Source organism: Manacus candei, unplaced genomic scaffold (genome assembly GCF_025592945.1).
Source record: "Manacus candei isolate 608988 ecotype Guabito, Panama unplaced genomic scaffold, ASM2559294v1 h1tg000003l, whole genome shotgun sequence".
NCBI lineage: Eukaryota > Metazoa > Chordata > Aves > Passeriformes > Pipridae > Manacus > Manacus candei.
The window spans coordinates 16,191,520-16,464,517 of NW_026138051.1; the positions used below are offsets into that span (position 1 = coordinate 16,191,520).

General features: G+C 40.9%; 4 protein-coding genes and 1 long non-coding RNA gene across 11 annotated transcripts; 2 read left to right on the forward strand and 3 right to left on the reverse strand.

Annotated features, from left to right (window-relative positions):
* Positions 1 to 720: 720 nt before the first annotated feature.
* Positions 721 to 10,723, reverse strand: LOC127470779 (uncharacterized). Its single transcript, XM_051786641.1, has 9 exons — positions 10,439 to 10,723; positions 9,064 to 9,206; positions 7,882 to 8,031; positions 5,499 to 5,604; positions 4,515 to 4,688; positions 3,707 to 3,806; positions 2,665 to 2,759; positions 2,082 to 2,220; positions 721 to 1,727 (listed from the first exon to the last, which is right to left on the reverse strand). The coding sequence occupies exons 3-9, from the start codon at positions 7,955 to 7,957 to the stop codon at positions 1,719 to 1,721; spliced, it is 699 nt and encodes a 232-aa protein (XP_051642601.1). The 5' UTR covers positions 7,958 to 8,031; positions 9,064 to 9,206; positions 10,439 to 10,723; the 3' UTR covers positions 721 to 1,718.
* A 135-nt stretch (positions 10,724 to 10,858) lies between these two features.
* APOOL (apolipoprotein O like) lies at positions 10,859 to 24,378 on the reverse strand. The gene is made up of 9 exons (XM_051786571.1): positions 24,319 to 24,378; positions 21,381 to 21,485; positions 20,423 to 20,542; positions 19,309 to 19,363; positions 18,865 to 18,963; positions 18,400 to 18,491; positions 17,573 to 17,659; positions 16,257 to 16,410; positions 10,859 to 14,562 (listed from the first exon to the last, which is right to left on the reverse strand). The coding sequence occupies exons 1-9, from the start codon at positions 24,328 to 24,330 to the stop codon at positions 14,465 to 14,467; spliced, it is 822 nt and encodes a 273-aa protein (XP_051642531.1). The 5' UTR covers positions 24,331 to 24,378; the 3' UTR covers positions 10,859 to 14,464.
* A 6,338-nt stretch (positions 24,379 to 30,716) lies between these two features.
* LOC127470455 (connector enhancer of kinase suppressor of ras 2-like) lies at positions 30,717 to 199,738 on the reverse strand. Its single transcript, XM_051785997.1, has 24 exons — positions 199,426 to 199,738; positions 134,666 to 134,829; positions 114,970 to 115,172; positions 113,604 to 113,691; positions 107,065 to 107,106; positions 102,840 to 102,959; positions 93,494 to 93,553; positions 89,792 to 89,860; positions 80,542 to 80,688; positions 76,278 to 76,411; positions 75,487 to 75,692; positions 72,691 to 72,777; positions 71,244 to 71,497; positions 62,148 to 62,182; positions 57,963 to 58,011; positions 55,437 to 55,485; positions 53,935 to 54,110; positions 52,422 to 52,495; positions 46,844 to 46,915; positions 35,943 to 36,013; positions 35,143 to 35,246; positions 33,284 to 33,791; positions 32,759 to 32,958; positions 30,717 to 32,115 (listed from the first exon to the last, which is right to left on the reverse strand). Exons 1-24 carry the CDS (start codon positions 199,490 to 199,492, stop codon positions 31,900 to 31,902), a joined length of 3,195 nt encoding a protein of 1,064 aa, XP_051641957.1. The 5' UTR covers positions 199,493 to 199,738; the 3' UTR covers positions 30,717 to 31,899.
* On the forward strand, positions 174,342 to 177,171 carry LOC127470870 (uncharacterized). Its single transcript, XR_007904435.1, has 3 exons — positions 174,342 to 174,518; positions 176,443 to 176,544; positions 176,827 to 177,171. It is a non-coding gene; the product is annotated as an uncharacterized LOC127470870 (long non-coding RNA).
* Positions 199,739 to 218,727: 18,989 nt separating the features above from the next.
* Positions 218,728 to 264,314, forward strand: HDX (highly divergent homeobox). Of its 7 annotated transcripts, none has more exons than XM_051786134.1 (12): positions 218,728 to 219,550; positions 219,666 to 220,017; positions 224,118 to 224,263; positions 227,804 to 227,950; positions 231,072 to 232,190; positions 236,470 to 236,523; positions 245,771 to 245,917; positions 249,555 to 249,762; positions 252,913 to 252,992; positions 255,708 to 255,791; positions 257,810 to 257,932; positions 258,175 to 264,314. In XM_051786134.1, exons 4-12 carry the CDS (start codon positions 227,804 to 227,806, stop codon positions 258,298 to 258,300), a joined length of 2,088 nt encoding a protein of 695 aa, XP_051642094.1. In that variant the 5' UTR covers positions 218,728 to 219,550; positions 219,666 to 220,017; positions 224,118 to 224,263; the 3' UTR covers positions 258,301 to 264,314. The 7 variants fall into 7 exon arrangements, with proteins under 7 accessions (XP_051642094.1, XP_051642102.1, XP_051642086.1 ...); XM_051786142.1 differs by having other exon boundaries at positions 218,728 to 219,355; positions 219,569 to 220,017; XM_051786126.1 differs by having other exon boundaries at positions 218,728 to 219,348; positions 219,423 to 220,017.
* Positions 264,315 to 272,998: the final 8,684 nt, after the last annotated feature.

Below are 272,998 nucleotides of genomic sequence, written 5' to 3' on the forward strand. Positions count from 1 at the left end.
CCCCATCACGGACCCAGCACGGCAGTGGGAGCTGAGGGGTCCCATACTAGCACCATGGATATGTGACAGCACTGCCTTATCTCTTCCTCCTATTCCTTTTCAAAGCAGTGGTGGAATATCAGACTGAACACTCTTGAATCCTGTGGTCACTCTGAGGTTGGTAAAACAGCTGGATCGAGGTCAACAACAAACACAGTTTGTCAGATTGTGGCACTTCCCGAGGCTGAGAAGGGACAGAGAAAGGCAATTCACTGACACAATTCTCTGACACCCTCAGATCTAAATTTCTGAGGTCAAAAGGGCTTAAACTGATTGCCTGGGATCTAAACAGATGTGCCAACACCATTTCTGAGTGTTTCTGAAGATAACAGAGAGGCAACCATTCTCACTTCTCTTATTTCTGATAGAAATTGAAAACCAGCTGGATGACAGGAGGATGCTGTTACTGAACACGCCTGTTAAAGGACAGTGGGTGAGACAAGGAAAAGCAGGGCCATCCTTCCCTCTTCCTCCTCTAGTGACTCCAGCACAAGATGCTGCTTCAAGCTGGCTCTGCAGGTGTTACCACTATGAACATTCAGCTTCTTTGTGCTTTAACCTGCAGCTAAATTCTCAACACTTATAAGCACAAGCATTACTTTAAGCTGGCTGCACTCTCAGAAGACATTGCAATGCAGGTTGGCAAGCAGTCCATGTCCAGAAAATCTTTGGATTCTTTTTGATGAATTTTTGTGCCTGTGATTTCAACTATCCATGAGAAGTTCCTCTGACAGCATTAGTGATTTAACAGTTGGCAAATCTGCCCTCAATAGTTTCAGACTGTTGTGAAAGCCAGTGAAACTTGCCTACTTTGGGTATTTGTGACTTTGGGGGAAAAACAAAAACCAAACCAAACAAATAAACCCCCAACCTTTCTAAAAACCTTATGATTCTGGTTTTGTCATATACTTTCACATATTACCTAACTAAGGAAAAGTGTTCTAACATAAATCTCAATATAATGCGCTTCAGACTTTTTGGAAAATGGGAAATAAATCCAGGACTTCAGCCTCTTTAATTTGTTAGTGGCAAGGTAGTCAATCTTCCACAGCTTCATTTATTTTCATCATTTACAGAAAAAGTTACAAAGAAAGCCATGGCAGTTTTAAAGGCAAACTATTCTAGCTCAGAATTATATGTAATTTTTTATTTTCTTTCTTTAAATATTGGCCTTTATGGGGAAAAGCAAAGCAATGTCAGCCAGGGTACAGCAGGCTCTACTTGCTACAATGCCCTGAAGAATCTTCAAAATTAGAGCTAAGAGAAATTCATGGCCCTGTAAACAGCATGAGTGTCTTCTGAGGCAGCTTCTTGTGACAGGGACTTCTCATCATTTAGGCACAGGGCACAAGGTTAATCCCAAAGAACTGTGTCCCAACAGATGTGCAACCACCTCAGCAAGACTGAGCAGCAGCTCTGGGAACTGTAATGTCAGGTGTTCACAAAGAGTTGTCACCAATTACAGAGTAAACAATCAGGTGCTAAGATCATGTACTATCATGTTTTGGTTTATAATTATCTTCTGTACCTTTTCTTTGCAATAACTTTTAGTGCTCTCTAATAGCGATGGCCAATTCCTCTGTGTCCCAATCCACAGGGTCTCACTGCTCTCTCAGCATCTGGATTACCCAGTGATCAGCAGCATTCCAAGATATTTCTGATATAGAGAGCACTTGTTCTTAGTATCTCTGTAAAGAGATTAGAATTAAATTAGTAGCATGACACACCCTCCTGCTTGCTATTAAAATAACTGATCTAATTAAACTGCATTTATATGTATTTCTTTTGTTAGTATGTGCTGCTCCTGAGTGTGCACTCACCAGGAGCTTTGGGAGGTGATTTTCATGCAAATAACTGAATGTATTAGGACTGTGTCCACACAAACTGAAACAGGTTTTGAAATATTTAAAAACATTTCAGCAGGGGCAGTTCCTGTGAAATTCCTGAAGAAAACACCCGCATAGGAAAAAGGTGGCTTCGATTTGTATTGAGCACCATATAGATAAATAATCTATATGCATAGGTATGTAATTAATATGTACCTGATATTGTCTGCCCCCTGCATAATCTGCAGGAGGCAAATTCTTGCTGGGATGGTCAAATCCTTCCCACTGGGGCCTGGGCAGAGAGAAGCGGTCTGTGGTTGGATCTGGTCTCCTCGGGGGCTGAGAATACATGGAACTGTGCAAAAGAGAAAAAGGTTATTAAAAACCTGTGTTATAATACCCTGCAAATTGCACAAAGTGTTCCTTTAAACTGAAATGTAAAAATATTAAAGCTCACTACTGCATTAAAGCAACACCTCTGCAAAACTTGCAGGTAGGAGCTGCAACAGCTGGCTGGATAATGGGGAGGGTCAAAGTGAGGAAGCACAACCAAGGAAAGTGTGTTTCTAAAAGTAATGAAAAGGAATATGTTTGGAATTATTAGAGGAAAACCATAGAACCCCCTGGATAAATCAGTACTTTAGGATTTATGTATGTGAATAGTCCAGTCAAAAGCTTTGCCATTTTCTGGACCTTTGTTGGTTGCTGTGCCACTGGCAAAGCTACAAAGTCATTCTGAGTCTCCAAGCCAAAATATAAAGTGAAAATGAGCAAAAAATACAGAAAAAGAGCAGCATACCTGTAATTCCCTCTTTGGCTTGGGATTGAGATTTCATCAAAATCTTGTCTTCTCAGTGAAGTTTTCGGAATTTGTCCACCCCAGCCATCCTGATCCTGATGGAGAGCAAAACAGAGCAAAACGACAACAAATGACAAACCCCAGCTCAGCAGGTACAGTGTGTTGGAAGTTATAAACACAGTGTGTTATATTCACATTTTCAAATATATAAATTCAATTTATCTAAAAGACTCAGTAGAGAAGTCTTTATAGACTATATATTATATAGTCTATATAGATATAACAGAGGAACACCCACCCAGGTAAGTCTTTGCACAATTAAGTAAACCAGTTATTAACCTCGAAAACAGCATTAGCTGAACCAAATTATGAACTAGTTCAAAATTAAACAGCACCATCTCCTGGTGAAGGCAGGATAAGGCTGCTGCATTGCCAAAATAATGATGCTTTACAGATAGATTTAACAGAAAATAATGGATCAGAATAGATTCCTTTCTTTCTTTTCTCAGGCAGCCCACAATGTATTCTTGTCACACCCTGTACACTCCTTAATATGTAAAGTAATCACCTGAACTACTGAATGAGCAAATGAACACACACAAATATACTCCCTTTTGTGTTTCTTTTTATTTCATGTTGGTTTTTAACTGCATTTATCCATCTTTTCCATTAGTTCAAGCAGTGATCTCTACTACATCTTGTCTAATGGAGAAAACTGGCCCAGCAGAGGGTGACCCTGGCCCAAAAGGCAGCAGCTGGTCCTCTGGGGACCAAAACTCAAATCCCAGCTCCATCACAGACTACAAAAAGGTGGTCCTATAAAACACTCTACTCTGTCTCACAGGAATCTTGAAGAGTTTCATCTTCTCACGCGCACTCAGCTGATCTTGGAAATCAAATACTGGGGAGATTTTAAACCTGGAGTACCTTTCATTTTACCAGATGACCTTTTCTTTTTGCTATTCATATACTATTCTGAATCACACTCCCCTGCCTGGCTCCCCCAGCCCCAGGAACACGTGGTGTGCCCCCTCTCTCTTACCCTGGGTGGCTGTGGGTACCTGTGCCCCAGGTGGGTGGGTGTGTCAGCACTGAAGGCAGGGTTGTGCTGGGCCTCAAGGTAGGGAGAGTTTGGCTGCTTCCTGCAGGGGGGAACAGTGGGAATTTAGAGCATGAGCAGTGCTGAGGGTCTTGACAAATCTTTTTGTCCTGCAGATTGGTTCAACAGCTGTGGCACAGCTTCAGATGACCCATGGCAGTGGCTGTACAGGAGCTATGTATTATTACAGCTTTTCTATGACACTGGGGCTCAGTGAAAGAAAAAAACCCATATTGTCTATGTACTTGGGAGAGGTATCAGTGGGGAAAAGTGTTGGAAGGAAAAAGCAGCTCCAATTGCCAAAGTCGGAGACCAAAGAACGGGAGGAATTGAGTTTAATCGCCCAAACTCTTGCCAATGTTTTGGCCTTGTTCCTTTTTTACTAAACTTGTGGAAAGCAAGCCAATCCTTAAGAGCAAATAAATCACAAAGACACATCTGGTAGTCTCGAGTTTAAGTAGCAAATGGACTTATCAATCTTTAAAGCTTGTCTGGTAAGCCCTAAAGAAAAAAGGCAATGACTCAGAGTGAAGTTCTACACGTAGTAGTAAAATGCTGAGTAAGTGTTGAGTGCTCAGGGAAGACGCTTTGATTTAGTTTTAAATTGTACAAACATTTATTTTGGCAGAGGATGCTCCAGGGCAACCTTGTCCATTTAAATATCCAGAGGTTAAAAATTAACCAGAATACCAGACTCCTTTTGCTTTCCTTCCATATAAAACCCCTTCTATCTGCACCCAAAGTCACTTACCCAGGTTTTTCACTTTTACAGCAGTAGAAGCAGGAAAATATTACAGTCACTATGATAACCAGTGTTACTGCAGGAACAGTAGCCACTAAAATGAAATCTAGAGTGTTCCAAAGGTGGTTACATTTGGGGCCCATGTACCAGTAGTCCTTCCAGCCCACTCTGAAGTAATCACATCTGCAAATAAAAATACTCATTTTCAGCAACACCATTTTAATTCAAAAGTAAGTAATACCCCAAAAAGGTAAAATATTTTGCTATATAATTTTTTATTACTGAATAGTGCAGGGGCCAAGAGATTCACTACTTTTCCAGTTTGCCTGAAGGTGTTACTTTTCTTAGTAACACACATCTTTTTCCAGATTTGATGTAAAAGCACTTTGCCAGATTCTGGGGCAACAAGTCCAGGTTGGCATTTCAGGAGGAGATAATAAGCTTTTCTGGGAACAGGGTGCAGCACCCAAGTCATGGCATGACTGAGGGCAAAGATCCCTGTGCCAGCTCTAAGCATGACAAAGGTGCTGAATTTCCAGACTCTGCAGATGTAAGTGAAACGTGACAGTGATATCTGTCATTACGACACTGATTTTTTAAAAGGAAAAAAACAACTGTGTAATGGAGAATAGAACATTTAAGATATCCTATTTAGGGTTTGTTAACTCTAAAGAAAATTTGATCAACCTGGGGAAAAAAATGAACGTGCCATTACACGGATAATGCAGTTCTAAAGTAAAATATCTGAGACAAGAAGGAGCATGTGAAAATTAAGGATTATAGTGATTACCTACATTGGGAATTACTTGTTTTTAAAAAGAAAACTCTGAGCCCAGATGCTTTGTACCAGAGTTATAAACTTATGCAGGTTGTGAATGAAGATCAACATCTACTTTCGTGGATCACATTGCAGGGTCTAAATTTAGTTCATCCTCAAGAATATATTTGACATTTACATGGTGTATATTTAAACAAACCAACCCCACACCCTACCTGCAGAAAGGTTCTCCATTTTTACACAGACAAGGAAAATGACTAGGACAGAATTGAGTTGTGTTACCCAGGCAGGCCTCAAAGTCCTCAACTCCACTGCAGTTGGCTGTGAATTAAAACAAATCAAGTACTTAATGCAATTATCCAGTAACATACTGTCACTGGGCTGGATTGCTAATGGCACCAGAAATTTAAGCTTCATGACATACTCTAGATGATACTAAATCTTCAGTGCCTTGCCCCTGGAAATTTTTGAAATTATTTGAGAAATGAAGATTTACCTGCTTAAATTACTTTACCCTGTATGTGCACCCATCTCCCAGTTGCCCAGTAAATTGTGTGTTATGATGATTTTTATCACATCATTTAAGTGTGGTTGTATCTAAATTCCACTGTGTATTACCTCTGGATTGCTGGCAAAGGCTGAAAGTCATGAAATCCATTTGAGATTCCAACTTTCTAATTATAATCCCAATTAAAACCTTTGTGTGTGTTTTGCATTGGGATTATTCCTTATTTTGGCCTACAAAAGGATCTGGTTTGTGTTAATTCAATTCTCATCTGTCTCCTTTGCTGTGTAAACATTGTGGGCTGTAAATCATGATCCAGAAGCTGAGTGTTTACATATCCACAGGTGTGTGACTGGCTAAAACACCTTCCTCAGCAGCCTTAGGCAGACATCAAACATCCCCAGGTTTGTCCCTCACACCCTGCACTCTTTGCTACCTGTTTCTCTCCCACGTAGGACTTGGACTCAACACCAAACAACAACCTGAATACTCAAAAAAAGCCCCAAAGAGCCAACACAGCTGAGTATAATTTGTCATAACTGTTCCCAGTGAGAGGATACACAGTTAGAATGAAGCCAGAGAGTCAGAACTGAAAGATTTCTGGGCAGATCCTTCCGAGCCCCCCAGAGAACTGACTGGAAGGAAGGAGTATCAGAGCATCCCTAATGTTGCTGCTTTTGTGAGAGGGATTTCACACCATGAACAGGGGCACTACAAACTCCTGACTAAAGCATTATTAGCTAGAGAAACTCTGCTCTGAGCAGTCTTGATTTCAAAAAGAGGTGGGAGCCTCCTTCCTCCCCAGTCTCCAAGGCAATCTAATCCAACATTTCCTGCTAACCAGAGATAAATCTAAATGATTACACAGTGAATCAAGGCTTGCATTTGCACAAATCTATTTTCAGGTACTGCAGGCCTTTCTCTCAAAAGGGCATCAAGCACTGAAGCATTTTCCAAGACAACCTCAATACAGATCCCATGTTCCGCCTATAAAGCACAGAACAATGAAGTCTCAAGTAGCATTTGGCATGGCTTAGGAGATAAGCAACAGTAACATAATCACAATTCTTTTAGCAATGTTTCAAAAAAATACTAAGGGAGCAGAAAATAACCAGCTGTGACTGTGCTGGGGAGAGAAGGAGTGTGTGCCCTTGGACACTAATGCTCTAATATTCCATGTCATTGAGGAACTCACTGCTGAGCCCTTCACAGGACTCGAGTCTATATAAATGCAAAGTTAGCCTTCAAGTGGGAACTTTTTTTGGTGATTGAAAGGCTAAAGCAGCAGAAAAAAATTCCCCAGATCGCAAACCAAAACTAGTAACTAGACAATAGTACCTGCAGCTGGTTTCCATCACTGTCAGGTTAGTGATACCTGGTTACTAGTAACTGGTAGCTACCAGGTAAAGAACAGTGATGACAAAATAAATAAATGTATAAAATCAATCAGTAGAAAATCCTCCTATTAAAAAAAAAACCTGACCAATACTTTATACTATAAGAGAATCAGAGACAACTCCATATTAATTAGCTTCTTATTTAAAACTACTTTGCTTTCAATGCATTCTTGTTGTCATGCTCTTAATTACTGATGATTTTCTCTGTTAGTATCAAAAAATCTAAGAATACTTGTTCTCAAAAGAATGTGTAATTCTTTAACCTCTATACAAAGTACTCCTACTGAAAAAGAACCAAGGCATTCAACTCATTTAAAAACATCCTTTTGACATGGAGAGACTGACTCAAAATTATTCAAAGCCACCAGGACCCTGAGTATTTCAGTTCTAACTCTCATGGTTGGGACCTTTTTGATGTGCAGAAGGACAGAGTAACAAGTGAAAGGCAGAGCACATCTAGGTCTCTATAGAATATGCCCTTGGCAGCACAGAACTCAAGAATTATGACACCACACAGGAAGGTAGCTGTCAAAGGTCTCCCCATTTACATTGTTTTCCTGTTATTTAAAATAAACTCCACTTAAGGCACAAGGAGAATTCCCACTGGGACTGCAGTGCCACAGCAGCATTCCCACAGTGGATGGACATGGACACACCCCTGTCCTGACAATCAAATCAAATCCCACCATGTCTTACGTTTCAGAGCTCCTTTTTCACCCAGGGATCCGCTGGCCAGGAACAGGACACAGAGCAAGACTTCCAGAAAGGACATCCTGGAGCCAACTGGGATAAAACACTGATTCTTCCAGACTCTGCCAGCAGCAGAATGAGCTCTCCTTTCTGCTCCTGTAGCAGAGTCAAGGATCATGGATTTTGAGCTTGTTTTACAGCATCCTTCTCTATGAAGAATTACTAATTAACTTAAAGCTGATAGAAACTTCCTGATAACTTATCCAGCATATTTTCTTTTACGAAAACTGGGTAGTTCCATAAAAATGTCTCATTAATCTTGCTACCTCTGAATTTTTGAATACATAATGCAAAGTATTCATTTAAGGACATAAGTTTCAACAGACAGAGGTATCTGTCAGGAGCATTTATCTACTCTCCTTTTAGGGTTATGTTACCTTTTACAGATAACACACTTGGAATGTAATTGAAGACAAAGTTCCTGGAACAGATATTGTTTTTAAAGACATGCCAAAGCCATGATCCTGAAGCCAACTAACAGGGATGAGACAGGAGCCAGGAAGGAATCCTGTCATTGTATGCATCTACCATTAAGTTTTATTGGTTAATTTTTCACTTTTATGAGAAAAGAATGGAAAATCCCCCTCTGGCAAGGACGAATGACAACAGAAACTGAAACCTTAGCACACCCTCAGACTGTCATCTGGCCTTTTTATTATTTAAAGATTGTCTCTCTAATATTCTCAGCATTCACTGCATGAGGTCTTCAATATGTGGTCACTTCTATGTGAATGATTTGTCCTCCTGAACGCTCTACAGGACAGCCCATTGTTTGTGGGAGGGGAACTGTGTTGCAGTTTCAGTTGGCACAAGTGTTTTAAGGATGGTGCCCTCCAAGTTTTTCCACCACTGATAAAATCCCGATGTGGATTTCCTAATTTGACAGGAGCTGGCTGCTTATGCAAACATGCCAACCACAGTTACATTAACAGCAAAAGGTAAACTTTAACCTTTACCTTTCAGGGGATAAATAATGATCTCTGAAAATCAATGCCTAGAAAACTCTTTAAAGAATAATGCTCTGGCTGAAAGCCCAACAGCACTTAATTTTACAGCAGGGGATAAGAGATTCTCAGCTCTGCCAGAAGATTGCTGTCCAACACCCAGGAACAGAGAAATTACACAGACCTCAGTAAAAGAAATTGCATGATCCTTCTTCAGATGAAGGCAGGAGTGTGAAGAACCAGTTCATACAGATGCTTTGTTCTTGTGGCTCACAGGGAATTCTGCTCTGGCTCCAGCTCACAGCTGCTGAGTGCCGGTGCTTCAGGCTGGGTGAGGAACAAACACCTTGACCTGGGGCTTTGAGATTTCATTCAAAGATGCAGAAATGCAATTTGCAGTTTTTACTTGGGTGAGATGTTTTAATGGAGCAGATCACAAACCCCAAACTCGTGACTTTGTTACACCTTTGGCATTTATGAACACAGCGGGTTTGGAGATGGTCCCACAGAAGGGCTGCAGAGCCCATCAGGTTTCTCTTTTTAGTGCTCACTTGGGTAACAACAAATAAACCCAGTGCCAACAGACCTACACAGCTGTGAGCTTTTTATTTCACAGCACACCCACTTCCTCCTCTTGTCTGAGTTTCTGGAACACAGCAGAACCTAGTGCCAAGTTATGCATTCTCTGACTAGACTAGGTACAGTAATCAAGACTGATCTCACTTCCTCAAATACAGAGCTATAACTAAAGCAAAATTACTGTCCAAAATTAATGGTGAAAGAGGGTCAACTGCTCATTAGCTTTACTCTTAATTAATTTTAGATGTGGTTCAAGATGGCTTTGGAGAACACCCTCCACTCCTGCAGGGGTTCTGAGGGTGGTGCAAACAGAACACAAGCTACAGAGTCCTCAAATATTGGTATTGGGAGTGCTACAGATACAGCACAGGAAGGATTCCCAACACTTAGAACCAGCACAGGCTCAGTTCAGACCTACTCCCTGCTCACAGCAAGGGAAACACAAGCAATTCCTTTCAGTTGTTGCAGCAAAAATCCATCTCTCAAAGCCGTTCACAAAAGGGCAAAGAACTGCACCCTGGACAAGGGTGGTGGGACTCTGCCCCACAGGGGCCTCAGGACCCCACTCTGGTTTGGACTCTGGCTCTGGGCTACAGGAAGAGCACAGCAGTGCTGTGGTAGGGTAAATAAAAGGCTGATTTCTGCAATGTGTTCAATCACAACCCTTCTTGACTGCAGTTTACCATCAGCACAGGGCTGAGCTTTGCTTTGTGGAATCCCTGCAATTTAAAATAAAAACTACACACAGTCTAGTGCATACTGATACTCCTTTATAAAAAGTAAAGGCTTTGTAGGACCCCAATTTCTTTTTGGATTTAAAATACATTTTCAGTATTTCAGTGTGATTCAAAAACACTCCAAACTTTCACTACAATGTAACTACACTGATGCATTAAAATACCTTCACAGGAATTCTTTCCTAAGTTATTGAAGAATCACAATGACAATGTGCCATTAAAACAGCCACGTTTCTTACTCACACAGTTTGTCTTCTTTTGAGTAGTTCACACTGGTTACACCATTGGCCTGGCAAATGACTTTACCTGGAAGATTAGCACAGAGCCACACTGAGATAAATACATTTATCTGCCTCAGTCTTTAACAGTAAGAGCCATTCCTCCAGCATGGATAAAAGCCTTCGTTTTTCCAAGTCCTGGGCTACAGAATTCTTTATAAGAAATCACCAAGAAAGGAAAATGGAAGCACTTCTCAAAATTTAAGACATTCAGCATTAATATGTCCTGTCTGTTATTTCAGTGGTTTCTTCCAGGAATGTTTCAGTACTTCGGGGTGAAGTTGTGTCCCCAGGTGTGACTTAGTTACATTTATCAAATTAATTCTTAAAGAGGAAAAGAACTGACAATTTGTCCTACAGATGAGACAACAGACAGAAGTTCAACTTAACTTTTAAAAAGTGTCTTATCACCCTTTATTTCCAGGTGCTTCACAGCGATATGACAAAATAAAGTATCACAATCAGTTTTATGTAAATAAAAAATTAATATCAACAAGTTCCAAATCTCCCTATATCGAATACAATCAGTCATAAATAAAAAAACATGCATTAAAGCTGTTTCTGTATTATAAAATACACGTGACCCAGTTCTTTAAGACAATGAATTTTTCACAAATATATAACATATAAAAATTACTCTATATGTTCTTACTTTTATGTTACTGTATTATTGCATTTTTGAAATAGACTTTAAGTGATACATTTGAGAGACATTTCAAAGTGTTTCACTATAAATTAATAAAACCATGTCTCGCAATGCAACTTTTTCCCCTGTCTTATGCTAATTTTTCATTGTAACAGATTTGCCTATTGGGTCTGAAGTCTTAAGGAGATCAAGTCAGGCACATATTTACACTGAAGACTCACAAGCCATGGCATCATGGAGATCTGAATTTGCTTTTTTAAAGCCATTGCATAGCACCTTTACTAGAAATTACTAATACAGACATGTGGCTACAGTTGCTTGCAGTTACCTGGAACAAGTCACCTGTAGAGTATTATATAAACCCTGGAGGCTCAGATGCCTGACCTGAAAGCACAGAACACACCACACAGAATACAAAACCTTCCACACTTTTGTCCCTCTTTCTCTGGCTGCACAGAGGGAACAGTTTTCTTCAGCTGGATGTGTTTCAGTCCTAAAACCCAAGCCTCTAATCTTAGCCCAGCTTTTCAACTGTGGAGGGATATTAAACAAAAACTGTTGATACAAATGAAACAAACAGAAAATTACCCTGCCTTGTAGAGAAGGATGAGAAGGAGAAATCTCAGCTGATGAAAAAACTAAGAAGTGACACTAACATCATCTTTATCATGATGATAATGATGGTTTGGGTTGGAAGGGACCTTAGAGACCATCTTGTTCCATCCCTTGCCAGGGGCAGGGACACCTTCCACTAGACCAGGTTGTTGAGGGCCCCAAAGAATCTGGCCTTGGACACCTCCAGGGATGGGGCAGCCACCTGGGAAACCCCAGGCTGGAATAACCCCTGCTGGCTCAGGGCTCTCACCCACCAAGAAATGGCTCAGCACAGGCACACCATTCTGTGGGCTCTAGGACTGCATCCCTCATCCTGCTCATTCATCACAGGGGGCAGGAACTACAATTTCAGGTTATGTCCCAGAAGATGTCTGTAAAACTTCGGAATGCTGATTTAACTCTGAGGTGTAGGTCTATTACAGTTTTGTCCTGAGCAGTAATTTGAAATACAGCTTTGTGTACCGTGGCCATGCACAGCATGAACAACCTGCAGAATCAGTGGGTGTAACACAAGCTGTTTGCATAGAACACTTGAGTCTTCCTGCCCAACCACCCAGGAGCCAAAGGACCTCGTGCAGACCAGACACTGCACTGGTGTCACAAGGCTGGAATGGAAATGCCCTCAAAGTCTGGGAAGGCCCAAAGCAGCTTTTGGCACTTCTCTTTGCCTGGAAAGGGCAGACATGCTGGTTCCCTAACAGCTATCCAAGGTGGCTTCTCTCCCTGCTCCCAGGAGTCCTAGTTATATTATTACTATTACCCTTAGTCATAGTTTTTCACTATATCCTGAAAAATCTCACCACAGTAAACTCCTACAAAATCCAACCAAATCTGCATCCCCTTACCTTTCCAGCTGACTTGTGGTAGCACATCATCAAAGGGCAGTTAGAATTTAACAGAATTGAGGAGTAGAGGAGATGGGTTTTTCTTCATGTTTTTTAACCAGAACCTGATCACAGGGAGACATAATACAATCTCTGCCATCTAGTCTTGCACTTGAAAATGATAATTTCTCCACCATTTCCACTTCCTGCCTTATGTCTTCACCTGTTTCCCTGGAAATGGTATATGAAGCCCAGCCATCTAATTTTTCTACTCCTTTCTCTGTGATGAAACACTAAATGTGTCTTGTCCAGGAGCTCTCTGAAGACTGATTTAATATCCTCTGATTGCTGCGTGAATTCCTGGGCCTTAAGAGATGATTAAAGAAACAAAACACATCAAATCCTAAGTCAGCTGTTCCAAGCAAGTTGAACTAATAGAATTCCTCTTCTTTAAACTTCACATTTACTGACTTCACCTTCCAGTGGACCCTGTGTAACAAAGTCTGACACTCTGCCTGAAATTTGGATTTTAAAATACCAATACTTATCTGTTTCTGAGCCATCACAAAAGCTTTAGTACTTCTTTTCCTCATTCACCACTTGTGCCTTGTGCACATTCCATCCTTGCAGCATCTCCTCACAACTCCTGCTGGTTCCACAGGGACACTGGGAATTCTGTTTCCCTGTATGTCACCAGTCATTTGCCTTGGCATCAGCAGCCTTGGAAGAAGGAATCTCTTCTCATGGAGAACAGGAACAAACATCCCTTCACATCCCAGTGCTGAGAACACATCCATATGAAGCAGCATTTCAGGTTTTAGCCTATCTGCTTGTATAGTTTGTTCTTGCTTCCACCTCTATAGCAAAGCCCATAATTTCATGAATTGGCAGAAAAAAGAATGAAGAGAAATGGAGGATGAACAGAACTAGAGCAATAAACACAATGATAAATGTAATGTTTGATAGTTTCATCATTAAGGAAACTTAATGAATTTCTAATCTCATTCTTATGGAAAAAGAACATCACAGAAATCCTCCCAAGGTCAATGCGTATTGCATACAAAGTTCTGGGGAGAAAAAGTTGGCTGTCTCTTACTTCTGCATTTTTAATATCTGTCAGCACTTAACACCTTGAAATTACAGGTTTCCAACATCCTAAAAGTTGCTAATGGATTTTATATAATCTCAGTATCACTTTCATGGATTGAGCAATTTACACACAGTTCTTCAAAGTATTAGAAGCAGGTGAAAAGTGATTCACGGTCTATAAAGGATGTTCAGAGATCAGTTGTGTGTTTTTCCCACCTTCAGTGACACTTAAAAACATCAGAAGCAGGACAAGGAGCTGTTTCCATTCACCTTTGTGAAAGAGGCAAACAACATCAAATTATTTTGCAATGAAAAAAAAGTTTACAGAAGCATTAAAAACAATGCTGTTCATACAACATAACCACAAGCTTTCAGGGGTGCTCAGACCAGTAAGAAGTTGCACTTCATTCCAGAGCTGAAAGAAAAAAGGCAAAGAAGCCTTTGTGCAAACCCCATCCCTCACATTCCTCTTTCAGATCAATGAACATCTGAGCCGAAGCAGAGATATGTTTACATTTCCAAATATCCTTTGTGAAGTGACATTTATTAACAAGTTTGGCACAGAGAAACCTCACTGGGAGAAGACACTGACAAACCTCATTTTCTCGGTGTCTCCCTAATGGCACTGACACTGAGTGAATTCTCAGTCAGAAATAAAATATGCACTAAACAGAATCATGGAAGTCAATAATGCAAACTGAGATAGGAAAATGTCTGATTAAATTATACCTCACAGAGTATGTATTGTAAGGATTATTCCTTCCCTTCTTCCCTCCCCCTTATCTGTGCCATTTTGCAGTTTGTAAGCAGGCTTGGCTTAGCTTCTAGTACTGTACATATCCACATCTTCTGGGCTGGCCTGTCCGTGGTCCATAAGTTTGGGATCAGGCTTAAATTTTGGTGTCTTCACTGTTCCTGTTAGAGATGTTAAAAAAAAAATAATTAAATATAGACATGTATTTGAGCTGTAGGGGAAAAAAGCTTAATGACACGTTTTGAGAATTTCTGTATTATCAAACACTTGCAAAAGATCAAAATCTGTCTGTTCTAGTTCAAACTCTGGACAAGGCCAAGGGGTTGGAATTATGAGCATACAGCAGTGGATGGAGAGCAGGACTTCCACTCTCTCCAACACCACTTCCTGAATACAGCAGAGTGAGAGAAGAAATAGTGATGCTTTGCCCTACACATGGAAAGGAAGGGAAGTTTGAGGCATGGAAAATATCTCCAGTCTTTCTTGCCCCACTGCTCCCAGGAGCAGAGCTGTCTCCCAAAACCAGCCCAATCAGGATCTTCCCTGGAGCTGCTGCCAGATGGTAAGAATTCCAGATGAAGACAAACACTCTTACCTACTTTCACTTCATCACTTCCAAAAGCCTTGAACTAAGTTTTTGAAAACACTGAGCCCTCACACTCACCCTGAATGATAAGGCACAGACTGACAGGTTTAATGACACTGCAATTCCAGCACTGAAGGGAATATAAAGGCAGGTTTTCAAGGGTTGTGCCTCCTGCTCCTGGGCTGCTTCTTTTCCAGCTACATCCCCTGGCTTAACAAAGGGTGCTGTGTTCTCCTGAAAGCTTTGCCCCATTTGGGCTAGAGAAAATAACCCTAACCCTAAACATCTCTGACAACACAGATTAATTTAGGGCATGGATATTTCTGGCTATATCAGGGACATGAACTAATTCCACCTGTGAAAGCAGAGACAGAAGAGATCTACATACACAAAACCATTAAAGACAGTCTGGCCTGAAGCAAATGTAAAAATGCATCAAAGCATTCCACAAACTAAATCAGAAAAAATACAGGTGCAAAGGAAAGATGTGAATGTAACTAAGTGGAAAAAAAAATATTAAAACCCCCATTCAAATACATTCTGCTTCTTTTCCAGGAAAAAAAAAAGCTCTGGTAAAGAACACAATAAAGAGAAGTAACAGGTTTCAGTAACAAAATTCAGACACTGCCCTTACAAAGGTAACAGTATTTTAAAACAAATTTAGTTCTCCTTTAATAGGCAATTCCACTATTTTCTGTAACCAATTGGACTATCAAATATTTGTATGTAAATAGGTTGTCACATGATCTAGCTGATTATCTCAACCACTTGAGATGCACAAAGAACCCCTGCAGAAAACCTGCAAAATAAAATCCAGTGCTTCATTTCTCAATTACACATTCCTCTTTTTCATTCCACTATGTGTCATCTCTGGACTGCTGGCAAAGGCTATAAGTCAAGAACCCCATTTGAGACTTCAACCTTCTAATTATGATCCAAATTAAAACCTTTCTGTGTGTTTTGCATTGGAATTATTCCTTATTTTGGCCTACAAAAGAAGCTGGTTTTCATTAATGTCAGTTCTCAGACATTATTGAGTGAACAGCAAATATATAAAAATTCTGGTACTGTGACAGGGTCCACAGTGAGAAAATCATCTCCTCCCTGAGGCTCTGAAATATGTATTAAATGAGAGGGTGTAGAATATACTCTCAAGAATAATATGCAGTGACAGTCTGCTCCATTTTAGAGCAAGAGTAACTACAAAATTAAGTCAACTAATTGGATTTGCAAGTTGCCCTGAGATTACAGTTGAAACATTTAATTCACCTGATGAAGGCACTGGATCTTTATTGCTCCAAGACTCTACTGGAGAAGATTCTGTTCTGTTCAATGATCTTGACTCAACAGCAGACCCAGGTTTGTTACTAGAAATTCCTTTCTTCTTATCTTCTTGTGTAATTGGTTTTGGCTCTGGCTGCAGCTGTGAACCAAACATTAATAACAGAAAGCATATGGGGATATGCTTAATGCATTATTATCAAATCAAACTTTCAACCTGGAAGCTTCTCTTTTATGAAATTATTTTCAGATATGACATCATCCAGTGATATTCAGCTAGTCAGCTGCACACAAGGAACCCAGCTGGAAAAAATGAAATGCATGGAAGAACCCCACAGATCAGACAGAATAACTTTATTATCACGTGAAAAGGATTTTGTCATGAGTATATATTTAAGTCTGATACTGTGTTTTCACCTGAGGCTCTCAAAGTACTTCACAAGTTCATTTACAGCCCAGGAACCTCAAGTCTTACACAGGGTTGAAACAGCATTGAGTTTTTACAGAACACTTACTACCCCTAGTTAGCAGAAGAAATAAAAATAAATCATAATAACACCCTAGTAATGAAAAATAATATGTTTTGGGAACAGGGTTCACTCAGGGAAAAAAGATGAAGTTAACAGAAACTGTCTGTACCACATCAATTCTTGTTTCACTCTCAGTTTAATGCCAGTTATCTGAATGTCATTTTCAAAACTCAGGATTCCATTTGGGCTCCTCAGAGGAAATAAAAGGTGAGGGCTACATAACAATAAGCACTGTAAATTTAAAGGAAAATTCTTCTAAATGCTAATATAACTGAGAAACTTTCATTTTCTTTGAAAAGAGCAAAAAGAATTATGCACAAAGCTGAAATTTTACTCAGGGAAGTGCTACTTTTGTCAAGGGTTTTTAAGTTTCCACTTGAGAAAAAACTCTTTCAGGTTGCAAAAAGAAACACATTTAATTGTGGGATCACTAACCCAAGTTCCAGATGTGATTTACAGGGGGTTAATATTCCCCTCTACTCACTGTTGGCAAGGCCTCAGCTGGTTTACTATGACCTATTTTGACCACTTCACTTAAAAATCACAAACACCATACAAAATCCCCTAAAGGCAGAGAAGAAGCAGAGAAACTAGAGAAAATTCAGAGGAGAACAAGAGTTATGTCATGGTTAGAAAGTGTCCTCTGTAAGGAAAGGTTATCCTGGAGAAGAGAATGTCAAAACCCAGGATAAATTTTCCATATGCAATAGGTCAATATAAAGAGGTTTTTTCTCCCTCTGAATGTAGGAGTTGCCAGCACTTCACAAGTCCTACCTTGGTGACAGGTTCCTTTTCTGCCCACAGTGATCTCACAGCCTCATAGGTCTGACGACTCCAACAAAGTAACTTCTTCCCTGTTACCTATTTTTTTAGAAAAACAATTTTACAACAGCTCTGAAAATACAAAGATACACAGGTCATTCCAATGCAATTCATCACATTTGCATGAGAACACGTTTGGCCCCACACCAAGACATTTGAATCATCTACTTTTCAAGATCTACTGCCTGTTTCTCTTATATCAAGCAAATCCCAAATAATGCTTAAATTGGTTTTAGAAATCCACAGGTAACATTCCCATGCTAAATTCACCTTCAAATTCAACTCCAAATGAAATCAACATTGTTTTGTTGCCAACAGTGTGCAGTGTTGGCACAATAGGCTGAATGCCAGTTTGAAAGGATCCAGACTTGTCTCACTAAGTTGGAAATGATCAAACACAGAAACAGAAAAGGAAAAAGTCCCAGGAGATGCCCTGGCCCAGTTTTTTCCCCAATCAGATTTCAGGATAATGTTTCACAAATCTTTCTGTCAAAACTTAAGCCTCACCATTTAACTAAAAGATTGGTAAGTCCTAGAATCAAACACAACCAACTAAATTTTCCTGTCTCATCAGTTAAAAATCAAGAGACTGTACTTTTAAATTCAGTTCTTTTATTGATTTTTATAGCCATGCAATCAACACCTGTGATGCACTATATGTTTTAATGAAGATGCATGTGGATTCTGACTCCCAATCCCAGAATGCTAAATTCAAATGAAATGGGAATGCTATGACCAAATTCACAGTTAATTCAATATTCAAATGCAAGTAAACTTACCTTAGCAATGACCACTGACTGAGCTGGGTAACACACAGAAAACCCTACACTGGTAAGTCCCAATGGATAAGCAATTTTCTTAAATCTAGAACCTGTATAAAGCCAAATATTTTGAATAATTAGACAATAATAATGAAATGTAAAGCTAAGTAATTGTAGCAGTTAAACACAACTATTACTACAGACACATGTGCAAGGAGATACTGATATTCTGAACTAGGCTTTCCAATATTGTGAAAAATGAGAAGAACAACTGTGTCATTAATCTGGCTAATCCTGCTCTGTGAGCTCTTAGCCAGCTTCTAAAAGTTGTACTGAATAATGTCCCTTCAATTTACCAGGAAGGAGGGTTTTAATACAAGTTACACAGGCTTTTGGCAATGCTTCAGAAAAGTCTTCTAACCACTGAAACTCTTACATGCTACACATTTGTCACACCAATAATGAAAATAAGCAAACTCCTACCTTGTCTTGCCAGGGCCACTCCAGCCAAGCCTGAGACCGTAATGACACTGACCTTGGGAAGAAATTCGGGTGGGGGGTTCTTCAGGTAAATGTAAGCATCTTAGAATTAAAAAAAAAATAAAGAAATACAGCAATTAAATTTAAATCCTCTCCTTTCCTACTTAAGGAATAAAGATGGAAGTAAAATTATGAATATCCAGAACTGCAAACAGTCCACGACTGGATATTTTTAATGAATGGGAATGTGCATTTTCCAGATGTGTTATCAGAACCAGAAGCACAGCCCTCAAAACACAGCAAAGTTCACAATTTTTCTCCATAAGTACTTTTTTTTGTGGTTTGCAAAATGTTAGTTTCTAATAAAGAAAAAGGAAAGCTTAGTTCTAAGTTTTGATTGTACTGTGAGTTAATATAGATGAAAGGAGAGATATGTGACTTGCTTACCTTTTCCAAATTGAATTGAACCCGTTATTCCATTTTTAACAAAGACATAAGCAGTCTAAAAAAAACAACCAAACAAAGATTAAAATCTCTGCAAAAGTAGATGTTTATATATGGCTTAGCACAATGAGACAAAGAAATCTTGTGTAACTTCAAAAAAACCAAACAGATCAGTGAACTTCTACAGAGGTTGTGCAGAGATCTACCCCCTTTGTGACAAACATATTTATACTTATAAAACTTCCAGTGACAATTAAGTAAAAAAAAAAAAGCTCTTTAATGCAAGCTCACTTTCAAAATTGACATCTCAGGAACAAAACTGTAGAGTAGGAAAACACCTGGACACTGACTGCATAAGCTAAGAAAACTCAGTTATAAAATACAATCTTCTCTTCCCTAGAGAGACTTTCCCAGGAGAACTGACTTTGCCTTTTAGTTTGTAAAAGCAACAGGGAATTTGTACCACCAGAGGTCACTGCTACTCAATGTCAGGAACTCTCAATGATTAAGGGCATGTAGAAGGCTGATACAGATTTATAACCAGATCATTTCAGCCATGCAGTCACTGACAAGATTTTCACAGACCAATGGAATCACGATTTCAAGAAAATACAGGAAGACTTTTTTTTTGCCTTTTTCAAATATTAGGGTCTGATTTGGAAGAGCAAAATATAAGCAGAAAATCTATTCACAAAAGCCAGGGTAAAGGTGTTGTTTACCAGCAGGTAAGAGAAGAGTGACAGGTATCCCAGTTCTACACCTAGAACATGCAGTAACAGTGGGGAGGTATTTTGGAATGACTAGTTAGTGACAGCTTATTTTAACAGGTACATGGGATGCAGTTTGTCCTCCCTAAGTACCTAAACCAGGTCATTTAACCTGCCCTTTGGAAGCAGCTCACTCCACAGACTGGAATTCCAGACTCCCAAATGCTACCAAGTTCTGCCAAGAATTGACCTACTCCAGCCGTAGAAAAATGGTTCGCTTTCCCATCCTAAATCATCAGTGTATGCTAAGACAAGGCACTGCAGAGAACCCTGCAGGGTGAAGGGAGCTGTTTTTCAGTGGTGTGGGCAGTGCTGTCAGCAGTGCAGGGAGCTGTGTGGGTGTTCCTGACCTGGCACCAGCCCAGGTAGCGGCCGGTTGTCTGTCGCACTGTCGAGAGGTGTCTCTGCAGCTGCCCCGGCTGCTCCTCGACGTACCTCGATGTCACAGGGGGGGCACTGTAAATTGGGAGCTGCAAAAGAAGGAGATGGTTCTGTATTCTCACACTGGGGACACTGAAGAGGGGTTTTCAAGCCTGCAAACCCTCAGTGTTCCCATTACAGCAAAGAAAGCCCCCGCCCGGGAGTACGAACTGACTCCGCACAAGGGTGACCTCACGTCATTCTTCAGAAACTAAAACTGAAACTGTTGTACAGGATCTAAGAAACACAAGTACTGAGCATGACAAAAGATCTTTTGTTCAGCAAAGGCATGAGCAAGAACAGTTGGAAGATGGATGTGTGTATTACTAGAAACTGCACAATAGAAAAAGACTTTTCTGGCGTCAGCCTGGATATATTGTAACAAAGAAAATGAGATAAAACTTCACTAATTTAGTATTGCAACACTTCACGTTTTATTGTTGTTGTTGTTGCTGTCTAACCCAGTGAATTCTTGGTCTAAACAGTTTCTCATTTGTTTGCACTGTCAAATTAAATATATAATGTGGTGGTTTGGTTCCCATCTCCCCTGAAAATAATAATGCACACCTAGATATGGTTTAAAAAAGTGGCTTTAACGATCCCTGATATTTAATGTATTAGTATATTTTTAAACTGCGTACCAAAATAAACATACTTGAGGGTTTTTTTTTAACAAACAAACACTTGATGATCTCAGAGGTCTTTTCCAACCTGGTTGATTCTATGATATGATTCTGTGATTTGAGCTATAGTGGACAGTTACTTTATTATCACGTGTTTCTTTGCTGTGTGTTTGATTTACTGGGTAACAGAATCCAATGGAAAGAGCTGGAATTCTGCAGGTTTTTCTAGCATTGTTTAAAGATGAACAAACAGTAAGATCTGTACCTGATCTGGCTTCACCAGCTGACTTTTTGATCCCTTTTCTGTTGCTGCATAGACAGTAATACATATAAAAGGCAGCCCAGAAGAAACAGCTGCCAGCTTTGCCACCTGGGACAGACAGAGGAAAAAAGGAAGTCTTAATGCAGAGATAAACATTCCCCTTGGGCTTGATCAAATATTGGATTAAACAAGTCACTTTTAAAACCTTTTATAAACCTTATGCCTTTTAGGAACCTCTTCTGACTTATACAATGATTTTCTCAAATTACAGTGGTAAAGAAAAAGTTGGAGACCACTGACAACAGTTCTGTCTAAAATACCAGGAAGAATTCTGTGTTCAAAGCCAAGCTGATGCTTCCATCACCCCTTAAGGAAAATTAAGTTCTAATCCATTCAGCACAGAGGTACCTCAAGGCAACTCTCCCAGCACCCAACAGAGAGCAGGTGAGAGAGGAGGGGGATAATCAAAATAAGTCCCAATTAACACAAAAACTGTCTTTCTGACAGTGTTCCTTGGAGCAAAATGCCACAGTCTGAGCTACAGAAGAGTCTCTGTAAAGAATCTAGGAAGGGATGTCCATCATAATAAGTCTGTATTTTTGAAGATTTATTGAAAAAAACTGTCTAAAACCTATCATAATTCAGATTGCTTATTTCAGTACAAAATGCCACCAGGACAAAATCAATTTTCTGGAGCTACAAGAAGAAAAACTAAATTTGAAAGTGAGAAAGTATGAAGAAATTGTATTTGTTTATCCTGTTCCTTACCTAATGATGGGATGCATTAAAAAAACCTCGATTATTTAAGTTGTTTGTAGTATCCATTTATTAAAATTATTTTATTAAAAACTACTTAAAAGGCCCTATGAATGAAACAAGAAAATTCATATACTGTTTAGCTAAAGAAATCAAAAATCTTCCTTTTCATGAATTCAGGAAACAGCTGCAGCTACAACAGCCATGAGCCCAGCTGATGTCTCTGGATTCTGTCTGGGCACAGACCCAAACACCACCAGAATTACAGGTACTAAGAATTACCAGCCTGAATGTTCTGGAGGGAGGGAAGGTCAATGACAAGAGTTCAAATATTCTCTGTATCACCATTGCCATGCTCCTGCCACTGCAACACTTAGAACCAGCAGGTTTATTTTCCCCAGGCATGAAAAGCACACCAAAGAAAAACAGACATGGTGTTATTTTTGATGAGAAGGCTGAACTGCAATTATTTGCTGAAGAAATGTATTACAGGCTCTCCCAGCAGGAAATTGTTACAGCTACGCCTCTTAACGGTAGAACCAGAGTAAAACTAATCAAAATAGAATAATAAAACTGTCAAATGTACCTGGATAACTTTGGCTTTAAGTCTTTGCATTTCAAACAATCTGCTTCAAAGTGCTGGAATCTTATCAAGTATCAAAAACACAGATTCTATTAAAAAAGAAGTTTAAAAGCTGCATCACTACAAAGAATTCACTATCTTCCACTCAAAAGATGCAGACTACAAACTAAACCATAAGAAATCCATATATTTAATTTATGCTAATTTTCAAGACATTGTTTCTCACTGAAACTGTAAATTCTGTGTGCTTGCTTCAAGAACTGGAGCAGGAGGCAGGAAACTTGTCCTGAAGGCAGGAACTGCCTCAAAACAATCAAGGTAATCAAAGAGTGGGGTATATGCAAAAATCTGATGCATTTATATCCAAAAAGACACAAGTTCTCTATCACAAATTGGAACCTACTAGCCAGATTAAAGAAAGATTAACACTTAACAGGTACCTCATATTTTCCATGGAAATATTAATTAAAGAATAATATCATGGGTTTATGGCTTTCTCCTACCACTCAGATGTCTTGAGGTAGATCACAGAAAGGTCTCACATGTTTTTGCTTTATTTTTCCCAGCAGTTACAGGAGACATGAGGATTGCCAGAAGCTTCTATGCCAAGTCCAGTATCCTCATTTGGGTTTGTACTTATAAATCTCTAATGACAACTACGAGAAAACCACACACAAGGGCAGCAGAGCATCCTCCTTCAACTCAACTCACTGACACCCCAGGGATTTGGTTTTAATTTTTGTGTGCCACATGGGGACCCATAGAATGAAGTGCTATTAATTTTTTATAGTAAATAATAAAAAACATGCATAAAGTTAGGTCACCTCACTAAAGGTACCGAAACATTCAGATTTATGTACTGATCTACAACAGTACAAGATCACCCAGCCAAACAGCAAAGCCAAAACAGGTCCTTTTCCCATAATACACTAAAGTAAAGTGCTTCATTTTCATTTCTCTGGCTGTCCTCACTTGTGATATAAACACATTTTAAATACTCTTGAAAAGTAAATATGAAGATTCATGTGAGAACAACCTATTCATCAATTTAACTGCAAAACCTGTCTAAACACTCGAGTAAAAGCCTAGGTCCTTACATGCACGTTCTTCTCTGTTTAAAGACACTGCATTATCTTTACAACTAAAGGTATTTAGAAACTCGCGCCCCTGTTAGTCTGTAACAGCGAGATTTCGTAGCCTTGTTTCAGTGATGCACAGCACCACCAACACTTCATAACGTTACTACCGAACTACCGCCCCGATATTCATCTCTCCGGCAAGGAGCTGCAAGTGTTTCAGGAGCTGCAAGTAGACGGAGAGCAACCAGGAGAGAAATACTTATTTTATTCCCTGCTGTACAATTTAACCACCCTCTTGAACCAGCTCCTTCCACCTACAGAGCCCTGTCACTGCCCAACTCCTTCACCTGACCCCTCGTTCCGAGGCACCCGGGGCTCCTTCCCGGCCGCACCGGCGGGGCCGGGCGGTTCTGAGCGGCCCCGCGGAGCGTTCCCGGCTGCCCCGAGCCCGGGAGCCCGTGAGGGGAGCGGGGCCGGCGGGGCCGCGGGAGCAGAGCCGGGCTGAGGGCGGCGGGACACTCACCTTGGCCGCCATGTTGGGCAGCGCCGCGTACGGCGGGCGGGAAGGGCCGCGCCGGGCGGGGCTCGGCGAGCGGGGCGGGAGCGCGGGCAGGCGGGGCAGGAGCGCCCTCAGGGGGACGGGGATCGCCCTCGGCCGGGGTCGCCCTCAGGGGGACGGGGATCGCCCTCGGCCGGGGTCGCCCTCAGGGGGACGGGGATCGCCCTCGGCCGGGGTCGCCCTCAGGGGGACGGGGATCGCCCTCGGCCGGGGTCGCCCTCAGGGGGACGGGGATCGCCCTCGGCCGGGGTCGCCCTCAGGCGGGGCTGGGGTCGCTGGCAGAGAATCGCCTTCGGGGCGACAGGGATCGCCCTCAGCCGGGGTCGCCCTCAGGCAGACAGGGATCGCCTTCAGCCAGGGTCACCCTCAGGGGAACAGGGATCGCCCTCAGCCATGATCGCCCTGAGGGGAACAGGGATCGCCCTCAGCCATGATCGCCCTCAGGCGGGATCAGGGAACAGGGATCGCCCTCAGTCGGGATCGCCCCCAGGAGGACAGGGATCGCCCTCAGGGAAACAAGGATCGCCCTGAGGGGAACAGGGATCGCCCTCAGCCGGGATGGCCCTCAGGAGGACAGGGGTCGACCTTAGAGCGGGCAGGGATCGCTCTCAGCCGGGGCGGGATCTCCGTCAGCCGGGATCACATATAACCCCCCACAAACATCCTTAAACACGCAATCTAAGTGCAGATAATTCGTTTATTGAAGTCCAAATTTACAACTGAAGTTTACAACTTTTTTTTTTTTTTTTTAACCCTCCCAAAACAAAAGCTTTGTTTGAATTTAGGAAGAATAAATGTTTTTTTTTTTTCCTTTTCTTTTTTAATAATGTACAGACTATATCTCTTAAATAAGTTAATATCTTTGAAAAAAGAGCAATATGTTCCTTTTTTTTTTAATGTTGCAGTGCAACTTACAACTTACACGTCTGTGCAATGTACCATGAGGTATATGCCCAGTGAGCAACACACAGTGAAGTTTTCCATTCATAAATTTTCATTGTAGACACACAAAAAGTTAACAAGTTAATAATCTGTGATAGAAAAAACGCAGCCGGTTACAGTAATTCACACAGAACCCATCTGGAAAGAGGGAAGAAAAGAAACCTAATTTTCGTTGCCTATAGAAACTATTGGGTCATCTCTCAACATAGACAAGTATAAAATTAAAAATACTGTTGGGAAACTGAAGAAATACTGTATTATCCAGGGGTTGAAACCTTGTTTGACCTGTATTAGTCTAAGCAGTTAATTTTGTCTCTGTAGCATCTGTGAGCTGAGGATTTACTGTGGAGTATCTGCTCAGAAAAGCGCTTAAGCAAGATGGGCATTATAGAAAAGTTGCAGAATGCTCAAAAACTTACAACTCCGACGTTTTCCCTGGCATGGACAGGGGGTTTGCCATTACCTCTCAGTTCTGATTAGAAAAACAAGGCTGAAACATGGAAGATTGCTCGTATTTGAAGCTTGACACTTCAAACGTCTCGAGATGGCTCTAAAATACTTAATTTTTCTTAATGACAGAGAACATATTTTTATTTAAGAAAGAGTCATCCACAACATAACTTTGTGATAAATAACAGTTCTGCCTCTAATACATATATACATACTGCTTGTAAACAAAAATGCCCACAGGTCATGGAGTCTCCATGATTTTTATACAAGGCGCTATAGATTTATTCTTTTTATTTATTTTATTTTTTTTTTTATTTTTTGTTATTGAAAACAGTCCTAGTGAAAGTTTGGTTTATAACCTCCTATTGCTACAGAAACAGTAAGAATGTTTCTATTTACAAAGAAACAAAGACCATGGAGACCCCAGAGCGTTATTTGCTAAAGGTTTGAGTTGGTGGGGTTTGCAGAACACACGTGGGACAGGTTGAACACCAGCAGTACGATACTCCAGTGCTTTGGCATTTCAACCCCTGAATATACAAAGACATTACTACAGCCTACTTCACAGTTTAATGCAAGTAAAGTGCAAGCCATAGTACAAGGGTGTCCTATATTTTCATACATGGAAGCGTTATCTAAAAAAGGCTCTATACAAGGTTTATTAGCTAGTTAGTAACCTAGACAGAAGTCACCTATGGCCCAGCAATTAATGGTCTTACAAGGATATTGTCTTTGTAATACAGTATGTGTCAAATGTAAAAAGTTTATTAGTACTAGTGCATTTCTCTTATATCCTAACCTGTTTTCTCATCGGATTTTTAAGCTGAAGTCCTTGTTTCTCAGTAAAACAGAAGTCTTAACTGGTAACAGGGTCTTACTGGTGTTTTGGCCAGTGAACACGGTTTGTTAAGACGTATTTTCTTCGTGGTTGCTAGTGAAAAAATGCAGTAGTTAATATGTTTAATGGGACATCCTTAGTTAATCTGCAGCATTCAGACAGATGCACTTACTGTCAGTAAAAAGGTCTGTATTGATACCCTCACCAACGCCTGAGGATGAACAATATTCTAGAAATGTGAGGACAGAAGCTAGAGGGCTTAGCTGCTCAAACAGCAGGTTGTCGACGTATTTTGTCATTTATACAGCATTGCTTCCTTTCAAATACTGCTCATACAGTGGCATTAATGCACAAAGTCACTTCTAACACACATGTGTGCTCAATGAAAATAGACAGACCTGCCTGGCCTGCATTAAAAGTGAATATGGTTCTTTTCCTGAAGGCAGTATCTGTCTGAATTATATAAATTATATAAATTAAGAGGAGCTCCCAGCAGTGTATCACCTATCTCAAAACCTGATAAAAGCTTAAACAATATTATCTCTAATCCTCCTCCCGAATGTGCAAGTGTGGTATAACCCGTAAAATGCAGAAACTAAGCTTTAAAAACCTGTTTCTTTGTCAATTAGTTATATCAAGAGTAGAGTCCCCTGCCTACATATTAGTGAGTGGACCTGATGAGAAACACATTATCATGCTTGTATGTAATGGGAGTAAAGAAAATAATTATAAACATCAACTAAGAGAATACAACTTACTAGTTTTGGTTTAAATAGCCATGTGTTTTCCATACATCAGCTGATAGAGCTAAGGGGTGATTTTCAGATGTGATTTTCAGATCTGTGCCCACTTAACCCACTGAGAGCCTCAGCCACGCAATGTGAATTCCTCTGGGATGGGACATGGGGGACCTTTCCTCACAGCATTTTGCCTGGAAAACCTACCCTGAGCCTTAGTTTTAATGAGGGAAACATTCCAGAAGAAAAAGAGCTTTTTATTACTGAATATAAATTAATGGGCTAATATTGCTTCTTCAGTATTTTCTGCTATTACCCATTTTGTCCTAGTGGTAAATAAACATCATTTGGCAGCAGGGAAGACGCTGTGTTGTCTCTAATGAGATTTTAGCTCAGTGGCCTAAGGCATGTGGTACGTGGGAAATCTACCATGGAAAACCCGTGCCCTTCTGTCTTCCCTGGAAATGCATCATTTCCCTTCTGTGAAAACTAAGGAGAAATTAAAATCCTTTATGAGATCAAGTCACCATTTATTTCTCTAAAATTTCCCTACAGGACCCTGGGTGTCCCATAAATGGGGTGTTCAGGCTGAAGCCCAGTAAATCAGACAGGCCTGTGCTCTCTTCCTTAGGGAATCTCCCCAGGACTGGATCCAGATTCAGAGTCAGGATCTCTCTGTGTTCTGGTTTGGGGGCAGCTGCCAGCTGTGGCAGATGGGGCTGGTTTTGTTGAGACAAATATAAGAATTTTCTTCATTCTCCTCAGATTTGTGCTAAGTTAAACAATTCCTACCAGATTCTTCATTTTTCTCCCAGAAGTCCCATTAATATTTAAAGCGAAGCCTTTTAAAGGTCAGCAGTGGAATTCCACAATTTTTGAGGAGGCTGAGCCCTTCCCAGTAAAGTAACTCCCTCCAAGGTCCCTGCCCTGTCCTTCACAAGACCTTGGACCAGAGGGAGTGTTCTGGCCCGAAGGGCTGTGACTGCTGAAGAGTAAGAACAGAGTTAAGGGCCATGTACAGAGAGCAATGCTCTGCAACACTCCTTTCATTTTCCTTGGAAAAAGCCAGTGGAGCACCACAATTTCCAGCTCAAAAGGCAGCAGCCTGGAGCTGAAAATACAGACTGGTGAGAAACTGCTGCTCCTCCATTGGTTCTTGTTCATATCAATTAGAGCAAGCTCAGGGAAATTTTCACTTAAATTATTGAAACCAAGAAAAATGTCTCAGTTTTCTCAGGAAGTGATGCTGAGAAAGAGCTACCAAGATACTTTCAGAGATCTGAGATATCACTTGAATATAGAACAGTATTAAAACAAGAGAGGAATCAGTAGCTCCGGGGGAACATTAAATCAGTTGTAATGAAAAATAGCCAGTTACAAAAAGACTCAGCTTATGGAGTCTCAGGAGAGTCTGTGGGCTGAGACATTTTACCTGCAAGAATTCTCAATGAAGACACTAACTTTAATAAGATCCAGATCAATAAAACACATCCAAACAGTCTCTTTGTGTAGCTGTGCATGTTAAGAACCAAGTTTTACCTGAGCATTCAGGCAGGAAATCTTGTAAATTAATAAATGTATTGTACTGGGACTGTTTATTTCCCTTGATGAGCTCGACAGCCAAGACTTGTTTTTTTCTTATTGAAAAACATGGGATCCAAACTACCACAACAATTCCAGCTGCTTTGTACAGTGTGTTTAAATACCTGTTGGTCTAGGAAAATTTAACATATTTTAATACAGAAGCAGGATTTGGTGCATGGGTTTTTAAGTACAGTGTCTGTATTGCACTTTGCTTTCCAGTGATTTCAAAGGTGGTGAGATTCTGGATAACTGTGCTACCCTGACTTTGGACATTACTTTCTGTACCAAATTGGTACCTACAGCCAGGAGGAAGAAACTCGTGGTGGGGAGGGCAGGGCTGCAGGTCGGAGCTGAGTTCATATGCAAGAAGTATGACAAGTTCTTCTGAAATGACTCCCAAAAGCCAGCTGAGATTTGGGAAAGAATAAAGTCTTTGTATTGCTTAATTTAGCAATTAGATTTTGCTTGCTCTAAGGCACAAGCAACGTCAGATAAATCTTTCAGACTTTTCTCCCAATTAATCTTAAGCCCGTTACAGGAAATTTCTCCAATGTATCTCATTTCACCTTATGAATGTCCTGGATAATTCATCTGGCCTGTTCAGTGCAAATCACGTTTGCTGAGAGCTGCTCTCCAGGAGCAAAAGGCAGACTCAGATTCTGAGAATTTCAGAACAATCATCTCATGACACTGCAAGATTTGAAAGATAAGCTGAGCAAAAGTATGAATTCACAACTATTTATATCTTCTACTCGTACTTCAGAAATCTATTTTAACTTAAAATTGAGATCATCTACTTTCCTTCCTATTTGTGTTAGTTCTGAGAAATATATCTTCCAAATTATGTATATCATTTTCAGCTGCATCTATAAGTAGCATTTTAGAAGAGAAATACCTTATTTCCCTGTTTACTCAGACTTCACTGAATAGGCTCAGTGGACAATTGTAATTTCTCTCTTGAGTGACTATACAGTGGAAAGCTATTTTAAAATAATATAGATCTTTTTATTATGAAAGCACAAACCATCTTTTGGGTTTGAAACAAAAGGCAAATTTAAATTTCTTTAGGAATATTGAAAGTTCCATCTATTTAACTAATTCTGTGAGCATCCATCAGTGCTTGCATGTAAGTATGAGTTGCTTTCTAAATAGATTCTATAATTTATACTGTTGCTTGCTGGGAATAAAGGGATGAAATTGAACCTGGAAAGAAGGGAGGAGGCAAGGGAAAGGTGTTTTTAATTTGTCTTTTTTTTTTTTCTCACTATGCGACTCTATTTTAAATTGCCAGTAAATGAATTTTTTCCCAAGTCAGGGTTGTTTTGCCCATGATAACCATTAGTAGGTGATCTCCTTGTCTTTATCTCAACCCAGGAGCTTTTCCACGACATTTTCTCCCCCTGCCCTGTTGAGGAGGGGGAGTGAGGGCAGATGGCCAGCCAAGGTCAGGCCCCCCAGCTGCTCTGTGGAGACAGAGCTAAACACACAGGACACCTTCACCTGGTTCTGGATTTGGGAAAAATTAAATCTCTCCCTGGATACTGGGACCTCACTGAGATAACATTTTAAACTAAGTTCAGTATTATATTGAATGGCATGGATTTTATCCACCTTGACGTATGGGAGACAACTATGTTTATCTTGTGAAAAAATTCTCAGTGAATGTCTGTGTTTCAGTGAAATGACATCAGTTTTAGTCACATCCCCTTCCTTCTGCCTTTCAGAAATATTCTGGTAAGCAGAGTCAAAGAAAACTGTGACTGTGTTTGAACTTCATGTTCACTAGCATTCAGAACAATCTTCTCCCCCCCCCCCCCAAGAATACAAGTATTTTCTCCAAAATCTGATTCTTAGAAACCATTCTTCACCCAGGCAAGGAAGTGAAATACCCCGTGTGACTTGTGTGTCTTCCCAAACCAATCCATACAGATTGACTTTCAAATGATGCTTTGAATCACTTCACCCACGTGCTAAAAGTACTGCTACCAGTTAAAAATTATTGCCAGACATTATATAACTTTGAATAATTTACTCAGCTATAGATGTCACAGAATGGAATTGATTAGCTCAGGAGTTTTTTAAACTTCCTTCTCATTCTCCTTTTGAATTTTGTGACTCACAGTCATGTGTCACTTAAATTCACAGTGAAGAAAGGATGAAAACCTGCAGTAGGTACCTTACTCAGCGCAGATGGTTTTTTTTCTTTCACCATGAAATACTTCAAATTCTATTAAAACCAGTTGAAGTTGCAGCATTAGTGAACAACCAACATTGTTCTACCTCTGTGCCTCACCTGCTTGCTCCTGTTCCCTCGTTGGAAAGGCAGGCACAGCATGTTAAAAACACAGTATCTAATGGCATGTACAGAGTGCCCATAGGGCCAGACTGGGGTCTATTTGTTAGATGTACAGTGTACATTTTAAGGCACACTATAGGGATTGAGTTTACATTTTGCTAACTCTGTCCTTTTATTTGCAAAGATGGTCACTACCTGGAAATGTTGCAAAAATAAATGGTCATCTCTGAGAGCGGCCAATGGATTTATGCCTTCATTTTTATATTTTTTTTTTCCTCAAGGAACAGTGTGTGAAAATGTGAACTTTAGGGCATTTTAAAAGGAAATGTCAACTATCATGTTACATTTTATATACATAGATATGTGTTTATATATATCTAAATATATAAAATGATTGTAGGAGCTCATACTATAAGCTTAATTTTAGTACAGTACTTTAAATATACTGGTTTTTATATTCAGTTACACTTCTGCACCACTTCTTCCTAATGCAGAGCTTGATACGGACATTGGTTGATAACAGCAAACAAAAAAAATCCATTTAAAATATTATTGTCTTCTCATGCAATGTAGGAGGCATCCTGTGGCACTATTCTCTTACCCAAGTATTTACAGTACTGCTGAGTGTGTTATCAATAAATATGCCAGTGTTTGACTCGGTTTTCAGGGCACCCAGCAGCTACTCAGGCTGAGTCCTGTCACACATGGGTCTCGATGAAGGAGTGTGTGTGTGTCAGCATTGGGGCTGAGCTTCCCAGTTCAGAGGCTCCATTTTGGGATTTCCCAGCACCACTGTACTCACAAATGTCCAGGAAAAACTCATAGTTCTTTAGTTTCCAATCTTTGAACTTCTTTGATGTTAAGTTGGGATCATCCAGAAGGCTGTTGATTACTGTGAGGTCCCCTTCCTTTGCCTGGCAAATTCCAGAAAGACATGTCAAAATGAAATCTTATATTTCAGCACTTTATTTCTTCTTTTACTTTAATGCAAAGTGCCAGGAACAGTTTAATATTTTACCTAAGTTCAGGAACCATTACAGCTTAAACTATTTGACAACTCAGTCCATGGCACTCGCCACAACATGCCTATACAGAGTGCCAAATAATCATTCTTTTTTTCCCTTAAGTTGGAACATGTTTGCTTTCAAGGAGTTTTAGTTTATTTGCAACTTAATTTTAAAGCTACAAAGAAAGCCTCGTCCATGGAAAACATTAAGAGATTTAGGGCATGGAGTGACATGACAAGGGGGAATGGCTTCCCACTGCCAGAGAGCAGGTTTAGATGGAATATTGGGAAGAAATTCCTGACTGTGAGGGTGGGGAGGCCCTGGCACAGGTTGCCCAGAGGAGCTGTGGCTGCCCCATCCCTGGAGGTGTCCAAGGCCAGGTTGGATGGGGCTTGGAGCAACCTGGGCTGGTGGAAGGTGTCCCTGCCCATGGCAGAGGGTGGGACTGTGTGGGCTTTAATGTCCCTTCAACCCAAACCATTCTGTGACTCTATGATTATACTTTTACAAGGTTATGCTCCTTATCCCAAAGTCAGTGCTAAAGCCTTACTTTTAAAGTGCTCTTGAGAACTCTGATGTGGTGCAGCTTTTCATTGATAACGGGGTCGTTGCATCGTTTCACGAAGGACTTGCGGAACTCCTGCTTGGTGGAAGGACGCTGCTCCCCAAAAGCTGACAGACTGGCTTCTTCCAGGGTTTTGTACAGCTCCTGCAGACCATCTGTGATTTCTTCAATCTCTTTTATGTTTTCTGAAAGAAAATAAAGAAACCTGACAACAAATCCAATTGCTTCGACCAAGTCTCTAAACCCAGCAATACTGCAGCTTCATGAATAAATTAACCCTATTACACAGTTCCCCAGTGTTTGTTTTGATAAAACAAGAACTTTTGGATCATCCCAAAGCTCTATTCTTAGTGTTACCTCCTGGAATTTCAAATATGAATTCCTGTGTAGTGACGGATGAATTTGCCAACATCCAGCGGTTCAACCACAGAAAACTTGCTGGGAATAATGGCAATACTGCCCTGGCTTTTGATGGCAGCCAGGAGGATCAGAACATCTCCCAGAGCTCACCTTCTGCACAGAAACTGTTATGCCTCCTAATGGGAACTTTCTCTTCCAGACTGTCATCCATCCCTTCGATGGACTTTACCCGGCCCTTGCCCCTGACGTCTCTGTTCCGGGGGAGGCTCTGGCTGCGTTGTTTCTGGGGCCTGCCATGGGAGCTGTGTCCCCTGGGACACTCCACCAGAGGGAAAGGCCCGTCCTGCTCAAAATTATGTCTCCTCTGGACTGGCAGCGTGGCTTGTCTTCGTTTGTCCGGGGACATTCCGGGCCGGCCGCTGGAGTACTCGGCTTCGGGAGGAACAGTCTGCAGGAAGTGCAGCCCTGAGCTGGTCAGGGGGGTCTCGATGAGGTCCTGCCACGAGCGCCGCTCTCGGTAGGGGGGTCTGCATCCCGAGGAGTGTGTGCTGCCTGCTGCATCCTGCCGGGAATCCTCGGCAGAGGAATGGGAGTACGTCGATTCGCTCGAAAAGTGTCGGCCTTGTTTGGCTTCGGGGAAGGGGCTGGAGGAATTCACCTGGGAAGACACAGAAACACCTAATCGTGAGACAAGGCTTTGAACAGAGCCAAGAAAGGGACTGTGGTGTAGAAAATGATGAGATATATAGTAATCAATGGATTGATGTGCTTGATATGTCATAACATGAACCTCTGGAAACAGAAGATAATTAGAGGAAACAGAAGATAATTAGCAGTGAGAACTTTTATGCAAGTGCTATATTTTAACCACTCCCTATTCTTGTTTTGCACATTCTCTGCCCACACTCAACTCCTGATGGAAAGAACAGTATAACACTGATGCAGGTTTCCTGAAGACTTGCCCAGCTTACACTCAGTCCAGCAGTATGCCTTGAAGACATGGGAGTCTCCAAAAAGAAACCATAATCGGATTTACTTTCTCTTTATAGGGGATATGTATTCAGCCAAAGGAGAAAAACCAAAAACTAAACCCAAAGAACAAAAATTTCAGCACCCAGGGAGATTTTTGACTGGGGGACTGCTGAACTTCTGGAATTATTTGAATTAATTCTGCTGGGTCTGTGTATAAATTTAATTCAAAAACAAAGAGAAAGGCAAAAATGTGGAAAAACAGAAAGGGAGGGGCTTAACCTGTATCCCAGTTGATAAAACAGCATCACATGGGTGAAAATCAGTCTGAACTTCACCCATGTGATGCTGTTGTCTCAGTCACTCTTTCTTTAGTTCTGGCTGTGTGAGGATCATGTCATTCACGCTGAAGAAAAATCTGAAAGAAAAATAGAGAACAGTCCTATCTGTGTTTAGAAACATAGAATAATTATCACAGCCTGTCTGTGTTTTGTCTAATAGAAATGTTCTATTTGCAATACTATCAATACTATGGTATTGTACACAATATTGTAACAAAAACCCCCTGCCTAGAAAGATTTGTTCTGAGAAGAACAACTAAAACATGATTACTGCGTGAATGTGAGCTGACCTTAATCTCCATCCCCCACTATCCAATACTCATACTTGAAAAACAGTCTCATTTAATCCAAACTATCCCATCCACCACATTCTTTTCATGCTCTGCAGTGAAGTCAACATTTGAATATTTGTTCCTATTATCAGGTGTAGTCTCACCAACCCTAAAAAAAAAAGTCATATTTACAGTGTGGTGACAGATCTGTCAGGAGATATTTACCTCTCCTTCCTTTGTAACTGACTTGCTATGGAAACCTCCAGGTCCTGGCTCATGAGGAACAGCAATAATTTCACTCTTACAGTCAGATCCGGCTTTATTCCACCTTTACAGCAATTAAATGTTCCGAAACGGGGAAAGTGCAACTCAAGGCACACAGAGATTGTTTGGTGACCTACTGTCAAATGCAACATTTGGGACTCACTGAGGGTGTTCGATGGTAGGTGTCACACAGTGTTGAGGAGCCCTCCTGCTTCAGGGTGAGCGAGCCATCGACGTCGTCCTGGTCACTCTCGCTCCAGTAATCTGCTAACAAAGCATTCCCGGTTTCACTCCTGTGCTTTTCCACAACCAAGCAGGTCCCACATTTTAAAAACATCGTTAGCAAGGCCAGGTAAACATTCCCCAGTCACCCACAGGGCTTGGCAGCCAGAAGGAACAGGCTTGTGGGAATGTCTGGCACTGAGATACACAGATCTGCACGTGAATCTCCAAATGCTTTAGGGCAGCGTCACAGAAAGCAGGTTGGGCACCTAAACCCCAACTTCAGGTCACAGACTGTCAAAGAGAAACTTTATTCCAGACGCCTCAACACTTTATTATGTCAGCATTAATTCCACTGTGGGTGATGGGAAAAGGCAAGGCTGGAACCTGAGCTCAGGAAGCACAAAAAGCACATGTTGCCTGGGTTTGTGGTGTCTTCACTTGCTTTAGGGGGCATCCCTTAGGGGTGGGATTTGGGAGATCACACCTCAACCTGAACCCTGAATTCTCTTTATCACTTATTTTAAATATTTCTTAAAATTATTACTCAGGATTTTATTTTCTTTGGTGGTGGCACCAGTAACTGGAGTTCTTCAAGGGTTCTTATAAAAGTTGGTATTTGAAAAGATACAGCCAAATGTTAATAAAGGAGTCAGTTATGACATCTCCAAGTTTGTTGAGACACTGAACAGATCTCTGCTGTCTGCTCTCCTCTCCTAATTATAATCACTGAAGCATTACCTTCGTCTGGATGAATGTCCTTGTCATCAGGTGTGTAACCAATTGCTGCGAGACCCAAACGATTCATCCATCTGATAGAATGACAAAAAAATGAGGAAGAGATACTTAAAAGGCACATCTCATGTAAATCTGAGGTCACACACATTCCTAACGTCTGGAAAAGTCAGAGACAATGGTTACTGCAAAACCTGAGCACTGTTCAGGGTGTTAAAAGCCCAATCCAGGCGTGTTCAGAGGTGAATAACTGGGAGTGAAGGACATCCCACTTCAGGCCACTGCAGAAGTTCTTCTGGACTCGTGGGCACATCTGCTGGAGGTCTTTACCTCATGCAGGATCAGACCTTGGCATTTTATTCTGCTGCCTGGAACCCTGAAGGACCAGGACATTCTGTCATCAGGGAAGTGTGGAGCTCACATACAAACGTGCCAACTTCAGCAAAGAATAAGTGGGATTTTTATGGACTGTGGAGAGCAGAGAATGTCCCCTTAAGCAGAACCAAACCCTCTAAGCAGAACCAAACCCTCTCTGAGCTGCTTCTGCAAATTTGTGAGGAATAGTTTCCAGAGACACGGTGTGCAGGAGCACATTACATTTATTCTGATTGCTATTAATTTCAAGAACTTGCCTGAATTTCCAAAATACTAGAAAATAGAATGATGATGATTATTTTATGAAAATCTGCATTAGGGAATAGCTTGTATTAAATTTGTGTCCTCAGAAAGCTAAAACAGCCTATGGCAGAATCCACTGTCTATTTGCTAGTTTGGATTCACAACACTGGTGATATAAATGTTTAGTCTTGTTGAGCTGTGATATTAATTTAATTTTCCTTTTGTTTTTTTTAATGGAATCTTAGGTTTCTAAACCAAAACTTGGTAAATTGAAAGCAAAATTTACATTTGACATCAGATGTTCTGGTTTCTTTCTTTATCCCAAAATTAATTAGTCTGATCAAAGATAAGATTTTCTGCTTCACTGGGAAAGTATTATAGTTTATTTTAGGTTCAGAGTTTTCTTCATGTAAGATTGCTGGATATTCATACAATATATAATTGAAAAACTAGAAAAAAGGGAAATGAATGCACAGAGGGGAAAGTTACTTCTTAATCTTCAGCAACTGGAAAATCAAGAATTAGCTTATTTTCGTCAAAAAGGAAACATAACCAAAGAAAAAGCCCTTTAATGCCATCTGTAATGGCTGAGATGTTTTCTAAAGCATCCCCTTACTCAGTGACTAAATTATTTACCATGTCATTAATTTCCCAATATATTGAACATGAAGGTTTTCTAGGAGCAGCTCTTTTTTCTTTTTTAACATTGCAACATCAAATTTGTTAATAATTATGTTCTTGGTTAATGAATAATGACAAAAACGTCTTTCAGAGACTTTAAGAAAGACATTAGTGAGCAACCTGTGCAGTATCATGAGGACAAGTTGCTTTGCAGGTTAAAACAAGGAAAATATCCAGCTTAATTCTTTCCCACTGGTAGTAGAAGAGAAAAAAAAAGCTTCTGAGGAGGTGTGTGATTATTATTCTCTATGAGGGGTGTGTGGAAGGTGGTAGGCACAGCAAGGAGGCAGAAAATGAAGGAAGAGTGAACTCTCCACTAAAAATAGCCCCCAGTTCAGCAGTATTGATCTCCTGGTGGAGGCTCTGCAGAGCCCAGAGCCACGATCTTAATCTGTAATATTGGATACAGCACTGACTCACTGCAGCCTTCAGCAAAGCCCTCCACGGATCTCACGGCTTTCCTAAGGAGCCAAAGGGAACAGCAACATTTCCTCCTCACAGGGAATTGTGAGAGGGCTTAATTTACTTGCAGAACTATGAAAATATAAAGGATTGTGCAATCACATTGCTTTGCCTTTCAGGAAAACAGAAGCGAGCAAATTGGAAATGAAACTGGGAATGAAGATTAGTTTTTACAAATACCAACTGCAGGGTTTTAGCACTGCTTACAGACATTGTTTGTATCAGCACATCAATAACTCATCTTTATCACCAAGGAAGTACATTTAAAATGGATTAACAGGTTTGCAGAGCAGCTTTTCCACAGTGCTCACCAGCAGCATTTCACTCTGCAAATGATCATTTGGCATTTGCTGCTCCTGCAAGGCAGATTCTTTATGGCAGGAATGGAATGACATCATTCCCTGGGCATTATTAAGGGTTTGTATTCACTAGTTTTTCAACAGTTCCCGAATTTCTATACTCATTAGTATTGGAGCAAAATAGTTTTAGTCATACTTTGCCATATGCCTCTGGCAATTAAGCAGGATGGCTCAGTGCCTTCAACTGAGGTTCTGCTTAAGCACCAATGATAAATTAGGACTAATTACCATTTTCCAAGTTAAAACAGACTCAGCCATTTGGGTGGGCAGTGGATGGAAATTCAGATTGTCTTAAATGTCTCGCCAAATTTCTCTTGTTACTCATTGTTAATTTGAAAGTTTCAGATCTTGGAAGCACACATAGAAACCAAAGTGTCAATATTGATCTCCCAGAGCACATGGATATCCTTAGGATACACAGAGTATCAGCTTTACACATGGCCAAAGCTGGAATTAGCTGAAGATAATCTTCCTTCTCTAAGGCTGCTCAGACTTTTCTCTTTCAAAGGCCAAGATGATCCCCAGCTCTAGTTACAAGGACTTTCTTACCTCATTTACCCCAGTTCAGAGTCAGCTCTTTGTCAAGCCGACATAATGGGTTATCTGAAGACATTCAGCGGCTTATAATGATAAAATCTCTTCTGAGAAAAGAAGGAGAATCTCCATTTTAGGCTTTGTGTTTTTTAAAAAAAGCATGAGTGAATGTTTTTGAGGTTAATCAGGAGTTATACAAGTGCTGAGATTACAGATCATTTTCTTACGGTTAACATTTTTTTTTCCCCGAGGAAATGCAAACTCAGTTCAAAAGGAACGCTGCATAAACTTGATGAATTTCCTTGATGAGCAAACCACTCTCATTTTTTAGGAAAACTGGCAGCCAAGGTTATCAAAAGTTCTTTATGGGGAGCTTGGAAACTTGGGCATTTGGTTCTGAACTGTGCACTGAAAGCCTTGGGGGAAAAGGGCAGGTCCCAGGAAGGCAATGGGAGCATCCATGAGCTCTGGGCTCCCCAGGGATGGATGGGGTGCCCCTGTGAGCTCTGAGCTCCCCAGGGATGGATGGGGAGAACCTCTGGGAGCTCTGAGCTCCCCAGGGATGGATGGGGTGCCCCTGTGAGCTCTGAGCTCCCCAGGGATGGATGGAGAGAACCTCTGGGAGCTCTGAGCTCCTCAGGGATGGATGGGGAGCCTCCGTGAGCTCTGGGCTCCCCAGGGATGGATGGGGAGCCCCCATGAGCTCTGGGCTCCCCAGGGATGGATAGAGAGCCTCTGTGAGCTCTGGGCTCCCCAGGGATGGATGGGGGGCACCCATGGGAGCTGGGCTCCTCAGGGATGGCTGAGGGCACGTCTGAGTGAAGGTCAGGCAATGCCAGGCTGTGTGTGCCACACCTTACAAGCAGCTACAGCAAAACCCCAGTTTGGGGTTGGTCTAATTTGGTTTCTAAGCTGTACCCCAATAGCTCTTTGACTGCCCCATGGGCACAAGCAGCCACACATGTTCTGGCAGGTGTCATTTGCAATCCCACTGTACCTCAGCTGGACTCCTCTCTCTCCACCACCAAACCACACCCTTTTTCTTTGGTAATTTCAAACCTCTTTTCTTTTGATAAATAAACAACTTAACCAGCATGCTTCACTAAGTTTGACTCTAGGCCACCCAACAGAGCACGGGGTTTGCATTCCAGAGAGAAATTGTGATGACATGGAGAGGCACTAAATAGCCCAGGGATCCTTTGCCTCAACATTTCACCTTCAATATTGTACGACATCCCCATGGATATATAATCTCTGTCTTACCCAGGCACGTTGTAACAACCTACAGGGCACCAAGAAATGGGTTAATTATCTTTTATTGCCCTGGTGAACCAAAGGCAGGGAAAGGTGAGCCTCAAGTAAAGTCATCAAAATGCATAAATAAGTTTTATGCTTTGTCTCAATTAAATTCTACATAAATCAGACTTGGCTTTAATTAATTCTGTTGGTAACAAACAGGCACTGTTGTCATCGCTTTGGGATAAAACAGAGCTGCCTGGTAGGATGTTAAGTTAAATTTACTGAGATAATTCTGGTTAGAATGAGGGGTTACAGCCCAGGGCCTCCAAGAGTCTGAGTGTCCCCCAGGCTGAACAGTGATGAGCACGAAGGCACCCAGGGCAGAGAGGGACTGACGAGCTGCTGCAATAATCAAAGCTTGGGACTGCAGAGTGAATCATGCCTGAACTGCCCCCAGATGTCAGGAGCACATTTGCTTTCTGATCACCCAACAGAAACACTGGAAAACGCTAAAGTGGGCCAAACAACCAGGAAACTATTTCACAATGCCTTGCTCTTCAACACACTGTGTTAAAAACAAGAATATGCCATCTCTCAGTGTACAAATGCAATAATTTCTGGTTCCTGGCTGCTGGAATTTACTCCTGCTGAACGGGGGGCTGAGCCAGCCCAAGGTCAGTGGGAGGTTCTGGCACTAAAGGCAACTATGCTTTTCATAGTGGTGTCACATTCACCCCCTTTTCCACTCTGTTCCTTTCTAACAAAAAAAAGCACAATTAAAAAAATAAAACAACTCGACAATCTCAGTCATCATAAATTAGAGAGAACTAATACCTTTAGTGTAGAAGAATAAAAACCAAAGGCAAGAGGGAAAACTTTTTTTTTTTTAAAAAAAAGAAGTGCAGGGCTGTTATTTTTAGGGTTATAGTTAAAACTGTTTCATAGACTCACAGAGAACAGGTCAGGAAGAAGTGGGTTGCTGAGGCTCAAATAAGTTTTATTTGCTAATATCCTCTGCATACACTTATTGCACATACCAGATGGCTGGTTTAGAGAAGAAACTGTTTAATTCAAGTGAAAAAGTAAATAAAGAACATGTCCTGAGAAGGTGTAAATTCAAGAAAAAGTCCACTCACTTTTACTACTTCTTTCTGTTAAATGTTCCTTTAAAAATTAAATCAATGAGATCCTGAGGTATTAAAGGATAGAATAAATAAATAGTTACATATTTCATATATATACATATAAATAAATAAATATAACTTGAATTCAAGAACTGCTTTCTTGCTTCTTTTCATCAATAATACTTGCACTCCTTTGTCACCTCAGGTTTGAGTTATACATGTTTCAGTGCAGGAATATCTCTTTCTTCACTTTTGAGATTGCCTCTACACTTGAGATTTTTTGGTTAAAATGAAAAACTAGAACTAAAGTGGAAGTTAAATTTCACTTGCATCGAGTTATCTTTAAGTCTATTAAAACAGAGATTCCCTTGAACCATTTATTTGATACACAGAATTTATTCAGTGCAGTTTATATTTAATTTCTAATCAAAAGCTTTGTATTATATTTTTTTTACATCAGTGGGATAACCATATTTCAGAATTCACCGCAAAATTCTCTGCAATACAGAATTAGATTTCAAAATTGATTTTGTACTTGTTATGCTGCTTCTCCCTGACCATTCTTTCCTGCTGGACACCTAAAAAATCAATACATTTCCCATTTGGGTTCCTGAGGTACATTATTTTCACTGTTTCCTAAGGCTGTGCAGGTAACACGTCCATTTAACAGGATAAAGCTTCCTGTGGTAGGGATGGTTGAAACGATGCCTTGATTTTCCTCAGCACAAAAGAAGCCTGAAAATGTCTCCCAGTGAAATATAACCCAGAGCAGAGCGTTCTCAATGAGCTCATCCCTCCCAGTGTATCAACTCTCAGCAGCCCCTGTTTCCACTCTCTTATTTGTCACACTTGCTGGGATTTGTTAAGTAAAATCATTCATGGGATAAACTGTAAGTACTCCCTGATTTGATAATTTGACATGACTGTTGATCTTGTTTCATGCATTGTCTTCTTAGATTTGTCAGCCTGGAAAAACAGGAAAAAAAAGCCCCAGACAGCTCCAGAGCTGACAAGTGAACCGTGGCAATTCGTGCCCTCTTCGCATGTGCATCTACTTCGTGCACTTAATGGGATATTTATTTTTATTTGCAATTTTTTTTGAACTTCACCCTGTCAAACAGAGGCACAATTATGCCTCTCTACTCAGAAGTCTGGTTTGGCGTGGGTTTCTTTGTTTGTTTGGTTTTGGTTTTCCCCAGTGGGTAACAGACAAAGGAAGTTTATTATTTCTGTAGCAAATAAATTACCCTTCTGGTAATAAAATAGCATTGACTGTATAAATATAGTCATGTAGCACTGAGAATATGCACACAGTAACTGAGAGACTATAATTTCACATAAAACCAATAATAATCCCTAAGAAAACCTACCAAAACAGTCACAAAAATTCACTCAGCTGGAACTTCTCTTTAGTAATTTATTCAAGTCTTTGCCCCAGCTTTCACCAAATGATTGAGCCAAAAGAAAGCTCTGGAGAAAGGAAACATTCCTTATAAGCAACAGAACTGAGTTTAGCATGGCCTGAAGTTTGGGTGGGGGTTTTTTGGGATTTAGAGGGGATTTTTTTTTTAAGAAATGGGATGCTTTACTAAAGAAATTATATAATTCTACTTTCACATACATAGTCTTAAAGGAATCAGATCAAACAGGTCAAACAATCCTCTTAAGTGCCCGACTATTTAATTATGATATTACTTATTTCTCTTACTAAATCTTCAGGTTTGGCAGTGTTAGCTCAGTGTCTCACACCCCAGTTTGGACTGAGACACATGCAGAGCTGGAATCACTAAACCTGCAATATTAAATGCAGCTGAACTCTTTGGCTCCCAGAAGAACTGGATCAACTCACAGTGGTATTATTTACAGCAGAATATGATAAAGTTAATTTTGTAATTTAAATTAGTGCAGAAAGCCAATGCAGATCCTGCTCCTGCACCAGGGAGGAATTCACACCTGAATGCTAATTTGAGTGGATAATTGCAATTGTGGATTGCAAACTCCTTTAGTGCAATGCTATAAACCAGAGGGTCTCAAACTGAATTAAGAGGGAAATGGTAATTCATGGCTCTATAGTAAGTCATCCATAAATCCTAGAAATGAGGAGCTGGGTGACAAGCCAAGGAAAGGAGATTTGGAAGACTTACAGCTCACTCTTAGGAATTCCTGGTGTTCTCCTCCACTATTGCCCTGCTCACTCCCATAAATGTTGTGATTTCACCTTGTCCCTGGGCCTGCAGCTCATTCTGATCACAAAATTGTTCTATTTGTGCTGGAAATTCTGAGCTTTTATGTGAGAACAATAAATTAGAGGGCTGACATGGCCTCGGGCACGGGTTTGAAACAAGTTTATGGGAACATAAAGGAGGAAGGGGAAAATCTGCTCCTTATGTCTACTTACAGCACCACTGGGAACTTCCATTTCAGGGATTTCTGTTTGAAAAACACCTTTCCTGTTCTGCAGAATTCTCTCCTTGCTTTTCATGGAGCAAGAGCCCTGCAATAATTTAGCTCTATTGTTAAAGAACTGTTAAATTAGGCCAGGCAGATGTGACACTTCTCCAGGAGCTCTTGTTTTAGGGGGAAAATGTCTAATAGTCTATAATAATGTCTAAAACTTTCATGTATGAAAGTTTTAGTTGCCAAGGCCTTTTCTGAGGTGTTGGTTTCTTTAAAGCAAAGATAAAGTACATTGAAACTGTAAAAGCTGTGTCAATCCTGGCTCACCATCTGATTTGGCCAAGACCTCTCAAGGACACTAAACCACCCCAAATTTAAGGGAGACATTTGAACAAACTTTAGTAACAAACAGGATGATTTAGGGGAAGTCTGGACTAACTCAGTTATGCTCCATACATAAAAGTAGATGGGAGACACCATAACATTTGCTTGTAAACAATAGAGACTTAATTCACAATACTTCAATTTTCAAGCAGTTTCATTTGAAAAGAAATATTGAGCTATAATATTTCAGGTCTTTCCTTGAAAAATATTGGGTAACCCCTATAAAAATCAATCATTATTCTGTTTCAGTAGCAGATATTTGTTATGTGTTTTGAATGAACACAAAAGATTTATGGGAGTTATTAAAATTGCAAAGTTAACCCAGTTATTCAAATCAAATGTGATCAAATTATTCAGCTTAAAATAGAAACTTTTTTAAATTTAATATTTGGAGCCCGTGAGGAGGTTGTAAATGCACTGCACTGCAGACTTCAATGACATGGAACTTTTAAATAAAGTAGATATTGTAAAACAACCGAATATTAAACTCAGTGCTAATTAAAGCCATAAACAGGTTATGTGTGGGGTGGTAATAGATGAAGCACTTCTGGGAAATAAGGCCTTTAACAAGCCTGGAGTAGCAAGCAAAAGATGAGCTCATCAATTCCATTATTAATTCATTTCCAAGAACACGACTGTGCTCGTGTAAGACCTGACAAAACAGCACGAGCACTAATTTTGCAGAGCCAAGTGTGTCTGCACTGGAAAGCACAGCAGGAAAAGCTCAGCCCCAGCTGAGCACCTCGATCTGTACAGACAAATCAATTCCTGCCTGTTGGGTACAACCCCCCCACCAGCAATGCTGGGTCAAAGGCAGATGAAAATATTCTGGAGTGGGAAAAACTATTAAACAGCAAACCTGATGTAAGAAAGTCTAAAAAGAGCTGTTAAAACAAGAGCTGGTGGCAAAGGCAGTTGAAGAAAGAGCAAAGATTCCCCACACAGTGAATAAAGAATGTTCCTCTCCACGTTAGAACTCCTTTCCTTTTCAGCATGAAGGATCTACCCTTCTGTCAGCATGGAAAATCCAGTTAAATTTTGTGGTGACAGCAGGAAAGGGAGATACCATGCAAAGCATTTGCCCTATTTCCTCACATTACATGGTCAGCAGTTTGCTGGGAAGAGAGAGATTTGTGAAATTAGTATTTTAAATGCACTTCTCATCTATGAATCTTCCTTCCTCACTTTGAATTTCACACGGGGCGTGTGGGAGAAGGAGTTCCAGGAAGCATGGAAAAGCTGCAGGGGATGCCCAGGGATTTCACAGAGGTGGCAGAGTCATCCATCATTTGGGGGAGGAGAGAATTACAAGTGTTCCACAGGAACAGCGTTGCTGAACGGAAAATGCTGCACAAAATACTTCAAGCAGAAGTTCACCCTTTGCCTTCTCCCGTGGGAATCAGACCCAAAAAAATCAGGAAAAAGGGTCTTGTAAATTCCAAAGTAAAGGATGTGAAGTGGTGGTATGATATGAAAAGATGTGCTGGCACCTTTCCAGCTGTTCCTCTGCTCAAAGGCTGTACACTGCCATAAAGGCAGCTCCTTTGGTTCCCCATGGAAAAATCAATGGATATTATAAAAGCAGGTTATTGAACTATGTCAAGACTTGCAGGTTTTCCTTGAGTCAGAACCCTTTATGTATAATAGATAAATATGATCGATGGCACTTCAGCGGGTGAGAGCTCCCACAGTAACTAAAGCCAAGGCAGAGACCACGCTGAGTTAAACAACAGAACACCCTGACTTTGGTTTAGTCTGAACAAATCTGAGCCACACAACAGAACTGAACAGTGGAACATTAACAACAGGGAAAAAATACGTTTCAGCAAGTTTATCCCCTGAAAGTATCCTGGTGACTGAACCTCATCATCCTCCTCAGTGGACAATAAACTGGCCTGAGCTGCTTCAACCCAGCCAGTCTTCTACACCAACACAGTGTCCTGAAAACCTTGGAATAGAAATGTTCAATTCAATAGGAATTTTTAGGCATTAGTATTCCAAAGAAAAATCCAGCTGTATCCTGATGTAGCTCTGTCTTTCCAAGTAATAACAAACTAAATCTCAAAGTTTTAGACAACTGTGACAGGAAAGATTTCAGACTTCCCAGTGTGGTGACATTGTCCCACGTGTCCTTGCTTTTCACCTCAGCTGGGAATGCACAAACTCCTGGTGTAACAGGAGGGGGTAGGACATTTGACTGTGCCTTTTGGAATCAAAGGCACCGTCCCACCTTTTCCTGAGCTCTGCTTTCATCACTGAATCACAAGAGAAGCACAGAGTAATTTGGGTTAGAAGAGCTCTCAGGAGGTGTCTGTTCCCACACCTGCCCACATTAAAGCAGGATCAGCTTTAATGTGGGATCAAGTTGTCCAGGGCCTTGTCCAGTCAGAAGTTTGGAATGTCCTCCCAGCTCACCCAAGGACATCTAAAAGCACACTGCAGCCCCCAAAATGGAACTTTGCTGGCCTCTGCTCTGTGCTGGGACAGTGCTGTGGTGAACAAAATTAGTTACTTCTGAGTTTCAATGTTGAGTTTTTTTCTTGGGGGTGGGGAGGAAGTTGATTCTTATTTCTTTTTATACATACATATATATATATTAATTCTGGCACAAAAAATTAATGCATCTCAATTTCAATCCCATTCCTGTCACAAAAATTACTCCAAATTGTTTTTCTCTGTTTTTAGGTCATGTCATGTTACTGTGGATTGTCACCAGAGCTAACTTTAAAATACCTTGTCCCATCACTGGGCATACTCTGCATGAACCTTGGTGTGCTTGCATTGTTTTTATATGACAGAAACATTGATGCCACTGAGACTTCCAACCTTGATTAACAGAAAAAATCACAAGTGTGATAAACCCTTTAACAAACCCAATTTTCTAATTAATGTAGATGAGACCAACACAACTGACTTTCCTTTGCAGAAAATTTCAGCAAAGTGAGCCACAGAATGTGATGTGCTTACTAAAATTAATGGAAGCCTGAGTGGACTAAGTCCTGAGAACACCATCAGCCAGCATGATCTCCAAGAGTATATTCCTGTGGAGATGAAATGCTGAAGCACCAGGATAAAGAACATCCCACGATCCAGAGGAGACACAACTCACCTGTTCATTTCTTCAAGGCAGTCGGTTGCAAAGTAGAAGCTCTTTATTTTGGGGTGACATGCTTTGAAGGCACTATAAAAAGAGCACAAAGAATAAAACCCACCTTTTTTTCAGCTTGTCTACAAATACACAGGACTGCCCTGCTCGGTGATTCCTCATCATGGGACAGGTTTCACAGGCATTTGTGACCTTCAGGCTGAATCTTGCTGCACAGATTTACAGCTGGATTCCTCCTGCTCTGGTTACATCTCCATTTGTGAACCTCATGCTTTGTAAAAATTCCAAAAGCCCTTGAAGGACTTAGAAATATAAATCCTTTCAATAACCACTGATGTTTCACATCTAATAAATTCTTGAAAATCGTATTGAGAATATTGAAGTACATCTTAGTTGTATTCCAAAGATCAGCTAGAGGAATAAGGGTCTGATCCCCCCACCTCTGCTCATATATTTGGATTTTTTTGTGTCCTACAGAAAGAAATATAGAGGGCTGCCAAGTTCTGTTAAATTAGAAATCACTGGAATAATAGATAATAATCAGTCTGACAGCACGGGTGATTATAGTTCACATAAAATGCTTTTTATTAATGCTTTTATGTGATCTAATCCCTGGGCTCTCCCTCAGCTAAGAACAATAGTCATATTTTTACAAATTTTTTTGTATGGGTATAATGAAAATGAGCATTGCTATCAAGGAAACCACAAACTCCCAGCTTTAAAGACTATTAATTTGATTAGGTGGCAAATGTTAAAAAAATGCCACACTATCATTCATAACATTTATGTTAAAATACTGACATTTAGGTAGTAATTGCCAGATGTAAGAACCAGATTAGGAATCATTACACGTGTAATTATGAAGAACCTGTGATGCAATGTTTCCACTATTAATAGCTTAAATGCAAATGAGTGTTTTATTAATTACTACAATTTCTTTCAGTTTTCAGAGACAAAATGAAAGCTGAGGAACCTTCCCTTAGTCACACTGATTTTCCTATATATTGTATTAATTAAAATGCATCCAGTAACAGGCTTTCTTAACAAAAGTCCTACAGCAGAGTTGTATTTGTGTGCAGTTTCCTTTTTCATGAGATCAGAGGTATAAAAGGGTAAGGTTATCTTTGCACAGAAGGTCATCATAAAACATCTAAATTCCATAAAGAAGACTGGAGAGGTATTTCAGTATTGTTTTGGTATCTGGACAGTGATAATTCCAACTGCAAAGCTTCATCCCCCCTGGCTACTTCTATTTTGTGAATAAAAGCAGTGACTAAATGTGAGATCCCACACAGGGTAGAACCTTTCTGCTGCCCACTAGATGGCATAGGCCTGTTAATTATACCTACTTGGGATCATTATATAAATGTAGTTTTAAGGGTGCTCTGATCAAATTGATGATTTCTTTTACCCAATTGGTATAACATGATTTTCATGTCAAAAATCCTCACTATTAGTGTCCTGCTTCTTGTTGCAGAACTTTTTTACTCCCCTGTGCCCACCAAGTACCAGCAACTCCAAGGGATTCTGTGAAAACAGCTGCTGTCTGTCTGTGGATAAGAAAAGTGGAATAGTTTTGTGCAAGCCTTTATGCCCACGTGAATTAGAGCAGGACATTACACATCATTAATTACACAGTAATCAGCAAACACTGCACCTCCTCACAGAAATCCCTCACAGGGCTAAATTTTTAATGCTCAAAATAGAAAATCATGACTGAACAAACACTCCTGAGTGGTTATATTTTTGGTCTGAACTCTGTGCAACATCTACACCTTCTCCTGTTCCATTTGCCCAACATCTCCCAGTGCTGAGGTGTAAGGATTGGCTGGAATTGGGGAGGATTATGTGGTGGATCTAAAGATCCTAATCCTCTTGGCTAATCCGGAGAGAATATCACATGATGGACTGGCTGCTTGTAAATAGGATTATTTTCCTAGACAGGACATTTACATACATAAAGGCATTAAAATGCCAATATTGGGGTTTCAAATGAACCTTTTAAAAGTTAGAAAATGTCAGAGTTAGTGTGATAAACACAATTTAATTTGGCTCCACTGTGCTCTTGTAATGTCATCCAATCTGTGATCAGTGGATCATTTTCTAGTGGAGGAAGTCCCTGACTGTGGGCAGAGGGTTGGAATAAAGTGATTTTTAAATGATCTTTGAGGTCCCTTCCAATCCACACCAGTCTGTGATTCTGTGATTATTTATTTGACTGTTACATTCTCACAGTAACTCCACCTCATTAAGGGACAGGGAGGTGAAATCAGGACTATGCAACAAATAAGGCACCACAGGCTCCTGTCTCAGTTGGTAAAGAATTTGTGAATGTGTCATAAAATGCAGAAACAGCAAGAATTTTGTCAAGGGGAGATCAGTTAAATGCTGCAGGTCTTCCTGCAGAGGAGTTCTCACATGCCAGGTCCCAGCAGACTTAATTGGTTACTATGTGAATGTTCCTTAAGATCTTTTTGCCTGATATTTTGTTGATTTCCTGAGATGGTGACAATTCCAGCTGCAATAATGGATTGCACTGTTACATGTTTACAGACTCAGAAAACAGCCCTTTATTGTTATGACATGGAGATCCTAATTCTGTGCAAACTCTTCATTGAAATGTTTTGCAGTTCTGTGTCAGGGCTGCAAAACATGACAATAAATCCATCTTCATCTCCCAGCAGTGTCACCAGGATTATTATTAGGGAAACATTTAGATACACCAGCATTTGGAACAGAAGAAAATTCTCCAGGGAAACAATTCGAGATGCATAAATATGAATAATGCAAAAGAATGATATCTATATATTTTACATTTTGCTTGTTTTGGAGGGCCCCAAACTGGATGCAATGATGTAGATGTGGTGTAATGAATGCCAAGGATAAGGGAATAATCACTTCTAATATAGCCCAGGAAGCTTCTTCCCTGTGGGGACCCAGTAGTTGCTCAAGTGGGGTTTGCTGTCTGCAAGCCTGTGAAGTTCTTTGCAGAAGTAATAAAAACTACTAAAACTGTAGTAACACTTAAGCTAGAACTTCATCTCTATGTTATTTAAAACTTCATGTCTACTTGCACCACATCAATGACATTTGTGTAGAGCAACTGCACAGGCTCAATACAAAGTGCCAATTTATCCTTGATAAATTCAAGACCTAAATTTGCATTAACCAGGCAATGAAAGTTTTCACTGTGTGGAAATTGTTGAAGGTTCAGGCAAAGCACTAGTTAATAATGATTAATTATATTACTAGTTCAATTAGTCTTTATATCTGGGGATCAGCTTCATCATGGGTCATTATTACCAGTGTCTTTGAAAATAAGATGTTCATGTCATGCCACAGCGTGCAGACTGAAATAACTATGATTCCTCATACAGGATGACCATTTTTAATCAGGAAGATGCAGGTGTTGCCTAAAAGCAGTGGAAAGGTTTTCAGTGTCAATGCAAAAAGCCTCCTTTCACAGGGATGAGGTCATTCTAGGTCCAGATATAGCCTGGAGAGCTGAACCAGTCTGAGATAATAATCAGTGTACCTTCATTAAATGCATTACTGAGGCAAATCATCTAACCATACAGAATAATGCAATTACTGTATATTCTTGTGAAAGCTTTCTTGAGGCTATTCCATTCCCTGTGTGCTGTGGACATCAGGAGCAGTGAAGCTATGAAACAGAACTCTCCATCCAGCAGAAGAATGGGAAAGAGAAATCCATTAATTATCCCAGTAAGACTTCAAATCCTTTTGTTCAAAGGGGTTTGAACATTTCACATCAGTGGCTCTGAAAATGACAGAAGTCTGAGGGGAAATCCAAGCTGAGTCCCAAAATGTTCTTAGCTTTGCTTTGAGAGAGCTGAAGAAGTGACAGTGGGATTTTAGCTTTTCAGTGGAATCAGGCAATGGACTCAGGCTCCTGTCCTTGGTAAGACAGCACAGGACAGGGAATGCTTTCCATGTGTGCTCCCAGGGGCTGTGGGTTGGAGCTGGCTGGATACAAGCAGGACCCTCCACTCCCACATGCTGGATATACCAAATTTAAGTGAGCCTGACACTGTACTTACATCCTCTGCAGTTTCAGAGGAGCACATAAAACAACGGCAAATGTAAAGTGTGGGTTTTATGGTGAGGGAAATATATAAATGATAGTCCATGAAGGAAGAAATCAAAGGGAAATTCAGCTCAGGAATAAAGGGAATATACTATGAACATCTTCATTATACTTTTACCTCTGGACCTGCCTCTTTCTGAAACGATTCAAAGCCTGAAGGTTCTGAGCTTTCAGCCACATGCAAAGTTTCAGTTAATCGGACTTTTTCCTGAGCACACACCCTCCAGAAGTGCTTCTCTGAGCAGAGTTCTGAGGGATTGTGCTCTCATGCTTAGAGGAAAGCTCTGGAAGCTATTTCTAGCTATGCACAACGACCTTCTGTTTGATCTTGCTTAATTCACTGAAATCTGTTAAGTGCTTTATATTCTAACAAAAGGGTATTATTTTTCCTGTATTTTTGTTCAATATCATTATTAATATCTACTCATTGCTCTGAGGTATTTATAGTGCTCAGTTCATGTGTAATTTCTACAGTGATACCCTCAGCTGAAAGGAGGAACAGAAGTATAAATTACACTATCTTGTACTTCTCAGACACAGTAATAACATCTCCCTGAAAGAACAGGCATTGAAGAGGTTTGATTTTCTGATGAGCAGACTCTTGTAATTCATATCTTTAATATTTCCATTGCACATGTGTTCATAGTTGTAGGACTTGTGTTCCTCAGACCAAAACTGCATTCAGTCATTGGAAAAGCACACCAAAAATCCAGGATTCTTAGTGAAATTAGGAAAGCATAAAGAAAACAAATGCAAGTAACTGAGGAGATACCAGCAAAGTGCTTGTCTGAAAGCATTGGAATTATTCTGTTAAACATGTTAATTCCAATCCCAACACTGCTTGGAAGTAATTTCCAGTGAGTGTCTGTTATTAAATATGCCTTAATTATGGAAAAGCTTATAATGTACTTTTTACTGGGAGCAGAATGTAAAAGTAGCAATCTGCACATAAGCAATAATGCAATGCTCATTTTGCATATGGAACCTAAATATTTTAGCAGTTGAGAACAACACAATATTGGGTATGTAAAGCTTTCTCCATAAAGGAGAAAATTAAGATTATATTTACCATCCATTGCTATGACATTTTTAATGCTGTTTCCTACGGGCATTTATTGCACACTCAATTCTTACCAATGTGGTTGTTGTGAACCTGAGAAAGTTTTATCTCTTGAGTAAAGTGTTATCTGTGTTTTACTTTACTTACTTAGGTGAAGTTGTAACTGGGCTATGTGGCAAACTGAGCAAAGAGACTCAATTCACTGTAATCCAGCTATGAAGTTTACATTACATTATATCTTTTATAATAAAGAGAAATACTAAAGCTTAAGGGGATCTGTGCTGCATCATTTACAGATGTCAAAGTTTTCTGAGTAGCTTCCTTTGGTGGACTTTGCAAATGCTTATTACTGTGCACAGTAAACTTTCAAGAGCAATCCTTTGGTTTACAAACAAAACTGACACTTTACTCACTGTTTTCGTCTGCATTCAATTGCTCTGTCTATCCTGAACTCGGGTAAACTAATGAATCCTTCTGCTTTCTCATCCTGCCAAAAGAGGAGGAAAAAGTGTTGGTGAGGAAAAGCGTAAAATTAAAGAAGTGAGAAATGAGCACCAGCCATTTGGGTTTTATACACAGAACAACCACCCAATCAATCAAAGTACTGAACATATTTTCCTCATACTCTTTTTACTCTGAAATGTGTTTAATTCATCACACAATGTCAATAACTTTGTGAAGTAACTCAACCGACAGTTTCTCAAAGGAGGCCCAGCCATTCTAATCCCCCTTTGCTGAAGATCATAGAAAACCTTCCAGCCACAAACACAGCACCTAAAATTGCATTTAAGGCCTCAACAGAGAAGAATTCTCAGTTTCTTCATGATATATTTGCATTTTACAGGTGTTTGGTGGATGTCTCCCATTAAAGGCACAATTATCAGCCCATCTGCCCTGCTGACAGTAACTGAGGAGGCTCCTGCAGGGACCTCGCTGTGATTAAATGGAGAGGTAATAACTGGGAAGTGCATCTTGTCACTTTTTTTGCTTCTTTTGAAGTAATTCAGCAGGAAAAGCAAGGAGATGTATTAACACCTGTCAGATTTTTGAAGAGTATTAACAAGTGCATGATGAAGTCTGGCTTGGATGTACCGACAGCCTGATCCTCAGTGGGACCCCCAGTGCCACCACCCCGAGTGTGGCACTGTCACCAACATGTACAGCACAGAGCCCGAGGGCCTTCATCACCCACACTGCTTGGGCTGACAGAAAACCACGAAAACTAAGGGTAATCGTGCTGCTAAAATTGTTCTCCTGAAGAAAATGGGAGATATGGAGTAGAATATCCAACAATCACTGCACCTGCACACTGGGGCTCCCTGCAAACAAATGGAAAACAGCACTGAACCATTTGGGGCTTCTCCCTCTGTTGTTTTCCCCTACATTTCTGCAGATTGTGCCAGTGGTTTTCAGTAAAATTTCACCAAGAGCAGCATTTTACCCATGTGAAACTGCAAACTCCAGACTAATTCAGCAAAAAGCAAGAGGAGCATCTACACAAAAATAACTTTTAGAGAAAGAGATCTACACATTCAGATTTTCACATCTGCTTCACACAATGCTTGACTAAGACAAATACACTTTATGCATATTACATTTTATACATTCCCTCACACAACTGGAACTGAGGAGAGCTGAGTGTGAACACTGTGTTAGTCCAAATAAACACGAGCTGTGGAAAAGTATTAACCACTGACATATTCATTTCTTTGTGAGCATCAGGAACATCTGCTGTTTTATTAAGCTTGAGCATGGACTTACAGACCTTAAAAAAGAATTTCAGATGAAATATTTCCAGCTAGAGCAACCCAGACCTGGCAATTAAAGTGGCAGTTCAGGAACCTAACCAACCACGCAGTAAAAACAGACTTTAGCCAAAAGAATTGTAAAGCCGAAGGTTTCAGTTTTACTTTCTGCAATACTTACATTCTGGTTTGTGTACCAGTACAAGGAGGAATCCTTGAGAATAAACCAGTATTTTTTCCATTTCTGTGTGAAATAACCTTTGGCATCCTTTTTCTTCCAGAGCCAGCCCTCACAGTCGCCGTGCCCCAGGTCTTTGCAGGAGATGCGTCTCCTGCTCACGCTGGACAGGGAACTCCCTGAGAACACAGCCAGGAAAACCCTGCTCAGTATAAACACACCACTCATTTTTAATGATGGTTCAACTCAAAACCCTCCAAGCCAAACCCTCTCCAAGTTTCTGGGAGAGGAGGTGGAAGGAACAATTTCCAAATTCCTCAATGCTCTGCAATTTTGGTTCCAGAGTGAACACGAAATAAAAAGGGCCTGGTCTGTGCAATGGTTTATTTAATCCCTTGAGGTTCATTCCTCTTAGGGCTGCACTTGTGTCTGATTAAGAGGGGCAGCATCATTCCAAACTAAAAATTTGTATTTATTTATTTATTTGTATTAATTTATGTACTTATTTAGCCTCAGTCAGAAACTCAGAGTATGACACAATCTGTACAAAAATGTAAATATTACTTTTTCCTCTTAGCAGCAGAAGGCCTGTCTAATTCTGGGAATTTTTAAACCAAATTTTTATGGTCAATAAAAAAGAAAGATTGTTCATTTCCATAACAATGCAGTGCTTACCTATCTTTTATGCTGAGTTTAAGTGAACAGCAATATATTAACTTCACAACATTCTGTTAAAGGCAGAACACCAGGAAAAGGTTTTTCCCTTGGTGTTATTTCAGTAAATCCTAATGGAGAGGCTTAGAACTTTAGTTGTGCCTTGTAAATATTATAAACCACGGAGTTTAAATTATAATACCATTTTTTCCTGAAGAAAAACTTTGTAGGAAATTTCCTTAAGATATTAGTCTTTTTTTTTCTGTGAAAAATCAAGTTTATAAAGATACAAGAATTACATTTGACCTGCAGCTGTGAAACAGGGAAGAAATTTAGAGAACACTAAATCATTGTCTCTTTTGTTCTGCAATGTTCCACAACCAAGTTCTCAATGATTTTCTCATTTAGAGTAACTATCTGAGCTGTGTCCTGGGCAGGTTTAGATGTTCCAAAAGCATGTAGTACAATAAAAGGAACATTTTAAGGAGATTAAACCAACAAACTGAATTAGAGCCACGTATTTTCATATGAATTTATTAGGTTATAATTATTTTTCTGTTTATTGTTTGATGTCTCAAATAGGCCATAAATAAAGAAGGAGGAAATAGCAAAACATACAAATACTACCTGTCTTCTTCCTCAGTCAGAGGAAATTGTACCACTCAGCCAAGCAATATTATACCCGATAACACATTTATTTTGGTATTTTAATTCGGTATTTTACTTTGGTGTTTGCCATCACATTTAGAAATACTTGAGTTAAGTTGAACTTTGGCACTTGATCGAGCTCAGTTGTTGTCAGAGAAGGATCCCCAGTTTCTAGTTTCAAAATGTTAACTGGAATCAGTTACCTTTTGACCATTTCCTGCTCTTTACCCTGAGGGAAGCGTAATGGAATGACTGTAAGGAAAAAAAGAAATAATTATGGAACATCAGTGCAAGTAACAGTAAAATTATTTGTTACTATTGCAATCAAATCATTAAGGATTATTTACATGAACAGCTATGAACTAGTTTGAAAACTAAGGATACAAACTCACATGAATGATGCATAAATGACTGATACTTGAAGTTTATTGTAAGTATCAGTGAAATAGTCATACAAATATTTGTTCAAAAAGAAATATCCACCCCAAACATTAGATAGCTAATGTGGAAAGTCACGTGCTCAATGACATGTTGAAGTCAGGTTCTTTAATTGTTTCCAGCCACAGAAACAATGAAGTTTGTTGGGTTGGTAGGTTGACAGAATAACTGAGGAGAAACAAAATAATTCTTTCTTTCTTTTGTGGCTGAATTAGAAAATTGTTACAGATTCTGAAGAATACCCTAAAGGCATCTCACTATTTAGACCTTCTAAAAACAGGGTTAGTACTCAAAACTGGTAAGAATTTACCTCAAAGATGTAAAGGTTTAAGCACTCTAGAAAATAAACAGCTGGAAAGAAGGCTCCAGCTACTGGAGAGACCAAGTTTGATTTTGAATAAGAATAGAGGAAGGAGAAGTAGTTCTGGGCATTTACAGGTCTATTTGTAATTTAGCCCGTTCACAGCTTTGAACATTTTCTAGCAACTTGCAGAAATCAGCAGTTCCTGAGCTCTAGAGGAGACAAAGGTTAATATTGCTCCTGTGCTGGAGGAAATGGGGTAAAATACAGCCACAAAACCAAAAGGCAAAAGTCTGTGAGAAAGCATTAAATGTGCACAACAACACTGGGGGTTTTTCTGATGTACTTCCAATCACAGCAGCAGCATTGGTCAGTCATTTGTGGCAGCTGCAGGTCTGTGGTGGTTGGGACTGAAACAATCTGTTCAACGTTCCTGCCTCCAGAAAAATGCATGAGGGCAAAGCAGATACCTTTCTGAAAAGGACACCACCAAATTTTGCCACAATCTAAATTAAAGAAACATAGTGATGGAATAAAACCCTATAATTAAATGACAGTTTTCATAGGTGATTGAAGTTAAAGAACTGCCAGTCAAATGGCACATCTGGAGGAGATACACACTGGGATACTCACCAGAAACTGGTGTGCCATCATTTAATAAAAAAAATTTGAAAAATAATGAAAATACAAGCACAACAAACCAAGGAGAGCTGAAAATATTAGTTCTTCTAAAGAGCTAAGTTAATTAGTCTTACTCTGTTTTGTTTCTGCTCACACACAGCACATTCAAAGCAAGAAAACCAGAGAAAGTGAAAGGTTTGCAATACCTTGGGAATCTGTAGTTAATTAGCACTGCTAATGTACAAAATTCAAGCTCCATATTGAGAGATAAAGGAACCACTATAATATAATTAACTTGGTGGCAAACACTGTAAAAAACCAGTCAGAACTCACAGCTCTGAGTGACTCAGAGTTGCCATGGGAGACAGGCAGATGAGGGGAGAGCTCACCGGGGCTGACAGCGTTTCAATCCTTATCTCAAAACCACACCACAGAGCAAATGTCACAGAATGCACACCCTGCCACCCCAGCCCAGAGCAGCACGGGGGGGGGAAGGGAAGAAACCAAAGTGGCAGAGCTAAATCTGTGCCCCATGAAGGTGAATTCATGAGATCTCAGTGTAATCAGAGGGAGGAGAAGTGCTGTCACCTAAACACCAAATGAAAAGCAAAGCTGGCTCCTTGTACCTCCACTAGTTTGGACCTTAGGAATTTTTCTTAAAAACTATTGATCAGAGAGTTATCACAACCACAGAATGGTTTGGGTTGGAAGAGACCTGAAAGCACATCCAGTTCCACCTCCTGCCATGGGCAGGGACACCTTCCACTAGACCAGGTTGCTTCAAGCCCTGTCCAACCAAATCACTGTAAAAAGTGCCAAGTCAAAGTGAAGAACTGACATCCTACAAATGAAAGTTCTGGGTTTTGTCCTTTGTATGAAGTATTTGCAAAACACTAAAAAATAAAACAGTGTCTGGCTATTTTCCATCAAACAATGGGGTACCTCAAAATTGGTACAGCGAAAATACTTGAAAAACTTAATCCCATCCCTCCCTATCACTGTATTTATACTGTGTAAATATTTTTTAAAATTATTTTAAAAACTTTCTTTACCTTCAGGGCAACCCTTCCTCCAGAGGCATCTTCTAACCTAGAGATTGTGTGTGATTCTTCACCCCAAACTAGCACATACTTCAGAACTGACACTAAGGTTCCTAAACTTAATTAGTACTGCAGACACACTGACCTGCTGTGGTTGCAGCAGCCAATTTTCTGAACATGGAAATTATGTCTAGATTTTTGTTTTTAGCTGTTTCATAACAGACAAATGTCAAGGTTTGGGATATCTTAAATATCTTCTAAAAATATGGCAACGAATTAAACAGTTGAGGATTTTTTCATTCATTTAAAGTACATTTATAAATCATTACCTTCCTCATGGATGTGTTTCCTGGATGGTCAATGGCAGAACTTGCATATCTAGGACAGAGAGAAGAAAGATGTCAAATAACCATAGGAGAAAATAATAATCTGAATATGTGGTGCATATACACTGTGCGTTCCCAAATCTACCCACGACATCCTGCAGCACAGAGTTTGTAACATTTTGCTACAGGATGCCACAAACACAAAAGATTTTATACTTCAAAATGCAAAAATACTCTCTCTGGTATATCTGAGCTTTCTCCTGGAGTTCTCTGGAGAATGGAGAACAAAGCAGGGCAACATCACCAGAGGCCTTTCCTTGTACGGTGCAAACAGTGTTGGCCATCGATGGAAATAGGACACTGAATCAGGGGCAAATCTCTCTGATCTGGAGCACAAATTCGTAAACACATTTTCCACTCATGCTCTCAAAAGCAAGGAGAAGGAGAAGCCTTAAAATTGTGCCTGTGTTTCCCTTGCAGGGAGCTCTGCACAGCCCAGGGCTCCGGGAGATGGCACGGTTACATTACGCGCTTGTGGAAGATGTCAAGGTTTCCTGTCATCAACTAAAAAAAGTCTCCTAAAGTAAAATAAGGTTGAAAGAACACAGAGAACCCTGCTAAACACAGAGTTTTATAAAAAAAGCTGCAGCAGTGACTCCAGTGTGTGCACCCATTATTCCTTTCTCCCCCTGTGAACACCCAGCAGGGCAAAGGCTCCTGGTAAACAGGAAAACAAAGTGGCTGCTGCTCCAGGAACATCTAGTTCAACTTGCCTTCCTAAACCTCAGAACACTCCCACATGTAGTGATTCCACCTCCAGTTGCAGACTGTCATTTCCTAAATCACAACACCTGCTCAGAAGTGGAGTCACAACTCCCCTGTATCATTTACCAGAAGAGCTTCTTGAGAAATCTTAGCGTGCAGGAAACCACCTGCACATTGTGGTTTGGGTTCTGCAGTGTCTCCTGCAGAAAGCAATAGCATCTCATAGTAAGAGAAGTGTCTGAACATCATAGTTGGAGACCAGGAAGAGGCTTGAGGTAAAGCATGTTATATTTACAGAAAATTACCCGTTAGGTAATTTAAAAATTGGTATTAGTGTAAGAATTAGAAACAGATTTGATGAATGGCTTAAAGCACCACATTGAATACTAAAAGAAGGTTATGCTGAAAGGGGAAACATAATAATGGAGGAGGAATAATAGTGAAGCTGCTCAGCTGAGATAGTAACCAGTTTTATTTTGTATCTTTGCTAAGAACTATGGGCTAAAATGAGGCCCCAAAGATGGGGAAGACTGAATTTCCCAAAGGGACTTGCAAATATATGAGAGGAGCTAAACTACCTCCCTTGTAGAAATGCATTTCAATTCAGTGATAAAAGTTATGTGCCAAGTCCTGATTCAGGTAAGTAAACAGAATGTTTGCTGTCAAACCAGTCAAATTTGGTAGTAGGGAAGACTCAAGTAGGGTTTGAGTGTGACTGGACAGTGTCCTACACCCAGGGGGTGGTGGAGGTCCAGCCCAATGTGATGTGGATGTGCCAGAAGAGTTTGGTGAAAGCAGAGGTGTCAGGCAGAGATATCTCACTTTTATTCTGCTGGAGGCTTGCCCTACATTCCACTCATCCGAGGGGTTTAAGAAGCTCCCTGTTCCCAGTGCCACTCTGCAGTCTCGTGTTCCTCACACAGCTCCTGGGGCTTTCAGCACGTGTTCCCTGCAGCCTGTGGCATGTTCTGCTACGTGCAAGAAATGTCTTCTGTTGTTTGGCTTTTGGTTTTGTTTCTGGCTTTTTTTAAAGCAAAGGATATGATAATATCACAGAAACTCAAATAGGTCCCTGAACAGTTAAAATCCCAGAATCCCAGACTGGTTTGGGTTGGAAGGGACCTTAAAGCCCACCCAGTCCCACCCCTGCCATGGGCAGGGACACCTTCCACTAGCCCAGGTTGCTCCAAGCCCCATCCAATCTGGCCTTGGACACTTCCAGGGATGGGGCAGCCACAGCTCCTCTGGACAACCTGTACCAGGGCCTCACAACCCTCACAGGGAAGAGCTCCCTCCTAATACCCAACCTAGATTTCTCCTCTTTCAGTTATTGGATATAATGTTATTTCATCCAAATATATCAATCTCTCCACACAGTTTGTCTCCCATTCCCCAAAGCCTAATTCTATGGGATAAATATCTGAAAAATTGGGTTTATTTTGGCTTAAGCTGTTCAAATCACTTAAAAGAAGGTTATTAGGGGGAAGAAGATATAATTCTGCCTCTTAAATTATTTTTCAGCATATTGAAATGATATAATATGGTTGTGTTTTGGGCCCGAAATCTGTGTGGGAGAAGGATCAGGAAAGGGAGAGTCATTCTATAAAAGAATATAAAAGAATAGCCTTTTGCTATGAAAGTTTGCCAAAATTTCATCAAGTCATATGTCCCTGGAAACTGTCTGTTGGCAGATGTCCTGTGGAGACGTGTGTCCTGTCCACCAGGGATGTTCCATCTGGATTGTGATGTCCCTGCCAAACTGAGCATGTGCAACCCTCAGAATAATTAGACACCCTTTGCTCTGTGAAGAACAAAATTCCTTTGCATCTCTTCCTTGTGGCTGCACAAAACTGTGGCTTGGAGAAGGAAATAAAAAAGGGATGAGACGTGGGACTGTGGTTTTGTGAAGGGTCTGTGGTTTCTTTCTGGTACCCAAGGAGGGCACAGCCAGAAGAAAGGGGAGAAAAGGGAGTGACTAAACACAAGGAGAAGCAAGAGTGAGGGAAGAACAGGACAACAGCACCCGGGAAGGAGCTGAGAGACTAAGTAAAACCAGTAAATAATTTGGATTTACAGACAGCAGTAGGTTTTGAAAACTCAAGTACAAGAGATAAGAGCAAAAGGTGAAATCCAACTGTTACTTAAAAAGAGACAGAAAGTGACACTTTCCCCCAGGTAACCCTGCCCTGCACAGGATGGGGAATGCTCTGGGTCGGAAATGGAATAAAATACTGAGCAGGCCTACATTTAACTTACTGCAAAAATACCCCTCCGTTTAGCTGAGGTAGTGATGGTGAGATAACAGAATATGCCCTGGTGATAATGGAGACTGGCTTTTATAAGGTCTCCCTCACTTTCCTCTCTGATACCAGTGCTGCTTGATTAATTAAATGCCATTTTAACCATGAACAGCACCTACACCTGAGAAACACCACCGCATTCTTACCAGTAGAACTGCCTGTCAACTGAACTGCTGTGTTTACTACTCATATAAAGAGCCAAAAATGCTGCCAGTCCTGAAAAATCAGGCATGAAGTGGAGTGTGTTTGGTGATCAACAACTGATCCTGTTGTAGCTCAGATTTCAGCAGTAATGCAGAGGTGTTTGTGGCACTGAAGGAAATCAGCAGCAACTGTAAATCCTTTAGACTGGCCAAGCACTCGAAATGTGATTAATTATTTTATATCCAGTGCATGGTTCAGCTTCTTAAATAGGTTTAGTCCATATACAGGGTGAAAAAGTGTAAAAAAGAACCAGTATCTGTGTGAACAGATTCCAATTAAGCTTAATTAGGATGTATGATGATGCCAAAGTATCTTTTATTTCAAACTTATTCTTTTAGTGTGACTTATTGGATGCAACATGAACATGAACAGACATCATCAGACAAACTGTAAAGGAACAAAAGAAAACTGCTATTTTCTTTGTTATAATTAATTGATTCAATTCAGATATAAAGGCCAAACTAAAGACCCCATTCTTAGTATTTATCAAATATGAGTCACAAATGTAACCTGTAGTTTTTTACTGACTGAATTAGCATGTAGAAACATTCTGCCTGTTGGTTTCAAAAATCATGTTAGACACACATTGTGGTTCTCATCCTCAGAGCAAGTCTGAAATAGTGCATTTCAAAAGTAAAAATAAAAGATGGGGCAAAATGTGTACTACTTTGTAGAAGTATAATTTCCGCCTCCTAGTAATATTTTATGAACTTATATTTGCACCTTTGTAATCTATGTTTACATCAGATGTTAGCAAATGAAAGTTCTGACAGTTACTGAATGATATTAATGCTGATATCTCTAGCCCCCGAAAATTTATTGCTCAAATGCTGCAGCAAAGTTTCTAAAAGTAAACCAGCAAGTACAATTCATAAATATATTGTGTATATATCTCAATAGAGAATAAGAGAAGCATTACCTTTCAGTATCTCCAGTGACTGTGTCCCCTGCTCTCTGTAGAAGAAAAATAAATAGTATTAAGCATGACTATAAACCAGACTTCCTTGGTGCTCTGAGCACATCAGTGTCTGCAGGGAAACAAGTCACAGAGGTAAACCACAGTCATTCTGTAACTCTAAGGCAAAGGAAGTGGAACATTTAGTTCAATTTCTAGCTAAATGTTATTTTAAAATGAAGATCATATTTAAACCAACTTGCATGTGCACTTGTAAATTAGTTTAACCACTGTACAAGTGTGAGTAAAGCTCTTCAAAAGAAGAAATTTGTTAGAATGTCAGTGTTTGCAAAAATGTTAACATTTGAAAGGGAGTTGAAGTGTAAAGGGCAAGTGCTACAGTATAGAATACAGAATATCAGAAGGACAAACTGTCATCCAAAGTTTCTTTTATGACATTCTTACACAGCTTTACAGAACTTGATTTTACTACACTGATTACTTCTCTGAGGTTTAGAAGTGAACATGTCTTTTAGTGCTAAGTAGTAACTGATTTAGGATTAGAAATAAAATCTTCAGGCTGTTTATGTTACTTTAAACCAAACTTTACGTGGGAGAAGTTTTCCCACAGCTAAAAGATTAAATTTACAAAACCCGAAATTACAAAAAAAAAGAGCATTTTTTAAAATTAATGTGTATTTTTTTACAAATGTATTTTACTTGCAAAATCTTTGACAATACACTTCTCTGAATAACCAAACAGCAAACAGATAATTTTTGTAGGTACAATGTTCGTGTTTTAATGTCACTACTTAGGCCTACAGGAGGTATTTAATCACTCATGGCTTCAGGGCACAGCTACAAAACCAAAATGTAAGAGGCAGGAAGTTTGCTTGGGCTGTTTGACCACAGGGCCCGCACAGGGATATTTTTTCATATTTTCTAAGAAACCCTTAGAAGTGCAGGGGACAAGGACACTTTTTGCCACCTCCTTCTTCTCAAGCCCCACTGGGGGACCCACCTACAGAACCAGTTCCCAGCTTTTACTGGGCTGTTTCTGCTGCAGGAAGAGCAGAACTGCCTCCTGGAGCAGGCAAAAAACCCTGAGGTGGTCAAGTAATCCCAAAAATAACCAATAAGTTTGGAGGGATTGATGATCCCACAGTGATATTAGAATACCTCAGGAGCTGAGTTCATGCCCTGCTTGTACCCAGTAAGACTAAGGGCAGAAAGACATTTCCATGTAGACCCACATAACTACTTTCCTTCTTTAAGCATTTCTGATATTCAAAGCTTTCCTCAGATCCAAAGGAGAACTGGGAACATGCTTTTACCTTCCACAAAAATCAGGATGCTAAAAATTTTATAACTACCTTCATTTCCTCCTGTTGCCACATTAAATACCAGCCTTTTACTTGTCCTGCTGGTTGCCTCAGCTAAAATATTCCAGCCAGTGTGAGTATCAAAGATGGAACCATGTAAATAAGAGACCTTACCTGATGAAAAATAATGAAATAGTGCCCTTAGAGTTAAAAGCAGGGAGTTCTCTGACACACCTTGTTGAAATCAGGCAGAGTAGAAACTCCCCATTGAGGGAGAGGGTACACAAAACTCTAACAGGCTTTCCCAAGTGCCATAAATACCTCAATTCTCCTTAGAGGACACTGAAACCCAGCTTAGAGAACTTATAAAAATGAAATACCATCTACAAATATTCTCATTTTCTCGAAGCAGACTGGAAGAGGTAACAGCACACACCTAAAGCAAAATACCTGCTTGAAGAGGTGTTATTTTGGTGCTGCCAATGCACTGCTAAATACCAGTGAACCAGTCTGATCATCCCTGGAATTACTGTGGGCAGCCCAGGAAAAGACTGTGTGGCCAACCAAGCAAAAGCACTTTGACAGCAGCACTCCCCATCCTGCTGTTATAAAAATAGAACTTATTCATACCAGAAGGCTCAAAGCTTCTCTTATCCCTCTGACTTCTAGAGTTTCTAATTTTAGCAACTAAAAGTGGGATTACTGATTCAGACAGGGTTGCCCATTCCATTTCTTCATTTTCTTTTTCGAAACTGCTCCCAAAATAAAAAGCAAATGGTTCTGTATCAGGGTTTATTCACCTTCTCTCCCCGATGGGACTCATCCCACACTCCCTTCTCTGATAAAGCTCAAACAAAATGTGTTACACATTTTCACTGCTACTGCAGAACTGGCTTATTTCCTTCCAAATCAATGCACAAAGAACACCCACATCACAGGTGATCACCTTGGATCGTGGTTCCCAGGTTCCTTTTGATCAGAGATATTCCAGCAGCTGTAAACTTTCACGAGGGTGATGTGAACCTGCATATATCAGGCTGAAAAAAAGCCATGCTAGAGTGAAATGTGCTCCTGTTAATAAAGCACATCTTTCTAGAGGTCAGCCTTTCAACACCACTAATTTTCTGCATTACCGAGCACTAATTTTCAAAGATATTGAATAATATAATGTAATCAACTAAAGCAGGGTTTGTAGTAGGGAAGTGTAAAATGGTTCTATAACATGGGAAAAAGAAAAATATGAGTTAAGCATTGAACTATTCATAGATTATGTAAATTTTAACTGTTTATTAGTTCACTGTAATTTAGAAAAGAGGAAAGAAGAGCATGTACATAAACACAGAGAGGGAGAAAATAGTTGATATGAGTACTTGAAAGGTAGAAAACCTATTTATGACCTTTTAAGTTTTTATCAATACTTAATTTATTAAGAGAAAAATCTCTGTTCCTGACCAGTGCATTACTAACATACAGATTATTACCAGTATGGACACTGAGGTTTACTACAGACCTTTATCACATATTTATGACCTTTTATTTGACTGATTTTTTTCCCCCAAAGAGGCTGCCATGGGAGTACAATCTAGTTACTACCAACCTTTAAAAAGGATTTCTGAGGGTATTTATGGAAACACCCCCACACTGACATTTCCATAAATGTCTACATACAGATATAATTAACTTCCTTGTGTAATTGTAATTACATGCAGATACAATACTGACAATGACTTCCACATGGGAGACTCCTACCTGCAATTTCAGCAACCTTATACGTAATTTTTGAGCAGTTTGTGATACTTGAGAACAAATTGTCTTATTCCTGTTCCCAAACTAAAACTTCATCTTTCTAAAAGGCCACTTTCCTGACTTGCAGACATGTGGGAGGCTCAGGAGGCACAAGTCTTGTTGTGCTGTCAGAGACTATAAAGCACAAATTCTGTGAAATTCAGGTCACTGGCACCTCTCAGCCTTCTTTAGTCAGCTCCACATTTAGGGGGCTCTGGGGATTCCCAGGGATCTGCTGCTGCCTTGCACGAGTAGAAATGAAAGGACAAAAAGCCTGTTATGGTCTCACAGACAGATCTGAGGGTCCTCTCCCAGAGGAAATCCTGGAACTTCTATAAATAACTTATAACAAAAAAAAAACGCTTCCCTTGAATCAGAATTTCTTCTTCTTCTAAGAAATAGAGAAATCACACAAACCACAGAAAACAAAGGACCCCCGATTTGCAGAGATAACATGGAAAAAGTCATTGTTTACTAGAGGAAGACATTAGAATAGTTGTTAATGAGATTAGAACTGTTTGATAATGTGTGTCACTAATCTCAATTGTCAAATGCAATCTAATCATTCCATCTGGATATGTCATTTATCCAGATGCATAAAAGATTCTTTATTCTAAACACTGTTCTTCCATTCTTCTGTACTCAGATACTGGATTATTATTAATAAAAGTAAAAAACAGTAAAAAATGTTTCATCTTCTGCTTCCTTAACTCACACATTCAATATCCTAAACATTTCTTTACATGATGTCTGCTCAAAAGTGGCTTTGTTGTCAGGAGCTTTACTTATCTCTCCACCTCAGCGGGCTGATGCTTCAGCCACTGAATATACTTTCAAAGTTATTATGCTCAGCTAAAAATAAAAGTGGCCTTTGAGGGTTTCATTCGCCTCCCTCTTGCTGAGGGGAGAGATAATAGAGACAGGAAATCATCTAATGTAATCTGCATCTGTGTACGGTTCAGAGGGACTCAAATTCGGGCTGAAGAAACAGAAAGGGCAGGTGAGAAAATGAACTGGAGGCAGAGGAAAATGCTCCACTCGGAACCTGTAATTACGTGGTAATTCTGAACGTTGTGGCAGCCCCGTAGGTAAGAGAGGAGGCAGCAAGAGGGGAGGGAAGTGGAAGAGCGGAGTTTGCTGGGGTTGAGAGGATGTAGTGAAGCTCCAGAAGTTACACAGACCAGGGAAAACCAGTCAGTTCCCTCCCCGTCCTTCTCTCACTTTCCTTTTCTGCCGTGCGATGCTTTGGTCCTACAAAACCCCACCTCCCGCTGGGGAAGCCTGAGGGGAAGGGGGAAAGGAAGGGGACCACGGACTGACCAGGGACTGCAGGGAAAACTCAGAGGAGAGTCCCCAGAGAGTTCCAGCTGGCTCCCTGCACACTGATCCTTTCAGCAGCAGCAGCACCAGGAGATATTTGGGTGATAACGGAGATATTTGTATTTGGTGCATCTTCTGGATGACAAATATTGCAATTATCACAGCAGTAATATCACTTGTAGCCAATGTTTATCAACAAATGCAGAATTGTATCAATCTGAGTGGCTGTTAAGTTTAGCTTCAGGCTACATATCCCACAAACCACTTCTTTTTTTTTTTGAATCCTGGTGATATAATAAAAACAAGCCATAAATTCATTTGCTACGATAATACAAGACAGTGAAATTTAGTTCTGTTGTGACTTCTGGAGTCAAGAACTCGAGAATATTTTACAAATGGCAATTTACACATGAAGGTACAGTAGGTTAATAAATGCTTTGTTTGCTGACCTTCATTAGTTGTTTGTAGTAGTTTGTTTGGAGACTGCAGAATATCATAATTTAAGAATGCTCTAATACAGCAAAATTACTTATGAAAACATTGCATATGTTTGGATAAAGACAGCTCATATTTGCTTTGCTGTAAAGTGTCCTAATATAACTAACAATTTAGAGAATTCTAAGCCAGCAAGGGAACTTAAACATTTGGGAAATGTCCCATAAAATACCTTTTTCCTTTTGAACTATTTATAGATTAATGAGGAGTGCAGTTTAGAGAATCATGTCTGAACAGGACTGTGAGGAAATATATTACTGGATGATGCTCCTCGCAGTCTAAGAGAGATACTTGTCAGCTCAGGCTTTCCTGTGACTGTTCTGGTGCAGTACAAATGCAAAATAATAGCATTTCACAATCAATACAGCTGGATAGGATCAGTTTGCAGCTACAGAAGCCAGAAATACTTCCATCAGTTTCTCTGAGCAGCCAGAATCCAGACAATCATCCTCAGAGTGATTCCCCTGTGGAAGTGCGAGGCAGGGAAAGAAGGTTTTCCATGTTACAGGTACTTAAACAGAAAGCCAAGGTAAAATTTATTCAGCAGTTCAGAAAGGAAATAAAACTCTGAAGAAGGTAGTTCTCATCCCTGACAGCACAGTTTTGTTTCCTCCTGGAAAAGCAGGAAGGAATAAATAAAACATGAGCATTTTTCCTGCAAAATTGGCAATAAAAGACTCCTCCTTCAGTCAGAGGAGCTGAATACATGATTCTCCCAGACTATCTGAATTAATATACTTATCACACTAGCACTCAGACTGCCTATCTCCCAAAAAAGCATCTGGAACATCTGGCACATCCCAGCATGCCCACGCTGCAGGAAAACCAGCTCTGCATTGGTTTTGCACACGTTTTAGTTCTCAGCATGTGCCATTAAACTTTATATCATTTGTCAAAGCTGCCTCTGCAGCTCCAGGAGCAGTTAAAGAGCATTTCCATCACCCCGTGCTAAAGGGATGCATTTCCAGCTTCCTGTCAGCAGCAAGAAGGAAATAAAAAGCAAGTTAAGCCAGTGCTGTGTAACAATGACTAACCCTAAACTACTATAATGTTTCAAATTACCTTTACAATAAAAAGTGACTACTGGCACAGCACTACCCTAAAGCAGCCATTATTTCTCTTTTACTATGTAGGGAACATTGGAATGAAAGAACTGATCTTAAAATTCCTTAATAATTAAGTCTTTCTACGCAGTGAGTTCTAACTCACAATAAAATAAAATAAAATAAAATTAGGAGATTCCAATCCATACTCCAGTGTCTTAATATATGATACTACAAAGCAAAATATCCAATTACTTTGTAGATAACAGGCCCAGAACATTTATTGCCAAGTAAAACCAGATGAGAGGTCCTGTTGGAAAATTTAATGTAGGAACCAGCAAATTGAACTTCAGGACTTCAGAAACTCGTGCAAATCTAAGGCAAAACCACAAATTTGAACACCAAGTGGATTTCCAGCCTGGATCTGGAATAAGAAATTGAATAGTTTTTTTAGATGGAAGTTGGTTCCCACAGTGCAAAATGGAACCAAGCAGCAGAAAGTGCACAATTCTTTATATTTTTTTTTAAAACCATAGAGATTTTTTCAAGACTTTCTGTGTTTTGTTTCATGGGGAGCAATGAAAAATGAAAAATTCCTCACGTACATCTGGTCTAATGTGCAGAAGTCGTACGTGGTAAGTTAATTTTCTTCAGAATGAGCTTTGGTAATAAAAAATAAAAAAAAAAAATCAGATTTTAACTCTACTCTTGTAGGCCCAGAGTTTGTTCCAATAGTGCACTTCAACAAAGCTATAGTGGATATACTTTTGTGATCTTCATGGGTACCGCACTATTTAGGCTGAACCTGGTGAGCTCTGTCACCCCAGAAGTGAAGCATTAGTAAACACAGAAAGTCCTGTTCTAAGAAACACTCTATTAATTATTAATTATTTATAACAGCCTTGCTAATTGTAATTGACTCTTGCTCAGGTTCTGGGACATGCATCACAGGGCTGCATATCAATTCAATTAGAGTTAGAAATACATCCTGAAAGGGGGCAGTGTTTCTTGACAGGAATATTTTACTGCAACGTGGCTTCATGCATCAGTTTGTATCCTGGGCATACTGCCAATATTGCATTACCTAAATATCCATTTTATATAGGAACTCTGCATCCTCACAGCAACTTATGAAATCAGGCTAATTGTTTAATTTTAGGTTCCAAATCAACATTCCTTGCAAAGCATTAATCTAGTGGTGAATCTCTGCAATTACCAATTTTGCAAAACTTCTTAAGTCTGGTAATTTAAACTACTGTTAAATAAGTGCCTTTTTTTTGTTTTTGTTACATATTTGTGTAAGTGCTTAGAAAATGAAGCCATGGGTAAGTGATGCTCACTGTCTCCTGCCATCAACCCATCTTTGTTTGCTGATAAGACATGTTGATCTACACCCAGAAGTTGTACTGGGCATCTGTTAAGTGGAGAGGAATTCATGGAAATGTGATTCTAACAGTTTTGCAATTTTGACTTCCATTATAAAACCCAGAACAAATGCAAAAAAACCCCTAAACCAGTTTTGCCAAGTTTTCTAATACAAATGTAGCAAAAGGTGTTTTAAGGTGATTTGGTTGGGTAATGTTTAGAGGTATCTTGTTTTGATTAACCTTAGTCTTGTTGTAAAATGGATTCTTGACAGAATAAAATCTCCTTATCCAAATAAGCAAACATATTAAAGTGCTTATGAAAATCCTAACACCTTTAGATATTAAGGAAGTGAGCTGACCTACTTAAAACCTAAATTGCTACCTAAGGACATAACATCTCTGATACTTTTCCTTTTTGATACCAAGCTGCCATGAAATGTTCTGTGATATCTACCATTTTCACTCTGGGCAGCTCTCTTTCAGGATAGATATGCCAATTTTTTTGCTTTGCTTTTCAGAATTCTTTCAATGTTGCAAGTGGAAAGACGTTAATGTGGATGATTCTGCGCTGGCAAGAATTCAAAAAATCTGTGTCAGCAACTCTGGTGTGTTTGTCGACTCAGTTCCTCTTGAGCATTTAAAAGGCAGTTGACGAAGTGCCTGAGATATTCTGATTCCTGTGATTATCTCCTGAAGGGCTGCAAGGGTCTGTTCTAATGTTGTTGGGAAATTTATGGTGATAAAGGAATTAATCCCACTCTGTCAGTCCATGTATAATCATTTTCCACGTGCCCTCCTCCACAGTTGCTGCCCATTACAGCAGATTTTATGGGACAGGAACTGCACTGACGTGTAGGGTGCACCAACCACCACATGTAAAGTTGTCTCTTCCCATAACAACACCTGTTTTCCAGTTTCCTGCACTTCCTTCACACCTTTTAGAGTTGACATATTATTTCATTGGGGTATTTTTTTAATATTTATTATGCTATCAGACAATATCATACTTCTAATTTATCATGGCTATTTCAACTAGTTGCATGATGGTGTGGAAATCATGCAAGAAAATACAACTTCAATTCTGAAATCCAGGGTGTAATTAGCATTTTACCCCACAAGACCCATTTCCCTTTCTTCAGAAGCTAGGGGAATCAACAGATAATCCAGAGTCTTCCAAAAATTGACTAAAGCCAGCTGATACATCTGCCAAGTTATGAAATATTGTTGGGTTTTGTTGCAGACTTGTCTAATAATTTTCTCATTTATCCTAGTAAATAAGCTACTGCTTTTCTCTCTGGGTTTGAAATCCTTTGCTTTGACTTTGTGGTACTGATAATCTCTGCAAGAGATTTAAATCTCCACGATTTATATAAATAAATTTAAATAAACAGTAACTCCATTAAGCTCATCTGTTTTTATAAGACATAGTAATCGAAGTGGAAATATAAAGCTTCTAAACTAATCTATAATAAATTATTATCAGAGGCTCAGTACAGGATCGTTATGAACCTTCAGAGATAATAGAGTCAAATTAAACTAAATCAGCGGGACTGAGTAATTAAGAGCACTATTTTATTAAAGCATCTGATAACAAATGATCCTTGCCTTGTATTTTTCTGTTTTGTCTTGACTCTTCTTAAGAGAAAGTCACGACACCGGCACTGAGCAACTTCCTTGGACTATAAAATACAGCATTGAAAGACAAAGGAGAATGCACAGCTGTATCAATCCTAAAAATGGAGTGTTTTCCACGAACTTTATGGAACAGAGGTCTGCTGAGGCACTCACATGATAAAGTGGAACCGTGTTGTTCTCTGCCAGGGAGAAGTTGAGGACGTCCTGCTGGGCAGGCTCCAGCCTCACGTTCATGGTGGAGGTGAGCAGGGAGGGACTGAGGGGGTAGCTGGGGTTGCCTGGGGGTTTGCCCTTTTTCCTTGACCTGCGCCCCGTGTCCCTTTTGTTGTCCTTCTGTGTCAAAGGCTCCTCTTGGATCACCAGGATCTTGTCGTCGCTCAGGTACCGCAGCAGGGAATTCTCAGAGTCAGTTGTTGGAGGGGAGAAAACCAGAGAAAAGGAAGATTAGGAAGAGGAAACAAACAGTGAAGCCTTTTGGTTGGCCAAGCACCATCACTTGGTGCTTTTAAACATGGAAAGAACCAAGGGAATTTTGAGGGGACTGCCCTGGACTGGGTCCCACATGTGCTGACACCATCCCCTGCCATCTGAGGGGACAGGCAGTGCACACAGACAGGATTCCTGAACTGTGGCGTGCTGGGAGCATCTCTGGCACCATTCCAGAGACCAGGATTGTCATGTCAGGGAACTTGACAAACTGGAATAATGGTCTTAGGGAGATGTGCAGTGTACTTGGGCACAGTTTCAAAATGGGACCCGGCCAGGCAGGAAGCCTGAGGAAAGGAATCTGTAACAGTGAAATAGAAACTAAATGTAAATCAACGGATTTGGAATAAATCAGAAAAGGCTTGTGCCTTAAATGAAACTTATTTCCTCTTGGAATGGAAGATTACTGAAAAAGTAGTTTAAAATTCTGTCTCGATTTTCAAGAATATCATTGTTTTTATCACATTTAAAGGAGTCAAGTTGAACTCTCAGCTACCAGACTGGGCCTTAAAGATTCCAAAAAAATAGTATTTAAGAATCTTTAGCACTTGGCATCACAATAAATGTTTGTATACTTGATGAATATTCTTTTGATTTACCTAATTGTTTTCTATCAGAGGAAATAAAGGGAAAAAGGCACTTTGCTATCACCATGGTTCTTGCAAAGTTGATAATTCCCACTGGAATCAGTAGAGATTTATGTGACTAGAACTGCTGGTCTGAACACTGACAGTACAATTGCTGATTCTTGTTCCAGATTTTCATTCACACTAATCAAAATGTGTCTTCAAAGGATGCTATATCTGTAACATCACTTGTTGTTTTCTAGAACTGTGAAGACTTAAAACTGATTACAATCAACATATCTTCTTCCTTAGAGTCTTCTAAGTCTTTTTTTCCTTGATGTTTGTCATTCTTTATATTAGAATTAAATTCCTCTTACTAATATAAACTTTTTAATTTTCAGAAATGGAAACACAAAGGCACAAATACTAAACAGGCTCTTTCATATTCTCGGGGGCACTCAGAAAAACAGATTTGGTTCCTGTGATGCTCTTTATGTTAAAAAAGGAAAAAAATGTCAGAGAACAGCAGAGAAAATAAAAATACTCACCTCTGCTCCCCCTCTTGTACATGTTCTGTTCTTTGGACTCCCCTATCCAGCTGTACTCAGTGGGCATTGAAACAGGCCTTAAATCTCCTGGAAACAAGTCAAGAAAAACAATATAATTTTTAAAGACTAGAAAGAGAAGGCTGTGGAGCCAGTAATGCCAGTAAATTCCAAGCATGGCATGACCCTCCAGAGCAATCCATTCTTGGAGCTGCAGCATCCAGGGTCAGTTAAACCTCACGTGTGCTGGGTTCTCCTCTTCATCACACCAACCTGAGGGGAAGGACTTTGGTGAAATTAGTTGTGAATATAAACAGATTGCAAATTTATTTTTAATAATTTAATAATGTCTTTTATTGCTCGCTCATTAAAAGGGAGTTTTTTTGGAATAAAGAGAGAAGCAGTTTTTAAGTGGATTAATATCCTTTAGGAAAACTAGAAAGGCTGTTAATGTAGATAAAACATCACAGATCTATCAGTGAAACAGAAAAACGTGACCCGGAAAATCACATGGTGAGTAATGAGGGGATCTCATTTCGAGGAACATTAATTTCAACTGGCTTGAAAAGAAAACATGGAGCATAGTTTGGTAACAACAACCACAACAAAGAAGATTCAGCCATTAGGGTTTTAATTAATAGGATTTTAGGGCACTACAGCTGTAAGATCCTAATGGGACTTTGTCATTCCCTAGTGGAGTATGAGGAGAGCACTGATGGCAGCAAATCAGGAGCACCCCAAAACTGCCCAGAAAGCATCAGCATCACAGAGAAACACCCTCCAGACCGTGGGTTAAATTCCTTCTGACTTGTGAAGCCAGGGAAATTTAGTCTGTCATTTTAACACTCAGGCAAATTTTTTTAAATGAGTTTTTAACCGTTTTGTTTCTTGGATAATTATAGAATTTAAATGTGAACAACGTTTTCATTCTCATTATCAGTTTCACCAGGTTTATTACAGTGTCAGGGTATTTCTTGTGGATTATTTGCATGCCGATATAGTTTTTGAGTCACCATTCTTCCAAAATACAGCTTTTTAGTTACTCAAATATTAGGGGGATTTAAGAACAGGTATATATGACAATTATTCCTCTGGATAAACATGATTTTCTGAAAATTGAAGGGGTAACATGTAGACTACTGAGACTTTCCCATATTATACTTTGGTTCATATTTTAAAATCAAATTCCTTCTGGATTTTCAAAGTTCCAGAAAATCAGAGCTGTCCATCACAAACAAAAGCAAACTCTTGTGTATTCCTGGGATCAGGCAGAGCGCCCAACATTTGAAGTCATCATGCAGCAAGAATTCATGAAAGCAAGCCAAATACCTCCATCTGGCTCCAATTTTAATCACAGTTAAGGTTTATCTTTATCTTTCATTCTAATTTTATTATAAATTAATGCCACTTAACAGGGAGATAAAGTCTGAATAGTACTAGCCTTAAGATGGAATCCTACTCTCCAGTGCCATAGCATCAAGTAAATGCCTGAAGAAGTCACTAAAATATCCTGTATATAACAAAGAGTTATTACAATTTCCCAATTCTGAAAAGGTTCTGTGTATATACACATTACCAAGCCCAATTTACAATTGATATTCTGCCATTTTTTACCATAAATCCAGCAAAACACAAAACCAGGAACTGCCTTTGGGATTTGCTTCATTGGACTGCAGCACCAGTTTATTACCTGTGTTCTTCACAGGCACATCTCCCTTTACTACTCTGAGCCTGTGAGAGGTTTTCCCTTTCCTAGATTTCAAAGACAAAAATTTAGGAACTTTTTTTTTTTTAAGAAAATGAGAGAAAGGAAAAAAACCCTTTGTCTCAGAGTAGGTTTCCTATATATATGTAAAAAAAGATAACAGCTGCCTATAGGGAATTCTATGATGATTGCTTTCTCCGAGGTTCAGAAATAATGACATTTTCAAAATCAGATATAATTACAGTTTTTAAAAGACATCTCTTATCTGAACCCTTCAAGCTTTATGAAAATATCTTGCTGCCTTGAAAATGAAGCCACTGAAAATACATGGAGAATAAATACACTGCTGTATTCCAGTAGTATTTTTCTCAAACTCACCAAACACTAAATCAGTTTAAACAGATAAGCAAAACCAAAACTTGTCAATTCACTTTTAAGAGTAGCTTTTATATAGATCCATATACTCATACACAAACATATTGATGGAATTGATATACCTCTATACCTTCCATATTTATATACCTGTACACTGGATATGGATTTACACATACTTGACATTTCAATATAAACCAGAGTTAATGATTGTTTTAATAGTTTTTTATATATATTCAAGCAGTCCCCATTCTAAGATATTGGAAGATGGTTCTAGTACTAATAAATGCACTGCAGGAAACTCCTCCTGCATTTAATGCAGCACTGAATTTTGGAGGGCCTGACAACTTAGAGACACTTTCATACCACGAGTCTTTGCAGGCCCTTCATTGAAGTTTAACAGCCCAGAACATTGCAATGAGAAACATCTCCAAGAGCTGGGGAGGGACAATGAGTAAATCAAGATACTGGCTATCCAAATGATAGGAACTTAATTATCAGTCAACACTGAAGTATGTACTGCAGAATAAATGCATAAAAAACTTACTCCTGATCTTGAGTGTTAGAGTGTAATTATACTGATTATTCCTTCACATGAGCTTTTGTCTGGTATTCAGAGCCAACAGGCCTGACAAAGAAGGACAAATTTGGGGGTGTTGCAGCGCTAACAGCACAGTTTGTGAATTCAGCCAGTCAAAGAGGGGTCAGGAAATGCAGCTCACCATGGGTGGGGGTTTTCTCCCTTCTCCTCACTCCTGCAGCTCTGCTTCTCTCATACTCAGAGCCCCCGGGGTGGCCTTCCCCTTCCAGCAAGGTGTAGTATTTCCCACTGTCGTGCTCCAGAAAATAGTTTGGAGACTCAGAGCCTTTCATCCCAGACTTTCCAAATTTGCTGATGTCATCACAAGACATTATTCCAACTTCATCCCTAAAGAGAGCAAACCAGAAGATGATGGAGGAATTAACCATTTTAGGATAAAGTGCACACATACAACTGTTTCTCCCAAACACTGCAAATAAAACATCCCATAACTGAAATGCTCTATGTGAGAACTTTCATAGAAGTGACATAATTCAAAAAATGTGTATGAATTAAATAATCATTAAGCTCCATTTTAACTGTAAGATAAACATAGGTCTTCAGGAATTTTCTAGTATCTGAAAGGGAACATAAGGAATTGTTATAAATTGAGCAGACAAGAGTTTCTTTTGCAGAAATGCTCGAGAATGAAATACAAGTGGACACAAGAAAGTAAATAAAACTGATTAAAGACTTCTATAAATATTTTGTTTAGGACTAAAACCAGGTTCTACTTGGTTTGTATCTAACTAAGTGAAAATTAAGTCACTCAAAACAATGATATGATGCTTAATGTATTTACAGTCCTTTAATTTTACTAAATATTTAGTTTGATTGTGGGGCTGTTTGGTTTGTTTTGCTTTTATTAGTTGAATAAAGCAAAAATGTAACATTTTATTTTTCAAAACCCAAAATGAATCAGGCCATAAATACCTGGGGCCATAAAGTCCTGACATAGGAGAGAGGATGAAAACATCCTGGAGCGCCGAGTTATCCATCTTTGAGGACATGCCCATCGTGCTCGTGGGTGTTGTAGAGCTGCTTGTTGGGCTGGTTGGAATCACAGGCTGGAAAAAAAACAAGGATAAATTAATGTTTTCTGTGCTACAAGTAACAACAGAGTCAATCTGTAGAGTTTTAGGAATCTCAACCTCTTTTTTTTCAATTAGACATTTCTTGAATTTCCAAAGTTTCCTCTAAAAAGATGTTCGTTGAAACGCTGTTGTACCAGAGACCTCAAGACTAGTTATGAAAGAAACTGATAAAAGACCATTAAATCAATTTAAAAGCCATCTCATGGGAAAATCTGAGACTCAATCAAAATACGATTTTTAACCAAAGCAGAAAATCAATTATATAGGGAGGAAGAACATACTCTGTTAGATGCCATTAATACAAAAATTAATTAAAGAACTCTGGAAAACTTGTACTGAATGAAATTATAATGTTGGTTTCAGTGGGAGACTTATTGTTAACAAGGAAGAACACCTTGATTTTTTAAAGGAAACAGAATTCCTCTTAATTTGGTTTCCACAGCTGTGATCATTGTACCACAGGGATACAAATACAGGTTCTATGGAAACTAGGAAAGAAATATAAATTAACCTAAGCAACAAATGTGAGAATCATAAATACTGAAAGTAATAATAAAGTGTGAGGGTCCTTTCAGATTTTTATTTTTTAAACTTTTACATGACATTAAACATCATTTTTTCATTCAAATGTCCTAGGGAAGCTCAAGGCCATGGTTGACAAGGACTAGAAGGACTATAACCAAATATTCTGTGCAGGATACAAAGGTGGAAAAAATAATATTTTTCAACCAAGGTGCAGCCTGTGTTGATATTCAAGAAACAGAAAATATTTTTATTTACAAAATTGTGCTTTAATAGATACAACCACTTTTCTACGGGTGGAAGGAAAACACAGTGACCTAAAATTTGGGTGAAAGCTGCAAAGACCATTTACAATATTTTTAACTACAAGGCTTTCAATCTTCTACAAATAAATACTGAAATTAGTTTTGTGTAATACTACAACTGTCTAATCTCACCATCAACGGTGAGATAACCAGTAGATTTTTAAAAATCAAACTTTATCACATAATTTACAAAATCTGAAATGAGCTACTTAAACAAAACTTATTCTGAAGCTACTTAGGAAGTTGCAGAGCATGACATGTATTTTCTAACATGTCAGAAGAATTATAGAACTGTCCCCATTGACATAAGCTTTTATACTCATATCTGCCAGATGCTGTGTCTCAAACTGAATCATAAACAGTGTAACGTTCTGGGTCAAGTAGTTGTGACAGGAAGGATTATTCCAATTGGAAACTTTCTGCAAATGAAAAGAAAAAAATCCAAGAAATGTTGTATTTTATTGGAATGCAGTTGCTGGCGTGCTCACTCAAAAACACAGAGAACAATTTGTTGTTGCAGATGAAAGAACCATTTTTTCTTAAGTGGGAAGATAATCACAGAGGTTAAAAATTCAAATAGTCTTCTAACATCACATAATGACAACTAGAGACAAAAGGAGAAAGTGGTGTCACTGATGTGTGTCACTGAAAGATAATGCAGCACAAAACTTTGGCAATTGTTACTGCCCTGCTGTTGGTAATTAAGCATCAAGGGAAACTACACAGCAAAGGAATACTACAACAAGATCAAGAAATACATTTTATAAGGATTCACAGATTCTGTGTCATCAATAATTCATAAATTAACTACGTGGTGTAATTTTAAACATAATTATTGTGGAGGAAATATTAATAACATCTCCAAGTGCCTTAAGCAACAATAGAAAACATGATATCTTTAATTTAAAAATTCCTGCTGTGCATCAACCTAAGGTAGCAAACATTATTCCTGGCCTCTGAATTTCAAGTTCCTAAATCCTGTTTCCTTTCTGCCTTCCCTAGTTATGTATTGCTTTTGGTTTGTTTTGTGCCAGCACTACACCAGAATGGAAACATTTCTCTGCATGTGGATACACAGATAAATGGAGTGCACCACGAAATAACTGCAGAGGAATATCTGTGGATCCATACATGTGACACACCATGAAATATAACATTATCCTTTTATGGGAGAGTCTGACATTCACTGAATTGTTTGCAGTTTTGATCTACTTTCACTGAGATATTTTTCTACAGATTTGCTTCACTGGTGATTGCACATGCTACTTTTGTGTTGGGACAAACCTCCTGTCTGTGCTGAGGGAATTCTGCTTATTCCCCAAAGTCTGTCAACAACCTCCGACAGTGCCTGTTCCCTGAGAGCCAATTTAATCCATCAGTGGTAGAAAACTCCAGAAAAAAAGCAAAAAACAAAAAACCACAAACCTTCCTACCAATTGAACAAATTAAGCTGATCTAGGGGGTCTAAAAAAATGCCAAAGTCGAGCAAAGGCAAGGGCACTCTGAGCCAACAGGAGAGGGAAGTGAGATCACTGCTTCCAGCAGCAACAAGCTGTTGTGTCAGCTGTCCAGGAAGCACAGGCTTTTGAACCATCTTGAAATTTAATCCTGCTAGTTCCAAGTCATTACTGACAATAATAACCAACACCAGATCCAGGTGAGAGCTGTAGGAAACAGGCAAACCCAAAACCTGCGTCCTGAAACGGATCCAGGTCTGAGCACTCCAGCTTGTCTCCATGGCAGGAGGAATAAAAGACCTGAAGATGCTAAAAAAGACCTAAAGTTGGCTTACAGCATCTAATTACAAAATCTACTGTTAAGAAGTAACACTAACAATGCTCTTTTTATTTTCCAAAGTGATTTATATTTTTATTTAAATCCCTCCCCACACTACTGTCTGGTATAGAAGAAATAAATCCCAGTAGGGAGGACACCGAAAACACTCTTTGATCCTCAGGGGTTTTTGCAATCTGGGTGATCAGGAGAGGACACATCACAAAACCAGAACTGTTGGTAATTCCACACGAACAGCTTGGTGCACTTCCACTTTTCTGGCTACCACGCCAAAGGCTGGCATGCTTTGTGAACAATGCTGTGCCATCTTTACAGTACAGACTGTTCTCACAGTGACAAAGCTTCCAGAACTAGTTCTGCTTGGGAATTATGGTTCTTTAATATATGAATATAAAGGGAGGATCTCCATGGAAGCCCTGTGCAAATGCAATTACCACTTTGCTGCCCCTCGAGGCACCATACGAGGTTCCCAAGTAGATACATCCTGATCTTGGCAGAGCAAAGGATGTCACTGCTGCAGTGTTGTGACAGACAAACCCCCCTGGGTGTCACAGGGCCCCATTCCTCTCCCCCAGAGGCAGGCACAGAGAGAGGAGAGGTGGCCCTAAATCCCAGTGTCAGCATTCCTGAGAATTCCTGCAAGGATTACACAAAACTCCTTAAGTGAAGCCACTGTGTAGGATTTAGGCACTTTGAGGAATGAAAGATTTAGGAAGTGCCAGGCAGGGAGGAAATCTGCCTGGATAGGCTTGAGGGGTTTGGTTTTTTCATTAATTGAGAAATCATTTAGAAGCACGTTCATGTATTGTTTATTCCAAACAAAACAGCTCCGAGAAACTTCCACAATATGTAATTGTTACATGGTATTAATGACAACCACAAAGAGTTACTGACTTACTGAAAAACCTTTCCTTTAACACTGACATTTTTAGTTCGGGGTTTCACCCAGTTTCTCCTACATATCGTTGATGCTGCAGGAAAAACCAGCTATGAAGTTCACAATTATCTTTTTTTTTTGGTACCTACAGGTTTTCAAGGAGCACACAGGAAATACCAGAGGTTCTATTAGCACTGCTACCAAAATCTCAGCTTGTTGATGGGTGTGGAACAGAAGCAGAATTCTCCTGAAATTTAATAGATCTGACACACTTGATTATAAAACAAGTAGTTTTGACAGATTAAAATAATGCAAACAGGGAGGCACTGCTGCCTCTGCCAAAGCAGCTGCTGAACCTTGTTCCTCAGAACACCAGCTGTAAATATTCTTTCCTTCTATGAATTCCTGTGGCTCCCAATGCCACCAAAACATGGAGAAAACAACCTTAATGACACACAGGGGGTTGTCACACACACTTATCTCAGCACCCTGTTTCAAAGGAATCTGAGACAGGCTCTTGTTCCTTTCGCTGGAAGGAAAAATTCCAGTGTTTTCTCAGGAATAAAGGATTTACCACGACACCAGAGTTCCAACAGCTGCCTTACCTGCAGTGCGAGAGGCTTCCACCTGACATTCTTCAGAAGGGCAGGAGCAGAGACCAGGGTGTTCTGAGGACGTTTTTTCAAGGTTAAAATCACTCCATTTGGGTCTTCCCACAGTGCATTTACCAGGTTCTTTAACTGCCAGCCAACCTAAGGAAAAATTCCATAACTGAATTTTGAAAACTTTCTGTTTAATCTGAAATGTGAAGAAAGTATGTTAACCAAAAAGGCCTGTTAGAGCCTGTCTTTGCAAACATTAGCAGTTTTTATAAATTCTGTCTGATTCCTCCTGTTGGACTGAAATGATGCTGCTGAAGCTGGGTTTTTATAATTTTTTTAGTTCTGTTTCTCAGCAAAATAAGGCAGAAGTGAACACTGTTTCCCTTTTGATGATCTGTGAGATCACTGAGCATTTTAAATCATAAGATGAGGATTAGAAGTCATGTTACAACAACATATGTAACATGTATGTAACAGCTGTAAGACCCTAAATGGAGATAAATAGTCATTTATAGATTTATCTATACAGCCCCTGGACACAGCTGAGTCACCAACTTACTGTTAAATGCAAACAGAACCATAAAAAAGGACATCACTGGTACTGAAAGGGAAAAAAAAATACTTAGAGACATTTCTTAATCTTCTTGATTACTCAAATATTAATTTACCATGAATTATTTACACATGAAAACAGAAAAAAATATTTTTAGGGTTTTCCTTTTTTTCCCCCCTCCCTTTTCTGTCCCAGACATGGCAGATTTTTACAGTGGTAATAAATGGCCACAGTAAAGAACCTGCCATAAATGTTATGGCCATCACAAGTCCTGGTGTTGAGCAGGAATGGGAATGCAGCATCCACACAGCAGTTTTCCAGACACAACTTTCCTGAGGCCAATTACAGCTGCCTTAAAGTGAAGATTCCAGAACAAAAATCTTTGGAAATCCAAGAGCAGGAACTATACAAATTCATGCCAGTCAGTGCTGTTGTATCTGCTGTGCTTTTTGGCTGTGTTTGACCTCTCAGAGTTCACTGGAACCTCTTTTTTCTTTTTTTTTTGCTAAAATTAACGAGTCAGTCATAAATTTATTCTCCTGACTAAAATATGTATTCCCACTGCTATTAAAAACCAAGAAAATAAAATATTTAGGTGCTCAGAAACAAGTAGTCTACATATATCTCCATGTTATATATATATAGATATAGCTATATATAGGTATAGTTCATAATTAGATAGGTATAGTTTATAATTACTTCCTCTTAATGGAAGATAATATCTGATTACACATAAAGGTGGAGGGAAAATAATACAGACAACCCCGAAGGGATTTTAATTAAAATCCTCTTGTAAGGGCTGAAGAGCAGTTGGGACACAGACTGCAGGGTTCTGACCTGGCCAGAGCCAGGATCCCAACTGGGAACATCCACCCTGGGCAGAACTGCAAGATCTGTCACCATTCTAAGAAGGATTTTAACAGCTTTTTAAAGTTCTATTCTATTTTTGATGCTGCTGTTCTATTGAGAACTTTCTAAAAATGCTCTGGCCACAGGAAACCAGAAAGCAAGCAGTAATTATAGACAGGTAAGAGCCAAACAAATCAAGGCTGTCAGTTTGGATCCCAAACACTCCTCCAGTCTGTGCTGTGTTTTAACAGGACAGAGGCTCTCTATATTTTTTTTCCTTTTACTCAATTCTAGAAATGAAAAGGAACTCCTTTTGATTTTTATAGATTGCTGTAATTTTCAGATTGCTGAAATCTTTACAGTTCCATGAGCTCCTTTTAGAAAAGAGTGATAAATAATTAAGTTAACGATAAATTATTCCAATGAGAACCTTAATGACAAAACCATTAAATCCCAAGATCTATTAGAGAAGAGTCTGCAGTCATTACTACTGGGTGATGATAAAATGCTCTTAGGAATTTGGACATGTTATTATAAATTGTATTACTAAAAATACCTTTGGAAAAAAAGAAGCCATTACAGTGGATTAAAAATCTCAGTTGAAAACCAGTCCTTGAGACAGATTTTGACATTTGCTCTTGAAGAATCAGTCTTTAAAGCAATTACCAACTTCCAGCTATGGTGAGATGGATTCACTAAAAGGGTATTTTGCTCCTTTGAGATTTTTGGCACAAACATTCAGTCAATCAGATGCTACAACATGAGTTAAAATATTTCAGCAATGAAAGTTAAATTAAAATTTGACTAATGAAAAAAAAGCTAATATGATACTTTCTTTTTTATTTTCCTGCCTAAATGAAATCGGATGCTAATTTAGATGCTAAATATGGAATAAACCCAGAAGAATGTCAAAGAACTCACTGAAAATCATCAGACAGGCAGAAGTTTAAAATTTTGCTGGTTTACTCTTAGGATTGCTCTAATCATTCATTTTAATTTGTTTGTACATCCTCAATGTGGAAAGAAGGGTTCTAGGAAAAAAAAAAAACCCTGTGTACTTTTATCTATATTAAAGAATTTGTTAGTTTTCTCATAGAAATAAAGTGGAACTTCAAAAATTATAGTTTCAAAAATATTAATCCCTCCAACAGTAAATTTCTTTACCAGAAAAGTCCAAAATGCTGTGGTAATTTTGTAGAACTAAACCTGATAATTTTCTATACCTACACCTGATAATTTTGTGTTCCTAAACCCGATAATTTTGTAGCTGGGACTGCATAACTATTATGTTCAGAAAAACATAACTCACTTTCATTAACCAACAGTAAAAGAATGTTTCCTAGTTCTCCAGTATCTTCTTTAGATTCTCTCTATAATGACTTTGTTCCTTCTCATTCAGAAGATCTGGATTTGCATGGATGGGATTTGGGATGCATCTTAGCAGCAATAGGGATTTCAGCATTTTCATAAATCCAAACTCTGTTCATGCTGGGCAAGCACCTTTTTTCCTTTTTAGAAATGAAGTCTACCTGGCCAGTGATGACTCACTAAGGATTTGTATGAAAAACAAACTAATGCCAAAAATTCCTGATGTTACAGACACACAAAAAAAAAGCCTGAAGAAAACACAGGCTGGTGCATTTGGGGGTGACTGCAGAGGCATGAAGTGCATGATACACTTATCTACTAAAAGGAACTGAAAAAGCAGCTGAACTGGTGAATGTGGTGATGTTTATCACAGGATTCCAGGGCTCTAAACCGCCCCAGCAGTTCCTCACCTCCACACCAATTCCAAAATACCTTGTGCATATTTGCTAGGGCACAAATTTAGAAGGGAAATTTAGCTCAGGTAGTGGAACCAGGGGTGCAGAGTGGATAGAGGACATCTGTTCCTGCCTCTGCTTGCCCTCAGAATCCCGGGGACAAGGCAGGGATGTGGTTCCTCAGTTCCTTCAGTGCCTTCTCAAACCCTGTGAGGACTCTGAAGAATGCAAAGGTTCACTCAGAGCACTCCCAGGGGGAAGGCAGGTTACACCTTCATTTGTTTGGGAGACTTGTGCCTGTTCTGTTCACTGTATTACCTGCCAGCTTTAATCTTACCTGGGGTGAAGAGAGGCAGAGGGATTTAAACTAACAGGAATTTAAAAGCTCCCTCGTTAGGCATTTGGTCTGGAAATCAATTGTGCAGAATATTTCCTAAATATTTATCTCATATGGTATTGCACAGCACCTGAAAACAAGGAATTCTGCTCTGACTGCAGTAACCCCTTCCATGAACCAGGACAGATGTTTCCCCTCAAGACTCTTCAAACACATAAGCAAAGCCATCTGGATGTTTACTCAAACCTCCAAAATTTGACCTCTTTTCTTGTTTGCATTAAAAAAACCTCAAAACAGCAACTTGCGTACACTCAACTTTTTTGTTAAGGAAGCAGACTTATCATCCTTTCTTATTTTAAGTCTGTAATTCACTTTGTATCTTTAGGGAATTAATCAAGGGAACTGGTTTGATTAACATGGAAATCAGAAATTATTATTAGCCAAAAATGTGCTGGAAGATCATAAGACTTTTCTGTCACTGAAGGGGAAGCTCGTCATTAACACCTGTAGCTGATTCACCCTTATTAATATTCTGTCTGTTCCCAACAATAATTGATGGTGGAAAACCAAATGTTCTCCCATTATCTTACATAGTTATTTTCATTAACTAATGGAGCAACACGGCGAGAATCCAAGCAGCAGCAAGATGTACCAGTGGAAGACTTGCTTTACTAAGCCTTTTTGAAAGGCAGAATCTGGAGAATAAGTAACATGCGGCACTTTGTTTGGAAACAGAAGGACATCTTTTGGGGAAAGAAGCTGTAATTCTCATGACATCTTTTGTCCTTTTTTTTTTTTTCTGTTTGTATTTCACAACACCCAGTGTGCTGAAACACAGATGGTGTGACCTGGCACCGCATTTACAGATTTACCTCCACCTAAAATGAGCTCTCATTAGGACTCAAATTTACAATTCAACCATACACTGAGGGTATTGATTCAACAACTATCTTAACTCCAATAAATTAGTGCTGAAATTATTTCATTGTGATCAGCTCTCGACACACTTAATTTCAAGGATGTAATTTGACAATGAATGGTATAAAAGGGCTGCTGGGTCATGTGTTTAGAATCACAGAATATTCTAGGTTGGGACATGTAAAGGTCATCCAGTCCCATCCCCTCCATGGGCAGGGACACCTTCCACTAGCCCAGGTTGCTCCAAGTCCCATCCAGCCTGGTCTTGGACACTTCCAGGGATGGGGCAGCCACAGCTTCTCTGGGCAACCTGTGCCAGGGCCTCCCCACCCTCACAGCCAAGAATTCCTTCCTTATATATGGTCTGAATCTCCCCCTTTTCAGCATAAAGCCTTTGCATCTTGTCCCACTACAACAGCCCCTTCTAAAAAACCTGTCCCCATCTTTCTTCAAGCACTGAAAGCACAACATCCATCAGTTCAGGGAACAACCTCGTCCAGTGAGAAAATGCAACTGTTTTACTTAAACTGTTCTCTTTAGCTGTTTAAAGAAAACATAAGAAACATGTAACACAACACATTTATTAGAGATATTTCTATGGCTGTTTGCTCTTGCACAGTGTTTTATACCATAGTTATTTCTCTTTCTGGTCTTTATAGTCTCTGTCTGTTAAGAGCAAGTAATTCTGTCTCAGACCTCACTGGTTGGGTTATTCAAACTGAAATCCTTAAATAATTTCTCTTCCTATGAGACAGATGACACATTTGCTCTTTTACCCATTACATTTTTGTAGTGCTCATATCTAACTTAACACCTTTGAGGGCTGTAAATGACCTGCAGATCACACAGTATTTCAGACCAGATATTACTAATGTCAAGACAATGGTATCAAAACTCAGTTTCTCCTGGAAACCTGTTCCTGATTAATTCCAAGTTCATCTTTGCCATTTTCAGTCCCATCAGCTCTCTGGTGCTCAGCTGGTTTGGGATTAATTAATACATTCTGGCTCCTGGACTATTGCCAGTTGCTCCTAAGTAACATCTACCTTTCAACAGGAATTACTAAAAGCATTATTATTGCTCTCTGTTCTATGAAATAACCTTCAAATCCCAACCCCCAGAAAAAAAAAAAAAAGAAAAAAGAAGAAAAAAAGATAGAGAAAAGTCAGTTTTCCCTACTTTACCAAGCACTTTTCTATACAGAAGTATAGAAGATCTTTCTAAAGAAGAAACCATTCTACAGATGGTCAGGTGGCTAAATCAACACTTGTTTGGATCTCCAATGTTTCTGTTGTCTGACAAATTACCAAAAGTGGAACATCAACACAACTAAATTTTCATAAATTTATGCTGAAAAATAATCAAATTTACTATTTCAACCCAGCAGTAGAAAATATCCCATCCAAGGAACCTGAGTTGTAATTGTGAACTTTGCAAACAAAGAAATGCCACAGTGGCATCTTCAGCACTTCTGTATCATTTTTATGAGAGAGGAAATAAAAATCCACAATGCACAGGCAGAAATAGTGCTTGTTGTTATTGCAGGGAAAAATAAAGAGTCAGGGTGGCAGCAATTTAGAATGTATAACTTATTTTTAAAGTTTCTTATGCTTTTTTCATTAAAATCTTAGAAGCAAGAAGAACAAGCAGAAAAGCAAATAAGGAAATTGGATAATGATTAAATGATCTTAACAACCAGTGGTGAATCGCTTGATTTAATTAATTTCTTGCTTTAAGTACTATTATTTTTTCTTTGATCTTTATAATTATATTACAGAGTGTTCCTTGGTTAGACCAGATTCCACGTAGTAAGTCTTTTATTTCTAACTCTTTCAATTGTTGCATTATATAATTTGGAAGCAGCTTCCCTTTGATACTTTCTGAACTCTTTTTAACTCTCAACTCCATTGAAAAGCTACTTGAAAAGTAAAATAAAACTTACAAAAGTCTTGTTTTTGTTAATATTTTGTTAATATAACAGAAAAAAAAGAGTATAAATATAGCTACCTCCTAACTATCTGATCTTTCTTAATAAAGAGAATGCTTTATATAAAAGGAACATATTTCAGGAGCTATTTCAGCACCAAGTTCTGCTCTACCTGGGAATGAGCCCTTCCACTGGGCAGCTCCATAACTCTGTGTTAAAAATGCAGGGTTTTAGAGTTGGTAATTTAAAGAGGTTGCTGAGGAGGGTCATGCATTAGGATGACAAACTGGAAGTGCTCAAATTATCCAGCCTACTAAAAAAAGTGATGAGCTAATTTGATTGCATCCTGAAAATACCTAAAAGAGAAACCTGCTCTCCTGCAATTTAATAGATAAAAATATATCAAGATCAAAGGACTGGAAGCTTGTGCCAGACAAATATAGACTACAAATAAAATGACTTTTTTTCCCCCCAGCAATGAGAATAATTAACTACCGGAACAATTTATCACAGGTTGTGGGAACATCAATGAAAGTTTTAAAACTCGAATGATCATATTAAATGAGTGAATATGAATTTATCTAGAAAATACGTTGGCCTGGTTCAGTCAAAATCAGATTAAATGATGCCAATAATCAGCTATAAGATTGGAACCTATTAAAAGGGGTTCCAAACTTTCTCTACTCGGGGAAGTGTTTTCACTAGTGGCAATAGAAAAATTATTCTATGTAATCATCTTCAGAACAGGTTCTTTCAATACATGCTGTGTTGAATGAGATTTATATCTGATAGACTACCAAGATGCCAAAGAAACACCAGTATTATAAAAAGGTCTTTGTTAGGATAACGAAGATAAAATCTTCTCTGGAATTTCTGTAAGAACTCCAGAGATATGCAAGCTCTCTTACTCAGCTGAGCCCCCAGTCATTAATTACAATTGGCTTTCACCTCTTTTTATAAGCTGGTCTTGCTAATATTAAAATATTGATTATGTGGGAATTTAATGAGCTGCTGCCTTTGAATTATCCCAGTCCACTAATGGAAATAATGCTAATTATAAGCATAATATTGATCATCACAAGGGGATAACTTGGGTGAAGGAGGAATGCAGCTAAGTGGAGTTTGCAGCAAGGTGTCCCAGAAGTGACTTAAAGGACACACATGAAGATCTAAGGGGTATTTAAAATATTAACAATTCTAATCCATGAGGGAAAGAGGATTGGACAGACACCTCTGAAACATGCAAACACTCAGTATTAGTCTGTCTTTCCAAAGTCCCAGGGCAGACAGAATGAGGCTTTTCCAGCCATGTCAAAGGAAGAATAAATTTCCAAAAGAAACAGGGTGCCATTTATCTCTTCCTTAGCCTGTTATAAACTTCAGAATGAATAATTAATATATTATAGGGTTTTTAGAAAAAAGAGTATTTTATGCCACTTGACTCAGCTGTTGCTCCTGTGTCCTTATCTGGAAAGGGATTACAAGTATCCACCACTTTGAACCTGTTGTAATAACAGCCATGGAAAGAGTCACTGTCCAAAAAGTCAATTCCTGAGTAGCTGAATGTGGGGATTTCACCTATGGGAGTAAAGATTAAATCAGATCTGTCTCTTGAAGAGTGTGTTTAATGGAGAAAGTCAGTCTAATACATATTTCAACTTGTAACTATGACAACTCCTAGAACCTCTTTCATACAGATAAGAGCTGTGTGTTGCATTAACATTTAAAGTATAAATGAATAAGTTATACTTCTTTTCAAGGGAAAATATTTGCTCTCTAATCATAAGATTTTAATAGTCAGCCTTTCATATTCCCACTTCACACAAGTGACAGACAGAAAGAGATTTCTTAATTTTGCAGCAGCTCTGTCTGGAGATGGGGTTCAGCAGGACAAAGCTAAATGGCTCAATTAGAAGTTTATTAGGAAGTTATCGTGGTCATTGTCACAATGCTGCTCGTGCCTAAGAAGTCATAAATGCCAGTGTTCCTTTCACCTGTAGCTCCAGCAGCACTGCTCCCATTCTTCTGCCACACAGAGTTATTTGTTTTAAAAGGCACAGTCTCTATGACTTCAGACAGCACAGGACAAAATTTGATTGCATTTTTTTCCAGTAATCATCAACTTTGGAACCAACATCAGTTATAAGGAGCAGCTTGTGTCACCACAAAACAGGAAAAAAAATACAATCATTCAGCCTTGGGTGAGACTCTTAGAGAGGCACTCTGAGAAGCCTTTAGAGCTCAATTAAAAATAATTCAATCTATACAAATAATAAATTATTATTAAATTAATAAATATATTTTTCCTTACCTGCTGTACACAATACAGTTCACGGTTGTGGAAGGAATGCAACAGTGGACATGTTTAAACGTATTGAAATATTATATTGCAATACCTGAGGTTCAGCATACACTTCTGTATACATGTGCTTATGTGCATCTTAAAAATAAATCCTCTGGCAAGAATTCACAGACCTAAAACTGACAGATTTCTATCAACACTTTAATAATTTTTACATTTTCCCCCCAACAGATTCAAATACACGGCGGTTACAGCACTTCTGCATTATTTATCTGACTCCTGCATTAAACAGAATGCAAAATTCTGATTAAGAGAAAAAGTTAAACCAGCTGGCATATGCATAATGAGAAGCCTAAGAAATTCAAGGAAATATTCTGGGATCTCCTTATATAAAGAGAAAGATGTTGAACAGCAGCTGTGCAAAATGGAAATTTGACTTAATCCTTCCAGGCTGGTAACAGACTCAACTCATGCCTTTAAGCACAGGTTTTAAAAGACATAAATAATAATATAGTTGGGCAAAGTTACCTTCCAAGAAGAATTATTACCTTTTCAGCAGTGGGAATAGGCAAAGCCTGCAGGACAGAATTTCCAAAATACTTACCACAGTCTGATGGTTGACCTGGATCACCTCATCACCAGCATGGATTTTTTTACACTGGTCAGCAGGAGACTAAGGATGAGAGAGAATAATTAACTTTACATGGAGAGCGTGGAGGGGGAAGTAAAAAAGTAAGAATTAAAACAATGAATGCTGAAGGCAAGAAAGCTGTGCTGAAAGCCTTATTGCTATGAAATAATTGATCATATTTATGAAAACTGTATTTCTAAGGAACAATGTTTTTCCTGGTCACATTCAAGGAAGTAATCTAGAATTCCACTGCCATTTTTGACTGGTGGAACTATTCCATCTTGTTTACCTCAGCAGTCCCAATCTTGCTGGGGATACACTGGGTGAATTTACATTCCAGAGAAGGAAATCTTTAAAGTCAACAATCACAGGGCTGGACCAGCCGTGGTGGAACAGAAAAGCAGGTCTGTCCTTTATAGAGCAGTTTTACTGCTGGGGTGCACTGAGGGTACTCAGCAAGTGCAGAGTATTTGTACCTTCAAACACAGCTCCAGCACTACCAGGACAGCAGATTCACCATTTGGACACAGATGGATAATGTCAGCAATAGACTTGCTCTTCAAAAGATTTGATGTACACACACACACTATGCCATATACACAATTCACATAATTTTGGGATCACTGAGCTGACAAAACACTCCCTTATTCTAAATATAGCTTCTTCTGATCACATTAAAGCGGATTAAAAGCCATCAAAGAGCACTCAAACATGGCCAACTGCTATTTAACAACTAATTTTTAGATGCTTTAATGAAACTAGCTCTTAAATGTGTAGGACAAATCTGTAGGGCATTCAGGAGAGGAGCAGCCAGGGCGTGCAGGGGATCAGCAGGGACACTTGGGAGCAGAGAGCTGAGAATTTAAGGTAATTTGCTGGCACTGTGATGAGCTCACAAGAGTGTTCTACTGACACAGAGTACACAACTTGGCAGTCAAGAGAAAACAACCAGGAAAGAATTAAAGAGCTGAGACATCACCTTGAGAGATAAATCCCACTGGAAATTAGCTCCTAATGAAGTAGACCAGTAGAAAGGTTGAATGTTTACTTGCTAGATATGGGGTCAGAGAGAGGAGAGGACACACTGTCCCTTCTCAAACAGTGCAGAAACATTTAAAGCAAAATGCTCTTTGAATAACAGTTCAAATGCTCTGTCCAGGTAAAGAAGAAAAGCAGAAAAAGAACCACTTGTGGTTACAGAGAATGGCTTGGCTCTAATGCTGTTGAAGTTGTCACTCAAAGAAAGGAGTTATGCTACTAAAATTTAGTTGAGTGCCTGGCTGTCTTTTGGAGCCAGCATATAACATAAATTGTTAAACACAATAAGCACAAGAGCCAGGTGTCAATGCCAAGGAAGGAAAGATTTATCTGAAGTAAATGTGATGTGTCGATGCTCGGTGTGTACCAACCCTGACTTCCAGGAAACAGGCAAGAGCTCTTCAGCTGCACTGCCTTCCATCCAAAATCCCACCCCTCCCTTTTGTGGATGCAGATTAAAAACATAAGATAAACAAATAAAAGGAACAAAGACAAGAGGAGACAATACAACAAAACCCCCAAATTACCACCGGGAAGAAAATGACTGCAGTGATTTCTGAATTAAACACAAAGAGACTCCTCTCTGAGGGGGTCAGAGAGCTCAGGGACAGTGGCACCTGCTGCCTGGTGAACAGGCAGTGCAGAGAGCACAGCTGTGGAGAGCAGGAAACCTCAGGCATTGTTCACCCAGGAAAACCCCAGCCAACAGGGCAAAGAGCCAGTGGCTGACACAGCGATTCCAAGGGTGTCCCAGGTGCTGTTCCCAGCACAGCTTTTTCCTTTGCCCTGCTGCTCATTTGCCATTCCTAACCTCCCTGTGCCCAACACCAGCTGCATTCCAACTCCTCACCAGCTTGGCTTTCAGAAGGGCTTTGGTCATTCCAGCCTGGAGCTAAGCCCTGGTCACTGGAGTCACCTCCTGCCACCTGAGTCCTTCTGCACTAAAGGAAACAGGATTTCACCTGCACATTTTACAGGATGATGTGAAGAACCACCCGGTTCACAGTCCCCTTCTCCTTTCAGTGGCAGAATTTTGGCTGACTGCTCTTTTACACGGGACTAAACATGTAACAGAAATATTTCTAGAATTCAACATCAATACCAACTGCAGTGAACACCACCATTCCTGCTGTTTAACTTCAGCTGACGTGAGGTAGAAAAGCAAAGGCCTGGCTCTTTCTCTTTTTAGTTCCTTTCCTGACTTGGATGAGGCTGAGCTAATTAAACACTGGCTCTGAGGTCAATTATCCCTTCAAAAGGAATGAAAAATCAATTTGCTGAAACACCAGAAATTAAAGGTCTTTGAAGCTGGTTTATCTGCATATGTGATTTCACTTCCAGCAAAAACAAAAAAGCAACTTCTGCTGGTGGTGTCCTGTCAAAAAGTAGTCAAAATAAAAATAAAAATTTTAGTGGCTGCCAATTTAGTAACTCTTTCTGTGAATTTCAATTATAAATATATAAATATTTTCCCTACCAACTGCATTATATTTCTGAAATTAATTAGAATTACAGTAAAAAACTGGATTAATTACAGCATGAGTAATTCACTCTATGAAAATAATCTGTCCAACATAATCAAGATAGATCATTCATAATTTCCAGGACTCATGGTACACATGCAGTTATTTAAAGACTTCTAAATGTTGCCAGTGGTGACAATATAAACAAGCAAACAAATTTTAAGTTTGATTTGCATTAGAATGGTCTTTCCAAATTGTGACATACAAATCATGAGGCTTCCCATGGGTTTGCACTGCCAAAGCCCACATGATGCAATATTGTTCAATATACAGAAGTCAAAGAGGACAAAATATGACACATGAAGCTCACCCACATGGGTCAGCCAGGATTTCCATCAGTGCCCACCTGCCCAGTGCCCATTTCACATTCCCTGAGCGTCAGCAGTTCAAAATTTCAATATTAGCTTTCTAAAACCTAAACTTGTCGTTTCCCCGGCTCTCCCCTGTTAAACAGCCCCGAGCCTGAACGAGAACAGTGTGACTAAAAGCTTAGATGAAAACCAGAAGGGCCTTGTTATGAAGCCTGTCACAGTAATTAGATTGCAGCAGTTGAAGTCAATTTATTTTTTTCACATTTCTAATTATGAATTGCACGTTAAGTAACGGGGAGGATGTTTAGAAGCTCCGTCGCTCCTCTTGTCACACTGTTCAGTTTTGCTGTGATCACTCACACTGATCTATGGCTGCTTTTGGTTCAGAGTTGTCTCACAATAAAAATGATCATTAATACATTTTTCTGGATCGTGCCCGCATTTTTACTACAAATGATGGCAAATATAAAATACAATTTATTTCATATAACAGAAACCATTTGTGCCAGGGAGAACGTGGGCATGAATACGGATGGAGAGGTGGATTTGAAGAACCCTTGAGGAGAGAAGTTCAAGAATTTAATATTATTATATTGTTGTTTATAGGTAATTTCAACGTAGACACTTTTCTATATCTGTTTTCAAGGGTTACAGTTTTTACAAAAGTAATATATATACATTAAAAAAATTATTAATAAAAACTGGTTTGATTAAAAGCAAGTCTTCATGTTACAAAATGCACTGCATATACCCAGAAAATAATTGTATGCATGATGAAAGTATTTTACAATAAAGACTCTTACATTTTCAGTTGTTCCTGTGATTACATGGAGTCCATCATATGTTGATTTGATATACATTCCCTGGAAAAAAGAGCAGAAAGGGTAATTAATGTCTGTGGGAAACAAATACATGACATTTGCATGATAATTCAAATAGGTTTACTCCAGTCTGAGGCCCATAACATTTGAACAGACTGGAAGGAGCAGTGGTCAATTAACATTTGCAAATCTAAGTTGAACAAATATATATATGAAAGCCATTATACACAGCATTGTTTTCTCCCTTAATGCTTTTATTTTGTTCCAGAGTTTGTGGACAGAATTGAACACTGAGCATCAGCATAAAGGGTGCCTATTCAGTACCTGAAATATTTAACAGCACCTCTTTTTAGTCCCAGTGACATGAAAGAAAAGTTGAAACAGAGAGCATGAACGGGAGGAGCTTTTAGACTTAAATGCCCCATTTTCAGCCAGCTCCTGACCCAATAAAAACCAAGCCAGAGCCTAACTCAGAAAAGACACAAGCCAGGGCTCATATTGCCAATTTAGGGAGAAAAACGAGCTTGGTGAACTAACAGGAACTTTGTAATTAGTCCAGCAAGAATTCTGCTTCGAGGAGGTGACTGACAAGATAAAGAGAGGCAGGCAGGGTGGGGATCTGGGGAGCTGTGCACACACACAGAGCCTTCAGTGTCAGGAGCCTCAATTGCTGCTGTGCCTGTGTCTCAGGAGGGAGGTCAGAGCTTCACAGCTCCGTGTACCGTGGTTACTCCATCACATCTTGCAGTCTAATTAATCTAATTGGTACATTGTACTGCTGATTTATTGCCCTTCCAGTAATTCTGCCTCACCTTGCGCTGTCAAAACCCAAGCTTAGAGCCCCCAGCAACAAGGCAGAACGTTTTGTCCAGAGAAATCAGCTCCAAGATTCCTGAATGCTAATGAAGAACTTGGGGTGAGGTGTTCACACAAACACCACCCCCAGTCCTCCCCCCAAAACCCCAAAGTTAAAAAACTATGAAGTTCAGATTATATTGCTCTCTACATCTACCTGAACTGGAGGACTAAAGAGGAGATGGAGCCAAACTCTTCCTAAAAGTGGGAGGATGAGAAGCAAGGGACACAAGTTGGAACTGAGTTAAAGAATTTTTACTTTTCAGTTTCACCATGAGGATGATAAAACACTGGAACAGGCTGGCAAGGCTGTGGAATCACTGACTTGGAGAAGGTCAGGTCTTGACTGGACAAGGTTTGAGAAACCTGCTCTCATTGCATCTGTTTGGATTTTTCATCATCAGTAAAAGTGACTTCTGCCTTAACGTAAACTAATTCCACTTCAGCAAGTTTTAAATTTATTTAAATCTTTAAAATAAAGACTGACTAAACCTGATAAGGCTGCTTAACTCTGCTGCATAAGAAACTCCATTTTAGATTTTACTCCTCATGACAAGATATTTTCTTTAATGAGACTGCTTTATAAACTACTTCATTTGTAAAAACCAGAGACGTCCAAATTAAATCTAGCAAGTCTTTAAATCACTTTCATAAAATATGATTATTTGGAAGAAACAATTTGTGGTGAGTCTTCCAGGATATTCTGCTCCAGAGATGGTTTAATTTTATCATTGTTTGCTGTTCCAGTGTCTCTGTGGTACCTTCAGCAGTCACTGACAAACACCTGGTTCTTTCTCTTTGCCATCTCGAAGACAGAAACAAGAGCACCAGATCCTGAAAAACTGGGAAGGTTCTCATGGAGAATGGGATGTGGAGTCTCCATACAAGCCATAAATAGATATTTAATCCCTCCAGTTTGTGTTATGCTGGATTTCCAGAGTGAACTTTTAGCTGGACTGTTACACAACACTGCTGCCCACACCAAGGGAGGCTGTTCTTTTAGCACATGGGAGACCTCAATAGCACATTTCCAGCCACACTTTTAATAGCAAATTTGATATCACAGCTCTGACATCCTACTTGCTTTGACAAGATTCATTTCCCACTCAACAAACCAACACAGTAAGATTTTTGAGGCCAAAAGAGGACACAGTGCTAAACTTTTCACTAAATTTGACCCCCTATTTCTTCCTGAAGTTCTTAGCCTCTTGTTAATCTCTGTATATTTTTGGAAAAAATCAAATTACAATTTTATCTCTTAACATATGCCATCTGAGAGGCATAAAACCTGACTAATGACTAAGAATTACCCTACATTTTTACTATCTGCTCTTTCATCTCAGCTATTAAAATTTAAGAATATATAAAGAAATAAACAATTTTAGTGAATGACTCATAGCCTGCAAATTATCTTAGACAGAGCTTTCATCCTTATTTTCCCAAAAGAAAGATAATGAGCTTGTTTCTTTTTGACCATTATAGGAACAGAGTATCCCCTTGACATCTCTGTTACCTGAAAACCTGGAAAGATTATTCTGTGTAAAAAAATAAAAAATTGCTGTATTATTTTTTTTTACTTCATGTAGTTGAGAATGCAAGATACTTTATATAAAATAGATATATATTACACCCACATATTTTACACTTCAAAAATTTAATTTGCTCATATATATATATACACAAAGTAGTTTGTGGATATAAACAAAAGGCTTTAAGTGGATTGCTTTCATCAAATTTTCTGTGAAAAATCAAAATTATCTGTTCTGGCTTATAAGGAACAGCCAAAACTGCAAAAATTAGTCATTTAACGAGCTGTTAATTCTGTGACCCCTGAAAAAGCAGGCAAGTATTCGTGGGCTACATTAGGCAAAAGAGCTGGACCTTTCTTTCCATTTAATGGGCTATTGGCTGTCTTTATGTTCATCATGGTTTCATTCTGTTTCCACTTATGTAAGCATTTTTTAAGGTTAATAAACCTAAAAAAAAAAAAAGGTTTGAAAAATTTTGTCAGCTAATATAAGTTCTGGGCAAATCCTGATGTAATGCTGCAGCTGAGGAATTGAACCATAACCCTCTTTTTCCCAAGCCCAGATCCTGTTGTGACAACTGCTGACACAGCTGGGACTGTTGGGGGGCATTTCTTTGGTTTAAGATGATTTTCTCTTTTACCTGTGGCTCAAAGCACTCACACTGATGCAGCAAATTCAAGAGAGTCACATTCTGTAATTTGGAGGTGTTTGAGGTCAGGCTGAGTACCCTGGGCTAGTGGGAGGTGTCCCTGCCCATGGCAGGGGGCTGGAATGAGATGAGCTTTAAGGTCCCTTCCAACCCAAACCTGTCTGTGATTCCACTATTTTTACATAAGCAGAACCTTTAATTAACTGGTACGGTAATTAATTAAAAGAGCATCCCCATATCTGCTATTTTGATCCTAATCATTTCTGTTATAAAGTCTGATGGGAATTGAGATATTCTCTTGTAAACTAATTATTCTCATATAACTTTTTACCCAAACTGCTTGCAAACTATTTCATAGGTTTCAGTCATAAGATAGCAAAAACACCGGGTTAAGACTAAACAAGAAGAACCTTTTGTCAGTGGTTTTCACAGACAACACATAAACAGAGGAACTTCTGGAATCTTGGAATCCATTAGGCTGTGGGAGATCTTCAGTGGGAAATGAGGTTTTTTCCTGTTGTCTCCTACATCCCTCCATGTCCCCCCTCTCAATTAAGTCCTTTTGCCCCTTCAGTCCCCATAACATGCTGGTCTATTTTCTGCCCTTAGAAGGAGACTTTTACTGGAGTCCTTTTTCAAAATTACTCATCTCCCCTTTTTTTATTCCCTCTGGTTTCTTCTGGAATTCCACTGGTGGTCTCAGAGCACAGAACAATGACAAGCCAGACCCCTTATCTCTGGGCAAGGGTGGAGGATTATCCCTCACACTGGGAAGGTGGCTCAGATTCGTCAACAATTAGTGGGGTAGAAATAAACAGTTGCTCTTTAACAATAATTATGGTAGTCCTCAGACAGGAAACTCTGAAGAATGATGCTGATCTATGAAAGGTATTACAGAATAAGGAAGTGTTTCATAGGCATCACATCAAGAACCTGACTGTTCCTGAGTAAGTCTGTCACTGTCCCCTAGTGACAAAGTGAATTAAAAGTTTTTAATTAAAATCTGACCTTTGAAAGCATATGGGGAGGCATCAGCCATTCAAAATCCCATTTTGAAGAGACTTTTCCCCAGAAAACATTCCATTTGTCAGGGGACTTTCCTTGAAAAATTTCTTGCAGAGTCATCTGGTTAATTAACCAGGATATAATGACATCAGTGTATTTTTAAGTGACAGCATTTATTCCCAGGTTAATTTGTGGATATTTCAGACAACACTTGAAGAGTTCTGAATTTAGCAAGAATAAACTCTCCTAGGATGAGCATTTCTGGCTAGTTCTTCCAACACTTCCAACTGTTGGCCATTACTCATTCTTGGGTATCAATGAACTATTATCAGATGATTCATGTTTGAATACCACTTATTTGTTGGAATATGACAAAACACCACATTAAAAATCTGTTTGTTGGATTTTTTTTCCCAATGATACACAGCTGGTTTTATGAAAATGTTCATTCCCACAATCTTTGCTTTCCTTAAGTTCCTAAAAATGAAACAGGAAAAGTTTCCTCTGCAGAAAAGTTAATGAAGCCATGGATATAAATGTACATCTTAATTAAATTGTGTCAGATTACACTGTTTCTATCAGCAGTAGGAAGCTCAGACACAAGAGAGAACAAGTAAGTAAGTGAAAGGAAGAGGAATAAAAGTGCTCCTGCATTCCAGAAGGAAAGAAGCAAAACATTCCTCAGGCATCAGAAGATACAAACCCAAACCATAAAACCCCAACTGCCCCCCTGTTTAGAATCTCCTGCGTAAGAGGAATCATTAATCTCATCAAAGCAGATTAAAGCTGCATGTTACACAGAAGTATCTTTAAATATATGGACAGCACATCAAGTTCAGAAGATTAAAAAAAAAAAGTTTAGTCCAAAATAATACTGGCTGTGGTACAAAAAAAAAAAATAAATAATCTCCCACTCCACACAATCCCTGATCATCCAAGAGCAGGAGGGGGAAAAAAGCCCCAAACCTCAAAAAGCATTCAGTGACCTCATCCTATGGAAAATCTCTATATCTACCATCTCAAACAAAACACTGCCTGTTTATCTAATGTTAAAAGTGCTCCACAGTTGGCTCTGGCCTTGGTCTGAGGTGATTGATGGTGAGGTTCTCACAGCCTTTTTCACCTCCTCTCACCCTCCAATTTAGCAGCAAGTTCAGGAGCTGCCAACAGTAACACAAACTCCTGACTCAAGGGCTTGTTTCTTAATGTGGACCCATGATGCCAAGAAATTTAAAGTGGGAAAGGAATTTTCATAGATCATTATTTTATTCTATTTCCTACAAATTTAAGTGTGCATGCTCTGTCGGAGCTAACAGTGGTTCTCACAATCTAACACCTTTTTAGTACAGGAATTTACTTGAAATTTGTCAAACTGACAGTTTGAAACAAAGCTTTGCCTTCCAGACACCTTATTCAGGCTGATCACTTCGGATATAAATGGTATTACCATACCCACTACTTCAGTCCAGGAGAAAAAGTGGTTTACAGTCTTTAAAGTTACTTTAAAATGAAACAGAAAATTATTTGCCACGGTCGATTCAGTGGCTAAAGGGGGAAAAGGAGGAACTAGTACAGTTTGGGAAGGGATGGGAAGACAGAGGAAAAAAAAACCCCAGTGTGTTCCTGGAGGCCAACAAATGCCTGCAGAGATCAGGATGCAAACACAGCCATCAGGGCTTGGAACGGAACCTACAGCCTGAGTTCCACAGTGCAGATCCTTTTGCCCAGCAAACTGCCATGAAAATGCCAGCAGAGAGGGGCAAGGCAGGAGATAAGGTTGTGTTTTAGTAAAGCAAGCTGGAAAGGAAGGTATTTTAGAGAGGGGGGGAAAAATTGACTTTAAGGTCGTAAAAGCGTGAACAGAAAGTCAGAAATGCTCAAACTGAAGATACACATTCCAAAGACTTAAAGTCCCTTTGTGAAAATGCTCTGTGATCCCGAATTTATTTACACAATTAAACACACAGACACTGCTCCACAGGAGTCCTGACTCTGTGCAGGAACCTCATGGACTTGGACCTGGAAATTAATTCCCTTTATGTGGGAGCTTGTGCAATGTCCATAGGATTCCTGGCTCGTTTGGTGTAGAATTAAAAGGCACATAATAAAAATTTTGCAAATGGAGTTTTGAAAACAGTGAAAGACTCGTAATTAAGTCAACTGAATATCACCCCAGATAACTGAATTTGCATAAATCTGAGTCATTTACAACCCATTTTTCACCAGTGGTGAACAATTGTGTTCATTTTCTAGGTGCCAACCCTGTTCTCAGGAGCTGTGGAAATCTTAGCTACACTTAAACCCAAGAGAGACTGTTTTAAACCATGCTACGAAGGTAACAAATGTTCTGAAAAATTGTACACTAAGCTGCTCTTGAAAAGCAGATTTTTGGTGATCTTGACACAAATTGCTGTGTTAGATTCCTACCTGTAAAACTCAAATTACAGTATCCCTTTCACAAGCGTGTTGGGAGGATGAATTAATTAGTGCCTGTGAAGCGCTCAGTAAGGCCATATAAAAAGTAGATAAACCAACTCACGATGAAATTAGTAACTCCAGGGAATGCAGAGCTTAGCTGAAGTGTGGTAAATCAGGCCTCAACCCCTACACTGAATGATAAGGATAAAAATGGAACTCTGAATACTTTCCATTCACTGAATAGCGCTCATTTTTCTCTTGAATGGAGCAGAGATCCTGTGGAAAAAATCTGCTATACAATCATGAGAAAGCCATTTGTAATTCATTACTGTGTTCTATATTTGATTCTGATTAATGTTTTCTTTTCCTTTTCACATGATTTTTCTTTTATTCCCATTTATAGTCCTTTTTCATATTTTCTTCTAAACAGAACACAGCGTCAGCAAAACTGAGTACAAGGAACTTTCCAACCTAACACGTTATAGAGCCTTCACAATTAGGCACAGAAAACTCACTCATTCACTGTGATTTCACTTCATCTAAGGGAAAAAAGGAGGGAAAAAAAAAGATAAATTGTCAGGCAATTTTGATTGCAGTATTTGTCTCGTGTCCTCTGTCAGCAGTGCCCACTCACTGCCCTGTTGTTGGCTCACTGAGGATGGAGAACTACACAGTGGTTCTTCCACCCAGAGAGAGTCCATCCAGCCCTCACCATCAGCACAGCACAGGGGATGTTCTGCCAGAGAAAAGGGGGATTTAGGAAAAATGTGAACCACACAACAGGCCACACCAGCACAGTCAACCTCTCTCACCGTGGTCACTCCTGCCTTAAAGGTTTAAACCACACTCCAACACTTTATGGTCAGTTCATTAGAACATAAACCTGTCACACCCAAGGACTCCTGGCAGACCCCTGTCTCAGCCTGCACACCATTACATTTTCAGTTTCCCATAGGACATGTTATTTTTGGAGCTGGTTCCACTCCTTCTGTCCTTCCCCAGCCTCCACCCCATCCTAGATCTAGAGCCACCACTGGATGGGAAGCACCAAGCCCTGCTTGTTGTGCTCCATCATCTCTGAGGAAAATACATCCACTCCGTGCTCATGTTCTCTTCAGCACTGATAACAAACTTTCCTCTAATTAGTCCAGCAGAAACACATCACATCTGTGCACAGAAAGGAAAGCCATCTAGAGGAGCAGAGTGCTGGGTGTGGGACTCTTAATGCAAGTCAAAACCACTGAGATTTACAGCATATTTACTTCAGGAGCTGCAAATACACCGACCTGTAGTTCCTGGATACCCCTGCACTAACCCAGAAATCGGGGTAGAGGGGAAACTGAGCCACAAATGGAACATATCTGTCCATTAAGATGAAGCAGCACAGCAAGCAAATTATGTCCATGTTCAGGATTACACACTGGGCTGAGCATCTGCGATGGCACAGAATGAAAATGAAATGTGCTTCATGCCTGGGAATGTTCTTTATTGACTAAATCAGTCTAAGGATAAAGTAAACTTGTGCAGTCACACAACCCTCACCCGCATGTTATTAAAATACATCATTCCCAAATTAATATGCATACCTCAGAATAATTATGCCCTTGTAACTTTGACAGGATTTGCATATGATGTTCATCACTATTCAATGTCAGAACAAAGAGGAAGATGTTGAAATAATACAAAACGTCTCAACTGGCAGAAATTTAAAATAAATCTGTAAATCACACTGAATTACAAGCAGGAAATGTGCCACACTGTGTGCAGTGGCACTCAAATGGATTTGAATTTGTCAGTTATGGAATTTTCTGCAGATAAGCCTTATATATGCCAATTTTTCTACCCCCTTCTGCCTTTTTTGCTCCTCCAACTGCTTCCTCCAGAATGAACATTCCTCTTGCAGGGAAAAGAAAGAAATTAAAAAACTTCTGAGAAGGCAGTTGAAGACAGTCTAAGAGGTTGTACTGGGAAAAGCAGCCTGGCTCTTGAGGAGAACATGCAAGAACATCCCAGTGCCTGCAGTGCCACCTTAAATTCCAGCTTTTATTGGGCTCTTAGGTTCCCAAGCACAATCCTTGTCCTCCTACAGCCCACCAACATCAGAATGAATGGTTGTAACGTGAGGGACTATCGAGGGGAGACAGAAACCTTTGCCAACTGAGCACTAAAACTTCACAAAAATCCGTTGTCCAAAAAAAAAATACAGTCCGTGAATATTCAAAAGCTGTAGCCAAATAATTCCGAAACTCATCTCTGCAGAACATTTGGGTGCTGTGACCCATCACTAACCCAGAGCAGCTGGGATGTGCAGGGGACACCTGACCAGGCTGCTCAGTGAACAATTTACAAACTAAAGGGATTTATTTTGCTTCTGGGCTGCTACTTCTGAAAGTTTGTTTCAACTGATCACAGAACTGTTTTTATGCAAGTCCAAGAAACAAACCTTCCCCTGGTCATTTTCAAATGATCAGATGTCATTCAAATGGTTAAATGCCATTAATTTCGTTAAGGACATTTAGTTAATTTTATTTGTATATCTTTGTATTTGGGGATTATTTCAGTACATTCCAAAAGCTGCAATAGGGCTATCAAAGGACCAGAACTTTTCTTTAGCTGCTCACACAGTCACCAGTTGCATATGAAGCCCTGGATAAAACAGGTTTTAATTAAAAAAATGTAAAATACAATCCCTTTATCCAGCTAAATGTTGATTAAATTACCTTTAGAAATTTGATTCAGCTTACTAAAAAAGAACACTGCTTAAAAATACATTTTGATTTCTTGATAAATTCAAAAAAACAAACCACCCTGAGGAACTGAGGCTTGTGTGGTGTATTCTAAGAGTTAAACTTTAAACTGCTTTGCTACTTACCAGCCCCTCACTGGGCATGATGCTGGTGAGATGAACTACCTCAAGATGTGCTGACTGTGACACCAGAGAATCAGATGAGAGCGAAATGATGTGGTCACAAATCCCAGACAAGGTTTTACACTACGAAGAAAAACAAGTCAATGTAATTGCTTGTATTAAACTGGAAACTACCAGCAAGATTCTTATCCTAATTGAGAATAAACAGACCATTTTAATTCTTAGCACCCTAAAAACTACAAGGGTATGAAAGTCAAGAACAAGAGGTAAAGGGAACAGAAAACATCCATAAATGTCAAGCAAATGTACATGTATGTACAGTTCTGCTGAAAAGGTTTCACTGTGCACTGAGAACATCTCTAAAATATCTTCTCCACTCCAACTCCACTCCAAAAAAAACCCCCAAATCCAATGAGCTTTATTTTATCTGTGTTTGTAATATATGATTCTGAATACAATGGAATTCAAGTGAAATATGTAAAAAGAAATGTCTTATGCACCAACTGAATAACCTATTTTGGCTACCAAATGATGAGATCATCCCTACCGACTGTGAAAATTAAGTGAATTCTGCTCTACAACTTGGGAAATTTTTCCTTTGTTAAAAATTACACTGACAGAGAAGTGCCTTAGTTAATCCATTTCCTGAAGTAAAATTCTTATGCATCTTTGAACACATCCTTTAACTGATATTCCAGATCACTCCAACTATGCAATAATTTTATTTTATCCTGCCTTCCAGCTAAAGACCTCAAAATCTAAATGCCAATCCACACAAACACCTTGCATGGCCCGTTGCATAGATGGTGACAGTGGGTCTGACAGATTAAACCCATCCATCAAAGGCAAAGTCCAAGGATCAGAGAGGAGCTGAGCTGTTCCAGAGAACATTCACATGTAAAGATTTATTCCCAAATTTCCACGTGTTGCTTAAAGCATTCCTTCAAAACCACTATACCTAAAAATGCTTGAACCTGATAGGAAAGCATTCGTTTAGATGAATTTCAGAGTGGGTTTCCAGTTGAAACTGTGCATCTATTTTCCTTTGGGGATTATACTCTCATTTTTTCCTAATTATAGCAAAGTCTAGGGAAATCCCTTAAGGGAAGTTTTATTTCAGGCATTTGCAAAAGCATGAGGCTTTCTAATATCTCATTTGACACTATACATATAAGTTAAACAAATAAAGTTGTCAGAATGAATAAGTTAACTGCCTGAATTTATAGGCCCTGTTTCCATTCACTGTGCAGTTACTCATGTGGAAATCCAAGGGCAGCTCTGGAGTGCTGGATGTGGCATCTGCATTTTGCAGCAGCTGCAGGATGCAAAGCATCCCAGTCAGGTGTGTGTGTGTGGCTGCAGCTAAAGGTCACCAGGAACAGAATTATTTCAAACAGTTCAGCTTTGGGCCAGAGCCTGAAACAAAACTTTAGGTCCTGTTTTCTCCCACCTGGGATGGAGAAACTGGTTGGGTCAAAAAATGGACAGTGCTGCCCTTCCACAGAGGAACTGGTGGCTGCCCCTGTCTGTGAGCACAGCCTTTCACCCAGCTTTTGGATTATTGCTCTATCAAAATATTACTGTGATTTTCAACTGAAACTTCTCTTATGCCTTAAAATTCAAGGGCATATGTACAGACTAGATGCAGAATAAATCCCAGAGAGAACACTTTCTATTTTCTGATGCAATGTTATAAAACTTCAGAGTTGTCTCATGCAAATACTTTTTCAGGAAAGAAACAACAAAGAACTTTTCAATCAAAGCAGCCTGGTCTGATGGAAAGTGTCCCTGCACAGGGCAGGGGGCTGGAATGAGATGATCTTTAAGGTCCCTTCCTGCCCAAACCATTTATGATCATATGATTCTATGAAATTAATTCTGGGAATCTTTGAGATCTCCTCACGATTCCAAAAGTCAACAAAAATCTATGTAGGAAAATATTTTAAAAAATTGTATTAGACTAATTAAAAATACCAGTTTGCTGGTAAAGTAGTTCAATAGGGGCCTGAAACCAGCTGTAAATAATGCAAATAATGCTGAGACTGTATAAATGGGAGTAACAGAGCAGAATTCATGAATAAACCCCAGGCTCAGGAAGCACTGCTTGGTGTGGCACTGGCAACACCAGAGGATACATTAGCATACGCTGAAATATTTTTGGCATAAAAATACCAGAAGGGACCAAAGTCTTGTGTACTAGTTCCAAACCCATGGAGATGCCAGGTGAACTTAGGAACATCTCAAACAAAAATGGTTCCTTCAGAAAGTTCAGTTGCAGAGGAACTTCCCACACGTTTTACAGGCCATCCAACACCTAAACCCATTTATTACATTTCTTTCCATGGGCCATGACAAGAACAGAAGCTTTAGGAAACCACTAAGTCTTGAACAAGTTATGTAAACTTCTACATCAGAACTCATCAGTTTTGAGTGCTGCTCAAAACTAATGCTGGGGTGGTGCAATGGATTAAGTGAATAATCTGTATTTGCTGCTGAGAGAAAGAACAACTGGCAGGTTGTAGTTTTTAATTATCCCAGGTATATTATAGTAGCCTAAAGAACTGATGCAGTCCTGATAACCACATTTGGTTGCACAGGGATCCAAACAGGTATTCCAAAAAAAGGAAACCTGGCTCTGAGACATGCAGTTCAAGTGATCCCAAAGTGATCACTCCTGCATAATTCAGCTTTTCCCATAATGCCTGGGTTGCAGAGCAGACACAGTCTAATCATGGGATTAGTGAGGGAATGCACCTGCAATCACATCTCCTGAGCACATCCTGCCAGGCAAATCTGCACCTCTGTGAATCTCTCCAATAACCAATGAAGAAAATCAGTTGTGGATCATAACCTTACAAATCTCTTTTGAATTCTAAGTGTATCTTTCTCAATATCTTTCAGAAATAAAACAAAATGCCATGTGGTGTTTAAAAGTCAGAGATTCTATCTCTTACAACTGTAAAATTTTACTTTAAAACATCACAATTATTTTCCTTGAGTATTTTTTATAACTCTGGGTTTGATTTTTAGGAATAAAGTGACCATAAAAAAGAAAAAAGAACAATTCACAAATCTTATTCTTGAATTCAGTATCCTTTAAGTAATTTTTTGCTTTTAAGATGGTGTGAGAAAAATAGTGATTCTTCTCATTTCACCAAGAGTTCAATGCTAAAGGGGTTGATTCTCAGAGCCTGGGTTCTCTGAGATGTTCAGGTTGTTTCAGGTGATTTTGCTCAGGTTAAAAGGAATTCTACTGCCTTGAGATCCAGGTTCCCCAAGGTTTATCACTCTTTCACTGCTGAGTCTATGGAATACTTAAAAATGGAAACTTTTCTCTTTTCTATCTCTGTAGGCTTCCATTCAGAACAGGCAGAAAAGTCAAAAGTAACATTCCTGTTAAAGGTTTATTTCTAGAAGTCCTACTCAGTTAGAATTGTGGACTAAAAGATCTATGTGTGTGTATGTATGTATATATATGCATTCCAAATTCCAGAAGATATCAGGTGCTTTTAAAAGTTCTTTGCAGACCCAGGTTTGCAATAGTAAGCTTTTTTTTTCCCCCTGAAAGTCACTGCATGCTTTCTGAATTTAGCAGCACATCAATGTTTTATGAAAAATTTTAATCCCTGCTGGAAGCAGAGTATGTGTAAAAGACTAAAAAAAAAACAAGTCAGGCACTTGGGCAGAGCTTGTCAAAAGCTTATCTGAACTTGTAAATCCTTTGAGAGTTCCCTTTCACCACAGGCTTTAACTCTATCTCAGTGTCAGGACAGGTTTTCAGTGCTGGTATCAGGAATACATGAAGTATTTGAAGTTAAAGGCTAATATCTAATCAATAATCTTGAATAAGATTCTTCCATTCCCCTTTGTCACCAGATTTTTTGAGCGTTGAAGGCACGAAATGCTCAGTCTGACAAGCAGTGATTCACCAGGTCTGTGGCTCTGAGGGCTGGAATTCCACACCAGCAACCCCAGTAAGACTATAACACTGGTAAGAATACTGTGAAGCTTCCAAAGCAACCTAAGAACAATGATTATGTATACAATTAACTGTAGGGATAACAGACAGCAATACTGCAGGGAACTTTGGCTTTTAGCCACTGACACAATTTGTCAGAAATTAAGTCAAATAATAAGGAATTTCATTTTCCTAGACTAGCCTTTTTTCTTTTTTAATCATTAAAGCATGCAGGGTAAGATTAGAGAATACCAGAGCAGAATTACTTACCACATGAAGAATTTTATTTTCTGTTTCATACACTGTACAATCCTGTGGTAAAACAGAACAAAACCAATTAATGAACATCACATTAAATTTCCTGCTAAGAAATAAAAGAAGGCTTTATGCTGTTAACTATTTCTTAAATAACCCTGATGAACCTCTTAGTTAGCTTGAAATAATCATTTTCCTTTTTTAGCTATCATTTTAAGAATAATCAATCTTACCAGTCCATAACTGCAGCATCACCACACCCTTACCTTGGCTTTTGATACAGTGATATTACAGGGGCTAGAATGTTGATTTTCCTTCATCAAACAACCACACAAATTGTTAAAAGAGATCTGCTGCCTCTATTGCTTATTAATGTTTGAAAAGTCCCTCAGTACAGCCCTCTGGAAAACAGGGCACAGCCATGGCATGGTGGCAAGAGAGAGCCCAGATAAACTGAGGCAGCTCTGCCCCCACCTCCTCCTGCCAGTCAACATTTCAAATCTCAAGCTATACTTTAGTAAAATGGAAAATAAAAAGGGAAATATGGAAAATAACTCTTCCAGGCAGGGTGAGATGAGGATAGAGCCCCTCAGAATCTTGGTGCCCTCTGAGAGCAGCCCCAGCCCTGGCCAGGCTCCCTCTGCCCTACCCAGGGAGCACCAGCAGCTCCCATCTGTCAGCAAAGAGGGAATTTCTGTCACAAAATCCGAGGAGAAAACGTTCCCAAGGTATCCCAGAAAGGCTGACCCCCATCCCAGTGGTTGGTGGGAGTCCCAGACCCTGGGAGGGAGGGAAGGAGCAATGCTCTGAGGGCAGGAGCCTCATCCCACCGGGGTCGTGTTTGGCAGAGGGATCTTGTTTGTAATGCTGTGCTGGCACAGATTATTTACATTTAAGTGAATTAATGGCTAAAAGCACAAATTATGCTGGGGAATTGTTAAATGCTTCTCCAAGAGCTATGCCACGTTGAAAAAAGCTTTGTACAAAGCCAGATATGGATTTCGGGACGTGTTTTTAAGGATGAGGATATGACGAGTCAAGAAATCTGTCTCGTTTATTTGGTTTTATTTCCCTGAATAAGTTTTCAAGTAAAATTTAACTGTGGTATACCTGAAAGATCCCTTCAAGTAACTTAAGACTCCCTAGTTCTCAAGATTTCCTCTTTCCTGGATTTTAATATGTTGGCAATAACAGTTAATTGCTTCACCTTCCTATGACACAATTCCAACATCCTCACTCCGTGCACTCCAGGAGCAGGTCAGTGTATGGTCATTTGGGGCTGGAGACACTCTGCCAAAGAAATGGGAGCTGCCTGGCAGTTCTCTGCTCCCCTTGTTCAGCATCCCAAATCCTTATCCAGCTCCCAAACCTTCTCCCTTGGGTGCCACACTTTGAGGATGTCGTCCCTGATCCCATCTGAGGCCGCTGCAGAGCAGCTCCAGTCTATCCAAGCCCTCAGCCCTGGCACAGGGAACTGTCACACCCTCAGCTCTAAAGTCAATTTTTGTTTTGGTGCTTCTGTGGAGAAATTAATTTCTAAGTGAGTGCCACTTAAAAAAATTGCTATGGAACAAGAAAGTTAAAATCAGAAGATTGTGAGCACCAAGGAACACAGAAGAATTTATATTAGCATTTCATGGTCAAGTATCCCTTTGATGTTTCTTCTGTATTCATACTGTTATTTTCTAGAGCACAAAAAAGAATTCAATTACTCAGTTTGGTTGACAATGCCCAAGGCAGTTTTTCCTACAAGTTTTACACACTTCAAACAGCACATCCACCATCTCCTTTTAACCCTCCCTGCACCAAGAGAACAAAATGATCACAGCAGGGCTTCCAGCTTGACTTCAGAGCTAATGTTCCTTTCTAAATTATTCCTTTAATTTCTGCACTAAAAATACAATATGAGTTTCATTCTGAACAAACTTAATTACTTCAGGTCAAAAAATAGAAGACTTATGTATAGTCAAACTGAAATTTTACTGTTTTGTAGAGCAGAATTAATGTTAGCTGTACTTATGTTGCACATTCAAGATTACATTAGCATGAAAAATGTTAATGGCTTTGGGATTCCTTCCAAAATAGATGCATATTGACTTTTTTTCTTTTAAATACATCAGACTAGTTTAACTGAGAGGTTAAAAGCACTTGCAATAATATACTAAAACATTAAGATATGTAGGTCACAATATTCTTCTGATTTATTTCTCTCTGATACATAGCAATGCACTAGGGATCTCATTAAAAAATAATCTTCCAGGGCTACCATTTATAGAATGTTGATCTATTTTTCTTAGAAAATAAATAACATTTATGGTCGTATTCTTTCTACATCCTCCAGTGACAAGATGATACGAGAAAAATATTTCTTCTCAGAGCTTTAAAATAATCGTAAAAAAATCAGAAGCTGTGTTCTGTTTCCCCTCTGCAAAAGGAAAAAAATACAGGAATTACAAAACCAGTCACAGCAGCAGTACTGCAAAGAAGCCAAGTTCTGGTCTGTCCTGAACAGCCTACCTTTCAAAGGTACAGTACACCTTCATCACTCTGATCAAGTGAAACGGCTCTTTTTGAATATTCATGAAGAGAAAAGGTCAGGAGGACTCGTGCTCACCCACGCTGTGTTCGAAATTACAATTTCTAATTCCGAAAGAAAAAACTGCAAGTACTACAGAAATTTGCAGATGTCATAAAGAATGTTTTATGGCGAGTCCTGAGGACAGTTAACTACACATAAAAATATGTAAAATACTTAGTTCATTAACTTAGTACAATAAAGCAGCGTGAGTTAAGTCGACTACTAAAAAGAAACAGAGACCCTATAAAGCAGCAGCTTGGAAGGGAACTTAAAACTTTGTGGTGTTTGCCAGTTGACTGGCATTTCCCAAGATAACACTGCAGTGAAGTCCTACATCAGCCTTGGAGGGGTGGATATGACAGAGTGATATTTAAAGATATATTGCTTACACACATAAAATGAAACACTTCTGAAATTCTCCCATTAAAAAGAAAGAGGTTACTCCGAAATTAGGCAAAGATAACAATGGTAAATGCACCGAAGCAACTTATTTTACCTGAATTAATTAAAGTAGAGACTTGATCATAATCTATATTTAGAAAAGAGTGAACAGATGTTGGATAACAACATGTTCTTTAGCAAATGCAAGCAAAATAAGATCGAGGGGCTGAAAGCTGAAGTCTGCAAAGTTCAACCTGAAAATAGCACCCACATTTTTCATGGCAGTTGCTGAATCACAGGATAATTCGGGTGGAAGGGACCTCTGGAGGTTATCTGGTCCAAGTGCCTGCTCAGGGGAGGCTAATTTAAAAGTTGCACCACGTACAGGAAACTACTAAGAAACAACAAATTCTATCAGCTGCAGTGCAAACAAGATAGCTCTAAAAAAACCTTCATCCCAAACACACTGTATTTGACTAAAAACTGGGTAAAAATTCATGATATGATCTCTGAATTTATCTCAGTGAGGTTAATTAAATATTAATAAAGAACAGGCCAAATTTTGTTTGGCTTTTGTTGGAAAACAGTTAGGCAGAGTTGTGCTGACATCCTTTGGAAACACACTTTTTGTTGAGAGGATGGTTGTTCAGGCAGGTTAATGGTGTATCAAAAGCATCTATCTCAGGTTTAAACATCATTGACACGATCAGGAGAAAATGGTTAGAAACCCAACTTTCACTAGAACTGCTGAACTCTTTCTACTCAACAAAACATTAACCAATGGCTACATTTTATGAACAAAAGTGGAAACCTATTTTGTCCCAGTTATTCCAGTTGACTTTCCCTCAGGGAAGTCTTGGTGCTAAAGCAGGAGCAAATCCAAATTCAGGGAAGTTAGTCTGGTGGATTCCTTTCCAGAGCAAAAAGTGTACCTTTAAACTAGAGCTATATTTCAAAATTAATCAACTGAGAGCTGAAAAGTTTCAAGACTCTGTTCTAACATGCTTTTTTGCATACTAATATAAACACATTTTGATGGGACATTGCACCTCAAAATCAGGATGTCTCTGCAGTTTTCTGCATGGTGCTATTCTTCTATAGTAGTTTAGGGGAGCTGATCAAAAAGGTTGGGAAAACTGAGTAGAATAAATTACATTTCCAAGCATAAATGGAGTACTTAATGGAGCTATAAAACTCCCCTAAAATAAGAGAATAAAGATCAATTTTCTCATAACCAGTAGGAGAAGATGCTGTTTACAGATAAACAAGTGACTATTCATCATAACATTTACATGGTATGTAAATAATAATAATAATACATAAAAATAAAATTTTTGAATGATCTCATCTTCACACTCACACAGAGAAAGAATATGACCTAGAAAGCCAAAAAAAGCTACTGTCTGCTTAGATCTAAGGGTATGTCACTCACATCATTCAGTACATGAAGATTCATAAGCGATATCTATGTTAAACTAAGGTTCCAGAGTCATGTCCCCAGTTCAGAAGGAAGTTCACCTGGAGTGGCAGCTGTGAGTTATGCACACAAAGCCTGTTCATTTTACACAAAACAACTCTACATGTTGAAGACATTCCTCACTTAATGTGCCAAATGGGTAGCCTCGACTGCTGCTTTCACACTGGCTGAATCAGGTGTTTAAAATGCATATAATTCACAAAACAAGGATTATCTGAAAGGATCTGAGACCTAGGTTTGTATTAGTTATGCCTTTCAGTTCATATTTCAGCCTACAGTTGAGACTGCAATTCTGGCTTAGGTGACACATTTCTGCTTTCACACATTAAGATCAATTTTCTTCAGATTTAGTAACAGCAAAACTGTCTCTCTATGACTGAGTTGGTTTTATCAGCTCTGCCTGATGCTAAGTTTAATACACTGTAAAAAGGTCTTAATAGACATCCATCAAACAACCCAGATCTGACAAGAAGATAAGGCAAAGACAAAACCTGATTTGTAGCCAACCTGAAGTACTAACTAAGCATTTTTCATCTTGGAAGATCTTGGAGTTTGTGCTAAAAGATTGGTTTTAAGTTGTCAAAAGAAGGACAGCTTTGGAACTGGAGCTGAAGAACTGGAAAAAATAGAGAACCAAACTATTGCTGGCAGAGGAGAACAGAATTTCATCTGCCAAAAGCAGGGGCATGAACGACAGAAATGGAGACAGCAATCCAAAATTACACTTTTTTTCACCCAGACCACAGGGAAAAATCAAACTCACACAAACAAAGTGCAATATCAGCTGAAGGGTGGAATCACAATCCAAACTTTTTATGCTGTAGAGAAGGTCTTTTTGCTTAGTCTGTAAATCAAAAATAGCCTCGTGCTATAAACACCTTGTAAGAGAAAGCTTAATAAAGATACATAAATAATTAAATGCAGACATAGGAATTTTTAAACTAAGAAAAGACAAAAAGGATCATTGTCTTGCACTGCAAAAATGCATAAAGGACACAATTTCCAAAAGGAATAAAGCTGAATACTATAAATTAAGGATAGTTGTGCAAAGTACAATGGCATATTTATCAGCCTTAGTTCTTTTTCTCCAAGAACTGAAATAAATTTGAAGAGGAGGGGAAAAAAAGTTTTCAGAATGTTCCTACTCCAAAAAGCTTCTGAAATGAAATGAATTCTATGGTTGGTCTGCTGTGAGGTTACATGGAAAACTGTGCCAGCACAGGACAGAGGCAGAGTCCTCTGGGCAGGAGGCAGGGTCAGCTTAAGGTCCTCACAGAGCTGAGCTTTAGCTAAGCTTGATTCTTGTTTGCCCCCCTACAACTCTTTCATCTGTCTCTTTTACTTCATTCCAGGACAGCTCATTCCTGTTCTCTCCACGTATTCCAGTAACACTGTTCTGTCTCACTGATATTTGTATTCACTCACAGGGGGAGAAGCTCACTGTAAATATTTGTAAAACTAATTTACACTCAGTCTTTCTGTACCTGTGTGTCACCCCTTGTCTTACTGCAGGGGCAGACACTGTTAGAGGCTATTGTTAATTATATACCATATAGAACTACAGACCAGATAAATTAATTTCGTGTGCCTGTGGGCTGTGCCATATCACAATTAATTAATGCCAGTGATGATAATACTACTTATTTGTTCCTTATTTGGGTTGTTTAATGTTATGAATATTTAACGTTCATCACTAAACAACTTGCATGTAACTGGCTCTCCTTTCAGTGAAGAAGTCACAGTACAGGTTCAGGATATATTTGTATGTATTTAAAGACCTTGTCCCTGAAAGATTCTGGATCATTCATATTTTAATCTGCAATAACCTGTTAGCAGCAGTTAAGCCATTTCCCACTGTAGCTTTTTGTGTAACACTGCATGGTGGGAGATAACCTGACACTAAATTGTCTACTCAACAGCAAAGTGGATTAACTTCACACTGTCCTTCAATCTCTCCAGGTGTATGAGGATCACCAAAATTTTTCCTGTCACTCCCAGGAAATGGGAATATATGCTATAACAGCTTTTCTGGGGATGTAAAAGCTCAGCTGTTTTTGCTATTGCAGTTTTTCAGCAGAGTTGTGAAGAGGACTCAGAGCAGAAGACAACTCCTCCTACCTGTTGCACAATGGTTGTGAGTTCCAGGCACAGTTGGACAATGTTGTTTTTCAGCAGTGAATATTCTGTCACGCTGACAAATGGAGACCTGTGACAGGGGAAGGACAGGTTGGTACAGCATTAGGGAGCTTAACTCCTGATTACAGCATAAGCAGATATATTTCACACAGAGATCAGTTTTACACCACAGAAATATGGAACACCAAATTATAATCTCCAGCAGCAAGTTACACAACTTTTGTAATATATGCCTTTGAAATATGACAAACGTAGGCAGGATGCAAACTGGATTTTGGCCAGAACACCAGAAGTTTTCATTCTTATGGAGAGTAGAAATAGGATTTTTTAAATAACTCTAAGCAGCCCAGATTCCCTTTGTCCTGCTCATTAAAACATGGCTTTTGCAGCATGACATCACTCTTCAGCAGCAATCAGCACCTTCTTTCAGGGAACAAAGCAATGCTTCCTTAGTCACCAACAGCTTCCTGCACGCTCGGATTTTCTTCAGGCTTTCCAAACTCCAGCTGAATCTGACCCCATTTGAATTCACAAGAACTGACAAGGTCATAGCCTGAGAGAATATGACTGCTGGCATTAGGTTAGGAAGATGTCACCAGGATTATACAAATCCTGTAAAGGAGGGTGATTCACTCTCACTGTGATTTTTAAGGTGCCATTTATAAGTTCCAGAGCATTCAGATTCAAGATAAAGCTATTCACTGCTATAACTTCAAAGAAAAACAAACCTTAAATGTTCTGATGCTATTTTATGTTTTGCTTTCTGTCTTGCCACAGTCAGAGAGATACTTTTCATCAAATTCTCAATTCCCAAATTTAAAAAAAACAGTGCCTGATTGCTGAACATTAACCAACATAACTGTATCTAACACATCAAGCCTACTCTTGACAAAAACTCTAATAAGAAAATTTAATTTTCAGACTAAGCAAGTACTGTAATTTATTTTGAATATTCTTAATTGGCTTGCTTAGCTCCAGGTTTTTGTGTCTTTTCCATGGCTGAAAGATAGTTCAGACTCTACAAGCTTTTCTTCCTTGCCCTTCACTCTGAAATTTCCAGTGGCATTGCCACTTGCAGCAGTGAGATGTCACCTTGGAATGGCACAGAAGTATTCATTTCACACAAAATCCAGCTGAAAGAGCAAACATTAACACCTGCCTGAAAGACAAGGGGACTAAATTTTGCCTCCGATATTTGAGAAATCTGCAAAATAAAATTTAGAGCCGAAATTCCCGACCCACCATTTGAATATTAGAATAAAAGAGCACAAGAGACAAAGAAAGAACAAATGCAGAACTCCCCAAAGAATTATTCTCACGCGTAAGGGGTCGAGGAACAGTTAATTACCTGTCCAGCCAGGCGAGCAAGTTCTTGGCAGCACCAATCAGGTCAACTACAGAGGTAAGGAAATCATTTGGCAGCCGTCTGGAGGCTCTGCCGTCGTAGTGGCCGCTCCTCCTCCTACCCGTGATAAAGTTCTGGAGGTTTTTGGCTGAGGCATTCAGCTTGTGAGACAGAGTCCTCAGGTTTTCAGTCTCCAACCCATAATTCTGAGGGGAAAGAAGAAGATGAAGTGATGTCGTGTGCTGTCAGCTCTGCAAACGCAACCGTGAGGTCACACAGCCTGAGTGGCACTGCCTGAAGGGACAGGGTGGTTGTGGACACCTGGTTGGACACTGAACAACAGGGTGCTTTGTCCAGAACACACAGGGGGCACCCACAACCACCTGGGTCTGACTGAGCCCCTGAGGGAAAGGCAAACACCATCCCCATGTGCTGAGTGCCAAGGTCTGTCAGGGAGTCAGTGCCCTGTCCCCTCCTCGTGCCTGTCCATGGCAGTCCCACTGCTCCAGGTCTGTGTGAGCCTCCCTACCTGCCTGGAATCCCTTCCCCTGAGCAGAACTCCCCTTTCACCTGGGCTGGGAACATGGTGTGCTTTTGCAGGAACGTTCCTTCCTGACCCCTGCTATTGTTGGAGAGCAGCTGTCCCACATGGAATGTCACATGGGAAGAGTTGAACCAGGTCAGAGCAGAGACGTGGTGCTCCTGCTCTCAGTGGCTGCTCAGGGAGGAACCGAAGAAGAGAGCAGGCATGTAGGAACAGCTGTCCTGGTTCAGAGACTCCAGCCAGCAACAGTGCTTTGTATTTAACAGTTCTGACTGGATTTTCATCCATTGTTCTAATTCTGAAGGAGGGAGAAGGGTTGAATCTAATTAAAGGTTTCCAAACCTTTATCCACATTCCTTCATCCGTGTTTCAGTCCTTTAATCACCAAGCCAATTCCCTACTTAGACCAGGTAACAAGCACAAAGATTTCTCAGTTTAAAGACATTAAATAATTCAAATTCACACAGAAAATGTCAAACATGCTGAATTGGACCCAGATTTCTTGCAGTCCCAACAGGATGTAGCACATGAAAGAATTTAAGGAGCATTAAAACAAAACCAACTCTCAGAGTTTGAACTGATTGCCCACTATTAATTCCAACTATGCTTGTGTTACAGAGGATGACTGACTATGAATATCACATGTCAATTTTTTTGGCTAAACTGAGAATAAAGAACTGCAAAGAATATACTATCCTGAGGGATGCTAACATAGATATTTGTACTAGAAATAACAATTTGCAATTCCAAAAAGGAAAACAGTGGCCAATAACCAGTTTGTGAAATGGGATTCTGTGGAAGTAAAGTAAAAACAAACACTTAGTGAAGTGCTTTGGACCACTTACAGCTGGCACTGAGCACGATGCCTTCTCTGCCAGACATTCTCCCTGTCAAAGTTCACTCAGAAATAAATCAAGCCCTTGCCTCCAGCTTGGAGGGCGACCTACAGGGAATGAAGCACTTTGTTATCTTAGTGAGCTCACTGTAAACTCAGACTTAAAAATGATTTTGAACATTAGAGACAGAATTAATGCTGTTGTTGTACACATATCATGCCTAAAGCATCATGATGAGTGTGGGTTGGAAGATCCAGATCAAGACTGAAGAGTGACACAAAATAAATCACTGCAAATGAGAAAAATTCATCTTTTTTTTCAGAACAAATTCTGGACAATTAGCCACAGTCATTCTATTTTGGAAAAGTTTAAGCTTCAAAGACAAGTTCTATTTGATATTAGTATGTCATCTGTTTAATACTGTGGGTAATCTAATTAAAGCACTGAAGGAATTCCCTCCCCTACTCTATTTTCCTCTCAGTTTCCACTCCTGCCAAGGTGATCACTAAGTGGATGTACTGGGATGGCTTTTCCAGCAGCAACCAGCTCAACAGGGCTTGGTTTTCCTTCAAAAAGAGTTTCATTTTGCACACTAAGGAACACGTTACAAGAATGATAAACTAGATCCTCCTGGTTCTCTTTCCAAGTCCAACATTACTTATTCCTGTGGAAACAAGCAGGAAACATTTTTCCCAATAATTCATTATTGTATAAAATCTCTGGAAACCTGTCACTTTGCTTTTAAGAAAAGCTAAGCAGGAAAGAAAACAGTTTGACCACTAAATGTATAAAAACCAGAGAGTATGTGAGATACCAGCAAGTGTAATCAACCAGAGCAATTTCTCAAGTCATTGGAAAACACAGAGAATTGAACAGGAAATGTGTTTGAGGAAATCCACCCAGTGAACAAATTCTTTGTTTTATCTTCAGGTTTATTAATTGCACACCACTGGCAACCTCAATGTCAATATAAAATACAGCAAAGCATAGATAAAATGTGTCCATAAAGATAATCAGGACATGAAAGGAAATTTTTCAGCACAGTAAAAGTGCTGATGCAAGTTGGTGGTTTAGCTGAGACTGAGCGAGGCACAATAAATGGAAAAAGATAAAGATATGACAAAAATGACAGTGAATCAATACCTTTGGAGAAGACTGAGGCATTGGATTGCTCTTGATTTCAGCTTGCCTCCAATCCAAGCTTTTAATTTTTGAATTAAACAATTATAACAAACTACCACATGGGAAAAAGGGGGTTAAAAATAGTCCTTGAAAGCATCCCCTCCAAGTACCTCATCCTGATGCTCTGAGGCCACCAAGCCTCACAAGCCCTATTCCATTGTCAGCAATCAAAGTGATGGTAGAGAGAGGAAATTGTTCCAAAGGAGAAAAGAGCAAGAGAGTGGATACAGCCCTAAGTTTGAAGTGCATGGATTATTATTCAGTGGACACCTTTGGAAACGAAGAGCTGTGGTTGACAATGAGTAGGTGAGGAGCCTTGTTGTGTGTACGTGGCACTGCCAGTCCCCAGATCTCCTCTAACTCCTGGAGGCATCTCATCTACGTGTTGCCAGCTGAGAGAGTCTCCAGCCTGCCAGACTAAATCACTGTCAGAGCAGACTTCAGTTTTCACAGCCACACACTCTGCCCTCCCTGTGTTAAATACGTGCTGTTATTGTGGGCCACGCCACCGAAACGATGCTCCCGAGCCTGGAAAATTCTGTCCCCTGGCAGGTGATTTCTGTCTTGCACAGTAAATCCTAGATAGAATTTCTGGGTTAAAAAGACAGAAAAATAAAAGATAAAACCTCTAAAAGGGACAAGAGGTTGCCATTAGCATAAGCAGGGTTATTTTTCATCCAAGAGCAGGAAAAAAAAAACAAGCAGGATTTGTTACATTCCCTGTTTTTTTTCCATGATGCTTCAAGGTTGTTGCTTCATTGTTTTTATCAAATGACTGAATTAATGGAAATGGATATACAGGTTTAGGGAATGAATTCTGACTGTTAAAGCAACTCCAGATGCTGTCTGTCTAGAACCACAGAGCCAAGTAGTTTGTCAAATTCTCATGATTTCTGGATCAGAAACTGCTTAGTGGGAATAGAAAGCCAACTACACTCCTTTTCAGTGAAAGGGGCCTGGACAGGGACATTGCAGAAGGGCAACTGCTGGAAGGAAGGGCTGAATAACAGCCCACCCTGAACACAGAAAGACATGACTGGTAAAGCTGTTAAATATTTACTTAAGCTTCTTCCCATAAAAGCACAGTTCAAACAATAAGCAATTCTGTACATCCACTAAGTCTAATATATGACAGCATTATTACCTGCACACACTCCAAAGAGCTCCACACAGATTATCTGATTTGCTCAGTGACAGATTGATTCCGTGTTTCAGGTTGGAGCTCAGCAATTCCTGACGCCCCGTTCAACGACAGGACTTGGAAAGGAGGATTTGGAGAGGCAGAAAGTGTGAGATCAGAGGCAGACAAGCTTATTACAGAGGAATATCATTAGCAAAATGCCAAGCTGAAGCTGTGCTTGCAGTGACACCTCTCAGTGAGATACACAGCTGATTTGGGTGGAGGGATAACTCTGCTTGCAGCCTGTAAACCACAGCTTTCAGTCCAGCAATTCCATTCCCTAATGCTCCCATTTCCAGGCTATCAGGGAGCATATCCCTGCCATGCCCTGGTTCCCCTCTCCTACTCAGGCTGAGCTGCTGTTTTGCTGTTCCTGGTGACTGGGGTTGTTGTAGGTGGTGAGGGAACAGACAGGACAGGTCCCCTCCAGGGCTTTCACACTTGATCAGCTTTTCTGAAGTACAGAAAACAGGTGGCTGTTGTCAGAAATGCTAGAATTCAGGAGACAGGGGAAAATGCCTTTTTTTTTTTTCTAAGCAACCTGAAGCAGGCTGTTATTTTTATTAGTGCAGAGTAGAAGATGTGGTGTAAGGGATAAGTTGTTGAATACTCCATAGAATTAAAAATGCATACTGCAAACTGAAAAATAGGAAATCTGCCTCCAGACAGATAGTTCTTCCTTTTTATGTCATAAAATCAAAAAGGAAGAAATAGCTAAATGCACAGTGGTCATGAACCCTCCCACCTTGTGTCTGTGTCACAATTCCAGCTAAACACTCTGCCTGTTTTGTACATACGTCCTGGTTTGAAATTCCATTTTTAAAAGACAGTGAGAAAATTAAGCCAATTTTTTTAATCCATCTAACAATATAAGATATGAGGTTTTTTACATTCAAAGAAATGGAATGAATAAAGTCTTCAGCAATAGCTTCAGGTGTTTTCATACCTTACTGCAGGTGTGCAGTAACATCACAAATTAGGATTTTATGCTAATAAAGCAATCCAGGAAAATTTTAGCTACCAAGACAAAAATAGGTCAAATTATTGTAGCAAACATCAAGATAAAAAATAACAAGTATAATGGGGGAAAAAAGTTAAGTGCTAATCAATGTTTTTGTAGACAGCAACACCCGAAGATCAAAAGTGGAGCAAGAAATCCCTGCAATATAAGAAGAGTTTGTTTCTTTTGTGGAAACCCCTCCCCACCGGCATCTTCTCTTACAGGTACTCAAATTGTTTTGCTGTAATGTGACATACAGAGATAAAAATAATGTATGCACATCGAAGTTTAATAGACACAGGATATAATTTTAGCTAAATAGTTTATGTTGCGTAAGTAATGACTTTAACTTATCTTAAAAACAGATTTCTTTTTAATTATAGTAATTTTTCTTTATGTTGTCATTCGTGTAAGTAGTCAGAGTAATATATGTATAAATACATGTATAAATATGTATAAACATGTGGATGCATATACAGTTTTTCAGTAGGTGATGCTTTGAGACTTAAAATTTTCACTCAACTGAAATAAAAGCGCAGAGCAGGAGATCTGAGCAAGGAGATTAAAGGAAACAACCCTGACTGAAATTCAGGCATCTTACATAAAATTCACCATGTTCAAGGCATTTCAAACACCACAACCTAAATCATGTGCCACACTCCCATTTGTATGTTTGATGCACAAGCTGGAATCCCCCCCATTTACGGGTCCAGTCCCAAACAGCTCTGGACCCTTTGTGTGCCCACCCAGCCTTTGCCCCCATGAGTCCCATCCTGCCCCAACACCCCAAAGTGCTTCTCCCCACCCTGAAAGCAGCACATCTGGCCCCCTGGTATGCTCCACTCCCCCTCAGGGCTCATTTCCCACTTGCTTTAAGTTGATTTACCTGTGAACTGCCCCAGAACTGTGTGCTGTGCCCTCTTCCCAAGGCCTGGCACCACCGTGCAACGAGCAGGGTCAGGAAATTAATTTAAAAGTTCCGTCTTCAGGCACATCTTCCCCTCTTCAGCCTGGTTTTCAACCCACTGGAAATCACCCATACTTGACTTAGAGTTGCTGTGGACCTGCACAGCTGAAGCAGCTCTGCAGGGATGCTCCAGCTCATCCCTGGTCCTTCCAGGCTCCCTCCTGGTCCCCAGAGCCCTGCACTCACAGGGACAGGTCCCACAGCACATCACCTCTCCCACCTGCCTCCCTGGGGCTCTCAGACCACTTGGAAAGAAATCCCCAAAGGAGGTCTGGGATTTTGGAATCCCCTTTGGGAAAACACAACGTGCCAGATGGGATCCCACCCCTCCCTTCTGTGTACACTGCTGTGGCTGCTGCTCCTTCTCTTTGCCATGGAAGTGACAGTGTTTGGGGTATCATGGAGCCATCCAGCACTTCATAAAACCAGGCAAACACAGCCTGTTTAATAATAAAATAATAAAAATAATAACAAAACCGAAAATCCCAAACAATCATGGACTATGATTTTAGCATAAAGAGTCCTGACACTTAACTAGAATGAAAACCATCAAAACACACTTTTAAAATAAAACTTCCTTCCTGGAGGTATGTTTTGAAAGGTTAAGGGCCTAACGGATAACACAGTGCAAACCTGATTCTAAAACACTTGTCTCTCTAAACATTTCTTTGACTTCATCAGAGATCCATTACAATTTTGTGGTGATGTTTATTGATGCAACTTTAAATTTAAGGTATCAAACCAGTATGAAGTTAAAGTATGTGAGGCAGTGCATTTCCTTAAGGTGTGGTAGTTTTTCCTCTCTAAAAACAATTTACAGGTTGGCTGTCCTTTACATGAATAGCAGTTTGAAGAAGTAGGTAAAATAAGTTTTTCATTAGTGATCCTATGAATCAGTGCACAAGTTCATGTCCTAAAGAAGTTCAGGTCTAGAGACCTGGAATCTAAAACTTGATATTTCCTGAAGGGTAAAAAAAATGGGACAATGATTATAATCAAATGCATGTTTTGACAACACTTGAAAAGTTAAACAAAACACATCAAAGAAGCAGTGTAAGTTGTATTAAAGAGACTCCGTGTCAGATGCAGTTCACGCACTTTATACACTAATATATTCAATAATTTATGTATTTTATGTCTATATAAAATCCTAGCACTGCTGTTTTGAAACTTATAAAAGTATTATGAAAATCTTTTTCATCTTAATGGCTCAGAACTGCAGTTGCCCTAAAATATGGCCCAAATGTGCTTCAGTTTTTTCTTTAAAAGCTCTTCTCCTTCTAAATCGGTAAATTAGCAACACCATACAATAAACCCAATCTTTCTCCCCATCTTTAATAACATTTGCCTATCATTTCAGTTAAATTGCAGTATTATAACGTGGTTTACGTGCACAGAAGGTGATGTTTCATAAAAATAAAAGTCTGGAAATCATTAATAACTATGGTAATTCTATGCAAATATGCAACATCATACTACAAATCAGAGTCTATTATCTGAAACACCTCAATGCTTTTTTATGTGTAGCTTTCCTCCCCCTTGTTCTCCCTTTCCATTATAATTATCCCACCTTGCAGGAGCCAATTGTGTCACAATTCTTTGTCTCCTGAGTCTATAATTTGGAACTTGTCACAGTGCTTCTAACACTTCACATACCTTCCCATTACCTTGTAAATAGATAAATTAAATAGATCTAGAATTAAGATTAAATATTTTAACCTACTAAAAAAATTAACATTTGCATTGTAGTTTTTACCTCCTGAAGGAGCTTTAGCCTTTGCATTGTAATCAATACATATAAATGTCATCAAGCATAATTAAGGTGCCCTGGAAAGTGTTTTATTTAAAAATGTGAGGTTTATTTCGGAAAAGAATTAGAACAGGATGGTCTTTCCTTTAGAAATCAGACTCAGGCTGTAAGAGCAACATCTGAAATATGGTTTGGTTTTTTGTTTGTTTGTTTGTGTTTTTTTGTTTCTTTTTTTAGAAAATGGTATTTAAATTTTTAAATTTATAGACATAGAAGCAGATTTGTTGTTCATGGGTCTCAGGAGAAGGATCACTGATTACACAAGACTTGCCCCACTCCAGGCCAGCCTAAAGCTACCCAGTGCACCAGTTTCTGTCAGGGAATGATTAGGATGATCAAGAATTAACCGGATTTCTTATCTCCTGCCTAAACATTTTATAAGTAGCTTTTACATTGCAGCTCTTGCTACAGATCTCCAAACAAACTGCATAAAGCCTTCTTGGTCTGCTTAATCCTAATGAAGCAACATGATTTAAATTGTGTAATAGCCAAACACTCTCCCTCATTGGGTGAGCTTGAATAAACTGGAACATCCCAGTGTTTTGTTTATGTAGGTCTATGGAGAGAGAGAACAGATTACTGGGGGACAAGGATCTAAACCTAAAAAGGTGTGAGGAGATTTAAAACCCTTACACAAAGCACAGACATTAACCAATCAAAACCACTGATTTCATGAAGATACTTGTGTGAAAAGTGTGCATTTTAAGAAAATGCATTTCAAGTTCTCCCTCACAGTGCAATCCAGCACATCCTGACACATCATCGATGGCATTTTGGGTTTAGACCTGTAAAAACATAGAGTCTGCTACTCACTTATGCACAACTGCTGACTGCCATAATGACATAAAATAGAAAGGCAGTGTAGTTTGATGCAAATAAAAATGCTGTGATCACTCTATCTGATCCCAGATGGCTTGGGCTGCTGCTCTGAGAGACTTTCAACATAACCAAGGTTCACTTTATGATAAATACAAATACATTTTTCAAGACTACGCTGCTCTGAGTAGCTGACCATGTCTAAGGAATACCTTAATTACTTTTTTTTTCCCATATATTTTTTGTTTTCTTCCTTTTTTCCCCACCCCTTCAAGAGATTTTATTAATTCTTTCAACATCTGAAACTTTCTTACATTTTTCACAGTTTTAGATTACTCATTCAGCAAGTCCTTGAATTTTATTCTCTTTGTAAAGAGCCTAAATACCTGAACATTAACCAGATATTTGTCTATGCAGTGCCCATGCTCAAAAGCTTTAAGAAAAGAAACTTTTAAGAGAAGAGATTCCCTCTGAAAGGAGAGCTCGTGTCTCATCTCAGCTGTAAAGTGGAGCAGCATCATTTCCACACCTGAACCACTAACAGTTATTTCTGTGGAGGCATTGAACCATCAGGTTCAGAAACAGGAGAGACTGACCCAAACCTGTGCTTGGAATAGTGCTTTAATTTATCTGAGAAAGCCCTTTTCCTGTTTTCCTGTGAACCTCAGCAGCATCCCTTGGATCTGTTCCTGAGTGCTCTCCCTCAGAGCTGTTCCTGAGTGCTCTCCCACTCTGCTTCTAATTCACATTTTCTGCTCAGCTCTGGCTTCACAAAGAGTTTAGATCTAAACTCCCAGGAAGTGAATTTGCATTTTAAAAAATGTCTCCATTTCAAAATGCATTCAATGCTTTCTCATGGGTTTTTTTTTGAGCAAAACCTTAATATTACAGCAGCATCAAATAACAAAACCTTCTCACAACCATAATAACCTTCTCAGAACCACAATAACTTTTTCATAACCATAATAACCTTCTCACAACCACGCTGGCAAAGTGGTGAATGCATTGCACCATCCACTCAACATTTGGCCTCTGCCAGCCTGACATCTGGGCATATTTAACAGCCTCAATGTCAACTCGCAGCAAAAACACCAGTAGGAAAATCAAGCTGTGGCAGCACTTCCTTTCTGACAGGCACAAAGGCAAGACCTGTGCCTTTATCCAAGAGGATAAAGGGAGTTGGGCTGTTTTGTGGCTTCTTTTCACATCCCAAGATGAGTTGTTTCCAATGATTTTATTTCAGCATTAAGGAAGGCCTGATCTGCATATGGCTGCAATTAAAGAACATGTGCAAGCCAGGCAGCCTGGTGGCTTGACCTCTTCCATATGTGTGGGAAAACAAACTCTGAGCAATGTGCTGACTGGGGATACCAGGATAAACAAACAAGAGCAAAGGATGACTAGGAGACATTGCCTCCAAAAACCCAGATTGGCTGTGATCTGCTGACTGTTCAAAGTCATTAGCAATTCCTGTCTGCATTAGTCATTACCAAGCCTGGTGATGTTGTCCCCCAGTGTGCTCCTGCTGATATGTCTCTCTTAGGAACACCTAAATTACACCCAAATTCTTCTTTAGAGTCCCTGCTGCCAATCCAGGGAACTCCACTGGCTTTATTTCAAGGATAAAATGTTTCTAAAATATACATCCTTCCAGTACTCTTTGATCTTTATGCATGTGCTGCACCTTTCTCCTCAGTATCTAAGGAAGCTGTACATGTGTAATGTGCTGTTAAACAATCACAAAATTTCATTGTTTGTTACTAAAACCTTGTAACCAGTTCAACTTTGCCTCCATAATAATCACAGTTTTGTGTAAGAACCAACCATCTAATCATAGGAAGTCTGATTTTCTCAATGTTTTTAAGTACCTCTCGAAATGAATTATGAGGCAGAAATGCAAGATTACAGAGGAGAAGAGATTCAGTACATAACACAAAATTAGAATTTTAAACAGTGCTGAATTATTCAAAGTTCAGAGAATAAGTGATAGGCTTGTCTTGGAAATATAATGTCAACACTGACCATTTCACCTGGGCGAGACATTTAACTCAGATTCCTACAGAAATGTTAGTTGCACATAAAAAAAAAAATCTGTCATTCAGGAGAAATGTTCCATGTATTCATAACAATTCAGAGAAGCATCTAGAAATCAAATTAGTAACAGGATTCTTCTGAATGGGCATTAATGAGTGTACGAAAAAGTTCATTTATCAATTTTTATCGTGAATTTGCTGCTCAAGCAACTCAGTCAACACCAGTGACATGAATATGCATGTGCATGCATATCTATTGGCATGCATATGAATTTATCTCTGACAATAACTGATCACAGATAATTACTCAGGAATTCAGGCACCTCACAGCCATTGATGAAGTAACACAGCAGCATGAAAAATATCTCACTGGGAATTTATGAAGGAAATTGCTCCTTGCAAATTAGAAAAGCAATTTTTTTGTGGTGAAGATGTCATAGCTTTTAGCTTACACTAACCCACTCCCTGTATGTCCTTGGCACAGAGAATCTCCACGGTATTGCATAGTAGCAACAAATAACATAATATAAAACACTCATTGCATATTATATGTTATTAGTGTTATTATTAGTGCAGATTTCAAATCAGGATCTTAAAGAAAAAGTGCTCTATTTCTTTCTGCAAGGGAAAGAAGATTTTGCAAATGAAACACACGAGCCATAAATACAATATAATCATTTCCAGCAGAAAACAAAATTTAAATCTTAGGAAAAAAAATTAGATGCTAATTTTAGTTGTTCATAATATTGTTTATAGCTAATTATTTGAAATACTGTATAAGTAACAGTGCAATTATTAAAAGCCTAAAAAATTACCAATGCACTTCATGTGGATCATTGGAGACAATTTCTTTGATGTTTAGGATTTTGAATCCATGAACAAACCAAAATAATTTCTGTGTATCACTGAGCTTTGGGGTTATTTTAAAGAAATTTAAATCCACTATCAGTGGAATTTAGATCTACTATTAGTGGAATATCTTTTTTTCATTGAAAGGGGAGAAGTTAATCTCTTCCTACAATAGTGTGTATTATTCTTCCTTTTTGTTCCAAAAATAGAATCTTCTATCCTCTTTAATCTAATGTACCTTCCCTTTCCTATTTAACATGATTACCTAGGACTGAATCAATATCCCATTAGCTGGATCCAGTCAATGGAGTGCCTCTCAGTGCCTGTATCCATCCAGTTCTCAGGGATTCAGTCCTGGCACAACCCAAGCAGGAGTGACTGGAATACCAGGAGCCATGCACAGATATTTATCCATTCAACACAACCTCAGCAAACCTCATCTGCTTTGGGAATGACTCCCATTTGGATGGTTGGCACACCCACATAAGTGTGGGAGTTCAAACAGCTTTGGTAAAGACTTTTAATAAAGCACACCAAGTCAAAATTATCAACCTCAGCTGGCTAATGGATATAAATTATATATTTAATGCAATGACATCCAATTAAGTGTTGTTATGCAGCAATAGACCCAAGCCCTACACAGGTTTCTGACAGAAAACACAAAGCCCTCTGAGCTGCAAGCCATGGCTTTGGAAAAGCAATGTTTTCCTTTCATACACCCTGGTTGAAGTCTGATTTCTGTGTTTGCAATAGAAGAATCAGAGTGGAAATGTTACCACTGAGCACTCCAGAAATCAGGACTTAAAATTACTCTGTTTAACTCCTGTACAAAAGGATGGTGGTTTAGTGGCATTTTTATGAAACCACAGCAAACTACAAGATCTGGATTTTTAGGCTTTACTGAACAGAGCACTGGCATTTTAAAATCTCAAAATGAGAACAGGCCAACAATTCCCAGCCCTGTTCACTGTGACAGTGATGTGAAGTCAGTAATAAGAATTGTTATATATAAGAATTAGCATATATATGAGTCACATATATATGACTCATATATCTGTAATAATCTAATAAGCAATAAAATGCAAGACAACAGAACACAGAACTGAAAAGTTGCCAGTACTGAAATGCAACTCTCACCACTGATAATTTTCCCCTTCATGATCAAGAATTCAAACAGGAAGGATAAATTAAATTAAATGACCATTTTCTGAAGGCCCTGTTGGAAGATAAACGCATTCTCACCTCAAAGTGCCCCACAAACATCATCCAGAAATGGAAAAAATAAAAAGTGTAAAGGACTATTTTATCTCCTAGAGATTGTTTGTGGGAGCAGTGATGAGAATCTCTCACAAGATTTCATTTTGTGGAAAGATTTGGTAACATTAGCATGTGTTTGATTAAAAGTAATGTAGGAATCCAGCAACACATTTTATCATGAGTAGGAGATGAGACAGGATGCAAATATTACAAGCATCCTTCTCTCTGACTCCTTTAGTGTTGAAAGAAAAAGATGGAAAAGAGGGTGTGAATGCTCTGCTGCACAATGTGTTCATGTGTCACTGGCAGGCTATTCCATGCTCTTCACATTGAGATTCCAGGGAAAGCAGTAATTCATATCCATTAATTGGATCTGTCAATTCTAATTGTTCCACAAAGGTCAGGTGAGCATCCTTGGGAGACCACAGGGTATGCCCACATTTGTGCACACAAATCAATATCCAAATTTTGGTTAGTCTGAGTCTGAGAGCTCAGACAGAGCAATTTAGGTTAAAATTAAGGTTAGAACACAAAAGTTTGCTGTCCTGCTTTCTGTCTCCACTGGTTTTGGCAAACTGGACAACTGTGCAGGAAAGGACTCCTGTGAAACTCAGAAAAATCAAAGCAAAAGAAGCAATAAACAGTCACTTAACACTGCACCCTGCAACGTCCCAGCAGCTGGTTCCAGCAGAAACAACCATGGAGTGGAACATGGTGTTGCTTTGTAGGTTTTTCTTTTATCCCTGTGCAGGGAAAATGTCCATTCCTTTATCCCCAGGAGTGACTGTGATCAGCCTTGGAGAAACCAGACATCCAAAAGGGCTGAAATTACAGACACAGTCACTGTCTCCCAGCTCTAAACCTCGAGAGAAATTGAAATCTTGTCAGAAAGGAATGTTCACTTCACGTCCCCTAAACCAGGGGTACAAAGATATACACAAATTATGATGTATTCTGACACTATCTGGAGAATTTGAGCCAGTGTTTTCCCTGCTGCCCTTGTCTACAGTGTCAGACACGTGTGGTTTTTAACATCCTGTCATTACCTACCTACTCATTTGCATAAATTTCTGCAGCTGCATTGGCCTAATAAGCAGCAAAGCAATTTAACTGGACATGTCAAGGTGTGCTGTTCCCCACCAGGGAGGGACAGGGACTCAGAACAGGCAAAGGGGTCCAGTGCTCAGTGACTGAAAACCACTGAGTTTACCCAGACACACAACCAGCATAAAATACAGCACTGGGTTATTGTAAAGGGATTCTTTTATACATTTATAAATGGAAATAAGCACATTTATTTCTCAGAAGCATGCAGGAGCTCCTGGAGCAGCCCATTCACCAGCCCAGCCTGCAATGGCTCGGGATCCTCATTCTCACTGGTGCTTAAACAGATACATTTGCAGAAGGAAATTACAGGCCTTGGAACAGGTTTAACACTTTGAATAGAACATGTTTCTCCCCGTTTTCTGAAGTGGAATTACTGTGTGACAAGAAGACATCTCTCAGCTACACCCAAAGACAGGAAAAACAGAACACTCTTTCCTCTCATTTGTTAACTTCTGGTGAGGGAGCACTGGGGGATTTCAGAGAGGAAGGATTTCACTCGTGTAGGTAGTCAAGATAAATGATATTGAATTACATCCAAACTTCTCCTTTTCCAGCACACCAGATTAGCAAAACCATGGAATTCTTGCCTCTTCCCAGTAAGACAAAACTATTATGCACAAACATGTGCAAAATACCTGTGAACAGCAGTACTTCAGGCTACTCTGTTTGTACAATCACCTTCCTTCCCTGCCCTCATCTTAAGAGACATTTGAAAATGCCAAAATTGTTGACAGATTTTAAAAAGAAAAAAAAATAACAGAGAACCCTTAAAATAAGTTATTTTTCCAAACTGCATGATTTGAAAGAATGAGGCTGCTAATTAGACTAAGCAAAAGATGATCCACAATTTTCTAATATGTGCAATAATTAACTAACTCAATTCAATACTATTAATTCAATGTTTTGGCACCACACAATAAATAGCACTGGACTGCCAAAAGCTGAACTTCTTCTCCAATTGAGATTAATAAAGCTCTCTGGATGCATAGATGTTTGTACAGCCAAAAAATAATGGATGTGCCAGGTTCCTCATTACACCGAGGAGATGGAATATCTCTCCATCTCTCACTAAGAGGGATGGCATTCCACTCTAAAGAAAGAAGATTTATGTTCATATACTCAAGCATCAATATATATATAAAATGAAGATTTTAGTCTAGTATAATCACCTTTGAATAATCTCTGAAATATGGGTGGAAAATAAGTATTTGACATATTGAATGACTTGTTAAAAATGAAATCTGATTACAAACCAGGTAAAGTAAGAAAAAATACTTCCCAATATAATCCCAGAATTGATAAATCAAAAAGTGCATTAGCAGAATGAAATATTAAAAGGATGTCAAGAGAGATCATTGTAGGTATGGTCACTAAAAGGTAGTATTAAAGTGAAAAAAACTTGAATAATTTTAATTCAGAAGAAACAACCTCATCAATAGATACAGAGACACCTATGAAAGACTGGCTGCTCCATCTCCAGCATGGAATGTTCCAAAATAAATCCCTGCAAGCTGCTTCCCAGCTGAGCAACAAATTCCCATTGCTGTTGTAATTTTGTTAGAGAGATGCCTAGTAAAGAAATACGTCAGAAAAATGATAGGAAAAAGATTTTTTTTGGTAGCTATGCCCTATACGTTATTTTTTAAAAAAAATAGTAAGCATGCAAATAAATTCTACTCCTGCCAGTTGTCACAAACATGTTGACCCACAAGTGACTTTGTTGTTCCTTCTGTTGGAAAATCCACCCTGCCTGGATTGTAGCTGTGAAGGATCTGAAGAGAGTTTCCAGTCTTTCTTTCCCCTTGAAATCTCTCCACAATACAGGGCCCAATTGCACTAGTTAAATGCCTGGGAATTAAGAGTACTTTTAATTACTGGAGATACAATCTCCATTGGAGCATTCATTTCATTTCCCATTCATTTTTCTTCCTTTCGTTATCAAAGTCTTCCTTCCCACTGGAGTGTTTATGTTTTAATTCGTGCAGACCTTACCAATATACTGACTCCAATACTGCCCTAATTAAATTAAATTTACTTGCACAGGTTTGAACAGCAACCCATGTTGACCTCAAAAACATTCCTCCTCTTGTTTCCAGTATCCTTTACTCTCTAGCAAAAAGTGATTTTCCCCAGTCCCTACTGCTTCTTCAGATTCAGCCTCTGTGCAACAAGTCCTCCAATACATATCCCAATTAATATTTCAACTTTAATAAAGTTACAGTCCAAATCCAAAGTGGCCCACACTTTTTGGTCCATATATGTTATTTAGGTCACTTCAAATAAATAATTGTAGTTCCTGACCACACCAGCAAGAAAGGACTTTGATGTTCAAGGTAGGATTTTCCCCCCCACAGCCATCATTCCCAATTTTCTTCCTAATTAAAACCCAACTCAAAAGTGTCTTTCCAGAACAGTCAAAGAACTGAAGCTGAAAGTAAGGCTTACCTATGACTTTCCCTTTCATAGCACATAAATTCAGCCCTGAGCAATCCCAAGAAAGTGCCTGTACTTTCTTTCCTACAGAGAAAACTGCTCTCAACTTTTGCACTTTGATTTTACCCTTTCATAAATGAGATTATTTGAACATTTTAAATTATTTTTGAGTTTTAAGGTAAAATCCATATGCTTCTATATCCCTATACAGCCACTTCTCTTATTATGGGTGTATCAAATACTCTTATTATTCCTTATTTACATTTCTTGTATTTCCTTCTTTCCTACTGCAGGTTGTCTTCCAGTGTGGAATCTTTCCTGCATAAGATTCTCATGTGTAATGCCTGGTTCCTCATTACACTGAGGAGATGGAATATCTCTCCATCTCTCACTAAGCTCTGAACTCAGTTTTATTTCAAAAGAAAAATGATGATCTGTGATTTTACATATTAGTAGTATCTCTCCTGATTTTATTCCAAAATAATATGATGGTTGAATCAATTAACAAAGACATAATATTAGTCTCTGTTTCTCATAGGGGTTTTTTTGGGAAAAGTGGGCATAAAATCATTGCAAGGGCAGGTGTGTAATAGTTTGTGTTTAATAATTTGCACTTGGAGTCTGGTTAATAGGTGGTTTGGGACAGGGAATAAAAAACACAGGAGGTGCCTCCTTTCTTTTTGTTTCCTCTTGCCCTCAGAACCCTCCCTGTGGGTCAGCACTTGGATCTGTGTGTGTTGCACAGGGGTTTGCATCTCTGTGCCAGAAGAGCAGCCTTGCTCCCTGGTGTGTAACCCCACCAAATCCCCACTCCCAAAAAATCCTAGACCCTCAGAAAAGACAAGTGGAAAACATGGCACAGCATCATGCCCACAATTCCTGATCCTCACCGAGCCTGAGCCTGCCTGGGAGATTCCTCCAGAGCTTTGGAGCTGCTCCTGCTCCAAGCCTTGCACAACCCAGCTCCCTGACATCCTGCTGGCACTGCCTGGGAGAAAGAGGTCATGGAGCCTGGCACTGCCAGCTGCCAACCAGGAATCCACGGAGAAATCCATACCTGGAAAAAAAATCAAATAAATGGCTGCTCATCGACGTGGCCCCAGCGAGGGGGGACAGGCAGAGCTCAGAGCAGGGCTGGTGGGTGTGGATATGAACAGGGCTATCCATGATCCAGACTGGGACAAAACACAGGGGATGCTCTGCCAGCAGGGGACTGGGAGCTCAGGCTGTGCTGAACAGGCAGAGGGACAGAGCAAACTCTGCTCCTGCTGGCACCCACTCCCCACAGCTGGGATTTTGGACACGTTGTTGGAGTTGCTCTTTCCCCTCTTTTATTTTTTTTTTTTGATAAGAAGCTTTGAAAAAAAAAATTTAAAGTATATATATTTATGAATCTACAAATACACTGCATTCTGCCATTCACTGCATTCTGCCCATACACATGGTGCTTTAAAGGATTGACTGGGGCTCTATTTTAGCTGCTCATAAACTGCATTAATACAACGTGCCTCAGGGAATCAGGGGTAAAATGACACGCTCCTTAAGACCTTCTGGTTCTAATAATTTCTTGTATGTTAATTTCTGTTTAGTGGCATAAACAAAAGCCAGATACTGCCATACCCCTTTTAAAAAGTACTTTTAAAATAAGGTATTTCCTCTGGTTTTTTTAGACTAACTAATCTATAAATCTATAACAGTGAGGAGCTCCAGTTCACAATTTTCACTTGTCACCAGCAGTCAGGTATCATAATAATATATTAATGTTTCAAGATTTAGTACGAAATAGGAATACAATTGTGATATTTTAGAAGTGTATTTCAATTATTAAAGGCAGCATCAGATCTTCTACCATCCAATAATTGCCATCCTTTGAAAGGATTGAAGAGAAATTCTTAATAATGCTTTTTGGTTGGATGGATTCAAATTCTTCTAAATTATTATAGTTTTAAAATAGCTATTATACTTAGTCTGGTGAAACTTTTCCTTGTGATCCTGCAAGAACTGAAGGATGTGCTGTGCATGGCAGCAAGGCAGAAATGTCAGAAGCAAGAGAATAGCCCAAGAGCAGAGCCCCAGGCTCCAGACTCACTCAGCAGAAAGCACACAGAACAGGCAGGGAAAGAAAAATTTAGAAGCAGGAGAAAAAAAGAAAAAGGCGTTTTAGAGCAGAGTGAGAAAGGGAGGGTAAGGGCTTAAAGGCAGGAGGCTGAATAAATGATACCAGGAGCTGGAAAATCCCCATCCTGCTTCAAAAGAAAGAGGAAGGTCACAGACAGCACAGTAAGAGCTGCACTATTGACCAGCAGCAAGAGGTACATTTTTCTTTACTTAAAAGAGAAAAAAAATCCTCATAAAAAAGCCCAGCAAGGGTCCTCCCAAAGGGCACAGCGACTGAAGGGGAGCTTTGTCCAGGGGAAACTTCCTGGCTCTGCTGCTCCTGCCCGCTGTCAGGGCACGGTGACACTGCTCTTGAGGTGGCATAACGTGACACCAGGGGTGTTGGGGCTCTTTTCGTGTGGGACACAATGTCTCAGAGGGAAAACTCTGGAGCTGGAGCTCAGATGTTTCCAAAGCACAGCCGGTGGTTGGTGGTGCAGCCCAGCCCAGCCACAGGTACAGCTGTGGTGAGGCCGAGCATCCCCTGCTCTGACAAATGTGTTCTGGAGCTTGTAAGGACAGATCTCGAGCTACACTGAGTGGGTTTTGTCATTCAAGAAGAAGACTAATAAGAGGTACTTCAAACTGGGTTGTTTGGTTTTTTTTCTCCCTCAGATCAAGTGCATTTTACCTCGTTTGTTTTCTGTCTTACTTTAAAGTGCCAATTTCCCTCTTGGAGGCAATTTATCTTATCAAAATCCCACAGGATAACTTAGTTATGCAAAAGCAGAACTCCTAATAAAGAAATAAAATACTGGGACTGTCATATACAATTTACCCACATAAATTTACTGTTGACTTTTACTATATTTTTTCACCCATTCACCTACCCAAACAGAAGAGAGTTATTTTTTCTTTAGAGTTAATACATTACATTTTATTAGCTGGTAGGAATTAAACAGCAGAGGAAAAAATTTCTTTGATATGAAATACTTTGTTAAGAGGCTAACTGAATTAATAACCTAATGATTAATAATATGAAAAAACAGTGTTCTTCCAAATGCTTGCAGGTTGCTAAAAAAAACCCCAAACCTAACTTTTAATTGACACACATGTCTGTAGTTTAGATAAAGTCAATTTTACCATTCCAGTCTTGTCTTAAAGCTCATTTTAAACAATCTTCCAGTCTAATTAGCATTACCTCCTGGCTCTGTAGTACCATCCTTTTGAAGGCTGGCATGGTTAAAGCACTCAGGTCTGCTTGGTTCAGTATAGTGTGGCAAATGTCCGTGAAATACCAGGGCATATGGCATATAATTACAGGACCATATGGATGCCAGCAGTGATAGTCAACAGAATTTGAATGCAGAAGCAAGAAATTCAGAGGAAAAAGCAATAAAAGACTATAACACACAACCATAAAATCATTAAATTATAGTTCCTCTACAGCTGAGAGAAGCCAGGACATGCCTGTCCTTCAGTGAAGCAAAGCCACTGTAGCTGGAGAGAACATTCCACATTACTTTTATGTAGTTTGGAGATTTATAAACCCAGATGATTAAGGTGAGTGATGCAAGAAATCACTTACCAAAGCACAGAGCAGATCAACTGCTTCCAGGATCAGCTCCTGGTGGCCGATGCGAGTGACTCCCAGCTCCTCCAGCTCCTGGTGAGTGATGTGCAGCAGCTGCTCCCCATTGATCTTCTCCCTTTCAAAATTTTTGATGTATTGTTGGAGGCAATCATCCAGGCCTGTATGGAAAAGCCAACAATGCATATTCAGAGAGTAGAGAAAAGGGAAAAAAAAAGAACCCCAGTTCTGTAACTCATGAATAGAGAAATTTCTTGGAAATACAAGTGTACTTCCTTGTTTGGAGCTATTATGGAAAATGTGCAAAAAAGTGGTAATTTAACTTACATAATACAGCACATGCTGCTAAAGAGGAAAGTTTATATTACTGATGTTATTTACAACATTTTTAAACATTTTAGTACTGATTTTACACCTTCATGGTACTTAATAAGGAGACCAGGGAAGGATGAAACAGCACAGAGAGTGACATTATAGAAAAGCTTTTTCTCCTGATGTCACAAAGACCTAAATATAAGTTTATCTTATGATTGGGAACTTATTCTTCCTGGAACTTAGTCTTCCAGGACTCATCAAATCAGATAGTGTGGCTATCACTGATTGGGAAGAGTGTTTTTAGGCTCAGTTACCACCTGCACTAACTCTGCTACACCCACTGCCAATTCTCCCCCCAAAGTCAAATTTTCCAGTTTTCTGAGTCTCAACAACATACAAATCGTTTTGTTCCAACACCTTCAGTTAATAATCCAACTTTGCCCATACACAAAGAATTGTTCTGTTTCTCCCTGAGAATTGATCAGGTGGGAAAAAATGGATTATTCTGTTTCTCAGACCAGAGAAGGGGCCGATGAACATCAGCTGAAACACTTCTCATTCCTCCAAACCTGGTTCTGCACCACACATGCTCTGAGCTTCCAGAACAATTAGTTGAACACCAGGCTCTGGTACTAAAAGCTAAAAGTACTAAAAGCTATGTGAGGTTACTCAGAGTTCCCTCAAGGACTCTGTCAGATCAACCATAGCCTGATATGCACACGGTTTTCTGGAGACCTACAAAATTCACCCTCAATAACTTCATCTACCAAGCAGAGTGAGTAAAAGACTTTGATCCTCAGTTATTTGGTGCAAGTAAACCCAAGATCCATAAAACTACAGATATCCAGAAAGCACAGAAGTAACCAGCTTGGGCACTTAAGGAAGACAGAGCTTTGAAATATAATTTCTGCACACAGCAAGTTACCAGTGGGGCTCAATTAGGGAGAAAATGTGCAGCCAGGCTCTAAAAGGCCACGATGTATCTAAAGAAAAGGAAAGCAACAGGCACATGAACAATATTGTTCTCATTTGTCTGTTTAAAAGTTCTCACAAACGCAATATAAACAGAAATAAAGCAAAAGTTGATGTTGTCTTCATTTCCTGGGTTGTTAATCTAAAGAAGCAGATAATTCTGTCATGTGCCTCAGTATGTTTTTAAAGAGAACTTTGTAGTTGTTCTTACATTTTTTGAGCCACAGAGGTCCTTTTACTTAACCAGATGGTACAGTTTGGCAATGATGAACAGAATTATATTCCTCTAAATTAGCAAAGGAATGCTAAATGAGTTAAACAAGACAGTGTAGGAATTTCACCAAAGACAGATTAGAAAATTACATTACTATCTATTACTCCATTTCTAAACACACCTTCTTAGATAATATGAAGTGATTAAGTTCAATCTATTAAAACTGGTTAATTTAATTGTCATAGAAAGCATTAACACATTACTGACATGGAAGACCTTGGCCTGACTGAATGCTGGGATTAGTGCCCAGAGATGAATTTGTAAATGTTGTAGGAGAAGTTATCAGAATAACCAAACCAGCTCGTGGACATTCAAGTCAGAAAATGTAAAATATATGAAATTTAAAACTATCCTGTAGGCAAAAATAGTTGATATTGGCCACATTCTCCAGAATATTGGAGAAAGAGAGATCTGACACCTTGTATTTGGCATGTTGGGTATCACCACTGTGAGTCTCAATTAACACAACATAATTCAGTTGAGACACAAGAACTGAATAAAACACAACAGTGTGTGTTTGTCTTCTGTTCATAAATACAAGGGGATATATTTCAGTTTCATTTAATTAACTTCTCTTTCAGCATGATCCAATTACTTACTCTGTAAAGTGAAAGTCCTAAGTTATGGTATAGGTAGAGCTCATTTATCATTTACCAAGTCGTGTTCACAGCTTTATAGGCACTTATACCCCATGCAAAATTAGATCAGTGTTAAAAATATATATTTCATGTTGTAATTCGTAAGCATGAGGTAATTTGGGGGGGGTTTGGGGGTGTTTGTGTTTTTTAAAGCTCAACTCAGCAATCTGTTTGCAACTAATACCTAAACCTTTTCTCTGCTCTGGAATGGTTTGCAAGTAGAACACTATTTCTCTGCATCTGCTCATTATTTCAAATAACCTCATGAATGATTTTACATAAGTGTATTTCATTTTGGATTGGTTGAAGGCTGTTCACTGAAAATTCTGCAATTAATATTTCACATTTAAATTCCAAGCCATTACACATTTCTCTTCCCTGCCTGCCCAAGAACAATTCTTAGAGCAAAAATTCCAAACCCTACATATTCCAAATTTGCTTTTAGTGAACATTTCCCTAAAACTCAGAAGAAATCACTGAGACTGCTACTAGGTAATAAATTATTTTGAAGTAAAGCAAATTAATTAAAAAAATTAGAATCAGTGGCCGCAAATAAGCATTTGTAGTATTAAGAGAGATTTAGAAAAACCCAAATGAACGTGGCATGCCATGAAAACTGCACAGTGAGAAGTATTAAACCTGCCCTTGTGCCAGAGAGGATGTCTGACAGCAGAGCAAAAATATGAAATTTGTATTATTGGTCCTGCTCTGTAATAGCTCCCCAGGGCACCTTTAGAAGGCTTTACTTACTGGTGCAAAGAGTGAGGCAGCTGACACCAGGATCCAGGGATGTGTCATTAAAGGGCCAGGCTGGCTCAGGGCCTGACAGCACCCAATAAACATCCACAAAGAGAGACATTTGTCCATCTGGGGTATTTTTTCTGTCTCTCTGGGAGCCAGGTACTGCAGTGTGAGAGGTCACCCAGCAAAATTTCAGCCTTCAGGAGCTTTGCTCTTCGTTGTCACGGCTCTAATTGTTTTTAGCAGGAAAATATCGAGGATGCAATTAGGAGGGTACAGGATGAGATCGTGTTGACTCGCCAAACCCAAATGAAATATTTATTTCCTCAAGCCACTCAGGCCTCATTAGTGCTCTTTATGCAATTCCTGACATAATTTCTGTTTACAGGTAAGTCTTAAAGTAGTTAAGATTCACAACTACAAAGAAGTAAAGGGCATTAGCTCTGCTTAGATGTAGGTAAATAAAATTAAACCCCTATTCCCAAGTTACACTGTTATCAGTGTCACAAACTTGCAGTTCTGTTGCTGCACATTCTTTACTTGGGTACAGCTTATAACTAAACTATATATCCTTCAGAATGCAATAAATTGATTCAAGTAGAAGTGTTTAAACACATATATTTTTTATTTTGAAAGTCAAAGCTTAACACCCACAACAAGAAAATTATGGTGGGTGGTGGAAGAATTTTTATTTTTCCGACCCAACTTGGCTAAAGGACTCACTTTAACAGGGAATCAGTGAGAGTTGAAGACATTTCCCAGTCTTTCAGTATTATTTAACAGAGCACAACCCAACAAAAGAGTTCTCCATTCAGTGCTGACTGAATCAGTTAGGAAGCAGCACTGGCTGAACATGAACCCACACGCTCAGAAAATGGCCTTGTAGAAAGAAATTGGGTAAAACACCCCATAAACCACATTCACCTGAAAACCCCGACGGTTGGACTTGATGATCTTAAAGGTCTTTTCCAACCTAAAAAATTCTGTGATTCCATCCTGTCTCTTTCCATTTTTAAGTAAAGGAAAGTTTAATAAATCCACATGGACCAGGAAAACTCTCTCTCTCTGAGCAGAGGAAAAGTAAGCAACTCTGATATGTTGACTCACCATGTTGATGATTTTGCAAATCAGACATTGTCTAAATCATGTAAATGTGAAAGAGAAAGGAGGCAGAAAAAATTAGAGAGAAAGGGCAGGAAACAAAAACCAGTTAGCTTGAAAATATTTATTTTCAGAAATGCATAATTGGGAAAAGAGTCATTGAAATAGAAAAGCAAACCAACATCTTAAAAAAGTTCTCTGTAACACTGGCTAAAATCAGATTTAGGAATTAAGTCAGAGCAAACATTACAAAAGGGATGCTCCATACTGTGACAAATAAAGGTCCACTGAGGTTAAATGAGTCTTTCCATCGGTGTCAACAAATGCCAGGTTTGGTTCACATTAAAGCACAAACTTGGTGCCATGTTACATAAAGATCTGTCCCTTCCTCTGCCATTGGCCAGAGATATTGGAAAATACTACCATTATTGAAAAAAACTACTATGGAATAAATGGAGGGAAGGCACAAGTTTTTGCCCTTTATGCAGGAATGATGCAGACAGGGCAGCTCTCACAGGGAGAACTGGAGGGACAATAACTTTGTCAAGTGCTATCCATCACAAAAGTGACTTCTAATTTAAAAGTCTGTAATTTCCAATTTTTCATAAACCTCTCCCTAAGCTACATTTACTCACTTCTCCTTTTTCATATATTTTAATATGTTTTTTATTACTGACTAGATGATGGGCTTGTTGCTGCTGCATCACCATTCCCAGGGGAAAATCCAGGGCATCTGGCTGGAACAGCAGGACCCTGGCTGGGAAAGGAGGGGTCATGGGGAGGGCCCTGCCAGTCCAGCCTGTCACAAACACCACTGCTCTCCCCAGGTCACTCTCCTGACAGATGAGGACGTGCAAAACCAGCCCCTCTGTGAGGAAAATGCAGCCTTGCTCGTTCTGCTTTAGGGATGAACAAGCAGGAAAGCAGCTCAGTGGAAATGCTTTGACCACTCCTGACTTGGGCAGCTCAGCACTGATGTACGAAGTGCTGGAGCCCACTGACAGCCAGCTGGGCAAAATCACTTTGATTCAGGGCCTGAGAAAGTAGTGAATGTTTTTCCTAATTAAAATTATCCTTAAAATTAAAAGCACATAGAATACTAAACTCAGAGTTGCACAGCAGCTTATACACAGCAGCAAATCTGAGGTACAAACGTCCGTGGAATCTGGATCTAAAGGACAAAACCTCAAAGTCAGTGGAACAATCTGATTGCTCAAAAGAATTGAGCTGCCAAGACAAATTAATAACCTTTTAATGTACCTCATTTGACTAGTAAAAGCTATACAACATTCATATCTCTGTTGCAGAATGGTGACTTGTGAAAAAAAGAAAAATCAATATATCAAAGTGAGGCAGGGATAAATACCAATTTTCAAATGTTGCTGTGCTAGATGTTGAAAGGAACCCACTAAATTTTCTGTGCCTTTCAGTGGAGATAAATGCCAACAGTGACTGTGCTCAGCGAGAGCTGATGTCTTGTGTGACATATAAGGCTAAAAAAAAAAAGGACAGAAACACTGCAAGGAAGGGCAAAGAAAAGGCAAAAGACAACCAGAAATCATGTGTGCTTTGAGCAAGGGCATAGACAAAAACTGCTCAAGTAGGTTTGGAGCCTTGAGTAAGGAAACATTGTTTGACTCCTGGAGGTTTTTGCAGGTGAACTCACACACGACCTTCCAAACAGAGAGGGCTGCACCTGAGACACCTCATCTGAACCACCAAGGGCTTCTCTTCCCAGGCAGAGCAACTTGCAAGGCCAGGAAATTAGATATTCACTATTAGGTGAAATGAGAACTCATTTCTCTGTGGAAATTCTCTGATTAATTGGGGAAGGCAGCACGAACTTCTGCTCCTATCACAACCTTCAGGTTACATATGCAGATCTGCTTAAACACATCCAGTGTTTAACAACATCCACAGCCTCAGTCCAAGTGATGGTTGTTACAGAAACCAAAGAAGTTTGGGTTTGTTTTTTCAAAGAAACACAAGGTATTTTCCATCTAAAGCAATATTTAGCAGAAAGATCTGGAAGAAGTTGACTGGTTGGCTGACAGAGAGAAGGAGGCAGAGAATCCATGCCTTTTCCTAAATGTGATTTTATTCAATACACACATCAATTCATCCATGTTCTCCACCAAAAACCTCTCTGATTTATTACACTGGGCTCAGTCTCACTGGATCTTTTTCCAGTTCTTATATAACTTGTGACAAGGACAACCATCAGGTGGGTATTTTTGCCAATGACGTTAAAAAGCTTTTTAAGAATTATTCAGTCCAAATAAAGAAAAGGAATAATCCTCGAGGCCTGTTCACACTAAGCTGACTCTCAAACACCAGATATTGGTTCTTAAGCCCTTCAGGAGAAATTAAAAAAAAAAAAAAAAAGTGTTTAGAGCACCTGAAGAAAAGGATCTTCACACACTCACAGTTCAGAGAGAGACAGAGGGGATGCGTTTGAGGACATGCTAAAACACCAAACTCAGAGCATTTCATAAAATCAGAGAATGGCCTGGGTTGAAAGGGACCTTAAAGATCATCTAATTCCAACCCCCTGTTGTGTTCAGGGATACCTTTCACTAGACCAGGTTGCTCAGAGCTCCATACAGCCTAAACTTGCCTGAAGTTTAGAGTTCTATCTGAAAACTGAAGATTATCTTTGCATCTTTAAGTCTACATGTCACAAATCTGATCTTCAGCTATATTGCAGCTAGATTACAAAATTTCCTACAAAAACTCCATTAAGAACCACCAGGCACAGCAGGAAGGCACAAACACACAAAAAGGAGAGAATTCAGATTATTCTGAAAAAATTAATCCCTCAGCTCTGGCATTATCTGACCTTTAAATGCTTGGCTGTGCAAGTAGAATGGGTTTAAATGTTGCTTCCCGGCTGAGCTTCCTCTGCGTCACTCCAACATTCACAGGGATACAGATGGATGTTTGACATGCAAATACAGGCAGACTCTGCTGCTTGCATTTACAGATCATCATCTGCATGAACAGGAACTGGGGCGGGATGAGCACTTGGAATTAATGTTTCCCAGGCACCAATTGACACCAAAAATGTTGGCTGCCATTCCAGGCTTCAAAGCGGATTGAACTTACTGGACATAAACTCTTCCACTCGTGTCAGACCTCTGGCTAAGGCTGTGCAGGTCCACAAAGTACTTCCCTCGCTCCCACTTTTCTCTCCTGAGGGTGCCAGGATCCACATCTGTCCCATCCAAGCCCTCTGCAGACACACTCAAGCCCCAGGATCCAGCTGGGCTCTTGGCAGCCAGAGCACTTGTGCACTCCTGGCCCTTCATTCAGAGGGCTCTCTGCTCCTCATCCTCTCCATCCCCAGCCTGCAGCTCCATGCCACACCCAGCCACTGGCACTGGCCCAACAGTCCCTGCCACAGGTATCCTCTCATCACAAAACTCTCAGGTTTTTCTCCCTTAACAAAATCCTCTATATCTTCAACTCCTTTCATTGACTGCCAGCTTCTATTTCCCAATATCACATTTTTTCCTCCCTTCCATGCTGTCTCTACTCTTTTATTTTCTCTGTGTGGACTTGGTGGCTTTGTCTCCTCTGTAGCCAGCAGGGAAGCAGTGTTGGGAGATGAAAGTTTCCAACCTCATTCCTCTTCTCTCCCCAGAACAGGTCAGAGCTTCACTTGCACTGACAGATCTCCTCAGCCACAAACACCTTTTGGAAAAGGGACACAACCCAAAGCAGGTCCCTGAGCATCCAAACACCCTTTTTATCTCACTCCCAGCTGTCCTCCTCTGAATCAGGACAAACATCACTGCCACTCCACCACAGTGCATGTCTGAGACACAAACCAGATTCTATTCTGAGACACAAACCTCCTAGATTCTATCCCATATGCAAATCCAGTGGGAATACCACATCATCACTGTAACTTCAGTATTGTATTTTTAGTATGGCTAAAGCAAGGGGCTTTCCCATAACCTCAGTCTCTAACTCCAAGCTCTTTTCAGCAGCAATTTTCCAAGATAACTATATTATCAAGACAAAAGCTCTGCTGAAATTATGAATATTTTAAGAGTTCACAGCAGCCAAGAAGGTTTTGTAAGGGAATGTGTCAAGCAATATTAATAACAAATGAACAAGTTGCTGAACTAATAAAATTTGATTTAATGATATGCCATCCCCCCTAAATTGACATTCATATATATGAAGTAAATGACTTAATATAGTTCTGCCTTCATTACCTGTGACTGAATAATAGGAAGTGAGGACATTCTAACTTTGTCCTCGACTTTTGACAGATGTTGAGCTGTGGTATTACCACTGAAGTAATAAACAGCATTTTCTAGAAGCTTGGTGGAAATTAGTCCTGACCTTAAAGAGGTTTCTGGAAGAAAAGGGTCTCACAGAGAGAATGGATCACATTTTCAGGCACAAGTCCATGTTCCTGGCTGTCACATTCCACAACAGTCTTAACCTTGAGACGTGTCACTAATGCTGTTACTGATGAATTTCTCATAAAAGTGATAAAAAACAGGGATGTTTTAATTAGCTCTTTGTGCCAATGCAAATTTACATCTTTCCTTAGCCTCATTACTTCTCTCCTCGATGAGGATGTATAACAACAGCCTCCAGTCATTTCTGAAGCAGCAAGGCTGAAGGATGACCTGGAAGTGCTCTAAAGCCCCATGTTCACACCTCCCATTTGTTTGATGAGATGCTTCCACACTCCAGAGTGACCAAGCTGAGGATACTTGTTCCCTGAATTTGCCTTGTTACATTGACTTTAAAAGTGCCTTGCATTTGGCCAAAGCATTCCAAGCACTCCTGTACTTCCTATACCCTAAGAAATCTGCATTTGATAATCCTTAGTTTTCTCTCTGAGCTGCTGAGATGACAAACTGATGATCATCATCCCACCCACTATTCCAGACATCCTGAAACCCATATCAAAAATTTTAAATAACTTTTAGAATCAGCTAAAAAGACAATAAAAGAAAATAGATTCACAAGGCCAAAAGTAGATTCATATTTAGAAGAATCTTCTTGATTTGTGCTCAAACCAAAATGCAGAACCAGCACAAATTAAATTCTCAAATCACTTCGCCCAATAACAAAGGAGCAAAGATCTTGGTGTTGGAATGATTCTGGTGAGGAACAATCATCTCTAGGATCACTAATAACAAAATAACATCCACCCTGCACACATGTTCTTAGAAGTGGAGAGCTGGTGTGATTAGGGTTCATATTCCTCCTTTTTGCACTAAGTACCAAAGGTTGTCTTCACACCTCCCAGGGCTGGAGGGCAGTGAGAGGTGACTCCAAGAGCCTGTTCCAGTTCCCTGTTCCCAAGAGGATGTTTTTGCAGTAACCATCAGCTTGCTGCCAAAGATGATGGGGGGGAAACAACTCTTAATGTAATAAAAACTACAAAGAAACCACAACACCCCAAAGCCACCAAGAAAAAGGAATGATTCTTAGGTGGAAAGAAAACCAGGAAATCCGTATCATTTCCTTCACTAGAGCCTGAGCACGTTGAAGGGAGCTCATTTCAGACCCCTATAGTTTCCATTTCAGAAAGGTCAGGAAGTCTAATAAGGAAGGAACAGCATTAACCACATCTCATCTACCAGGACTGATCTTAAAAGCAAAAGTACTAGAAAAAGTAAATATAACTGAAATCTCCCTTCTCTGGCTTCTGAGGATTTATCCTCCTTGCACTCTCCACAGGAAAGTCTTAATCACAGACTGACCTGCTAAAAGCTAGTTTGATATTATACAAACCCAAAGAAAACTATCACACCAAGCAAGTTCTTGTACAAGTACTACAGGGATGTGCCCCACTTGTCCCTGTCTTAAGAGTGAAGAAAAAGAAACCCTGAAGAGAGAGATAACGAGTCTGCTTCAGCTAATCAATTGAGAGACAGTGACTTGCCAGACAAAAACTCATGTAATAGCAAGGCAGACAAAGTTGGGTGAGATGAATCCTGCCCTAAAAGTATCTCTGATCACCTTGTAATAGGGCTCCACATTAATTCAATTCATAATCATATCACAACCCACGCAGGCACAGACGCCTCAGAATGGTGACTACACAAAATATATATAAAGAGACTGCAGTTTTCTGAGGCACAAGGACAGCTGTGGAATGTTATCAACTCCCCAAACTCATCCAGGACAGCAGGATCCCTGATCATGTCCTCCCTCAGCGAGTGCCAACGATGCAAAGCTGATGCAAAGCTGAGTGAGGACAAAGAGCTGACAGAGGAGAGTCCAACAGAAAGTGCTACAGATGTTTCAGTGCCAAAATACAGCAATTCTTGTACCGACTTCACTGACATATTTTGCTAAAAATCCTGGATATCAAAAGAACAGCCAAATTCACTGTAGGCTTTGGGAGTGAAAAGCCCAAACGAATCAGAGTTCTGCTCAACCCAATTTCTTCAGCAGCTACAAATCCACGACCTAATTCATGTGTAATGGTTTAGACCCCTGCAAGAAACAATCCCAGGAGTAGAAGGGAGCCTTGGCAACTCCTCACACAGTTCTCCACATCGATGCCAAAAATCAGATTGCTGCAAGAAATAAAGAAAAGGGGTAGGATTCCCTTTTTTTCTCAGGGATACTCAGAAGCTCTGGTGAAGGCATCTGTAAAGGCCAATATTTGGGCAAGGCTGGGGGTCAGTTGGTCTGGGGTTTCACACACATCCCTCTCTTTCCTTTTATTTCAAGGAAACCCTGAGGAAGCCTCCTGCAGCATTCCTGGTCATCCTGGTGACTGTAAATCTGGATGATCTCAAATCAGGCTCTTTCCTTACACAGTTTGGAGGGATTGGCTCCAGCAGGCAGTGCTTAGCTCAGTTTAAAGTCAACACATTAGCAGGAATTGTCAATTCACTGTCAGGAAAATCCTGAACTAGGAATCCATATTTTTATCAATACAAACTATAGGAAACCAACAAAAGTAGGCAAATGGGAAGAAAAAAAAAAATCACAGAAGAAATAAAAATCAAACTGTAAATCCTACTGGAAAATGAAGTTTTTCTCTTTTCTTACATTTACCCATTTTCATTCTCCATTTCTATTACATGGTGATGCCAGAAATTTATTATGGTTGTTATTGAACAAAATGAAAGGTAGAAATTTTTATTCACTACCACTTTTTGTGGAGTACCAGCTTAAGATAGATTAAATCTCTGGCTTCAGCTACACGATGGAAAATATTACTACATCTTAAATCACTATTACTTTGTGTTTTAAATTCTGAATTCTGAATGTTTTGCTACTTGATCCAGACATAGCTTATCCAATATTAAATACTTCTCTGAAGTAACATGAAACAGGCAAGAATCTTATCATATCTAAAGAACTGTATATCCAAAAGTCCATGAATAAAGTATGATTACAGCTCAATGTAAAGAAAATTTTAATCCATTCAGCAAAGCAATAAATTTGCTGGTAATTCAGTACCAAAAAAATTAAACCCCGAGTGATTACAAAACATTTCAAAGCCATAGGATGCCACTCACTCATGTTTGAAATAAGACTTTTTAATATGCCTAAGATGATTAAATCTTTTACATGGCAGCAGGCAAAAAAGGGACATAGGGCAGGACTGGTGCTTGAATTTCCATCTCTCTGACAAGGAAGCATCAGACTGGAAGAACTGCAGAGTTCCCTTCTACCATTCTGAGCTATTTTTATGCTCTTCATAAGGAAATAAAGTTTTTTTCTCAAGTCGTCAGACAAGGAGTAAGAGATCCCCAATAATAACATGTCAGCAGTAAGCACTGTCCATAAAACCTCGAAATAGAGCTGCTGGTGGAAAGGTAAATGTAATAACTCTCTGTGAAAAGGTAAATGCAATAACTCTAAAAATACAGAGCCCACAGCCCGGAGCAATGCACTGGAGTGAGCAGGATAAATTAATTCTGTGTCAGCAAAAGGAGCACAATATGAAATAATGTTTGTGGGGACATTCCTCATGGTTTCTTCTGCACTGCCCTTGCAGCCATTCTCAGGAAAGCCTCAGAAAAGAAAATTATCTTCTGGTTTATTTGTCACATGTGCCAGAGAACAGAACATGGAAGGGTATTAGAGGCTGGTCAGCTCCTTAAGAACATTTAGGAAATGGTTTGCTCAAACAGGATCAAGTAAAGTGTAACAGAAACAAGAAAATACTGGAAAAAAAGGGGTGCACAAATCAATTAAAGAACTCCAGGTTTCTGTATAAGAGAGCTGCTATAAAAAAAAAAAGGGCAGGAAAATTAAGATTGAGATAATTCAAAAAGGTCAGAAGAGAGAACTAGATGTGGCCTTCACATTTATGAAACATTTTGTCTTTAAATCATTACGTGATTAACTTCTTCCCAATTGCCATTTTCCTGAACTTCCAGAAACATGACACGAAACAAAGACAACTTCATCCTAAGAAATTAAAATATTATTCAATTCTCCAAGACAATTCATTTTGTTACCCATCACTGCAATTGTTTCTTCCTGTAATATTAACAGGTAAATCTGATGGCTCCAACCTCCCTCAGTACATATGGAAAAAGCTCAGGGCATCCTGTACCCACGAGATTTTCTTTCCAACTTTTACATATTAGTAAAAGCAAAAAGAAAACCTGAGGAGTTTGTGGGTTTTTTTGTGATTATAACACCTGACTTCTGAAGGAAATGTTGCCATTTATAACAAAGTGCTCCAGCCACGACCACTGGTTCAGTGACTCCAAACAGGCTGAGGTGCTGCAGACTGGGAAAAGTGCTGGATGAGCAGAGCTGTTCCCGGGGATTCATTCCAGAGCTGACCCGTGGTGTATCCCATCAAAAGAGCAGGCAAAGAGCAAATGTAACTTGGGTGCTAATTCCCCAGAGCACAGCAGAATTTCAGGCTGCTTCAGCACTAAGAGGATTTAGCAGACAGGGAGTCGCAGCCTGTGCTTCCCTCGCCGGGAATGGGATCACAGGACACCTGCACTAAGAGGATTGGGTAGGTAAAGGGGGGAACCTCCAGCTTCCCTCAGCCAGGGGCAGGGAAGTGTTTTTATGGCATTAGAGGGTTTGATCAGGAGTTTGTTACTGCTGGGCTGCAGTTGTGTGGTGTTCCAGATGACCCCACTGTGGCTCTAAAACCCAAACTCCCCCTCTGCTCATACGACCCCCAAAACCATCCTCCCAAGGCTAAGCCTGAGCTCCAGCCTTCCCAAACCCCAGCCTGAAATGCAAAACCAGCACAAGGAATTTTGGAAACGGATTCAGTCCTGTGAAATCACCTCAGGTTGCATTAATTGCATTGTGCAATCTTAATTTTTATCTTTTAAAAATTAAGTGCCAAGTGTATTACTTCCCCAAAGCAAACAAAGCACTGATTATTTTACATTTGAAAATGAACTTAATTATTTTATGTATTCTACATGTGTTGTGATCCTTCATTTTAAAAGCTTTGAGATCTACTTTACATAAGGCATTTCTATCATTATATCCCTCCCTAGTTCAAGGCCTCTGCAGTTAAGAATTTAAAGATCTTCAGAAACAAAAAGGTGTCTTTTTGATCTCAAACACAGGAGCTGTTTAAAATTGAATTTAGATTTTTCCCTTACTATCCTTTTGTCAGATAAGTTACATTCTCAAATGTAGTTTGAGTAAGCTGATAACCTGAATGAACTGACAACACCATTAACAGTGTTTCTTTTCCCTAAAAATGTATAAATGGAACTGGAAAAATTCAAACATTGGTAACTTTTAACACACATCTAACCCTGTGAGCAATTTGAAAATTCTAGCTTTAAAAAAAAATAAATAATCAGGTACCTGCAAAAATGCTAAAAATGATTTACAAAACTGGAATGTCCTTGACTTACTTTAGGCATTTTCAGGGACAGGCTGAAAAATTAGTATTTCCTCTAGAGGGCTTCAGGCTCTGCATTATTTCCCAAGTCACCCAAGTTATATTGCACGAAGTGGCTGCACTAGTGAGGGTCAGAAAGGCTCTTTGCTGTTCTGATTGCTCCTGCTTGGGGAAAAAAATAATCACAATTAATTAAGTGCAAGAGAAGCCCCTGTGATCCTGCCATGGCTGGTGTCCTAACTTCCCAACACCACTACCAGAAACCAAAATTAAGATGGTTGTATGATAATTTGTACTAGAGATGCTGAAGTTAATCAATTTTCATTTTATGTTTCCCTGGAATATTGTTCCTTATGAGACCCAGTTCTTTCCTTAAAGACTATCTTAGTACTATGTTAATATGAATTTAGATTTTAAACAAAACTATCTAAACCAATGTGTATATGAAACTCATACACTAAATAAAGTATTATTTATTAGTAGTTTTAAAATTTTTGTCTAAGCCTGTGTTGTGATAATCTTGCTAACCAAGCTCCTGAGTCAAAGAATTTATGTACTAACAGAAAATTTTACCAAAGTTTGGAACTTCAAATTTAATCACTCAATGTTTCCATGTTTCCTCCAGAAATCCTAGGTTCAATCAGCCAAGATAATCTACATTCTATCATTTTTCTCTATTTTTGTGCAAAACTTGTCCTTCTATGTCTACTTTACTCCTGAGCCACCGTGATATTCACTGCCTCTCAACAGCTCTTACTTTTCAGGTATCTGATGTGTAAACCACACTTCTAAATAGGATATATTTCTTATCTTTTCAGATATAAAAATGCCTCTAAGGGTGCAGTTCCAGAATGGGGTTAAGCCAATTTCAGACCACACCATTGCCAAAAGAGGCAACAATTTTCCTCCCCTCTTCTCTTGTGTTGGTGTTAAGAATTTCACAGCAGCACAGGGAATCAGCTCAGCAAAAGGAAGGTGAAGGGAAGCTCAGCCTTTCTTGTCAGCAACCTCTGAAATAACTTTGCTTTGAAAATTCAGCAGCTAAAACTCTCATTTTTTATCTTTGCCTCACTTGCTGTTCCCTCCCAATGCCTTTGTAGCTGTGTGTTCATTGAACTGGGGAACTGATCCATCTGAGCAATAGCCCAGAAAAAGGAAGGAAAACAGGTTATTTTTTAGCAGATGAATGTTCTCCAAGCCAGTTTGCAATGCAGACACAGAAACCAGAGACAGGGGTGAGGAGGAGCTGCAGGGACATGGGAGCATGGGGATGGAGCTACATCCTGAAACCAGGATTGCCAGGAACCAAGTTGTTTGATCAACTATATCTCTGAAAAAGCTTGGAAAGGAAAAATGATTCTGATGTACCAGACTGTCCCTACTTATTACAGCAAGATTTAAAAAATACATTCCAGAGCACAACAAACGAGTCCTTTTCCAGCAGGCACAAAGTGTTTCAGTCCCAAGTGTCTCTGGTGGGACTGATGGTCCTTTTTATAGAAATGTGATGTAGGGAAGGAGCAGGAAACTGAAAACTATGTCAATGAAACTAGAAAAGTAATTTTGAGATCTTGCACTAGGAATTAAGAAACCATCAGTTAAATCATTGGCAGTTACAGGAAACCTTCTTAAGATGTGTCTTGTGTTTAAATTCATAACTGAAACAGCTGCCAACTTGTACAACTCTATAAATAAAACATATTCTCTTTTAAATTGTAGTCTAATTAGATTTATCTCTAGTTTGATGTTTGTCAGATACTTGCAGTATGTGGAAATAAGAGCACTACAGTTCCCAGAAGAAGATCCCCCCTTCCACAAAAAACATTACTGGACACTTTTTTATGAATTCTGGTGTGATCCTGGAGGGTCTCATCCTTGGTACTACTCATGATTTAATACAGGAAGCACTACAGTGATGATTTGTGAGTGTGGCCTTGATTCAACACAGAACTTAAGTGCCTGCCTCACTTCTCTGCCTGTTGCTAATCCTCCAATTGATTTTCACAGGAATATTCACCATTCAAATCAGACTTAAGTGCATTGCTGGAGCAGAGCCAGAGTGCTCTGAGCATTGCATGACTGAGCCCACGCTGGGCAAAGGTTTGGAGATGGTCCCATTCCATCTCACAGATCGAAATTGGTGTCTCTGGAAGGACAACCCACAGAAAATTTATACCTCACTTAAAGCCTCCTCCATTTTGAAAAGCCCTCTGCAGGAATTAACATCTCCCATGATATTTCCTGGTTACATGAGTGCTAATTTCCTCAGTAAAGATGTTTTTTGGTGGTATATTTACATTTTCCAGTACTGACTGTTGCACCACTCCTGGTGGCTCTTCCACTCCAGGATGGGCAGTGATGTGATCTAACACCTGCTTGTAAAGAGGTTACATTCCTCACAATACTAGGAGGGTGCTGATTCAAGAAAGAGAAACATTAAATAAAATTTCTTATTCTATCTCATAATCTATACATTAACATCCTCTGTCATAACCTTTGGATAGTACTCTGAGAAATTTGTTATAAAACCCTTTAAAATTGTACATAAATATTAGTTCAATCAAGAAAATACTATATAACCTTTTAGGGACTGAAAGTCATGGCTTTTCAGTTGACTGAGGGGGAAAAAAATAAATCAGGGGATGGAAATGAGAACAGTGGTCACATTCAACAAAGTGAAGTTACTGATCACAAAAAGATGATGAGAAGAAAGTTCCTCCAGACCATGACTGATGGTTGGGTCAGTGCTGAAGACCTGGAGCCAGTGGGGAGCCAAGAGAGGTGGGAGTGTCCTGCTGGGCACTTTTCAGCCAAGGGACATGAGTGTGAGATAAAGGGATGAAAGAAACTCCCAGTTCCATTTTCCCCAGGCAAGTCCCTCTTGTCAAGGTCAGAACGGTGCATACCATGAGTCTGAACTGACACCAAAGATTTGGTTCTATTTATGGGAAGACAAAAGGTCAAAACAAGTTTCTTTTTCAAGGATTGAAGGGAAAAAAACCCCAAAGCCTCGGAGGCCCCATTGATAACAGATGGTACCTAAATGAATCCTTGAGACCTGGTAGATCCACTGAAGTGATCACCCAGGTTTGAACAACAAATCCAGTGGTGGAGCTCATCAGGGGACAAGTCAGGGCATTTTTTTCCCCCTCTTTGCATTTGTAAATGCCCAATCAAATTGTACATTTTGTTGAGATGGCCTTGGCAGGATTATGTGCCTCTTCAGTTCCATTAAAAAAAACATACTTTAAAAAAAAAAGGATGATAACAAGGCTGACAACAACACGTAATGGGTTTATTTTTCATGTTAGGAAATTTTCATGTTTCTTTCCCAAACAGGTTGTTACATCTTGCTACTACAAAGTTGGCAGTAGTGCTGTATTTTGGATATACTGTGAACACATTTTGATTGGGTTCTGGCAGGCTCCCAGTTAAGCTGAATTACAAAGAATGCCAACAACACATTACAATTTCTTTCAGTAAACACGAGCCCCAGCTCTCAGGCGAGCAGCCATATGCCATGTTCTCACACTCCTCTTTTTTAACCCAAAGAGCTGAATTTAGCTGTTGCTTGTGAAGGAAAAAAACACAGTCAGCGGATCTCCTCTCGTACTTAAAGCTGCATTTGTCTCAGTGCCAGACAAAGATCTGTGTGAAATGGCACTTTACACGTGGAGAAAGGTAATTCCACCTGCAAGGAGCAGGGACAGGTGACAGCAGGGAGGTGGCACCTCTGGGGTGACAGGAGTGGGGGGGACTGGCCTCTGTGCTCGGGCACAGGTTTCACAGCTGCTGCCAACCATCAGCTGCTGCTGCAGACATCCAAGCCTGCCAGCCTGAGAAGTGTTTTCAGACTGAAGTCCCTTTGAGAATATAGAAATGCATTTGAGAGAGAGTTTTAGAATTTCTGTTAAAAATGCACGAAGAAGGCACAGTCAGAACTCAGAGTTCCACCCTTGGAAAGGATCTCAGTTCTCACAAGGAACGTGGATGTGACATGAGCTTTCAGCCAACTAAACATGGAGTTCCACAAGCTTCTCAGAAAGCTGTGCCTGTTCAAAGTCTAATATTGATGAAAACACTCCCAGAACTTCACCATTTTTTCGAGTCAGTTCTGACAAAACCCTTCTGATGTGTCAGAGACAGGAAGAAGGACTGATAATCTTTTTAAACCTCACAAAAGTGACAACTCTCTTCATTGAAGCCTGTCCAATATACAAAATGCAACAGGAGAGCTAAAAATCACCTAAAGAAAAAAAAAAGGGATATTTTCTAGCCTGGAGCACTTCCACAGGTGCAATCACCCTCCTGCTGCACAGGGTGGTGGTGATGGGCTCCTGCCTTTCCTGCACATTCTGATGCACTTTCTTTGCTGGCAAAGCTCAGATCTCATTATAATTCCCTATTTCACAGGTAGGAAAACTGAACTGAAGAAATGTGAAGCAATTTTCATCAAATCACATCAAAGAGCAGTGAGAGAACTAGAAAGAGACCCCATGTCTGCTCACAGATTTCAGGCATGGGCTTAATTAACTGGGAAAAATTAGAATCTTCTCCAGCCAGGAGTGAAAGGAAGCACACATACTATCTGATCATCCACCAAAATATTCATGGTCTTAGAGAATAAAGGAAAATTGATGGCATACACTTCACCCTTTGGTTTTTTAAAAGAATCTTTCAATATTCGCAATAAGCCCCGTTCAAGCCACATTTTCCTCTAATGCATTTTAGTTCCCAAGTGTTCATAATCAAAATAAATTCCAAGTACTGCAAATGAGACACGGAAAATTACATCCACTCGGTCTGCCCCATCTTTATCACATTCTTCATGCCAGAAAATTCAAATTACTGTGTATTATGTATTCACACATTCTGTCGCTCGCTCTTTAACTCGCCTTGTTTTCCCACACATCTCTTGTTCATTTTGCAAATGTTGTCTTGCCCTTTTTGGTTCAGTCCTCTGTACTCCCATTTCTTTATCTCGGTGCCTCAGTTTTCAGACAGCCCTTCTGTTTATCCCATTTGCGTCCTGCAATGTCAGCTCCAACCCCCATTTCCTACCCTGCAATTTGTGTTGCCATCTCTCCTAATGTGCAGCTGAGTGGCTGCTGAGAGCACAGTAATGATGCAGATATATTACAATTTGCAGTCCACCCCTCCGTGCAATCCACTCCATCCCCTCCTAAACAATTTTAATTCCACTCTTAGTACGTGGCACTCCCTTTTTTCTCCCCCCTAAAACAGCGTGCCAATGTTATGTCCAAATTCATCCCCTACAAAGGCTTTTTTAATAAGTTAACAAAACCAAAAATAAATTCTGTATTTCTCCGAAATTTAGTTGTGTACTAACATAAAAATTCTTCCTCCTTGATCTTCAATTATTTTAGCCCAAAGTGTTCTCAGAACTCTCCCACAGCCACCTCTCTCACTGCAGTACATCCCCAGTTCTCTGCATCTCCTCACGGTCTCAACCTCTGATCACTCAATGGGTCCATTGAAGAGTCAACTTCCAACTGCAGGAAAAAATCTTGGGGAAATTTCAGGAGGGTGTACAACTATAACCCCTCAAATACATGAAGCAGTTCACCATTGTTTCCACAGCTGAGAGCCATCCTGGACTATAATATGAGTAAATTCTAACAGAAATAATTCTAGAATGGGTCTAAGGTGCTTCTGCCGTGGTAGCAGCTCTTGGCCCTCCACCTGGGTGAGGGGGAGCTCATTCTCAAATTTTCACACCCAACTGTGGTGCAAATTCTGTCTTCTCAGAAGGTCAAGCAAGAACATGACTGTTGATGTGCAATATCACTCTAATGTGCTCCAGAGCATCAGACCTCAGCTGAAAGACTCTTCATTCCAGGGTCACCCTCCAGGAAAACTTGTGTGATTTCACTCTGTTCACCTCACAGACATCAAACACTCAAAGTGTGAGCAAGGTCTGCTTGGAACTTCTGAAACTAATTTTATTTGTGTGCTGCTGGATTTGCTGCCATACCTTGAACTTACAGGTAGAAAATGATTCAAGGTTCCCTCAAGTTTCCACTAATTGCCCAGATCTATTTTGTGAATTCTCACACTCACACAAATACCTTTCCTCTTTGAGTCTCGCTCTCCTTATCCTTTAATTACTTTGCCCTGTTTCATCTTAAGCAGCCTTTCCCTCTGTCTCTCTTGTAAAAACTTCATGTCTCTCTGGGAATCCACCTCCAAACTCTTTATAGCTCCTCCACCACTTCACCTTCCAAGACTCATGGTGTATTTTCTTTTTCCTGCACACATTCCCTTTCTCCTGTCTTTTAAAAATTGGCTTTTTTCACATTCCATCAAAACTGCTCCCTTTCATTTTCATAGTCAGAGCAGGCAGAGTGTGCTCAGGAAGCACATTAACAATAAACTTAAAAGGCTGCATCAATAAAAAGACTGAAATATTGTCTGAAGAGAACCATGGGGCTTTGAGAACTAGACCAGTAGGAAGGGAATGAAATACAGTAACACAACAGGTCGTGCCATCTGGGGACTATTAACAGATTACAGCTACTGTCAGGAGAGGCACCAGCTCAAGGGAAAAAGATACAGAAAGACAAAAAAGGAAAGAACCTGAGCCTTCCAGTGACCAACAGCACTAAGATGGAGCTGTGAGGAAGGGAAATCCAATTCCCTTGAGCTTAGTGAGATAGATTTTTAGTGTTTTAATTTGCTCATACTAAAATTAATCGAAGTTCTGTGGAGATTTCCTCCTTTTCTATTGTAAATCTGTCAAAGTTTCCTTAATAATCAGCTTTATTGCTGCAAAGCAAAACCAGGCTGCTCAGATTTGGCCACAAATAGAAATAACTTGAAGCACATTCTAAAAGCTGTCTTATTAAAAAGAGCAAATATAAAATAATTAAGTCAGGAAAGCCATACTGGATTCTCTTCAAATGCAGAGCCTACAAGGTGTGTTACCTGTCCACATTTCTTTTCCATATTCTAGCTCTTCTTTCCCTAAAAGCCACTATCATCCAGCGTGGCCAAAACAGGGAGACAGAGAGATGCATCTTCCTCTCCCACCCACTGACACAAGACTTAGCTGAAGAATCATCTTGCTTAATTTTTAGAAGAGGACACAAAATTTCAAACAAGATCTAAAAGGTCACAATCAAATCAGCAGAGCAGCTTTCTCACAGCACCACTCAGAAAAATTAGTTCTCGCTTCCAGGTGTTCTCTGCAATGCATCCTGCTCCATCAGCATTTTTCAACCCCTCGTTTTCCAGGGGAAAAAAAAAAAAAAAGGTAAATCACAAAATTTAGATCATCACATTTAGGGTGTTCTTATTTTCTGCTCTACTCGGTGTAATTCTGATTTTCAGATTTATCATAAATCACCAGGTTTATGTCTAAGAAACTTCCCTGGAAAAAAAACCAAGGAGGAGGAACAGCAGCACCGACATGGTGACAGAGCCCCGAGTGTGACTGATCAACAGAGTTTCCTTTATGACAGACCCATACACAAGAAAAATAATAAAGTGGAGTTGTACAGAGCAAGTGAGGGATCCCATAGGGACAGTTCTCTTTTCCTGCTACATCTGCTCCTACAAGCTTTCACAAGAATTATCCTTTGCCTTGTCAGGTTTCGAGTGCCTTAGGAGATATTTAATTCACTGCCACTGAATTCAGCGTGTATGCAACCACCAGTGTAAGTTGCCAGCATAATTTCTGGGTTAACCAGGCACTTTTTCACATCACATTACATTAATACAGTGTAAAATTGGGTATTGTCACATTTATCAATTTATCAGATTACCAGAGTTATCACATTTTTCTAGCACCTTTGCAGTGCTTGTTACATGACACCAAACGACCTGCTGCTCCCCCAGACTTTGTTTAACTTCCATGTCATTTTTTTCAGGCCTGTGAAACTTTGTGCACAACTATCAAGACTATAAATATATCACAAATGCATTAACAAGAGTAGACCTGAACGTCAAAATCATCTGCTCAGGTGTGCAAGTCTTGCCATGGAGGGATAAACACAGCAAGGTTTCCCAGTGTAAAGAACCAGAACTGGAGGAAATAACCATTAATTAGAAGGGGTTGGGGTTTGTTGTTGTCTAAAAAAAAAAAAAAAAAGAAAAAAATAAAGCTTGCAGTTGTGTAAAAGTTATTTTAAAATTTAGTTTGAATTTCTTTTTTTTCTTCAAAAACCGTTTGATCCTCAGGTCTTACACATTAAAAAATAATCAGTACACAAACACTTGTAGGAATTGGCTGCAGTATTATTCCATCTTGGATGCTTGCAGTGTTTTTTGCCCCCTTTAGTGATGAGTTAAAGTCATAGTTGATATTAATAACTCATATTAAGGCACAATGCCCAGAGGAGTTTTGGAAACAGTGAATCAAAGGACTATGCTGAGGAGATTATAAAGTTCTACTTGTAGAGACCCAACCATTATACAGGAAATATGTTCTACTGTTGCAGAGGAAATATTGATTAATGCTGATCTGTTATTATGGCATTCCTTACAACACCTTCAGAGCAACCTCCCATCAGAGGTGTCAGAGATGCCAAAATGTTCTTTTTCTAAACACATCCAAATTCTTTAACTTTCTTCTAAAATCTCCCAAAGTCATTCATGGTATCAACAGTAAATCAAGTGGCAGATCTGAGCAAGGAGGTGTCCCAGAAGCAAGCAGATTTTGATTTTAAGTATTTTTAAAGCAAAATCAAGCCCCAGAAATGGCTTCCCAGCACAATCACTGCAGCTGCAGGAGTCAATGTTGTCAAATTCAGCATTGGCTCTACTCTGTATGTCTGCCCTCAATGCACACAATTTGCAGCCAGGAGGTTGCACATTAAAACTTATATTCAAACTTCACTCCTTGAAGTATATGCATGTTTGAAACGTTTAATGGAAGGCTTACAACTCCTCCCCCTGCGAGCGGTAAAAAATGGGAAACACAAAATTAATATTTTAAATATTAAAACACTGTTTTCAAGGGAAAGAGCCTCCTTTTGCTCTTCTCATGAATAAGGCAGGGGAAGAAATATGCCCTTATTTAGTGAATTCTAACAGCATTCAGCTGCAATTAAACTTGGTCTATAAAATTAAGGGGATCTTAAATGCTAAGAAGACAAGAATTGCCTGTTACATCATACACAGATGTGAGATACCATCAACTAGATCAAGGATGTCTCCATCTGCATGTTCACCAGCTCCCACCAAGAACTCTGGCAGATATAAAGGCACAAGTCCATTTCTAAAACCCTTATTGATTCTTCTCAGTGTATTGTATTTTTTCATGTAAATCTTAATTCTTAACAGCAGTTTCTACCAAACTTGCCTAGCAGGGAAATCAGATTTATTTCTCCACTATACTACAGTCATGTGATAATTCCTTTTCAAGATTTATGTTTCATTTGCAACCTTCTGCCCCACTGGTACTAGGACTGATTTGAACAAAAGGTTATATATCCATTATCCCACAATTTGAAGGTTTGTTGCAGTTTGTTTTGGTAGAACTTTTAGAATCACTTTAGTAGGACAGCATGTACCAACTCCTTGTTGTCCACCAGTTTATTACATAAACTGGCTGCTAACACCTCCATTTGAGACAAAGCTCCAGACACATTTCCTGTAAAAAACATCCTCCTGACCTTCTCTAGCAAAGAGCTATTTATTTAACATTATATCTTCAAGTCAACAGACAAAAGAGAAATGGTGTTATGTGTAATACAGTTTAAGAGGAGCATATAATGCTCAAATTAGGCAATTACTTGTAAAACAGTCGTGATGAATATTGCACTTAAACTAAATCACGTTCTTTTTTCGATATTTTTCCTCTACTGTGTAGAGGCCACAGCTTCCTAATAGATGTAGATATGCAAGCACAGAAATGAGTCATTAGCAGACAAATTAAACTTGTTATCCAAATGCAACTCCATTGTTAACAGTTGAAAAATGAGTGGATCAAATGAAAATCTAATAACAGCTCATCTGCCACCCGGCATCTCCTGCCACAGCTCTTAATTCATAGGAACACACTCTCGCCAATTATTTTGTGCCTGCATTTGTTTTTCTCTCTCTAGAGTCATTTCAGGGTTCAGCTATGCAACTTAATTCCTGAATTAGTGGTTTCCAGGGAATGGGACAGCAGAGTAATAAGCTGAAGGAAAAGAAGGGGGGGGAAAGAGGGAAGCTGGGAACCTTCTTGGAAAGCAATAAGAAAAGTCCTTCAGTGTTTGATCATGAAATGATGGGCAGAAGAGTCTACAATTCAGTCATGACCCTCCCACCTCTACGCTGAGCTTATTCTGAAATAATTTGTTCCAAAGACAGGACGAGAGAGAGGAAGGAGACAGAGGGACTGAAACAACAGCACACAGGGTCTCCATGTCACCAATCTCAGCTGTGCAAAGGTGCCCAAGTTTTGCTTTAAATACCAAGAGACCTGTTCATGTCACAGCAATCCCTGAGAGAGCAGGCCAGGGAACACAGACAGCAGTGCTGCACTAACAGGGTCCTGCCTTGCAGCACTCTCTTGGAATTGGAGTTCTCCAGCAAGCAAGGAGAGAATCCTACTTTTGAATAGGAATTTTGCAAACCAGAGTGCTGAGGTTTCTTGCTCAGTGGCTCTCAGAGGTTTTACAAGTGATATTCTGTAATATATCATATAAAGTCCAAGGGTGAAGGTGGGACACAATCACAGCAAAGAGGCCTCAGAGTTTTGGAACTTTGCTGCTAGCCCAGTTAACACTTGAGAAATAAAGGACATTAGATAGAAGCAGCATCACACAGCAAAGCAAAGGGAAACTCCTGAGGGAACAATCTGCTGCTGACAGGAACCTGGGATAAGCCTTAAAACGCTGGGTTAAAAAAAAATGCTTTTCTAAAAATGAGAAAGCACCTCTTACTTCTTGACTGGCATTTATATGAATCACAGCACTGTGAAGAAAACATGGATTTGTCAGTTACATTCATTACTTTTCTGCTCTGTTGTGATGACTCTAAAATGGCTCATCTGAACCATCAGTCATTCTGTAATCTTCGGGTTTTGAACTAGAGCTATAGGAGTGCTGTGAGACTGCAGCTCCCTCCTGCCTCACATCTGTACTCCAGTGGGGCTCTTCCCTTTCCTGGCATCAGGGAGAGCTGATTTCTCCCTAAGGAAAGGTGAGCTGGGAGCCAAGGGTGACACCAGCACAGACAGGGTGTGAGCCCAGCACCCAAATGCAATGGGCAGAACTGGCTGCAGGTAGCAGAGTCCATCAACAGTGATCATGAAATAATATTTCTGATGATATACTAATAGATACAAACAGCACTTTGTTGAACCACAGCTGATATGTGAAAGGAGGGAACTGAAAAGTTGAAAGGTAATCACCACACAGTGGAAAGTAAAATATACAGGTATCAATGGGATAATAATCCCTCTGACAGCATCTGGGAAAGCTCTGGAGTCATCACACCGTTATTCAAAGTATTATTAATGTGAGGGAAATCTTCCTAGGAAGATTATCCTTATCTGCCTGTGAAATCCATGGTGCTTTGGGAGAAAAGCACCAAAATTTTTCCATGCTCAGCTTTCCATCACAATCTCCTACTGATAACTTGTGCAAGCCAGCCACCCAGGAGGTGGAAAAGGCTTTTGCTTGGGGTTTTTTAGATGGCAACAAAGGGTATAGCAAAAAAAAAAAAAAAAAAAAAATCTTTTTATGCCTGGTTCACTTCAACCCTGAATTTTCTCATTTTCCTGAAAGGCAAAATACATGAGACAAAAGGCAGTGCTTGACTCAGCAGGAGAGGGAGCGACCACCTTCATGTGCAGATCTTTAAAAGGCATATCCTTAATTTTTACAAATATTTTGAACCGATTTCTGTCATCTGTAGTATTAGGAAGCATTTACAGCTTCACAGCTTTTTCAGTGCACTGACATTATTTTTATATTTTCACAAAAATCTCTCCCAAACACAGGTCCTAAAGTCCCCGTCCCCATAAAACACACAGTCAAAAACACGGCAGAGCGTGGAGGCCACTTCCTTTGGGTGTGTTATTTTCACAAATTTATTTTAAGCAAAGGATTTCTTAAAATTGCATTTCACAGCTTTAAAATTTACCAGCCAGTAATTGCTTTTACCAACAGACTGGGAGAAGCCATTAGGATGATTTCAGTTCTGTAATCAACACACACTCCCAGCCACACAACTCCGTCTGACTCACTCCCTGCACAGACTCTAATTAACTTCCCAAGGAAAGCCAGGGGATTCCTGTTGGAGTAATAACGCTGTGGAGACATTATGCAAAACTTCACCTCTAGGAAACGATCCTGTCTACCCTGATTGCAGCAGCCAAGCAGAAAGCTTTCTAATTTGGTCAGGAAGAGAATGAAATCAATCTCTGAGCAGAGTAAGGGAAGAGTCGGTGGCTTTTTTTGCTTTTGAAGTGAAAGCACACCCAAAAAAATGATAGTTAAAACTGGATCCTACAAGTTCAGAATCTATACAATATTCAGGGATCAAAATAAGAAGTCAGTGGTTTCACACTCAGCATTGCTGAGGCTGCCCATCACCAACAGCTTCCTCCTTGGACAGAGGGGAAAAGAACCAAAAAATCTTACATAACTTACAACACATCATGGAAATGGCAGGACTGAAAAAAGCAACTGAGAAATCCCCAAATTTTGATCCATGGAGAATGCTTTGGGTTGTTTGTTTTTTTCCAATGTACTTTAAATTTATTTGAAAAAACATCCTAATGGGACACTTGAAAAGAGAGAGAGGGGCAAAAAGATGTCTAATTTCAGTTATTTGTCTTATATTTTTTTTCTCTCTTAATTATATAAGACACTGTAGTCCTTTCTACCCTTCCTATCCAATTCCAACAGGATGTTGGAACTGGATAGCAAATTTACAGTATTTGCACCTTGTCTGCTTCTCCATCACAGTAAAAATCCTCATTTTCACATTGCAAGTCATTCTTTAACCTCATTTAATTCCTTTTGTGCATAATTATAATCATGCCAATCTTTTTTTTCCATTCCTTCCTTTGAACCAAGTTTTTAATGTCTCTTCATTATTCCCATCCATTGGCAGGTGATTCATTTTTGACATGTAATTACCACAATTTCCTTCTACCCTTCATTAAAAGTTTCTGCTGGTAATAAATATTAGACCACTGCAAATAAAATGGACAGATCTCAGAGAGATGGATAAAAATGTAAAGAATTATGACATTGGGGCAATTGTACAACACAATGTGGATCATTCAACGAGTTTGATCCCCTCAAAGTAAATTTTTTAGCTGGCCAAGTCCATTTTACATGTTCAGGAAGGGCACACTCTCGGAATGGGGCACATCAGGGAAATCAGATACTCTGGGAAAGACTTGAGATGGTCCAGTAAGTTAATCTGAGCCCCAGGGTATAATTCCACGGTGAAAGACACGACTTGAGCTTAGATAAATATGTAAGAATGTACTGAGAGAAATAGGGGAGGGATTTTACCACAGCTGAAGTGGTACTTAAATACTGCACCCAGTCTGATACCTAGAGTTTTAGGATGTTAATAAAATAAAACCCAGAGAGGACTCATAAAAGTGGTGCAGGATTTAGAAGAACATCCTCAGTTCATCTCCTCAATTTATTTAATTTATAGAAACTAAGACCTGAGTGATACAGCCCCAATTTATTTGTATCTGTTCAAAGAAAGGAGATACCAGGAACTGAAGCACTTTAATTTCAGCAGTGAGAGACTGGCTGGAGATTAAAGGTAGACAAAGAGATGGGAATGAGCTGCTTCAAAAAACAAACAAACAAACAACAGAACGCTGAAAAAGGGTCAGCGAATGTTATTAAGCAGAAGAACAAGCACCCTGGAGAAGGGGTGGGAATTCTGGGTTTTTACATTTGAAAGTGTACCTCTCTGGAAAATTCTGCTTTAGTAACAAGTTTGCAGTGCTTTGCAAATGGTAGAACACAAACCTTCCTGATTCTCTTAGAGTTGTTATTCCATCAGCTCTACTTGTCATAACTTACTGCTCACATAACTGTTAATTAATTGCCATATTACTATATTTAAATACTATGTGTAGCTGCCAGTTTCAGTTCCTCTCATTGCAGACCTTCAAGAAGCTCAAATCAACAGCTGGAAGCCTTAGGAAAAAACTTTGGGAAACCAAAAATGAGAAAAAACTAAGGCAAGATGGAGAATATATCAGGCACATAAGAAAAGAGCCAAAGAGTTCTCCCTGCTGCTCTACGGGTTCTGTGGGGTTCTGTTTTATTTTTATGAACATCACCTGGCTCAGTCAAGAATCCTCATTTTTCCCCCCACCTGGACTTGGATTCAATCTTTTTATTGATCCTAATCTACACTTCCAGGAATGCTCTTCCATGTAAATAAAATCTTGCCCTGGGCAGCAGGTTCTGAAGAGTGAAAAAACAGCACTCGAAGGTCGTTAGAGAAACCTTGCAGGAGCCTTAAATGTCAAAAAGCAGCGTTCTGGCTGGAAAGGGGAACATTAGAGGGACTGTATTAGTGCATCATATTTATTTATCACTACCCATTCAGACAGTTTGCCAAATCCCAGAGCAGGAATTTGGGCTCTGAGCAATGTGTTTGTGCTGTTTCCATTCAGCCAGACTGGGGGGTTTGGTGTAGATGTACTCTCACTTAAATATTTTAAAAGATTATGTGGATAAAGAGATGAACAAGCTCTTCGGTATCTCTCTGGGGCTTATTTTTGAGGAAACAAATGGAAGGGGGGGAATGGAAAAATAAAAACAGAACAAGATTTCAGAAATCATCATAGTGCCAAAGTGTGTGTGTGGAGTTAAGATTCTCTTAGATTTACAGCAGTAACGCTCTTCCTTGCTCTCCAGTGTAATCTGGATTTATTCTAAGATCCTTGGGACATATTTTTCTCCACTTAAACAAGAATCCCTTGAGATGGGCATGATTAACAGCTGTTTCAAGAATCCAGAATGGGGAAACAAGTTTTTCTGGGGGGAAGGAGTTGGCTTTTGTTTAAGCTTTTGTTTGCTTTTGTTGTGTCTTTACTTTTGTTTGTTATGTTTCTGGGTTTGCTTTGTTGATATTTTTTCTTTCACTATACACTCAGTATTTGCTTAGAGTTACACAGTTTTAGGGCCCTCTGAAAAGATTTTTCTCCCAGCTGAGGACTGGAGCTCGATTTTTAAAACCAGACTGTAACTTGAATTGCCATTTGCTGACGCAGCACAAAATGTTACAGAATTCAGAGTCCTTAAGAGCATTTTGGCTGTGCTGTAATTAGGGCTGCAGGTATTCTGCAGAAATCAAGCAGAGCTGTGCAAGGCAAGTCACATCACTGCCAGAAGAGATTCTGTACAACTTTCTCCCCTCCATCAGCAAAACCACTGGGAAAGGTCTCTGCCCTCTTTGCAGGATCCCTGACCCATCTGTTGAGCTGCTGAGAGGCTGCACAGAACCATGTTATAAACAGGATTAATTACATGATCTCGCTTAAAATTGACCCTGGAGCAAGAAAAGGAGGGGAAAGAGGCATTTTTAGCCCAGTGATTTATTTCCCAGCCAACCCTACATATGGTTGGTACTTGTACAGGCAGGAGATGGGGACCCATTGAATTGGATTAGGCTGAATTTGATTAATCTCACTTAAATTAGATTTATCTAAACCTATATTAAACTGTGTTCGTTGAGCAGTAAAGTGATAATCTTTGCTCCTCGGCAGAGACTCCTTCATGTAGGTGCTAAAAATCTCTGTATTACAGTAAGTACTAAATTGACAGAAATGGAATATAGCTGCACTTCTGTCCAACAGCTACAGTTTGAGTTTGAATTATGGAGTTAATTATTCAGTGGAATTAAGTAACACCTATTAAGTTCACTATCGTGTGAAAGCCACTAAGGTTCTGCGTGTGAGAAAATCAGTTGCTGCCCAAGCTCCTTAATTAAAGCATCAATAATCATAATCTCCACCTGAAATCTTGTCATCTCTAAAAGTCACCCCTATGTCACAACTAAGATGCAGAAAAGCATAAAATCAAGCAGTGCTGGCATTATTTAGGCTGTAATAAAAAAAAAAAAAAAAAAAAAGAAGATAAAACCAACCCAAATCCAAACTTCATAGGCAGAAATTACTTGAAATAAACCCATATTCTCTAGATAAGAGATAAAAAGCTGGAAAAAGTGCTTTTTTTATTCTCTTTCAATGAATTCTTGGCCATCCCCAGTTATAACTCCAGTCTCAAGGTCTCATTGCTACACCTTCTTTGTACCCTAATTTCAAATGCAGGGTCTTGGTGCTAAAAGCATCAAATGTTCATATTTACCAACAAGTTAAAAACACAAAAGTGAACAGGAAAACCACAAAAATACAGCATCTAACATCTCCACTTGCTGTATTTGGCCCCACTGAGTATAGAAGGAAAATTTCCCCACTAAAACAAGCTCTAAAGTAGCTGAGAATTTCAGATATCTTACTCAGGATAATCATAGGTAAAGACTAAGTTTTCATGGAATACCAGCAGAACCAGTCAGACCAGTTGCACACTAACACAGTCAGATGCCTCAGGAATCAGCAGAAGGTCATTTTGGACAAAGATATTCAGCACATGCTACAGTGACACCGATATTGAGATCCAGATCTTCAAAAGGGCTTTCCCCAAATAATGAAATGCATGAAAGAGCTGTGGTTTTCCAGAGGGACCCTCCACCAGCCAGAAGACTGCAATAGATTACTGGGATATTTAGGACTGACCTTTCACAAGCACCATCAAGCACAGCAATAAATCACAGCTTTAATCCCCTTTCACCCACGCACACAACACCCAAGATTAATCCAAAATATTAAAAGAGAGTTGCAATGAAACTTCTGTCATGGAATCTAAACCGATAAAGGCAAACATCTGAGAAGGGCAGCAGCCAAGTATTTTATATTTCAACTAAGATTTACTAACCCTTTTCTTATTACTAACCCTGATATGAACCAGAAAACTTCCCCAGGAAGTGACTCAAAGGAAAACTAAACCCCAAACCAAACACATGCCCTACCCCAGAATTGGGGGCTGAACAGGTTACTGGGCTGGGAAGGGTGTTCTGGAGCAGTGACAGAGCCCAGGGTAAAAACCCTCTATTTCTCATTAAATCAGCAGTCACTCTGTCAGAAAAGTGGCATTTTCAATGCAACTCGTGTTTCTAAGTTGTTATTTAAAATATCTTCCCTAAAACCACCTTAGGAGCATCAAAGAGTTGTTGTGTGTGATCAAGAGAGCTCACGAACCCACACTCAGCACTGAGGAGTGAAAGCTCATCAATGCATCACCCTGGCACTGACAAAGCACCAGAGAACTTTCTTTAGACACAGAACTGAAAGTTTAGGAGCTTTTTGAGTTGCAATACTGGATGATTTTATCTATTTAAGTTAAGGTTTGTTTCTTACTTGAGGATAACTAACATGCACATGCCTAAACCACAGTGATCAGGAGCATTTATCCATTTCACACCTCAAAAATCATGGCACAGAATCATCTACAGTAGCATATCCTATGGCAGAGATATGCAAAATTAGGCACAGAATCATCTACAGCAGCATATCCTATGGCAGAGATATGCAAAATTAGGCACAGAATCATCTACAGCAGCATATCCTATGGCAGAGATATGCAAAATTAGGTACAGTAAAAAAAGACTTTTTACACTGGAGAGATATAAAAAAAAATTGTAAAGATGAAGAACAAATTATGTATCATTTGTATGCATTAAAATGACTGAAATCCATCCAGGCTTTATAGAAGAAGTCAACCATCATGTTGTAACCAAAAAATAAACTGATATTTTCACAGTTTTTCCCAAATATTTCTAAGGGTTACTTTACCCTATACCTGGAATAGCTGGGGCTATCAAACATACCTGAAAGCATTTGAAAGGGAAAAATTTAACATGACATACCTGCTTTCTTCTTTAAACACCATGGAAACCCAATATGCTTCTCCTGAGAGAACACATAGCAAAGGTCTTCTGGTTTTGAACCCATCTGAGCAACCACAGCAAACAAAATTCACTCCCCAGGGGTCTCAAACTCACTGGCCCAATTGTTATGGTCACACACATGTAGTGCTCTACTGGGAATGAAACTGGGCTTTTTAAAAAGCATTACTTAAAAATATATATTCTAGAACTGCTTTCCCAGTATCCTTTTTAACACCAGAAGTAGCTTTGGGCTTAAAAATGAAAATTTCTTTAATATAAATGTTTAGGGCACAGTACTCCAAAGCCATAAAAACTCTGGTCTAGTTCTGTGGGAGTAATCCCAGCAACTACCAAAAGCTGAGCACAGCTCTAGGGAAAGGCTGCCTGAATTTATCCCCTCCCAAAAGGAAATCAGGCAGTCCCATAATGGAGACAAAAGTCTGCACCTGAGAAAGGTCAAGCCTTCACTTCTCAGATGATTTCTCCAGCTGATCTGATAGGAGGGGTTTATCATTAGCACATCATCTTTCATAATTAAACAGGAATTCAACAATCATAGGCAAACTTTGCATAGAAGTGGGTTCATCACCCTGAGAATCAGCCTCTTTCTATCATTAGCAAGCTCATTATTTACACTTCCTGAATACATTTCCTTGTTAGCAGAGATCTAAAAGTGGCTTTTTGCATTCAGCTGAAATGCTTGGAGCCACATCCCTAAAGCTGAGTTCATACCACCTCTAAAACACATCAAAAAAAACCCCAAAGCCCCCCAAATACAGAGCCAATAACCCCCAAATCCACAGCCAATAACTGGGCAGGGAAAGGAAAGCATTTGCTGTGTTCAAAACAAATCAAGGCTCAGCCCCGTGTCTGAATAAGCCCAGCAAAGAGCAATATAACATCTAATGAGGCACTTGGCAAATTACACAGAGTGCTCCTTATTTTGGAGGGAAATGTGGCATAAACAGAAACATGGAATTCTCCAAAGGATGACGTTGCACAGCTTGTGCATCAGAAATAATGTCCAGCAGAATCCTGCAGCTACGGAACAAAATGTCAGTCGAATTTGCCCAAATTGTCTGCAGATGTTTGCTGGCCATGCAATCAGGCACAGCCAAAATGGGATTTAATGCAGCCCTGAAAAATCAATTACACAGGATCCCTGTCCTCCTCTGCTCCTGAAAAGATGCCAAAGCTTCCTGTACTGGTGTTATTTTCACTCATAAATTCCCATTAGCCTTGCAAAAAGCTATTTATTCCTGAAAGTTTTTATTATATCTGACTCCAAATCCTTACTTCTGCCTTCATGTGTGTGGATCCCACGAAGCCTCTGGAATAATCAGAATCTTCACATCATGGCAACAATTTGAATCTCTTTTCTACACTCTAATAAATTCCAAAGCCAGGACAAATTTAAGTGTATTGAAAACAATATGCTTTAAAAAGGAGATGCTGGAGTCAGCCTGTCCACAGACCCCTTCAAAAGGAGCCCAATAAGTTGGCAATTATTCTAGTAATGATTAAAATTTGCTGCATTTATATAGAATTAAATATAAATGCACACATCATCTTAGGAATGGCATTTTTTAAGAATATTCACCATTCCAATTCTCACACCTTGATCAAACCCAAGGGAATGTATGGACTGTAAATGCCAAACACTGGTGTCTATTAATTAATAATTAAATAATTAAAGTATTTTGTTATGTGCAAATATAGCATTGTGTCACTGGCACATTACAAAAAGCTGAAAGGAGTTTTCCTTAAGGGAATCCATTTTTAGAACCATTCTATTCTGCTTTTAGGTCAAAGCAGATGATTCACACCAAAAATGTAAACGTTTAATGTTTCTATTTTCACAGAGTACTTAATAATTTCCATTTACCAGGCCAATCATAAAACTGTATTTTATATCCTAGAATATCATTTTAAAATGAAGACATGTAGTAAATAAATCCACATGCAGCTCAAAAACTCTTCTATTTATAGATTGAGAAGGTTTTTATCCCAACTTCTATAAAACATAGAATGGGGGCCATGTTTATTTTCCTTTCTTCTGATTCCACATGCTGTTCAAGAACTCAGATAGTAATGAAAATATATGAATCCCTCTTATCTAACAAAATAAGAGTTTTATTCAGCCAGTAATATTTTCAGCAAGACTGATTTTTGAATTTTAACACCATAAAAACTGCTTATAAACAGCATTAATCGCTGTTTGTTTTTCCTTCGACAACTGGCCAAGTAATTTGCTTTCCTTAATAAAACTCAGCTTTGCCAGAAATGGCTTGAATTAAACAAATATAGAGGAGTAGAACTATTCTAGCTGATACTGTGCATATCTTAGCAAATTTTTAAGTCATATTTTATGTTCTGGATAAGTCTGCATTCAGAAAATGCATTAAAATGAGCAAATATCTGCTCATTCCTCTTTGCAGCCCTTCAGACTGAAGCCAACACTTATCTGCAACTGCTTTAAAATCTACATTTTGTTGTCTGGTTTCAAGCCACTTTAAAGGTAAACCAAAAATTTACCCAAATAAGCAGCTAAAAGTTAAAAAGGTAACAGGGAAAAGTTATGTTTCATTTAGAATTTCTCTGCAATTAAGTCTATTAAAATACCAGTGGGAACAATTGCATAACTAATGAAAACTCCACCCTTTCCCTTGTTGGTTTGATACATTTACAGAGAAAATACTGTAATCCATGAAGTCAGAAGTTGAATTTTGAATTCCTGATTCAGAAATGAAAAAAAAAAATTAGATATAAAATATATATATATTTCTTCTTGTTGAAAGTCTTGTAGCAGGGCTGTGCCACAAACACACCTACATTTCTACCAATTTTGTTTTTCCAACCCCCTTCAGAGCACACTCGTGCTGGCATCGACACAGAGGGAAAAACTGGAGCATGAATAACTCCTGAATCACAAAGCCATTAAGGCATCACCACCATCTCCTAACTGGGAGCAAGTTTTAGAGATCTTTCAGCAAATATATAGGTCAGCATCTGTCACTCAGAGCCCCACTTGACACAGCTTCTCCCAGGGAATGTTGGAAGCCAGGTTTGTCAGCAGGGCCTGGTGCTGGGGGACCAAACAGCACAAAATGTTTACACTCGACTCACTGAACACATTGCAGATTATTCCCCTTCTTCCTTTCCCCCCCCAAAAAAATCCCTCATGCAAAAATCAGCAGGAATACAGAGTGCTGGTTGGGACTGAGGTTTGCTCAGTTTTATGTATTTAATTCCTGGGCCAATGTGGTGATCCTTATTTATTATGAATAAATTGGACACAACTGCTTCTGGTGTAAAACTGGGAAGTTTCACTGAATGTCAACAGTTGGATAAATTCAGTTCTTAATTATTAAAAAAAAAAAAGGAGGCTTTCAATTGTAGTTTTGATTGAGTCTCTCAATGTTCACTGAACCTCTTGAATAACTAAAATATTTTTGGATTGTGAGATATGACTGCAAAAACATAAGAATGAGATGCCAAGCAAATAAAGAGAAACTTGTTACAATCGTGCTGTTCAAATTAGTTTTTCATTCCACATGAGATACCTTCTTGTTTCACACCAGTAAGACTGGAACAACTCTACTACCAGGACTCTGGTCTGGTAATCATTCCTTAGGATTGAGGGGAGAAGTTGCCTGGGAGGAATGCAGTGGCTTTCTGATCATAAAAAGTGGAATTATTCCCAAGAGATCAATTTGTAGGGAAGATGTAAAATTACTACCACCATAAGCAAATAAAACTTTCCTCTACTTTAAGTGGTAGAGAACTTCAGGACTAAAGAAATGAAGGCTGCACTCAATTCCCTGCATCTGTAGGTTCATGAGTAATGTATTTCTGGAAATTGTTGCTCTGGTGTCTGCAATAGATTCTTGAAATAAAGTGAGTGAGCTCAAAAGCTGTCTGGGACCAGAGGGCCAACCTGGTTGTTGTGGGTTGGTTCACTTTTGCTGGCTGTGGATTTATCTGGAGTTGGATTTGAGGGCATGTTCTCACTGCAGACACTCCATTTATTTACATTATCCTGATTCCTTCCTGAATGCTCAAACCAAAACAAGAGCATTTTTAAATTAACTAAAAAAAACAGACCGAAGCAATCCCTAATGCCAAGACTGGTCTCAGAAAAACAAGATGTGCATGATCAAAAGGAGATGCTGTCAACAACACTATTTATAGTGGTTTAAAGTGTTAAATTTGTCTATTTTATCTTTACAGTTTGTCCTGGATTCAAGACTGATTTGTAGGAGTGTTTCTCTGAGCAGCACAGTTAGAGGGGCAGTAAAAGAGTTCGGCCTTAGGTTGCATTTGGAAGATTTTCTCCACAGCAAAATCTGGAAACACTTTGGGAGCAACATTTCAATCCTTTATAACCCTCCCTCTGTTATCAGCGAGTGTTTGCAGACAAAAGCTGCCCAGCTATTTGTTATGCCCTTTGTCCAATGACAAATACCCCACTCGAAATTCCTGGCAGGATTCCTGGCACGTGCTCCCACACAGGAGCAGCTTTGGTGCTGATGGACCAATCTGAGCAAAGAGCAGGATTTTGTCCTGGAAACATTTCTGCTGCTACAAACTCCTGAGCAGGTTATTTCCTTGTAGGAGTGCTCACACTGTGGCAGAATAACAAAACATTGCATCCAGATAATGTTCTCCCTATAAAAAGGGATAATTGGAGCTCTATCCAGGATGCAAACTGGGCCAACGTAACAGGTTCCTTTGACATTCCAAGGCATAGGGTAAAATAACCCTTTTTTCCTCCCATGAATATGTAATTAATATCTCACCTATAAGGTCTCCACCTTACACATTTTGACCATGACTTGTTTGTTTAGAAGTGTAATCTTTTTACTGACATGTAAAATTAAGGGGCATGAGATTAATATTTAAAACCTGCTGAATATGCCCCGGAAGCTCCTCTTTAAACACTGTATAATCAGGCCTTTGTTTGATCTCATTTCCCTTTTTTTTTTTTTCTCCATCCCAATCCTCCTTTCAAGTGTTAGGCAAATCTCCTCCAGTCTAACATCAAAACATACTGACAGGAATAAGACTGCAAGGCTGCTGAGCTCCTCTCAAGCAATGCCACCCATTGATCCATGAATAAATGTTCCAGCTTGAAGGCACATCTCTGCTGTAAAGTTATCTCTCTGGAGATTCAAAGAAGAGCTCCTTGTCTGGTGCCCAAAGATCTGAAAACCTGCTGTAGTAACTGGAGGATTCAGAAACTTGACATCATGGTTTGCAGCACTTGGCAGGATATACCCTCATTCTCTTATGAAAAAGCAACAGAATTTTACAAGAATCACCTAGAAGATTTAAGCACTCTATTTTCACATGTTGGCTTTCTGATGCCAGTTTAATAATTGCTTGAAATTAAAAAACACCTTGTTTTCAACCACTATATTACATGTTATGATTATGAACCTAAATTCTTTCTTTCATTTTGTGACATTGCTTTCATTGTGGTGATATTGTAACAATACCTAAAAAAATTAATAGAGGACTATATTGCCTACAATATTCAAGGAGTATTGAAGATGTAACTGAAATTCTGAATTTAGAAAATCTTTGAGAAATTCTCAACAATAAAGGTTTTCAGGTACATGCCTTTGGAATAAAATTCAAAATAGGCAACTTCTGCCATTTTGCTCCAAAAGCCACTGTGAAGGAGTAGCCTAAGTTGATACTCAGACTGTGTTTAAATCCCAACCCAAGAGTAGCTCCTGGAAATGGTAGTACAAGTGCTCCTGAATTACCTTCCAGATTAAATGTGACAGAAACTTGTTTTCAATCTCTGTGGCATTCACAGCGTCAAACACTCCCTACCATTGAGAGATACAGGCTGAAAAATGCTAAAACATCTACACTTAAAGTGGGTATCTATAACAACACCATTTTCCTGAAATTTTTGTGGCACTATTTCATTTTGGGTCAAGTGCTCCGGTTTGTAAACAAAGCTGAATGAGACTGTCTGAAAAGAAAAGGGGAGGAAAAAGGAAAATAACAAATGCAACTGTTCTCCTGAGTGAACCTTATCTGAAGAGCTGTGATGAATGCTGCTATAATATATCAAATGCCAGTTAACAATAGTCTGCTACAAAAGAGCTGGCTTTGGGAGATATTTACTCACGTCATTCTTGGCAAGCACTCAAAGTATGAGTCAGTCCTGGAACATTTATACTACTGCTTACAGTTAAAAAGAGATTCAGGTCTGACTATTAATACCCAACTCACTTTTAAAAATTGGTTTTCTGCATGACCGTTCCTTAAATTCTGATGTTTAAAGTATATTTAATTTCTTTTTAAGGAAAAGGTACCGTCTTGGAAGCAAGAGCCTATTTGTGAAGCAAAAGCAGCGACATACGCTGACTGAATCTGATTCAGATTTATCTGAGCTAAACAGTAAAATTGAAATATTGGCTCAAACTAAGCTGCCAACCTGTTTCTGACAGAGGTTTTAGCTCAATTCCCTCACACCTTCTCCAACAGCTGCTGTATTTGCAAGAACTGTCATTAGTTTTCCAGTGGAAAATGACTGTAAAATCTGTTCTGAAATCGCACCAAGTTGCCAGAACCCCGAACACAACCGCCTTTCAATTACCTGAAGTAATTGAGAGTTCTGGTAACACAAATTAAGGAAGAAACCAGTGGTTACACAAACACAGGCACAATAAACTGCAGAGAGCAGGGAAGCACCAGGCAGGTTGAGGGCTGGGAGTGCAGAGATCCCACAGGGAGCACTGACCCTGGTCCCAGCAGTCCCGGATCGCGGCTCCTCCGCTTCCACACCCACGCAGCTCCAAGGGAAGCAGCTCCATGGAGCTGCACCTGCAGCCTCAATAACTGAGAGGTGATTGCAGATGGAATCAAAGAAAACAAGCAGCTTTTACCTTCTGCAGAGCTATTTATCACAAAAGCCTGACTGCGGTGCATATGGGTTGTAATGGACTAGGGAAGGAGCGGGAAATAATGGACCAGTGCTTCCCTCAACAGCTTAAAGTAATGTGATTTCAACTGGAATATACCTCACCACTTCCTAGAAAATTATACACACAAAAACTTGCAGCAAATGTGGAATTTCAAATGTGATTTGGAATTTTATTCCATCACATTCTCTAAGGGCATTAGATAATGATAGTTATTTGTATTTGATGTATTAACAAAAAGGCACACGCTAAACACACTGAGGCTGAATACAGGTATTTTTTTAGTCAATAATGTCCTAGGGAGAAATTGCAAGTACTTCAGTGAGCTGTTCCTTTTGGCAGAAGGCACATAAAACTGTTGGGAAGAAGATTAGAGCAGAAAATCAAGGTGTGGATGAGGTTAGAAGTGAGTGTGGGGTTGGTGTTTTTGTTTAACAGCCAGTGCTTACTCAACCCGTGCTCAGTTTAAGAAACTAAACAGACAAAGCGGTGTGACTGACTACTCTTGATTTTAACAGCTCCTCATCAATATTTGGAAAACAACAGCAGCATCTCCTTCACACATATTTGCTCAGTCTCCCCACATGGCATCTGTTTGTCCTGCTTGCTCCCACGCATGTCAGCAAGCGTTCATCCCACAGGAACACTCACTGCAATCAGTGCATTCCGAGTGAAATCACACCTATATCCATCATATCCACAGCTATATCCATCATATAGCTGTGGATACACACAGTGTACAGAGGGCACACAGAGAGCACGCAGAGAGACAGGCACTGATGTACACATGGCTGCAGCAGTGGCTTGTCCCTCTGCTCCAGGGCCACATCCAGGTCCCCTCCACACAACCCTTCATGACGACGCTCTTCCCGCTCATTTCGGGCACGGTTTGGGCCCTTGCACTTTTTTGGCATTCCTTCTGCTAATGTATAGATAGATAGGTAGGTAGATATGTGCATATGTATAGATAAGTACACACATCCTCCTCCTCAGACACAAACTGGAACTTTCCCCCTCAGCCCTCACCCCAGACCCTGAGGAGGAAGCACTCGGGAAGGCAGCAGGAGTGCCCCCGGCTCACTGGCCCCAGGTCCTGACATCCCGTTTTTTCTCACATTCCCATTCTCCTGGATGCCCCTCCAGAAACATTCCAGCCCCTGGAGCACCACATGATGTCCACTGCCCCCTCAGCACCCTGTGCCCGTCCCACAGCCCTCCCTCCTGAGTCACAGCCATGCTTCCCCAGTCCTGCCCCCTCACGTTCCCACCTCACCCTCTGGGCATTCCTGGCCCCCCGAGCCCACCTCACAGCAGCTGTGACCCCTCATCACAGCACCATTTTCTGAGGAGCGGGTGGTGGTCCCTGGGGTGAGGGTCCTGCAGGCTGCCCGGAGGGGAATCCCCTCCTCATCCTCCCTCTTCCTCATGGAGAGCAGAGCTGCCGCCCAAAACATGCCCGCTCAGACAGGGATGCTCCTCTCCACGTCCCTCTGACACCTCAGTGACTGGGACCATCTGTATTGCTCCCGGGAGGCTCCCTTGAGGAAGGCTTGGAGCTGATGGAGCCCTGGGCTCGCCCTGCAATGGGCTCCACTCCCATGCCATGGGATGGACATGGCACAGGAATATCGCTGTGTTTATTGGAATCATGGAATGGTTTGGGTTGAAGGAACATTAAAACTCATCCAGTCCCACCCCCTGCCATGGGCAGGGACACCTTCCACTAGCCCAGGTTGCTCCAAGCCCTGTCCAACCTGGCCTTGGACACTTCCAGGGATGGGGCAGCCACAGCTTCTCTGGGCAACCTGTGCCAGGGCCTCCCCACCCTCACAGGGAACAATTCCTTCCCAATATCCCATCTAAATAGGAACACGAAATCCAGAAGGCAGGAAATGCTGACAGAGTGATCCAGTTTCTGAACAGCATCATGTTTTGGAAGTGCAGTCTCTATTGTTTTTTCCATATCCTATGCAATATATTTTAGCACAGCAAAATGCAGAGAGGTTGTTCACATTTATTGGTTATTTAAGAAGTGTTCATATTAGATTTATCTACTCAAAGTGTCTTTTCTTGACATCATCTTGGTGCTGTAAGCATAACATGCGTTATTTAGTGTGCACTGTGATAATTTTTGAAATGTAAATTATTTAATGAAAATTATGTTTTAAATTCACACCAAAAAATCCATATCGTATACCTGACACCCATATAAAAATCAGGAGCAAGTTTTACTTGAGCAATTTTGTTTATCTTGGAGACTCAGGCAATTAACTAAATGTCCAAGCGTGTTATTTAATCAGTGACAAGTGCTGCAGCTTTTGCTAAAATAGCTGGAGGTGGTAATGAAAAATGCAAGTTTTACAGAACCTCTCATACCTTACTCCGTGTGTTGGAGATCAAAGAGACTCTTGAGTCTTTTTCAGAGCAGCTTTCTGGAGGCTGCAGGGAGAGCTGGATCACAATCTTTTGCTCTTTTCTGCTCTGAAATGTTTCTATATGCTCAGGATATTGGATGTTTAAGGCATGAACACCTCTGAGCTGACTGATTGTATTTTCTGAGTGCAGCTCAGTGTTAGTCTGGGACCTATTGTGCAACATAATCATTAAAATATTGGTTTCTTGGAGCCAAGCAATTTTGGTAGTATATTTAAAATAGACATACCTTTTTCAAAAGCCTACTAAACTATAATTAAGAAGATAACAAACACCAAATAAATAAGCAAGTCTTTTTAATTACAATTTGTCCAGTGTCAACATTTACAATATACTGGTTAGATACTATGGGCAGATTTATGGACATTTAATGGTTAATAGATGAGTACCATTCATCAGTCTGCTTCAGCCTGGTGCAGAAACACTGTCAGACTCTTGTAATGGGCTTTCTTTCCCTTGGATTTTTTAAATACTGCCTAAAAACTTAAAAATGAACACGATAGAAACCAGTGCTAGGCAAATAAGACAGAGACTACATGCTGTTTTCACATTTCACTTGCTCTGCTTTCCTTTGCTTTCAGATTATTTTGGGAGAAAGAAGCTCAGGAGAAAGGAATTGATCAAATAGAATGGGAAAAGACAGGAAGATCCCATCTCATGTGGAAGAACCGCACTGGAGAGAGGTAAAAACTGCAAATCCTCATGCTAAAATGGTGGGAAACTTAGACAAACCCAAATGTATTTGCCTGAGGATCAGTCAGGTCGTGCTGGCATGTCTATAATTGAATCTGCCTCATTTAAAAGCGAGCAGATAAAAGTTTTGACCTTATCAAATCACAGGAACACGTGTATTAATCTCTGCCAACAAAAATATGTATGGCAATATAGAGAAATAAGGATGCACATATATCTCTCTCTATATATAATATATGTACATATATGTCTGTCTGTATGTATCTTTGCAGGAATCCAAGAAACAGTCCTTTTGTGTGCAACTCCAAGGGCATTAATTCACTTTCTGATATGGATGTGACTGTGCAGTTTTCAATAAGGCAGGACCACAGCATTGGACTGACTGAGGTTCACTGTAAGACTTTTTCCAAAGGCTGAGTAGCTCGGTACTCAACTCTCACTTACATATTTATGTTGTTCCTTCTTTCCAGACAAGTTACCTTTTGAGTGCTATTAAATATTTACATGCTGTCAGGAGTAACAAGATGGAATAGGAACTGACATTATCAAAAATAGTAAAGACACACTTAATCTTTCTTTTCTAGTTTTATGAGGAAAAAAAAGACACCGTCTGCTAAATAATTTTGGTAGTTTTTCCATGGCCAAGAACTTTGCAGAAAGCACTGGAGTTCAGGATAATTGTATCTGCCAAGGAGCAAGACAATTTCACATGTAAATATATATATTGCAACTGAAGAAAGTAAGTCTACTGTCTGAAAACTGACCTCACATAATTTATGCTTCCATTGCTGTATACTTTTAGCCTCATGTTAAACCCACAAAACTTTAACTTCTTTTTTATGTCAATGTGATCTAGTTCATTATTTGAATGCATATCAAAGCAAAAATACTACTTTGTCTGCATTTAGCAGAAGCAAACATTATTTGACTCGGAATAACGAGTTATAGACATAATTTTCATTGTTTTCTCTACCCTATTCCATAAAGATGATTTAACTCAGAGAAGGTCTTCTAACTTCAGCATTATTCAAGGGAGTTGCTGATATATAGCTGTAAATTTAAGAAATTGTTCACTAAAGGACATTGGCCTTATTATCAAGTTACAGCATTGGGGTTTTTTTATGAGATTCAGTATTAAAGTGCTTATAAACAATTACTGAAAAATTGCCATTCAGTATTTTATTTTGCTTTTCTCTTCTTACCTCAAGGTCTCCTTTTACATCAAGCCCCCTGTCTTTTTTGCACATGTTGATCATCATTTATTCCTAACTTTTTAGGATAACTCATTAGGATATGGGAAATAACACTGTTGCAATAACCTGTAATAATTAAGATCCTACAAATGCTGCCACTTTAAGCTCTGTTAGGTAAAAAGATCTGTTCAAAGGCAATATTGGGGATTTAGGCCCAAAACTAATATAAACATGTAGGTAGTTTTGTTGCTACAAAAGGAAAGGAACAAACTGTTTATTTTGAAAACTCTGTTTTGTCAAGAAGAGTTTATTTTACAGGCTGCTTGTCTATATTTCTGGATTTCATAGGTATAGAAGACAATGGACTTTTAAATTATTAAATAAATAGTTTTCCCTTACTTTTGTGACATCTTGATGAAACCAAATTGTTCTTTTGGTTTTACACCTCAGCTTTGCAAAAAGAGTTGGTATAAATTATCCACATATGCCCATGAATTTGCATTTCATAGCACACACATTACTCTCTTCATTCACTGCCTCAAAAACCAAGAGGGACATGGTTGAAGCCAACAAGGTGTGGAAGGAAAGAACTGACCCATTTATTTTCAGCAGACTTAATTTTAAAAAGTTAATTTGAGTAACCTGCTAATTGGATAAATCATGTGGATCTGTTGGTAGAGCTGCATGAGAATGGCAGCACGACCTGTGGGACACTTTCCAGGGCTCCAGCCCTGATCAAGGCACTGATTGCATGGCATCACCTCCCTGGGAGAGTGGCTGCTGAGCCACAGGATGTGACAGGGCTGCTGAAAGCAATTTTCCTGTGTAACCCACTGGACTGGACTGAAATCAGCTGTGAAAGCCATCTAAACATGCACTTTATCTGTCAGACTGGAGGATCCCAGTGAAGTTTAGTGGGTATGTCTTCACAGGATTCCTGCAGAGCCTCTCCCAGGGAAATACATCTGGAAAGGCAGCCTGCACACTGCTCTTCCTGAAGAGAAGGCAGCACAGTGAGTCATTGCTGAGCCTGAGACTGCTCAGGATTCATTCACTGCCTCTACCTGGAATGCCAACAAAACCATCAGCACAGCCTCCCTCAGCTCCCCCTCCTCTCTTCCTCCCTCTGTGGGTTTCCACTCCTCCCTTTGGTATTTTATGTAAATATTACAGTTGGGTGTAAAAGCTCTCTCTTGTGTCAGCGCTTGCCATAATTCCCTGTCTCAGACAAACCAACCAAAAGGGACCACCCTTGTCAGATTCCAAGCTTCCATCACCAATTCGGGTACTCTCGGTGTTCGTGTGGATACTGGAAAGCTTGGGAATGGCCTTCATCAGAAGAGCAAAGCAAAAATCTAGGATCATCTAAATGAGTTAGGATCTGAGTCCAGAAATGGATGTGGAATTCCTGGCATTTCAGTGGCACGTTAGGAGGCACCAACAGGTGGATCATCAGGTTTCCATCGTGTTTCTTTGTCCTCTTCCAGAGGCTATTCATCCTTCCCCCACCACATCTCTGGGTAGAAGCATACACATGCTGTTTTATTACTAGGCTGTCAAAAACCTCCAGGGTAGAAGCCCTACCATTAAAAGTTCAAACCCATACAGAGAATTTTCAGAACTGATGTTCCAGAGATGCAGCTGCTTACCAAAACTGTGGTCACAGAATCACAGAATCACTGAGGTTGGAAAAGACCTCCAAGATCATTGGGTCCTCTTCAGCTGGTGGAAACCAGCAGGTATTTACAGTTGGAGGCATGTAGATCCCTGAAGGGTTCATGTGGGTTTTAACAGGCTGCCTCTCATTTTAAAGTTGTCATGTTAATCACTGTGCCTGCTGGAAATAAATACATCAAGACCATTTTTAGTGAGTGAGCGTCAGTTCTTCAGTTCATCCCTGGGAGTTTCTGAGTTAGGAAAGCTTGTCCTGGGATCATTCTTAGAACCAGTGGACTGAATTCCGGAAAGTTGTTTCTGTAAATTCTGTCTTGACAGAAGTTCCTGATCTCTGCAGGCTGATGTGGTCAGCTGTTATTATTGCTTTGTTTGATGCAGTTGTCTCTGATTGCCCTCAGTATTAGGTAAATCATTCTTTTCCCAATTCAGAGGCTGAGGACTGAATGCAGAAGTATAAATTTAGGCATAACCTTATGTCTGTTCTTTTCCAGTTGCAAACATGATCCTGTTGAATCCCCCACAGGTACTGCCAAGATCTCGTCCTCATGATGTAATCTTGCTTTTTCTGTCCTTCCCAGCCAACTCTTTCAGTATCTTATTGATTACTGTGCCACTGTTGGAGCCTACCACCTTTCACAGTCATGCATTATGCATCTGCTTCTCTTTTAATATTCTTAATACTTATCTAATGTTCTCTTTTTTTTTTTTTTTCAAATATAACTGGGTTTATTATCTCATTTACTCTGGAAAAATGCCAGTCATTTCTATCCTCTGTATGGTCTTTTTTTGCCCTTTAAAACATGCAGACACACAGTCTGCAAGGTTTGCTTGCTGTGGTGATCTTGATCTGAACTGATTGTCCTTCATTAAGTACACTGACTCTTGCTTCCAGCTTCAAAGTGAAAGGTGTTCACTTTGTGTGGGATTCAGGCCAGTGGGAACCTGACTTGAAGTTCATGTTTTCTGTATGAGCAAGACCCTGAACTCCACTAAGTTCCAGGGGACTTGTACATCATAAACCCATTTATATCTTCACTTACCTCCTGATGGAAACACCCTCTAAGTGTCCGGGCTCTTGGAGTAGAAGTGTTTTAAAGAAAACTGTTGGAAAGGCTATGAGATAAAGGCTGGGTTTTGTCATGTATTTCAAATTTATGTTCCAGCCTGACTGTATTTCCCAGTGTCACCAACACTCACGTGCAGACACCGTGAATTCTTTAAGTGTGGTACAATAATAGACCCCTCAGCAGCTGGAGTCTCCTGTTATTAGGAGAGATGATTTGCTGAATATTCCTCTGTATAGAGAGAGGGTTTGAAGAGGCTGTGATTTGCATGGCATGTGCTGATGTGCACTTTGCTGTCATGGGAAATGAGGCTCCTTTGTGTGTGGAAGAACACAGCTGAAAGTACCAGCCAAGGCTGCAGTGGCTGAATGACTCCCACACACACGGCGTGAAAAATCCCCTGACATTTGGAAAGGTCAATCAGCTTCTGTTTGCTTTGGTTTGATTTTAATCAATACCTGGATTTACTTCTACAAAGTTACTGTGTGGCCCAGTCCATTCTGTTGTCACAACCTTCATGATGTGCCCGGGTTCAGGAAACAACTTATTATTTGCTTTGTTTTAAAAACAGTTGTGACATTGGAAGGCATTCTCTTCATGCACCTCTTTCTCAAAGATCTTCTCTGCCCTCAGAGCTTAGTTTGGGTTTCAGTATATTTTTAGAGAGCAAGCACAACACTTTCTGCCCACACAAATTTAAAATGAGCTGCTATTAGTTCATGTGCTTTTCCTGATTTGCTTCCTTTATAGTAACTTGATGTCCTCAATGCTGGAATATCATCATTTCAGGCAAACTGAGCCTCCTCCCACACACAGAAGTTCCAATAACCATAATGCAAATACTCCTATGAAAATATTTGAGACTGGTTATGAAGTAAAGGAAGAAATGCTCCTTCTTTATGGGTGCAATCACATCAGAAGTTTTCAGCACTTGGTATATTCTGTGGTCATTTTGTCCATCCAGGGATCTTTCAGGCAACACTTCGGGGAGCTAAAAACATTTTATTTAATCTGTTTTCCATTTTATTCAATTTAATTCTTTTGATTCTTGTGATTTCAAAGTCATTCACACAAATATGAAAATCAAAGGCAAGTGGATGAGACAAACGCATTTTATTCTCCTACAGAACAAGGCACCTATGGGGATAAACTAAATGTGACCCTGAGAGCTGTCAAGACAAATTAACTGGTCAAAACCCATCTGAACAAACTCAAATTTAAACTGGGTAAAACTAAAAAGAGAGGTCTCTCAGCTGTCATACTTAACATTTAGACCTACAGTGTTTAAGGAGTCAGATGTACCTTCCATTTTTTTCCTAAAGGACAAACTTATTTAAAAAATAAACATTAATATCTGAAGCATTACTGAATTCTTGCCAGCAGCCAAAAAGAACTTAAAAAGTCAGGGGAAAAAAAAGGCCTTTTTTTGAGATGGAAATTAATTCAGTAAAAATTATCATAACTGCCAAAGTGGTAACGTGATGATTGGGAATTTAAGTTGTAAGCAAAACCAATCTTAATTTTTCAGGCAGATGAGCCAAATGTTACAGGAGAGTATTAAATCAGAGGTATTTCTTTGGAGCAAAGTCCTTTTGGTGAGAAAGGTAATTTCTGATGCAAAGAGATACAGCCCATATCCTGAAAATTGACTAAATCATACTTGTGAAATTAAATGTGAATGGTAAACGTTCCTAATTGAGCCCAATTAATTCAAGAAAGCACCACAGTGAAGATGTTGTAGGCACACAGTGAGAGCTGCTGACCACAACAGTGCACCAGATGTATCTGAAGTAAACAATACTGTTTTCCCAGACAGTGCTTCCCAGAAAAGCATCCAACCAGATTATAACTGTACTGAAGGTTGCCTTTAAATCTGTTGGTTTTTTTTTCTTCTGGAATTGATAAATTATATGCATTTAAGATACAGGAAAAGACATGTCTCTAAAACCTACAGAGAAAAGTACATTTCATCCTGTTTTTTCTGAGCTGACCTTCCCTGTAGTTGTCATCTATCACGAGGGACAACCACGAGTGTCCGAGGGGACTGCCAGAGAAATCCAACCCCAATATACCAGTGCCTGTCCTATTTCTGAGCAGTGTCCTCTGCTATTTGAAATCCACTTTTTCCTGATTCTCAGCACAGGTAAGTTATTTTGTACATCAATTGTTTATCCCTGGCTCCCCTCAAGATCCTTCTGTCGTTTCTTCTTCCCTCATAAAAGCCCACTTGCTGCTCGTATCGATCCCTGCTGGAGCCTCTCCCCAGAGCTTTGTGTTACCACTTTTGTGATGCTCATAACAGCAATGCTCTCCTGCAAAGTGGAGGTCCCATCTATAATTGATGTGTATTTGCCTATCAGAACAACCACGTGTTTTCACAGGGTTCTCGTGCCAGCTTTGCCTTTGAGGCAGTTCTTGGTCCAAGCAAATCAACTTTGACTGGACTTTGGAGTGTTTCTGAAGACCTTCGTGAACTGGGGATGGCAGGAGTTGATTCAGCTTCAGCTACACCCTGAGGAAGCCTGAATTCAGCTGCTGAACTCAGGATGAGCAAGATCAGGCATTTTAGGAAGAGAACATGCACATCAGTCTGTGTTTAGGAGTATTCTGGGATGCTGTTTCCTGTGCTTGAAGCACTCGGTCTTCTGAGACAAAATGTACTGAGGAACGAGCCCTTGCAACTCTATCTATGTAAAATAAACAAAAAAAAATGTCTTATGGAATCAAATTTGACACAACTTTATTCCTTCTTCCCCCTCCCACCCCCCCTTTAATTGCTTACTTCCATTTTCTCCTGCTGGAACACTTAAAATGGAGAGGTTGGTTAGAAATTCGAAACTTGAAGTGAAAATTGTGTAACTCAGATGTACGTGTTAGTTTTCCACATTCTAACTATGCCTTTTAATTTTGTAACAACCATTAGTGGCAGGGCTGACAAATGGTAGAAACCCTAAAAAAGGTGTCAGAATAATTTCTCGCTCGTCTCTTTTCTTTTTCCCTGCTACCTACAAAGAGAAAAGGGAGCCTGTGAGATTACATCAGCCAGGAAAAAATAGAATCAAGAGGGAGAGATGTGATGGAAATTCCTATAAAATCTATTCTCTGATTAGAGGTATCATAAAGTGTATGAAGAAACACAGGGGATTGCCTGGAGTTTTCTTTTGACAAAGAGGCATCAGCACATGGCAGGGCAGACAGCTGGAGTCTGTGAAGTGACAATCTTATCTGGTATATTTATTACAAGGAAAGGGAAAAAATACTATATGCATGTCTCCAAGTTAAAAAGAGATAGGCTGATAGCCTGTTTTGAACTGAGACACAAAACCAGTGCCTTCTCCAGATTCATGAACTAATTAAAATCTATAATGCAGGGAGTACCAAGAGAGAAATGAGCACATTTTACATATTCTGTTAATGTCAAACACTGAGTGTAATTTTTCATCTTAAAGTCTGTGTAGTGAAAGGAAATTAAGCACAGGAGTTTTACTCCATTAGGTTGCTAAAGCAAATTTTCTGAGTGTAGGACTGGGCATGAAGAGAGAGTTTTAAGAGGGGAAATAGGAGAATGGAAAAATTGCCAAGGTTCTTGGTACTATGAAGCAATGCCCTCCTGAAATCATTATGGTTTTGGACATTACCCACGGCTTTAGTTCTGGGAGTTCCACACCTGGAATTAATGCACAAAGAAACCCTAATTTTCATCAGCTCAGAGGAAATATGAAAATACCCTGCTCTCCTTGCCCTGAGAACGGTGTCTCCTGGCTCTGTTTTACCTCCAGAGTCACTGTGTCTCTCCAAAAAGGGCACACAGACCTCACGTGGCTCCTCTCCCACACCCACATGGCTCCAGCTGCTGCTGAGCCCCCAGTGTGGCACCCAGGCAAAGCCCAGGAAAGCCTGTCATTAAATACCTGCTCAGGTTTCAGAGTTCAAGGTTGGAATTTGCCGTGAGGTGTCAGATGCTCAGTGTGCAAAGGGGTGCTGGAAGTTCAGCTGAGATGTGCTGTTCTAGTAGAATAATTTTCTGCCTAAAATTCAGTATTTCCTTGCAAAAAAAGGAACATCAAAAAGGAAGACTAAAGAGTTTTGACACAGATGACAGTCAGAGCTTTTCCAGGGAGTTCTGTGGCAGAAGATTCTCCATTTTGCTGCAATTCTCCTTGGTTGTGCCTGCATTTATTGGCTTAGAGTACACGAAGAAATATTTTTGTTTGTTTGTTTTGATGTTTGTTTGGTCTTTGCACGAATGATCAACATTCTAGGCCAACACTTCCTGCAAAGAATATTGCAAAGACCCAGCTATCTCTTTCCAAAAGAGCTGGCTCTTCAAACACGGTGTTCCAGAATTGTCCATCTGTCTTATTTGATGCCTTCCTCAGCCTGCTGCTCCTCCGTTCTCGATTTGGAGTGGAGTTGTTTTTAGGGATAACATCAAAGCAGGCTGTACCCGTCCCACTTCGAACACCACCGGGGTCTGTGTTATGTAAATGGCAGAGAATCTCTGCCCGAGAGAGGCAGCGCCAAAGCAGGGAGTGATTTAAGGAAAAGCACCGCGACCGAAAGGGCTTTGCCGGAGCCCCGCGTCCGGGAATTCCGAGGAGCCCGTTCCTGTCAGCAGCTTCCCAGCTGTACTTTCTCTTCTCCCTCCTTTTCCAAGCCAACTGGAACTCAGGGAACTGCGTGCTCAGGAAAACCTTAAACCGAGTCTGCAATCAGTCTGGCCGCAATCAATGCAGCACAGTTCATCATCTTTATTAACTGAATTAGCTTTTCCTTTTTCTTTTTTTTTTTCTTTTTTTTTTCTTTTTTTTTTTCTTTTTTTTTTTTTTTTTTTTTGCGGTATCTGCATTTGTTTTGAGGCTGGAGCCCATATGATGTTCAGAAAACTTTGGGAAAACTCCTTTTATACTCTCAAAAGAAAAAATGAGGTGTTTTTTTTTCTAAGAACATAGGGGTAGCACATATTTAAATAACAAAACCATGTCTAACGTATAGTTTAACACGCGGGTTTAGCTTTGAGGATCTGGCTCTTGAAGCAGTGAAAATGTAAACTAACACCACTGAAAGCAAAATTTACTGAAAAAATTGTAAAACTTCTCTTATACAGAGTTTGCTGGAGGAATTTCTGCTCAGCTCAGTGATGGGATTAGAGCCAAGCTCGGCCCACAGGTGTCTGAAGAGACACAGGAACAGACAAATGATCACTGCAAGAGCTCTTTAGGTTCACTGAGCCAGCGCTGGGTTTGGCTCAGCAAGTCAACAAATTTGACATTAATTCCTGTTCAGAAAGGTACAAAAGGGCCTTTGCCATTGGGGCACATCAGTTCCATTAAGCACCACGGATTTGTTGAGTTTGTTTGTTCACAGACACAACAATTTATGAAATAACACCGTACTCCTTTCCTTTCTAAACCAGTTTGGATTTGTAGCAGTTTGAGGCATCATATCCCTGAATGTGGGGATATTCTATAATATATTTTTCCAATATATCATAGAATTATAGAATGGTTTGGGTTGGAAGGGACCTCAAAGCCCATCCAGTCCCACCTTAAAACTCATCCAGTCCCACCCTCTGCCACGGGCAGGGACACCTTTCACTATCCCAGGTTGCTCCAAACCCCCTCCCACCTGGCCTTGGACACTTCCAGGGATGGCACATCCTAACTAAAAATTCCATTGTTACTGTAGCAAAGTCAAATTTTCTAACCTGTTGCATCCTTCAAAATAAATGAAATATCAAAGCATTCAACACTAGAAAGAGTAGTCTGAGTAGTAAAATATTTTCCTTTAATACAATATTTTTTGGTACCACATGATACAGGAAATTAATGTTTTTATAGAATTTACTGAGTTTTTAATCTAGCAGTGTTTCTTCAACATAAGTAAATACACTGTAGTATTTAAATGCCTTTGAATTCCAAGGGATTTGACACTCCCAAGTGTAATTTCAGCCTCTTAAAAGTAATAAATATTTTATAAAAATACAGAATACATCACAGTAAAAATACTCAGGATGTCTTGCCCGGTGTCTGAGAAGTTTTCTATAATTCTTATCCACTTTTTCTGTAGAAAAATGTTGTTATATCAAAAAAAAAGGACGCCTACCCTCTTACTGTTGATTCATTTTCTCTTATTCACATCTTCTTGTTTTCCTCATCATCCTTCTCAGCCTCATCCTGATGCAAATCAAGGAGCTAATTTGCATGCAACACTTTAATTTCAAGCCTGATAAGATTACATTGTTAAATATTTGCACTATGTATTTTTACCAGTGGATTCCTTTTCAGCCACATATTTCTGCAGCAGCAAATTTCAGCTAAAGTCAATGGGCACATGACTTTATGTAGAATTTCAGTTTTCTTCCTGACTGACCTGCTTAAAATAATTAGCTTTTTTCCTTATGCTGGACTGACAGCTACCTGAGAAACAACAGGAATTCTCAATGTTAATAATGGCAGGCAGCCCAAGGCCTTTTTTCTTAAATTCTTAGCATAAAGAAGATTGCAGCAAGTCATATTTGTTGAATAAATTGTGAAGATATTTTAGCTTAACAGAATCAGAGATGAAATCAAAATACACACAGAAAGGAATGGAGAGTTAATACGATATTTTCCTGTGGGGAAGTAGTTGGCTTATGATGACCAGATCCATAAGTGATTCCTGGTTAATACTTGGGCACGAGTTAGGATGTGAACTAGCAAAGATATCTGTAAGAGTGGCTTGGATTTAGACAAGGAGAAGGTTCTCCAACATGACCTGAAAGTCTTCCCTGTGAGGGTGGGGAGGCCCTGGCACAGGTTGCCCAGAGAAGCTGTGGCTGCCCCAACCCTGGAAGTGTCCCAGACTAGGTTGGACAGGGCTTGGAGCAACCTGGGGTAGTGGAAGGTGTCCCTGCCCATGGAGGGGATGGGATGGGATGAGTTTTATTGTCCCTTCCAACCCAAACCATGTTGTGATTCCGTGCTCAGAACATCCGTACTCAGGGAATTCACACCAAGTCACCGCGGGGCAACAGGAACCCCCAGCACACACACGTTTAGGAGACAGGACAATTTACCACCCAAAAACCAGTGCAATATAAAACATTTTCTGAAAATGAGTCCTGAAAGCTGTTTGCTACTCTGAGCATGTTTCAAACCAAGCAACCCCAGTAACCTGACAGGCATCACGTGTGCTCTGGGAATGCTGTGAGGCACAACGGGCAGGAAGGAGCTCCCACTCAAGAGGGAGCCATCCGGAAGGCCTCGATTCTCTCATCAAAAAGACATTTTTCTTGTATTTTTGTAACAATTATCTAATGATTCCCAACCCATATGCTTGCACCAGATGTCTGAACCTTCGCAGGCCAAATCGTATTTATTCCCGCAGACGAACCACTTCATATTACTTAATAATAATGCTCAGGATCATTATTATAATTCTCATCACTTCAAATCCAAACACAGCAAATATGATGAATAACATGCCTCGATTTTCCCCCTTGATTAATGGGCTATATGTGTGCACAAAAACACTTCAGCCTTGAAGATGTGATTTCCCCAGTGAAGCCAGATCTTTCCTGGAGCAGTTTCCCTGTGCTGTGGAACAATGACTGGAATTCTAAAGTGCAAACAGCCACAATGAAACTTTTTGCTACAGATGCTAATGGTATTAATTACCATCTCTCTGCATTTCACCGTGTCTCTCTGTCATTATTAAGAGTCGTTGCTCTTGAAATACTTATCACCTGTAAAACTCAGAGCCTTTATCTGTGTTGTACTTGAAGTTCTTGTATCTCTTGCAGTCCCTACCAACTCTGCCTGCCACTTTAGCAGTCCAAAAATGCCCTGAACCACGGAACACTGGAGCTTTATGTTTAAATATTGCTATATGGGAGACACCAGAGCCACAAAAAGAGTTAATAGTCCACAAGGTAGATAAGGTTGTCATCAGCCTTTGATAGCAAATATTGCTTTGTCCCAGGTTACCTGATCTGATAAAGAGCAGAACCTCCCAGCAGCAGGATGCTGATAATGATCCTGCCTTTCCCCAGGGCCTCTGATCTCAGCAGCTCTGAACTGCCTTGTAAAAGCTGCACAGGGACAATGTCATCCTGCACTGAAATGCCAGCAAGGACTGAAATGTGATTGTCCATTAGAACAGAAATGAAGCACTCAGTGCAGGGAGAACAGGCAGTGCCATCCACCTGCCCCTGTCTGCAGGAGGGGAGGAGGAACAGGTTTTAACATTGCTTTTCAAAGCCTTTTGACTGCTTTCCATCACCTCAGTCTGTTGGGCTCTGTTTAGATCACATGAACATGTACCCTGTTTACATTTTACCCTGTCATCAGGGTAAAAATGCAAATGCCACCGTGATGACTTGGTTTAATACAGATCTAGAAAAATCTAGAAAAACCATGAATACCATATTTACCTTCCCCTCAGTGTATGCACTCCCAGTCTGATGTTCTGCAAACCAGTGCCAGTGCATCTGTTTATAAACATTGCTTTTTGTGTCATGGAATCACAGAGTCCCAGAATGGTTTGGGTGGGAAGGGACCTTAAAGACCATTCAGTCCCACCCCCTGCCATGGGCAGGGACACCTTCCACTAGCCCAAGTTGCTCCAAGCCCTGTCCAACCTGGCCTTGGACACTTCCAGGGATCCAGAGGCAGTCACAGCTTCTCTGGGCAACCTGTGCCAGGGCCTCACCACCCTCACAGAGAAAAATTCCATTCTAATATCCCATTTAAACCTGCCTTCCTACATCTTATGACCATTCCCCCTTGTCCTCTCGGATGCAATTTAGAAACCTTGTTTATTTTTAACTCTCTGAAGAATTTTGAAGCAGTTCCTGTTTCAAAATGTATTTTCTTAGAGTAAGCTGGCCAATGTTTTAACATATTCACCATATGGTCCTTTTTTTTTTTTTCCCTGAGAAATTTGTGGTTTTTCTCTACCCCAAACCCAAAATATGCCAATTCTGTTTTCATTTAAGGAATGCTTAGTCATGGAGCTTCATTACCATGTTTTGGGGCTCGTAGCTGTGGAGTAAAGAAAGCCACTGGTTCCAGAAGAATTAGTGAAGATCTGAGAGACACATATAATTTATTCTGGTATATCTTGAACTGCTATAAAATTATAATAATTATGTTAGCAGGCATGGATGCCTACTAGGGTTAATCAGAGATGCAATTTATTTTCTTCTGCCCTTTCACTGTTGTTGGTTACTTCATTATGAGAACAAGTAGAGACTGTTCCAGGGTGGCACTAACACGGCTTCACAGTTTGCTGTAAGGTTTAATCTTGTCCTTTTATGTGATAGCTTGCCAGTTTGCAAGCAAAAATTGAAATATTGTCTATCATTACCCCTCAAAAGATGGGATATTAATGAGATTTGAAAGAATAATTTCATGAGACTTTCAGCAATTCAAATCAAGTGTGACATCAGATGGTGAGAGAAAAGCAAAGAGCTCTGGGGTGAATCAAGGCAGTCTGACATCACACAGAAGAGTCAGACAGCTTGGCTTCATTTGGAATTTCTGCCTGGATCTATGACATGGAAGCTGGAGATCCATCAAACACATTAATTGGATATTTAAACACCTTTGAAAAACAAGGCCTTTGATAAAAGCACAGGGGTTATGTGGCATTAACTCGTTCCAAATGCCAGGATTCCTCAAATATCAACATCCTACTATTGAAAAAGTTGTTTAGAAAAGAAAATGGGAATATCCAAAATGTTTCAAGAATAAATGGTGTTATTTTGACACCAGAAAAGAGACCTTACTGATGAAGTAACTACAGAACCACCTTTAGAGACATAAAATGTGTGGAACTTAAGAGTCAAAGAGCAGCCCCCAGAAAACAGGGAACAGAAAAGCTTCTTTCCACATTCTCCATGATATTGATGGCTTTGGGAATGATGCAGAGGTTGAACTAAAACACTTCCATTGAACGATCATTTGAGCAATTTGGCTCCTGGTTAAAGCATCTTCTCATTGCTGAGATGCAAATAATGATTTCTGTGCTGCCACAAAAGTCATTGATAACTTGTCCTGAGAATTGTCAGAGAAACAAGAAACAGCTCACATGATGCCCCAGTGCAGCTTTCTTTCAGCAGGTGATGGTTTCCTTACCACATTTCCTAATGTTTTTCAGTCCACTTATGAAAGTCTTGAGAAAGGTTTGCCTCCATTTTTCTAAGAAAATTACAATTTTTTTAACTTTATCTGTCTTTGTATTTTATTTCCTGTGTGAAAATTTCCTGTCTATTTATTATTATAATTTATCTGTTTTATTACTTAGATAATTATTTGTTGTTCTAAATGGGTTATTCACTAACTCTCTTCATCCTCCAAAATTTATTTCTGGAAGAACAGCATTGCTGAGCTACTGCCCACAGTGGATCCATTTTTTTATATGACATTCAAACTCTATTAGTTCTGAACTTCTCTTACATTACTCTGCCTGTTCCCTCTAACTGCATGACACAAATGCAAATTTCAAGGTGATTTTTCTCTGCTTTAAATGTCTTTTTCCTCTGGAAACCATAAAGTCGTGTTTTGTACAGCTAAGGAAAATTCTCAGTGTGACTTGGCAATGAACAATCCAAATCTCTTGGCAATGGGCAATTAAAACCTCTCCTCAGTGCTCTGTAATTTAGGGCATTTTCATTAGGAGCTCATTTTTGATGCTGAGTGATCAATAACAGATTCCTCCATCTGTCTTTCCTGGATTTAGGAATGTGCCCACTGCAGCACATTGCTGGCTACTGTAAGATGTGTTCCTATCCACTGGAAAAGATTTCATAAATAGATGTTGAACTACCCCCCCACACCCCCAGGGAAGCAACAGTTCCCAGCCTGAAAGAGCAATGAGAAGCACCCTGGATATTCACAGGAGGTTTTCATGGAGAACCAGTGGAACATCAGCATTTGCACCTCAAAGCTCCCAGAAGCTCTGCCTGGCTTCTTGAGGCAGGTGGTTTCCCACCTTCTCCTGGATTTTGGATGCAGTTCAATTCCAAATCATGGAGATCTCTCCAAGGTATGCAAGGCTAGAAATTTTTAATGTTAAATTAATGAATTCCCTCGCAATCTGATGGTTACTCCCCACCTCCTTGTGAAAACGGGCCAGAAAATGCTGCTAGAGGGGAATAGGAATAAACAGGAGAGAGACAAAAAGGGAACAGGGGAAGCTGGAGGAGTCAGACCTTAATTCCAGAGATCATTGGATCACTGACAGTCTGAGCTGTCAGATGACACCACTGCCTGCCTGAACTCAGAGATTTCCATGTAAACTGGAGAGCAGAGGAACCCAATGAATCCTTTCTACAGCTGTAGCAGTTTCAGTACACTCACAGAAAACACAGTTCCTGCCTTAAGAACTCCTGAAACCCGTGGAGTTTTTCTTGGTTTTGTACGATTTTTAGAATGAAAGAGGTGGACACGTTTGTAGGGAATAAAGCTGAATGTATTTCAGAAAATTACAGGCTGCTACATTTTTATTTTAAACATACCACCTACGTTAGAACTAAAAAGGCACCACAGTCTTTTACAATCATCTTTTCTGGAAAGCAGTTGGCAGAGGATTTGAGTAGGAAAACCCAAACACTGCATTGGCCTTGAATTCTCCTGAGCTTGTTGCTCCAGGGGGTCAACGAGGGCAAGTGTTGGAGCTGTTGGAGTGTTAGTTAATCAGAAATAATTTCACTTTGATTCCTCACTAGAGCTCTTCACAAATACAACCTCATAATTTTTTCCTCCCTCTAAATCCTGTAATATAACTCCTGAACCTCCACTTTGCAGCTCCTGCCATCACTACTATGGCATTAGGGAAGAGAAGGTCATGTTTGCTAAAATACCTGAACTACAAAAGTAGCATTTAGAAGATATCTACAAAATTATTCTGGGTGGGGGGGATGAATGTATTTTATTGCCCAGTAATATTTGATGCTCTTGTAGTTTATTAAGTAAAATGCTTCATTTAATATCAACAATGTCACTAATTCCACCAGCACAACCACAACCTCCATTTCTGTCAGCATGGCAGGAAATGTTTGCAGAAAGAAGGGCAACAAAAGGATAAATTCTCTCTTTTTTAGCTTTTAAACCCTTGTAGGTGTTAAAAGAACTGTGCAAAAGACAAAATGTAGCAAATTTTTGCTTTCCTGACATGTGCAAGGGTTGTAATATTTGCTGTGCCTCTTGCATCCTTTTCTTCACTGCAAACAGAAATGCAGGAATTCAACCCATTGGAATGAGATGTATGGAAATGTCATTAGGGAGGAACATTTCTTTACTCAAGCCCAGTGTCCAGTTAGAAGATTACCTTGAGGACAGTCCCAAGAGTCCTGGAGCTGCCTTCCAAGAGACAGGAGCTGGAACAGAACTTTGCCTGACACTCCACCATCTAGGCAGTGTTTTTCCAGCATGCACTAAAATGGTAGTTGGAATGTATTTTTCTGCAAAGTTTAATGTTTCTCAAACTGCTTTCCTACAGGAATCCTGTAACACTGAGATGTTCTGTTCTTTTTATAGGAAATACATGTTTCACAAACTGGTAAAAGTGTTCCACACAGAGTTCTCAATGGTATGGTACATGGGGTGGTGTCATTCCTGCCAAAGCAAGGAAAAATTTAGAAATTGGGTTTAGCAGGGCAAGAAAGTCTGGGGAGAGACCATGAAAGTCTCCTATTGCTCAGCAGGATCCAGTGCTTTGCAGTGTCTTGACACACAGCACCTCATTAAGGTGGTCTGAAATTGTCATCCACAGGAGCCAGTTTATTCTGAATTTTGCTTCATGATATGAGACATTGTGAAATAATGGAGAGCTGGAGAAGGTTGATCCCCTCTGGTCCACTCTGTCCTCCCTGCAATGGTCAGAACTGGGAGAAAGTTGGGATTTTGCATAATGTGTCTTAACACATGGTAAAGGTTACAAGACACAGCAGTGCATGACAATGGTGTCTGACTGCTGATATTAAGCTGCAAGACAATAAAGCAAATTTCTTTACATAATGACCTGGAAGATTAGTTACGCTTGATAAACGTGACTTGAGAGACTTTCATTCAGCTCAGACTTCTCCCTGTGAGCAGAATTACCTTTCTTAAAAGGTCTGAATATATCTGCTTTATAGATAGGGAAATTTCAGAATATATTCCTAAATAACCTGATAACAAATACAGACCATTAAACTGCTAAATGTTGCTGAAATCTTTTATGGAGATAGTGCTAATCCAGTTGGTTCTTAGAAGATATATAGACCAGTCTTTAATTGGTCCTCAAAAAGATGGTAGTAAAAATGAGGTAACAGTGATAGGGATGCAGAAATACCTCAGCCAAATAATTCCCATGCAGTATGACAAGTACTGGGGAGGTCTTTGTACAACACCCAGTGTGTAGGCCACGACCCCAGCCATGACTGCACAGCTACTGGGAAGGCACAAATTGGAGTCACAGACTCAGCAAAGGGTTTCCTTGTCCCTCCAGGCTGCCAGTGGTGCACAGGTTGAATTCAAACTGATAACAGCCAAAGCCTTGGGGGCACTGGCTCTTAGTTATCCTGCCAGGCCTCTGAGCTCTGTATGATATTTTAACCTCTCAGGTTGAAAGGAATGGGCTGTTTGTAAAGTGTCAGTAAAAGTAGGACAGGTCTGTGTTTGCTGCTGGGGCTGAAACCCTGATGAACACTCTGAAAGTCTGCTCTCAGGAGGCTGTGCTGTTTGTTCCTCATAAAACACAGCACTAAGATTTTTGAGCTTTAGACATATTGTCCCACAGGTATTCTGGGAGATATAAGCCATGAAATATCCAGGAGGAAGGCAGAGCTGGAATCTCTTCGGGAATGTTTTCACGTGTCAAAGACAAGGGTCATTCCCATGCGAGAAACCATCTCAAAATCTTGCTGAGGTGGTAGAAGCCCTGAGAAGACCTTAGGACACTCTGCTGTGGACAGGCTGGGTACAGAAGCTCTTCCAGAGGGATGTTGGAGCTCTTCTTAATTGTACTCAAAACCGCCTACACAGAATGGCCAAACCTGCCCAGACAGTTCATTCCAACCCTTAAATGTCCTGAACATTAAAAACCTGTTCCCTGAAACCTGATCTTAACCACTGACATTGCAAAGTAGTCAACTCTGAGCTGTGCTCTGCTGACCCTTTTAAAGTGAATAGTTTACAACACTCAACAGTTGTTCCCCAAATTAATTACTAAAAAGTATAAAAATCCAAAACTTGTAAGAGGAATCGGAGGGGAATTGCAGCCAGTTCTGCTTCAGTGACTTCCTAGGGACAACTGGAAACGTGGTGCCAGTGGAACACAGGAATCCAGGGGGGAGCCACAACAGTAAATTGTTTGTTTCAGTTGTAAAACTGGTGAGAGCAGAAGGAAAACAACGAAACCTTCACTTTAGAACTGCTTGGAAATTCAACGGTAATTCTGAGGGCGCCTGCGTTGGTGGCTCAGGTCTCTTCCAAACCCATTTGTCTTTGGGAAGAGCTGAAAAGATGTTATAAACCCTGCATTTTTCTAAATAAGGTATGACCTCGCTTATCCACTCCAGTTCCAAATTGTATCTTGTGGAATTGTGTTCTTGCATTATGGGATTCTGAGGTCAGCAAGGGGGTCAGGGCAGCCAGGTATCACCCGGCTCAGCACCCACAGGGCTGCTTTTGCAGCAGATCATAATATTTAGCTGTGTTTCCAGTACATTCTGAGCTTTTACCAATATTATGTCCTGCAAGCAGAGGAGACTCCCTGGCTATGACACATTGCTCCAGAACAGGTAGTGATCTAATGAAAAGCAAAGGAAGACTGAGAGGGCTTTGCCGGAGCCCTGCGTGATGGGAATGTTAACAAGTCCACTCACGTCATCAGCTTCCCTGCTCCCCCTCCCTCCCTTCCTTTCTCTTTTATGAGCCAGCCTGAAATCAGGGAATTACATGCTAAGGAAAACCCTTCAGCTAAACATATAATTATTCTGCACAGGATCAGTGCAGCACAGTTAATCAGTTTACCAACTGAATTAATTTTTATTTTTTCATGTCTGCATCTCCTGTTGGGAGCAGAGAAATTCTAGACATAAAGATGAAAAAATGGCTTGCAGTTGTGAAATGAGTGTCTAAAGCAGAGCATTCACGATGAGAAACCTCCACTGAAGGCTGTTTGGGGCAGACAAACCTGTCAGTCCCCAAGACTTTGAATCCCAGACTCCATGTGGAGTTATTACTTACAGGTACTTAAGAAATAGCTGGTTTCCTATTTTAATTTTCAGCTGTTCAATAAGATTCCATTCTCTGAAAGTCACAGCTGTATTTCACTGCATTGTGTTTCATTTCATTACATTGGGCTGCTCTGAAAAGTGAGTATTTATTTAAACAGAGGTGTCACTTCCCCGTAAATGAGTTCACATTTTAAATGACCTACTTGCAAACTGCTTCCCTTAGGAAGCACAGCATCTTCAATGCTCTCAGTTGTAAAAGTACAGAGAGTACCTTTTAGACTCTAGCTACAATGGAGACACAATCTAACATGTTTTTATTAATTCAGCAGCACATCAGACCTCCTCTCTGTGCCCCAAGCCCCCAAATTCTGTGCAGGACTCCCAGTGCCTGGTAAAAGAGATGGGCTTTGGTTTTTGAGGGTCACTGAAAACCTGCAAAGTGTCACTGAGTCTCACACTGAGTTCCTGGGCCAAAAAGCAACCAAAGTCTCCAGATAAAACATTCCAAACATACACATTAAAGTCTAGTTTGTCATTTACTCACATTAATATGTTAAAGTTAAAACTGGCCAAATTAGAAACTACTCTGATCCTCACTGCACTTGCAAGTTCTGTGGTCAATATTTGTTTTCCAACAGGGCCACAATGGAATTTGAGCAAGGCAAAGGTTTTTCTTAAAGTACCTTTTGGGTCCTTAGTACATAACCCTAGGAAAACATGTAAGTTATGTAAGAAATGAATGTGTACCAGGGGAAATGCTTGTTCATTTTCTGAAGTAAAACTTTGGAAAATTTGGGGGAGAAAAGAATAGTGACTGAAAACTACTGTTAAAAATCCCTTCAAAATTAACGTTTTCAGCTCCTTCAAAAATATTCTTTTTGACCACAGTGCCTTCTGCTGTGTAACTGCTAAACTTGACAACGTGTTTTTGTGCAAGGGCAATATCTTTAACACAAAAGCACCCAGAGCTTTAACTTCTAGATCCTCTGTGAGCCTCAGGAATCAATTGCTCAAGACTTGCATGGCCTTTTCAGGTTGTCCACACCATCAGCTGCAGTTCCCTAATTGAATTCCAGTTGAATGCTCTCCCCAGAGAGCAACTGTGGATAAATACAAGATGCCAACTTGTCATAATAATGTTCCTTTAAGCCTACCCATTTTTACTTTTTTGTCAAGTAACATTTCCTTAAGGAAAAGAACAGAAGGGTGTCTCCTCTTGTGGGGGGGGCTCGGGCTCTGATTTCAAACTGTAACCAGGACACATTCTGGGTCCCCAGGTCTCAAACCATTAACATCATTTTTGTGGCTTTCTTCCATCTTCTCTATAATTATTTGATGTTGCTGGTACTCACTGCTAGCTACTTTCAAACGTGTACTTTGCTGGGAGATTTTAGAAGTAAGTTACAGTAGCTTAAATAATTATGCCAAGTACAAGTTTAAAAAGCGCCTTGCTCTCATTTCCCTCTGAAATAGATTATAATTTACAGTCTGTACAGATAAAAAAATATTGAATATGTATTTTAAGCCCCCCAAAAGGCATATTACACTTGCAATATTTTTTATATTGATTATTAACATGTTGCTATCAATAGTAAAGATAATATTGCTCATTCATAAAGTGGTGATTTTTTTTAAAATGTCTTCAATGTATTCTTTATTGCTGTCAAAGAATTGTACCTTTCAGAATAGAAGAAAAAATTACCTTATCACTGAAATTTGGACCTCTCTGACACATGGATTGAGCAGGATGACTGTACCCGATGGAGCTGAGCTACAGAACATGGGGAAATACAGGAAAATGGGCCACAATTGGGCAAATTTTTTGCCATGCAAGGTGTTTACAAGTAGTTTTAAACTAATTCTGGTCCACTGCCATTTGTGTGGGTCGGGTCTTTTCTTTGGCTGCAACTGAACTATGCACTGGAAAAGGCAAATAGTGGGATAAAAAAGGGGTTTGTAATAGTAATGTGGGGAAAATGGACTAAAGGGCAGCTGCCCTGTTTGTGGGTCTGCAGCTCATGTCACCAAGGAAAATATTGATGTTTTAAATACTCCAATGTTCGTTGCATTATCCTTATTTATGCCTAAGCCCAGAGGCAGAGCACTGGCAATCCTGCCTACTCCAGACGTCCCTATGGATGTGAGATGCAGTCTGGTAGAGAAATCCTACTGTCAGGCACCTCCAGACACTTCAAACCTTGTGTTTGTGTGACCTTCTTGCTTCCCATGGCATGCACTGCACATCATGGATTAGTGTTGCCCAGGATGTAACCAGTTGGCAATAAAAAGGATAAAAAAGTAGCAGGAAGTATTTTTAAACGTAGCAACAAGTATTCTACACACTTTGACATTTAATTTACATTACAATTCAAGTAATGAGTTAAAAAGCAGAAGGATCTGTCAACTTTTTAACTCTTTTATGTGCTGAAAATAAAGGTGTGGATCAGAAAGCTCTCCTCTGTGCATACATTAGGATCTGCTATCAGGTAATGACCCCGGAGCCTGGGAATCAATCCTGCATCTAAAGGTTTCAGGATCCATCCCAATGACCTGCTTAAGCCCTCCCAATTACCCTGAGTTCCCAAACACCTGAGAAACAAAGTACATACATTCCCCTCGATCCCATTTGCTTCCCAATACTCTGTGCCTGTAAAAAAATAATTAGCTCATACTGGTAACGTGTCTGATGACCACCCAAACAGCCCAATTTCAGGGAAGTATGGGAATGTAGCTCAGCAAAATGAGATCAGAACCCTTCCCTTATTCATGACAGCACTCTGAAAGCTTTAAGGACATTACAGTGGGCATCCAATTCAGCCCCCCGATAAGTTAGTAATCACATTACAGAAATCATTTGCACGGGTAACACACCCCCCAGATTTGCACCTCTTGTCCTTATGTAACAGAGATCCCCCGTGGCAGGAATTGTCTCCAAGACAGACAGCTCATCAGAAGCTCTGTAAGACAACACTAATGCATCCCACCGTGGGAATACATCCCCCCCCACGCCGGAGAAATTCAAACCACTCATCATCAGGAGCAATCCCCCCTTCCCCCTCCCATCCATCCCGGTGTGTTTGCAGCACAGCCGAGCATTGTCAGGCACAACATGTCAGAGCTGACGGCTGTGTTGGGAAACTGCGAATGTGCAGGGAAATCATCCTTCCTGCCAACTTATCCCGACGAGTTTCCCCGAGCTCAGCCCTGCTCTGCCCACGGTGCCCGCGGCACAGGGGCACACGGGAGCCTCGGGCACCCGGCTGGGAAGGCTGGACACATCAGGACGTGTCACTAAAGGAGCAGGACCCCTCGGTCCAGCCACGGGCACCTCACGCTCCTTGTGGTACCCGAAACTACAGCCGAGTGCTGCACAGCCACTGCATCAGATCACCTGATATGAGCAAACCAGACCTAATCAGGGCAAATTTAAAGCAGCCAAACATCACGACGTTCCTCTGTGAGAGGCAGTGATGGAGCCCTGAGACACAAACACTTTCTGTCTGCATTCCCCAGCAAACGCATCTGATCCCACTCCGCTCTCGGCAGCGATTCCAACAACGTGCTGCACAGCTTAACCAGCCTTGCTCAGCCTGTCTGTAACAACTACTGAGCAAGGCAGCACACGGATTATCACAACTGAATAAACTCTTCCCAAAACAAAGAATGCCAGAGCAGATATGGAAATTGCAAGGATCCAAAGTAGAGACAATACACGGTAATAAATGATCCTACCTTTCATCCAATCCACTACTTGCTTGGGCGTCCACTTGCTAATAGGTTCCATAACGAGAGCCATCATCAGATCACTTTATCATTCACACCAAAATCAGGGAAAAAAGGAGAGGAAAAACGTATCAGAGCATGGCTGGGCTAAGAGGGCTGTCGGATTTTACAGTGCAGTTCAAAGAGAAGATGATGCTTTGTCCCTCCAGGTTTCTCCTGCACTGATTCAGTAATGTATAAAATTACACTGCTTGATCAGCTCTGGCACCTCCCCCACTGCACACAGCCTGCAACACCCGGAGCTGCGAGCCAGGAAATGGTGCAGTACGTATGGACTCACTTACCAAAGCTCTACCCACTGATCCACTTATTGCTCTGGCACAAATATATCAGCATATTACACCGAGCGCGAGCCACGCTGGAGCCGCTCCAGACACCGAGTTTTAAGGAGCTTTATTCCAACGAGCTCTGGGATCTTCAGCAGGGAAAATGTCACTACTGTAACTTGATAGCAGATTGTCTTGGCTTCATTGTGGATATGCTGACTGTCACTCAGCTCAAAGTGAAGACAGAAACATCAGAATATCACTTGGCATCTGGCAAAATGCTGAGCAGCTCCATCCTCACAATGCGAAATGTTGCTGGAGTCTTGCACTATATAATCAGGCAATTCAGAATGTCAAACACAGTATGAAAAGTCTTACCCAAGAAAAAAACTACTGGAAGAAAACTCTTTTTTTCTGGCCACATTCAGAGCCAGGATATTTCCTCCTATGAGCTGCTCATTGTGTAGTGAAAGAATGACAGCACTGAGGAGTCAATTTGTACTCCTACAGCACTTTAGATAGACAAGTAGAGCATGTATTTTGACTCTTAGCACTGGGACCACTAGTCAATCTCTCCCTTTTGTTATGAAGGAAGAAATGTTTTAAATATTCCTAATCCTGAAGTTTAGTACCTTTCTGACAGATGAAGGTGAAACCTTTTACTGAGATGTGCCAAGCAGCGTTTTTTCGGCCCCATTTGTGACTCTCTGTACCTCCTGCAGCACAAGTTTTGCATCCTGTGGTTCAGGAGGTGCATTCTGACTCTGAACCATTGTCTGAGATCTGCAGCCCTACCCTTTTATGTCAGGGGAGAAAACTCGGATTCCAGAAAAAGCGGTAGAACAAAGCAGTTCCACCTTTCTCTTGAGTGATCTTTCCTCTGTGCCCTTTTCTTCCCACGCTGCTCCCAGTTCCCCCAGCACATCAGGGGAAGAGGATGATGCTGTTCCTATGTCTGCTCCCCTCCACTGGGGCTGGGTTAAAGCACACAGGCTGAGATCTGTCCTCTGTTTCCCATCCATATGGGAGAACATGAAATACAAATGAATATTTAACAGATATACACAGGATGGTTTGGGTTGGGAGGGACCTTAAAATCATCCAGTTCCATCCCCCTGCCATGGGCAGGGACACCTTCCACTATCCCAGGTTGCTCCAAACCCTGTCCTACCTGGCCTTGGACACTTCCAGGGATTCAGGGACAGCCACAGCTTCTCTGGGCAGCCTGTGCCAGGGCTTCATCACCCTCACAGCCAAGAATTCCTTCCCAGTATCCCATCTAACCCTGCCCTCTGGCAGTGTATGCTCTGCCCTTCAGGATTCTTGTTTATACAGTTAAGGATGCAGACAGGCCTCCCCTTCCACCCCCCCATAATGTCTCCAAAGAGCTGTACCATTCTCAGCTCACTGATGCACTCTAACCTTTTTTATTTTTCTTTTGCTTTGGGAAATAGTGTGATTAGTATTCTGTGATGCAGTTGGAGTGCTCAGAGCACAGATCTCCTTTACAAAAGGATTCACATCAATTCTCCAAGAAGACTGAACAGGATGTCAGCTTCCTCTCTGAGTTTTGGGAGACCACTTTCAGTAGCTTTAGTTCTGTCCAAATAGCTGTTTACAATGGACATAATAATGACAAAGCTTTCAAAGGCACAGTATTTCTCTTTTTAGGCTATAGTGGGCCAGAATTGAGAATAAATATTTCTATTAGCTATTGGAAATTGTACAAGTTGTTTGGGGGCTATTCTTTCTTAAAATTCTTAATTTAAGTTCAATACAAGCATGGAAGAATTTGAGAGAAGCTATGCTGGTTGTGAGCTTGGTATTTTGGCACAATTACATGAAAAAAAAATCCCAAATCTTTGTTCACAAAGCCTAGCCATGACATGAAAAAATCTTCATTCATGATTGTTTGGACTATTTCCCCAATTCCTGCCATTTGACAGACATTATGTCAATGCCCTTTTGTCTCACATTTCCTACCCGGGCTTGACTAGGCAGACTTTTGTATATATTCTGACATATTTTTGAAAGAGGATGGAGCCTGAATTCAAAGCCCATCAATGTCAGTGAGCATACTTCCACTCATTTGAATTGTCCTTGGATGAAAAAAGAGGTCCAAAATTATTATTTTGGAATCAGGACTTCTCTTTCCAGGATGAGAACTTTCGAAGTCTTTTGTGTCCTGTTACTGAAGCTCCTCCTGACAAGGATGGTTTGCATCTTCCTTTATTCAGGCTGCTATGGTTTTAGTTCAGGTAGTAACTATAATTTATCTGAAAGAACTTGGCTATCAGATAATCTGTGATTTCTTTATTAGTAGTACTAGTCATGGTTTGTCTGTATTTTGGGTTTCTGCAACCTTCAGGACAACTGTCTATTTTTTGTTCTACATGGAATAAAATATTTACAGCTGTTAAAAACAGTAACTCTGTTTCTCTCTTTCCTGAGCAGATGATTAATTCAGCTTCATTCTCCATTGCAGAGATCAGTGCACATGGCCCTGCTTTGTCACCAATCCCTCCAACCCCAGAGAAATGTTCCTTCAACTCCTCCCATGGCATTGTCACCGTGGCAGCCCATGGATGGTTGTACCTGGGCATTTCCTCTGCTTCTTGTTTTGTTGTTTCAAGATTTATTCCTCCCACCCACGAGAATGTCACAGAACATGAGAAGCCTTGTCTGGATCAGAAAAGGAGCCTGTGATGGACCACGGGACTCAGGAATGGATTCACCTGAGCAAGAGCTGAGGCCAAACAGAGGCGAGATGTGTTCAGACTATTCCTGAACAAGGAATACAAATACAAGGCAGTTCAGAGCCCTTTTTAATACATTGTGCCAGCTGAGGTAATGACTTTGAAATGAGTAACCATAGAATGTGCCACCCATTGCACTGAGCCACTGCCCTCATTCCTGACAGGTTCCAAACGAAGCCGTGTTGGAGTGAAACCACCTCCCTCACAGTTCTTGTCAGCCATGGGCCACTGTAGTGAAATCAGGTTTCAAAAGTCACCAAACAGGGAACTTTTAAAAAAAAAATAAGCAAAGCTCTGTAATCTGTAATCCCTGAAGCTATTCCATGTGTTTTTCTGCCCGTTTATTGCAAGGCTTCTGCTCAGATCTATCCCCCAGTCTCCCCAGCACCGCTTCCTAATGCCGACATAAAAGCAACAATGCATTCCCATGACTGTGTTTTTCTTCCAGGCTGAATGTAGCAAATCAAGAGAAAAAAGATCAAGGAACATCTTTCTCACTATTATTCTATCTAGGTCATGTAAATGAGCAGTACTTTCTGACTGAAGTCTGCATAAGCATCAGAGAGAAGTCAGGTTTGCGACAGCGAAAGGAAATGGAGCCTTCACCAAACCCTGCAACCTTGTTGTCAAAGGCCTCTGTAAAATAATCTGGTGATTGCAGGCCATAATCATCACTATCCTCCTTGACAGCAAAGGCCTGAGGCCCAACAGGCTGGTGGAAATGTTTGAGTCCCTCCTTCTTCCCAGCAATAACGCTGGTAGTGCTCTAGGTTTTGAGCACTGCCTGGTATCTCTGGGATTGCTAATTAAACCATCATTCTCTGGATTTTCATGGTCACTGTGGGAGGCACTTAAATGTTCTTGCGTGTTTCATAGCCAGTGATAACTTTCCAATTAAGGATTAAGCTCAAATCTGGTAACAAAGTCAGTCCAACACATAGAACAATCATAAATTTCTGGCAGTTTTCATTTGCTGACAATTATTCTCATATTCTTTGATGAAGAAATAGCCCATATGTTGTGAAATAAGTCCTTTATCAGCAAGTTAGTTCAATAAAATCTTGACATGGCATTTGATGTCCATTATAGAAAAACAGGAGCATGCAGTTCCAGATTAAATAAGTCATGAATGCCCTGGGAAAGTGGTATGTAATGTTGTAACTTAGGACATCTATAATTTATATTATTAATGGAAATGTAAGCAAAATCCCTAAGGAAATGACTGTTGGACTCTTGGTTATCTTTAAAGTTTTTTATCATGTAACATTCATATATTATACAGCTGCTTTTTGTGGAAGAATTTTTAAAAAAGGACGAAGTTAAATTACTAGTTTTGCTGAGTTCTGTTCTAAGCCAGGTTCTGCCTGGTGCTGCCTCCACCTACCCTCTTCTTTTCCTCATAACCCTGAAACCCTTGTTTCAAAGATGGAGGGCAAGAAAATAGCCTTTGGTGGATCTGTATGAGAGAAATAAAGCCTGTGCTGGGAGGAACAAACCCCCAGCTTAGGCTGTGATAGGGATCAACAGATCTTCCTATTTAATGATAAACCTTTGCCTTACTTAACCCCGGGTTTAGTGGCTGGGGTTTGACTGCCAGAAGAGCTGGAGGATGATCCTGTGCTTGGAGCATCCTGTACAGGGGCTGGAAGGAATGGGAAGGTAGGATCACTCCCAGCTTCCAAAAAGGATCAACGAGAAGGTGCTACATGATCCATCAGTCCCCTACATGATCCATCAGTCCTCTACATGATCCATCAGTCCTTCAGGTGGATATTGCTGTGTCCAGAGCAGCTGTGGCTGCCCCATCCCTGAAGTGTTCCAGGCCAGGCTGGGCAGGGCTTGGAGCAACCTGCTCTGATGGAAGGTGTCTCTGCCAAGGAATGGGATGGGCTTTACGATCCCCTCCAACCCAAACCATTCCATAATTCCCTGATTCTGCTGCCGGAGATTTTTGCCCAGTGGAGGCATCAGCCCTTATTGTCCTCTCTGGAAGTCCCCGGGCTGTGACCCCTCGGCGAGGGGCTCCCGATGCCGCGGGCAGCCCCCCCAGCCCGCGGGGCCGGGAGAGGATGAGGATGGAGTTCCACATTCTGGAGTGCCATCTACTGGCACCGCACCCGTGCTCAGCCTCCACCGAGCCCCGAGACGCTGTCTGTGGGCACTCAGCAGCCTCCTTCTTAATAAACACCAATTAATTAATCAATTAAATAAATAAATCTGATTTTCACTGCTGATGTTTATTTTTACATAGACTCACAGTATTTCTTCCCCAGGATTGCAGTTCTCTGCTCTTCAGTCACAGGTATTAATATTCCAGGTTGTTTTACATGGAGCCTCATTAGAAATTTATATTTTTCACGCTCCATTAGGTGATATAACTGTTTTATTAATGTGTGTTAGTCATAATTCATGATACTTTACATTAATTTGGTATTAAAACACCCTTGACAAATGGTTTGGAAATCTGGGCTAACATTACAACAATGCAAGAAATGCTCAGTTTTTTCAGAACTGTAGAGAAATTGTATCATAATTACTTGCTAAAAAATATGTCTTCACATCACTGAGATGTTTTTTGTGCTTTTTTCTTAGTATATTTTAGTGTTCATGTAAGGTCCTACTCTGCCATCTCTTGAGACTGAAGTCCTCTATGAAGCCACAAAACATGTATACCATGGACAGACACTGCAAATTTTATCCTGTCCTGCATCACTCTCTTCCTGATATCATCTATTATTTCAGAAGTTGCCCTCCAGGTATCTTGCAATCAATAGAAATTTATATAAAACAAATTCTCTAGGTTACATATCTCTGGGAAGAAAAGAGCACTTTTTGCAGCCACATTCAGAGTTTTAAATGCAACTTATGTGTGTTATTGTCAAAAAATTAACCTGAATAATTTAATTCTTTTCTAATATAAATGCATTGACTTCAGTGAAGAGACTGTGAAGTTACAACTGGGATAAATTCTTCCCAGAGACGACGAACTCTGAGTTCTTTGACTCAGAAAACAAACGTTTTTCTGAGCAGAGAATACTGAAATATTTTAAAATTAAGGGAAACAGGTCATTGCTTTTAGTGTGCTTGCCAACACCACCAACATGTTTACAAGTTCCCAACAGCTCCAAATAAGAGGGAGAGCTCCAATCTGTGAATCTTCAAAGCTGAAATACAAGAAGAAAGACTCTTGAAGAAGTGCCAGGGAAATAGGCTCCCATCTTGCCAAGGAAAGGGATGTTTTCATATGGAGATTTGTGCCACCACAACCAGTCTCAGCTTCCTCTCTGAATAAACTTCATGAGGTCACAGACATTTGGGAAAATCTGAACTTTGAGCTGCTGGGAAGCACGGGATTGGTAATGCAGGGGCCTCATCTGCTGAATTTATCTCTTCAGTTTGCCATCATTAGTTTGGTACAAACTGCAGAAAGGTCTTTTGTTATCATTTCCCTGCTCAGAATTCCCCAGGGAATAACTATAAAGTTCTGCTAAATTCAGAATTGACTGGAGAGGAACAGGAAAATATTTTGCAGCAAGCCTGTTTGAGTCTCACACACAGCTTCAGAGGGGATCCTGGAGCACTGGGCAGGCAATTCCAGGCTCAGAATGGATTCACTCCCTTCATTCAATTTTCCATAACATGGAGCATAAAGTATTGACAGTCATAGGGCCAACATGAGAATTTCTGAGGGTAAAACCAGACAATCTCTTCCCAAAATATGCTCCAGCTCAACCAAAATCATCAGTGTATCACACATGGACCAATGTAGGTGTTATGTAGATCAAATTACATTGTCAGAACTCTTCTTTCTGGCCCTAAAATCTTTGCATTATTGAATTTTAAAATTCAAGTGCTACTAACTCCAGTTTCTCTTCTTTACAGGAAACAAAATATTTGAATATTTATTACTACAATATGTTCACTTTCCTGTCAATATCTCCATATTCGTTTATATATCATATCATTTATATTTACATTTCTCCTTCTTCTAGTAAATAAATTGAAAATATTTATTTGACAGAAACACAAGAAATGTTCAATACACTTCCTCTGCAAGAATCACAGAACAGCTTATAAGCAATAAACCATCTGCTTCTCACTACATTAGGTAAACCATATTACTTTGGGAAAAAAAAACAGTAATAATGGAAAACTTGACAAGAGTAATAAAACTTCCAAACTATTGATACCAGATTCCCTTGTTATTCATTATTTGCTGGGTGGAAAGTTGTCTTTGAAGCAAAACCGCCCATTGATTTTCCTAATGTGTTCAGGGAACCTGGTCTGGATATTCTGCGTGACATTGACAATCTGAAGGAAACATCCAGCAATGTTGCAAAGGGACTTGTTTTGCCCTCAAGGGACCCTCTGTCTGGTGGGAGAGAAGGGACAAGCTTATATTCAAGTGTTCAGGAGAGCATGGGGTGCAATCCAGGCAATGGTGGGGAGAACTATTCCACTGAGAAAAAATACTTTATTCTTTTGTGTCCCGTCATTATTTTCTTCTCCATCATCCTGTGGCAAAATCTGCCCTATGGAAATATTTGAACACGGGCTTAAATATTAAAAGAGTCATTTTGCCTTGCAGAGATGTCTGATGGGGTCACCCAGGATGTCCTGACAAGGAGAATGTCAGATCCATAAAATTATGACAATTATTATTATGCCTTCTTCATTTTTCCATGGGATTTTCAGTCCAAGCTTGTCTTTCATGTTGCCAAGTGACTGGTGACAGGCAAAGCTTTTCTTCAAGGCATTCTCAAGATGGCTTTTTCTTTATCTTAGCATCTCTGCAAAGCCCTGCTATTATTAGGTCTTTCTAATGCCTTGGTTAAAACCTCAGAGATTATGCTCCTACTTTATAGTCCAGTAGCCTCTTCATTCCCCATGTTTAGTTAGACTCAATATTTGCTTGGGGAACTGGCTCTGCAGTGACTACAGAGAGATTCCTGGTGTGTGACTGGAGCCAAAGTTTGTGTTGCCTTAAAATTGGGAGCAGAAAGAGAGATAATAACCTGAAAGCTAGAAAGAGAAAATTCATGTAGGCTGTGAATCCCTGCCAGACTCACCTGACATCAAAACATCCACTGCAGCCTTCTCCATGTTCACTTCAGAGAATTTAATATCTGGAGCTCCCCATCCTGCCCTTGATGTGTCTGTGAATGGTGAAATTGGGTTTTAATGCAGAGCTGGGAGTTTCTGATCCTCTCTGTAGTAACACACTGGCACAAGTTAAACACAGATACAAAAGATGCAGAATAGAAAGGTCTCTTCCCTTCAGCCTGTCTCCCCAAATTAACTTGATTTGCTGTTTAGAGACCAGGAAGATGATGGTGATGTGTCCTGTCGTGTTCTCCTCTGCATCCCAGCAGCGTGGCCTTTGCTCTTAACCAGGAGCCTTTGCAGCAGCATCCAGCTTCCCTCATGGAATTAATTGCTCAGGACTCTTCCTTTGCTCTTTCCCTTCCACACAGCTCTGCTCTCTCTTCACATGCAATGGTAGCTTTATTTTTAAGGAGCTTGGGAAGCAAATAACATCATGTTTTCCTTTTGGACAACCTGTACCCGTGTTAGATGGTGACAAGATGTGCTCTGATCAAGCCAAGGTAGGTATAAACTAATTACCCCGAGCTGGCAAGCTCTGTAGCTGTTTTCAGAGCCAGCTTTCATTTCTCTCTTCCTCCCTTGTAGTCACAAATTGCACAAGCTCAGCTCCAAAATAAAGGTCTGCCATCCAGAAGCCTTGTTTATAGCAGGAGCTGTCAGAACCCTGAGCCATCTGCAGTTCCTGCTCTCCTTCCTCCTCCCAACCCACAGCATTTCCTTCCTTCTGCCGGGTGTGCCCCCAGCTCTGCAGCCAGACACGGTCCTTCTGTCCCCTCTGAGAGCAGGACAGTCTGTTCTTCAGCCACCAGAGAACAGCCCTGCCATTAAAATCCGAGAATATCCTTTCATCTTTTCTTGTTTCAGGGATCTTCACCTATTGCAATTCCATAAATGCTGCCTAATTTCTGATATATCCAACCCACGGGTGGTTTCCTCAGGGCCGGTGCCCTCCAAGCCTTACAGCAGCTGTTTTCTTCTCAGGTCTCCATGAGGAGTCCACCTTCTCTTTTTCAGTCTCTTCACAGTGAGACAAACCTGCATTTTTAGTTCTTCTCCTACTGGGGCTTGTTTTGCCTGTGAGAATGATCAGGATCAAAATACCCAACCCTAAAAAAAGGAGCCCAGGCTTTTAACGCAACTGTGACCATGACCGAGCCTTGCTCTTGGAGTCCCCCTGCATGTCCACCAGCAATTCCCCACGTTTTCCTAGTTTTGTTCTTCAAGCTTCAGTTGGTTTCCCACCAGCTCCAGGACAGAGGTTTTCTCTCCAGGAAAACCCCTCCTGCAGTTCGAGCTGCTGTGGTTTAATTTTTCGGTTCAGTGCAGGAGCAGCAGCAGCAATTTTTGGCTACGAAGCCCCTCAGCAGGTGGTCCCACTGTGAGCCAGTGCTGTGAAAAGGTGAGACAGGTGAGAAACCTGTTAAGAACTTGACTCTTTATTTCCCAGTCCCCCGGAGAGAAGGCCCTGTGTCTCCTGCCTGGAAGAGCTCAGTGATTTTAATCATTGTTTCAAGTCATAATGTTAAAATAAAAATCCAAGTCATATATTCCAATATTATCTCCCTCTTCCTCATAATTCCTCCAGGGCTAATCTCAGGATAATAACTTTCTATCATATGAGTTGCCCATTTAACATCTTCCTAACTCTTTGGGGAAGGGGGTGTAACTGTGTAGCTCCTTAAATTAATTTGAGAGAGTTAGAAAAGACACGGATTTCATTCATCTCTCTGTAAAACTATTCAATTATCTCCATCTATTATTTATAAATTCATTTTGCATTCCAAAGTGAACCCCACACCGTCACTTATGTTTAATGCTGCCTGCCCATTTTCCTGATGAAGTGCCACGTTTGCTGCATTTCTGCATCACATCATTTTAATAAATGTCGAATTTCTACCATCATGTATCTTGCTAGGAAAGTTCGTACTCCCTTTGTACAGCTCACCAGTTTTGTTGTATTGCTGCTTTCTCACAGTACATCATCATGAAACTCAGCAGAACATTCCTCAGATTAATTGAACGTTCTGCCCATATATACAGATATTTATAATCTCCTGGCGGAAAAACTGTTTTAGTGCTTTTTTTCACAGCACAATTCATTTTCTTATTTCTACTTATTCACAGAAAATGTTAGGATTAAAAATAGCTTAAGCTGAAAACTTTGTTGAAAGCTTTTTCCCCTAGAATTATAAATCACATGATTTCACACTTAAACAAAAATATGCATCATTAGCTGTGAAAAAGTGCCAGAAAAAAAGGATTAATTTTGAAATATATTAATTTCTTGCAAAGAGCCTTGTACACTGTTTGCTAACATATCTTAGATGAACTTTTCTGGTAGAACACTGTCCTGGTTAGAATTCTAGTATACATAGTAGCATGCAAAAGTTAATTCTTTTGGTGTTAAGGTACCACTGGTACCAAAATTTTTCAGGAATTGTGACTCCCATTTTTCCTGTCTTTCCAGTTTTAGGTTGCTGCTTGCAGGCTGTGACCCTGTTGGTTGAAAGAGCATTTTCAAATGTTTACACTTATCACAAATGTATGTCTTGGGCACTAAAATGTCCCCCAGGCAAATAAATTTTTTATGCTGAAAATAAGCGTTCCCCTTTGTACAATTTTAGCTGTATCACATTAATAGCTTTAAAATATGACTTGATTTTAATCTCCATTTCTGTGCACTGCTTTGCCAGTGCAGCACCTGGAAAGTGCTACAGAATCAGGGTGAGATTTCATGGCCTTGCACCAGCACCTGGATGTGACAGGGAGAGGATTGATATTAGAAAGCAATACAGAACTGAATTCCTATTTTCTGCAGCTCAGCTCATCACCCTTTATGGTCCTGTTGGGTCAGTCTTATGGTTAAAAACCAATTGTGATGCTTGGAGTTTTCCTTCCCTGTCAGTTGTGTCCCTTCTGTGTCCCAGAAATTTCAGTTGGATCACGTTTCCAAGTTGGCTCAGGAAAATAATACCATTCATAGTAAAGTCACATTTACGTCCAGGAAGAATTTTGTTGCTTGGAGTAAAAAAACTCTTTGGACTCATAACTTCCCTCTTTCTTCCTCCAGCCATAAAAGTGAGAGCTGTGGCAATCAGAATGTATTCATGTACTAAAGCACTTAAGCACAGCATAAGGACCTGCTTTGACTTGGAAAGCAGTTATGTTAATTAGCTTAAATTTGCAAGAATTTGACTCAATGGGAGCAACTTGACATTTAGTTTGAAAGGTCTAAATGTTTCTGTAGAGTTCAGATACCAACGCTGCTGGTGAGATGTTCCTTTTTCCCCCCCTTTTCACAACATACAAAAAGTTCATTTGCAAATGTTTACCTAAAATAAAATGACTTGCACGGGGGGCCTATCAAGGCAGCTGACAGAGATCCCGATTAAGTGGAATCCCTGGCAATAGACTGTGCCCTGGAGTCGGGCTATTTGCTTTTCTTGAATCCTCCCTGGCTTTAGATGCTTTCAAATCTTCCCTAATCCTCGCTGAAGGGCACAGGGGCTGTGCTGCTGCTTTGCAAACTCCTGTGACACACCTGCATAACAACCCCGTGTCTGAAGATGTCCCGAGCAGCTCAGGGAAAAACATATTTGTGGAATGGCCCAAAGCCACCTTTTTTTCCCCTTTTTGAAGCCCTACAAAGGATGTTACTCCTGCTGCAAAGCATCAGAGACACTCTGCTTGCTGGGCTGTACCTACCACAACTGATTGATAATTACTAATTTATTTCTTTCCATGCCTTATACTTCCAAAGCACGTTAGTTCTCCAAGACACTCATCCCCCTCAGCAAACAAAGGGATCTCTGGCATCTCCTTTGTCACCCAGTTTTTGGGCTGCTGTTAAAACCCTGCTCCTCTGGAACTGTATGAGTGGGATGTTGTGTTGACCACAGCTCTGCTCTCCATTTTTTTAATTCCCAGAGTTAGCCATTGATTAGTTAATGGAGCTTAAGCTCCATGGCTTGCAGCACGTGCACCCTTTCATTAGCTGTGGATCCAAGATAAACACAGTGATTTAGGGCTGCCAAGCCAACCCAGCAGCTCCCTACGTGACAGGCTGCTGCTGCTTTTGGAGCTTTATTGGAACAGACTGCTGACAGCTACCAGGTTTTCCCCCATATTATGTCAAAAAGCTTTTTTAATGTGATGTGTGAGAGCACAGTGGGCCAGGTCCTTCCAGGGAGTCAGGAGCAGTGGGTGCTTCCCACGGGGCAGGGTCAGAGCCAGGGCTGAGGTGGCCCAGGGGGCTGGCAGGGGGTCCTGGGCTATGGGGCTGCAGAAGAAAGACATCAGAAAGCCAAGAGTATGTGAGTGTCTGCTCTTTCCAGATGCCTCTGCACCTTTTCCGATTCAAATTGTTGATTTAAATGATTTTTGAGTCATTCCACGTGAGCTGAGACACTGATAAATTGGTGCTATCCAGATCTGGACTCCACTAACCAAGTTGTTGGGTGTTTAATTACAAATACACTTTTGTTTGGAGTGTTTTATTGGTATTTTTAGAGGGAGCCAAGTGACGAGCTGATGAACCAGCAGGAGATCCTGAATGTTGGTGGTGCAGACCTTACTGTGACACAGAACTGGTGCATTTGAACATATGCTGGAAAGGCAACACACTCCAAAATGCAGGTCTCAGCTGAATTTAAATAGTGGCCTGACCCTCTGTGTCACAGTGTACACCAATTATACACCATTCTCTGCATATCACCATCTGTATGTGCTACTGTGCTTTTTGCAGTTTGGCATTTATTTGGGAAAAGTGGCTTTTCATAACAAAGAATGTGGTAAATATGCCTCCCTTTAAAGCAGTGCAGAGTTGTCCTGATTTTACTCACTGTGGAATTAAAGCACAACTCACACTGTTGCTGACACTGACATACCCACTAATGTTATGGTGCTCACTTTTACTTAACAACACAAAATATTCTACTAAAACATACCTGATAATTAGAAAGTAAATATTAATGAGATTATTGAAATGTGAACCCTTCAATGGGGATATGGTTTAAAGTTCACCAGTGCTTTTCTGATCTTCAATTCTGTTTCCTAGAAGGAAAAAAAAAATAAAGTGGAATGAGAAGGACTGATGAAAAATTGTATTGGATGAAGCAACAGTGTTCCTAAGACAGAAGAATGTGGGGATAAAATTAATCAAAATGTCCAGGTGAGTGTAAAATATATTATTATTTTATAATGAAATGTATGAAATTTATATTTTCATTGGAAGATAAAGAGATCAAAATTAGTTATTGATACTGATGAATGCTGATGAGTAAAGTTAATTAAGGATTCATAAGTGGAAATTCCCTGGTCACCAATACATTGATACTGTGAGGAAGCTCAAATTCCCACATTGGTGCACCAAAACAGGACAAATGCAGCATTTCTGTAGTCTAAAACTGGAACCCAACTGTGTGGGTCAGTCTGTGTGTGAGTTACTCCAGCTCTTCACCACAAACCATCATCAGCCCCTGTCAGCCAGGACTAAAAAGGCTTTTAATACGACCCAACCCATTAGTCCTGAGTTCCTGTGCTCTTATCTTGCATTAAAAAGAAGACAACTTTATTTCTGCACCAAAAGCTGCTCTCAGGGCCTCACCCCAGCAGCTCTGCCTCCTGATAACAGGCTGGGTGACAGTGGCTGGATCTGTATCTAAACTGGACTTGGCATCCTTGTCTTAGCTCAGAGCAGATAAAAGGCATTTCCTAGATAGGCTTGTTGGAGAAGAAGCTTCCATCAGGAACCCAACAGTACAACAGCAGATGCAGAGACTGGAAAAACTGTACAACCTCCCCCTCCTCTCACAAAATCTTCCCTCTAATGTTACATCATTCCTCTTAATCTGGGCTGAGATTAAACAAGATTACGTTTATGGAGGAATAAAACAACCTGGAAACAATAATGTAGTCCTACCATAACTAAAATCTAATTTAAAGAAATTGCTTAAACGAATAGGGATTAATACAAAAGCTGTCTTCTCCCATGAAAGAAGTCATTTGCATTTAAACAAATTCTTCTGTAGGCAGATGAAATAAAATGACAGGGGTACTATAAAAGGAAAAACATTTGGCAGCAAAACATCAATACTTCACTTTTATTGTTATCTCAAAGTCAAAGATGGAAGATTACTTTGTAAACATAGTTTTTAATAGGATAATTTTCTAATGAGTGACAGCAGTTCGTGATAAGATTTAAGTTTACGAAGTCTCGCTGTAAAATAAATGTGGTATTTTATCTACAAAACACAGAGGCTCTTTCCCAAGGAGGACACTTCACTTGATGCACTTGGTCTCCCCAAACCTCGGGAATCATGCTGTGCTTTTAGAAAAAGTCACAAGAAATTAATCTTTGTGAAATAGTTAAAGATGAAAATGTCTTTTACTACAGACCAGCATGAAAAACACCAACACGAGACAATAAAATCCCCAAATCCTTGCTGCCATCTCATGGATTTCCTTCCCTGCTTAGATTTGGTAGTGCCAGAACTGGCAATTTTAGCTGATCCTGTACTTTTAGAAACACATGAATGTCATATGAAGACCATGGTTTTAGTAAGAGGTCCACAGGGCTCATAGTGGGCTTTACATTGTTTTGGCAGTTCCATGTTTTCCTTTCAGGAACTGCTTATGGATAATTTTAGCTCTTCCACATCAATGAATTTCCTCTGAATCCTTCAGATTTTCCCCCTTCTTCTTCAAGGTGAATGTGGAGCTATTGAGGAACACCAGGTGCTCTGTACCTCTATTTTATTTGTATTCTTGATCTCACAGTTTTTATATTCATCTTTGTTTTAATGATGCTGCATTGTTTAGAATTAAACCTACACTATCTTCATTTCCCTTACTTTGGCTTGCTGTGACTGGGGAGAAAAATTACCTTGCCTAAATCAAAGATAAAAGAAACTGAGAAACACTAGAACAAACTGGTGGATGATGGCTATTTCCTTTACTCCCAAGGACTTGGGACAGCCATTGTGCTTATCCTGCTTTTAAAGATAAAAAACCCCACTTTTTAGATCCTTTCAGGCCAGTCAGGGGTACTGGAAAAAGGTGAGGAGCTGCTAAGAAGGGGGATGAGCTTTGGTGGACATGGAATAAAGTGTGGCCCCAGTTAGAAATGAAGGAGCAGAGGGATGTGTGCTTGTGGGACACCTGAGCAGATGGGAAAACCTTCTTAACTCCAGAGAAAGATTAGTCAAAGAGAAGGAAAGTACTGACTAATCTCATAAATGCTTTGAAAAGTCCAACTCAACATTTTCTCGGTTGCATTTCAAAAAAATCATGGGAAATAAGAACTGCTGGTGCATTACCTTTAGGTGAATCACTTTACCAATGGAACTGGGGCTTACAGGGGACAACAAATTACCAAAAGAGGGGATATATAGATTTTTTTGGGAAAAAATAATGGGTCCCCTCACTGGTTCTTTGCTTCCTCCTATCTTTACTGGTTTTATTCTTATTTTAAAAATAATTTAACTTTTTCTTTGTACTACAAAACACTCTATACTAGGAATATTAATGGGTGGGAAAAAATATGCAAAAATTATCTCCCTCCTTTTTTTTTTTTGGGTTTACTGCTAGTGTATTGCATTTTTATATGTTCCTCAAGTCCATAATTTTCCCTGCTCACTGTATGAAAAATTATCAAAGGCAATAAAAATAAAAGGAAACAGCACTTTTTGATTTTCATAAAAATATCTCAATAAATAAAAAAGTGGAACAAATTCTTAAAATATCTGGCCAGCCAGACTCTTTTGCATTTTTTCCCACCAGCACCAGCTGTTTTTTGCATACCAGCAGAAGGGACATATTTGCAGATTCAATTTATGGGAGCTTTGTTTATGCACTGGGTGAGGATTAACCACTAATTTTAATTAATGGGGCAAAACCAAGTTCAAAGAAGACAGAAAGTTTGTAAATCTTGTAAGAGCACTAAGTCTGGCTGTGCTTTTAGATGCAGAAAATGTGCTGCATGGAATTTGCCATATTAACATTTTTCCCGAGGTTTACACACTGATCCTTTCTCCATCACTGTTTCACACAGAACCTCTGGATTTAGTGGATCTTTAACTACGTCCTTGGGCCTCCCAGCCTTTAGTGTGTCCTCACAATATTTCTGTAAAATGAATATCACTGTTGCCATTTTGGGTGTTCAGTGAGCAGGAAACCTGTGAAACAGCAGGCACTTAAACAAAGGGCTTTTCGGAGGTAAATTCTACCCCTGCAAAGTCAATAGTGTCAATACAAAAAGAAGGAAACACACATTTTGATGGAAAAAACTGGGATTTTGCAAGAATAAATCATGGCAAACCAATCTAACTTTCCCCTGTGGTGGAATAACAAGCCTTGTAGAGATACAAAGCAAGAAATGTTACAAATCTTGACTTCAGCAAGGCTTTTGGAACGGATAGACACAGTGTTCTTGGGGTGAAACTGAGGAGACAAAGCTCAACACTGGCTGAGGAGCTTCTCACAAAACTGGTATCACAGTTTTGCAACAAAATGAAAGGACCTGCGGGCTCTTTCTGTGGTCAGTCCTGAGTCTGAAGTTTAATAAATCTCTTCTGAGGGTTTGTCAAAGATTCAGGATGAATGACAGCAAAATTCCCCAAAGGGAGGATGGTCGAGCACCAGATTACCTTCAGGCTTTTCTACACTGGATTCTCCACACATTTTCCCATGTGCAAGTTCGACACTTTGGGGACAAGGGGACAGATTCAGTTCAGGTCCCTTTGTGGCTGATGCTGTGTAGCTACAAGATTTAATGCCCTGGAGCAGTTTAATAGGCAAATTACTCATTCGAGATCCGGAATTCAAAACACAAAATTGCAGGTGGAACATTATTAGGCTCCTTTCCACCCTGTTTTCACCCCTTCTTGAAAGGTCACTGGCTCTGTCTGATCACTCCCAGGGCTGGTTCAGAGCTACATCCTTTAAAGCATCACCCAAATAATGGGATCATGAGCTGAGTAACGCTGTCCTGAGCAAGGGTTCGGTGAGGTGGGTTGGGTTTGTCTCGTGGGCTCCCTGCAGTGTTTTCTAGACTCAGCAGAAAGCCAAGAAATGGAAATAGCAGCCAGTGCTCTAAACTCTGTGGCCAAAGCTGTTCAGGCTCATGGCCCAAGGGTCACACACCAGCTTCCAATCCACCTCTGGGAATTCTGGGGAATCCTTACAGAGACTTCTCTTACCTGCATGATCTGTTAAAAGCCTGAAACTGTATGAACTGCTGGAAAAGGGAAAGGTGGATGGAGGGCTGAAAAGACTTGTGGGATTTTACAGTTGGGTTCCTGACTCTGGAATACAAATTAGAGCTTCTGTCCTCCTCCCTGCCCCTGTTCCAGCAGGGAATACCCACACCCAGCGCTCGGGAAGCCACGCACACAGCTCAGACACGCAGAGACAGGAACCCAGACCCAGCTAAGTAACCAAGAGTAAGCTGAGCTAATGAGTTTAATGAGCTCATACAAAGCAGCTCCATCAGAGAGTCTCTCTTTGATGCCAATTCCCCCGAGGAAGGACTCCTTTCATGTCCCGGGCTACTGTTTAAACCACTGCACCAATTTGCCAGCCCCTGTTAATTTACATCTGTTATTAATGAAGGAGGCAGCATGTGGAGCTGGTGGCAATAAGAAGAATATTTGGTTTATTTCATCCTGCCATAGTTTTTTCCTCAAGGTTTGTCTCATTGAGAGGTGACACCAAGGAGGGAAATAAATAACATGAAGTTCTTTCTGGAGCTGGGCACTCCTCTGCTGCAAACAGCAGCAGCTTTTTTAACCTGTATGTTGAGTTTACTCTTTTATATTGTAAAGTACCATATAGTGATCTATAACTCTTTTTTGTGGCACCAAGTCTGCATGCTGGTTTCTTTGACAACTTAAATACACAGCTCGTGTCTCCTTTATGAATGATTCTATGAGTTTTTTGATAAAAACTATAGAAAAAGCACCTGTGAGGCCACTGTTAATCAAATTAGAGCCCTTAAAATATTACTTTCTAACATTCAACATTTTAAAGGAGTTTAACAAGCTGTATTTTATCAAACCCCACTGTATCTTTTTCAATGGATTTTAGAGAGACTGTCTCACCTGTTCTGTTTCCCAAGCCCCAGAATGGGAGTGAGAAGAAAACACACCAAATTTCTCAGGAATCATCCCACAGCTGATTCCAAAGTGGTGGTCTAGAGGTTTTATGGTTGCTCTGTGTAATTTTTACAGGCAAAGTGTTGATGGCACACAGAGGAAGGGGATATATCTAGGAAATGAAGCAACACAATAGAAGATTTAGGGTTTAAGTACCTGGACTATCCCTAAGATCCTATTACTAAATTCAGGTATTTCATACTGTGTCTAATCCAACCCAGCTGGGGGATGCCACCCACTAGTTCAGAAGTCAGTGTTAAAATTGTTAAATAATGTAAATAACTTGCTGTAATTTTAAAATAAACATAGGCACTGAGCTGTTTTCTCCTCCCTGCCCACAAAGAACCAGCAGCAATTCTTTTATTTCAGTCCTGCAGAAATATTTACCGAGGGTTCTGATTAAAGCATTGCACAGTATTAAACTGCCTGTTTAATATTTTAACATTGTGACTTGCAGAGGATACTATCTGGAATAGGGGTATAGGGGTATCTAGAGGCTTTATAATTAACACAATGAGGTCTCAAATCTGAATGAGACTTCTCAGTGCTCCTAAAGCCAAAGCAATAAATGGTGATTTTACATGATTTCTACCGTCAGGAGGGTGAGCAGTGTTGGCCTTCCCGCTCACTTCTGAGCCAATAAATGATGATTTTACATGATTTCTATTGCACAGTCCATCAGGATGGGTGAGCAGTATCGGCCTTCACACTCATTTGTTGAGGTTTCCTTTTGGAAAGGAAACAGAACTCCAAGGAGGGCTGGCACTGATGCACCTGGTTGTCCTGGACCCCCATAAGGACACGGTGAGTGTGTGTGGTTTGTCTGTGTTCATACCATAACCAGTTCCAACCACGGCACTGAGGATGTGTCCTTGCCTTGTGCTGCCCCCCTGGATAGACTGGCATTTCCTCCCTTCCCACACCAAACATATCCACCTCGAGCAATAAAAAATTTATTTCTTAAGCGCTGTAACGTTCATGCAACTGAAACCTTGGTCCTTCCAGGAGTTTTTTGGGTATCCCCAGGCACACCTCCTTGTGTGCCCAGGCTGCACAGCCCAGTGCAGTCACACAGCCAGCCATTCACTGAGTCCCGGGATGGCTGGGGTTGGAGATCACCCAGTCCAAGCCCCTGCCAAGGCAGGGTCACCTGGAGCAGGTGACACAGGAATGTCTCCAGGTGTGTTTGGGATGTCTCCATAGAGGGAGACTCCACACCTTCCCTGTTCCAGTGGTCTGCCACCATCATGGGTGTTCTTCCTCATGTTGAGGTGGAACTTGTTGTGTTTTAGTTTATAGCTGCTCTCACCCTGTCACTGGGTACCACTGGCAAGAGCCTGGCACCATCCTCCTGGCACCCCTTGGACACATTTGTATGGATTGCAGATTCCTTCTCCCCCCTGCCCCGGACACTCGGGGATCACTTCCCTGGCGTGCCCCTCAAGGAGGGATGGCAGGGGGTGTGGATGGGGGGCGTCCCTGTGTGCGCAGTGTGGTCAGCGTGGTGTGGGCAGTGCTGTGGGGCCGTGTGGGCAGTGGTCAGCGTGGTGTGGGCAGTGCTGTGGGGTGGTGTGGGCAGTGCTGTGGGGTGGTGTGGTCAGTGTGGTCAGTGTGGTGTGGGCAGTGCTGTGAGGCTGTGTGGGCAGTGGTCATTGTGGTGTGGGCAGTGCTGTGGGGTGGTGTGGGCACTGTGGTCAGTGTGGTGTGGTCAGTGCTGTGGGGTGGTGTGGGCAGTGTGGTGTGGGCAGTGCTGTGGGGTGGTGTAGGCAGTGGTCAGTGTGGTGTGGGCAGTGCTGTGGGGTGGTGTGGGCAGAGTGGTCAGTGTGGGGTGGGCAGTGCTGTGGGGTGGTGTGGGCAGTGGTCAGTGCGGTCAGGCCGGTGCGGGCAGTGCTGTCGGGGCCGGCTCTGAGGGCAGTGGTCTCGGTGCCGGCTCTGAGGGCAGTGGTCTCGGTGCCGGCTGTGTCCCTGCCCCGTGCCCTGTCGGTGCCGGCTGTGTCCCCGCTCGGTCCCTGCCGGCGCCGGCCCCGTCCCTGCCCGGTCGCTGTCGGGGCCGCGCTCCGTGCGCGCCCCCCCTGCGGGCGGCGGGGGCGGGCGCGGCCGGGCCGCGCTGATCGCAGCGCGCCATTGGCCGCTGTCTGCGCGCACGTCACGATCATGATGAGAATTAATGATCGGGGCCGCTGATTTCATTGTGTGACGCCGGGACCGACCCAGCCGAGCCCGGCCGAGCCCGGAGCCCCCGCGCCGGCCCCGCGCTGCACGGTAAGCGCGGGGGGCTCCCCGCGGGAGGGGCGCGAGCGGGGCCCCCCCGGCGGGAGGGGCGCAGCGGGCGGGCGGGGAGGAGGAAGGAGATGCTGCTGATGGTGGTGATGCTGGTTATGATGATGATGATGATGATGATGATGATGATGCCGATCTCCCCCCCCCCCGGGCCCGGCGGTGAGGGGGGGGGTAAGGGGGGCGGCCGCGCGAGCTCGCGCGCGCGGACGCGCCCGGCGCGCGCAGGCGCCGCTGAGCCTCCCCCACACACACCGCGGGGGGGCCGCGCCGGGCACGCGCCGGGACCCGCCGCCGCCGCGGGACTGCGCGTGCGCCCGCGCCCGCGCGCCCCGGTGGAGCGCCCAGTGCGCCTGCGCCGGCCGAGGCCGTACTGCGCGTGCGCGGCGGGCCGGTCCGTGGCGGCTCAGCCCCCTCTGCGGAGCGCTGGGCTTCGGTCACTGGGCCCTCAGCGCCTTCGGGCGTCCTCAGTCCCCTGTGCCTCGGTCACAGAATCGTTTAGGCTGGAAAACAGCGCTGAGATCGTGGAGTCCACCCTGTGCCCGATCCCCACCTTGTCACCCAGCCCGGAGCACTGAGTGCCACGTCTAGGTGTTCCTTGGGCACTTCCAGGGTGAGGACTCCACCACCTCCCTTCCAATGTCTGGCAACTTCTTCACCTCTTCTATGAAGAAGTTCTTCCTGATGTCCAACTTGAACCTCCCATGGCACACTTACGACCATGTGCTGTCATCTTGTCCCTAGTTGCCTCAGTCCCCGGTGCCTTGGCCCTTCAGCCCTTCATTGTCCCTGATGCCTCAGTTCCCTGTTGGCCCTTCCCCACACCCTGGGTCCTGCTCACCCCCCCATCACTGCAGGCACCCCCCGAGGCAGGGATGGTTCCCCTGGGTGCCTGGGGATGGTTGGGGATGGGAAGGACAGCCATCACTGTTGACTCATGGTGTGAGGCTGAGGGGCCACAGTGGTGGACAGGCAGGGGGCAGCTGGGTGGCCACCAGACATCCTAGATCTTGTTCCCTCTGAGGCTCTTCTAAATTTCTCCGAGGGGTGCCAAGAGAGTGGTGCCAGGCTCTTCTCAGTGGTGCCCAGCAACAGGACAAGGAGCAATGGCAGAAAACTAAAACACAGCAAGTTCCACCTCAACACGAGTAAGAACTTTTTTATGTTGAGGGTGGCAGAGCACTGGAACAGCTGCCCAGAAAGGGTGTGGAGTCTCCCTCTCTGGAGACATTCCAAACCCACCTGGACACAGTCCTGTGCCACCTCCACCTGTGCCAGGTGACCTGCCTGGGCAGGGAGGTTGACCTGGATGATCTCCAGAGGTCCCTTCCAACTCCAGCTGTTCTGTGATTCCACCTCTCAAATGCATATGTGGATGCTCCATCCCTGGAAGTGTCCAAGGCCAGGTTGGACAGGGCCTGGAGCAACCTGGTCTAGTGGAAGGTGTCCCTGCCCAGGGCAGGGGGTGGAAGGAGATGGACTTTAAGGTCCTTTCCAACCCAAACCATTCTGTAATTCCATGATATCGGCCTGTTGTGGTGCCAGGCACAGCCTGTGTGTGGTGTGAACAGGGGGGCCTTGTGCTGCCAGACTTTACTCCTCAGATGTTTGGGGATGAGGGGGAAGAAGTTGGCTGTGCTGTTCTGGAGGGATGGTGGTGCCCTGGAAGTGCTTGTGGAGCACTTTCCTGCCCCAGGCAATCCCCAACCCTGTCTCCTGCCCTCTGTTAGCCTGGGGCTTCTGCTCCTATAGGTAAGATCTGATACTATGGGTAAGATCACACATAACTAACCAAAGTAGTTTTATGTCCTCCAAACTGGAGTCCTGAAGCAGCTCACACCCTCACAGTAACACAGCATTTTAGTATCCCTTTTTCCTGGCACAGGTCTTACAAACACGTACATGCTCTATTTAAAACATGTGGTTAATCCAGCTGCAGTCAGGAGTCTCATTTGCATCAGTAAAGTGGGATGGGGATGCATAAACCTGTGGAGTTGTGGTCATGGGTTATTATGTTATTAAGTTACTGAGGGCTGTCTAATTTGTCCCTAATAAAGGGCTGCATTTTATAGGTAGGACTGTAATACAATCCTACAAATGCTGTACTTAGTGGAGAGGGAAGCAATTATGCTGCGAGTCACGGATATTTAGAAGTAGTTTTACAAGCTGGGCTGTACATTGCACGTACCCAACCATCAGCCTCACCCACTGCACTGGGAACCTGTGGCTCTAACTGGTTTGGCCTGTGTAGGAAAGAGGCACCAACCTGCCAATTCAGATTATTAAACATTGTTCCTTGATGTGTATCCAGTATCCCCACACATTACAGGGTTGGTTGGTTGGTTGTTTTCTTTCCACTGGGGATGTACAAGAAATGGTGAGGTTTTGGCAGCTGTGGGAAGTGAATGAGGTTCCTAAAGCTGGAGGAATAGTGTCACTACTGCAGTCTTGTTTAATTTATGTCTGGAGTACATTTCTTATCATAGTTCCAGTTTTGTCTCAGATTTGTATTGGCACTGAGACTTGTTGGTTTTTACCACAAGAGATTGTGGAGGGAACAGAAAAAAAGATAAATAGAGGAGTGTGCTGATTTTCTTGTTATACCTGTTATGGATGGACAGACTAAAACAGAAATAGGCTTTGCAAGATGACTTTTTTATAAATAAATATTTGTTTGGTGCTGAAGTTAAAAAAGAAAACTCTCAGAAACTGCTTGTTCCCTTTTATCATTCTGTGTTAATCCCTGACAGTTTTATTATGGTTTATACCATGAAGATTTTTATACTTAGTTACTTTGTGGTGGCTTGTGCTCTGAATGAATTATTTATTATTTATCACATCCAAGACTATTTTTTTGTTGCTGTTTAAAATGACTGTAGTTGGAGATTTTATTTCCTATTTTCAAATTAAATACTATTAATGTAGTGTTCTGTAGAGATTTACTTTGGAAAAGTTTACTTGGTTCAGCAGTCTTAATATTTAGATACTTTTGGACACTGAGATTATACTGCTGTACTTGTAGGCAGACTTTTTTTCCTTCTTATGCTACTTCTTTATTTTTGTCCCTTTTTTTGCCCCCAGATTTTTCAAGTCATTCCAGAACAGTTAAGTAACTCTTGAATTATTTGATTACATGATTATTCCCATTTTCTTTCAGTTGTTCTTTCTTTTGTCTTACTCCTTGACATCAAGTTGTTTCCATTAGTTGCTAAAAATGTGTGACCTGCCTTCACCAGGTCTCCCTGGAGAGATTCCTAATTTCTGGCTGTTGAATAAAGTAACTGGGGTGGAAGGACTGGGCATTTGCAGCAAACCCTGTGGGACAATACCCTGAGTGCCTGTTCTGTGAAGGAAATGTTCAGGAGCAAACTCTGCTTTAGGTCTCCGTGTTCTCCTCTTTCCACTCCTGCTGGCTCTTCCCAGAGAAGGGAAGGAAGGATGATACTGTGAAAAAGTTGCTTAAACAGCTTAAGAAGCCTGAAAAAGTTCAGCTGTAAGAACACCCTTAATGTCACCTGACAAGGAGCCACTGTGACAGCCACAGGGTGTCTGTGGAATTGTCCTTGGGACAAACTGAAGGGCAGGGAGTTCCCATCTTTGACCTTGTCACTGATCACTCTGGGATCTCCCACATGTCACAGTCCCTGCTTAACACTACATTTACATCTCCTAAACCACCACACATATCAGAGATCTTACCATGCTAAGTTTTTTAATTAGTATTCAGTTTAGAAAGGGAATGAACATCTTCATTCTGTGGGTTCACTGTAGGTTGAGGAGTGGGAGATCCCCAAAGTGAAGAGTTACATGACGTTAGCTGGCCTAGGACACATCCCAGGGGTGAAGGTGCTTTTTCATTTGTCACAGGTTATTCTCTGCACTGTCAAGACTGCAAAACACTTGGCCAAGGCTGCTTTATTTTGCTAGAACAGGCAGATGTTGAATCCTTAAGTACTGCTTTGCCACCTCTGTCTTTTATTGAAGTGAAAATGCAGCTTACAGTCATGGAATTTGTTTGCATAATGCTTTGCCTGATTTTTATTAAATTTCACAGAGTTCTTTTTTGTAACAAACTCTCTTTTCAGTGCCAATGTGTTGCCAACCAGCTGGACACCCGGCTTCCCAAAAGCTCACATGCATGTTTGCTAAGCTTGGCAAGTCAAGATCAAAATGAAATTATGATAAAAATCCATGTGGATTTCTAACTTGGAGTCTGAGGTTCAAGACAAAGGTGAGAAATCCTGAGACTGGAGTGCTCTGTAGGTGCACAAACTGAGAAAAGGAGTTTGTTTCCTTAGAAGTTACTGAGATTGTTTTGAATAATGTCTGTGATGAAGGAGTGTGACCTGCTGATTCCCTTGGTACTGATGTGACTGCCTTAATGTTCAGTAATTTTAGCACTTTTTAAGTGATTTCCCGTGTTGGAGAAAATGTAAGACTTAATGTCTTGTTCTAACTACAAAATCTGATGCTAAATAGGTAATACTTCAAAAAAAAAATAACCAGTGTAATCCTTTGATGAATCTACCCTGTGTTAATTTGTCTCAGAGACAGTAACATTATGTTCTCACAGATGTTTGAGTGCTCAATGTGGGTCAGTTCCCAGGTGTGAGCAGAACTTGTTGCCTGTGAAGATGGGACATGCAGAGGCAGCTCTTCATTGATTAACTCTGGACTTCATGGTGTTCTAGTGGAGCTTCCAAACATCCAGGAATTGGTTTATTCAACGCAGGGTACTGTTGTAGATATTCAAAATAAGCACTGAAGAATTGCTGATAGCAAACTGATTTCCAGCTGGACTTTAAAGGTGACGTAATATCAGTGAACTTTGCACCTGCCAGAGACAAACATCCTACACAGTGGTGTGAAATTAGTGGGAAATGGTCCAGAACTGTCTATTGATTTAGGATTCAGTATATCTAAGACACAAAATGCTTTAATAAATTCTCACCTGCTTAATTGAAGGTTTAGATGTTGGAATGTAAACTCAAGTTATGACTCAGCTGCCATAACTCAGTGTCTGTAGGATCCTGTAATTTAGTTATTTAAATCACTTTCTGATGGCCTCTCACAGATGCCCTGAGCTGGACTCAGCTGGGTTCAAGGCAGAGGGTACCCAGTTGGCAGGTGTAGCTCACAAGTGATTAAAATATACTGCAAAAATGAGTTATTAAACCAGACCATGACCTCTCTGGAGCTTAGCTGGGCCAAGCCTGTCAGACAGTTTATCTGAAGTTCAAGTGATTTAATCAAAATGCTCCACCCTGTCTGTATCTAAATTACAAATGTCAAATACAACAATGAAAGTGTTTTAACATAGAAGTGACCTTGGATACAGAAATCTCCATAATTAAAAATGTGTCAAGAACCTGTCACACGTCTCCCCTCGAATGTCATCAGGTCTGACTCTAAAAATTTATCTTGCAATGGGAAGAGTCTTCACTGGAGTTGATGAACTATTTGGAGAGCATGATGTGATGAGCTTGTGGATGGAAGTGCTGAGCTTTGGGATGACACAGCTGGATCTGGGAACGTGGAAGGTTCATAACTATTTCTGATGAGGTTGTTTGTGGGAACTGAGCTCCACTAAATAGTACAGGACCTCTGGTACTGAAAGAGGAGTAGCCAGAAGTGGAAGCTGGGCCCTGCCAATTGTGCAAGAACCACAAAACTGCCTCTTGTGTGTCCTTTAGAAGGGACATAAATCAGTCAGTGGCCATGTCACAGAGTGTATCCACGTGGGACATCTGAAGGCAGTTCCCAACATTATAGAGTAGATTATTATGAACTTTATTGATTTGTTAATGGACTAATAATTATCTCCTCTGCTACTTGCTATAAATTTCTTTAAACAGTAGATTATTCAGAGCCAGAGTCTCCCTTGCCCAGCTCTGGCTGTGACTGAATACCTGTTCTGGGGGAGGCAGAACTCAGGCAAAGCCTGATTTGTCATGTAGCTGGTGGTGCTGCATTTAATAATGCACTGCATTGAGAGGGTGAACAGGAGTTGGGAACAGAGGCAAAAGAGATGATTGAAAAATCATCTTCTGTTTTAACTATTATTTCAAAGAAACAGTAATTTTTACAAATTGATTTTTCTATTGTCTGTTGACATAGAGAGGAAAGTAAACTCTGAAGTCACAGCTCTGGCCTACAAGCATTTTGCTCCAAATTCTAGATATTAATCTTTTTTCTTTATACAGGCCTGTTGAACTCTAACATCCATTACCATTACATAGTGTAATCATCTTGGAGAATAATATGGAAGCAGTTGGGTGTCTGCTCAAGCTTTTGAGCCTTTAATAATTTTATTTGCTCTATATCAGAAAGCAGTTCTTGTACAAAGATTAGGTCTATCACCACGCTCCTTTCCGTTGAGTGTTTTCAAAAAAAGCTTAGTGGCTGCAAAGGGTTCCCTCATCCCCTTTATTTCCCTACAAGATGATGGTGAGGTTTCTTATTCTTTAGTTTGTTCTGCATTATTATGATATATGTACTGTATTAAAGTGACAGTTTTGCTTCCCAAGGCACAAAGTTGGATGCAGGTTGTTCCTGGCAGCACTTGCTGTGTTTTGTTTAGGACAAATAAAGGCCCTGTTCTGGAAATTGGTGATGATTGGGATCTTCTTTCTGATCTCTAACCACAGGATTATATTTTTTGCTTGTAGCAAGAACATACAGTTCCAGTTTGCCCTCAGGAGTCTGTTCTGCACTTGGTCATATTCAGCTGTGTGCTTTACCAAGCCAGGGTGTGAGTTGTCACGTGTAACAAAGCCATATGTGGTTTAATGTGTCCATCAAACTGCTGCCCTGTCCTGGGCCACCTCCTGTCCCCAGGAACAGGGAGATTCTTGGAGGGACCCAGTGCTGGGAACGGGACTGAGGAGTTGCTGCTGGCCCTGGAGGAGCCTGGCTCTGATCCTGGTTGAGTTCCTCAGCACCACTGTGGACAAACCAAGGAGCAGGAACACATCCTGAGGTCCTGCAGTCAGCATTGGCTCATACCCCTGGAAAACAACCCTTACATGTTCTTAAAAATCCTGATTTCCAGCCTCAGGGTGCAGTTCCACAGGAGCTGGACCTTTCTCAGCCCAGGCTGTGACACAGGCTGTCCCTCCTCTGTTCCTCTGCAGTGTTTGCATTGGGTGGCTCCAGAGCTGCCTAAAGCCCTTCCTGGGGGTGTTTTGCCCCAAGTTGGCCTCCAGTTCTTGATCTTTGTGACTTTGAGCTGGAGGTGCTGGTGCTGACACAGCAGTAGGACCAGCCATCACAGAGGGTAGGATTTGATGAAGGTGGAGACCATGGAAACTTCACTCCTGTCAAACAGTCACCTTTATTTTATCTCGGATTTTGTCTCTTTTCTTGGTAGGTGAGGAGAAACCTGCTGATATTGAATCTGCTGATGTTACTCTGTTTTACCTAATGCCTTTATTTTATTTTATTTTATTTTTTTAAGGGAGAAACTTTTTCTTTGAAACTAGAGCCTCATGGACTTAACAACACAATGTAATATTTATTTATTTATGAAAAGCTGTCAGTGTTGTTGCAGACTTATAATTCACCTGCTCAGCTTCAGTCTGTCACAAAGGAATCACTAATGCTGACTGTAACAGGTTTTTTTTTTAGAAAGTAAGTAAAAGCATTGGTAAAAGATTCTGTAGAGAAAACATGTCAACCCTTAGTGTTATCACAGGTATAAATTAGAACCTGTGTATTCTGCAAGTCTTACAGTTTTCATTCCAACTTTCAGAGTATCTTCTTTTATTTCCAGATGAATCTGCGTTCTGTATTTACTGTAGAACAACAAAGGATATTGCAGCGTTATTATGAAAATGGAATGACAAATCAAAGTAAAAATTGCTTTCAGCTCATATTACAGTGTGCACAAGAAACAAAACTGGACTTCAGTGTGGTCAGGGTGAGTACTGAGGCCTTCCAAATTTGTTTGTTAAACTTGTACACATTTATTGCTTTACATAAAATATTTAGAGATGTGGAATCTCTTAACTCCATCATTGCCTTAAATCAGGCTTCAGTGTGTGTATGTGACATGTTTCTTTTTTTAGTTTGTTTTCACTGTAATGTCTTCACATGATTGTTGTATTTAGCAGGGGCCTGGTTGCACAAGGAATAATTTTTGTTTGTCTTTTGCTGGGATTTTTTAAATTAGTCTTTAATAAATTACAAATTAGTTTGCCCTGTACAAACTTTGTGCAATGTATTGTATGAAAGCAAGAAGCAAGGTCATGTTATTAAGAGACTGTTCTTAAGCTAAAGAAGTTTCTATAAGCTGATGTATTTGGGGGAATAATTGTGGAACTATTTCTTTCTCTGTCACACTTGTATTCCACATCACAATCATAAATATTGTGGTCCCTCATGGCTATTTACAGTGAGGACATTCTTTTCTTATAAAACAAGAATGTCACCAGGGCTAACAGGAGCTCTTCCAAAGTCTATGAATTCCACAGGAAGGGAAATAATAATCCCTTTGTGAAACACTAGACACAAAATGGCTCTTGGCCGAGAGCAGAAATAGAAATCATGAAGCATTAGCTGAAAAAATAACAAGGGCAGTGCAGCTCCCAGGAGCTGCTGCAACACTGGACACTGAGGAGGAAGAAGAAGTGAGACCAGTCTGGGTTGTTTTTTATTTGGTTTACCAGTGATATATCGACAACAACAACCCTTCCTGCTCCCTGATTATTACCTGGATTCTCCTCCCTCACAATAGTCTGGAAACATTAAAACTGTCCTTCTGAGCTCTTGGTGGTGGGAAGCTGTGAAAGTCAGCCAGGGATTGAGGCTCCTGGAACAGGCAGACAGTTGTAACAGGAATCTGGATGCTGATGGTGCACTCAGGGCCTGCTCTGCTATTTTTGTGCTGATTGAATGTCCTGGAGGAGGCAGCCAGTCTCTCCTCTCTGGGCAGTCCTCCTTCACTCTCCAGATTTCCTTTCCCTCTCAGTTTCCCTTCCTGCAGTAAAGTATCAGGGCCTTTTTCCTTCAGTTTTATTCCCTTACCGAGCCCTGATTTGCAACCCTTAGAACTTGTGAAGGGTTTTTTTGCCACTTGTAAAGTGCAGTCGAAACAGACCCAGTGTTTGTCCTGCATTTATCATATTTTTGCATGATCTTACCTTTCTCTTCTTTACACCCCTCCTTCCTTCCTCTCTTAATTCCCCCTTTTTCCCTTTTTTTTTCCCTACAAAACTCTTGGTCAGTGACTAGTTCTCCTTTGTACAACGTCCAGCAAAATGATACTTGGGTTCCAGCTGGCACTTGCAGATATGATTGTAATAGGAACATAAATTCCCTAAATGCAACTTATACTTCAAATATCATAACTCCATGAATGCATTCTTTCCCAGAATCAGGATTTCTGCCATCTCATCCCATTGAACTGCATCCAGTCTTTCCAGTCTTGAGCTGGGTTGGAAAGAAAGAAAAGTCCTATTTTCCCATTTATCATTTGGTGTAAACCTCTACAGATCTTAATCCTGCAATACAGAAAATCTATTCTCCCTTGCAAAATTAGGAAATCTGAAGAGTATTTGTAATCTTTCCAGTCTCCAAGATGGCAAATACTTTGTCTCCTCTCTTGCTTCTTGTGTTCATCATCTCTGGCTTTATTAAGTTTCAGTGTAACCCAGGTAATTTTGCTAACCTTACCTAAGCCTTTGTTCTTTTTTTTTTTTGTTTTGCCAATTCACTTTTGAGCCTTTTGGGCGAGTTCAGGTGGGTGTTTTGGATAAATGATGGGAGTAAGAACTGGGAACACGGTCAGGAGGACTCTCAGCAGAGTCAAATCTGACTTGTGCTGTCTCATGAAGCTGTATTTTATTATTAGTGCTATTAAGGTATTTGCATTTCTTAGAAAGCATTTATTTTCAGGAAAACTGTAAGGAAAACGTTCATATTTTAGTTCTGTACAGTTGGAAAAGTTAGGGATGAAATCTCTTTTCCTGGTCCAAAATTTGCAGTGTCTCCATTCAATTGTAATTTCTCTCTTGAAAGTTTACTGACAGAGCAGAAATTAAAAAAAAAAAGAGTAAAATTTAATCTTCTAAATCTGTTTTATACAGTAAAGGAAAATAACTTGAGGTCTGTGGCTATAAATTCTGTTTTTAAATTGGTTTTTAAGGAGAAAAATGTCATCACTAGTAGCTCAGATTTTACTGCATGTAACAAATTGTGCCTCAAATTAGACATTTTGCAAAATTTGACACACTTTCCCATCTGCTTCAAACCACAGCACGTTTCAACCTGTGCACAACTGCCACAGTACCTGCATTTCTCAAATATTTTTTCCTCTCCTATCTATTACACAAAACCATATACTGTCATTGTTACTGTCAGGAATGTCCATAATGGCAAATTTCAGTTGGAATCTAATCCCTGCAGTCCTGATCTTGTCTATCAGTGTCTTTCAAAAGCAGGTTTTGACCTCAGATCTTGATTTTTGCAGCTGGCAGAGGAGGAATTAGCCCATAGGTCTGAGTACTTCACAAAATTGTTTTCTTCTTTTTCTTCCTCTCCTCCTAATTCCAGAATTGGCAGCTTCTGTTTGAGGCAGATTTGAAGGTCGTATCTCTCAGTTACTGGGTTACAAAAGTTTAGCTCCATACCAGAGTGATGGCTCTGCAATCTAAGGTGCTGAACATTAAAAACTTAAATTTGGGGGGATTAGTCACAGTGGTGACAATGAAACACATCTTGACGATAATTTTGGGAGAGAAGGCATGATACAGCATCAGGATTTTTGAGAAACTGGGGCTTTGGCACTGAGACTGGGCTTCTCCTGTGTATTAGTGTGTGGACCCCAAGCAGGAGGGGCCTGGATTTCCACTCTGTGTTGTTCAGGCCTGGATTTCCACCCTGTATTGTTCAGACTCTGCATAATCAGTCGATGATTTACATATTTCTCAACTTAGGTCACAACTTGAACACTTAACATTTCACCAGACCTGCTTCAAAACGGAATTGCCTGATTTTTGTGAGTCTTTAATGCCTCCTTTCGTGTTTGCTGTTGTTTGCAGACGTGGGTTGGCAATAAAAGGAGGAAGATGAGCAGCAAGAGCGCGGTGGAATCCGGAGGGACCCCCCCAGGGACGGCCCCTGCCACTCCCTCAGTGCCCCCAGAAGTTCGGAACGTGGTCAATATTGCCCGATCCCACAGCCAGCAGTCCTCCTGGACCTCTTCTAATAATGATGTGATAGTGACTGGGATTTACAGCCCTGCCAGCTCCTCGGGCAGGCAGGGATCCACCAAACACACCAACGCTTCCATGGCAGAGATGCACAAAACCTCCATCCCGAGGCTCCCGGGGAAAGGCAACGCGGAGTTCCAGCAGCAGCACATCCCTCTAGGACGACAAGTACCACACTGTAAAAATGCTTCCCTATTAGTAGGGGAAAAGACCATTATTTTATCCAGGCAGACGAGCGTGCTCAATTCTGCAAACTCCATTTACAGCCACACCAAGAAAAGCTACGGCGGCTCCTCGGTGCAGACGGCGGAGCTGGTGTTACCTCAGAAACCCATGATATGCCACAGGCCCTGCAAGGCTGAGCCCGTGGGCTGTCACAGGTCACACAAACCAGAGCACGTGGCTCTGGCATCGCACGGGCCCCACGGGCAGAGGGCTCACCCCAGGGACCCTGCCTGTAGCACCCAGAACCTGGAGATCCGCGAGGTGTTCTCCCTGGCGGTGACGGACCAGCCCCAGAGGATGGTGGCGGGAAGCACGACGCAGAAACATTCCTCTCTGGAGGGCAGCTGCCTGTCCATCGCCATGGAGACGGGGGACGTGGAGGACGAGTACGCCAGGGAGGAGGAGCTGGCATCCATGGGAGCACAAATCCAGAGCTACTCCAGATACTGTGAGAGCAGCAGCTCTGCTCGAGTGGAGAACCAAAGCGCAGCCGTGTCGGGGCCGGGCCGCAGCGGGGGCTGTGGGGCACAGGGGGGCAGTGCCAGGGACCTACCTGACAGTGTTCTCTACCACAGCAGAGATTACCACCTCCCTGCACGGACCTCCCTGCACAGCACAGCCAGCACAATGTACAGCGGTGCTAATGCATCCAGGAGTACCTTTTCTCCTCATTTTACATCTTCAAGTCAACTGAGGCTGTCACAAAACCAAAATAATTACCAGGTAATCCATCAGTTTGTCTCTGTCTTCAAACCTTGAAGCCAAGGTTGTAGATAAATACTGTATACAAATATAATGTAGATAAATGTTATCTCTCAAAGCTGGTGGCTGCTCAGCAATAGGTTCACCTTTCTGCAGGCTTCTACACCTTTCAGTGGAGATAGTTCCTTCTCAAACACAGTGCAGGCAGCACTGCAGGGTGGTGCCACTCTTACCTGTCCAGCTGAGCCCCTGGTAGCTGTATATTGAAGATATTTTGGGTGCAGGAGGGTCATACCCACGAGCTGATGCTCAAACCTGAGCCAGCAATACCCTGGGCTGTTCTGTGTGTGCACACATCACACGTGGCACAAGAACATGGGATGCAGTTGCTCACCCTCATTGATGTCAGCTTGGATTCCTGTACCCCCTGTGCAGGTGCCAGTCTCCTGGAGCTGTGTCTGTGAGGGATTAAGATCTCCTGTGAAGAGTTAACATGATGGGACACACTCAGGGAGCAAATATTCATCCTTTCCTGCAGTGTCTAATTCCAGTAGCAGTTTTACATTCAACCCCTTTATTCCTCACCCTGTACAAAAGTCCCTTTAGTGATCCTGAGGGGAAAATTAAATGCAGATAATTGAAGAAGTAAAAGATGTTCAGAAGAAACTGCAACACTTGACACATTTTTTTTTATTATTTGTTATTACTAGGGGAGAGAGAGTTGTGCAGAAAACATCCAAATTGGTATTTTTCATGGATTTTTATGTCATGTGGCATGACATAGCCTAGAGACACTGAGATAAAAGTCTTTTAAGGCTGGCAGGATGTGATCCTGCATGTCTTACCTTCATGCATTGGCTTGTTATTGCCTTTTTAATTTATCCTGAAAATGAACCATGTCAGCACCATACCAGCTTTTCCTGTGCTTTGCTCAGTGGGATAAGGGAGCAGGACTTTGCAGAGTGCTTTTTATTTTTTATTTCCTTTTTTCCTGACTTGTTCCTATCTCATGTGAGGCTGTGAAAGAAAGCTCTTGAATCTGAGTAAGTGCCACTTTTCACCCAAATTATTGCTTTTCTTGTTAAACCTGAGGTTTGATGAACAGAGATACTCTGGAGTGAATTCTGTGGAGTAGGTGGGACATCAGACAAGCTGTTCTTCCCTTTCTCCCTTCTCTCACTTAGGCTGTCAGTGTTTGCTGTTACTGTTCTTACTTGAGTTGTAAAATTCATGAAATGCTGTTTTCTTTTGACATCCCAGTTTCATAGGAAAGGAAGGGCTGTAAATGTGCAGATTTGTCCAGTGAAGGGCTGGTAGAAGTGCTTATGGTCAAGTTAAGGACATTTTTCTAAAGTTTCATGAAGTGAAATCCATTAGTGACACCTCCAGCTCTGTGCTCGTGGAGCTTATTTCACTCTTGAAAAAACATCAGAGAGATTTATTTCCTCTGTTTTTATTTTTTTTTATGAAATTTGGAATAACTTTGATTTTTTGGAGGGCAGGATGGTCTTTTTAAACAACTGAAACAGTTCATGGTAGGTGGCATTTTATCCATCTGGGTGGTGTGATATAGATCAGAACAAGATCTCTATAACTGTTTTTAGGTTTTTCTTTTACTTCACCCCTGTTATAATGTACCTATTTTTTTGAGAACTGAATTCATCTGTACTTGTTTGACCTCCCTGTCTGCCTCAGGGACCTTGTTCTTTGGATTTGGGAATGCAACTTATATGGAGGGAGCTATTTTTTTTTTCCCATCATATCCCTTTTCATTCCAGAGTTTTAAACCTTGGAAAACCTGAACAAGTTGCTATTACTTCCCTTATTGCTGTGAGCAGGCACCCTGTGAACCTCCTGGCTATTAGAGATTTCATAAGGTGCTGTCTGAATCCTTTTCTTGCAGTCAGTTCATGTTCATTTTATTGCCCATGTTTAGCTAATTTATCCAGCAGCATAGGAATGAAAATCCTTAAACTTGGGGAGATCTTCCCGAATTTAAAAATAGATTAAACTTGAGCTAAATAATTATTGCACTAGTTGGAACATCCAAGCAGATGCTTCTTCAAAGTCAGGACTGTGTGATTTGTGTTTTGATGAAGTAATTACTGTCGTGTATTGGTGAGGTATCTAATTAGCAATTAGTTATAGCTTCCTTACTGGTTCAATTAATCAAATTCATGTTAGTGTAACTTAAGACTAAATTTAATTAAGTGATCAATTTTAATGCCTGAGCAGTTTCAGTAAACAAATTGTTCAACCTTCTTCCTTGTCTTAGTTTGACTTTTAAGTGTGTAGAAGTAGAGAGGCTGTTTGTGCTGTCCTTGAGGCTGAACTGGGGTTTAGTCTTGCTTTCTTCCCCCCCCCTAAGGGGACAAGAATACTGTTGAAGATGTGTATTTTTAATTACTTTGTTATAAACACTGAAACACAGTATCTAATTTAACCCTATCTCCTTTTGGAGAGCATCCAAAGCCTTTCAGTCAGAATAGATTATGCAGGTATATATATATATTTATTTAATTATAGAGTTGGCTTCAAGGATGCTGCTTTGTAGAATGAGGGGGGAGAACCTGTGAAGTTCCTGCAAAAACACCACATGTGGCCCCAAGCAGTGCTGGGACACAGCAACCAGCTCCTGGTTTGGTCCAGTGCACTGAATTTGGGATATAAAATCTACAGGTGAATTGGGAAAAGATTCTGTAGCACCCTGTATAGTGTAACCCCTTTGATGAAGGGACAGCTCGAGGGCTGCAGCACCTCTGAGTGTCTCTGGCAGATCTGCAGTTTCTGAGGCACAATCTCTGGGTCAGGCATTTCAGGTCATCACTTTTGTAGCTGTCCCAGTTGGACCAGGACTGGAGTTATGCCTGTGGATGCAGAATAATGATCCATCTCACTCTAAAAAATACACACATTCCCCCCCCCCCAAAAAACCTGACTCCAACCCTTCTGCCTTTTTTCATCACAACACTTTAGAATTCTGCCATGCACGTTGTCTTTCAGGCAGTTCTGCTGAGATGAACTTGACTGTATTTGGCCTCCTACCTGTCAGAACCTGTGTGCATTTGTCTTCCTGGCAACCCTTAATGCTCTGCCAGGCTGAGTTTGCTTTATTCACACAGAAAAGCACCTTTTCTTTGTAGCCCCACTTGAAATTTGTGAAGAGGAGCCACCTGGGTGGATGCTCAGGGTGTCTTTACAGTGGATTCTGTGGTGTGAAGCTGTCGTGTGGGATATGGGATAGTAATAGATGTAACAAGTTTATACAGAATTTATGACGTGTGTGCAGTGAAGAAATTAATATTTTAGCCTAAAAATCTGATGCAGATTTGCCCTTAGGAAGGGATGGTGCTCATGTCTACCCCCATCAACCCACCTTGTGCTGTAATGAGAAAGTGTCTGACCTTGGGCAACCTCCAAGTGCTTCCAGCTGAAAGCTTGAAGAATAAAAGTGTCTTGTATGCTTGTACCCCAGCCAGCTGTCCCAGGGATGCTGGTTTGGTTGTACTCACACTGCAGGAGTCATCAGGAGAGCACCTTGCAAGTATAAAAACTATTAGTGGAGTTTGGCTCAGGCAGCAGAACCACACAGGTTTTTCTTCCTCAGATTGCAGATACGACTTGAGATGTATTAATGTAAGAGCTGTGCTTAGTGTCTCAAGCATTGCTTGTCTGCAGCAGAGATGAACATGGAATCCTAAATAAGCCTAAAATATTCCAGGCTATGCCACATTTCAGAGGGCCAGGGAAAACAGTCCGAGATTATTATTTAATAATGTCTGACCTCTGGGAATGATGGGGAAGCAATGGAAATTGAGGCAGCTAACCTTTGCCTTCACACCCCTTCTCTTTCCTTCTCTAACCTGATATCCCTGACTTTTCTGCTAATGCTCAAATCCTTGTCAATCTGACAGTGAACAGTATCGTGATGAACACGAGAGCATTTTTTCAGAAAGTTTAATTGATGTAGTTTAGAAAACTGTGAGGGCAGTTCTGTCAGACATCAACCCTTGTCTGACTCGTCTGCTCGTTCCTGCCAGTCTGGGGACAGGCTGAAAGTGAAATCTGGTGAAATACAAGTTTTGAGATTATCTTACCCTCACCCAAAGAAAAACAGTGTTTTAGTCTTAACAGTGAGGCCCAGTGGGACTTTGCTTGTAAATCTTAACCTGTTTCACAGACATTGTTACCTGAATTGAATGTACAGTGCTGAAGTCTTGGGAAGGCTGCTAAGTTTTAGCTCTCACAGCAATTTAAGCTGCTCTTGTTTTCTGTTCTGTTTCCTCCTTGTCCTCTGCAGATTTCAGGAAACCTTACTGTGCCTTGGATTACAGGTTGTTCCAGAAAAAGAGCAGTAAGTACATTTCTATTTAAGTATCTAATGCATCAAGCGAAGCAATGGGAAGTTGATAAAAATGCATTGTTGAAAATGTCAGTTCTGTTTACCTTGTGTTGAATTTTTTCCCTTTATACTTGGACTAAAACAAACATTATCTGCAGGTGCAGTGTTTCAGGTGAGGTAAAGTTTGATGTATATCTTTAAAACCAGGCCAAGGTCATAATCCTGTGTGAAGTGATGTGATACTCAGGTGTGGGAATTGTCTGTTAGGTGAAATATTACATTAGAATTGATGGACTGGGAGTTTGGAGCTCAGAATATGTTTTTTATATTGCAAATAAAATGATTGTTAATTGAGGCAACTGAATGCTTAAGAGAGTAACTCCCTGTGCAGCTTCTGTGCACATGCACAGAATTAGTCTGGGCTGTCTGTAGGAACTTTAAAGTATAATTTCATCCACATACATGTCATTTCACATTAGCAGAATCAGCCAGGTTGCTGTCCTCAATTCCGAAATTACTCCAAACCGTAACACAACAGCTTTTATCAGGGAAAATAAACCTCTGTCCAACTCTTTTGTTTGATTACTTCTCACATTTCTGGCTTCTCTTTGAAGACATTTCAGTTCTGCTTCGTCACCATGAAAATCCCCCCTGAGCCTGCAGGTTGGATGGTACAGCCAAGCTCTCCAGAGGCTGCTCCACCAGATCCAAGGACTAGGGAGGTGTCTGTCATGGAACCCAAACTTACCCATCCAAACCCCCAATCCGTGGAGCTGGCAGTGTCCTGGCAGTGGGTGCTGCTTTGGCAGTGTGAGGTCTGGGGAATGGAAGGTTCTTTGCCATCTCCTGCTGTAACCAGTGTTTTTTTCTTTATTTATTAATTTTGGTTATTCTGTTTAGTCTCCAAAAAGTGTGAGTTTAGTAGTTTCCTGCATAAGTAGGAATCTAAGAACCATGGCAGTGTGTTTTCTCTCAGACCTTTTCCAGGTCTCAGCTGTAGCACTTCCAGTTTCTGCAGACTTTGGTGGTATCACTTATTTCAGTTTACACAGAGAGCACTTCAGAAGAGCATCTCCCAGAGGAACTGGTACTTTCATACAAATCCTGTTGTGCTCAGTCCTTCTTTTCTCTTCCCTAAGTGCTAATTCTCTTGGGTAGGCTTTTTAAAATGTAGCTCTTGTCTGGAAGGCACCTTCCCCTCATCACTTAATGACCTTTTAAAGCAGCTGCTGAGTGTCCTCAGTACAGTTTCACTTTTGAAAGGGGGAGGTTTTCCCCCTGCCACCCCATCCACAGCCAACATCTAATTGCAGGGTAGCCCAGGTGGAGTGTGTGAGCTGTCAGGTACATATTCTGCTGCTGAGTTTGTCTTTAGAGTTGACTGCCCTTACTGGGGATCAGGGGGGTGCCAGAGCCAGCTCAGAGTGGGCAGCAGGAGCAGGTGGCTGGGAGTGGGATGTGATGCTGGCCCCTCATTGCAGCACTGGCTGGGTTCCTGGGGCATGGTGGTCATGCTGATCCCTGACACAAGCTGGAAAAGACATTTCTGCAGTAAGTTTAAAACCTTCAAGGATGTGGAGATGCCTGTTTATTAATCATACAATCATTAAGGTTTGGAAGGACCTTTAAGATCATTGAGTTCAGGTGCCAGCACAGCACCACCCCCGTGTTCACCACTAACCAGGTCCCCAAGTGCCACATCCACACACTTTTTTAAACACTTGCAGGGCTGGTGACTCCTGAGCAGCCTGTGCCAGGGCTTTCGATGAAAAATATGTCCTAATATCCAACCTGACCCTCCCCTGGAACAGCTTGAGGCCATTCCCTCTCCTCCTGTCCCTTGTTCCCTGGGAGCAGAGCCCGACCCCCCCTGGCTCCCCCCTCCTGTCAGGGAGTTGCAGAGCCAGAAGGTCCCCCCTGAGCCTCCTTTTCCCCAGGCTGAGCCCCCCCAGCTCCCTCAGCAACTCCTGCTGCTCCAGCCCCTTCCCTGGACCTGCTCCAGCCCCTCAATGTCTTCCTTACAGCGAGGAACCATTAAGAATGGTTTTTAGGGAATTCTTTTTCCTTAGACCTTTACCCCTGTATATTTTTAATCAATAAAATGCATAAACCCATTGGTTAATACAATCTGGTTTGACAACATCAGTGTCCAGGTTTGTGCAGGCACTTTCCCAGTTGGAATGCAGAATCAGCCTTCCTAAGGAGACAGGGTTAGGACCTGGCACCCTAAAACTGCTGTGTACAGGCAGGTGTGAGACAACAAACAGAGAGAAGCAGCTTCTACTTCCTAAAAAACTTCAGTTTCAACTGTGAAATCCTTTTGAAGAAAGGGTGTGAGGGAACAAAAATAGAATGGCTGGAGTTGTAGAAGTGCCATTATGGCAATTACTGCCATTCAAACAGAAAAAAGGCTAATCTGGATTTTGTTTAAAATGGAGAAGATCGTCTTTTAGATGCTCTGAATTTTTAGTCTTTTGCCTTGATGTTTTGTTTTCCTTGTCCTGTCCTTCAGCTGCATCAGGAGAGAAATAAAAGCTGTGCAGTTCTGCAGAAACTCTTTCTCTCTGCTGGAAGATGATGTAATCCTGATTGTTAATGAATATTAGTCTAGAAATATCACCCTCTCAGTTACTCACGGGAGGGCCTTTGGAAGTTACAGAGTTCTGTGTTCTGTCCTGGTGCATGTGCATTGGCCTTTACAAATGCATTGATTTTTGGTTTTTCACAGGGTGGTGGAAGGATAACAAGGATTCAAAAATAGCAGTAGAGATATTGGTTAAAGAGCATTAAAAGGGGGAAAATATCTTCACTTTTGCCCTTAGATTTAAGTCTAGTGTGTATGACTGTGTTTCAGCTCTGTGTCATCTGAGGTCCCAGCAGACTGGTTAGTGTTTGGGGTACATTAAATATGTTGGTATGATATGGAAAACATTTGTCACACAGGTGATGGCTCTGGGTAAGCTGTGCCTTAGCTGTGAAGTTTTATTTTGGGGAGAAAGAGGGGTTTTGATTTGCCCAGAGCTTCAGCCTGGGGTCTGTGGGCTCTCAGTCTGACACGTATTTGGGGAGGGGAAGTACCTGAAATGGGTGGAGAGAGTTCCTGTGCTGAATTTTGATTTTAAATTACTCTTTGCTCATGGCCTGTTTGAATAAAACTCTGGAGACAGTGGCATTAAAGTGTCCCCCCTTGGAGTCCTCCTGCCACAGGAGGAGAGCAGTGGGCACACTTTGGGTTGGAGGAGGAGCTGCTCTAACCCAGGTCAGTGTGAGACCTCCACCAGTTCTGTGGCACATCCGTGGGCATGGGGAATACAGCTGGATTGTGGGGGGGAGACAGCAGTGGAACTGCTGAGGAAAATGCTCCTTGGAGTGGGTCTGAAAGGCCCCTGAAAACTGTCTGCTGCTGTAAGTGGATGTGAGCTGGAGGAAAAAATACCTTGGAGCAGCTTTACAGTGAAGCCCCCATAGGGATTAAAGCTGCCTGGAGTCAGAGGGCACCTCAGCTGTGCCTTTTTGTTTTCAGACTACACCAACATGAAGTTCTCTTCACCTGTTCAGATTCCTCTGCTCTCCCAGGAGGGAAGAAAAGTGGTTTAGTGAAGTTGCTTGGAGCATGTCTGAGTGAGACAGTTGGGATCTTCAGGGAGGGAGATGAGCCAAGCTGAGGGTCTCCACAGGGCTGGGTGGGAAGCTGTCCTTGTTCATACTTGGTGTCTTTGGGAATATTGGTTAATGTGTTTCCTCCCCCTGGGAAATATTTCACCACCTATCTCAAGATACTTCTCCATGAGATGATCCAGAGTGTGTCCTGGCCTTCCTCCCAGGAATAACAGCACCTTTGTCCAGCAGCAATCCTCAGGGAATGCAAAGGGAGAGCAAGTCTGGTCATCACTGCAGACAAAATACATCTTTTTATTTATTATATGACATGCTGCACCAAAGTGCCACAAACCACCTTGGCTTATTGTGCGCCATGAACCTGCAGGCCAGAAATATGTCACACCTGGGCAGGGGTTGTAAAAGAGACTTTCTGGTCTAATGTGAGGAAGTTATTAATAGATTAAGTAAGAATCATGATAATTACCATCTAAAAATCAGTTTACTTTGGGGCTGAATGTTCAGTATTTAACAAACTAGTTCAAAATCTCAAGAAGAAGGGCAAATTTTCAGTTTGTGTGGATTGAGGGTTGGTTTGGAAATTGCAGAGTGAGATGATGGGGTCAGAGTGTGATTTTTTTTGGCTAGACTGTTCATTGCACAGATACCTCTTTTTTCTTTTTTCCTTTTCTTTCATCTTCTTAGCTGAGTTTGGTTTAGAAACAGATATTAACAGAATATGTATAATTTTGGCTGAGTGTTGAAGCTCATGAGAGAGTTACAGCTCTTCTCACACCGGGGTCCTGTGAAATATTGACGAGTTCTGCTTCCATCAGAGTAAACTTCAGGCTTCCCCAGCCAGTGGGAAAGGATGCAAACCATCTCTGGGGCAGAAATCTAACAGTGTGTGCCCTAAGAGTGTGTCAGCAGTAAGAGTTTAAGGTGCCTTCAGATGCTGCTTTTCCAAAGTCCTTTGTGCCTGAAGTTTGTGCAGCTGTGTGTGAGCAGCAGGATTGGGGTGTCACTGACATGGGGGCACTGGTGAAACCTGAACCTAAAACCTCAGACTGAAGGAATGTGGCATCTGGCACAGCTTTAATGAGGTTAAATATCTTGGTAGTGTTAGGGGACAATGCAGACCTTCAGAATTTGTATATGGGAAATCAAGAAATAATAAACAAGAGTAAGATTTATATTAAATGGTACAGATGGGAAAGGGGAAACCATAGTAAAATGGGTCAGAAATAACCATTAATATATATAAATAAGATCTTGAGGTAGGAATTGATAATCCCTGGAAAAAATCAGACATTAATTAGTGTCAGGGCTCAGAGAGCTGAACGATGGTGTCATTGGGAAGGAAAAACTGACACGGTGCTTGTACAGAAGAATCTGGGATTTGTTCATACCTTGGATGCTGTGCTCGCTTCTGATCTTCCCATCCCTCCCAAAATACAACAGAGGAGCAGTGACAGGGATCAAAGGCACGGAAAATTTGTTGTGAGAGGTTTGTTTGCTAAAAATAACCATTACCTCAGCCCATTTCATCACCAAGCATCAGAACTGAATGTTGATTTAATGTGATTTCACTGCAGTTTAAATGAACCCAACACACAGTGCTCAGCTGCACCATAAATGCAGTAGTTACTACATTTATATTAGACCCCCAGTTCTCTCGTTTTTTAGCATGCCTTTGATTAATAATCTGAGATTTGTGTATAGCTTTTGTGCACGTGGCCTGAAACATTTTCAACTCATGCATAAAACTGGATGTAAAAAAGCAGGATCTAATAAAAGGCAGGATAAGGACACTCCACTGCCGGGCAATTATTCATCCCAATTATAGGCACCGGATTTGCACCACAGATCCTGCCTGCACAGTGGGTGTGATGAGGGGTCGGCCCAGTGCCAGGAATGTCTATAATAAACTGGGTCATCTCTTCCAAGGATGTTGTTGTTACACTTGGGAGGTCGGGGGATAAGCCGGGTTTAACCCTGCGCGCGGCAGAACTGCTGATTCAATTTGCTCGCCAGGATTGCTTTTCCTTGGGAATTGAGAGGCTGCTTTCTGCTGGAGGAAGCCTCTCCTGATTTTTTTTAACTGTGGACAACAAAAGTGGTCAATGTGAAGAATTCAGCCAACAGCCAACACTGCTGGGAGTAAAGCCGAGCCTCGAATGGGCAAACCCAAGATCTGAAGAGAGGAAATGAGAATTGAATTCATAGTTTGATTTAATGAAGTAAAAATAAGAACTGAATTACTGCCTTGTCTTCATCTGTAGAAAGTATTGCTATAAATATGAAGCTTTTCAATATTATGGGGTTTTTTCCCCATAACTGTGAATATTAAGATAGGACTTGAGTTTTTCCTCTTGCTTCCTCAGTTCCTCTGATGATATTAAGCATGAGAAGGTTGATGGAAGCATAGTTACCTGTTCAATGTAGAAATTCTACCCTTTGTTCTCTCACAAAAGTCATTGACTGTTGTAAAAGCATTATGTAATTTTTAAGCAGTTTATAATGCAGGAGTCAAACTTGAGTATAATCCATGTCAAGGGGATGATCCTGTAATTGAAGGTAGTTTGTGATTTTCTCTAAGAAATTGCTGATTAAGGCACATGGCACAGCATGTTACATGAAGGCAGTTAATCTGGATCTAAAATTTGGGCATGCTGAAGTGTTATTAACATCCAGAGAGCTTAAGGGCTGACACTGAGCCCAGGATGATGGTGCAGCAAAGGAGAGCAGGGTGTGGAAATGATCATCCTTTGAGGTCTCTGTTCTCCATTTCCTCTGTGCCCCGTGATGGGTGTCAGGGTGGTTCCTGTACTGCTGGGATGAGGGACAGGATGAGGTGCCTGGTGTGGCAGCAACTGCAACAGCAAAAAGCAAAAATACACATTGTCAGCTGAAACACTGGGGATTGTTTTTGAAAAGGAGGTAAAAAAAAATGCTCCTATTTTTTTCCCCCTTTCATTTCCACAGCAAGCAGCTGCAAAAGACCTTTTTGAAAGTGTAGCTACAGGAGACTTCTCTAAACTTTAAAACATCTGCTTTGATCTAAACTGTTGAGACTGACTCTACAGCCCTGGTCCTGGAGCAAAATTTTATAGCCATTGTGAGGTGAAAACCGTTGAATGGTGATGTATCTAATAAGATTTTTATTGAAACATTTGTAGTAGATGATCAGAATTAACATCCACCCATCTAAAATGGAAAAGATGTGAGACTGCATTTTTAAGTAAAAGTTTTGAAGGTCAGGTGGCTGCTGCTTTCTTCTTGTACTGATTAAGTAAAAGCTGAGCAGGCTCTGCACCCTTCCTGAGCACCATCCCTTTGGTAACTTGAGTCAGTCACTGTGTGTCTTTGTCCAGTGCAGGATCCTCTTGCATCTCACATTCCTGTTGGCCAGTTCTTCCCTGGGTTCTTTCAGTACAAGCATTTCTGAGATAATTGGAAAATCACGTGGCAAACAGAAACCTGAGCTCCCTCCAGCAGCAGCTGCTCTTTCTTTGGGTTTTGTTCTAATTTGGCCAACACAACAAACTTAAGTGGGAGAAGACAACCCTGAGTGGGGCTGCTCCCTTCCCTGGGCAGTAACATCAGGCAGGTTTCTTTTTGCTTCTCCCATTTCACCCCTCTGCTGGGAGAGGGAATGTCCACAGTGTGTTCCAGGGGGTCCTTTAGCTGGGCATGTTGTGTTTTGTGCTCCCACTGAGCACAGATCACAGTGAGCTGGGAGTTCCCTGTCAGTGGTTGCAGCAGTGCTGTCACTGAGCTCTCTAGAACCAACAAGAAATGTTATTTATTTATGTTTCAAAAACACTCAGTGTCCTTTGGAAGGTGAGGTTGCCCTGAGCATTCAGGGATGCAGGCCAGGCCGGGGTTTCTCCGTGTATTTGGGGTGTTGGTATCACTCTCCTTTCTACCTTCCCTTTTCTCAGCTCCCCCACCACAGAGCAGTCCTTTTAGAAATCAATCTATTTTGCCAGCAGCCATAAAAGGAGCTGTTGCTGCAGTGATCCAGGAGATAACTACACTTTTGTTCCTTGGAAAGGGCTTGTAGGTAGGAGCAGCTCAGGTCAGGTGTGCCAGGAGCACGACTCAGCTCAGGGTGAACGGGCACCAGGGATTTGGCTTTGCTGCACTTTGCTCAGCCTGGAGCACTCTTGAAATGTGCCAAGTGGATTCCTTTTGGATGAGAATAGCCTGGAGCTTGCTGTCTGGGAGCATCTCCTGTGCTGTGGCTGCTCAGGGTGTGCAGGAGGCAGGAGAGGGGCTCCAGCTGTGCTGTGTCCATGGATGCTCCACTCTGCCCCTGGGTGCCATCAGCCAAGGATGGGTGGGATGGAAACAGCTTCTGTCATTCTGGACTTGGATGGATGAAATGATAGCCAGGAAAAACTCCTGAGTGCCTGGTTGCAGTTAATAATCATAGAATCATGGAATTGTGACAGTTGGAATAGACCTCAAAAGTCATCGAGTCCAAACAGACCATATTTGAATATACCTGGTACATTTATTACTGTGGCACCCAGGATTATTTTAAGGAGATAAGGGTTTGATACCCCTATTTCATGTTCAACATTAAGGTGATTCAAGTACTTTTAACATTTTTTTTAAAAAGTGATTTTCAAAAGAAGAAAATTGTAAGGATTACCATATTCTGAAGGTTAACAAAAGCTAGAACTGGTAACTCTACAAGGTTGTCAAATGATCCTATTTCTGCAAAATTCCCTTTTACTCTATTTTAAAATTATTTCATTCTAACTTTTCACAGTTTTTAAATGAGCAAACACAGATTTCAGCTATTGCAATCGTGAACAAAATGAACTAGTGAAATAATGACAATTGGGCTACACGGGCTACAGGTTCACAGTGCAGACTTTGTGGTTGCATTTCTGTACTCTGAATAGCAGGAGAGGTGGCAGACATGGGTTGGTGTAAAGAAACTGTAGATTTTAGTTAAAATTCTGGGTGACAAGCTTTTGATAAAGGTTGGAAGCTCTACCAGAGAAATACACTCTGTGCCCACCCCAGTTCAAGCAGTGATGTTCAGGAGTTCTTTTCCAGTGTTACTCCTTTTATCAGTGATCCACTATCACGTATTTTGATAAGTGTAGACAAAGAGTTTGGGAACTCTCAGATAACAGTGGAACCAATTTAACTCAAGCTTCCCAAATAAACATTAAAGTATTCCCTTTAGGAAGTCAGAATCCTTTGAATTATGCATGTATTGTAGTTTGCAGTAAGATAAAAGAACTTTGGGGGGGGGAGGGTGAGAAACTTGAAAAGCCTTAAGGAGTAATTTGCATAAATTGGGTGGAGAGAGTAAACAGCACAAGGGGAAAAAAGTTCTTTTCAGTAAGGCCTTATAGGATGAGATAAAAAAAAATGGCAAAAAAAATCAGGTGGAGTTGAAACAAAGCTGAAGTGCTTTAAACCTGCCACTGCCTTTAAAGCAAATCCCAGGGAACTCTGAACTGCCCTGAATAAAAAAACCCAAACTTTAAAAAAATAAACTCTTAAGGGAGAGCTAAAAGAGAAGAAGAGCCATGGAGACAGTACCACTTATGTCTTACTGTACATGAGACCTCTGGCAATGAAATGGGATAAGCAGATTTTTTTTTTAAACCTTAACAGTGTGTTTTTTATCTTGCAGTTACAGGACCGCACACAATTTAGTGACCGAGACTTAGCCACCCTAAAGAAATACTGGGACAATGGCATGACCAGCCTGGGCTCAGTCTGCAGAGAGAAAATTGAAGCTGTGGCTGCAGAATTAAATGTTGACTGTGAAATAGTGCGGGTAAGAAATCCAGAGTCTTCTCCTTATCTTGTCGCTGGAGCAAAAATAGGACAGATGAAAGGCTTTAAAAATTTCATGAGGAAGCTTGAAATAGATATCACGTATTACATAATGAATGACCACGCTGGGAAGTGCTCTCCTGCTCTTTCTGCATCTATATATAGCACAAGCCCTCAGGTAAGATCTTATTGATCAGCAGCAGAAGCAGCACTACAAGCTGTTTGACATCCTCTGGAGTAAGATTTTAAGTAAAAATGTTTCGTTTTGTAGGGAGATCCTAGAAGACTGAAAGGTGCTATTTGTATTGCTATTAAGATACCAAAAAAAGACTTTTCTGTAGACAAAGGGAAAGGATTTCTCATTCATGCTTATAGGAAAAAAACATGTGAAAGAAAATGCTCCAAAACAGGAAAAAAACTATTTAACAGGAGTGTCTTGAGGGCAGGCTGAGATGTGATGGAGAGCACAGGGCACTGTGAACAATTCTGGGTTCAGTTTGATAGTCCATGTAGATGTGGCTGAGGAGGGATTGCTTTACAAGGTACAGGGGTGGTGGAGATCACTTGACTCCCAAGAACACCCCACATCATCTCTTCCAGAGGCTGGGAAGTTTGGTACAGCCTCAGTTGATGCCACTGTGTCCCAGATGAGCAGAGATACAGCATCACTCTCCAGCTGGGGGGTCTCGGTCACTCAAGGTGTGTCCATCCTCAGGAAAGAGTCTGGCTGTCCTTCAGTCCGACAAAAACATGACAAGAGCCCCCATAACAAGCAGGACATTTATGATCAGTCCTTTCAGTCTCCATCCTCTTTTTCCACCTCTTTCCTAAACTCCTGACATTGCTGCAAAAGCAGAACTGGGAGCCCTTATTGAAACCCTCCTGCTGGGGAGACCTCTGGGTTGGAACATCAGAATGGTACCAGAGCTACTCTCAGTGTTAACACAGATCTGATTATTTACTTGTTTACCTGAATCCTAAAAAACTAAACTGTACTTTTGGAGGCTGAAAAGAATTACTCTTTTCTCTGTAGAGAACAAAGCTGCTCCCTATTTCCCAAGCTCTTCAGTTTGCTTTCTGAAAGGTGGAGCTGTTCCCACTGCCAGCATCTCCTGGACATGACACAGCTCATCTCCAGGACAGTGACATCCATGCTCCCTCAGTTTGTTCCCTTAGGAATCACACAGGGGGACACTGTGAAGTTCTGTACATGCCTTTAATCTGCTGCAATGCTTTTGTCCTCAGGGCAGGGCTCTGGCATAACCTGTATCAAAACACACACAAATGAAGGAAAAAAAAGATATCTTTTCTTCTTTTCTTCTTTATTGTTACCAGTGTCTGCCCCACCTCTGACTCTGGTTCCTCTATATGGCAGACTTGGGAATTGTAGCAAGAATTGTGATGTAAAAAATAAATGCAGCATATATAAAGTAGTACTGAGTATCCATATAAACCCAACTGCACATACATATATAAATATATATATATATATATACACATATTTGGGTTTATATATATATATATATATGTATGTGTGTGTGTATAAAAAATAACACCCACAGCAAATTTAAATATGTGAACTCCGGCCAAAACCTCTTTAACTTAAAATATTTCTCTGTTTTACATTATAATTATGGCTGATTACATTTTGTTTTGGGTTCTTTGTTTTGTGGGTTTTTTTTTTTTTGTTTGGTTTTTTTTTTACACATTTTTATTAATTCATAGAAGAATAGCAGAATAGCCCTTTTGGCAGCAAGACAGACATTTGCTAAGGAGGGATGTCAGCTATGAAGCTCCTCAGAAATATGGGAGGAATATAAGACAACTGCATAACAATTTTATATATTTTTTTTTAATTAATAGAACAGAAAGCTTTTGGATATAAGAGATCAAAGCTACTCCTAAGCACGCACTGTAGGGTAAAGACATCTCCTCCTCTTTGCCAGCAGTTCACCAGGTAAAAGCTGGTGACACTATAAAAACATGTTCATCTTCTATGGCATATTCAATATGTTCAATGAAAGCTTTTCTGCTTTGAAAGGTGTATAAAAAGACAAAATCTGCTTTTCCCAAGTGCCTCAGTTTGCTCTGAATTTTTTACTAAAAAAGAAGTAGATTCAATTTTAAATTTTCTACTTGTTATCACTATTTATTACCATCACAAGATTATGGGAAAATTTAAAGAGTGGCAATACACAGCTTGGAAAAAAGAGATACAGATCTCAAAGGGCTGCTTGTGGGTTTTTTTTTTTATTTTATTTTTTTCCCCAAACAATACATAATATACAAAATTATCTGGGTAGCTCTCTGCGTGCCTGTTGTGCATTCTTCAAAGAGGAAAACCAGCAAGCTGGGAAAGCAAATACCAGCCAACAAAAAGGATTTGCCAAAAATAGTGTTCAGCATGTCACCTTTTAGCTAGTTAGAGATGCAGCTTGAAAAGATCTTTTTTTCAAGGTTAGCACAGCATGAAGCTGCCTTTAGTAGTTGGGACTGCTGTTAATATTTTTTTATTTTTCTCTTTGATAATCAAGATATTACAAGCAACAAGTTTTTTTTACTAAACTTTTTCATGCCCTATATCAGAAAAAAGCCTCAGTAATGGAAGGGAAGGGAGAGAGATAAGAGGTGAAGAGGTGCAGACAGTTCTTATGACATCATGTTAAACCCTGTTTTGGGTGTTAAATAATTTTTAGTGTAGACTTTTCTTTATCAGAGAAAGCAAATTAATGGACAGTTGTACAGATCCACTTGGAGAATTTGGAATGTTAGAGGGTTTTTTTCCCTTTTTTCTTTTTTGAAACTTAGTTTTATTGATGTAAAATGAACTTAAAGCATCCATACCCATCCCACCGGGAATGGGGTTCCAGGTTCCTGGGTCCTGGCCCTGTTCCATCTTCCTCCACTGTTCCCAGTGGGCTCCTCTACCTTCCTGCAGGCAGTGCTTCCTAAAGCCTTGTCTTCCAGCCACAGGGGACTGAAGGATGATCCTGCTCTGAACTTAGTGTTCTGTCCTCAGAGTGGAGTGATGTAGATCTGTCACCTTGGCCAATTCCCTGTAGGAAATCCTAGAACAGGTGGGATGTTTGGGTCACTTTAGTCCCCTTAAGGAAGTTGCAGAGTGGGAGAAACCTGGATCAAAGATTTTAAGTTAAATTTGTTGAATAATTTAGGTGGGGAGAGACCTTATGAGGTCACCTAGTCCTGCTCTTTATCTAGAGCAGGATTGACTTTGCAGTCAGGTCAGGTTTCCCAGGATGATGTCCGGTAAAATGCTGAGTTACCTCCAAGGCTGGAGGTGCCAAGGTTCCTATGGACACATTGTCCCTGTGCCTCACAGGAAAGAATATTTTTCCTTTTCTTCTCAACTCCAGTCAGAGCTTCCCTTGCTGCCACTTGTGCCTGTTGCTGCTTTTCCTTTCGCTGTGCACCTTCCCTTTTCCCTTGTGTTGGACAACTGAGCCTGGACACAGGATCCCAGGAATCAGCCTCATGAGGGTCAAACAGGGGGAATGACCCCTCCCCTGCAGTGCTGCTGCACTCTTGTTCCTGTAGTCCAGATGTGCTGATGTCACTTGGTTGGGGGCCTGTTGCTTTGTCATAGTTTCTGATTCATTCATGTTTATTTCTCTTACAAGACTTGGATTGGGAATCGAAGACGGAAATATCGTTTAATGGGGATTGAGGTCCCACCCCCTAGAGGAGGTCCTGCTGATTTCTCTGATCAATCTGAATTTGTTTCTAAATCAGCACTTAATCCAGGAGAGGAAACTGCTACTGAAGTGGGGGATGATAATGATAGGAATGATGAAGTGTCAATCTGCTTATCTGAAGGAAGCTCACAAGGTATTTGAATTGCAGTTACTGCTGTGCCTGTATTTTTAATTTTGTGCAGTGTGCATGCTTTGGATTCTGTTGTTCACTTTCACAAACGTCTGAAAGAGTCTCTCACAGTCACAAGGGCTCCACCTCAGCTTGTTGAAGGTACTGTTTGGTCTCTTTCTTCTCCCTCTCTCTGAGTTCTGTTGGCTTTGTTATCACAGAAATTGCAGGAGCCTTTTCTTGTAAGAGCTCCGTTTCTGCCTCATTCATACAAGACAAGTTCACATTTTGCTGGTGCAGCTGAGAGCTGGACTGACAGCACAGATGAAGAATCTCCCTTCCCCAGGAAGCCAGGTTTAAAAAATGCTCTCTGCAAACTGGCCAGGTGTACACGACCACCTGGAATATCCATCCCGTTTGACGCCCCATCCCTGCAAGTGTCCAAGGCCAGATTGGACGGGGCTTGGAGCAGCCTGGGATAGTGAGAGGTGTCCCTGCCATGGCAGGGGGTGGGACTGGATGAGCTTTCAGGTCCCTTCCAACCCAAACCATGCTGTGATTCCATGATTCCTGTGAGCCCCAGTGACCCCAGGCACTGATGCACATGGACCTGCTCCCTGTGAGCTGAGCAGAGCTGGGCACTCACAGCTCTCCTGGCAGGGAGCCATCAGCTCAGACCTGGGCTTGAGCTAAAGCTGCCCAGAACTCCTGGTGTTCCAGGCTCTGACAGGCAAACACCAACCAGCAGATCAAAGCCAGGAGCAGGGAGGGCTCAGGAGCCTCAGAGCTGCACCCACAGGGCATGTCCTTGGAAAACTGCAGGATCTGGAGTGAGTGAGTGTCTCGGACTTAATTCCCTTTTCCTCCACCTCCCACGAGCACATGGAATCGATCCCTCCCTTCCCCTCTTGTCCATGAGCTCTGGGCCCCACGAGCTGCTCTGCACATCCACAGCTCACTAATTGCTCCCAGTGCTTCTGATTAGAGAGATCAATAAAGCCTTTGCTCTCTAAACTAAAAGAAAGCCTGACCTCGGGCCTGCTGGTGCAGCTCGATGTGCCAGGCTTGATCTTGTCATCTTGTCAGAACAATTTCAAGGGAAGAATCAGGAAAAGGGAGAGCTGCTGGGAAGGAATTTGTGATGGCTTTGTCATAACCTGCTGGAAAGAGAATAAGATGATAAAGAAATGGGTCAAGTGATTGAAAGGCAAGTGAGATGCAGAATCTCTGAGTCCTTGATTTGCCTGAGGTGTGGAAAGAGCTGATATAAGTCAGATCTGCTTGAAAGAAAACAGTGACAGGGGAAGAGTCTGAACCCTCTGTAGTTAAAGTGAGAAATAACAGCACTTTTTTTGAGCAAGGCTTTCATAAAACAAGATAAGGCTGGAAGACTTTGAGTAGATTATTAGTGTCAAAGCTTAAGGAAGTGCAAGAAAAATGACAGGATTTCCACAGCATCCAGGAATCCCACTTTCATTCCTTTATTCTCCCACAACAATTATTGCTATTCATTTCTCCAGTTCAAAGGAGGAGGTTTTACTGCTGCAGCTCAGCTTGTTTTGAACTCCCTGGAAAATATTTCCCCTAATACTCATGTGTGCCATTCAGTCACAGATAGGGATTGTTTTAATGTTTGAGAACTGTAACTTTTGATCCTAATTTATTAAAAAACCCAAAACCACCACAACAAAAACCACTTTGAAAGACAGAAAAAAAGCTATTTTTGATCACCTGATTAGAGTGACACTGGTGATGGCTCTTGCTTTTAAAATGTATAAATATAAAAAAATAGAGTGAGCTGTACTGTGATGCCAAATGAAGCATTAAAGCTCTTCTATTGCCTCACCTTTTTAAATTGTATGTTAATTGGATCCATGCTTTGTGTGAGCACAGCCCTGTGGAGGGTCAGAGCTGTGCTGGGTTCTGTGAGCTGAGGATGAATATTTAAAGAGTTGGGAATGCTGTAGGGAGCTGCTGTGGGATCCAAGGGGTGACTCTCAGGGTTATGGAGTGGCTGGTGCTCTGGAATGTTCCTGAGTTCCTGAGGTGCCTCCTCAGTGCCCTTCACCCCCCTGGGTGTAACGAGGGCCCTTCCCTGCTCCTACTCTCCAGTTCTCCCATTTGATCCCATTCCTGTTGCTCCTGGCACTAATTGTCCTCGGAAGCCACGACTGATGGCAGATTAAACTTATTCGAAACAATTTTAAATTAAATTTGCTCAGTTTAGAGATATTCAACTGGTAGAAAAGTTACTTAAAACAATTAACTGTCTCTGTATGATCTGGCCTAAACATTATCCTGTCCTTGCAGTGTTGGTAATCCCAGGGAAATCCTGTTATCCCTGTGTATGTGTGGAGCTGACAGACCCTGGCATTGCCACCTGCCCCCTTCCAGTGTCCTACCTGAACCTTGCTGCCCATTCCCTCTTTTCCTCTTTATATTAAATATATATATTTATATATTAATGCAGAAAATTCAAGTAAATATGAGAAACATAATTTTAGGGGTGAACAGACTTACTTATCTTCCTTTGGGTTATGTTTTCTCATTGGCCATTAAGGCAAATAGAATCATCTGTTCTGTATTTCATCTATATTTCATCCTTGTGGTTGAAATAGAAGGGTAAAATCTGCTCTGTTTTCAAGTGCTTGTACATAAAACAGCAGCTTAGGTTCAGTGGGGATACATTTGCCACATGAGAAGGAAATTATCTGCTTGCTCAGTTTTTGGTTCAAAACTAACCAATGTCTGCAAGGAGGAGGTGGGTTCAGACACAAACCTATAATTTCAGGTGATATTCTGATATGTATCCTGTAATTTCAGGGAATGCAGAATTTTTCATGCAGTAATTTATTTGACATTAAAAAAAATGTTCTGTACACCTTTGATGTGAAACTCTTTTAATATTCCAACCTGAATCAAAAAACAGGAAGATTGTAAGAGAATAACTGATATTTTTCCTATTGTTTCAAGTAGCAATTGGCAAATTGGCTTGAAATCCTTGTGACAGGATGTCTTCTTTAATCAGACATATGTTATTTTTTATGAATAGACATTGTTACTATGACTTTGCTTTTGAATTTAGCAGCTGTGACATATTTATGGTAAAGACTATTAATGTTCCTGCAGCATAAAAGTGGAATGAAACCTGACAAATCTAATTTATTTCTGCAGAAGAGACAAATGAAGCTCTTCAAAATGAAGAAATTGGTCACAAAGATGATGACCAGAATCCAGTTCCCGCTGACAATGTGGTAGGTACCTTCCTTTGCCTCCTGAATTCCTCATGCTGGGGTTGTCCAATATCAATGTTTCTCATTAGGTGAAAACTTGAGGGTGCTGAGAGGCCTTCCTAGTTGGGAGCACTAAAACTGTACTAGAAATACTAAAACATAGTAGAAAAAAAAATACTAAAACATTCAGTGGAAATGGAATTACATGTTTTTTCTCTAGTCTGCCAATCTGCTGTTCTTCCTCTGGAGGGCCAAGCCCAACTCTTGGGTAGAGCTTTGAAAGTACCAAGTGTAGCAAAACAGAAAGAAGGAGAAAAAAACCCAGAATTAAACCTGGTTTTCTGTAGCTTTCAGCAGGTATCTCTAGTGGTTCCTCTGCCTGGCTGACCTTGGATGGGCGAGTCAGGTAGGATGGGAATGTGCTGGATGATCCTTGGGGATCCCTTCCCACTCGGAATGGTCTGGGATTCTGGGATCCTTCACTCCCATACCCCGGCCAGGGCATTATTCAAGTGTTTCTTGTTTTCCCCTTTGCTGGTTTAACTGAGAACAGTGAGACAAGGCAGGACAGGCAGAGAGAGGAGTCCTGGCAAATAATGCCATAAATCCCTGTGTTCAGCCAGCCCTCTCTCAGGTTAGAAGAAAGGAGAGAAGACCCCAGGTGAGTGACTTTTACCTGGAGTTACCTGCAGAATGATCAGGGCATGGCCCAGCCCCCTGGGCAGGGCTGAACCCACAGCTCAGAACAGGGAACAACATTTGTGTTCCATTGACCACCCAGAACCCGAGGGGGGAAGCAACAGGAGAGTCCCTTCCCCCTGGGAGGAGGAGACTTTTCCTTTCCCTTGTTAATTATGATCATCCTTTGGATACACTGAAACCCCACAGGCTGCCTGAACAGATCCTGAACAGATCCAGCTGCCTTTTCCCTCCCTTATCCCAGGTGTCCTGCTGTGACCTCAGCTAATCCCTCGGAGGTCTGGCTGATGTGTCTCCCATGGAGATACAGGATCTGAAGTGACAGGCAAAGGGTTTGCAGAGATGATGTCTCAGAGACTCAGCTCTCCAGTTCCCTGAAGCCCAGCACTGTGCAATTTGATGTAATAACGGGAACAAATCCAAGGAATAGTTTCTTCACACTTTGTTCTGAAAACACTGTCACAAAACTTTTTAAAAATGCAGTTAAAATTGGACTAAAATACATTGGATTTGCATAAGAGATGCAATTTTCCTATTTGAAATTCTAATCTGTTCTTTCCCCTACTATCTTAAAGTGTATGTCTAAGAAAGATAGTGTGAATGTTTGGCACTTATTTAGAGACTCTTTCCTCAAGCTGAGCCTAAAAACAAAAATATTTGAATCACAGTGTTGCCGAGGGTAGGATGGAGCAGCAGATCTCGGGGACATGGAGCCTTTGAAGTGTTGTCACTTCAGCTGGGCTGTCAGACACAGGAAATGTGGTTTATCCTCCCTGCTTTCAACACACACTTGGGACCTTGGTGGGTCCTGCCAGGGAGAGCCTGGTAACCCCCCCTGGAAGGGTTTCTCCTTGGGATCAGAAGGACATTCCTGCTGCCTGGAGTGCAGGCAGCCAGAAGGGACATGGATGTGCTGCAGGGAAGGAGCCTCCTCTGGAATAACACCTCAGGAACCAACCATGAGCCTGGACTGGGCTTAAACACTATCCTGAAACCATAGTAAAATTGCTTTATTATAGATAGTCTCATAGATGTTCACAACTATCAAACCAATTAAAAATAGTTTAAAAACAATCTCCTTCTCATATACTACCCCTGCTTCCCTCTCAAATGTAGTGAAATCTGGGCAGTCATGCTTCACAGCTCTGTCGAAAAATGCCATTCTTGTCACTAATTCACATCCACTTTATCTGTTTGATATATACCTTAGATAGGAATAAAAATTAAAATCTCATAGAGGCACTAAAAATGTGTGCATTTTGTGTTTTCTCCTGTTGAAATAACCTTTTAACTGAATTTTCTTACATAAAAAGAAAAAACATTCTTTTCTGTTGGGAGAAAACAGAGCATGCAATTGGTAAATAATGTAAAAGTGATTTTTTTTTTAAAAGTTGGGATAGGATTGGGATGTATTTCTAAGTTTTAATCAGCATTAAGCTTGGTCTTAACATTGTGCTTTAGGTGTCTTTAGAAACCCAATATAAAAACCTCCCCAAATTTTTGTGAATTAGGTGAAAATGTCCACGTTTGTGGATTTGGAACTGTCCTTTGGATCAGCATCCTCTGCTGTTTAGGGCACTTCACTTGCCCTGTGGCCAGAGAGGGACAAAGGGGAACTCCTTCATTTTTCAGGCACAAAATAGATCAGTACTTGCCCTAATGTCTGGTTTACTCCAGAGGGATAAACTTCCAGAACCTCCTTCAGAGCAGGGCTGTGAGGGGATATAATGTTCAATTTGATGCCTAAATCCTGGAGCCAGGGAGCTCCTCCCCTGTACACAGCCCAGTCACCATGGCAGCAGCTCCCTGTGGATTCCTGGGTCCTGGCTGAGGTGCAGTGTTGCCACCTAATGGGGCTGCACAGCTCGGGATTCCTCGGAGCCAGCCCAGCCCTGCATCCTTTCTGCCACTTGGAGACGTGGATTGTTGTCTCCTGTCACCTTCACCCCTCCCTGGCACTCTGGGATGAGGATCCTGGTTAGTTTGTCTTCTCTGGGCGTTGGAATGTTCCAAATGAACCGTTTGCTTCTGTTCCAGAAAATAGAAATTATCGATGATGAGGAGAGTGATATGATCAGTAATTCTGAAGTGGATCAGATGAGTTCTCTCTTGGATTATAAGGTGAGTAACTGGGCTGTGTCAGGCACAGCAGGACAGTCCTCTGGGAGTTCAGGGGAGGAATTCAGCAAAGGCAGCCCCTCTGCTCTTATCCCTGTGTGCACATCCTGCCCTCAGACCCCTCTCATCCCACCTCCAGCCACACTTTCCATATTTCAACCCCCAGGGAAGCAGGAAAACCCCACTTCACAGAGCAGTTGCATTGCTGCGGGTGCAGCTCCTGCCACGTGTCCCAAACCAGTTTATGGAGCCTGTAAACCACAACTCCCTTTTTGTGGGACAGTTGTTCCTTGGAATGCTGCAGCACACTTCTCCTGCTGCCAGCTCTGGAAGGGACATAACAGCTGGGATCCTTAATAAAATGGGGGGTCTGAGGAGAAGTCATTTCCCAGGACGTGCCTGGAAGTGGTGACTGTGGGAGGGAGGAGAAGCAGTGGGATCCTGACAGCTGCCTAGGGGTGAAGAGGAGGGATGTTACTGCTCCCCTGAGCTGCCATAATTCCATGTTTTATTGAGCATGGCTTTCCCTGTGTAGCTGATTTTTTTCACTTGGAAACCAGGTCTGTACAGATCATCCCTTCAGAACAAAAATTGCTCCTTCCAGCAGCGTTTTCCTGGGAAGGGCAGTGGGGAATGAACGTGGAGAGGGAATGACCTTTTCTTAATGTCACCTCTCACTGCAGTGACAGGCTTGTTGTGACAGTGCCCTGCAGACCTGGGTTTGTCATCTGACATCACTGATTAATCCAGGAGTTTTCTACCTAAATCTGAATTCTTCCTTGGCTGGGCAAAATCCAGTGCTGAACTGCTGAGTTCCCATCTGAAAGAAACTCAACTCATTTTTTTATGAAAGCCTCAAAATCACAGCCCAAATATTCCCCTCTCATTCCCAGAGCTGTTATCACCTGAAGCAGTGTGGAGAGCAATGTTCTTGCTGAAAAAATGGGAATTTTCTGGGGGAAAAAAAACCCCAACAAGACCAGAAAACCTGTAGTGCATCACATAATCTCACCTTTTCCTATCAACTAAAGCTGAATTACAGCCAGCAAGTGTAAGCAGAAACAGCATATTTTTTCTCCAGGAGGATGCACAGTTGGTGCTGTTATACAGGGCCCCTTTACAAAAATGAGCAGTGACTCTGATCTTGTAACTTGAATACACAGTTTGATTTTCATGATCTTTGCAAAGGTAAATAACCACAGAAAATGAATTTTAGCTCTACACTGATCACCAGATTCAGCATTTGGATCTTGCCTACCAATCAGTTGGTAAGTTTGAAGGAGAGGAGATATTTGGAATAAACAAAAGTACTTATCAAATCTGAATTTTTAATTAAGGGATTTGCAAGTATAGGTTGGAAAAATGTCTTTTTAGCCATGACATGCACATTATTGACAGTTCCCCATTTTGTACATCTAGTTTCAATGCCCAGAAATAACTATATGAAGGTTGGAATGAGATGATTTATAAGCTCCTTTCCAACCCAAACCTGGGTTGGAAAATCCCTGTTTATTGTGTGATCCGAGGGACCCTGAGGAGATTGGTGAGCTGACACTTGGTGGTCCATGTCAGACCCAGCTCCACTAAAGATGCTGCATTTTAATTTGTAGGAGCTTTGAGGAATTTTCAAGTTATTTTCCATGGGTTTTGTGTCAAGCCTTCTGCTGCAATAATGGAATTTATTTGTCTCTTCTCACAGTCCCTTTGCCTTTTCAAGATCACTGCTAGGAAGAGAGACTTGGGCTTTGGTTGTCATTTTCACTAAAAACATTTAGTTTTAATCCAAGTGTGTCTAGGTGTCATTAAAAAGCTGCAGTGGGGGTTATTCCAAAGCTTTGTCCTGCCCAGGGCTGGAGTCCCATCCCTGGAGGGATTTACCAGCCCTGTGGATGTGGCACTTGGGGACAGGGGTGGCCTTGGCAGTGCTGGGAGAACAGTTGGACTCAAAAGGTCTCAGGGGGCTTTTCCAACCCAAACAATCCCATGAGCATTCCCAGAACCCCCTGTGATTTCCCCCCCAGAATGAAGAGGTCAGATTCATTGAGAGCCAGCTGGAGAACCACAAGCAGAAGTATTTTGAACTGCAGACGTTCACTCGGAGTTTGATACTGGCAATTAAATCAGATGATAAAGAACAGCAGCAGGTGAGCCCTGGGGTGGGTTTAATATCAGCTGTTTGTCATTAATATCAGAACATGTTTGTCCTCAATATCAGAAGGTGTTTGTCATTCTGTGTTCTGTCACTCCCTTGAGTTTATTCCACAGCTCAAATTATGACTGAAAAACCCAATGAAGTTTTTCGCTCTTTATTTAAAAGATATTTGAATTTTGACATATAAAAAAAAAATACACCTAATACTGTGTTGTCATGGTCTTTCCCTTCCAGGCACTGCTTTCAGACTTACCTCCTGAACTAGAAGAAATGGATTTCAACCACACCTCCCCAGAGCCTGATGATACCTCATTCAGCTTGTCCTCTTTGTCAGAGAAAAATGCCTCAGACAGTTTGTGATTTATTTTTTTTAACTGACAAACCAGAACCCCTCTGGGACATGCAGGTTTCAGGAGAAGGGCAGTTTGCTCTCCAGTGTTTCCTCAGCCCAAAAAAAGCAAGTCCAAGGTGAAGGAGCCTGTCCTGAAGGATGGCTGGGGCACAGCCCAGCTGCAGTTTGCACTGGCAAGGAATTTGCAATGGTGGTTTTGCTAAAGGAAAGAACTGGGTGAGAAAAGGTTTCACTTGTAGCAGTTTGGCCTTGGCTGGGAGAACTCCTGACTCTCCAGAGTAACTCTGGCTCTGTAGCAAAGTCTTTCTGAGCAGGGATTTCTGAGTGGAAAGCAAATCCTTCAGCCTCACGTGCTCACCAGGCCTGTTTATTATATTTTTCCCCATTTTTACTCAGGTAGGTGGACTAAAAATTGGGGTTCCAAATAAAACAACGGGCTTTCTCTGAGTTGTGCTTGAACCCTTTGGAAAACCTGAAATTAAACTAAAGCGTTTTTCGTTCTCTGACTTGAGATTGTTGAATCTTCCATTTTCTGACCAAAATAGCTGAAAAAACCTTGAAAGGCTAACTCAGAAAATTGAATTATCACCAATAAATTATTAATGTGAAGAAGCAGTGCTAAGTGTTGGAAGAAATGAGATGGAAATGGGAGCCCTGATACCTGCAGGGCATGACTTCCTGATACAGTAGCAATGGGATTGGATGTTTACATTCTTTAGGGTTTTATGATTGTAGTCACAGTTTTGATTTGTCAAAGCCTGAATGCTGAAGTTCTGCTTGTTATTTTAAGTATGAGTTGTGTATTTTTCCACAAACTTTGCTCCATTTTACCAAGCCAGTCAGAATTCCAGAGCTGTCTTTGCATCCTGAAAGGTTTTCCAGCGTTTGGAACTCCAGGATGATCCTGGGTGATGCTGTAGCTGCCTGCCCATGGCATTGATGCTCTAAATGGAATCTGAATCCCTCAGCAAGAATTTTTCACACAATCAGGTGAAAAAACTGATCTTTCTATTTTATGCCAAATAACAATTGACTCTGGGGAATCCTTATTCATCCAGGACAGCGAGTAATCCCCTTAATTTCAGTGGGAGGTCCAAGGTGTAGCTCAGAGAATCCAGAGTGTTGGGGAAATAACTCCTTCCCCCCCCCACCCCAGTACTGCTGTTAACTCAGATTTTAGGGTTTTCTCAGTCTGATCTGTTCTTCCCTAATCACTTTTACAACTCTTTTTGTTTAGTGCCAGTAGTGAGCTCTGTCCTTTCAGGTTTTTTCTGTCTCTCTTGTCGTTGGGCATGAGGAGCTTTTAGCAATACTGTTAAACACCAGCTGCATGAAGGGTAGGGACAGTTTTAAAAGGTGTTTTAAAAACCAAGTTGCACAGTTCTGACCAGTGTATGATTCTGTTAGTTCCCAACAGATCTCTGACCACATACTCTGCAGAGCAACCCCAGAATTCCAAACTGCTGGGCCTGGATGTGAGTGGAGTCATTAAAACTGGGAGTGGGATCCCAGGAGAGAGGGATCACACACCTCCTGTGTGACCAGGAGGTGAGGGGTGGAATGTCCCATCCTGGCTGGCAGACACGTCCTTGTGGCCTCACCCCAGGTGGAGCAGAGTTTGCCACACTGTGCAAGTGCCCCCAGTCTAAAATGAAGGTTTGTGAGCAGAGATCACAATGCTGTCCTTCCCGTGGAAGACACAGCTCAGCTGGAATTCTGCTGGCTCTGAAAAGCTGATTTATAAAGGGTTTTCTATCCCAGGCTGACAATGGTTTCTATTGCTGTCCTCTCCAGACAGGAAATCAGGGCCCCTGACAACTAAGCCTCTTGTTTTCTGTGTTCTAGTACTGTCATTTGCCACTGTTTGGACCCTGTTTTCCTGCTGCTTCTCTGAAATTCCCATGACAAAAGGCAGGATACTCTTAATGGGAGTTCTTGATTTCATGGTCAATTAAGTCATCCACCTTTCTGCAAGAAAAGCTCCCACTGATGATTCCTATTTTGCTGTCTTGTTTCTATTCCATCTCCAAACAAATGGAAGGAATGAATTTTGAATGAACTGCTGCAATTATGTCAGTCCCCTTGCTCTAGGAAGCTGGACTCCTCTTGGATGTTCAGCTGAAAGGAGCTGCAGTCAACACCCACCCATCCCTGAGGGAATGTTGTTCTTTGGCCCTTTCTCCTGTAGGGAGACACCAAAAACCCAGTGAGGCAGTGGTGCTTCCACAGCTGAGACACCTGACAACTTCACAGGATATCAGGAAGGAAGAGTGTGAATTATATCCCTAATAACAGAATGCTGTGGAGGAAGATACTGTACAGCTCTTTGGCTGGTTTTTTTTTCACTGTTAGTGCATATTTCCAAATTTTTAATGACATTTAAATTGCCATTAGTGGTATTTTAAGTGTTGATGGAAAGCAGTGGGGTGGCTCTGTGGGCCCTTGGCCTGGCAGGATTTGGGGTCTGTAGGACGATAATGAGAGCCCACATTAAGGGCTAATTTATCATTCCATAGACTTTCCATAACAAATAAAGCTTTTTAGGGTGACAGAAATCAGCCTCATTTCCATGTCAATGATTTGACTAATTTGAGTAACCTCTCCAGCAGAAGGGCCACTTGTGGATGTTTCACCACCCTGTGAAATCTCTCATTTCTTTGTCCATGAACAGTGACTTCCCTGGTGTTTTTATCCCTGGTGCATCCATGGGAACATCAGTGCTGACGTGTGTGTGTCTGGAGCAGCCCAGGTGGGCAGAGGCAGCTCAGAACAGAGCTGAGCAGAGACAGGCCGGGCTCTCCTCGGGGAGCAGAGCCTTTGATGTGACAAGTTGGCTCGTGGTTCAAAACCTGTTTCCTGCAGCTCTGCCTCCTTCTCTTTCCCTGCTGCTGTCACATCTAGAGTCTGACAGGAGTGAGTAATAGCAACTAACAGGTAAATTTGGGGCAGATTTAAGGTACCCAAGCAGATGTACATACAAGTGTCAGTTCTCTGCTGTGCTCGGTCCTCAAGCTTTAATCTTTCCCAGGATTTCTTTTCACTAAGGCAATAAAAAGTCTGAGATAAGAAGCAGATCCTTGGCTTTGCAGCCCTTTGAGTGAGGGAAGGAATGTACTGGTTCTGTCTTCACCTTAAACTGGGAAGAGCTTTACCAAGTTCATTCTGCAGACAGAGACAGCTGTGTCTGCTGTGCTCATCCAGGTGAACAGAACAAATCCACACCACCATGGGTATCCTGACTGTGGAAATGGGAATTACTGCAATTTTGACAAAAGGATCCACTTTCCCACTTGGGATCTCTTGCCCTACTGTATTCCTGACATTGAGAACAAACTCCTGCACAGCACTGACCTTCCCTCAGTGCTCCAGGCAGAGCCAGCTGTCGGTCTCAGGGTCCTTGGAGTGTAAGGAAGGATAACAATGTGGAAGGACAATAATATGGAAGGAAGGACAATAATATGGAAGGAAGGACAATAATATACATTAAGGGAATAGCACAGCATACCTGAAACAGGAAGAATCCGTACCTTGTTCCAACCCAAAGCTTGCTGTCCTCCGTCCAGCCCCTGCCCCACTCCCCCAGGCTGCTCTGAAGGACTGGCAGCACTGGCAGGGCCAAATCCTGCCTTTTCTGTCCCAAATCATCACAAGTGAGTGAGTTGTTTGGTTGTGAGGTCCCTGAGCAAAGCTAGGGGCTGGTCAGTGAGAAAACTCCGTCTGGTTCCCACAGAAAACAAGCTGGTTTGTGGTGGATGATTTCCCTACTCCAGTAAATTTTTGCCCATTGGCCAAATGGGAAATCTGAAAAAAAAAGGATAAGCAATGCTACAAAGTTAGTGTTTTCCATGGCACAGTAGGGTTTTGGTCTGAATATTCATTTCTCTGAAAAGCAGCAGCTGCTTTGGTCAGAAGACAGGTGGGACAGAACCTTGGGCTTGTGGTGGTGGTTCTTTTTCAACAAATGAGCAAACCCTCTTGGATAAAAGAGGTGCTTAAGAATGTTCCTGTAAGGAAAACAGGGCTGTGCTTTGGTTCTGGGAACATTTTCCTTTGTTACTGAAGGAAGTCAGTAATTCTTTTCCAGCTCTGTATTACATTTTACACACACTACCTCTGACACCACCCTTGAACCCACACAGAAAATGTGAACTTAAGCTTTTTTTTTTTAACCTTTTCTAGGCAATAAATTATTTCCAACATGCATCCTTCGGTTCTCTGCTTGGTTTTAGTTGAGTGTGAGACATTCACTTGGTTTATTCTAGTGCTGTTTTTCTGTATTTGTCTTAAACACAATCTATGGACAAGAAAATACCGAAGGTGGGATATTAGGGAGAAAAGATCAGCAGATGTTAAGCAAGTGTTCAGCAAAAATGAATCAGTAGCAGGCTAAATGTAGATTTAGACCATGTTTGTAGTTAAGTTTCATCTTAAGAGTCCTTTTGATCTTCCCCCTCACATTTATCTCCCAGAAATAGTAGGGGGAGGTTGTCAGGATGGACGAGGGATGGGAGGGGATGAGGCACGAGGAGGTAGAAATGAAGGGCCTGGGGTTTAGGCAAGAAAGTTGAAGTAAACTAGAAAATTTAAACTAAAGCTTCTGCTTTAGCTGCAAATTCTGTGAATTACAGCTCCAAAAGTCATGGGCAAATCCACTGAGTTGTGTTGGGGGAAAATTGTCTTCTCCAATGGGAATTTTATGATTTCTGTGGTTATTTCTGGAATTACTAAGTGTATGTGGATACACTGATGCAGATTTATCATGTGCACAGATATACTGAATTTGATCATATTAACGTCTACAAAGGTATTTTAACTTGAAATATTAATGTGATTCTTCTAAAATATATTTGATTTGCTCTTATTTTTGTCTTACTATGTATGGATGACATAGTTCTGAAAAATTAGTCAAATACATCCATGAAAATATGGTTTGTTGTTCATCTCCTTTAAAATCAGTAACTTTTAGGCTTGGAAATTTATGAAAATGCCCATAATAATGACATTTATAAGTGAACTTGGCAAATAAACAAACTGCTGTATTTATGAAGAGATAATGAATCTTCTGCCATGACAATTCCTGCTTTATTTTCACTGTAGGTATCAGTTTGATTTTTTTTAAAAAACAACTATTCTGAAAGTTTAAATATTATTATAAAACTTGGATGTTTTCCTTAGACTACAAAACAATTGATGATTTTAAAACTTCTATCATTTCTTTCTGGGCCAATCCCTTAAGCTTTGTGTATTCCTGAGTTTCTCTGTGAAAATCTCTATTTATATTGCATTTTTATGATTTGTATCAGTATGTGTAGCAAAGAAACTACTACAAACCTTCAACTGAAGTACCTCCACTATGGTCCAGGACACCAGATCTGGGTGTTTGAGTGCTGGATGCCCAGAGAAAGGGTCCAGATGTTTGTATTGCTTTGGGTTCTGTGTAAATAAGGGTATTTATAATCTTGGATTCCCAGAGTCACCATGAGAAATGCTTCTTTCCTGCTTTAGGAGCCTGCTCAGCTATTTTTATATAAAAACGTTGGTCTTCGCCTTAATTTTTTTTGGTGAAAAGTTGTGCCATAGATATTTTAACTTATCCACAGATACTTTACAGAGTTTGCTTTGACTTCTCTTTACTTAATTATTGTTTTCCTCCGATTGTTTGAATTTGTTTCCTCCTCCAAATGCATCTCAAGGTTGGTTTGCTTTCTTAATTTTATTTTTGGGGGTTTTTTTCAAGTTTTGGAGGATCCTTTCATCTGCATGCTTTGGTAGGTCGAGTTTTTCCTCTGTAGTTTATTGTTTATAGTTTAGACAAACCTTTTCTTGAACAAAAAGCCTGAAGTAATGCTTGTACAAATGTATTTAGGGTGGCCCAGATGGTCAGAGAAAAGGGCTATTTAGCGTTGGCAAATTTGTCTACCAGACTCAAGGATATTTTTCTACGTCTGTCAAGTTTGGGACTATGGAGAAATGAAATAAAGGTGAACTAACTCCTTTTCCTATATGAACTTCTCTGTTTCTGTTGTTTTTGTGGCCTTGGAAATGTTCAGTTCTGTTCAGAGCAGCAACAATGAAATCCCCATCGGGGCTCGGGGCCGTCACGTTCCACTTCCCCAATTCTGTAGTTTCCACCAGATAAATTAATTAGTTATTTATGAAGAGGGGTTTCAAGATTATAAACAGAATTTTGTGCAGACCTTGGAGCCCTCTGTTCTGCGAACACTGAAATGTTCTCCCTTCCCATGGCAGGAATTTGTGTCTAATGAAGTCAATGCACCCCCAGCACTGAGAGCTCAGGTGAACCATTAATGCTGAAGGGATTTGAGCTGTTGGGGTTTTTTTTAAAGCTGTTTTAAAGCTAAATATGGGCTCTCTATGCTGCTGTAACCGTGAGACCATTTCTTATCAGCACCTTGAATATCTGCAGAGCTCAGTCCCGTGACCTCTGCCCTCAGCCACGATCCCTGGGCTTTGACACAAGGATGGAAACTGGGAAAAATTGTGAGCGCTGATGGCTCTTGGCTTTTGGAGCACTTTGGTGCTGAAAATAAGAGCCCAGGTGTCCTGGAGAGCTCCCAGCCGAGGGATGGGATTCAAACTTCATTTGGAACCAGGAATAGTGAAAAAGAGCTGCAGGAGACCCCCGTGAAAGGGCCTTGGTGCCTGGGTGATGCCCGTGCACAGGCACATCCCGGGATGGTGTCGGGCAGGGGCACACGAGCCATTCCCTGGTTTTCCAGGCTGCCTTTATTGGCAGAGGCTGGCAGAGGGCAGTGTGGCCGCATCCATCGGGATCCCACCGGCACAGGCTCCCTGGATCTGCGGGAGATCTCCCTCACACTGCGGGTTTGCACCGACCGGAGCAATAAAACTCCCGATGCTCTGGAATCCCCCCCAGCCCGGAGCTCCGACCCCATCCCGCTCCTGGATTACGGCTGCAGGGAGGGAGCCCGGAAAAACAGGAAGAAACAGATGCCTGGAGAGGAATTAAAGCAGTCTGACCCCAAAGATTTGTTATCCACAGATAACGCCCCCGTGCCCCCCAACCGGGATGTTTTTTTTGGGAAGCCCACCCCGAGCGGGGCGGTGGCTGCAGCTCCATTGCCACCTGGTGGCAAAAAAACCCCAGGGATTGGGGAAAAACGCCTTGTAAACTGTCCCCACGCTTCGTGTTTCGGAACGAGTGGCTCTTTTTAATCTCAATGGAAAATAACCGTAATATTAAAATAGATCTGGCATTTAGTGACGAGGGAGACTGGATGTGCAGCCGTAAGCTGGGAGCGTATTCCAAGTGAGGTTTCCCACGGGGATTTAGGTCTGGGGGCACCAAAGCTGCTCCATGAGATGAGGGGACGTATGACAAGCAGGGACAGCCGGGATGGCCACTCCATCTCCGTGGTCCTGGTGCAGGGGCTGAGGGAAAGGGCCATGGAGGGAAAATGAAACAGAAAAAAAAAAAAAAGGTGTTTTCCGGTTATTTATTTGTCCGTGTTATTTTGGTGGGGAAGGAAGGCAGAGGAAAGGGCAGGAAATTTGAAAATTTTCCGACTTTATCTACTGTATTATCTTGCTTTTTGGTTATTTCTCACTGGAAATCTGGAACAATCTTGGACTAGGTAGAATTTTTCGCTAGAAAAAGCTCATTTTATTTATTTATTTATTTATTGAAAGAAAAATTCTCCCCAGCCTCAATCTTCTTTTGACAGTCTCTTCCTATTTTCTGTGAACTTTTCAATTAATGATCTGTTACCTCCCTCTTGGGAAGGTTTTGGGCACAGGAGACCCCTCCCTGTGGTGAAGGGCAGAGGGAAGGATCGTGTCCCAGTGTCTCCTGGTGTGAAATCCTTCCCCAGCAGCACCTTTTCTCCCTCTGGCTGGTTTCCAGCTGCTTCCAGGGCTCCCTCCTGGGAAGGACAGAGGGGTGGGAGCAAGGCCAGTGGGGGAAAAGGTAGTGGAGGCTCAGAGGAAAGGGAATTTCGATTGAATAAAGGAAAGGAAGGAGACATGGAGCAAAGTGGAAAGATGAGCAAGGTGGTGAGAGGAGGTGGAGATCAAGGGAGGGGGGAGAAGAGCAAAACCCTCATGGAAGTGCTTGGAACAGAGGGGAGTTGGAAGTGAATGACAAAGAGGTACAACCCCCTCAGGGATGGAGGGAAACAGTACCAGGAGAGCAGGAGGGCCCATTTTGGGAAGGTCAAGTCCTTGGAATGGCACCTGGGAGCAGACACTCACCTGAGGAAGGTTTATTAGCATGGGTTTAATGTTCTGTTAACAATTCCCCTCTGGAACAGTTGCCAACCCATTGCAACCAAAGCCCCTCAGACCTTGACTCCAATAATAGTAAGTAGATACCTCACTGTGATCCGAACTATAAACAGATTTTATGAATTCTGCCAGAAATTTAATATTGAATTATTTCTTCATGCCCACATGTCTTTCCTGGTTTGCTTAATTCTGCCAAATATTTAGCTCAGCCATCTCTTCTCTCAGCAACCCACACTCTCCTGGCTACATCAGCCCATTTTTGGACTATTATTTAAAATTTCAGTATTTTCACAGAGCCTGGCCAAAGAACCAAAGCTGTTCTGAGAGGAATGAAACAACTGAAGGTGTTCAGCTCTGGTTTGGGGATCAGGTTGTTCACTCCTTATGTGACACCTGGACAGCCAAGCAGAGGGTTTGACCCAACCCAGTGATGCTGGCACAGACTCCCTGGTTTAGCCCTTTTTTGGGGAAGAATTCCCCTGTAATGTGCCTTTCACCTCCCTACTGAGCTCAGGGCCACGGGAAAAGGATGGACACATTTTTGCATGTTCAGGAATACATGATTTCCTAAGTTTCCTTTCTTTAAAATATTAATTTATCTATTTTTTCTCATATAAACCTTGAGTTCTTGTCTGAAAATGCCATTTATTGCTGCCATTGGGGGCTGTGAGTTCACTCAACACCTGCCATGGCCTGTGTCCTCATTCCTCTTCAAGAACCAGGATACACACAATGATTTCTCCCGGAGCGACGGGTAGAAAATATTGAGGAAATAAGCTTTGCTCAGAAATCAGCTGAAAACCACCCCAATGTTGTGCAAACATTCCCAGTGAAGAGTCACATCACCTTTGTATGTTGTGGTTCATGTTGGTCCCCCCTTTTAAACCAGCTTTCAGCTGAAGGAGCCGAGGTGACACCTCAGACCGTCCTCTGCCTGCTCCGTGTCCTGGTGTGTCCTCCACGTTCCCCCCCGTGCCCCCAGCCCGGGGACAGGGACAGGCATGGGGACAGGGAGGGCTGGCATCACTGGCTGCTCGCTGCTCCCACGCTCAGGAGATGTGTTGATTCACTCTGTTATTGATTTGGGCAACTCGAGGCAATCGGTTTCCAAGATACCACATCCCTCAGATATTTAAAACCATAACTCTGGCAGTATATTATATTTAAATGTCGATGTATAATGTGTGTGTGTGTGTATATATATATGTATACACAGATGGGGCTCTGTGTGAATCAGGGCAGGGTGTGTGGCTGGAGCTCTGTGGGGCTGGGCCAGTGGGGGCCCCTCTGGGTCCCCCCAAAATCAATAACCCAGCTCAGCCTCAGAGGTTCTGTCAGCTCTGCTGGGGTTTCAGTGCAACTCCAATTAACAGCCAAGCTACTAAAGAGTGATTTCAGGTTTTCCTTCACAGCCTGGGGCTGGTGATGGGGTCCAGCCAGTTGAGGGACATTTTGTTTGCTGTTCCTGCCATTCCTCAGTCACCTCCTCACCTCCATGCTGGGATTGTCTCTCGTAGGGATCGCTGCCTTCAGTGGTGAACCTTGTCTTCTTGGATAAAGGAAATTGGAAATTTCCACAGAAAGGAGAGGAAACTCTGCTGTGATCTCCCTCTGGCTTTCCAACAAAAAAAAAATCCCTGTAAATATTGGTCACATTGGGTGAATATTATGAGACCCGGGGCTGCACACACACCTTGTGAGCTCAGTTTTCAACGAATGGAAAGAAAACTCGTGTAACATAGAAGAAGCCTTGAAGCAGCAGGAGAGGCAGGAATAATTCAGGAGCTGGATGGGGATAGGGACATGTGGGTCACCCCATCCTGGACTGGCTCTGCTGAGCAGGAATGACAGGAAGTGCCCAAAGAAGCCGAATTTCACTTAAGAATTGGACTTGATGACCCCGATGAGTCCCTTCCATGGTATCCTGTGATTCTGAATTCCCAAACTCCCTTCTTTGGGCTTCTGGAGCAAGAGGAACACACCTAAATCCTGAGGCCTGCATGAGCCAAACTCGGGCAATGCCTTGTTTTGAGGCCAAGACAAGCTGTAAAATACATTTAGAGTGGAATTGAAACAAAGGTTTGGGTTTGTGTCCTCCAGGGTTTGTCACCACCATGATCTGGGTTTAAAGTGGGGATCCAAAGTCACACAGGTGGTGATCAGTCACAGCTTGGTCTCGATGATCTCCAGCCTAAATGATTCTGTGAAATCTTCCTTTCATCCATCCCTTGGGGATGGCAACAGCAGGAGACCAAGGAAGGTGAGGGAGCAGGACCACAGCAGCCTGAAACTGCAGCTAATAAAGGTTAAACTGAGAGACAAAGGGTGACCTGAGAGAGAAAGGTAAACTGGGAAAGCAAGGACAAGGCTGTGAGACAGGGCTGGGAGTGCTCCAGGTGCCAGATGTGGACAGAGATCTGGGAGAGAGAGGGAGAGCGGCAGGAATGGGACCATCCCACAGGAACCTGGGGTGTTGGGGGGCCCGATCCCGGCCGACCACCCAGAAACAGGGTGGGAGCAGCACCCGAAGGTGAGGGTGTCATCTGGGGCCACTCTGACTGTGCTTGGCCCGAGTTCAGCAGGAACAGCTCCCGGGAAGGGCCTGGAGCGGGATGTGTGAGCAGGAGCTGCCTGTGGGTGGAGCAGTGGGCTGGGATGACGGTGGATTTTTGGCTCGATAAGGAAAAAATAAAACCCAACCTTTTTTTGTTTGCTTCAATCCCCACTATGAGCTTCAGATTATGGGCCTTTCATTGACACGTTTGGGGGCTAAAACACTGCACAAAAAGTGAAATCTGTACACAAATTATTAATTTTTTATTAAATGCAGTGTAGCAATAAGCAAAAATTAAAATACAGTCCATCAGAAAATTCCCTGCTCCAGAGGTTTGAAAAGCTGTTTTTACCCTTCTCTACTAATAATGTTGAGTTACTTTTTCATTTTCATATCCTAAAATTTTAGAATGACGAGTATTTTCTCTGGAATTTTTTCTTTGTTCAAGGAATGACAGCTCGAGCTGATTCAGCTCATGCTCTGAAATCAACTGAGTCATTCCAGCTTTCTCAAGCCAAGATCTGACCTGATAACTTTGATTTACGCTTTTTGGGGGACTCCTTGAACTGGTTTGTCACTTACAGTGTAACTACAGGCTTATAAATGTGTGTTTCTTATTTGCTGTAGGAGGAGGGGGTTGAAGCCCTAAGAGGCTCTTGCAGGAACCATCTGGCCCTGGAGGAGCTGGTGTTGTGGGAAGCAATGCCAACCCTTCCCAGCTCAGCCCCGGGCTCAAGCAGACCCTCCTGGGATGCCATTCCAAGGGATTGCTGGATGTGCTGCACCAGGATGGGGATAAGGCACCTGTATGTCTGGAGCTCCCTGAGGAGTTTGGATCTCTCCAGAAATCTGAAGGATGTCACAAAAAGGGTTTTGCAGCTCTCTGGCAGCTGGAAGATGGATGGTTTGGGGTAAAACAGCTGGTTCTAGAGCACTTGAAGTGCTAAATGATGTTCAGAAGATTCAAGAAGAAATTAAACACAACTTGGGAGCACTGCACTCCTCTGGAGATAAAACAGAAGGAAAATGTTTTTACACCAAGAGTGGGATGAGGATAAAAGCAAAGAAGGGCTTGGGGCTGTGTTAAGGTTGATCAACCTGCTCGTCCTTGGGGGGTTGAGTACCCCCATAAAAGTTCAAGCCATGATTTCCAGCTCAAACACATCTTGAGGGAGGAGGGACTGAGGTCCTTGGAGGGTGTGTCAATAGGAAAGAGAATCATGGGATGGTTTGGGTTGGAAGGGACCTTAAAGACCACTCAGTCCCACCCCCTGCCACAAGCAGGGTCACCTCCCACTATCCCAGCTTGCTCCAAGCCCCATCCAACCTGGCCTGGGACACTTCCAGGGAAGGGGCAGCCACAGCTTCTCTGGGCAACCTGTGCCAGGGCCTCCCCACCCTCACAGGGAAGGATTTTGTGCTAAAATCCAGTCTAAGCCTACTCTGTGTCAGAGTGTGTCCTGTCACTCCAGGTCATTGTAAGGAGTCTCTCTCCATGTTTTCTGTAGGTTCCCTTCAGGTCCTGGAAGGCCACACTCAGGTCACTCCAAATTCTTCTCCAAGCTGAACAGTCCCAGCTCTCTCAGCCTTTCCTCACAGGAGAGGTGCTCCAGAGGTGCCTCCTCTGGAATATTTCAGCACAGCTGAACTGTGGCAGTTGTTTTGGCAGGTGTTCCAGTGAACCCCCAGCCTGTGTGGATCCATCCCCGTGCTGGGGAGGGCTGGGAGCAGCAGCCAAGGTGTCTGCAGGTGAGCTCTCCCTTTTTTCCAGCTGTATGGAGCATAATGAAACGGAGGTGTCACTGTGACATGCCAAGAGCTTTGAAAAAGCACTCCCAGAGTCTCCAAATGACTTTGGAAGAAGCCAGAACTGTGAGGTTGGAGCTAAACAAACAAGCAGACAAACAAGGAGTGACAATTTTGGGCTCCCCTGAGCTTTCCACAGCTCTCAGCGGGTTCAGCAGATCTATCAGTGTGACACGAGGAAGGAAATGCTGCGAGCTCAGTGTGTGTTTTCTGGAGGAAAAAAGTCTTCTGTGGAGAAAATATTTATGGCAAAATGTTCTGTGCAAAAAATGATCCGTGTTTATCCCACTGAAATCATACCTAACTTGGGAAGGGGACTCGGGCACTGTGGGGTCTTGTGCTGGTTCTGTGCTCACACAGGCATCTCCCTTGCTCAAAAAGTGCAATTAGTTGAGTCCATTTAGTCCACTGGGTCACAAAAATGCCATTAATTGTGTCCATTGGGCCCAAAGAAATGCTATTAATTGATCTTCGATGGCTCCACAGTTTTATTTGTAGCTGTTAATACAGATAGAACCATCTCGGAGTGAAAACATCTTCCACCCAGCAAGCTAAATAACCAATATTAATAGCTGAGGTAAAAATGTCTACAAAACCATCAAATACTTTATACCTGTCTTATTAAAATGCATTAAGCAGTGAGGGCTTTGTCATAACGGAAGGAATCTGTTACTTGTGTTGCTGAAAGCTGAATGATTGTGCTTAATCACCCATTGTTTGGTGATTCAAAATTTAGAAGGGTTGTTTGAATTTAAATTTTTGAGAGTTCTCAGAGTTCATTTCTTTAGAAAGGCAGTTGTGGCACTCAAAAAGGCTCAACTCCACAGCAAATCCAAGTTACAGAGCTGCTGCCCAGCCACACACTGCCTCAAGTCCTTGCTGCTGAGCTCAGTGACAATTTTAGATACCACTTAACGAGGCTCCCTTCTTTCTTTGAGTTGATTTGAACTTCAGCCCTTTGTCATCTGCCTCTGTTTATGTGCTTTTATCCACACTTGAAAATTTTCAAATTAATATCTCGATGTGAACATTGCAAGTATTTTAATTCTGACTATCTCTTTCAATGGTTCCTGTAATTACAAGGCACGTCATTCATTTGAGATTTAAATCTGCTTCCTTCCCACACAAACCCAGCATTATTGCTTTTTTCCTTGAGATTACTGTTAGCATATTTTAAAAGTGAGGCTTATTAATTTTTTTTTATATTAAAAAAGCAGATCCTCCTCTTTTTAAGAGTCCTGCCAGGTGCTTTTTGCTGGCCTTCCAGAGGTGGTACTACATCGTGCTGGTTGCAGGGAAAAATAATCAATGGCTCCTCCTCCTCTTTTTGTGAGATAAAGGCTGATTGCTCAGAATTACATAAACTTGCTTAAAGACCCCACGACCTGGTGAAATGTTGTAAACTTATACCAGGCTGGGGCTGATGTTTTAGGGTGTTTGAGGTGCCCCCACCAGGATTATTCTTGCTGTTTACAGATGATTTCTTGTTTACCCCGTGGCTCTGCTGCTTTGTGGGAAGAGCCTTTCTTTACAAGTCTGACCTCATTCTATTAGATGTTTCCTCCTTGAGTGCTCGTGTTTCTCACTGAAGCCAATACACAACATTTACTAAAAAACCCTCCCATTAAAGGCAGTGAGAATGTGCCTCTCAGATGGCTGGGGCTGTGTTTTTTCCTTGTCATTCAGGAGTCTGCTCGTCTGTCAATTTTTACCCCTTTCGGCTGCTCTGCCACAGCTCCTGATGGATGCCTGCGACAGCTCATCATTAAAAGGAGAAGCAGCTCTTTTGGTGTCAGAGGCAACTTGTTGAAGACTCTTCATAATTCCTCGTCCCCGCAGATTTGGGGAAAGGAGAAAATAAGACAAAGAACTGGGAGGGATCACAGCCTTGTCCTTTCTTAGCTCAGCATTGGCTGCCCCGTGGCTTATTAAGAAGTGGCAAGATCATGAAATGAACTGTGAAGCATTTTGTGGCCTTTCCTTGTATGAAAGACACTGGTTAAAGACAAATTGCTGTGGTAGCTGCTGGCTCAGATTTGTCCTGGGAGCACAGTGTGATGGGACAGGCAGTGAGGGCTGTC

Excerpts from the sequence above, each read along its gene's own strand:
- APOOL (XM_051786571.1), bottom strand. Across the intron at positions 17,660-18,399 it reads AGTCAGTGGTCATTGCTAAG|GTAACAGGGAAGAAGTTACT; the intron begins GTAAGTTTACTT and ends CTAAAAAAATAG. Across the intron at positions 16,411-17,572 it reads AAAAGGAACCTGTCACCAAG|CTGCAGCCAGAGCCAAAACC; the intron begins GTAGGACTTGTG and ends TTTGGTTCACAG.
- LOC127470455 (XM_051785997.1), bottom strand. The coding sequence starts at position 199,492 with ATGATGGCTCTCGTTATGGAACCTATTAGCAAGTGGACGCCCAAGCAA. Across the intron at positions 62,183-71,243 it reads ACACGGTTCCACTTTATCAT|AGAGCAGGGGACACAGTCAC; the intron begins GTGAGTGCCTCA and ends TTTCTTCTACAG. Across the intron at positions 32,116-32,758 it reads TTCTCAAGAGCACTTTAAAA|GCAAAGGAAGGGGACCTCAC; the intron begins GTAAGGCTTTAG and ends GGAATTTGCCAG.
- LOC127470779 (XM_051786641.1), bottom strand. The coding sequence starts at position 7,957 with ATGTCCTTTCTGGAAGTCTTGCTCTGTGTCCTGTTCCTGGCCAGCGGA. Across the intron at positions 5,605-7,881 it reads TGAAAAAGGAGCTCTGAAAC|CCAACTGCAGTGGAGTTGAG; the intron begins GTAAGACATGGT and ends TTTAATTCACAG. Across the intron at positions 2,221-2,664 it reads AGCCAAAGAGGGAATTACAG|TTCCATGTATTCTCAGCCCC; the intron begins GTATGCTGCTCT and ends TCTTTTGCACAG.
- HDX (XM_051786118.1), top strand. The coding sequence starts at position 227,804 with ATGAATCTGCGTTCTGTATTTACTGTAGAACAACAAAGGATATTGCAG. Across the intron at positions 227,951-231,071 it reads TGGACTTCAGTGTGGTCAGG|ACGTGGGTTGGCAATAAAAG; the intron begins GTGAGTACTGAG and ends TGTTGTTTGCAG. Across the intron at positions 245,918-249,554 it reads TTGACTGTGAAATAGTGCGG|ACTTGGATTGGGAATCGAAG; the intron begins GTAAGAAATCCA and ends TTCTCTTACAAG.